The 263,142-nt window shown below is 40.8% G+C and overlaps 3 protein-coding genes across 6 annotated transcripts; all 3 read left to right on the top strand.

Moving 5' to 3' along the window:
* Window positions 1–87,908: 87,908 nt before the first annotated feature.
* Window positions 87,909–97,092, top strand: CAV2 (caveolin 2). Its single transcript, XM_027457631.3, has 3 exons — window positions 87,909–88,147; window positions 88,248–88,435; window positions 95,983–97,092. The coding sequence occupies exons 1-3, from the start codon at window positions 88,001–88,003 to the stop codon at window positions 96,131–96,133; spliced, it is 486 nt and encodes a 161-aa protein (XP_027313432.1). The 5' UTR covers window positions 87,909–88,000; the 3' UTR covers window positions 96,134–97,092.
* Window positions 97,093–104,279: 7,187 nt separating this feature from the next.
* Window positions 104,280–121,496, top strand: CAV1 (caveolin 1). The gene is given in 3 exon segments (NM_001310814.1): window positions 104,280–104,321; window positions 104,663–104,827; window positions 119,110–121,496. Coding segments are annotated over 3 exon segments (537 nt in total). The 5' UTR covers window positions 104,280–104,291; the 3' UTR covers window positions 119,452–121,496.
* MET (MET proto-oncogene, receptor tyrosine kinase) lies at window positions 104,692–262,781 on the top strand. Of its 4 annotated transcripts, XM_038173479.2 has the most exons (27): window positions 104,692–104,827; window positions 128,408–128,494; window positions 138,684–138,773; window positions 140,846–140,962; window positions 155,981–156,094; window positions 161,530–161,663; window positions 165,759–165,849; window positions 190,685–191,899; window positions 206,021–206,212; window positions 217,806–217,940; window positions 219,350–219,523; window positions 224,761–224,921; window positions 226,147–226,249; window positions 226,494–226,630; window positions 229,111–229,275; window positions 230,136–230,235; window positions 239,042–239,260; window positions 246,144–246,290; window positions 248,302–248,458; window positions 249,253–249,393; window positions 251,294–251,524; window positions 253,939–254,019; window positions 254,685–254,866; window positions 256,433–256,542; window positions 259,056–259,221; window positions 260,111–260,247; window positions 260,397–262,781. In XM_038173479.2, the coding sequence occupies exons 8-27, from the start codon at window positions 190,700–190,702 to the stop codon at window positions 260,605–260,607; spliced, it is 4,149 nt and encodes a 1,382-aa protein (XP_038029407.1). In that variant the 5' UTR covers window positions 104,692–104,827; window positions 128,408–128,494; window positions 138,684–138,773; window positions 140,846–140,962; window positions 155,981–156,094; window positions 161,530–161,663; window positions 165,759–165,849; window positions 190,685–190,699; the 3' UTR covers window positions 260,608–262,781. The 4 variants fall into 4 exon arrangements, with proteins under 4 accessions (XP_038029407.1, XP_027313475.1, XP_027313467.1 ...); XM_027457674.3 differs by lacking the exons at window positions 104,692–104,827; window positions 128,408–128,494; window positions 138,684–138,773; ... (2 more) ...; window positions 161,530–161,663; window positions 165,759–165,849 and adding an exon at window positions 170,815–170,971; XM_027457666.3 differs by lacking the exons at window positions 104,692–104,827; window positions 128,408–128,494; window positions 138,684–138,773; ... (2 more) ...; window positions 161,530–161,663; window positions 165,759–165,849 and adding an exon at window positions 170,966–171,100.
* Window positions 262,782–263,142: the final 361 nt, after the last annotated feature.

Here is a 263,142-nt window from a genome sequence, read left to right as displayed (position 1 = left end):
AAGTAAATTCACACTAACTTCTGTTCACATTCATTGTTCACATAAATTTCTTGTTCACATAACTGAGGTTATTGCTGGAAACCATAGGTTATATTTTAAGACATGGGACAGGAAGTTTTGAATTCACAGATGAGCCGTGAGAATGGTTGGGTGCTGAGAAATTGAAGTGCTTTGTGATCCTCTGAGTACAGCAAATATACAACATCAGCATGAGATATATATTTGTTTGCTCCCTTATGGCTCTTGGGAATCTGATGCATCTAGGTGTTTCTGGTATGGGGTAGCCAAAGTTTAATATATCTACATGGGCACAAATGGACAGTTGGAAAGAACACACACTCACAGTGAGGTCAAGTGTAATGTACAGATGATGGAGGGGAGACAGATACTGCCATGTGACTGTGATCAGGAGATAATTAGGAGCAATAAATAGTTCTAAGAAGCAAAGAAAGGATTTACGTTCCTGTGGATAATGCTTCTCATGGTAGCTGAAAGATGGGCAAACATATCGGAGCTTGAAAACAACTGTTGAGGAGGCTTCATTCTGTCACTGCCGTAAGAAAAATTATTGGCAGTTGTCTTTTTTTTTTTTCCTTTTGTATTTTTGGCTATTTTATCCTGGAGGTCCTTTTGTTCTATTTATCTTTGTAAGCTAAGAATAGAACCCAAAATCTTCTAAATACTTTGGGAATAAAAGTGCATACTTTGCAGATGAAACTTTGTACTCTAAGTATGAAAGTTGAAGTTCTGCTCTTAAGAGTAGAACTTCTTTGGTAGGAAAGCCTTTTAAGTACTCATTATAAAAACATAGTTTTCAGGAACAGTTAATTCTTTGCAAGAGACGACATAAAGAGGCAGTTAGGCAGCTCTGTTTGTCATGGCACTACCAGAGTGTCTTACTTGGTTTTAACTCTTTGGATTATAACTGCCAAATGAAGACAGTTTCATACTAGTAGACAAGTTTGGCTCTGTGTCATTATCAGTATGTCTGGGAAGGAAAAGCCCAAGTGTACCTTCAGGTTGTCTTTACCTTTGCATGTCTTTATGTTCAGCTTTGTATTTCATGTAGCTACTGAGACAATGTAGGTTATGACTCCAAGCTGAGTTTTCTTGGGAGTGGAGTTGCGTTCTTAGCAACACAGCTAAGAACAGGTAGGCTGTGGAGAATGAGTAGGTTTGTACAGTAAAACAACTTAATAGGAATTGGTGAGCAGAAGTGGTCTGGGAGGTATGCAATGACATGACTGAGACATGACTGAATTAGCAATAGAGAAATTATTTGGTGAGCCATCCTCCTTGATAGGTGCAAACAACTTTTTATTTATTTATTTATTTATTTAATTCTTGACATTTTCCCCTCGTATCTGGATAATTTTGCAATATTTACATGCAACCTTCCAACAAGTGTCTATACATATAAAGTGAATATGGTAATGTGTATGTATTTGTAGGTACCTATTATTTTATTTTTTTCAGTGGATTATACCACCTCATACATTAATCCTCATTGTGGTTGCATGTTATAGCACAGATAAATACTTTTGAGGAGTCTCATATATGACACATGCACATTCTCCTCATGAAATCCAAGAGCTGTGCCTGTTCTGCAGAGCTGTGCACACCCATTTATGAATGCAGCCCTTTCCTGAATAATTTAGTGTGGGTTTTAACACCACTGTTACATTCTTTTCAAGAGTTAGTAAAGGATTTGAAATACAGATACAAGTTGTTCGTGTTGGCATAAAGGAGGATCTATGGAAGTCAATTTCATTAGAGCTGTGTCTGCTAGTGACAGCAGACAGATACGGTTCTGGGGAGTTGTTAAAGAATATGAACGATGCATCGAGTTCATTCTTTTTAAGTTGTTGTATTCAAACTCCTGAGTGAACTAAGAGGTGTTGTTTGTTCTTTATTTTTTTCTCTCTCCCCTCTTCTGTCTCTCACAGAATAACACACACTTGCTATCTTTTTGTCTGGTTTAAACCAAGCAGTAGAGGGCATCAAAAAGACAATTCTGTCACTGACTTAATAGGGACACCTGGGAACCTGATGTATGGCAGTAGCAGTCAACCTTTTCCAAGACCCCCTAAATTCACCAGATTTCATATATGCTTCTACCGCTCCCTGAAATGTGCCTAGTGACCAAAAATTAGAGACAAAGTAAAATGCTATTGGGATTATCGTTAAATCCTGCATCATTTAGCCTTGTTGATAACCCTGGCTGGGTTAGCACCAAATTTAGCACCACATTCTGCCTCTATTTGGGAGAATGCCTCAAGCACTTACCTATGGTGTCACCTCAGTGCAGACCTTTTCACACCAGCTGTTGAATGTAGGTCCTGGTGATTAAGTATGTCATAGTCAACCTGAAATATCAGGCAACTAAAGCCTGGTTTTGAATGTCAGCTTTTCCGCTACAAAAGTTGTACCACAGGTGTCATTAGCTGACTGCTCAGTGAGTAGGGTCACGCAGAGCAGTGTTCAGTGATTTCACTCTGATCAATCCTGCAAACGGTTTGCTAAGTTAGAGAATACACTTGTGAAGCCTGGAACATCCACTTGCACATGTTGCAACTATTACCCTACTGCTCTGAAATGTCAAGGCCAAAAATGCCTACAGCGCGATACTTTTTGAGTCTGTTTTCACTCACTTCTTAAATAAATAAGCAGAATGGCTTAAGAATGGTACTTAACAAAATTAAGTGTACTACCAGAGAGGTCCCAGAAGTAGGTGTTAAATTGAAAACAAATCATCCAAGGATCATCAGTAATCCAGAAGTGAAGAAAGGAAAGAAAGAGGGGAAGGGAGGGAAAAGAAAGGGAAGAGAGGGGAAGGGAGGGGAGGGGAGGGGAAGGAAGGGGAGAGACAGATGTGAAAGTACTGAAAATAAGGTGTTCATGTATTCAATGTCTTTTTTTTTTTTGTCTTTTTCCCTATTAACAAAATGATGGACAAAAGAACTAATGAACTGCAGGGAACAAAATCTGAACCGGGTCTAGTCTCAGATTGTGTGTTGCCACTCTCCGTTCACTGTTTAAATCATAAAAACCAGGTGGTTTTACTTCACACCTAGGGTCAGTGCCTTCTGCACTGTGCCACCACCGAGGAGCACTGCAGCGTTTGCTGTTGCTGTGAGCAATCACAACAAAAAAAAAAACAGATCAGAGTTTGCATTGCCTCCCCTCCTACACGTGAAAAGTGACCCAAATAAGAGGATGTATCTGCTACAGATTAAGCCCAGCATTGTTCGTACTTGGCTTCAAGCCCAGCATTGTTGTAGGAAACTTTTGTACCCAGTTTATAAGACATTAGTCAAGCTTCATATATTTATTAATTTTTCATTTATAAAAAATTAAATAAAAATTAACATCTCACTGAAATAATAAAAATATTTATTGGTTGCCCTAGATGAGTTTTTCACATGAATCGAGTCTTGATTTTTATTTTCATGGTGAAAGGTTCACAGCAGCCACCTGATGTTCTGCAGTCACCCAGCAGATGCCGTCTGTGGTACGCTGAGCACACGGGGAAGAGGCAAGACCCTGGGAAATGCTGAGCGGAAAAAAAGAAGACTTGAACTGAAAGAGAAAATAGATGTTCTGACGCTTTTCAGGAAGGAATAAGCTGAGGAGGGGGCTGTAAGTCCAGGAATCTGCGTGGGAGTGGAACACAATATGATCACAAAACTGGACAGAAGGAGGAGGCTCAGGGGAATTGTTTTAGAAAGATCACGAGGAGAGTGGGAAAAGGGAAGAAAGTGAAATGAGCTCAGAGAGATAATGCTGAATCATGGAAGTGGTCTGGAATAATTTTGACACTATAAAAAGGTAGAAAACATAAGATCTTGAGTTTAGGGATCGGGTTGCAATAATCAAAAAAATCAAGATGTGAGACAATTAGAAGGCAAGTGATAAGGAAAGGTTCTTCAGTGGTGCTCTATGCTACTGCTGCTGCATTCTTGTGATGTAACTAAAATCACATCAGTAACACCTGTACATTGATTAATAGATGTACCCCATTTAAAATAAAAATAAAAATAAAATATTTGTAGATTGATATTGGCCTATGTTCTATGTTGAAATTCGCAGTCTGAGGTTAATTTTATGACACTTCTAGGAAGTGACTCTGATTCTGAGGAATCTGGTCAGGAATATACCACAGGACTAGTGATAGAAGGCATCTGAAAAATGAGTAGATCCCATGTTTTCAAACAAGCAGGACACTAATTATTAAAATTTTCCAAAACCTAAAGGCATCCAGCCCTTGTACCAAATGTTCATGAAATGGTAACACTTTACTCCAGCAAAACAATAGCAAAAGTGTTACATGCCTTTTAGCTGTGAATTCAGGGTTTGAGAGTTTGTAAGATTTAAGTTGAAGAGGGGTTATTAGCCCAATCCCCTGCTCGCAGCAGGACAAATTTCAAGGCTATATCAAGTTGCTCAGGGTCTTCTCCTGTGATAGTCACAGACCCACCTATGCCAACAATGGGTGCAGTTCAATTCTTTGGATCTCACAGCCTGCTCTGGTTTTAACCATCACATAGCAGAAAAAGGTGCTGACCAGGTGTTATTTCTCCCTCTGGCTGAGGTCATTGCTCTTTTGTGTCTTCCTTAATTAAGCCCAAAGCCCCCAGTTAAGAGTTGCAGCTGGATCCTAGGACTCAAGAAGCATTCCCAAGTACCTGAACCAAGGCAGCTTAGCTCCCAGGAGTTTTGTGATTAATTAACAATCTCTATTAATTATTGAGCTATATTATATTACGGTGCAGCACTTGATCCCTTATAGACTTTAGAGAATCTAACTGGGAAACCATACTTACAAATGTGTTTATGACTTCTGCCCAAGTCTGCATCTTATTAGACAGCAGAGAACCCGTATGGGAGAGAACTCCCATCTGAGGTTTTTCTGTTGTTTGGTACGTAAACTCTGACTAAAGCATTTCCCGTGGTTAGGGAATTCATTATATCTTATTTGCCCATGTGAATTTTCTCTGGCCTCTCAGAGACTGAGGCTCAGCATTAGCAGACAAATCTTGTTTTGCAACTTAGAGAAAACTTGTAGAAACTTAGTACGTGTTAGAGCTCTCTCCTGCTGCCAAGTTTTGTTGAGGTTACAGGAGGAACTCCTCTGCCTCCCTGCCTTGCTCTCACACACGCATTCCCACATGAAAAATGCACCCATGGCTCTGTCTATCTGAAGAGCCTTTCTAAAGCGCCTTGCCTGGCACATTAATGGGGTGCACACCCGTTTCAATCTGATACTAGTAAGCTTCAGAACAGGCTGAAAAAAAAAACAAAAAAAAAAAAAAAAAAACAAAACAAAACAAAACAAAAAAACACGTTCAGCATTTTCTACCAGTGTGTTTTTGTGGACTGACCCTCTGTTCAGCATGCTGGTTATTTTGACACAATCTTTTTCCATATTTCAAATTCTGGACCTAAAATACATGTTCTGACAGCTAAGATTTAGGTGTCTGCACCTCTATGGGGTCCCCAGCTGCAAACAAACAAGTTAGATTATATAGGAATGTGACTCAATGGAAGCTGTTGGGGGCTTAGCTGTTGTTTCAGTTGGATGCAGGTCTTTGTCAAGGAAAACATGAAGAAGGACAAAAGAAGCCATAGTTTTCAAGTTTAACAAGCTTTTCCAGTTTAAACAAGCTGGGAGGCATTTTATAACAAATAATTCTGAAAGTGGATCCAGGACAGAATTTGGGATTAATCGGTAAGAATGAAATCAGTAAACAGTTCCTCAGTTCTTAGAAAACATTTTAATGACCTTCCAGAATGTGAAGCCAGAACACTGTGGGCAGAATGCAAACAGCATCTCTCTCATTCCAGGAATTCAATGCACATTTTTAAATCAGAAAATTCTCTATATGAAGTGCATTCAGATTTTTTTCAGACTGCTTTTGTGCACTTGCATCGATTCCATCACTTCATTTTTTGTTTTGTATGTTGGCGGAATGATCTCTAAAACTGCATATTCCTTTACAGATTTCTTACAACAAACAAATGGACCCTTGGCTCCTTCCAACTCAGTCATAATGTGCAACAGCACTAATATAAGCTGGAATCCTTTTTCTGTTATACTTTCTTCCTCTCTAAAGGCATGATTTAGTAGACTGCAGACTATGACTAGAAAGCAGAAACAGTTGACATGCCATTCTAGGCCTCTGTTAAATGCAATGGGGCATTGTCTAAATTCCTTGGGCATTCTGTTCCTCAGCTAGCATCCCATGTAAGCTGGGTGTAATAGCAACATCACAGTGGTATTTTGAGACTTGGTTCACTTTAGCTGGTGAAGTTTGTTGAACTGTAAATTGTATAGCTGCAGCTGTTACTGTGCAAGAGGTCTTAGCAGTTTTTTTTCTGATTTTTTATATATTTTCTTCTTTTTGGCATTCTGATACAAAACTGCCAAACAGAATCCGAGGTTTACATTTATGAGGCCTGTAATCATTCCATGAAGTTCAAGAAATCTGGCAGTGATCTGGAAAACTTAGGAGGTAATAAAAGGTTACCAGCAGGAATGCAGAGTTGCCTTGTATGGTAGCAGAGAGAAGAACCAGTGCATATTTCGATAATACAGTGCAGCTCTTGTCTTTGGGGTGGGCCTTGATTGTATAGCTCTGCCTGCATCTGAAATGCATGGCAGTGTAAACATTCCTCTAATAACACAGGGGTTCTCTTAAACATTTGTAAATAGTTCAGAAATTTTGAGAAACAGGGTGGAGCCTGGAGATTGCTAAAGAAAGAAGCATTATTCTCATGCTTGTTGCACTCGCTGTCCCAGCCCCAGCTCTGCTGTTAATGTAAACCCCTGCCACTTGCCTTCAGGCGCAGTTGTACAACGTGCATCTGGCCAGACTTGGACGGCACACACTGTTCCAGAGCTGTGCCGCATCCAAACCTGCCCCAATCCGATACCCTGCTCTGCAGATTTGTTTCCACTTAGAAAGAAAAGGAGCAGTACCAGCTGTGTGGTTTGGAGGAGATACTGTTTTTTCACTGGTAGTACTTATGGTGGAAGAGGTAGAGGTGGGGGGAAAAAAAAAAAAAGAAAAAAAAAAAGATTGTAGAACCAAATTCTGTAACATTTTTGCTGGCTTTGACTATGCCAGAAGAGCAGTTTTGTAGTATGATGTGTGAAGTCCACTGAGGATGGGAAATTCTGAACATCAGGCATATTTGCATTAGTTAATCAGTTCATTAGTTAATTAGCTACATTAGAATTAGTAATGAAATTCTGGGGAAAGATAATAATACCACACTCGCTTTCACTGTTAGTTACAGAATTAATGGTATTCATGCAGGACCAGAACTTCTGAGGTATCATTCTGAGGATGGCTTTTCTTCCTTTCACTGTTAACCACATATAGAAAACCATCAGCTTCTGTGGTCTCATTTTTTTAAAATGAGGATGTCAGCCCTAATGCTTCTGGAATATTCCAGAATTGATTAAAAACTTTGAAACAATGTGAAGCTGGAAAGAAGGAGTAGAAGTTCTTCTGCCTGTTTTCTCAACGTTCCAGTTTCATCCAACTCTGTGGAGTTTTTTCTTGACCAACATTACCTAACTCACATACCTGAACCTTGAAGCTCTCAATATACCCTGCCTCTCAGCTCCCGATGCGATGCATCTGGGTTCAGGTTGCAGTTTCTTGCATTTCAGAAATACCCTGGTGCCATCACTGCAGGTAACTTTCACTACTTAATTCAGATGATTGTACTTGCACCCCAGATTAACTCCAGCTATTTATTTATTTACCTTGTGACATTAAATATATATATATCTTTTGATCCAAAATTATGCAGAATGGTCTTGTTGAGATTGTCTGCTTCTAAGTATTGTTTGCTGTGGTAATACCATTAGTGCTAATCATTCAGAGAAACTCTGCTGGGTGAGAGACCTCATTAGTGTAGGGAAATTTATCTACACGTTCTTCATCTTTCAAATCCATAACAACATGTTCCCACTGACACAAGCGCATGGGAACAGGGAAGGATGTGGAATTTAAGACTCCCATCTCAAAGGAGTCTGCCTCTGTTGGTAATACATGGTGGTACACAGGTCTCAGTCCCATTAGCTGAGGTAACTGGAAGAGGGAACTCCAGGAGAAGGGCCCCCTAGAGAGTCCTGTAACAGGACAGGAATTAGAAACCTTTGAGGAATGTCAAAACCCCACCCCAGTAGCTACCACACATCCTTCACTTCATATGGCTAAGGATTAGGCGGTCGTCCATAAACAAAGCAACGGTGGATAGGGGTAATCCAATATCTATGAATTACTGGAATCTCCACTTCACATAAAGTGCACAAGAAATGCAAAGGTGTATCTTTAGTTTAAGCACTGTTCTTTTACACCAAGCCAGTGCCATCATTTCTGCTATTGTTAATATTGGCCCCTACAAAAACAAGACTCAGAAGAAGAGTTGAACCTGGCCTGCTGCAAATGCATATTGTTGCACAAGTCTGCAGCCACTTTAACTGCACAATAGTTCACAGGCTTAGGAAGAATTTCTTTCTTTTGTGCTTAAATCAGAAAATGTCTGGGAGAAGAATTTGCTTTTCTAAGAACAAGAGGCCCAAAAGCCCATTTTCCAGAAGGTCTGCATGCAGCTGACTCTTTCTCTTGTGTTAAAACAAAGCTTGCTAGATGCTCTTCATTATCGGGGCAGTGCAGCAGCTTGCTTACAGCATGACATGGAGGCTGCATGCACTCTGCACCTGGAAGAGTGGCATAAGACCATTTGGAGATAGGTGATGATGTTACAGGTTGCCAAGAGAAGCTGTGGATGCCCCATCACTGGAGGTGTTCAAGGTCAGGCTGGATGGGATCTTGGCCAACATGATCTAGGAGGTGGCATCACACTAGTCAGGGGGGTTGGAGTTAGATGATCTTTAAGGTCCTTTCCAACCCGAGATATTCTGTGAATCTATGATCTGGTGAATAATAGAGGAAGACTGTGCTGGGAAGAAGCCAGAAATGATTTCACGTTGCCTTTGGGTCCCCAAAATTAGCTGTCCATGAGTCTACCACACCACACTAGGTATTGACTTAGAAGGAGCTAAGGGAAGTTGACCAAAGCAGAGTAAGTAAAAATTAAAAATTAAAAAAAAATCTGCTGAACGGAGTGAAAGATGTGGAGACAAGTGCTTTACTTCTCTCTCTGGTCATTTTTATTTAGCAGCCTAGGCATGCCCTGACATTAGATTGACATTTGTATCTAAGCCCTCAGCAAAGTTAGTATTGTCACATACACATGACGAGTTAATTAAGAGCAAATTTCTATATTTTTCTGCAAATTTCTGAGGTCATGCTTTTCATCATTTGCTCTGATATATAGGCATGGAAGAAAACATCTATAGACCTGTGTTTTGTTTCACTCTACTTCTAAGCCTCAAATGTACCAAATGCTGTATGTGATGGCTGCGGCCTATTTGCATCAGAAGGGGCATGAAAAACCAAATTTCTGAATTGCAATGTTGAGAGTGGGCTGTAACCGTCCTCTCACTGCAAGAACTTCTTTTTCTCTGCTAGGCCGCATGGGCTGGTGCTCCTTTGCAAGGCCAGAGCTGTATGCAGGGTTCATTAAGAAGAGTATACCCCAAACTGGTCTTCTTTATTGATTTTTTTTTTCTAATAATGGCAGAACTTAGGTGGTGGAAGGGTCCTGAAGGCAACTGCAGCAAGTCTCCTTTGCTCCCACTCTTTCGTTCAAAATGGTGGTGATGGCTGTTAGACATCTGCTGGAGGTCCAAACTCAGCTCTCTGCATCCTGGAGCAGGCCGTGAAACTGACAGATCTGCAGCACATCTAAGGCTTATCAGAGACACCAACATCCACATTTTACATATCAGGATAAGGTGTCCTCTTTAAACTAACAGATAATGCTTCTTAACAACAAATAGATCAAGGTGGCAAATTGCCTTCCCCTTTGTGCAAGAAAGTGATAGAAGCATAGGAATTGGTCTATCCCGTGATAAACCTCTTTATTTTCTGGTGCACTTATCCAACTTACTGACCAGTCAGCACCTGCCACTTTAAGCAGATATTTCTCTTCCCACCATGGGTTGGAAACTAAAGATGCAGGCCCCGTCCTAGACAAGACTTTTCTCAGAAAGGAGCTATCTGCAGCGAGGCCCAACAAACTCTATGAGTCATCCTGGACAAGCAGGACAGCTACGTTTATTGTGGCAACTAGAGTCAGTGAGGCAAATGTAAAGCTCTGTTGTATAAAAGTTGCAAATAAGTCAGTATGTAATACTGAGTGAAGTGTTTTCTTTCCTTTGTTTGGACTAGATCTGTAATAAGTCAAATAGTTTAATGAAAGTCAGAACTGAGCTGCTTAAGCCAACCCTCTTCCTTGGCCTAAAACAACAGTAAAGTAGGCGAGAGGAGTATTTTACTCTTTCAAGACATTTTGGAAATTAAACTGAGTAGCTAATAAGGCAAAATCTATTTTTCTGGAAATTTGTCACAAACACAGTATGTTTGTTTTGGCAGAATGATAACACACAATGCTCAATGCGTTCAAAACCAAGGCATGACATTATTAAGCTGCTTCTATTTTACAGTTGTGATATGTACCCAGGCAGAGTTTAATATCTCAGACATGAAACACAATGTAGTTTTTGCAGGCCATTTACCTAGATTGCTGTGAAATAAAACTGTAAACCGTGTTAAAGACCGCATGAAAAACACTTTTGTGCTGCTTAGACACAAGACTTCAGTGAAAGCAGTTTACTTGTCAGTTTACAGGCAAATTTAATGGACTCAAAAAGGTGCTCTGTGTTCATGCAATATCTTATTTTTTCCATGTGTACTTTATACCTTGCCAGGAAACAACCAGGCATTAATACTGCAATTAAATAGCAAAATGGGTAATGCTGGAGATTATGGGCAGCTAACTGATGTTCTCACTGGCCCTCTGAGTGTCTCTTCCCACGGACTGTAAAGGAAATTTGGACTCCTAAATTTACATGTCCTGAATTGCACCTGAAGTAGATGCCTAATATGGGTTTAGTAGATCATTAAGTAAATTTAATGATTGTATGTGAAATCTGTTCCTACTTCAGTGTCTGTGCTCAAAACATTTCTGTCTTTGTGAGAAGATCCCTGATGAGAATAACTTTCAGATGCTCAGCGTTCAGCCAAATGTGAGATGTCTGAGCTCTTTTCTACACCTTCACTTCCCTCTGTAAATACAGCAGCACAGATGGGTGGTAAACAAATCCTTTCAAGTCTGGCCCTCACATTTCAAAGCTGCAACAGCCCATTAAAGCAATGATATCAATAGGAATTTTAAGTCCTAAACACCATTAGAGATTCAGTGTTTGATCCTGAAAACGGATGAGCACTCTGGCCCTGCTCCAGCGAAACACTTAGAAAGATTTATGGCACTTTTCTTTCATTTAAGTATAAGCTTGCTATTAAATGCTTCACTGTATTGGGTGAAAACAGATGCTTACAGTGTAAGGTTCATTTCACCTAATCTCAGCCATTTAAAAGTAAGGTGTCAAACTGAAGCTAATCATCAAAGCTCAACCTGGTGCTAAGGAGAGAAAGTCATTATGTGCCATCTATTTTAGACCCTTATTTCTGAATAGACTGGAGTGCACCCCACATGTTGCTCTCATTCTCACCCTCGCATGATCTTTATGATATGATCTTCATGATATTTAGCTAATAGTGGACACACGACTTGCAGAGAGTCAAAGTAATTCACGTTAATTACCTGTTCATTTCTGCAGGAGTTGTACTGACTTCAAGTTCATTGCACATTTTTAATGGATTACATTTAAAACATGAAATCTCATTAGATCAAAATGTTGATGTAATTTTCATACAAAGTTGAGACCTGCATATATTTGTTGTCACATATAAATAGAAAGAGAATACAAAAGTTATCTGTCTCCGAAACTATTTTTTTTTTAATATTGCACACAATGCAGAAATACAAGGGGTGAGGTCACTTGGTTACCAAAATGTCAGAGGAAAAATTTCTTTTCTTCCATCTATTACTGCATCTGCAGAGTTCTGTCACACCCATAGTAATAATAATAATGATGATAATAATAATAACAACAACAACAACAACAATAATAATAATAATGTTTCTGTCTGCCTCTCTGATAGAAAGAGTTCAGGCAGGGAGATGTAGCTGCATGCTGGCAGTGGAACTCTTATCTAGATACAGAGTGGCAGTTAAAAATGGATTAATAATTTACTCAGTACTTCACTTTTCACATATTAAAATGTTTTCACAGCTAATTGGTCATAACTGAAGCTAAAGATTCCCAAAAAGGCCGGCACCCAGTATTGTGGAAAACTCCATATTTGATGTTTGCCAAAGACTTCCTTGTGTGGTCCTGAGATTTTCTGAATGCTAATAAAAATCCTTAAAAAAGTGATAATATCTAATGTCTTTTTCTCTGGAAGAACACTCCGTACTGGAAGGAAGACAGAAAGCTGTGGACAAATTAATCGTAAGAAAATAAGATGAGTAAAATGTGGATAAAAGATGTAAAATTTCACTTGGTGCATGGATATATTTGTAACTTCAATGCCATATCAACAAAATAAAACTTTTATCACAACCTTTACATAATATCTTTTTTAAGGTACCCATAGCAATTTAACCATAGGTTCCATCAGGCACAAGTGAGTACTTAAATGCCTGTCAGTTGAACAACAGTGATTGTTTGGTCCTGGCTCATCACAAGGATGCCATCAAACTTGCTCAACCAATCTCCATGGGTGATATTTTTATAAACCTGTTTTCCTTTGTTCTTGCAATGGGCTAGGAAGGAACATGGAACAGTCACTACCAGTTAGTTGATAGCTAGTAACATCTTGCAGTAAAGAAGATGAAAGGAGTTAGAACTGGGAACCTGAGAACCTGAAGAATTTCTGGATAATTCACCAATGAACTGCATTTTTTGACAGGGAAAAGGTAAGACTACAACTCCTTTTTTTTTTTTTTTTTTTTTTTTTTTTTTTTTTTTTTTTTTCCCTGGAAAACAACTATATTACAGTGTAATTATGCCCTAGACTTTGAGCCATAATTTGATTAAATAGTATGAATCCACAAGTTAGTCTGCTGAAGGAATGATTCATGCAGGGATAGTTACTTGAATGAGCAACTCCTACCTGAGGCTTCAAGAAGAAAATTGATTTGCATCCTCTAAATTTTTTTAATCATAGACTTCCTCATGCTGAATCAAGATGGAAAATTGAAGTGCCACTTACCTTTTCTTTCTTATGTTTTCCCAAAGCTAAGCATGGTGATATTTAAAATAAACTTCTAATTTGTGGTAAAATTGGGATGATTATTTTCTCAAATTTGGCATATGTTTTTACAAGTCATTGGGATTGACACATATTTGCTCTTAACACATGAATACAGTGTGTTTTATTTTGCTTCCATACTATTTACATCAGCTTTAGGACTTGCTTTAAATTACATGGCAATATGGTCATGATGAATCTACTAGTGCATCCTTGTTTTCAAGGGATAGCTCCTCTGATCATTTAGACATCTGACATGACCTTACATGGATATTTAGCATTTCTGAATTTAAGACCCTTTGTACATTTTAACTCATTCTTTGGACATCAATATAAACTGAATTTTCTCATTAAGAAGAAATGTTAAAATTGATGTATACCCATCAAAAAACATACTGTGCTAATTATAAAAGGTGGTGAATTGCCTTGCAGTATGGTTGGCGTGCATGAACCCAGTGAGGTCACTGGGTTTCCTTGTGAATGCAGGAGTCAGTGTGGGATGCAGGTCTGGGACGTAAGTATCTGTTTGCCTAGGAAATGGATTTAAAATATTCCTGGGAGGGCTTTCAGGCTCTACCCAGATGAATGTGTTCCATCCTGAAGATGGATAATACTGATAACACACAGATGTTGTTTATTTGTAGAAACCCATTTCTTAGATTTTAGAACTATCAAGGGCATACAGAGGAAAAAATATTTTCCAACGTGGTGCAGCCTACCCTTGCTAAGGAAGCATTTGACCCCTTCCATAATGTTTGAACCAATGACTCACGGATAGTCTAATGTGGCTAAAAATGTGCAGAATTGCTTTGTTTGTAGGACTATTGGATTCAGGGAAGATAATTTGAAAGTTCTGCAGAAGTTCTCTGGAAAGTTCTTGCTAGACACAAAGACTAACTAACATCTAAGTGAACTTCCAACAGCTGGTGGGTTAGATCTTAAGCTGCTGTAGGTAAGTGTCACTCACAACATTACAGGCTTGGGACAGTTGTAGGTCGCATCAAAAGTAAAAAGTATTTAGTACAGCATACTGTCTCTGACAGCTACTAAAATCAATATCTAAAGAAGAATGCATGAACAAGGAAAACAGAAAATAGTTCACTGAAATGCATTTTCACATAAAATGGAACTCACTTTCCTGAGATGAGTAAGGGTGTGTTGTTGGGCTGAGTGTTTTTTTGCTTGTATTTGGCAGATTTAATGGTTTCTTACCCATGGACTTTTCTAGTTTCCTCATAATGTATAAACATTTAGCATTCACAGCATTCTGTGGCAAGTAGTTCTCAAGCTGAGCTAATTTGTGAAGAGTAAGAGTTGTGCTCTCCTTTGTTTCACACCTACCTCCCTAAACCTAGAGGCAAGAATACTGACAGCAGTGACAGTTTATCATGATTTCAGCAGGACCAGGGCAGTGATCTTCCCCCCGTACTCTGCTCTGGTGAGGCTGCACCTCAAGTACTGTGTTCAGCTTTGGGCCCCTCACTATATGAAGGACATCAAGGTCCTTCCAGAGAAGGACTACAAAGCTGGTGAAGGGCCTGGAGCACAAGTCCTCTGAGGAACGGCTGAGGGAACTGGGATTGTTTAGTCTGGAGAAGAGGAGGCTCAGGGGAGACCTCATTGCTCTCTGCAACTGCCTGAAAGGAAGCTGTGGGGAGCTGGGGATTGCCTCTTCTCACAGGTAACTTGTGATAGGACCAGAGGGAATGGCCTCAAGTTGTGCCAAGGGAGATTCAGGTTGGAAATGAGGAGACATTTCTTCTCAGAAAGAGCTGTCAGGTATTGGGTCGGGTTGCTCAGGGAGGTGGTGGTGTCACCATCCCTGGTGGTGTTCAAGGAAAGGTTGGATGTGGTGCTTAGGGACATGCTTTAGTGGGTGATATTGGTGGTAGGGGGATGGTTGGACCAGATGATCTTGGAGGTCTTTTCCAACTTTAATGATTCTATTATTCTATGATTCTATGATTTTTCACAGTGACTCTTCTCAAGAAAGTGCTAGGCTTTGCAGCTGATTCAGCTCTTGTGCTGGTGATCACTGTTTCATTTACAAGTGGAGCAGCCAGGGTTGGTTCCCAGCTCTCCTGCAGGCTGTCTCAGTGCTGTCTTGGGCACTGGCCATATATGCATAACCAAGCGATGAAAGAACGGGCAGTTTATGTTTAATTTCCATGTTCGTAAAAATAATTTTTTTCCCCCACGTTCTGCTTGTCTTATATTCAAAGACAGAATGATTTGTCTGAGATAATGTTTACTTTTATCTTAGCATTGGTAGTTCCCCAAATCCAGTGCAAGCTCAAATAAACTTTGAGGTTGACTTTAAAATAGTGACGTTTAAGAATTGAAAAAGAAAAATCTGTCTTCTTTTTATTCTGTATCTGGTTTCAAACTCTGAAGGTTTTTATGCACAGTTCTTTAAATTAGAATATTTTCTTATTAAGCAATACTTAAGACTCCTGAATATCACAAGAAAACAGGAAAAATAGCTATAAGACACTAAAAATATTAACAGTAATAATAAAAATCACGAATACTACTAAGTTCACTTACTATATCTTTGCCCTGTGCCTAACACAACAGTCAACTGATACCAAGTACAATTTTATTTTACCATGTTGATGGCAGCTGGTCTCAGGAGCATTATGCTTCTGAGGAAAAGAAAGTGGAAAAGCAAAGTGCAGTTAAGTGTCTCACAAGTAATTTTCTTCTTGGTCTAGTTGAATTCATGATCATTTTACTTGCAACAGGAAATTCATAGACCACATTATGAAATTCAATAACATTTGCTTTGGGAGTATTTCAGCTGAAGCCACATTAGAATTGTGATCTCAGTGTGTATCTCTTCATTATCAACATCACAGCAAAGATTTTGGGAATGTGCTGTATGTAAGTTCTTCAACATAAGCATTACTCTAAAATTTTAAAGTCAAAAAAAGGGAAAAAAAAACAAACAAACAAACAAAAAAAAACAAACAAAAGCAAGCTATATATTTGAGCGTGATTTGTGATTCAGAGATCCCCTTGTGGCTTCAGCAGACATGGAATTGATCTTTTGGGTCAAATCCTATATCTCTGGATTCAGATCCACAGTTACAGTTTTGCATCATTTCACCTTTCATTTATTAGATAAAAATATAGGGGTGAAAGAGATCTTAGCAGATCACTAACTCATTGTCTGCTATTCAAACTATTCCCAGTGGACGATGGTTTAACCTGTCCTTACAGATCCCAATGGAGAGGAATCATTTGATATAATTCATTGACCACACACTGCTAAGAAAAGATTAATTTTTGCTGGCAAACACTTTCAAACTGTAATAGTATCAAAATCTTTGTAAGATCTGCTTAATGAAGAAACTGCATGAGAGCTTTCCTTGTGATGCCCTCATTCCTTCTAAACTGATCAAGCATTTATTCTTTATTTATACCTAATAAAGATTTTTCCCTATCTCAAAGTTGAAGCCTTTTATTGTGCAAGAAAGCACCGATGTAAAAGAAGCATGGGATACTCTGCAACATACATACTCTTCAAGTATGTAGCTCAATGACCTCTAGTTTTCCAATTTTTCTTCCAAGTATACCCTTCCTTGACTGATGATGTTAATAAAACAACACATTTATGATCATCACACTGTGGCCATACAGAAATGCAGTCAGGAGGACAAGAAGCCCTTCCCTTTGGATGCAACATTCAGAGCCCACTTACTACCACCACCAGTGTTGGGTGCATCCCACATGCACTGAGCCTATCCCAGACCTGCTATAAATTTCTTAAAGTTAAGAAAATTTAATGAAAGTTTCTTAAAATAAAGATGAAAAAAGCTCTCTTTTTGACTTCACTGTTGGTGAAGTCATTTCACGTCATTCAAGTTAGCTCAGGTTCATTGAGCAGTAAGAGTTTTCAATGTATTTGAAACTTTTATTGAGCTAAGAGTTGAAGGGAAAGATATTTTGAAATAACCATCTTTGAAAGCCATGTAACAAATGCAGCTGTAGCGATGAATAATACTTGTTGGCATCCCCTGAACATATTGCAGATCATTTACCGGCCTCAGCAAAATGTTTACAGAGTGCCAGAACCAAGGAGTGAATTAGCATACCTTGTGCTGGTGAAGCCATTTTCTTTGAACATAATAAAAATTTTAAGGAACTGCATGAACTTTCCTTATCTGGATAAGAAACACTAACCAGTTAAATATTTCTGAATAGTTATTCTTAGCTTTTTATAACTTCTTTCAGCTCCACTGTCACTTGGCAATCTTTAGATGCATTTTAGATCTGTTGTCCAGATTGCTGCCCTTGAGTTGCTTACCACAGTCCCTGCCCACCATCCAATTTTTTTTTCTGTAATTTGCATGAGACTTTTTTTTGTAATCTGGCAGGATGAACTCTGTCCAATAACAGATAATAAGGCATGTTGCAAAACTCTCTAATTTTTGTCCAGCAGGAGCTTAGCAGGATTATTTGAGGAACTTTAAGTGCCTTGTATGTTATGTGGTTATCAAGGTATCTGTTAGAGGGGAGCATTTTGAGCAAGAAATCTACTTTATTTATATTTAAATAGTTAGAATAGTTATGGCGTTAGTCTGCTAAGGTAAAATAATTCTTCAGACCAACTGGGATAATGTAACATGTAGCTATAGCCCAAGCAGCCAGCCAACCAGAGCGTGATCCTTTATCATAGTTTTGCATTGTTCTTCTAACTGCGTGATGCCAAAAAATAATAATAATAAAGAGAAATCCTTTGTTCCCTTTCACTGATCTAGAAGGTCACAAAACAGACAGTTCCTTCTTGATTACACTAAATAAATAAAAGCCTGATTCACAGAGGGGAAACAATCATCTGCCAACTGCCAAACCCTATAACGGGTAAATCTGCTTTTGCTTTGTGAGCCAGAGTGATGAGTCACTGAGTCTATGACTAATACCAGCAAGAATTAAAATGTACCCACTGAAATACCCTCCCTTTGTGCTACAGCAGGGTTACCCAACAGCAGACCCCGGTCCAACAGGTGCTGCTGGGGAGCAGGGACCTCCTGGCTGCTGCTGGCCAGAACTGAGGGACAGCTCTGCTGAGGTTACTGACATGCATTGACTGTATTCACAAGCACAATCTCAGCGTGGGAGTTGAATAATTAGGTTCTTCGTTTGTGAAATTAGCCGCTGTGCAAATAAACAGCCTTTTCTCCTCTGCCTCTCTGTTAGCTGCCTTCAGAACATGCCACAAACAGAGGTTCCTCCTGGAGCCCTGGAGAAACCCGCCTGGAAGATGAGAGGGGGATATTGAACAGGAAAAACTGAGGAGGCTGGTGCAGGGAAAGAAGGGGTTTTGATATAAAGATTAATGTTTGAATATGGGTCTTCTTTTTAACTTTTAACTTTGGGTTAGCTCTGAAGTAGTCTGACAATTGAACTCAATGATCCTTGTGGGTGCTTTCCAACTCAGGATGTTCTGTTCTATTCTATTCTATTCTATTCTATTCTATTCTATTCTATTCTATTCTATTCTATTCTATTCTATTCTATTCTATTCTATTCTATTCCTGAGAAACCTACATTCCAAGAGGCTTTTGAAGGCTGGTTGGCATGAAGTGGTTGTTTAGTATCTTGAAAATGATGTAAGGAAAATGCATTAAAATTAAAAAAAAAAAAAAAAAAAAAAAAAAAAGGGAGAGAGAGAGAGAGAGAGTTGATCATTCATTTCCTTTCTTTAAATGGGTGAATTTGCTCATCCATTAAAGTCACTGATAAAATTCCTGGTGACAGAAACTGTGCCAGGATTTCACCAGATGTACTCATCCCCCAACTGCCTATTTTAGTACCTCATCAAAATTATCTAATTCTCGAAGATTTATGTTTTTAAGTACAGGACTTACCAAGACACATCACAGCCCATTAGAACATTTTCTTCATCAAGATAAGGAAGACCTATGCCTTTTCTTATCTCACTATTGCTACATTTATTTCCTAGAACTAACTTGCCTGAGTCCTCAACCCACATACTCTTGGTCACCTGATAACACTCAGAAATTACATGGATAAAAACACCTAAACTGAAAAATTTGTTAAGGATCAAAATAGTTGTCAATCCACATATAAACATGTACATCATCAGCCAGGCAGGTACCTTGAAGTATGGACCCTCTGCAGCAAAACCCATCATGGAACTGAGCCCCTAAATTTTATTTATTAAAAATTAAAAGAAAGCTTCACCCCAGATTCAGTTAATCCTCCAGTTATTTTATTTCAAATAATTTTGATGGGGATGTCCCAATCACAAAAAGAAGCAAAATAATGCTGTAGTAAAACACTCAGTCATGATCATGGAAGAATGTAAATACTTGCAGACCTTTTTAGACTCTGTATGGACCTACAAAGCAGAAAAGTGTCAACCTGCTTCCAACCAAAATAGTTTCAATTGCTATTTAAAACTCGTTGGAGAAGGTACATCCATGTTCTCTACTGCACTGTAACTAAATGTTGTAACCTTTGGTAAGTAAGGCTAACATCCGTGAATTTAGAAAATAGTATTCTATTTTTTACAAAATTTATTTGGTTTTATGCTATACTTAATGTTATGCATTTTTTATTTTTCTGAAAAAACAAGGCATTTGCTTAATTTCAAATATTTTAAATGAATTCAATTTTTATTTGCCTTTATAAAAATGAATATATTAATGGTAGCAATTTATTCATTAAATTTTGTAATTCAGCCTTTGAACAAACAAAAACTATTTGCACATCTCCATGCATTTGCTTGGCTTTGAGATGCATTTCTATAGAAACCCAAAAAGCCCACATTAAAACTACCTTTTATTTTTTTCTTCTTTTTTAATAACCATTTTTAATATTTCATTCTTCAGTAGAATGGAAACAATGGTATTAAAAAGTAGGTCATTTCACTTTTCATTATAAGTGCAACCTCTCACATTCAATTGTTATCACATAATGATGATTGGATATGTAAAGAAATACAAAGAAATATGCAGAGAAGCATGATAAGATATTTATCCCATACAGTCACAAAAATAGTTTGGATATAAATACCTACTTTTTTCTTTTCTTTCCTTTTTTTTTTTTTTTTTTTTTTTTCTTCTGGTGGTTCCATCAGAACAAATTAGTGTATGTCCCAAGGGAGAGCAGGGTTATAAACTGCAGTCATTTCACTGTCTATGAAACCTCTGAATAATACATGTAATTTGTGACTCATAAGCCAAGAATCCCAATTCAGTATGCCTGTCAGCAGGACCAAATGTTCTAAGAGTTTTTTTTTTTAAATAAATGAATGAGATGCTATTAATCAGTCATTTAACAGTTATAAAACTCTCAAAAGCACAAAAGCAGAGATAGATATATATACAAATCTGTAAAAGCTGGGGAGGGAAGTCAGTGAACTGGGACTAAGTCTCTGTTTGGAACTCCCTATCTCTTTGAAACTCTCGCTACCTTGAGCAAGAAGCTGATTTTTCTGCATCTCAGTTCCCTAGTTACAATAGGCTTATAATAATTTTCCACCTCGAAGAACTGTTGTCATGATGAACCCATAATTATTGGAGAGGTTTACATATATAGCAGTGAAGGGAGCCATAAAAATAAGCAAGCAGATAAATGCGATTCAGTGGCTGAAATAAAACTCTGCTAGCTTAATTCATATCAGATTTCGTCTTCTTGGCTGTAACCTGAAAACTGTGGCATGGGGAATAAACTGTGGGTTTATTGCTGAGGAGCTGACCTGAAAAGAAATAATTAAAATTTTCTTCTGGTTTCCATTAATTTGTTCTTATTTCTTTCTAGATTTCAACATATTGGGCTCAATTTTTCCATGTCTCTTTGGATGTTTTATAAGTTTGGCTGTTGTTCCCCACAGAAGTAAACATCTGGACACATCTGTGGGCTTGGGCTGCTTGGGACAGCCCCTGAAGGAGCAGGAATGTGCCACAAACCCAATGAATGGAAATGGCTCTGGAAGAGATAGAGCAACCTAGGGTCTGGCAGAGGGATGTGCCTGCAGAGGAAAGATGATAAACATATAGAGGAATCTGACTTGAATTTAGGAAAGGCCTCGGAGAGTGAGGACACAGAATCTGTATCATCAGCAACAAAAAAGATTTTGTCCAGTCTTGTAAATTTGTTCATTTGGTAACATACTTTTGTAAGAGGAAATGAGAAATAAAGAAAAAAAGTAAAAAAGCGTAAGTAAAAAAAGAGTGAGGAATTAACTAAAGGCTTTAGAAATATTTAGGCTGCTATTTCTTTCACTTATCGTAAGTCTCTAAAGAGGTGCACAGTGAGCCTACATAACACACAAGGCTGGAGGGCTTCAAGACGTGTTCATGAAATTGGAACCTGCACTATTAGTTCATCTTTGGGTGAGGGTTTCCCTACTTCCATCAAGAAAAATGAAACTGAGAGCAACGTCGTCACCCCACAACTAAAGGAAAAGAAGCAGGAGAGAACTGTAGATCAAGGGAAGCTGAAGACTGAGATCAGTTTGCAAGTTCCCAAGGACAAGAAGCAGCCTGATGGTTTCATTCCAGCAAGATTGAGAAGCTTACTGCTACAGATATGAAGGTGTGCAGAGCCATAAATTGCATCTCTGTGTATGAGACATAGCAAGGCCTCAGAAACCTTAATTAACCAGAGTGATAAGAGAAGAGTTTGGAGTAGTACTCTCAATGGAAGTGGTGTAACGGTGTAAAAGCTACTTCTGGCAGTGAAACAATTACTTGATGTTTTTTTCCAAGTCAAAAGAAGTGGTAAAGGTGATGAGCTTCTATGTTCTTCAGGCTTTATACTGGTAGAGAGACTTTGAGAACTGACTTCAAGACATGCTCTTCGAGAAAGGGCAAAGTGCACAGAGGCAGTAACACCACTGCTACTGTGGATATGACAGCCAAGTGCTCTCTTACTGATTATTTTCCAGCAGCTCTGCCTTTAGTCCAGCCTCACTTAGGAGGATAAAGCCAGCATAAAGCCTTGATATTTCTTACTCTATGAACTTTATTTTCTCACTTCTCTCTGAGCAGGGTGTCAGAGACAAACTGGTTCCTTTGAGACCCTTGGCAAATGAAAATAAGACAGAACAGAGAAAAAAATACACAATGACAGATACCAGATTCCTGGCTTCAGCAAATGGAATGGAAACAGGGTAACATTAGCTTACCAAGTATACTGTAGATCATGAAATCGTGAAATCGTAATGGAATTAAAAAGAAAGGTGAACAAAATAGGGTTGTCACATTTTAGCTGCAGGCTTCAGAATCAGGGAAAAGCAATATGTCCTTAAGATGTTCTTAAAACAGAGTGACTAGAAAGAAATATTTATCTGAAAAGCAGATTTTAACCTCTGTAGTGAGGTTAGAGATCAGCATGAAAACAACCTAGGAACCAACCAACCAACCAAAACAAAACCACCTGATTTATGCAACTATCATGTGTGAACTATCATGTGTGCCTTTTTTTTTTTAACTTTTTGGTTTTTTTTTTATGTGCTATAACAGTAAAGGAATGGGAGTGGAAGTATATTTGGAGTAAGAATAGAACTGTAGATGAAGACAGAGCCAGAGGAAAAAAACATGAAGAATTCAAAGGAAAGCCAACCATAGCCTGAGCTGCATCAAAAGCAGCATAGACAGCAGGTTGAGAGAGGTGATTCTTCTCTCTGCTCTGTTCTCATGAGACCATGCCTGGAGCACTGTCTTCAGCTCTGGGGACTCAAGCACAAGAAGGACATGGAAGTATTAGACTGAGTCCAGAGAGGGGACACAAGGATGATCAGAAGGCTGGTGCACCTGTCCTACAAAGACAGCCTGAGGGAGTTGGGGTTGTTCAGCCTGGAGAAGAGAAGGCTCCATGGAGACCTGAGAGCAGCCTTCCAGTGCCTAAAAGGGGCCTACAGGAAAGCTGGGGAGGGACTCTTTATTAGGGTTTGTAGTGACAGGACAAGGACAATGGTTTTAAACTAAAAGATTGTAGATTTAGATTAGATATTAGGAAGGTATTTGTTACTATGAGTGGTGAGGCCTTGGAACAGGTTGCCCAGAGAAGCTATGGATGCCCCACCCCTGGAGGTGCTCGAGGCCAGGCTAGATGGGGCTTTGGGCAGTATCATTTGTGAAGACATCACCAAAAATCTAACACTGAAAAAAATAAAAAACAGAGGAGAGAACTGACCACACTGGGAAAAAAAAATATATAATAATAATTTAAAAAAATAAATAAATCAGAGGTTTATGTGTGGAGCCACAGATGGACTTGCTGATTCTTGTGGGTCCCTTCCAACCTGGCGTATTCTATGGTTCTATGTTTCTATGATTCAGAAAGACAAGCATTGAGAGTGTAGCATGGAGGAAACAGCCAGGAGAGGCTTCTTTTAGATGAACTGCTCTCTGAAATGTGAAAAAATGGCCCCTCTTGCTCCATACTGACTTCAGGAAAACAAGGTTTTGCATGCATTCATTGCAGCACAACTGCATTGCCGTTGGGAAGTTTCTGACTTTCCAAAGGCAATAATCCAGAAAGATTTCTAAATGCTTGTGTGAACTTGGGAGCAATATAATTAATTTGCCTAAATCCTGCATGTGCAAAGCAATACCTAAACAAATAAGAAAACCATCTTCATGTAATTTATGCTCCATTAGTAAAGAAATATCTTTTGGTTGTGATCAGTTTTAACAGCATCGTGCCAATATGAAAGATTGATGCACAGCTTACAAATTCTGTCATGAATACCCAGTCTCTGCCCCCTATTAACCACACTCTTATCCAAAAGTCAGGGAAATAATCTAAAATTCCTGATGAACAGGAATCGTGTTTCAATAATCATTTAATTTGTGTAAGCCACTGTTACGTGCAAAACTGCTCACAAATAATAGAGGACGTGAACCTTGAAAGCTATGAATTTATCAGCTTTTCAGGGATAAAGACTTCTGTGTTTTAGCTAGAGAAGGCATGTGTTTATTTGCTAATGCTAGCCAAGACAAGATTCGTATGGGCCTGTGTTCTCTTTGCAAAAAAGAAAGACAAACCATTGCAGATAGATTATATATGAAATATGACAGCCTTAAAGCTGTTACAAAGAGTATTCTGAGAAATGAGCCTTGTCACAAGTGCTCTACAAAAATCCTCTCTGAGCTGAAAAATGACACCATCAGTCTTTTGCAACTCTTTAAAGAACTTGGTTCTCTATGTACTTTGTTTCAGTAACCTTTAAGTGGTAATAAAACCACTGACAGAAAGTCTGAGGCATGATGCCATGTCCCCATCCCTGTATACTGTGTGAGGAAGAGCAGAATGAGGTGCTGATCAAAAGAAGGCAACGTGGACAGCGGAAGCAAATATTCTTCCAAGAAAGGCACCATGTAAGAATCACAGCAATAATTTTTCTCCTTCCACTTCCCTTCACCCACCAGTTATTATTGGATTTTTGTGGAGGGAATTTTTTTCTCAGTCTTTCCATGTGCATACCCAAATCAGTTCCTTTTCAGAACAGAGGTTCAAACCTTGATGAATAAGCATACAAAAAGAATTGAGACTACAATGAAAGCTTCTCTTCAGTAACAAGAAATAAAACCGACAAGCTGAGCTTAACTCCTTTGCCATTTGCTGTAAAACTCAACCCCAAAATTTGTTGCTAATAGCCTAATGGGCAGCCTTCACTAACCATTCCTACATCTTGACTCAGTTTGCAAGCGTGAGTCAGCAGCCCAAACAGGAATGCAAGCTGCAGCAAGGAGCTAAGTGAGCACTTGCTGGGATGCACTTTTGGCCAAGACTGAACAGAAACCAGACAGAGAAGAAAAACTGTTCACCTAACTTCATCTTCTAATTTCATCTAATTTAAACATCCCTGTGGGAAGATCTCAACCTGCCAGCCAACAGCACTCCTCAACCACAGTTCACTATTCACTAACCTTATTTATGTAATAACTAACTGAAAAATATATGTGGATATTAGAAAAACCACCAGATTCCTTTACGCATATAATAAGGTTATAGGACTGTGGGAATTATGTGGTCTAGGGACCACAAGAAGGAGTGGAAAAGGAAGAACGGGTCTGTACTTTAATCAATACATGGGTTACAAGCCAGTAGCTACTGCAGTTTCACTGCAGTCATTTGCCCCAGGTCAGGGGATAGCACTCATTTACAAGGTACCAGTACACCCAGGATTTATAATTATCACCCCAGGAGTAGTCTATATAGAGTTATGAAATATCTATGAGATGATGGAAATAAGTCTCAAGAGCCAGGTGTTAATAGGTGTCTTTAGGGAGAGATGCATTGTTCCTTTTCAGATGCCATAGCACACAACTCCAGCTACTGGATCACAATATAAGTATCCAAATTATAGTGTAGCTAATGGCAGACAAAAGCATTTTAAGGGACAGGTAATAACTTCAACGGCTGAATTAATATCTCCCTAATTGCAGGTATCAGGTATTTTAAGAGCTGAAACATCCTAGCAGTTACTGATAGACATCCTGTGTACTTTGGAAACTAATCAGTCTGAATTAATTCCATTTTTCATCTCTCCGTTGCTCTAGCTTTCCCTGATTAATGCATTTCAATCTTCCCAGCCTTTCTCAACCCTACGCAACAATTCATTCTGTCAGTACTAATATATGTTGTTAAATTCACATAATGCTGTAACTCTTATCTGAAAACAATCAGAAGAAGGGATTTATCACATTACCCTTCAATCTTTTTGAGTTGTTTTTTTGTGTGTGTGTGTCAGAGAAACAATCACATTTTCATATTATTTCCTTGCACTCTTAAAACACATGAAATTGCAAGTCTTGCCTTCTCTGCTTTCTGCTCATTTTCCATGTCATCTGCCCTCCCCATCACATGAGACTGAATGATTTCAGGGTCTCATTTTTGTTTCCTTCATGCCTTTGCTCTCTTCACTGACTTATCCCAAGCACATTGCAGTTGCAATGTAAGCTCCACATCAGCTTCCTGGGTGGTTTTCTGAAAACCATTTGCAGAAAAGCCTTTATGGTGTTCCCCACCACCACATAGGGTCCATGGTCCATTTTATTTTCTGATGTTTCATTCCTTGGCAGTCTTGAATCACAGCACTTTCTAGGCAGGAAAGTCTGGCCCATTAGAAGACATTTCTCACGTGTCTCCCACATGTCTCAGAGCCATCATCAGTCTTCCTCACTCCATCTCACAGGGGCACACAGCCCTGCTGGCTGAGACTTCCAGCAAGTAAAACGAAGCTTCTTTAGTCCTCTCCCACACAGATTCCTCCTATAGTAAATAATAGACTTCTCTGGAAAATCTTCCTGCTTCCTGGGCCCAGTTCCTGAAGTCAGGCCCCTTCCTTCCTCGTCATGGCCTACGGGGACCTGTGAATCAGGTCAGGTTTTCATCAGCCCCTCCAGCTCACCGTGATCAAGTCAAAAGACCTGAACACCTCCTCGGTCTCACCTGATGGAGCCTTCCCTGAGCACAGCATGGTACCTTCCTGGCTGGGTTACTAACACCTAAGTGAGGCTCTCAGATCCTACTCCCACACAGAGCTGCTGGAACACCTCCCTCCCAAGTCCGCCTTGAACAACCTGGAACAGGTATGGGGAGGCCAAAGGGACTGTCTCTGGTCCACGTGGGGCTATAAATCCTGGTCACAACAGGGGAGACGCTACGTATCTGCTTTACTCCCAAAGGGAATTGTCTTTCTGAGTAACAAATGTTTTCTAAAATTAGGAATGGACAAACCCTACAACCTTTTCATGTTCTCATTTTTCATTAAATCTCTTCCCCTTTCAGACCACCCACAAATGTACAGAATTAGAATGATATTAACAAATTATTTTTTTAACCAATATACGATTTTTCTTCTTGTCAAAATTAAATATTAAAAAATTATATGTACCTGTGGAACTGCAGGGATTTTTGGCTTTTCTATCAGAAAAGGTCTCTTTCTTGCATTAGCTAATTCAAGATACCCTTTAAATAGTTCTCCAGAGACTTCAGATCCTTTCTATTACAGTTCATCCGTCTTTTATGGCTTTGCTCTCATGAAAGATTAGTAGCTGCTAAGGTCAAGGGCCATTATGATCATTTAATCTGACCTGCATAGCATAAGCCATCAAATGTTACCCAGTAATTCCTGCACCGAACCTCATAAATTGCAACCAAAAGGTCATATATCTTTTAGCAAGAAATGTTTTCTTAATTTAAAGGCAGCTAATGAGGAGTCTGCCTCAGAAATTTGTTCCACTGTTTATTTATCCTGACCTTTTATGAGTTTTTACTAATGCTGATTAGAATTTTTTTTTCATTGAACTATTTTGCACTAATGAAATTTGAGCATTGTTAAAGGAATGAAAGCTTTATGAGATAAAGTGTTTATGACATTAAAAAAAAAAAAAAAAAAAAAGGAAATACTTAACATGTCCATCAAAGCAGTAGGCTTTTTGTTCCAGTTTGCTTTCTGGATATATCTTGTTCTCAGAATATCAGGACAGTTTGAAAACCAACTTCCTGACTTTAGATGTGTAAAGCTAGGCGGCAGCGATACCTCTCATGATGCCTCAGGCCAGACTTCCTCAGGAACACTGAGGAACCCACCCTCCCCAAGTTCACTATCCCAAATACTAGCAAAAATCCTAAAAATCCTACAACCTCTATTAGACCTGTGATCCTACTTACCATAATTCCCATTTATGTTTGTACACCCTGTTTTTGGAGATACGGTTTTCACCCTGGGAAACATATCAATTCCTTTCAAACAAGCGACACAAAATGAATTCACCTGGCAGAGGCAAACCCTTAACTTTCTGAAGAAGAGTTTGATAGCTGGCAACAGAGAGAGAGAGAGACAGGAAGTTCCTGGTGATGTAAAACCTGAACAACACTGAATAATTTGATCTAGCAAAATAGTTTAGAGTAGACATTGAAATGTTGAAATGTTGAGTTGGGGTTTTGGCTTACTTTATATCCCTTCCCAACAAACTGTCTTTCTCAGAGACTGAAATTTAGGTACAGTAGCATGAATTTATCAGAGTAGTTTTGACGTGATCATCTAATAACTGATTTCTTCCCTGTCTCTAGCATAAACTACTACTAGATATTAAACTACTACTAGACTACCACTACTAAAACTACTACTAGGTAGATAAACTGCTACTTCTAGCTAGAACAAGCTGAAAGTCTTCAGAGGAGCTCTTTTCCAGCAGATAATTTAGTTTCTATAATCTGGAATGTCTCATATAATGATGCATTGACTCGTTTTCAGAGAAAGGAAAACATTCAGACGAGCTTAATTTCTGTTCCAGAATACAATATCTGATTTTTGCATTCTGATTATCTTTTATTTTATAAATAATAATTTATATAAATAGACAAAAATAAAAAAGATTTTTCAAAACAATATGCAAGGAAACTTTGACAGTAAGCTTTGTTTTTGCAAATATTTTTAAAGATTTTTTTGCCTATGCAGCAATATCAAATTTCCATGTAATAAAATCCTCTAAGAATCATAATTTCTGACCTCATTATTACTATATATATCTATTGGTAACAGAAATTAGGATGACGTAAGCCTCACAAACTCTCTCACATACATCTGATAGTTGAGGAAAATGGAAGTCACTTCTTCAGATTCTTGCTTAAAGGTTTTTTGGACAGGCAAAAGATTTCAAGTATACTCTTCATCTCTCTACATTGAGTGTACAAGGATTACAGGGCAAGTGTACTTATGGTCTTGCCATCTCTGTTCAGATGCTAGGCAGAGATAGGGTGAGGCCAGGTGCCCATGATAAGACAGGATGCAACAGCAGGATGTGGCACATAAGCTGTGAGTCCATGAACACAGTCCAAAAATTAGAAAAATAACTTTTGAAAATACCAACCTAAGTCGGTTTTAAGCATATTTTTTTTTCATCCTTATACATTACATATTTTAATTTTGCTGTGGTAGTAAAACATCAACAAACTGAAAACTCTTTGCTAAGTGCTGTGAAAACATGATAAGTGAAAGTACCATATCAGAAGTGTTCCTAGCTTAAAAACACAGAGAACAAGCAGATTACGAATGATTACAGAGAGACTACAAATGCCCCCAAGCATTAAGTCAATAAATTCCCTCTGGTTGCAGCCACAAGCATGCTGGACTTATTTGTCCTTTCAGTTCAGTTGGTCTCTTTCAAATGACTTTGAATGGGTTTGTTCCTGTGTGACATAGGTGTGAGTATCAAGGAAAGGATGTTCTTTGTTTTTTAGACCAGAAGCTCAGAAGTGATTTTTGCAGATGTCAAGCAGTGACAATTAAAAGTGAACATTGAAATGAAATCCATGACATACTGAAGATTATAAGGCTAGACCTCTCATGGAGCAGCAGATTTTCCTTTCTGTATCCTAATAGCCTAATGGCTATTATACTAAGCACGTCACTCTTACAGGGTCTATTGTTAAATTTGAATAGTAGGTATGAATTCAAGCATTTCCTGTTTTTTTGGCAGTTACATTATTTTCTTTTGTAAAATGAGTTCTGTGATTTTTTTTTACAGTACTCATTTTCTCAACTGTTTAACATCTTATTGAAAATAGAAAGTGAATAAAATTTATGTCCCATTCTGACTTTTTGTTTTGTTTTGTTTTGTTGACCTTGAATCAGAGCAAAATCCTGCTTAGCTGAGAATCAACCATAGAATCATAGATCACAGAATGGTTTGGGTCAAAAAGGACCAAAAAGATCATCTAACTCCAACCCCCTACCATGGGTAGGGACACCGCCCACCAAACCAGGCTGCCCAAAGCCCCATCCAGCCTGGCGTTGAGCACCTCCAGGGATGGGGCATCCATAGCTGCTCTGGGCAACCTGTGCCAGTGCCTCATCACCCTCATAGTCAAGAAGTTCATAATACCTAATCAAAATCTACTCTTTTTAGTTTAAAACCATTGTCCTTGTCCTGTCACTACAAACCCTGATAAAGAGTCCCTCCCCAGCTTTTCTGCAGGTCCCTTTAGGTACTGGAAGGCTCCTATAAGGAGCCTTCTCTTCTTCAGAGCCTTCCCAGAGCCTTCTCTTCTTCAGGCTGAACAAATCCAACTCCCTCAGCCTGCCTTCATTGGAGAGGTGCTCCAGCCTCTGATCCTCTCCCTCCTCTGGACTCGTTCTAATAAATCTAGGACCTTATTGTGCGTGAGGCCTCAGAGCTGCACACAGTGCTCCAGATGTGTTCTCATGTGAGCAGAGCAGAGGGGCAGAATCACCTCCTTTGCCTTGCTGGCCACACTGCTTTTGATGCAGCCCAGGATACGGCTGGCATTCTGGGTAGCAAGTGCACCTTGCCAGCTCATCTTGAGCACCTCATCAACCAACACCTCCCAAGTACTTCTCCTCAGGGCTGCTCTGAATCCATTCTCCACCCAGCCTGTATTTGTGCTTGGGATTGCCCCAGCTTAGATGCAGTGCCTTGCCCTTGGCCTTGTTGAACACCATGAGGTTCACACAGGCCCACCTCTCCTCCAACACGTCAACCACAGCACACAGCTTGGTGTCATTGGCAAACTTGCTGAGGGTTCATTCAATCTCACTGTCCACATCACCAACAAAGATGTTAAGCAAAGCTGCTTACCTCCTTGTTGGTGAGAATGAGGTCCATCCATGAGAAGAGCCCTCAAGAATTTTTACTGAGAAACCAACTTTTGATCAACCCAGAGAAATACCCCTTCTGTTTCTCAAAGTGTCAGTAGAAAAGCTACCTCACTCTAGAAATGCTGATTTGAAGTAGGGTGCCTCAGCATAGGATCCTGCATTTGTTTGGCTGATGATCCTTGCACTGTGATAGCTCCAGCAACTTCTCTGAATGTCACATCTTGTGGATGTGTAGTGTTTTCCAGGTGCAAATAACACCAGAGTTGCCCTGGCACAGAGCTGTTAGCTCGTTAGCCACAGCTATAACACAGACATGACAGTAAAGCCTGATACTGCCACCACCCTCACTTATTCAGTTTGACTTTGGGGATTTCCCACATCGTCTTCTCCAAACCCAGCACCATGGTTTACTAATCCAATCCAAGCTTCTGCTGTTGGGAGGTGAAAGTGCTGTTGAAACAAGAGCTTTCTCTGTGAACATCACTGCTCTAGTCAGTGACACTACAATTACAATCAACTTTCATAAAACAAGATTAACTGTGTGATGTAAATACCTCACTGGCTTATCACAATTGCTTAGCTGTTGACTGTTTCTCATTGGTGAACCTTGTTTGAATCAAGGATCTCTGGATCTGTATTACACTTGTCTTGTACCAGGTAACATTCTTGTCAGTGCCAAGGCAACACACTATAATCAAATCAATATTTTCTTGGCCTTTTTCCCTGCAATACATAAATTTAAGCTACTCATGAGATTTATACTTGTACCACTGCATCTTATGGCACAAAGCAGTGGGTCTGGCTGAAAGCTCACTGTCACTTCTCTGTGCTTTGCCATGGACAGTTTCTATTTATGGACACATTATATCCTCATAGCAATTGATGATATAACATTCACTCATGTTTAGCTGACTTTTAACAGCATTTCAGATCTGCAAGACTGCCTGACACTGGGTTGTTAAACACCTGTACTCGGAACAACAACAGTGTGTGCTACATTCAATTAGAGTTCCTTGGTGAATCACAGAAAAACCTTGTCAAAACAAATTTCATAAAATTGTAATTCACCAGAGTAATGACTGAAGCCTTTTCAGATGTTTAATAAAGATGCGGATGAGGAGAGAGGCCATGCTTCTCCCAGAGGAGCATCCTGCAGGGAGGCTGCACCAGAACTGCAGAGGCAGGACCTTCTCAGCTGCCCAGGCAGGGATGGTGCTGTGCTGCAGCTCTTGGTATAGCTGACCAGCAAGTAGAGAGTCAATTCATCTCCATAACTTCAAGAAGAAATTTAATTTGTTTTGACCTGTTCCCGAATTTTCAATCCATGATGACATGGGTCAATGGTACAGCCACTGACTTAAATGATAACAATTCATGTCTTTTGTGACATGTTGGTTTAGGTCTCAGTTTTTCTAGAGCTGACAGGAAGATATGGATTCCATAGATAATTCATACCTGCCACTCAGAATGTTCCTTATAACAGGATAGTTCAATGTAATACAAAATTACATTTTTATTTTTCTGGGAAAAACACTATCCATGAAAAATCAGCATGAGTTTTTGCTATGTGTGCACATAAACATTTTACTGAAAGACGTTCCAAGATAGCAAACATAGCAGGAACCAGAAGAAGACAGACAGACAAAATCAGGAAAGAATATAACTTTTTATTTTATTTAATTTTATTTAATTTTATTTTATTTTATTTTATTTTATTTTATTTTATTTTATTTTATTTTATTTTATTTTATTTTTAGAATCAGAATAAAGAATTATTTTAAAAACTCATCACATAAAGTAGTGATTATTAATCTGTTGCCATCTGTAATCAAAATTGAATGTGTTTCTGGAATATACACTTAAAGCAAAGGCAAATTTTTGGATCAGTCACAAAATGATAGGAAGAAACACTTTTATTTTAACATTTTAAATGTTTAAATTAAAAAAAAAAAAAGTGTTTATGCAAAATTGAGTACCAACCATCACTTATAAAGAGCACTGCACAATAAACAAATGAAATGCCACACTTAAATGTAACCAAGTGAAAATATAAACTAATGCCTCATCTCTTTTAATGTTATGAATAGAGTTGTTTATTTGCATCATTCTTGTGATTCTTTAAATTAGCAATATGGCAAATGTATTTGATATAAATGCATTTTGCTTAGCCCCTATCCTACACAGTGTTTTCCCTTTAATGGCTAACTTTTGTTGCATGTTTTATTTGCTGGTTACTGGGGAGTCCTCACTTCCAGAACTACATGGTTTGGATAGAAAACTGAATTCCCTCTAAAGCCCCCAACAACCTGACCTAAACCTTGAAAATGACAGCAAATAAAAACATCATTATAAATAAATATATATATATATATATTAAGCCAATCCATTGGTTTTTGCTGCATAGTTCTATGTTTTCTAACCACAAAAACGGACAATAGTGCACACTGTGCTTTCTCGTGGGTCCTCTTTGGGGTGACTGCTGCTTTTGCATTGGGGTCCTCAGTGACATTTTGAGGGCAGAAAGCATGAGCGCTCCTTGAGCACAGAAAAACCTAAAGGTTCTGCTCTCTACAAAAGGTAGATTTAAGGAATGAGGAGTAAAGGGTAAATCCCTGCCCTTGTGTGTCCAGGTCACTTATGGAGGAACAAATAGAGAGGCTGGGCAGGACCCTAGCTGACCCCGTGGGCTGGAAGAGCCCCAAGAAGAGCTCAATGAGCTCTGCTTCCTCCTGGCTGCCAAGCTCCTCGGGACACTGCCACTGCACCCAGGGACACTGCTGGTGGCCAGCACCTCTCACACGGCTGGGACATCCCTGTGACAGCCCCTCAGGCAGGTCAGAGCCTTCTCCTCTCCTTGCCACATCCACACCCACCCCCCTGGGTTTAGTGCTTCACCATCACCAAGCTGAAAAACTGCGCTGCACAGGAGATTTCTCTGCAGCAGGCACTGCATGACAGGGGCTGAAACAGCCCCATGCCACCCCTGCCAGGACAAGCCCTGCAAAGATGTACAGAGGCAGGCACACTGAGCCTGTTCGTGCCGTGCAGTTCCTTGCTGCAGCCCTGGGACAGCCACCTGCATCCTGCTTACCAGCGGTGATCGCCAGGCAGGGGCGGGTTTGCCCCTCTGATAATAGCCCTCACAGACACAACGTGGTTTTATAAACAAGGCGAGTACCCTTACAATGCTTGTAGCAGTGAGACATTTCCTATTCCGTTTTTTGTTTTGTTGTTGTTGTTGTTGTTTTGGGGCTTATAACTGAAGCTGCGATAGCTCTCCTCAATACACAGTAGGAGCCATGAATACCTACATGTCCATCGCTCCTCCAGCGATCAGACCAACCTCTTGGTGACTAATGGTATCTTTGACCATAGGAGTCCTTTTTTTAATGCGTCTGAGCTGTTTGTCCCAGGCTAAACCCCTCAGGCCCTGGAGTGCTGCAGCCCAGCTACACGCTGCTAATCCCCACAGGGAAGCGTCTCCAAGAGTGTTTAAGATGATTCCTCTTGCTAATATCTAACACCAGCAGCTGAAGGGATCTGAGGGAGCTTTACAATTCTCTCCCCCCGGGATACGGCGGGGACAGCCTGTGCAGGATGAATCAACGCCATACGTCAAGCACTGTTTGTATATGTTTCAGTGTATCCAGGCAAAGTCTTTTAACTTTCCATCCCTGAGTCCGAGCAGTACTTTCCTGAATGTCAGCCAGGAAAATTTTGTAGATTTGGCAGCAAGACTGTGGGAAGCCTGGTTCAAGACCAGCCCTGAGTGCCGGAGCAGAGGCTTTATATAAAGAGAGAGAATCCAAACACCTTCCTTTGTTTCGCGCTACAAACGAATACAAATGGAGCCCTGAGATTGCAATCAGAACCTATTGTATAAGCACAGGCCTTTCCATTACTCCATTTCAGATTTTTGGCATGTAGAACTTAATTATTTTTCAGCTGGAAAACTAATTAAAATGATTTTTTTTTTTTTTTATCAGAGTGTTAATGCTTTGGTTCTCGAGTACTCCGCTGGCTTCCAGCCATTTAATTTTGGTCCCTAGGGCAAAGCCTGACAAATTAAGATAAAGCCATTACTTAATGTTCCCCTCCCAGGAGAAAACAAGAAGTATTTCCTGTTCTTATTAATGGGATGAAGTTAATTTCCAGGCAAAATTTTGGTGTGATGGGGGCTCTGCCTGCAGCGCTCACGATCCTTTGTGCTGGCTGCAGTGGGTGAGGCCGGAGGAGCCATGGGCTTGCAACACCATGGGCTGATTTTCTCAAGTGCTTGGCCTCTGCCATCCAGCAGTTCTGCTCTCCTCTGCACCCAGCGTCTGATTTAGTTCTGCTTTGAGAGGCGTAATACTTAGTACTGTGCTTCACCTGGCAGGAGAAGCCATCCCCGGGGATCCCAAGCAGGTTAGTCAGAACTGAGGAATGGGTACTGCCCAGTTCAAGTACGTTCAGAGCAGCCAAGACCTGCCTTATTTTTGTACAGCATGTAGATAACAAAAGTTCATGCACTCATCAAGCATGTGTGGGTTTCTTTTATTATTATTATCATTTAAACAATCCCATGTCTCCCTCCTCCCTGGAGTAACAGGTAACAAACAGCCTTTCCCATGGCAACACCGCTGGGTGCCAGCCCAAAAGGCAACACGAGGGCTCCGTGAGCGAGCCAGAGCCATGAACCACGGCTTGGGAGCACAGCCAGGATGATGCAAAGTGTTTAGAGGGGAAGCGGTGAAACAAACATCAAGGAAATGCAGCGACATGCCTGCAGTCCTGAGGGGACAGGCGCACAGCACCGCTGCTATGTTTTCCTCCCTGCTTGGTGCCGGTGATGCAAAGCACGTGCCCCTGGGCCAGCAGAGCTCTGGCTGGCATCGCTTCATTCTTCTCTGTCCTCTTTGCAAAATTCCTGTGTTTAAACAAAGCTGACTCCATTGAAATCCAGCTCAATAGCAGAAGTTCCCCCAAATATTTTCCTAAAGCTGCCTTCTTTAGGAGACTTGGCTAAACAAGGAGACCGTGTGTTGTTGAACTCCGTTATCTGAGATTTGTTGCCATGTTTGGGGCTGAAAGCAGATATTGCAAAATGCCTGGGGGCTCCCTGGAAGGGGCACCCAGCAGGCATGCAGCGTGGGCTGTGCCAGCATCACTGGGTGCCAGAGCCAGGCTCTGGTCACCATCCTCACTGGCTGGGGGAATCACCTTTGCTGCTGTTCTTTTAAAGAATGCTGCTGATTGAAAAATACACATAGGGATTTAATATACCCTTTTAACCCCTTTCTTTCTTTCTTTCTTTCTTTCTTTCTTTCTTTCTTTCTTTCTTTCTTTCTTTCTTTCTTTCTTTCTTTCTTTCTTTCTTTCTTTCTTTCTTTCTTTCTTTCTTTCTTTCTTTCTTTCTTTTTCTTTCTTTCTTTCTTTCTTTCTTTTTCTTTCTTTCTTTCTTTCTTTCTTTCTTTCTTTCTTTCTTTCTTTCTTTCTCTCTCTCTCTCTCTCTCTCTCTCTCTCTCTTTTCCTTCCTTCCTTCCTTCCTTCCTTCCTTCCTTCCTTCCTTCCTTCCTTCCTTGCTTCCTTCCTTCTTTAACTCCATCATTTTAGAAGAGAATGATTATTTTGTATTTCCATGCAGACATTCGTTGCACATCCTTGGTGTTTCTAATTGCAGTACAACACTGTGGCAGGTCATCTTGTCTTGCCACCTACTATTGTGCCGAATCCCATAGAGCTGAACTACACAGGGCACTCGTGCCCTTTGAAGCAGCAGGCAAGGTTACGAGAATTGCAGAAGTGCATCCTGATACCATTTGGGATGACTCAGCGGACTAAAATGTGGAGCTGAGCAACACGGAGAGTCTGAAACACATTTTCTGCTAGAGCAGATAAGTTGTTACCATTATGGAAAAAGTCGTAATGCTCGGTGCTGTGACAAACATTACCTAAGCCGACATGATTTGAGCGCTCTTTTAAAAATGTTATCTTCCTGAAATGTTCTGGGGGAAAGATGCGAATGGCCAGTTTTGCCAATAGCTTAAGCAGATGCAGTTTCTGTACACTTTTAGGTCAATAGGGAATTTGGTCCCTTTTTCTCTTTTTGAGAAAAAAGCTTTAAAAACCCAGCTGTGGCTGTTGCCCCAGATAAGGTCAAGGGAAAATACATGTCCTGCCTATGTTAGAAAATTCTTTAAGGCATTTTATTAGGAAATTCTTCTGCCTGCCTAGTTGGAAGGAAGGACTTGAGCCTAGGAGTGTGCTAGGATGTTCTTTTACAGTAACTGAGAAAATCACTAATTTGCTTCCCATGGACTAGCATTTTGTTGAAGCTTAGCTGTAGTTTTTCCACTGACTCTTTACCCTCTCAAGTCTCCCTGTGCAGATGTACTGCATATGAATCACCCTCAGTGGCCTGGATGTGAAAGCTGTGTGTTTTCTGAGCTCCCACTGCTCAGAAGCTTGGGATGTGAAGACAAGGTAGAAGTGGTGACCTGACCATGGAGAGCTGGCAAGTAAAAGAGAAGCAGTAAGAATATCTGTGAGGAAGGGAGCTGCCCTGCAGCAGGCAGTAGCAGGGAGGGCATGGGAAAATAAAAGAGGAAGGAGCAAAGTGAGCTGTGAGTGAGATGATTCATGAGCCTATTGACCAGGGAAATCTTCTGGAGTGAGGGAAATAGGCAAGACCTGACTTACGGTCCTTGTGATTTGTCACACACTGTGTTTCACACATTCTTATATATATTCTTATAAATATATGTATATATACATGTATACCCACACAGATATATTATATATACACTCTCTTGTTCTCAGTGCATTAGTGGTTTTGATCAGAAATGAACATGTGCACTTTTCTTCCCATGTCCCCATCTCCCATAGCACATGGACTGGCAGGGAGGGTGCTCCCCTGGGAGTACTCAGCGCAGTTATACCACTAAGTATTTTTCTATACATAAGCACTGGCTACATGTATACATGTATATGAGACAGATGCCAAGCTCTTTTGCATATGTACAGAAAGCTCCTAGGAATTTCTGGAGGAAAAATACTTGGTGCTCAGCAGTGTTTGGGCATCCAGAGCGTAGGCAGACAAGAAGGAGAATTTAAAATCTGTTTTCCAACTCACACATCCACATTCCATGCTAAAGCTTTTCTGTAACCTTTCCAAACTTCGAAGTGCTTCACTTTTAACTGCTAGATAATATTTCATCAACTTGGGTGTTTGCATGAGATTTCTAGGAAGCCATCATTTTAGGCCAAGTTGATTAAAGGCACGTATTACTAACGCAGATGTTATTTTGCTTCTATTTACACTTCCAACAAATGAAGAGACAAGCCAAGCTTAACTGCTAAGGTGAAAACTCTTCTACCATCAAAATGTCATGCATAGCCACTGATAATTATATTTTCCTTGGGTTTTCTACTCCATACAGAGACTAGAAAAAGAAAGGATTGGCAATTTTGCCAAGCATATCCAAAGACACAGGAGAGAAGAGCTTCTCTTTCACAACCCTGGGAAATCTTAAAGCCCTGAGGGCCGCAGTCTTCATCAGAATCCAACATTTTATCTTAGGATCAGATGTCCAAATGAGTCACTTCGTCTGAATTGTTTCAGAGAATAAAACAGGATTAGGGTATAATTAATTATTCTGCAGAAAGAAGGAATGATAGTAGCACCTGCCAGTTTCATCCAGTTTTCATGGACAACCATAGCAGGAAAGACATAACAGCCTGGGATGCTAGAAAGTTGTTTAAGCATGCTAACATCCACATGGCCTCATATTCTCTGCTGTGTTTAACTGCCTTTGCTTTTTGTGTAGAAATCATAGCTAAAGTTTTTACCCCGAATTCTTATTTTCTCTTTGGTGTGGAACATGAACATGAGCAGATATGGTGTTAAAATTGGACAGCCACACTGTAAATCGCACTACAGGTAAAATAACCAGACAGAATTAACAGGGAGCTTCAAAGGGCAGCATTTATCCAAAGAGGTTAACGTACAGGAAAAAACATCTGAGGTCAAGATGTATGATTTATTGTTGAATAGTTTGTAGCCTACAGCAAAATGCATAGATGAAAAGATAAAGACATAAAATATGATGCTGTCAAGGTCAATTTCTGAATCCATTTTATTGTAGCACTTTTTCCCCACAGGTCACAAGAAAGTGATTTTGTGTGCTAGGCCTAGAAATTATCTGACCGCACAAACAGGATTCAAAGGATTTTCTGAAATATGTTGTGATTTCTCTTGTGATGCTCCTTTCTTTATGTATTGGGTGGAGTTTCTTTCGTTGTTTTGTGTTTTTTTTTTTAGTTAATCGTGTGTCACTGAGCACTCAGCAGGATCTGCACAGGTGACTTTGCAGTATGATGGCTTCTCTCCACCCTCAGGACAAATGCAGCAAGGGAGGAATGTGGGTTGAAGTCCCTGATGGACAGCCCAGTTTGCTTTGTGAGGAGCACAGGGCCAGTGTATTCAGGTGATTGTGTTCCTTGCATAAAACCACATAGTACCTGCCTCTTGTACAGTGTACACAGTTCTGATTTCCTAATTTTAAAAAGGATCTGGAAAACATTGAGAGAAATTCTCCCTACATGACCCCAGACATATGGAACTGCTTCCATATCAGGAACATGGACAATTAAATAGACAAGCACATGGCAGCTCAAGAACAGAGAATATTTATGGAGACTTGACAAAAGTCCCCAAAGTCATAAATGATGGAGAGAAAGAATTGGGAAATGCCTCACAGAGCTATGAAAAATGCTGCTGCAGCTACAAATTTACAGAGGTTTAGAAAGCAACCAGACAGCCCACTGGAAGAAAAGGCCACTAAGGCTGTGATGTCCAAAGATGTCACCAAAAGCTACAGAAACCTCTCATGCTGGAAACAAGGAAAACATGTTGAGAAAGCACAGTCACACATTTGCTTTGCCCTTACATGCTTCCCTTTGCACCCACTTACAGCCAGTGGCAGGTTACTTGGCTATAACATCTTTCATCAAGCCAAGCACTGAGTGGCTTACCATCTCACATCCATTTTCTGAAGTGGACCGAGTGGATCATGTGCCTTCCATAAAGCATTTGAATAGCTGACAACATTCAACTACCAACATAACAACATGAGCTGTATTTTAACCAGTAGTTTTTGGAAGGAAACTTCCACAGACAGGATGAGCTGTTCTGCTTGGCATCTTCTCTATCACTTCTGGTGTCCTTTGTGCCACTCCTGTAGCTATTCAAGACAAAGTAGTGACCTTTCCTGCCCCGGGTCAATTTGAAGGCCAGAAAGACCTGTCAGAGACATTTTGGACAACACTGATGTGTGTACCAGATGGATGGTTGGAGCACAAGTCAAGAAACTCTGCTTCCTAGTGCCCAGGGTTAAGTACAACAGAGAGACCAACTCTGAGATGGGAAAAAAAAAAATAGAGAGAGAAGCTGGACAAAAATGTTGTTGGCATTGTCAAGCTTAACAATCATCTCATAAATAACCCTAATGTCAAAAGGAAGTAAGCAGAGTTGGGCTTCTTTAAATAATTTTCAGCAAAAGGCTGCAATGACATCCAGCTATGCTGGAAAGTTAGGTATAGAAATGCATTGTGCCTTTTAAAAACCATTTACTTACTAATCCTATGGATTGTAGATCTTTCTGGTAAAAGACTTCCAACAGTGCAAACAGCATATTATCATGTTGAAAAAAAAAAAAAAAAAGATGAAAAGATGAAAAGAGATGTAAGAGATGTGTGGGTACTTAATATCTTTAGAAACATATTTTTTACAAATATGAGTAATTAAATGCTTCAAACTTGGAGAAAATTGGGAAGAAATATGGCTTAAAGCATTTTTGAGCCAGATCTATCAGAATGCGTTTCCAGTACACTCTGACTTCCCATGAAGTTCTCCATATTGAGCTTCCCGTCAAAAAACAGAGGTAACAAACTGAATGAAACTGACGCTTTCAGTGGACCCCAAGCATCCAAGCTAGCAGAAGAAATCAGACGTGATGTCATCTGTGCGCTAATGTAGCCATAGATACTCAGTTTCAATATACAAATCCAAGAGAAGTATTTACCAAACAGGAACTCCTGACTGACTAAATCATTACTTCTTAACAATCCTTCATTATGAAAAACAATCCTAATCTTAGGCTTGGATTCAGTTCCAGTTAAAGCCATACAGCCACCTCCCAGGAAATGTTTGTTTTCCCTACATCGAATAAAATGGAGATCCATAAAGCCTTTTAAGTTTTTCTCATGAACAGTTTCTTTGGTTATCTTTCAGTCTAGTGTTGAGAGCAACACCTTTCTTCTCTTTGATTTTGACTCATCAGATATAGACATGCATAATGTGCATAACATTTCTTCCATAAATTGTTTTTGAGGCTTTTTTTTTTTTCCTTGTCGGTCAGTGACTCATGCAATCAGAAAGAACCCTGCAGCATTTACTCACTTTCATTCAGGAGTGGCACTATCTTCCATTCAAGTGCATTTCGATGCTTTTAGCAATTAACTCAGGACTAGATTATGATTGTATGTGCCTGGGGCACTGATAACACAGGGTGCTCTGCACTTCCAAAGTGAGGCTGAGCAGTGCCAGCAATGCTACCACTATTTCAGCAAGCTTGGGAGATACATTGTGGGCAAGACATCAGCAAAGCAATGTCATTTTAATCACCCTACCCTGATTTTTCTTCTCCATCTACTAGGTCCATCAGTACAGCCTCGAGATCTCAATGAGGGCTGGCCCTCATGGGTGCTAGTATTGCCAGCAGCCTTAAGGCAGGCCCTCCACAATGACATCTGCATTTCAGAGCCCTGTCCCCACTCAGCTGTTCTGTGCATTTCAAGCACAGAAACCCAAGTACCTTTTCTCTATATAAGGGCATAAGACACCATATTTTTTCAACATGCAAGACCGTCTTTTTCCTGCTTCTTATGTGCTCCAAAGCAAACCCAGGAGAAACAATACCCTTTTACTCTACTACCCGAAAGAGGAAGGGCTGTAGGAGCTGGGGCAAGCATCCAACGCGGTTCAGAGAGCAGGAACTGACAAAAGCTGGAAGCATCTGGGCACTCTCCAGCTTCTAAACCTGCAGCCGCAGGATCTAAATACTTCAGTGGTGAATACCTCCTTCTGGAAAATCCCCATTGCATAAATGGAAAACTAGTGAGTTGACACATGCGGACGCGCATACCAGTAGAGGAATGATAAGTACTCATATCTGTATTTGAAGATATTCCTTCTCACTTGTTTTTTCTTTTTTTTTTTTTTTTCTTTTTTTATTCTCTCAGATGCACAGGGGAGTCAGAGCAATCATTTTCCCCAGAGTAAATCCTTTGCCAGCTTTTAATGCACATCCTTGTAATGTGCATGCAGCTATTGCCATCAAATGCCAGGTGTTTCCTCAAGAATGGTGTTTACTGTACTGTCAGTAGTAGTAGTAAGTATCTCTCCACTTATGAAGAACATTGGAAAAATCACAGTGGAAAGCAAACAGTCTTTTCTGTGTGTGCCTTACTACACATTGCTCTGTGTTTAAGCTAAATCAGGCAAGTCAATAAATTTGTGGAGTACTGATAAAACTGGGTTCTTATAATTTGAATATTATAGATAAATGTAATGACTATAGAAAACCAAGAAGTTCAAAAGGGACCAGTAACCTTAGTTGAAATGCCAGGACACAGCACAGAACGGCTCTAGTAACTGTTTCCTTCAGGTTAAGACTGGTGCTGCTTTCTGAATGGTTGATTTAGATATCTAGATAGGCAAATAGTGCTATATGATTATTGAATTAAGTATAAATGCACCCAAATATTACAAATTAGAGTGTTTTTTGTTTGTTTGTTTTTTAACATGCATTAGTAGATCCTCTGTTAAGTTTATAACTAATTATTTATACTCATGGATCACCCAGGTGTTATAAAATCTCTCAAAGCTAGTCTTTGTTTGCACAGTGTAAACTCATGATGCTCTGGCACAAGCCATCTTCCCTCCGAACCAACCCTATGTTTGCTCCAAAACCTCCACCAAGGCAACCTCCTCTCCCCTGGGGCTCACGGCCCAACAGTGTACAGGCAGGGGCTGTGGCTGCCCAGGACACCAGCTGTCTGGGGAAAGCTCCAGCTGAATGCTTTCTGCAAAACTGAGGCAGCTTCAAAAGTAAAAGTGCAAGGTACCATGAAAGGGGAATGCCACCAGCAGCTGGGACTGCTGCTCCAAGCATAGCAATTCTCTGCTCTAACCCCTCTGGACACACAGAGCCCTGGGTGTCCTGGCACCCACACCATTTCCATGCAGCAGAGGCCTGAGCAGCAAGATCTAATTTCAAATAACTAGATGTGTTTAAAAGAATAAAAGATAAAAACTATATTTTATTAACAATATATATATATATACAAAGAGAATAAAATACAAGAAAAAGCACCTTGACAATGAATGTTTTCCAGTGATGGGCAAAAAGATAGTAATGTGTAAAGCCCATGAATCATTTTGAGGTGTTCAGTCAGATGGATAAAATATTATTATTCCAATGTGGTATTCCAATGCATTTGAAATAGCTTTGTAATTTCCTGCCTATTGCTACCCTTATGTCTCTTCTCTATTGCTGCTTTCCAATTATCTTATTTTTCTTCTTGAATATATTTTTTGAATTCATTTTTCATCTGATGTATCAGCTCACAGTTCTCCAGATTGAATCTTATTTTGTTATTTCCTGTCCACATTTCTACAATTAGGACTCAATTGCTTTGTAAAGCTGAAAATGAGAAAAAAGTATAAAACGTCATGTCTTGTTTGTATTTACGTCTGAAAACAAATAGCACGTGTTTCAAGCACTTTCCAAAGAATCTTAGGGGGATGTCCTAAATTCAATAGCATGCATATAGATTAAAAAGACTTCATAATCATATGAAATCTCACAAATCTTACAGAGACTTTCTAATCACCCTTTGATTTACAAGTCATGCTCTTGCCAAAAGGAGGTGGGGAAAAAAACCAGCTCTTCCAGACTAACAGACAGAGAACATCAAGGACAACCACACTCTGGGAAAATTCTCCTAGTAATGCTGTTTATTCCTTCAAGAATGAAAAAGGGACTGATGGATCCCCTAGGCCACCACCTCTCTGCTCCATCTTAAGCAAAACTGCCCTGAATAACCACAGAGCTTGACCTGTACTGAAGACAGGATTTGGAGCACCAGAGGTACCTTCAAATGAGGTACAGGTGTCATTTATAACAGAAAAAAAATAATCAGAAACTCCCTTACTTTTGACATCTCATTTCTTGTCAGCTCTGTTCTAGAACACATCAGCACCTGTATTCAGACCTTTAAGTCACGCACAACCAATCATGGAATCATAGAATAGAACCATAGGCTATCCTGAGTTGGAAGGGACCCATAAGGATCATCACGTCCAACAACTGGCTCCACACAGGACCACCCAAAACACAGACCATCTGTCTGAACGCACTAAATGCTCCTTGAACTCTGGCAGACTCCGTGCCATGCTCACTGCCCTGGGCAGCCTGTCTCAGTGCCCAACCACCTCTGGGTGCAGAACCTTTCCCTAACCCCCAGCCTGACCCTCCCCTGTCCCAGCTCCATGCCGTTCCCTTGGGTCCTGTCGCTGTCCCCAGAGAGCAGAGCTCAGCGCCTGCCCCTCCGCTCCCCTCGTGAGGGAGCTGCAGGCCGCCATGAGGCCTCCCCTCAGCCTGCTCTGTGTGGGCTGAACAAACCAAGGGACCTATGCCGCTCCTCATATGTCTTCCCCTCTAGGCCCTTCACCATCTTTGCAGCCCTCCTTCGGACACTCTCTAATAGCTTTATGTTGTTTTTATACTATGGTGCCCAAAACTGCCCACAGTACTCAAGGTGAGGCCACACCAGTGCAGAGCAGAGCGGGACAATCACATCCCTGCTGGCTGGCAGCGCTGTGCCTGGTGCTCCCCAGGGTAGAGCTGGCCCTTCTGGCTGTCAGAGCACACTGCTGGCTCAAACTCAACTTGCTGTCAAACAGAATGCCCAGAAGCAATAACTTGGTAACAAGTTTTATGGAAAGTCTGGTGGAAAAGTCTTATGGAAAAGACACTTTCCATTTATCTCGTAGTATCTGAAGGTACAGTCTTACCATAAATACATATTTTTTTAATATTTCTGTTAGTGAAGAAGTAACTAATAAGTTATAGGAAAAATAATAAATACTAAAGCCCCCAGAAATATGATTTTGATTTTTTTTTTTATTTTTTTTTTCCTCCAGGATGTATTCTTAGTTGGTTTCTAAAATAAATAAATAAGTTAAGGAATAACTAACTTCTATTATGATTTTTATAGAGTTTTTAAAATATATAACTAGCTTTTCTAAAATTGGTGTCAATTGCAGGCAGACGAGTAATTAGTATTTAAAAGAAGAAATTCAATTAAAATTCTTTAGGGGTTATTAAATTGACTTTCACACACTCCTGTCTGTACAGAAGATGTCTTGAGCTGTATAGTGAATGGCTTTTATAACTGTTTCTCTATCATTTTAAGTTACCTGAGGGTGGGGGAGGCTATTTGCCTTTCTTAGGTTTCTTTTTGTTTTGTTTTCATCAATTGAACAGCTTCTGTGTATTCATCTGTTTTCAAAGCTGCAGGTTCCCTAAAGAAGTATGGTAATATAGTAGCATCAGAAAGAAAAAGATGTTCTCAAATCTCCACCTCTCTGTCTTGTGAATTACGGTTGTCATTTAATACACTTCAATTTTATTTTACTAATCTAAAATACAACTTGGCATATAGTGTTTGCCAGCTGTTTTACATTTCCCAGCCCAACTGCATTTTCTGTGTTCATGAAGCACCATGAACGACCCACTCTTAGCCTTATTTGGATTAAAATTTACACCATGCCATATCAGATCCTTTTTTCATTTGCATTTTTATTTGCTTTGTTCACTTATTTTTATTGGATCCAGATATCAGCAGTGTCCTGTATTCTCTTAATTAATGCAAATTGTTATGTGCCTGGAAAGATAAGATCTAGTCCTCCTATGCTGGGAGATATTTTAGAATATTTTCAAGTCAAAATGCTGACATTAGAGTCTCTCTCCATCCAAAAGGAATTGTAAATCTTGTTTGTAATTAATTGTCATAACTCACAGAGGATAAAGCCCACCACATACCACAGCTCCAGGATTTCCTAAGTGAATATTATTTGGTTTTGCATGGGCAACTTGCAACAAACAACTTAATGGTTCAGCTTTACATTAGGTTAAACCTTTGCCCCTTACTTGAGTTTATGTAAGGATTCTCTACACATTTTCTGCCTGAACTCCATGAAATGCTGCAGAAGAAGTGGGACTTCAGGATCCTCTGAGACAAAACCACTGTGCTCATGTCATTCTTCACTTTTATTAGAAATGCCTAAGACAGTAAAACCTCAGTGGCCTATAACTGGAAACATACAGATTTTGTCATAGAGCGGGAGGAAGAGGCTGATGTTATATTGTTTGTAAACTCATAAATGCTATGGTCCCACATATCTAACTAGAAGGAGCAAAGCCCACCAAAACTGCAGGTTTTGAGATTCCAGCTTTAGCATTTTAAATGAGGCTCACTCCATTGACAATATCATAAGAAAAGATTTTTTTTAGCTCATTTCAGATCCCAAGCCTTCATGCCCATTCAGAACAAAGAACTCAGGAGAAATACAAGATTCAGAAAACATCCTCAAAGGTAGCTGTCTACAAAGAGGAATGTTAAACAAAACAAGAAAATAACTGAAATGGTTCTTGGAAAAATTCACCATGCCATATTCTTCATTTTCACTCCATGAGCTTAAAATTTCATAGACAAAAATTCTGGTAATTCTTCTGGTAATGTAACCACAAATTATGTTGCTGAAAGTAGTTAATCTCTCCAGGTCGCTGATAAGTATTCACTTACAGTGGAATACCTTGTAAGAAGAACATTGTGACTTTTATTTTTTAATCAATGTCATACTGAGCAGCTTGTTAGAGAAACTTAGTTGATTGTCTTTTTGTCTGTGGCTGTTATAGAAAATGAACTCTATCCATATTTATTCCATATTTTTATTACAACTCAGCAGGAAGAAAATCTATGTGCTGCTGCAGCACTGCGGTCTGGGGACAAAGCCAAGATGATCTGGACTAAGATAGGTTTTTGCTCATTCCTGTCTAGTATTTGGGCCTGACAAATTTGGGCGCTGTTTATCTGATGGCGATCAAAAGACGAGCCATGCACAAAACCCTGTGCTTGCAGGACATACACTTTGTGGCAACAGTCACATGGAAGATTCCCAGTTGCTGGCCAGCTGAGGGCATCATGACAATAAATAAATAAATAAATAAATAAATAAATCATTTTCACTACAGATCACTTCTGATTCCATCTTTTAGATCTTCCCAGTTTATAAATGATAATAACTTATATTAAGGAATCAATTCTTGTCTTCCCTTCTCTGCTGACCAGTAATAACCTTTGGTAACCTCTATGAGCAAGTAAATAATTCATCCATCAGAGATTACACCGGTCTGAAGTAGAAACTACATCTCTAATAAGGCAGGCCCAAACTTCAGACTTCAGTTACTCCTGTGCAAAAGGATTTGTCACTCATACTTATATCATTAATATGATAGAGTCTCTCCAGCCAAAGAAACTCTTTTTTCCAAAGTATTATGTGACCTTCCCAAGATGCTTCCTTGTATACTATCCTCAACTTCCTATTAGCATAGCCTAAAGTTTCAGCAAATAGGCATTTGTTCTGTATTTGAAAAAATCTCATTTTAGTGATAAAACTCTAATTATTGCACAAATCCTCTATGATCTTATCCACTTCTCATTGAAACATCCTTTTTTCCTTGCTGGCTGGATGTCCTTGAACTAACAGAAAAAAAAAAAAAAAAAAAGACAGAGAATAAGAAAGTGTGAGAAATGTAACCCCCAGTTAATCTGCGGTCAAACTAGACTGTAACACCTTACTACAGGAAATATATTGCCTATTTTAACTTTTGAGGTTTCGACATGCCCCTGCCATAGGACCTGAAAATCTGTCTGTGAACAAGAAGGCATGCTGTGTATTCAGGTGACAGATTATTTGGCTCTGACATCTGGCACACCTGACAACACAAAGTGCTGCTGGCCACAGTCAAGTGTCAGACTTACATAACTTTCACACCATTGATGTAGCAGTAGGAAAATATCTTTTTTCCATGGAAATTGCTACTGACATTTTTATTTTGTTTTAACATTGCCAGAATTATATCTTTCAAAATAATTTTGAATGCTTGCATTATGAATCCAGACTTCTACTGCTTATAGATGTGTAAGTGATACTCCATAACATTATGCTCACTGCTTGAATCACTCAGTATTAGTCATCAGTATGAACACTGATAGATGATAATATTCTCAAATTACTTTATACTAACTTATTTCTAAGATAAATGAAGGGATATAAGGGAATTCAGCGTGAAGGGAATTCAGTCCTTGGGATCAGGGAAAGGTACTTGCAGATGCCAAGATATGCAGCTCACCCACTGTTTTTAAGATCAAGTTTTCTATCAAGCACTTTTATGCTTAACAAGGCAAAGTTTTGGGAAGAGAGAATATCTTTAAAAAGTAATTTGTGTATTAAGTACATAACACCTGAGCTTTATTCTACTAAAACGTTTCAGGCTACAGGTTTCTTCTATCCTTGAAATATCACAGCTGGAGCAATTCTGCAATAAGTACCTTATTTAAAGCAAAGGTAGAAGAGCTTTATAGACTGCTTAATTGTGTACCTGTATCAGTTCACACCCTGGAGAAGTTAGCATCCTCTGCACACAAGAGGTACCTTCAAAAGAATAAGAAGGTTCTCAGACCATGAAGATCAAGGTATACTTTCATTTTAACTAACACTGCTGCTTAAATAAAGAATATACCATTGCCTCTGATTGCAATGTAACAGATTTGGAAACACTTCTCAATTAAACATGATGCTTTCTTTTCAACAGCTAAAGCAAATTTTATCAGTATGTAACTGAAAACAGCAGTTAATAAGTTGTAGGTCACTACAAAAAGCCTTTTTAAAAATGCTATTTTAAAAACACTATAGAGGCCTGGGGTTGAGTCATGGGCTGGGTCAAACCCAAGTGTGTTGGCATTTACATCTGCCCTGGAACAAGTTCTAGCCCATGATGAGGACGTGCTCAGTGTCACAGCAGGGAGGATTTTCAGACAAGGGAGTGCTCACATGGGGCTCTCCAGCTGTCACTAAAAAGTGCATTGTTAGTACCCCTGCTAATAATCATTTTGCCCAGCTTCCCTTGCTAGCAGATCCCAGTCAAGAAGTCTGATGAGTGAGGATCAGGTAAGTTCAAAATGAGGCTCACCAATCAGTTCTTGTTACTATTGCCAAACCATATTTCCTTGAAATTTCCTTCAAAGATGCAGGGAGTTAAAGTAGCAGGCTTCAGAATTTGAAAATCTGTAAAAGACAATCTTCTGAATCAAAGCCTGGAAAAGCATTGACCTTTTAACACTGCTTATACTTGGTAGTGTCTTCCTCTTCCTTCTTTGAGTGGTCTGTGTGGGTATGTGAAAGATGCATGTGAGACTTATTTGGAAAGGCAAGGCAAGAGTCTCTAGACAGCAGACTGTGAGAGTGAGGAACATGACTAATGAAGTTTCATGTGAGAGAATCAAGTGCTTCTTCATAATTGGCTCTTCCTAACACTAGCTATGATATAAATGTGAAAAATGTAGAACAGAAACTTTATGTTGTTGAAGGCTGTCTGAGAGCTGGGATTTAAGAAGTCCAGCAATGCCTCCTTCTAAAAGCCTGAAATCGAAGCCCAATTTGATCCTTCTGGAGAGTTGTATTGTGCTAACTCTTCAAACAGACCCCTTTTCTGAAATTGAGCAAAAGTAATCTCAGGTGGTTTAGGCAGTCTACAAGCTAGTTATTGGTCAGCTCATCCCTTATCAGCTGGCAAAATGTCCCATGAGAGAACTGCATTCCACTTGTGTCTCCTTCCCCTCTCCTTTTTTAGCAATGGCAGAATTCAAAGTGCAATCCACAGTCCTCACAGCCAGCACTTCTTGGGGCTGCCTCTGCTCTGTCTGCAAGAACAAACCTTTGGAGGTGCTTTCTCAGACTCACTGGGAAAGAGAGAAACTAGGAAAATGGTTGATCTGTACTCATTTAGTATTCACAGCATTCCCCAATTATAAGAAGACCACATCCCAACTTCAGTGGCTGTCAAGTCTATCCTGAACACTTGCCCTTACTGTCCTCCTCCAGCAGACCTTTGCACCACCATGACCATCAATCACATAGGCACAATCTGACACTTGACAGAAGCTGGAGAAGAGAGCTCTGGGAAAGCAGCACAAAGTGTATGGGGAGGAAGAGAATGGTGATTCTTTGCTTTTTTTTTTTTTTTTAAAAGCAGAACAGCTGTGAATCGTTACAAAGCATTTAACTTCTAGTAGGTTTTCCCCTGCACACAACAGATTCTTCCTCCCCTACCCTCCATCTCTTCTGCCCCCTTTTAAGTGTATCAGAGCATCTGTTGGGACTGGATTCTTACTGGGGGGTGGAAGCTGCCCAGGGGAGAATACTTTTACTGGGTTTTCAAGTCCATTAGCTGCTGTGCTTGAAGGAAGAGCTGATGACCTTGGTCTTCCCTGTCTCTGGGGCTCTCCCCAAGGCTCACCATCCGGTGGGTGTGCACTCTGTGGTTGAGAGGTCCACCCTCACCCCAGAGCTCCAGCACCTCATCCTCATCTGCAAGTCAAGCGGGACAAGCCTGAACTACAAGCTCACAGAAACCTGGTTTTAGCATTTCCCTGAACCTGTGGGATTTTGTCACTTCAGCTTGGCTGCCTTCCTGTGAAGATCATGTCACTGTGTCTACTTCATTGTCATCCAAACAAGCCAAATTCTCAGGGGTTCATGATCTGTTTTACCATACCTGGACTCTTCAACAGAGTTCCTCAGATCATAATAACAGTTATCATACTTCCCCTTGGCCAACTTCAAGAACAGACATGCCTTGACCTCTCTTTTGGGATGTGTCTTTGGTTCATACATGGGAGCCTCTTCACAATCCATTTTAATGACCTGAAAGAGCAACTCAAAAAGGAAGAAGAAAGAAGAGGAAAAATGTAGTGCACCCTTAAAGAGCAGGTGCTGTTTGTTCTACCTCTCTTTATGGTGTCTTTTTCAAAAAACAGACATAAAGATAGATGATTTAAGAAATTTAATAGCATCCCCTTGGCTACTGAGTTGTGCCTTAACATGTAGTGTAGCATACGGAAATGCACATGAAACAAACACAATAAGCTGTCCACCATCTGCAGTCTGGATCCAATTTTTTCCATGCTTCCTCATTTCTGAGAAGAGAAGTGGAAAATCTCTGATGTGCTCCATATGTTTCCTTTACACAGTGCCACATACCAATCCCTGCAGAGCACAGACACATTGATAAAACTGGTTTATACAAGCTTGAGTGATTTTTGTTGCAAAAAAATAAGACAAGCCCTTTTAGGTTGTTATTTATCTCCTATCCCTCTGATAAAAGTGGATATGCTTTCTGTGATTTCAGCAATGCTGAAAGAATGCAGTGCAAAGAAAACTTTCACTACTTACAACTCATTTTGGCAGGTAATAGTGTTGAAAACCCAGACTGGCAAGCAGCTCAGACAGCAAGATAGCCTTTCCCTCTGTTTGGCCACATGGCAATTCATTGCCCAAAGGATTATTTCTGATTTGTAGGGGACCCCCCCATAACCAGAATTCCAGCTACTGCCAGCAACTGCCTTTAATTACAGCCAGCAGTAAACGGTTGATGTATTGTTACCCACACTGATAAAGGGAAGTAAAGCAAAATCTGCCTGTCCCAAGCCATCCCTGGAGCACCCTGGAAAGTCCTGTGGCCAGCAGTGCTGGGAGGCAGCCTGCCCCACAGACCACAGCCTTCCCCAGCCCTACAGTCTGCTTGTCCCAGCTGCCTCTCACCTGGGCTCTCAGGGTGTATTGCAGTATCACTGAATGCAAGCAGAACAAAGTAATGCAGGAAACATTTTGTGAGCTCTAAATAGAAAAATGCATGTTATACCTGATGATACAGATTGAATATTTATATATCTTTATATTTACTTTTCTGTCCCACCATGACAGGTTTGAAGGAGTGAGTCACGTAGCCCTCTGTGCTCTCAAGCAGACAGATGTTGCTATTTCTGATAACACTACTTAGAGTCATTGGTATGTCTATAGATAAACAAAATAAAAAATAGTAATTCTAAGCTCTTTAAGGGAAAATAAATCATTTAATCCCCACCTGCTCCCATTGGAGTGTTTGGAGCATGTTGAAATGAACAGTGGGGTTCCAGGTACATTTCTCCCACTAATGAAGCCTCCAACCTCTATGAATCACACCAGTCATGGTGTACATGTGTAAATATATTTATCAAAGGCAAAGACACCACCCTCGAGTAATACTGTGCTTTGAAAAGGACTGTGTCAGAGACATCACTAATTTTAAAGGAGGAAGGAATTCTGTCCATGTATTTCTTAAGTTATGATGGATCTGTGTTTGCAGGTTTGTGTAGACACAGGTATGCACACAAATGAAGAAATAGGGTTTATGCTTCCTTCATCCATTTCTGAACTAAATAAAAATGATATGCTGGTTCTTTAGTAAGAAGATGCTCTCACATTGTCAGAACTTAATAACAACCACTTATTAAACTTGCTTAGTACTTCAGAGTAAATGCAGTATTGCTTTTTCCTCATTTGGCAGGCATGTAGGAAGAGCTGGCAGAGATAAAGTAGCTTTTTACCTTCTTTTGAGAGAAAACAGTATGATTTTACAGCAATAAGTAGATAAAATGCCAGTAAATCAAAATATTAAGATGTAATGTGTGATCAGCACTCAGTGCATTAAGACTCTTACTGAAATTTATGCTTTTGATTTCAGTCTGCTTCACAGCAGTTTTAACCATGCCACTCCTCCTTCTCATCTAACCTAACTCAGCATCACACTATGGAATCTGGATCACTGACACACCAGAATGACTTCTGATTAACACTGCTATAAAATAAAATCACTATTTTTCACTGTTATTAGGAAAGATTATGTTCTGCTTTCTGGTGAATGTATGCTTCTGGATGCTCATTGTGACATCTGGCAGTTAACATCTGTTCTTCAGCTGAGCAGAATATCTTCTCCTTTCTCTGCACCAAATTATTTGCACAGTACTATTTCTGCTGATTCCTTTGCATTTGAAGTTCATTGATGACAGAGCACCTTGAAGGAGGAAAACTTCCCAAAAAGTCCATCCAGAAGAGTCCTGAGCTTCTGGTGTGGTACACAGAGGCAGCAGCTGGAGTTGCACAAAGCAGCTGTGTGCATTTTGGGGGGGGGGGGGGGGGGGAGAGGTTCTGCAGTGACACTGGAGAAGGGAGCTACTCTCACCACCTTCTGAGTGGAATTTTCTGAATAAGTCTCATTTTCAAATACTTGTGCTACCATCACTGCTCAAGAAAGAAAGCTGAAAGGCAGCACTGATAACATCTCTCTACCAGATGCGAGACTTTAGAACTATGGATTCAAAACAGAGTTTCCCACCTGGAAAATAATATGTTAGGGGAATATTTTACAATTTTTTTTTTTTTTTTTTTTTTTACTGTAGGTTAGGAAAGAAATAAATTTAGTAACAGAATCAGTGGATAATGTTCTCAAACAGCCCAAAGCAAAAAAAGTGTATGACTCACCTTTTTAGCTACAAAAACGTATCCTTCCCTCACAACACCACTGTTGTTACAGCTGCTTCCTTGTGGCATTTTCTGTCCTATCGCTTCTCTTTTTTGTACATATCTCCTGGAATAGTTCTGCTACATTTGTGCTCAGGCTGACAGCGATTGCAAGGACACAGGCTAGAGCAGTGGAGAGGAGGTACCAAACTGCATCAGCCAGCCTGGGGCACCAAGAGGAATCGTGTCAGGGTGCTGGGAAAGGCCTCAGCCATGTATCTGGGCTGGCAGCACGAGTGCAGGAAGACATCTCTCCAGGAGGAGGCTCCTAGCTCTGCTGGTATTAACACAGATTTTACCTACACACAAGTTGTGTATCAAGCTCTGCAGGCTCACCAAATCCTTCCTAGTATCTCACTGGTAAATTTATCTCACTGCTTAAAACACATTTACTCAAACTTACTTTTCTAGGTAGCAAATAGTGCAGAAAAGAGTAGAGAGTATTGGAGTTGGGTTGGAAAACTATGGGCTGGAAATTTGCAAACTGAAAAGGGAAGAAAGAAATCTACCCTTGTAGATTTCTAGATCTCTTTCTAGATTTCTACTTTTGTAGATTTCTTTATAGAAATAAATCTACTTTTGTAAAATACAAAATAAAAGGAATCAAAAGCTAGTGGAAATATTGATAACTTTAACAAGTATATCAAATGACTTCGTTTTCAACTCTTTTCCTAGGTACATTAGACAAAGGTTTGATTTCCTGAAATTCAAAGTAATCAGCAGAAGTAAGAATAGGAAGAGGCTTCACTCTCACAGAAAGAAAAAAAGTTGTTATATTATTATTTGTTCAGTGTGATTTCCTTTGAAATAGAGAGGAATTAGAAGGATGGAAATACTCTAATAATACTGTTAAATTATTTTTCTGTTATTTTTCCACATTCATTCCAATGATTTCATGAGAATGCATGTAAAAGTTGCCTGGTGAATTGAGAAGGCTTTTGAACCATGTGCTTACAGACTTTATTTTTTTTTCCTATTTAAGAATACACAAATCAAATGCAGACTGAAACCAGTGACAAAGTGATCAAAATAAACATATTGAAAATGAGATTAAAAAAAAAAAAAAAAGCCTTTTCAAGCACTTTTTTACCTTTTGTATAAAACAAATATAATTTAGGCATGAATATCCAGTGATCACATAAATATCTGAAGCTGGTTATCCTCCAGCTGGTACAAGCCAGCATAGCTCCAGAAGCTTACTCAGCTTTGCAACCATTGAAAATCTGATTTCTTGTTTCTGGAGTTTTCTTACATTCTTAAAGATATAACCATTTTTACAGTGGAAAAGAGAGAACAAAGACTTTGGAGATGCAAAGACTGTTAATGTTTTTCTTCTTGTCTTGTCAAAACACCTGAATGAAAGGATGTTTCACAGCTCTAGCTGCAGTTCTTACAAGTTTTGCTGCAGTACCAGGTAGGCATACTACCATGAGATAATAGCACTCCTGTTTCTGCAGCTACTGCATGCTCTTTGATTTATTTTTTTTTTTTTGATGTTGTTAGTGAATATCATCTTTCTGCTATTGAAAAGATATGGGCCTTCAAGAAGGACAAGTGATGGGCCTTCAGTTAATTGGTTAGATTTGAATCCTACACTATGTAGTCTCCAGAAACCTTATTATACTGCATGAAGAATAAAAGCATTTAATAGACATACTGCTTAATATACATGCTCACTACTGAAGAGCATCCATGACTTCTTCCTTCTGATAAAGCACTTCTGCCCTCATGACCTGGTCTGTACTGCTGAGTGCTAGCTCTCTGCTAACCTAGGGCATTAGACCCACAAACAACTGGTTTTCCAGCCACATTTCTTCCATGTGGATGAGAGCTGCTGTTACACACCATGAGCCATAGAATGAATGACCAAGGATCATTTCAGACCACACACGGCAAGGTACTAAGCCTGACTCCTAATGTGGCTGTGCAAGGTGTATGGGTAATAGAAGATCTCCAGGGATCACCCCAGTGAGACAACTAGCTGACACTCAGTGTCACTGTTTGCCTCTTGCATGAATACAAAGAGAAGATTTTAATAGCTTACTGTTTGTTTGTTTTTCTCTTGGTTTGCCAAAGCAGAAATGATGATCAAATAAAGGATTTAATAATAGACAGTCTGAACAAAGTCCAAATGTCCAGGTCCAACAGGCAGGACATTTAGCAAATAGTTTCTACATGAAGCCTTAAAACAATCTGTAATCTCATGGCAGAAAAATGAAGAGGAAAAAAATGGCATTTCAACTGTTAGCAAAAGTTTGCACCATAATGCTCAAGAAATTAGTACTAGATTAAAATATGCCAAGGGCCACAGACCAGTTTGGTTCCTGAGGCAACCCCACTGACTTCAGCCTAAGCCGATGGCTTCTCCAAGGACTCAAACTCATTCCATGGCTTTTTTGAACAACTTGAAAGTATTAGAAGTTATAAATATTTGAGAGGATCGCTTCTAAATTGGGCCTCTGAAAAATAAACAGAGATCAGACTAACAACAATGCTATGCGGGGAGGAGGAGCATGGAGGGGAAGGTCCCTGGCCAGGGCATGAGGCTTAAACCACCCCTAGGGCTTTCCTTAGGGCACATTGTTTGTCACCCATGCAGCTGCGTTCCTCACCTTCAGGGTTTGCTGGCTGGCCACTTCAGAATTAAGTAAATTTTGGCAAAAATCCTGAGTTTGACTCCTACTGTAGCTGTGATTGAAATGGAAAGTAGATTTTTTTAAAAGGTAGCTTTGTTTAGCCTTTGTCCATTGGGAAAGATACTGGGCAGTAGCTGTTAGCATTTTTGAAGGTATGGCTTCTGCCAATTGTCACCAAACCAAACATATACGGCATGCAAACACAGATAGCAGATTGCTTTGCACTAATTTATAGAACTCTAGTGACATCAGCTGAGTGGCTGGAAAGGCATTATAATCACCCAAGTGAAATTCCTTTTTCCTCCTACTTGCTGCATGAAACTGTGGATAACATACAAAGTCCCCTGAAGAGAACTGAAAAACTTCAGTTTATACATTTACAAGAATTGTACCTGAACATTCTTATACATGACAAAGATGTTGAGGATTTTCCCAGATACATATTGAGTTAAACAAAAACTGGTCATTTGATATAATGCTACCTTCATCTTATTCAAATATGAAGAATAAGAAGCAACATTATTTAAAAAAAAAAAAAAAAGGTAGGAGAAGCAAATGATGACAAATTTAGAAAGCACATATACAATGTCTGTGTGAGTCACAAATATCCCTGAAATTTCTAATCTCCTGAGCAGGGAAGGCAATGCTGCTGGTACAGACAGTACCCATGAGCGGCACAGCTTCATGGAGGCTGCCCATCACTTCCCTGGGGCTGAGAGTGAGATTGCAATAACCAAAAGTTCACAGCTTTCCCTTACTTTCCCCTCTGATTTTTAATTTGGGTTTGAAGCTGAATTTCCAAGGTTCTCTGTGGTTTGTGCATTGCTCAAGGTTAGGTAAATAATAAAAAATGTATAATGTCTACTGTAGTTTACTGCAGATGAATTGCTGTGCCCTAAGCCCTGCCTGCTGTGTGAAAAAGCCTCCAGGCTGATGGGACAAACAGCAGAAACTCTGATAATGTAAGTCCCATATACAGAAAACTGTGGGTGTAGGCATCTGGAGCATTCAGCTGCAAAACAGCATGAAGGAGACTGGTAAAAACACAGCACAACTACTTGAAACCGAATAGTGTGAGAAGCCTTAGAGAAAAGTGGAGAGAGGGAGTGGACATAGACCATCACCTGGGTTTGGCAACGTTAATGTGGCATTCAGGAAGCAGCACTGCCTGCAGCACCCTGGTTTAGGTCTAATCCCCCAATTTTTTATGATACCTGCAGCAGCCGTGACCTTCACATGGCTGAGCACCTCCACGTGCATCACAAACCCAAGTGTGATTGTTCTTGGTCCAGGCAGGGGCATTGGTTCAACCTGGAGGTGATGTCCAAGGTTTCCCATCGTATTCTGAGAGCCTTTTAAACTACAGAGGGTAGCAACTGGCTGCCTGCACTGAGAAATACATCACAGTTCGGGATGTTGCTCAGGAAGCAGCCACTCCCCAGCAAAGCTATTCGTAGCTACAGAGAGGTGAGTGATACACACAGCTAGTCAACCATCTGAGCTGAACTTTTCCTGACCTACAATGCTTCTTCATATTGGGAAGAGAAAAAGAAGGAGAAAAAAAAATAAAAGAGAGAGAGAGAGAGTAAACAAAAATAAGAGGCTTGGAAAAGGGAAGTCTTGTAACCAGATGTGGCTCAGAGGGCTCCCACTTGTGCCCACACAGACAGTGACAGACACACATCAGCCTCTTACTCAACTTCTGGCCACAAAAGCCAGCCAGCACTCACAGGATCAGCATGCCAGCCACAAACAGGGGACTAGATGCAATAACCTGCTGACAAAATACAGTAGGAGAGAGAAGAACAGACCCAGTGAGCTCCACTCCTGGCCATTCTTGTGCTCAGAGCTGGCTCCTGGCTTCTCTTGGTGGCCCAGTGCCTGTCACTGCTGTGCTTGGGGGCAAGCAGGGCAGCAGCATCCAAAAGTGGGAGAAAAGTAAAATAATGGCACGTGTTGACAGACGGGCAAGGAACCCCAGAAGAGGAGAGTTAGTCAGGTCTGTAAATAGTATTTTCTGTAGAGAGAACTCAGAAGTATCAATAGTTAAAGGGCACTAAGAATTTTATTTGGGCTTTTTTTTTCTTTTTTTTTTTTTTTTCATTTTTAAAGGTCTCCAATGGGTTTTTTTAGATCGTGTGTAAGAGTTTGGCATTTCAATAATGCCATAAACTTCACAGTAGCTCTGTAATGGCTGCAATTTTGCTTATCTCTTTTCTTCTGCAATGTTTATTCATGCCAGTGGTCCTCTGAGGGCACAACACATGAAAGCAGCACTCACCTCTGCGTTGCCATTAAGCTTCAAAGGGATGACTCTGTCTACAGTTTAAAATCCCTTTCTGTAGTAAAGCGAAGTTATTAGCCCAAGCAAAGGAAAATAACATTCAGAAAAAAAGCCAGCCACCCTGTAATGTGGCAGTCAAATCAGCAGGTTAATTTTTCTTTACATGGACTTTTTTTTCTTCCCAAAATATTTTAGGGATGTTGATGTTTTTACTTAGCTTCTCACTTGGAGTGACTCATAGCTGTGGCTTCCTATAACAGAAGGGATTCCTATTTGGGCTCCCTAGAAGGCACCTCCTTGCTAATTAAGTATAAATCAGATGCAGGAAGAGATTAGCAGATTCATTCCAGTAAGTGCAAGCAGCCCAGGTCTTCAACATTCACATTTTGCAGATTTGCAAAGAACGATGCCATGAACAGCACAAAGGCTTGGGGCGGCTGAAGGGTGGAGAGGAGTGATTTCTTTTCCTTTTCCAGAAAAAAAAATAAAATAAATAAAATAAAATAAAATAAAATAAAATAAAATAAAATAAAATAAAATAAAATAAAATAAAATAAAATAAAATATAGAGAGAACAGTTTCTTGAGCAAGGGGTTATAACTGTAAACCTGTGCTGACTTGAAATATAACTACTCTAGAGGTATTGGATGCTTCTGATTTTTCTGTTTTGGATGCAGGGAGTAAAAAAAATATATATAAAAAAAAAATCAGCCTCACAGGCTTTGATGGGAATCAGCAGCACTGTTAAATGATCAATTTAAAACTAATAAAAACCACTGGAGTCACTGCATCAGGGGCATGCTGTTAACAATTTGGACTAGAAGGTAAACAGAGCATTAATTCAGCCTGCAGCTGATCACAGTGCTGTGAGAACAGGGACAGAACCTATAACAGCTGAGAAATGAAAATGGTTGGGAAACCAGACTGAATTTGGAGCAATGTGAATTTATATCTTCTGGCTGAAATAGCAGAGATGTCTGAAATGCTACCAAGGCAAGCTCTTCCAGCCTGGCTGAGTCACAGGATCCCAGAATGGTCTGGGCTGGAAGGAACTTTAAAGCCCACCCAGTTCCACCCCCCTGCCGTGGGCAGGGACACCTCCCACCAGATCAGGTTGCCCAAAGCCTCACCCAGCCTGGTCTTGAACACCTCCAGGGATGGAGCATCCACAGCTTCTCTAGGCAGCCTGTGACAGGGCCTCACTACCCTCACAGTAAAGAATTTCTTCCTTATGTCTTATATAAACTTTCCCTCTTCTAACTTAAAACCATTACTCCTTGTCCTATCAAACCCTGAAAAGGGTTGAGCTCCAGGGCTTAAATATGGGTCAATTCTTTCCTGGTTGGGGCCTGGCAGGGGCAGTTATCACCTCCTGGAAAAGGGCAGCCAGGAGCCAGGGATGCACAATACCAAGGGAGAACAAACCTCTATCATGGGCAGGACGTGGACACATGGCCACACCACCAGACCCTCACTGCAAGGCCCGGAGCACCTGTACCACCAGGCAAGGATCCTGGTCTCACATCTGATGCTCATCCAGAGCCAGCAGTTATACCAATGCAAACTTGTATAAATTTACATTAGAATGAAGCGCATAAACTGTTCCCACTGCAATATGTGTTTATATTTGACAGCCTGCAAGTTTTGCTCAGGAAACTAGTGAAAAGAGAAAAGCTATTCCAAAACAATTTCATTTGAAAAGCCTCCAAGTTATACATTCCAGCACAGTAAACAAGGTTCCCTTATGAAAGTGGAGTTAAATGTCTCTGCATGGGATCAACATTTAATATAGGTGAATTTGCATTCTTTCCTTTAGAGATTTTACTGTCAGCGTAAGCATTTATAAGGCAGATATTAAGAACATTTGATCTGTTTAGGAGCTGAACTGGAAAGAATGCTGCTTTTAATCTGGAAACCTTTTTACAGGTTTACTTAGTCACAAAGACATTTGCCACAGAGTTTTCCAAATATCCTGGTTTAACTGAAACTTGACAGAGACTGTGACTATATCCCAGTGCTTTTTCTTAGATCATTTTCTTAGGAGCTGGGAGAAAAGGTAAAGGGACGAAAAAGTCAAGCTAGCGCTCAGAGCTGTAGATCTAGTGTCTGGGAGTGTTTTAGAGTTCTTGTATGGCTCCCAAACACCACTTCTGTGCTTGCATTTCCCTTCTTTTATACCAGGGTATATAACTTCCCTACTTGGTAAGTAAGTAGGCGAGATGCCCTTCCATTGTGCATTTCTTCCCAGCAGCCTGTCCCATGCAGCACTGGTACATCTCATGTGGACGCTTCAGGAGCTGAGTGCAGACTGCAGCTATTGTTACCAAAATGCATAATTCTTCAGTCTTAAGTCTTTACAGCATACTTTCTCCTTGTTTTGCTAAAGCAAAGCCATATATCAAATCACTGCATGTAGATAATATTATTTAAGTATATGATAATTCTCCAACATTTAAATATCACTGCTTTTGGGATATTTAAATTATGCTTTTAAATAAGTGAACTACACTTTCAGCATTGTTTGGTATGGTCAAGAGTGTTCAGGCCAATAGTTAGACGACAGTCAGTTTAATTGTATTTATCACTGGTTCGCAGGAGGCAGATGTCAAAAGCAGCGAGAAGTGAAGGGCTGATGCCAATTTACTTTTCCACTGAGGCTGCTGGAGCATTCAGGGCAGACCACTCGGTGCTGAACTTGGGAAGGTATAGGCAAAGCATTAGAGGCAAAGGGCTAGTTCATGCATATTGGATTCTGTAAGAAGTTACCTACACACAAAGCAAATCCTCTTTGTCTTACGGATTTTATTTCTGATCCTGTTTTTTCTGTTCATATATGTCTGGCTTTGACTGCAAGTTACACACACTATGGACATATTCACAGTGAATAAAATTTGCTTTCTTTCCTTTTTAAATTAACTTTGTTTCAGTTTCAGGAAACTTTCTATTTCCATACTGCAGTGAAGAATCTTAGGTTCTGTTCCGGGTTCAAGAGTCATTTTATACATAGTGACAGTTGTGATGCTGTGTTGTAAATAATTGCTGCCCACGATGACCATATTGGTTTGAAAAACATCTTTATCTGACAGTCCACCTACTTGTTTGTATGTTTGTTGTGAGTTAATCTCAGCAATATGCTGTCACTAAGTAGAATATATAGATCACTCGATCAAAAAGTCACTTGCCATGTTCTATGTTTCCTTTTGCTGATCTTGGATTACAGTTACTCCTGCTGCCACTCCTTTGTTACCATGCTTAAAGGTAACTTGCTGAACACTGCAAAAAGGTTTTAGATTCCATTAATATCTTGGAGCCAAATATGTTTTCTTATGGTCTCTACCTTAAAAATAAATAAATAAATAAACTATTAAATGTGAATCTTTCCTTTTCTTGCTCTACAATGAGAAAAATGGTGAATATAAAGATGTATTTACCTGAAACTTGAGCAGATATACTCTTTAAGATCCTCTGCAAGAAAACATTCAAAATACTGCCTCAGAGGTAAATATAGGCATATTTCAGAACATTCATCAAGTAGTAGCTTATAATCACCACACAGATAATAATCTGATGAGCAAGGGCTTCAGGAGCAGAACATAAATCGAAGTCAGATGCAGCTAAGCTAGTCAGACATAAAAGAATTTGCTTTCCATAGGTCATTAAGAAGTTAAGGGGATATTCCACAAAACTGAGCTACTTACGAACATTTTATCATATTATTTGCATTTTAGATGTAACTAATGTACTGAGTTACTAATAATTAATGTTTTAATAGCCAGTTATTGACAAATGATTGGAAACATAGAAGACTAAATAAACTGAAGACAAAACTACACCTAATTGCCAAAGCATTGTGTGGTCTTACTGATAAAACCCAACCAAAATATGCCAATCTGCATATTTTGTGTTTTCATTCTATGAAGAGGAAATAGTAACAAATATTCAAGCCAATACCTTTCCTGTAGCCAAACTATGCCTATTCAGGAACTATGTAATCGGATACAATATAATATCATCATTCATCATCTAAGACATTCAGTACAACTTCACTGATATCAGAAGGTCATTTCTTCCAATGGTCATTTATGAAAAACATAACTTCGTAGTCCAAAAATATTTATGCTGGCTTCAGCAAAAAAACATTTGATTAAAACAGTCCTGAGGTCATGGCATCTTGAGGCTGCTTGGTTCCTGACATTTCTCTTTGCCGTCCTATGTGAATGCAGGCACTTCACAGACAATTTTCAATTATATTTACAATTTCTTCTTCCTCTTCATCAAGGTCAAGGAGAATTGAAGGTGCTCAGGAACTCACAAAAGCAGAATCCTTATTTATAATCTTCTTAGTGCCAGAGCAAGTGTCAGCTGGTCTTTGATTCTGTAAATAGAAAGGTCTCCCCATGCTCTCATTATTAAGAGCTGGGAACTACCATTTTTCCTGGCCCTGTGCCTTTCTGAGTCAGAAGGAGCTATCAGCTCCAGGCTCATCACCTACCGCTGTGGCCCCTGGAGACACAAATTCAAAAGATGGCAGGTGATACAGACAGACATTGCAAAACAGTACCAAATTCCCAGAGTTAAGACTTTATTATTTATTAAATGAAATTTTAACATCACAGACATTTTTTTCCTATCAGTCTTAAGGTTCCATTCAAGTTTTAAGAGGTGTCCTGTTTTTCAAAATTAATAGTTGACTGTGACTGATGAGCAGGACACACACAATGGTTGGAGGGCCAGATTCACCCCTTTCTTTGGCTACATGGAAGCAGTGAGAGGTAAAGACTGTACTTGTAAAGACAAGCCCTCAAAGCTAAAGCTTGCAGTCCCCAGAGGAGAAAAGTAGGATGCAATCCTCATTTGGGTGGGACTGCACATTTTGAAAGTGATTGCATTAGGAACAGGGGAGCACTTGTGTGCAGAGAAAAATATCTTACCCTCCTCAAGAACAAAAGGAGGAAATACCATCACTTCTTCTTTTGGATGTATTTTGTCTGCGTCAGATAGAATTTTGTACAAGTGCATGAATATACCCACATATATACGCACACAAAAGCACATACTGGCTTTTAAGATTAAAGTTACTGAATGCTCTTTACTAACCACAATATCACGATATCTCCTGCTCCAGTCTGATGGTAGGAGATGTAACAGAAGGGAAGAAGGATAAGGATAGTGGAGAGAATAGGGGTGCCAATAAATAGATTGTCCAAAAATGCCTTTTGCTACTTTATTCCCTCTTCTTTTCTCAGCATGTAATTCTATTGTCTCATTTATTTATGAGCAGTTTGAACCCTTAAGCCCCCTCTGTTTGGGAAATAGGTGCAAGTGTTTTCTTTGCTTCTTGCTCTAGCAATGCCTTTTAATGGCAGCACAGAGGGTTATTACTTTTCTTATCTCTGAAATATGCTTAATGTGTTTTGACATCCTTGCCAAAAAAAACCAGTCTTAACTCATTAGTCATCTCGTGTTTTCTCATCATGGATATTATTCATAACTTTTGCTAATTTGTGAAATGGGCCAAAATGGGTATATCAATTCCACTGACAGTGGTGATGTATTCAGAAGAGCAGGCGCATCACAGACTTCATTAGTGCCACTGAGTCATCCACATCAATCCAAAATCACAGGTTGTGGTATTGCCCATAAAAGACATGACTCATTTAGAGGCAGCTCTTCAACTCTGATGCCTGCTTCCCAGGCTGTTTACATATTCATTCTAAATCAGAGATGAGATTCCGTACTCCTAGCAGAGTACAAGCCACATGGGAGTCCTCTTGTCTACCCCTTCTCTGGGTTCATGATTTCTTCACCTGTGCTATCAGTATTCTATCAGCAATAGGAAGGATGGAGTGTGACCCCATCCCAGCCCAGCACAGAGGCTGGGAAATGGGAGGGGGCTGGGACTTCCTCAGGATGCAAAGGAAACTGAATCAGATCTCCCACTTCCCAGGCAAGTGTTTTGCCCCTAGGCCATCGGGACAACATGGCCACTGCCTCTTCCCTAGGCAGTTTATGGCTATCTCTTGATGTACTGGGAATGCTCAAACCAATTCCAGCAAATCAAGGCACTAAACAGCTTCATTTAGCCAAAAAACAGTAGCCAAGTGCAAGATGCTGCACCTGGGTCGGGGCAATCCCAGACAGGAGAACAGACTGGGAGAAAACCCTATTGAGAGCAGCCCTGCAGAGAAGGACTTGCGGGTTCTGGTGAATGAAAAGCTCAACATGACCCAGCAGTGCGTGCTTGCAGCCCAGAAGGCCAACTGCAGCCTGTGCTACATCAACCGGTCCTTTCACTGGTGGCTGAGGACTTGCCTCAGTGGCTGCACCCAGAGAGTGGTGAACCACATCTGCATGTGTGGAACCTCATGTAGTTCACATGGGCCAACTTCTCTAGCCTGTCCAGGTCCCTTTGAATGGCATCCCTTCCTTCTTTGGTATCAACCACACCACTCAACTTGGTGTCATCTACAAACTTGCTGAAGGTGCACTCAGTCCCATCTTTTATGTTGTTGATGAAGATATTGGAAAGCACGAGTCTCAAGGCAGATCCCTGAGGGACACCACTTGTCACCGGCCTCCATCTGGACGTAGAACCATTGACCACAACTCTCTGGGTGCAGCCATTGAGCCAATTCCTTATCCACCAGATGGTCCACCCTTCAAATCCATATCTTTCCAATTGACAGATTAGGATGTCATATGGGACCATGTCAAAGGCCTTTCAGAAGCCCAGGTAGATGACATCAGTTGGTCTTCCCTTGTTGACTGATGCAGACACTCCATTATAGAAGGCCACAAGATTGGTCAGGCATGATTTGCCCTTGGTGAATCCATGCTGGCTGTCTCGGATCACCTCCTTGTCCTGTGTTGTCTTAACATTGCATCCAGGAGGATCCGTTCCACAATCTTGCCAGACACAGAGGTGAGGCTCCCTGTGTGTAGTTCCCTGGATCTTATATGCCTTCCTAATTTCTAATTCACATTATGATAGTTTCTCTAACAACACAACATTAGTATAAGAAAGTCACACAGTTACATCAGTTTCTAGATAGGATAACATGACTAAACTGATATCAAACCTGAGGAAAAAAAAAAAAAAGTCAAAAATAAGAGGTTTTATTTATTGACCCCAACTTTTCATTCTTATTTCCTTGCAGATTTTTATTTCAGATCAAAAGCCAAGGTCAGGTGGAATTTCAGAGTATTCTGACTCTTCTTAACATTCTGGATTTGAGGCTAGGGCTTTCACTTTCCTTTATGTAAAATAATAAAAATAATAATTATATCATATGTAGATATCAAATACTTACCTTTTCTCTTCTGAAATGGGTGAACAATGAAAAATATCAAATTTTCCATGAAGGCAAAGGTGTTTTTTTCTAGCTCAAAAGAGTCAGTAAAAGGGTAGTGAAAAGGACAAAGTGAATGGGACAAGAGGCAGATGGAAATCTGTTAGCCAGTCTGGCTTTCATTAGCAGTTTTGACTGAATTTAAATTATTCAGATAAATTTCAGTATCATTGGATCAATATTGTATCACGGAAAACTGTTATTCCAGAAAATTTCGGTCCATTACTAATCAGAACACAATAGACCATGAATGACTTTTCAATTGTTCTTTAAACAGGACCTGAAATTCTAATTGATTATAAATTTACAATTTCATTGGAAATTAAATAATACTTAAATGAAGTTTCTTCTTTGACTCTTTAGCAAAAAATCCTGCTGGGGATCCTTATTACTTTTTAATGATTCAGAGCTTGCAGAATGTCGATTTCATAACAAGAAGATGATTTAGTGCAGAATGTAATAAAACATGTCTTACTGTGTTAGAAAAGTGTATATATATTGATATTTTTGATATTAAAAAAAAAAAAAAAAAAAAAAAAGAGTGCTAAAAGCAAATAATTTTGCCTGTATACCACAGAAGTTATTAGTTCTGTCACTAATTTCACTAAGAGAAGGACAGAAACTGCAATAAGAATGTATAAACAGTATTCTGTGAAGACTGTGTAGTTAGAAGCCATTTAGTGCCCATCAAGACTTTCCTTCCTTACAACCTTGCTATGCACAATGCTCTTTAGGCCAACTACCATTAGAGATTTAGTAAATAGGTGTGAAGTATGTGCTGTTTGCTGAATTTTTAATATCTAAAACAGAATGCTCTGTTCCCACAAAGCGATAAAAATGTCTGCATCCTAAGGGCATTTTTATATTTGCGTTTGGAAAATATTTGTCTCTTCACAGCTGTTACCCAGCCAAAAAACAATGCATGAGTGCAGCCAACAACTTGGAGTGGAAAGGAGCTATTTATTTCCTCACTACGGTCCAAGGTGTTTTCAGGATTGCTGAATATAGTTTCCTGTTTTTTAGACAGTTCTGAAAAGTGGACCTTTGGGGGAACAAATTATTCTGAAAGTTGCAGCAACTTGAGAGTAATGTCATTGATTTCCTTAAAATTATTGCAGGCTCAAGTCACAGCAACTTAGATCCTTTTGTATTTTATGAAACAACACAATGTAACTGGATACGTGTTCAGGTATGGAATTATCTATACTTCTGCTATCCAATGCTGGGAGCAGCTTTAGGTTTATGAAGTCTTTAGAGTGATCAGTGTAATTGCAGATGACATTTGAAATATAGCTGGGTATCCATGCCTATGTCTTTCTCTCATATATTTCTGTCTTTCATGGCAAGAAAGCAGTAGTTTTTGCCAGGTGTGTGTTACCCTCTTTCCTTCTCACAGCACAATTTTCAGTAGGCTACTGGCAAGCTCTGTGAAGCCAAGCAATTTATAATAGTCTCCTTATTGATATTTACTGAAAATTCAAGGCATTCTGGCGCATCGCTGACCACAAGTCCCTTTGAGCTGAATGAGTGACAAATTTGAATATATTGCTATATTGCAGTTTTAGGTGGTGTTTTGTTTTGTTTTGTTTTCTGGAGAGAAGACATAATAAGAAATGATCTTTAATTATTAAGTAAATACCAAGTCTCAAAATAAATATTCTGTTCTCTCTAAATATAGCATAGAGTTATTACATCACTTTCTACCTTGTTTTGTATGATCATTTTACTGCCCTTTAATGTACAAGTTCCCTGGTCTGTGGTTTCTGCTGGTGGGAAAAATAAAACAAACAGACATTAGTGTTTTTTGTTGTTGTTGTTTTTTGTTTTTTGTTTGTTTGTGTTTTTTTTTCAGGATCTATGCAGTTCAGGGCTCAGTATAGCTCCAGCTAGACACAGGTAAGCCTCCTCTTGACATTTATCCACATAGTTGCTTAATTTGTGGTATTGCATACATATTGTCAGTCTTGATTCGTTACAAAGGCATGACAGCATCTTTGCAGATTTGGCAAAATAACAGGACTATAACCCATCTTTCTATGTGCAACTTGTATTCAAAATTAAATTTTGAATTCTTGGCTGCCCAAAGTTAGCATAACTTTAGATGCAGCATGCTTAATCTTTAACTATGAGAGTTAAAGTATACATATTCTAAGTATGGTTCAGTAGATTAAATTAAACTATTGCTGTTGAAGAAAGATCAGGTTTAAATCTCACTAGACCCAGGGGAATTCCTGTCTTGTAAGTTTTGATGGTGAATGTATTTGATTCCTGTGCTGGGGACACCCACTCATGACTTAGCTAGAAAACCATTCACAGAAATTTGTTTATTCAGTAGGTCAACATTTATCTTGGAATGTAAATATTTTAAGACCAAACAGGGATTGCTAATAGAATGTAGTATTTTCAAGAAGACGATCCAATGAAAGATATCCTTGAAAGATGTTGGCTTTCCCCTTTTACTCTTCAGGATGTGTGATTTTATGCATAATTCAAGTTTTACTTTTCCTGGAGGACTTCCTAGCATTTGCGGAATTAGTAAAATTATCAGGTTGCAAAGATCTACAGAGCAAAAACTCATCAAATGGGACACTTTGTCAGGGAGTGTAGTGACCTGACAAGGAGTAGTGGCTTTAAACTAAGAGAACGTAGATTTAGATTACGTACTAGGAAGAAATTCTTTACTGAGTGAGGTTGGTGAGGCATGGGAACAGGTTGCCCAGAGAAGTTGTGGATACTCCATACCTGGAGGAATTCAAGGCCAGGCTTGATGGGGCTTTGGGAAACCTGGTTTGGTGGGAGGTGTCCCTGCAGGGCATTGGAACTGGGTGGTCTTTAAGGTTCCTCCCAACCCAAGCTATCTGTGATTCTATGATTCTATGTTTTTAATCATTTTTAATATTGTTTTGTTTTCTTCTGCTCATACTCAAAATTCTGTTAACATCTGAGAACACTGTTGTCCCTTCTGCAAAATCTTTCTTTCTCAGCTAAATTGTGCAAGGCTACTATCCACAACCCTGAGGACCTGAGGCTGCACTTTTATTGACAAAAACAAAGTCAGAGTAGAGAATGGAGCTCTTAAAGGGATAATTAAAAGATGTTCAGCGTTTCTTATATTCTCTATTTTTCTTGAGAAAAATACATAAAATCTGCATGCATGAACATGGAAGTATGTACTGGTGGGTAGTTTAATGTAGTAATTTCTATATTTAAGAAAATAATTAATAATAATTAACCAAAATAATAAGAAGAAAAAAGAAATAACTCAGACGAAAACCTAAGTGTATTGAACAAGAAAAACTTGAAAAAATTAGCAGTAATATGAATCAATGAGGAGAACAGATATTCTGCTTTAGTTGTTATCAGGCTGGAAACAATTTTACCATTATCTATGTATATTTTAATTATGTAGGCTTTTTTTTTTTAATTTCAAGGACAGACTTTCTAATCACACAAGCTGATGGAGAAATCTGCGTAATCAATGACGTCACACATTTTACAGTACCAGTGTGGGAAATATGTTTCCACAGACGTACTACTAATCATCATTAATACCCAACATTGATTCCATTGTTTTAATAATACTGTTTTATTATTAGTGCTTTATATTCTGTAATTACATTTTTAAAATAACTTCCTAATGATTTCTCAGCCCACTTCCAGTAAAAATGGGTGCCTATTGCTGGAATGACTCTTACAACATAGAAAACATTTACGTGTCCAAGGAAAAATGAAAAATCAGAAAAAGTGGTGTCATGAATAATCTAATATCATAATATATTTAACAAGGGAATGATTGTCTTGTTTTTCTTCTTATTTTACCAATCCATGGTACAAATAATAGTCTACACATCACATATTCTAAGGAAATGATAGAACTTCCTGTTCTCTCACATCTGGAACATTAGCAAGCTCAACCTCCAAAAAAATAGAGGCTAAATAATTTACCACGCTGTTTATTTCAAAGACCTCCTTCCAGAATTAAAGGAAATCTATTTGCATGTTTCTAAAGGCATTGTTTCTTCAGTCTGTGATGTTCATCAGTAAGGTTTGCTGCTTTTGTTTTTGTAATCTAAATAAATATAGTTCAGTGGTTTGGAACTCCGTGGTTATCCCAGTGGATTCCTCTATGTCTATTGTCTAAGGTAGAACTAGGGGAAGCAAAAGGATGACTAATTTTATGTACACGGAATGATGGAAGCAAGTGGAAATCTCTACAGTTTGTTACAATTTGCCACTCTTGTAAAGCCTAATGACCTGATAGCTTCTGAATCTCTCACAGTTAGGTCTGTATTTTCCATTTTTCACTCATTACATCTTAGTTACCACTTAACTAAAGTCATATGTAACAAATTCTGTGTAGCCATTACTCATCCATAGCTTTCACAATAAAGCAAACCTCTGAGGTTTCTGCAGCAAAGCATCTGCCTGCACCTTGGATGGAACTTTGTGGGAATGAGATTTTCCATTTTGTGGAAAATTATACAAAATGTGTTTAAAATTGTAAATAAATATTTTTTGAATTCCCTGACATTTCCTATGAATTAGGCTGTTCTGGTATTCCATACCAAAATATCACTGAAAATGACTTATATTTTCCAAGCTCATTTTAGCAAAATATGGCGGAAAAATAATTTAGAAGTGTTGGTTGATGCCACCCCTAATTGTGACCCAAACTGCCACCTGTTCTTCAATGGAAATAAAGGTGACTCTAGGCAGGATCACACAATGCAAGACTTAATCCAAGGCTATACAGACAAAAACCTGGAAGTCAATACATAACTGAAACAAGCTATATAGCAGATGGCTTTTATTCTAAGCCTGGCTGTAGGGTATTACACTGTCTGTAGTCAAGTGAGAGAAATTTCCTCCTGAGGGCATTTTATCCTAACCATAAAATGCATGTCTGAAATAATTAGGCAAATCACCTTCTGAAGAGCCTTCTCTTCTGCTAATTGTAGAAGGACTAGCTTAGGCTAAATATCTAAGTTATAGAGTTTCCACTTTTAAGACAGTTAAATTTGTAAGAGATAAATCTTTATATATGTGTTATTATTGACTTGAGAGGGCCATGATTTCATCCAATCTTTTTGTATTAAATGGCCGCTGAAGTTTAAAAACATAACTGCTGTCACTGAGAGAAACTCAGGTCCATAAAACCTTTGAAGACCAAATTGTTCCAGGGAATCCCCTGAAGATATCTGGCATTCATTGCCATCTCCACACTCTCTAGAAAATGATGCCTAGAAGATAGAGTTCAGAGATATCCTGGGGAACTCCTCCTCATGGACAAGTGTTGCAGTAAGCATCATTTGCAGTTCATGAGAATTTTTATTCCTGACTCAAAATGTGAAATGTATTAGCCATTTGGACCCTTTGAATCATAGAATCACAGAATGACTTGGGTTGGAAGGAATCATAAAGATCTCCCAGTTCCAACCCCCCTGCCATAGACAGGGATGCCCCCCACTAAATGAGGTTGCTCAGGGTCTCATCTAACCTGGCCTTGAACACCTTCAGGGATGGGGCATTCACAACCTCTCTGTGCAACCTGTTCTAGTACCTCACCACCCTCCGAATGAAGAGCACCACGAATAACTTCATTAAAATTTGGTCAAAGTCCTGGTGACAGATTGGACACTGTACTTCAGCTTATAGAGGAAAGGCTTGGAAGACAAAGGGCAAATTTTGAATTGTCCTTAAAGCTGTGTAGAAGGCCAGTGAAAGGTGACTGAGGAGAAGGGTGGGACATTTCCATTTCCTTGAGTAAGTCCATGATTTAGCCACTGAACTTTGGACATTGAGAAGCTATGAGAGTTAAGAGCACAAAAGTGGCAGCAGGATTATAGTTAGGATGGGAAGTAATTAAGGCATGAACAATGTGGGGATGGAAAGTACTGCAACAGGCCATTGGGAAATAATGATTACAGTATCAGTATTGAACTGCCAAATGTGTTTTCTACTGACTGAAGTGGACCCAGGATTTCTTTGTCTCAAAGCACATCACTGCTAAAAATGAAATATTTGTCTCAATCAGTAAATAAGATCTAAATAAAGTGGCGCTGCTTCCCACTTCCTTGGAGGATGCATTTGTGCTACAGGTGTTCATGGACAGAAGCTCATTGGTGTGAGATTAGTCAGCAGCCCATGTTCCTCAAAGTGATTTTCCCAATGCATGGTAGAAGTGTTGCCTGTATGGTGAATAGGAAACAAGACAGTGTGCCTTAGCAACGTATTTCAGGAAGAAGAAACACATTGAAAATTCACTGACAAAACAGCACTGTGTCTTTTATTAAAAAGGGAATCACTCAAGGGAACCTTTCTCAAGACTGAAGCTTGTGCAATCTGAAACTTGGAAAGACGTTTTGACCAGACTGAGCAATCTCATGACCTTTCAGAGACATACTCTTGGTCAATTCATGTGTACCAAAGGTACTGGAGCTGATTTACTATGAAGTAAAGCAATGTCTGCTCAAGGAATGCCTCAGTTTCATGAAGAATGCAAATTTGCTATTTAGACAGTGCCCCGAGAAAGTTACACAGCATATCTTATTGTAAAACCCTAAAGCTCTTTCCTATCAAACTATTCACAGCATCTCCATAGATACAAACTAGCATCAGAGATGCTAAAATGCTGCCAGCATTCAGTGAAAATGTTCTAGCCAAGATGTTAAGTTAAACATCTGTTTATAGAAAATGCTGGGGACTGGGGGGTCTCCATGTCATAGCTCTCCAGCAGCTCCAAAGGTTATGTTTCATGGAGACAGACACAAATTCTGTGATAAAGAGCTTTAGAGAAAGCTTTCTCTTTTCTTCTGTAAATGGAATTCCTCCTTTGTTTTATCACTAAAAGTTCATCTTCATGCCCTTCTTCACACTCTGGCATCCACCAGTTCAGGATTTCATTTGAGTGCTGTCATCTCAAGTAAAATATTCTTGAATGGGGCTACATGCATTCACAGGGAATGGGAATTTACCACCACTTGAAAATGCTTTGTCAATAACCAATTGTCTAAAAATAAATAGCTTGTTTGGTAAAAGTGTGTTCTTCAGAACAGATAGCACCATTAAACACGGTTGTGTCTGTTATACTAAATCCATGAGGTTGCATCACAGAGTACTTCATGAAGCCGTGTACTTTTTCTTCCAACTTCTCACACCACCTCATTACATCAAAATAGCAGGCATGGAGCGGTCCCTGTGCTCACATGAACACAGGGACTGTAATTCAAGTCAGTCCTGTTGCAGCCCATGCAGGAAGGAAGCGTTTTCACTTTCTGCACCAGCATTGCCTCCCACACAAGGTCCTGCAGCATCCAGCCCACATGGGTTGTCTCACCCATGGGAGCTGGGAAGGCTCCCCAGCTGCGGGGACCCACACATGGGACAGTGGCAAGGTGCTCTCCCTACCTTCCTCCCCATCACAAGCTGGCTCCCATGGGAGGGCAGCCCAGCCAAGTGGGCTGTCCGGGGGCTGCAGCATATTCTTGACAGATCCCTAGTGCAGCCAAGCCCAAAGGCACCATGTAAGGCACAAAACCAGGCAGGATCGGCCTTATTCTGTTCCCAGCCACCCAGACATTAAACAATCCCTGCACCTCTATTGTGCAGGGATTGTATCCTGATGGGTAGAAGAACAAAGAACTGTGTCAAAACATACAGGAATATTTCTCCCCAGATGTTCACGTTTTTCTGAACGTTAATAAAAATAAGCTCAGGTGGCTTACCCTGGATGTTTACACTTGAACTTTTGATCAGTTTAATATTCCATAAACCTCACCACATATGCTATTCATTCATGGATTTTTAAAAATGGGTTCATTTTGTTTCAAAACACAAATGTTAGTATAAAACCGCACTAACATATCTCTGTATGAATAAACAGGAATCTGTGTTTATACATGATACAGGGAATTGTGTAGGGAGTTCTCCCCATTAAAATTGTAAACTAAATCTAACTTAATTATTGCTTGAATGCCAAAGGGAAGTATGTTACTATCTTATCCTGCAGGACACAAGGGAATTTTATAGAACAGTAGCATGCTACTGATAATGTAAACAAAAATACAAAATCAAACTACGCAATACTATTTGGTGTGCTTCATACCTACAGGGATCCATTTTCATTTCCAGTGGTGATTTTCTTGGCTTAAGAAAAAAAAAAAAGCAAAAAAAAAAAAAAAAAGCCAATTTTTAAAAGCTGTCCTAAAGCCTGCTGGAAGAATCCTCAAAATAATACTGGAAACTGAAATTAAATGTGTGCAATGTCATTTTTCACTCTTAGACAGTTTATAGTTTACACAGGTTGTAGATTAATGCTCTGTAATGAAACAGAGATAAGGCACTCGTAAGGACAAATACATATTCTTTTTTTTCTAACAAGGAATTAGAAGAAATAAGCTTTCTCTTTTTCCTTGTCTGTTGACAGAAGGCTGTAAACCTGCTATCCAGTGTACTAAAAACTTGGGCTAAAAAGAGATCCGGGCACTGGCATGTAAAAGTCACAGTACTGAAGACTTCAGTGATGCTGTGTAAGGCAGCATTTTGAGCATATATTTGGTTTGGTTTGTTGGTTTTTTTTTTTCTTTCTTTTTTTTTTTTCTGTGAAGGTGGTTCCAAAAGAAACTGAGAACAGGTTTTCTCTCTTGATGCCATTTTAGCAGCAAGATAAATTTACAGCCTAAACAAATCCCCCACTAAACTATTTAGCTGGAAATAACAGCAGCATATGATACAGAAAGTTGTCGCTGCAAGTGGAAGTAATGCATTATATTATCAGAGTGTTATCGGTATCTGGCTTCTCCTGCTCATTAATTCTCACCCAAAAGAAGAATTCTTTTCTAGCTGAGTTGAGATGATGTATCTCTAGCTAAAATACTTGCAATTTACACTGTAGATATCCTTGCAGGCAGCATACATTAACAGTTTTAAGACCAAAATGATCTGTGGTGCTGTCTACCTTTGCACAGTATCTCTGTGGTTAGCAGAATCACTCTATAAATAAGCTTTGGGCTCCAAGTTCTTGGCTTTTTCAGCCTCAGGAGGCTGGAAATTAAAGCCTGCAAATCACAGGGAAGTGCCCTAACAACCCAGCGTGGGAAACCAGGAGGATATTGTGGTTTTGACTGGCACACAATACAAATGATCTAATTGTTTCCATCTCACTGAAAATGTAAAAAATATCTAGTTCTGTCAAAAGTATATAAGAAGCCAATTTTTCAGCAAAAATGGCTCAGCAAAAGTAAAAAAAAAAAAAAATAAAATAATCCACATTTAACACTGAAACAACATGCAAGAAGCTTATGCAGCCAGTCTATCAAACTTCACATAAAACAAACTTTAGATGTGGATAGTGCCACAGAACCACATGAAAAAAGATTACAAACACTCTAACACTCCACAAAATGAAACTGCAACCCCACTGGTAAAAAATAAGAGTAGTCTTTAAATGAGTGCAGAGGAACTGGGAACCACAGAAGCCACGTCTGAGGCTGCCATTCTTTGTTTTACTGACAGTGGTTGGACCTTTACGTTAAGTCCCTGGAGTTAACTCAGATTAATAATAATTGTGCCACAGATTGGCATGCAGCCAGCTCTGATCAAATAATATTTATGTACCTCTTATCTGGTCATAAATTGTTAGACTTGATCCTTTGGTCTACCCAAAATGATTATCTGCCTGTCATAAGAAAAAAAAGGATACTGTGCATTGCTGGAGGCATAAAGCAGCTACTACTATGCTGGCCAGCGTATGCTGGTACATGATGGGCTGAGTCCTGTGTCTGTAATTCCAAGACGGTGAACAGAACAAAAAATTTAACCAGCCATCCGTTTACATGTTATACGGTGTTATCAAACCCAACCTGCTCCCAGGGCTCCTCCAAAATCCCCTGCATCCCTGTGCAGTAAGAGTGGTTGGAAACTAGGGAAATGGACTGCAATAGATCACTAATTACAAAGTTCATGTCGTGACACACCTGAGCACATTTTAATGCAGAAAACACTTGATGCTATTTCTCCTTTTACTGGCGAAAATCTGACTTTCGGTATTGGTTTCCCTTTTAACACTGGAGACATTGCTGCTGCCTCAAGCCCAGAAAGCAATTCAGCTCCAGTTTCTGCTCAAGCTGCAGTGTGTGTGTCCCCAGTTCTTCTGGTGCAGATTGCAGGGAGGTGCTGCACAGGAGAGGTCTTCAGTGATGCTAACTGGTGTGCTGGCAGAGCTCAGCTTTGAAACTTTGTCTGAATAGAAGAGGCTTTAAACCATAATTTAACAGCCTATTTTCACTGTCAAGCTTTTTGACCATAGAGCAACAAACATTGTTTTGGTAGTTAACCTCAATTCCTGAACTATACAATTAATAAACCACAAATTTCTTATTCTACAGGGAGTTGTTACCATACATATTTCTACTTCAATATCTTTCATACTCTCCCCACACAGGAATCAGATGAGTAAGTCCACCTCACATAGCGAGCAACAGAGGAAGGTGCTCTCAGCCTTTCAAATCCTCCATTCCCTGGGTGCCCAAAAGCTGGAGCCACCCTGCTGTACACCTGCAGAAGGGCAGCCCCAGCTCAAAAGCACTTTCTTTGTGCTGAATCTCTCTTCAATTTCCCTCTGCTTGAGCTGACACGGAGCATTTGGCTGAGCCGTACAGGGACTCCAAAGGTCAAGCCCCTTCTCTCTGCCAGGCATGCTGAGATAAAAACACAGGTAAGGTCCTCCCGCTAGATAGCTTCTTAATGGAGATTTGTGTAATGTCCAAAGGGAAAAGACAGAGATGCTTTGATACCACCCTTTCTGCCCACCCTGCCTTTCATTTCATCCTGCTTTGAGTTGAGTTGTGCTGCTTACCCACATTCCCACAGCCGGAGCACTGTGCATGCAGGGCACACACTGCCAGGGCAGATGAGAGCTGATGGGCAGACAGGAGGGAGCAGCCAGCAGTTCTGATTCTTCAGGCCTTACTCATTGCTTGAGGCTGTTATGGGAAAAATGACTTTGCAGCACCTTCAAACATTGCTCATGGAAGAGGCATGTGGCACTTCTCTGCAAACATGGGGCTGTTTGGCCAGCTTCACCCGCTGCCCAACTGGCTTTTAAGGAGTGCTCAGCAAGAAGCAGAAAACTTGGGCTGCTGAGACCATGCTAATTACAAAGATGTGCTTCTGTTAATCAAGGCAGGCTTCAGTGCTCTTCTCAAATTTCCTTTAGATTTTTGCTCTCCACCCACTTTTTTGGGCTCTGGGTAGATGTTCACATTGTCTGTTGTTAATCTCACTTGCCTACATGATGGTAGCTGTTTTGTGAGCAGTGCCTGAACAAAAACACCTCTGATGGATGGGTCATGAGATGGGGTGGAATTTATGAGGCATCTTGCTCCAGATCACATCGCCTTCAGCTATGTTCTGTCAGAGACACTCTGCTGTACTCTGTAAATACATGCTCTTTCATGTCACAGTGGTCTGGAAACAATTTCTCTGAATGGAACAAAACAGAAAGAAAATCTGTTTGCGCACAGGCCTGTCTTAAAATGGCATCTTTAAAAATATCAGAATAATCTCTACCCTATCTATGACAGGCGATGCTGTGCCTTTTTAATTCTGACACCTTTAGAGGGCAGGTTAGGCTGTGCTGCCCTTGTGCTGCTATTGCATTCTCATGTATTTTTAGAGATGCCTGCTAGCCAGCCTCTAGAAGGCAGTGTTCCCGGGTAGACTGAACATTTTTAGTGAAATACATTCTGCTTTAATCTACAGAATGCCAGGCCCTAGATCATGTACTGCTACTTCGGTGGGAAAGAAGTTCTGGGCAGGTTTGTGTATCTTCTGTGTCCCCTTGAACCTGAGCTTTCCTCCAATAAATTAACAAAGATCATCACAGGCAACAACACAATGGGGAAACCAGTCACCTGCTTCTTAGCAGTGCGATTATCTTCAAATACAGTGAAATCTAGAACGGTGAAGATGCATGTTGCATCTGTCTTATCACACACAATGGACAGAGTATATTTAAAACGTCTTTCACATTCCTCAGTTCTACCTACCAGCACACTGAACAGTACTTGGCCTTGTTACAGATCAGTTCAAGATTCAAAGGCTATGCCAACAGGGGCAAACAAAATGACTAAAAAGATTTAATATATTTTCTGAGAATTTTGGCACTCATACTATGCCACCAGGATGTGAATGTAAGATAAATTCAAGAGAGTTTGCCAAAACTCTCTGAATTTTCGTGATATATCTGTAAGTCATGTATATTGTTTTGTGCAGGATACACTGACAGGTTTTTAAATGGCACACTGGGCACATAAAGAGGCAAAGGGGTTCCCTGATATGCTTCCCAGGATTAATAAACATGAGCCTGACAAAACTGCACCATTTCATTCCCACATAATGAAACAGTAATGAGTCACACGGATAGAGACAATATAGCACGAACGCTCAGATGTGTTGCCAGGCATTATACACAGAGAAAAACAAAATCCAAGTCTATCGGCTTTCAGCATCCAGATGACCACACTGGGGCTCTCCCACTTAAAAGGCTGTGTTCTTCCAGTCTTTTGCTTCTGTTTTTCTAACAAATATGAACTAAACTGGAAAACCTACAATGAGAAGGGTTAAACAAATCTAAAATGCTCGGTTAACGCACCAAAATAAACCTGGAGCTGCTGAAATGGAAAACAGAATGAGTCATAATCCAAGAAATGCCTCTGGCTTGCCATGCTCTCAGTATAATATGTCAATATTGTCTAACAAAGTTGATATTAAAGAAGTTTCAGAGTGCCCAGCACATGTTCTAGTTAGCCATCGACATGCAAACAATGTGTAGATGCACATGCCCCCTCATTGCCCCTGTGTTTTGGGGATGAGGCAGAGCAGATGCTTCCCAGCTGCTTCCTTGGAAGGGCCCCGGGAACCTTCCCCGAGCACTGCCTCGCCCAGCCTGAGCTGGATTTTTAAGGAACCAGAGCTCAGGTCGAGGGAAAAGTGCCTCAGAGGGCGAGATGGGGGTAGGTCTCTGGAGTGGCCTAGAATTCAGAGCGTTGCCGGGGCTGTTTGACCATATATAGCCTGGATCCAGCCGCCCAGCACTCCGACATCCACGTCTCATTCTGCCCTTATTCCCTGAGGTTCATCTGGAAACGCTGCAGCTCTGACTTATTTCAGCTCCAGGGCCAACAGGTTTCTCACTGGAGGATGGGGATCCTTACAGAGAATTCTTTGTCAAAGAGAAAAAGAAAGGCACAGAAAAGTGATAAATGGCATCAATGAAGGAACATGAACACACGAGAAAAGAAAATGTTCAGCTATAAACTGGAGCAGCCTACAGAAAATAAAATGGGCAGAGCTTCAGCTGGCATAAACAGGAGCATCTGAGGCCAAGCATTTATTCTGATTAATTTTAAAGCTATAATGCATGAGAGAGCCCATAGTAATAGCACACAGAACAGAGAAATGCATTGTTTGCAATGTAGTATGGCTACAAAACCAAACAGTTTTGAGCTGTTTTCACAAATACATCGTGTCAAAGAGAAAGGAGGTGACAAACTATCTCTATATGACCTTACTCTCTGTGTGCCTGCCAGGAATTTTACATGCAGTTATAGCTGTCTGACTATCAGAAAGACCGAGGGAGAAAATGGAAAGGGTCCAGAAAACAGCAAAAATGACCAGAGAGCTGGAGAGGCAGATACATAGTGAGCGATTAAAATAGAACTGGATGCTAAAGACTTTGGCACTGTGACAAGTGATAGAGTGATGTACAGTTTGAAAGGCATAAAAACAAAAAGCATGGGACTTTTATGGAAAAAGAGGAAGGGCAAAGAGCAATTGTAACTAAATAAAATTTAAAAAAGTATTGTGGACATCCAAAATAGACTGAGAAGTCTCACAAGCATCGAACACGATTTATAAAGATTAATGGAGGACTAACAATGATTTCTTCCTCCAAACCAGTTGGCAGCAGGTCTCCTAAAATGTTCTTATTCCTGTTCTTACTTGCTCTTCTCCACAGTGCTATTAGGACTACATAGCTGGCATTCTATTCAAGGACCATCCAGCTCTGGTCAAAACAGTTTTGGAGAAGAAGCTGAACAGACTGATCTAGTCACTGTTCCCTGCTATGACTCCTACCACTGCTGCCACAAGCACAAACACCGAAGGAAATTTTAAGATGCAAGCATCACATACATACAATTTTTTCCAGGATTTGTTGAATCCACTGGGTACTGCTGACTCATTTAGGCAAGAGTTTCCTTATTCCATCTGGATTTAATAGAGAGCTATTTGAAAGACAGAAAAAGCACGTAGAATTGGAAGGAAGCAGCCTGGAGGGGAAAAAGAAGCAGACAACTGAAGAGCAATCAAAGTTTGCTAGACTTTGACTGTTTATCATGTACATCCTGTCTGGGAAGTAACTTTGCATTCTATCTGCTCCTATCTCCTTCCTCTGGATAAGCTGGACAGAGCAGAACACTATAATAGGCATATACATGTATTCATCCATATAATGTATATACATTGGCATATATATCAAATTTACAAGTGTGGTGGTTGCACACATGTATGAATTCAACAGGGGCAATCCAAATGATAGCAGAGAATTCTTACAAGAGAAGACACATAACCCAAGTGCACCTTCAAGAATGGGAACCCCTACTCTTATTTAACTCAAAGTAAATAGCAGAAATACTAATTGCTCACATGGTTAACAACTGTTATCCAAATGGATAATAAATGGATTGCCTTTCGTTTTCTCCCAGTCTTTCATTTCAGTGCAGCTTTCAAAGCACAAATTTCCAAATTGCATGACCTTTAAAAAAAGAGCTCTGCAAATTCTCCTTTCCACAAAGCAGCATCCATTTTGACAAAGGAATTTTTTAACCTTGAAAATTACTTGATGACTAATTTACCTAAAGTCAAGATTCAAAAAGCCACACACAACAGGTTGTAAAACACTCTTTGTATAAATAAAAGTCAGTCCCTTAGGAACCCCAAGTGTAAGAGTGGCTAATGCCTTGGTAAGGAAAAACTCACCACTGTACATAGCTAACCTATATTTATTTCTGAATTAATATTTATTGAGAATTAGCCATTCAAAAGCTATATAATATATAGGAATGGAAGATATTTTTTTATATATTTTAGAAAAAAATAGTTTTGTTGTTTCTCCAGGGCTGGATTAATTTATTGCTGAGAATGTCCTAAATTCCTTGGAGACTTTCTGGCTCATCAACATATTGCAAACAGACCAAAAATGCGTTCTTAGGATAAGTAGTTTATCAGATCGTAAGTATTTTTGTAAAGGCACAAGAACTGCAGAAGAGAATGACCTAATTCAAGCATACCGTGCTCAGTATTTCCCTTCCATATCCAAAGTATGTAAAGAGCAGAAACCTGTGAAAAGATCAAAGAGGTTTCATAATGGGGAGTTGTGAAATAGTAAGTTGCAGAAATCATCTGGAAAACTTAGTGGCAGTAAAAGGCTGAAGTGTGGTTTAGAAATGCAAATCAAACCATGCTAGTCTAAATCAAGTGATTGTCACATTTAAAGTCAGATTCCAGCTGGACAGCTTTCATAAACTGCTCTGAGATGTATTTGATCCAGCTGCTGAACGGATAAGAATCTGCATCTTCACAAAAATTATCACACTTTTTTTTTTTTTTTTAATTCCAAAGCACCTACACTTGCGGCAGCTAAAGAGAAGCTGAAGAGTTTGATTTTCATTTTTTAAAAGTTCTCCACCCAGTCCTGCCTGCCACTTGGCAACTCCCAGTAATCATCTGGACATTAGTGCCCTGTGAAGCAACACTCCACTGACAAAAGTATAAAACAACTATTAAGAGAGCCCTACTAAACCAGAGCATTTAGCAATCTCCAGCAGACAAGGTGCAGCACAAGCTAAAAATCAGGGCTCCCCATCACAGAGAGCTAAGCCATGAATACTTGCAACGGATGGCGGCCAAGCACAGCTACTGCTCTTATAATGATTTTCCGACAGAACCTGTGGTTTGACTGTTGGGTGCTCACACAGACCTCCTTGTCTGGTCCTTCCTGCAGATCACACCACCAGCAGGGCTGTTTGCGTATCTCCTCCACCATAACCCTTTCCCTTTTTTCCCTTAGCGGGCCCACAGTGCCAGCTCTGAAGGTTTGATCAGCGTTCGGGTTCTGGTTTCACGCTACATGAAACGTTAATGCCTTTCTTTGCTCTGCTTATATGAATAAACAGCCATAAACACTTGGGTTTCCACATTTTAACAAGCCACCACCGGTCAGCTGAACAGCAGAAGCTGTTTGAAGACCGTGCTGTAAGGCTGAACGAGATGTTTTTCTTCCCCAGCTGGGGCAGGTTTGGAGCACCAACAGGCACCAGGAGCTGCCAGCCAGAGCTGAGCAGCTTTCCATACCCTACATTCCTGCCCCAACCTTTTACAACATGCAGCTGGCCCACTTAGCAGGAACCTGTCTTTAATACTTTCTTAGCAGCCAACACAGTTCCTTATAATCTTCAACATACTCAAGCACACATTAAAAAAATAAATGCATTATAACAGTCCCTGTACTGCTATAAACCTTAAAGTACATATCACGCATGTAGTCAGCCCCCAAAGCCCAACTTGGGACTTCTCTCATTAGATCACCATTTCTTTCACTGTTCAAACCTGGGTCCCACTGAGGCGTAATGAGTTTTACCCTGTAGCATATGCTAACATGTTAATTAGAGCTCTGCTGAGACCTATAAAGTACAGTGACAAGCAAATACTAGAAAGAAGGGGAAGGAAGGAAGGAAGGAAGGAAGGAAGGAAGGAAGGAAGGAAGGAAGGAAGGAAGGAAGGAAGGAAGGAAGGAAGGAAGGAAGGAAGGAAGGAAGGAAGGAAGGAAGGAAGGAAGGAAGGAAGGAAAAGAAAGAAAGAAAGAAAGAAAGAAAGAAAGAAAGAAAGAAAGAAAGAAAGAAAGAAAGAAAGAAAGAAAGAAAGAAAGAAAGAAAGAAAGAAAGAAAGAAAGAAAGAAAGAAAGAAAGAAAGAAAGAAAGAAAGAGAGAAAGAAAGAAAGAAGGAAAGAAAGATGAAACAGATCAGTACAAATTATGGAAACACAATGAAAGCATTTCCAGAGTTCTACTGATTGGAGAACAGGAACAAGAATCAAGCAAAAATTGCTTCAGCCCAGCCCCTCTGCTATTCCCCATACTCTCCATCTGCTCACAAGGAACTGATTTCCCACTGTTGGATTTAAGTAGCAAACTCTCTCAGCCCCACACTAGAGATGATTTGAGCACTTACTGGTAAACTATCAAAGCAGTCACTCGGGAGACCTCATGGGAGTACTTTCTTTCTTTCTTTCTCATATTAGAAATCAGAGGCTATGCTGAAAGCTATTATAAACATCTCTATTACCCCTAGCCTAGCTTGGCTGAAAGAGATCCAGAAAATCCTAAAACCATTTTTGCGGCCAGTTTTTGACCTGAATACATTTATCACATCCTGACTACTCTGTAAGCAGCTTTCACCCTGACAGACTTCACAGAAGCTTTTGGCTTAAATTCAGCAGAGTTGGATATAATTTGGCAAAATAAATGTAAATATTTAGCTGTGGCTTCCATTTATTTACGTTGATTGATCACTGAAAACAGTGAAATTTACACTCCACGGGACAGAAAGCTACAAGAAAAGCAACTGAGAGTAAGAGATTATCTATACAGAGACAGGACCTACTTATGCTTTTCCATGCAACTAGTCAAGAGTCAGTGGCTCAGTGGTGACAAATTGCCATATGTATGCTGGTAAAAGACTTTTGGCAAAAGTTTCCCATCAGCTTTTCCTATTACCTTCAAACAAGTAATTTTTTTATATACAAATAGGGCTAAATCAAGACAAGGTGATGGAGTTTTCAGCTTAAACCTCTCCATATATATCATCTGAATATTGGATCTACCCACTCTGAAATAAACAAACCAAAAATATAGATTGTAGTCCATATCTTTGATCTCCAAGATCCTTTGTGTTTTGCTCCATTTTTACTCACCTTGCATATCCCTTAATGCCACACAAGTTCCTCAGCTCAACACACCTGCTTCCTTCATATGGGTTTATGCATACGTTTATCGAAAAGAAAATTGGGGAAAAGGGTTGTAACCTCCCTATTCATACTGCCTGATCACTTCTTGAAATCTCATCTTTGCAGCTCCCTCTCTCTTGTGCCCTCCCTGTGTGGTCAGGGGAGAGCTGCAGCCACTCTTTCACACCTCACCTGTACTGCTCCCAAATTCTCAGAGCCCATATGACATTTTGTGTCCCACCAGTCCATCTGTGAAGCAGCAGTGACTAAAATTCCCCAGACATGCCATAAAGAGGTGAGGACAAAATAAAAGACTCTTCTCATGGCTACTCTGAAATCCTTCAGATTTTCACTACAGAACTGGAAAAGACAATAATTTACTTGAGAAACACATCTGTTAGAAGTCCAATGAGATAACAAGAGAAATTAATACAATTCCTTGCCCTTTATCTCTGAAATGCAACGTGCTATTAATATGACAAACATGACATGATCATTTTAGATCAGGTTAGAAACATTTTTAAAAGGGAAAACAAAGGGGGAAAAGGCAAAAAATAGCCTGAGAACTGAACTCAGACAAGCCAAACAGAATAGATGAGACCCAACTGGACATGATTCAGGGTCGCGTTGCAACGACTGGAGAGCTTTCTCAAATGCAAAGTATAATTGTTCAAGCTTTTGCCAAAAGCCATATAAATGACATCCTTGCCATGTTCAGGAAAGATAGTCTCTATTTGTATATAAAACACTACAATAATCAAAGTAATGCTTGAAGTTTAAACAGGAACATCCTTATAAAACAAAGGTTGAACTGACTTGACATTTTGCAATAAAATTACACATTGGTTAGAGGCTAAGTGTAACCAACTTAACCTATTCGTTGCCACTGATAAATATGATTATTTTTTTTCTGAGAACTTTATCTTCCAAAAATGTGCATGTGAGCTGTGATGTTTCCCCTTACACTGCATTTCATGCCTTACAGGAATGAAACATGAACGTTTGTGATTCTTCTTCTCAACACTTCTACAAATCAGTTTTTAAAACTCCCTTTTAAAGGATGTGTATAAGAACACAGTAACAGAAGTACAGATCCTAAAAAATCCTTGCTTGTTTCCCAGAACGCATCTTTATACCTGCACCTGTTTTTGATTATAAGTTCCTTGAGAGAATAATTGTTATCCAGAAGTTATGCAGTCTATACTGCAATAAATGACCATTCATAGAAGAATGCAAAGCAGTTGTAACACAGAATAATTTCTCTTTCTTGTTAAAAAGCAGAGCAACAAAATGTACAATGTTTAAAGAATGCAGGTACATTTTATCTCCTCAATATCTGATGGTATCTTCAAGTACCTTGAAGAACTACACCTGGTGCATGTGTGCTTTCCAAAGCATGGAAAGCACACACACGTACATTTTACATCACATAATTATCTGGTTGTTATCTACACAGAGATTGGGGAATACATATAAACATCTGTCCAAATGATGTTGCAGAGCATTAAGACTGGAGAAGACAGCCAGGGACCGATTTCCACCCTGTTTGCAGACATTGCCCTGTACCCTTATTTTCGTCCTTCAAACTGTACTGTCCAGCCATGCTGGCAGAGAGCTGAGCCAGGCAGCCCTGGGGAGAGCAAGCAGACTAGGGGGGAGACTTGGAAAAACCACCCTTACTGAACATTGCATATGCCTCTCTGTTTTCTGTGCATTTGCCAGAGAAGCCAGGGATCAGAACTTGACACTGCTTGGGCTTTGCAGTCAACCTCATTTGATCATTCATATACAAATCATTTCCAAAACAACTGCCAGTTATTGAAAACAGCATATTGTAAAGGGTTCTCAATAAACAACATCCCAAGTCGTCTACAGTCTTGAACTTTTTATTGCTTTTAAACAGGCTTTTCATGAAAAATATTATTCTTTCAGGATCAATTGCATCACTTTGTTTCAAATCCTCCAGTCCTCAGAGATTATAAAGGAAAATTATTCATTTTCCATAGAGCTGCCTTGACAGACATGGTTTATCAGCTATTAAAATAACAGCTTTCAAAACCAGATGGACATTAACAAAAAAGTACTTGTCTTGTTTTTATAAATGGGGCTGATACTCCAAGACTACTCTCCAGTGAGGGGCTGTGACTTGGGCAATCTTGCAAGGAGAGCTACCCCCTTGCTTTTAGCAAACCTGGATCTCAGCACAGGGAGCTACAGGCTCGATGTTCCAGCTGGCTGGCGGAGTGAGATGCAGGAGGAGTGGCTGGGAAGTGGGTAGGTCTGTTCAGGAGCAGCACTGCACCCCAATCCATGTCCAGTCCAGTGAGAGGGAAGGTAAAAAGTAGTTGACATAAACCAGAACGGTCTGACATCAGTAGCTACAGGGCTAGTTTGGCATCCTCCACTGGTAGCCCCTAGCTTGGTACCAGCAACAAACCCAAATTTGTGTGTCCGACCCAAGCAGCCACCAGAAGCCCACTGAATGCCTTCAAGCTGCCCTCACTGCTGGAACAGCAGCTCCACATACCTAGAGGTTAAAAAAAAAATTGCTGGACAGAAGCATCCTAAGGAGTGGGATTGAACCTCAACCTGGACAACTGGCCTTTTTGTTCCACCCACTCAAAAAAAAATAAATAAATAAATACAAAATTAAAAAAGATGAATTGGGTGTGAGGGTAGAAATGTAGCTCAGAAGTATGTCCCAAGTCATCACACTGTTTCTTTGCTTGCATTTGAACCTATTGTAAACGGTTATTTGCGAGCCTTTACGGTTAGTGAGCCACAGTTACTCTGCTGGATCTAAACAATTTACGTGACACCAGTAGCACTAAACTCATTAGCGGGGAAGAAAAAAGCATCAACACGAGCTACGCAGAGATGCAAAGCTTTTCTGCAGAAGTTATCCGGTCAAGAACAATGCAGTATGGTGCAGAGCATTGTATTAGGTGATTTCCTAGCCAAAACTTGGACAGTTATTTTTATATCACTTTCCTGTGAGCTTCACTAAGCTTAAGGTTGTTCTTAATTTAACACGTTGGTGAAATGCAAAGAAAATTACTAGTGATTAGTAGTGCCAGCTTCTTTCCAATTTAACGAGCCTGGATCACTGATTAGCAATGTCACTTTTCTTTCTGTGAGAGATCATGGAAATTAGGAGACATATCTTCTCAGAAAGAGCAGTCAGGCATTGGAGCGGGTTGCCGAGGGAGGTGGTGGCATCACCGTCCCTGTGGGTGTTCAAGGTTGGACGTGGTGCATACGGATGTGGTTTGTTGGTTGACATTAGTGGTAGGGGGATGGTTGGACCAGATGATCTTGGAGGTCTTTTCCCACTTTAATGATTATTCTATGATTCTATGGCTGTTGGATGCAGCAGAAATGTACAACTGACGGTGCATCAGGTCTCAACGTAGATGAACGCTATCAGATGCTGCTAGCTGTCATTAGAGCCACTTACTTTTATATCGAGCACTCTCAGGCTTAAACCACGTTCTCAAATAAAACAGAGGAAATAAATTGCACGGGCTGCAGCCAAAACCCAGGGAGGACACGGTGACAGCCTGTACTGATGGACGGACAATTTTATTGCAGCAACCGCCCGGCGGTTTGGGCAGGACCGGCTGGGCGGGGGAGCCGCGGAGGGCAGCGGCCTCACACCTCCCCTCCTGCTGCCTTCCCCCGGGGGCTGGCAGGAGGGCGGCAGGTCCCCAAACCCGGCCGGGGCCGGCCGAGACCCCCGTGAGGGCAGCGCGGGGCCTGCGCCCGAGGCGAAGCCCCGGCCCCCAGCAGCCGCCCGGTGCCGCCCGCCCCGCGGCAGGGGCGGCCTCAGCCCGGGGCCTCCTCCCCGGCCCGGGGCCCCGGAGCGGGGCTCGGCAGGGCGGAGCCCGGCGCTCCCGCTCCGCCCCAGCCCGCCGGAGCCGCGGCGGCCGGGGCCGGACAGGGTAGGGCCGGGCCGGGCCGGGCAGCAGCGCCATGGGGCTGGAGACGGAGAAGGCGGACACCCGCATCTTCATGGACGACGACAACTTCCCGCCGGGCGGCCCCGCGCTGTCCGAGGCGGAGAAGTACGCGGAGGACGAGCAGGACCGGGACCCCCACGGGCTCAACGCCCACCTGCAGGTGGGTCGGGGCGGGCTGGGGCTGGGGCTGGGGCTGGGGCGGGGGCAGGGGCAGGGAGCGGAGCGGGGGCAGCGGCTGACGGCGCCGCTTCTTCTTCCAGCTGGGCTTCGAGGACGTGATCGCCGAGCCCGAGCTGACCCACTCCTTCGACAAGGTGTGGATCTGCAGCCACGCGCTCTTCGAGCTCAGCAAGTACGTGCTCTACAAGCTCCTCAGCCTGCTGCTCGCCGTGCCGCTGGCCCTGGTGGCCGGGATCGTGTTCGCGGCGCTCAGCTGCCTGCACGTCTGGTGAGTGCGCCCCGCGCCGCCCCGGCGAACGGCGGACAGGTCAACCCGCGCCGCCCGCTGCGTGTTACAGGGGGGGGAAGTGAAGATGCTGCTTTTGCGGTGATTCCGCCCCACACCTTGCTGTGTAAGCTCCTTGGGGCTGAGAGCCTGTCCCAGCGTTTCTATAGCGCCTCGGCTGGCTCTGTTAATAGTAATGGCCGCTTGTTTCTGTAAACCGGAGTATAAGTTGTTAAAACGTGTTGAGGATGAGAGGCAACAGGCACAAACTGAAGCACAGGAAGTTCTGGTTCAATATGAGGGGCATTTTACTGTGAGGATGACAGAGCACTGGGACAGGTTGCCCAGAGAGTTTATGGGGTCTCCTTCTCTGGAGATACTCAAAACCCACCTGGATGCCATCCTGTGCAACATGCTCTAGGTGATCCTGCTTGGCAGGGGGGTTGGACTACGTGATCTTCAGAGGTCCCTTCCAACCATTCTGTGATTCTGTGTTTTAAGTGAAAGACCTGGGCAGACGTATTACCTACACCTGACACCTTCTCAGTAAGGTTACCTCTTCCCTTTTTTTAACTCACAGCCTGAAGGAAGCTTTTGAGGGCCCAGCTTGTGCTTTCTTTGCTACTGTCACAAAGTCTGCTGTCACTGCCTTATATCTGGTACATGGCCAGCTCTAGGTGCAGTGCCCCAAATCACTTGCACCTAAGCAAAGAACCCTTTCAGAGCTCAGGCAAGCTGGTTCTGACTATGGCCCAGGTTCACAGGCGAATACAGTTGCTCTCCAAGCCAGTAAAGCTGATGTACGTGAAACAGAAAATACTGGCAAAATACCAGGGAAGAGTATCTTGAACCCAGAAAGGCAGTTGATTGTGGAGAAGGAAGAAAGGCAGGAGAAAGAATAACATTGAGAAGAGAATTGAAAATCCATCAGGCTGCAGAGGAAGGGATGAATGTGGATTATCAATGACACTCCTAGACTAGGATTTTCCATATACATAGGTTTTGGCCAAAGTCTCATTTGACTTGGGTAGTACTGGAATCATGTTTTCCTTTGGTAAGGAAAACAAAATACAATCCAGAAATTGGAGAACAGACTCAAAATGCTAGAAATACATTGGATGTATGAACCTCTGATTGCAGTCTTTTGGTTGCAGATTTCAGTTTTCCAAAGTGGAATGGACATTTGGGTTGATGATGTCATTATAAGCCACTTCAAAAACTGATTAACTCAAATTTTGGAGCATGGAGAGTTTGTATAATATCCAAAGGAGTTGTGATCTAATTTAAAGCCACCCACCCACTACTTCTCTGGCCCTCAAATCATCATATAGTGTGCCCAGACTTTTTGATCTGCCTTTGGTCACTGTGCTGTACTGTACCATAACTGCAAAAGGGTACGGTAGGCAAACAGATTTAAATAGTGGAGTATCTATGGAATAATTCACAGATACACAATTTATTAAGACTAATAAGTTTTTGTGCTTCCAAATGATCTTATATCTATATTTCCCAGTCTGGATACATAGACGTGAGTTTCACTGAACCAGGACTCAGAGGTCTATTTCTATTTATGCAAGTAGTCCCTAGTGACTCTCAGGAGCTATGGATTCCCAGAGCATCTGAAATAGAACTGACTGAATGTGGCACTCAATTTTGAAAAGTTTCCCTTGACTTCCTGTGAACACAAGCGTTTCCCGACTAAATAATTTTATGTCCCCAGATTCATTGTCAATATGGAGGTGATCTTTTATTTTGATCTTCCTTGCAACTGAATGAGTATGAAAAAAATTGCATAGCTCAGAAAAGTTATCTGCACCCCTTTGGATCCCACCCAATGCTACAATCCAAAGCCAACACAGTCTAGTCTTCCCACAGACACAACCTGGGTTTGTTCCAACACAAAGGTTGAACACACTGAGCCTATGTTAACTTTTTCTGCAGCTCCCAGCATTCCAGCTATCTTGGGATTAAGGATTTCAAAGTCTCTACATTTGGGAGGGTAGTTCAAGAGCAACAGATATCAGAGGTAATAAAGGGTCAGGCCGTAAGGACCCTAAATACATGGTATTGGCTTCTATGTAATCCCAATGGGCCTGGAAAAATAGTAGCTCCTTGTTTTATGGGTGAGGGGAAGGGCATTTTATTGCAACTCTGTCTTCAGCTGTTGAAACGTCATGGGAAAGCTCTGAGCACACCCTCCCACATGGCTGCCTGCAGGAGGGCTTATCGGAGTCTCTGTGCCTCCCTCAGTGCATCCAAACCATTGAGATGATGACGTTGATCAGCTGCAGGGAAACCTTTCCCCAAGGATAGATGTGAAACTGCTTCAACAACAAAAGTCTACAAAAGTCTGGCAGTGTTCCTCATGCATCAAGGACGCTTCATGAGTTGCACCCCTCATATCTGAGAGTAAATGCTGTCTTTCATAAGCAAAAAGAGCTCTAAAAAAGAAAGCAAGCACATGAGACATCACAGAAAGCAAAAAGAAAACCGAGTAAGAAATACATAATAATACACCATAATTTTCATTGTGACCTATAAAAAATGAGTATACTATGGTTCTGTTCTCAAACTGGCTTCTTGGGCTGGATTCCAGATATACGTTGCCTGGTAAAAGATAGCAATGAGTCAAAACTGCAATAGCTAGCAGGTTGGTAACCTACACAGAAGCTAGTTCAAGGAAGGCTACTTCTCTCTATTGCTTCTCTTTTACTCTTGGCTGTCATTCTTGGCACAGACTACACATTCAGGAGTCGTCAGACCAACTTTTAACATCTTTCTGTGAATATCTGAGCAAACTTTTAAACATGGCCTTGGACAGAAGCTGTTAAGGTTACTGATTTTTGAATATAAGCAGGATACTGCTGGTTTTCCAGGCAGCCCATGCAAAATCATGACCTTTATGATAGATCAGGTACTAATTCTCGTTCCAAGCCACGCATTTGCAACCTCTTGAAAATTAGCGCTTGAACCTCACTTACACTTTTTTGTAGTCTTATCTGAAAAGTGTTCTCATATGTTATTTGTTTATACTGAGAATCAGTGCATCATTTGAGAATCCATAACCTGAGTCTTGGGTCTGAGATGAACTCTTAAACGTAAGGACTCAGCCAGCTTTGTACTCTTGTCATCTGCTAGAGTCATAGTTAGTCTGAGATCCTCTTAGCTTGAGCTTCTATGCGCATGCATCATCTCTTACCTCGTTCTCCACAGCTTCTATTTGTATCACTTTTACTATCATAGTCAACCCTGAAATCTCTACATGCCTGTCTGAAATCGAAAGAAGTTACAGTTCAGCTGTGCATGAAGGTGGCCTTATGGTCTGGTGTTGTCCTGCTGTATACCCATGTGTTCTGAAAAGGAAGTAGGCAGATGTTGTTTTGCTTCCTTTTTAGTTTTATCGTTTCCAGTCTACCTAGGTCCTGCGATGTACAATGCAGTCATAAGTAACCCAAAGGTTACTAGGACTCTACAAGAAGCTCTGAAACTGCTAGTCAATATTTAGGAGTCTGTTCGCAATACTTGCTTATATTGTAGTGTCATGCAAGGCTTTTAATTCAAAATCATGATGTAGTGCACACACAAACCTGGAGCTGGGTAATTTAACCACTGGATGATACAGTATTTGAAAAATAGCATTAAGACATGTCTGGGATTCCATTTTGAAAGACATTGCAGGAGAAGATGTTTCCCCTGTACTCGGCTCTGGTGAGGCCGCACCTCGAGTACTGTGTTCAGTTTTGGGCCCCTCGCTACAAGAAGGACATCGAGGTGCTTGAGCGGGTCCAAAGAAGGGCGACGAAGCTGGTGAGGGGCCTGGAGAGCAAGTCCTATGAGGAGCGGCTGAAGGAGCTGGGCTTGTTCAGCCTAGAGAAGAGGAGGCTCAGGGGTGACCTTATTGCTCTGTATAAGTACATTAAAGGAGGCTGTAGCGAGGTGGGGGTTGGTCTGTTCTCCCATGTGCCTGGTGACAGGACGAGGGGGAATGGGCTAAAGTTACGCCAGGGGAGTTTTAGGTTGGATGTTAGGAAGAATTTCTTTACTGAAAGGGTTGTTAGGCACTGGAACGGGCTGCCCAGGGAGGTGGTGGAGTCACCATCCCTGGAAGTCTTCAAAAGATGTTTAGATGTAGAGCTTAGGGATATGGTTTAGTGGGGACTGTTAGTGTTAGGTCAGAGGTTGGACTCGATGATCTTGAGGTCTCTTCCAACCTAGAAATTCTGTGATTCTGTGATTCTGTGAAGATGTGATTCTTCACTTTAAAGCAAGAATTTGAATTAATAGGGAATTACTACTCCAAACACATTGCCCAGCTCTATAAAAAGTTGAACTGCCTCCTGAGAAATCAAAAATATCTTTATAAATGAGAATTAAGTTGTTCTTTGCCATTTTGAAGAGGTGCTTGGTTCTTGACAATGTTTCATTAGGAAGTAGCAGGAAAAAAAAGTAAAATGAGCAAAAGTGAGAAAGGATGATGTGTATAATATCGTAGATGTCATTCCTTGAACAGAAAGAAAAGAAAAAAAAAAGAATAGGGTGGAACAAGGAGGATAATCTGCTCATTTAAGGTCAACAGCTTCCAAAAGAGGTGACTCCTACTTAGTGAGAAGATGGGTATTTTATAATATATATACATAGAACAATTTAATGATAGGTCATACAGGTAGCTGAAATACCTGTATCAAAAAATCCTTCAGCTTAGATATCAAATTCAGCAGAAGTTTATTTTTCTTTCCAGTGCTTTACCGTGTGTTTATACTGGTAGTACCAAAATTGTAGTAACTGTCAATATCCTTAGGGAATACCAACTTTACTTCCACTGGTAGACATTACTCGAGCAAGTAGTTACTGTCTCTGAGTAGAAGTGCACACAGGAGTAAATCTACAACATTGTGAGTAAAGGCTGTATATGTTCATGTTTATATGATAGGTGACAACAAAGAAAAAACCTCAAATGGCACTTGGTTATTTGTTTTTAATTTGTGCTTGGTCACTCCATGGAACAACATATATACTTACATGTATATACATAGACACATATATAGACATGCATGCATATTATTAAAGTTAGAAAATACTAAGCAGACTGACTTTTATTTAAAAATTGAAAGCTATTTACATTAATTAGTTTTGTTTGCTAGCATGTTTCACATATCCTCCTATGGAGATAGCCTATGCTGTTTTCAGCATGCATTTACCATAAAATTGGATAATAAGTATAAAAAGATTACAGAACATTATCAAAACATTGCTATTTATCGTGTTTAACATTATTGAAAGATGTTGATTTCTGGTGCTATGTAGATGATCTCTGTAGTAGTTGCAGGTAGCATGATTTCTGCTTTTCCAGCCTTTCGTAATGAACTCCTCATGCATCACTGCGTCCTTCTGTGAAACTTGCATAATGTGGTATTTGGTTGTAATTTGGTTTGTAGTTTGTGTGATCCAGTTTATGGAGGATCCAATAGAAATGTAAACTTTTCTGCTTCCCTGCAAATCAGTTAGATTTAAAAAAAAAGATGCAGGCCAAATTGAATTTAGATGGTAGCTGAGAAGCAGCAGCCTTTACAAACTAAACTGAAACGGGAAAGGGGTGAAGTCAACAAAAGCTGAGTAGTCATTTCTGGTGTTTTCCCCATGTTGCTTGGAGAAATACCATTTTTTTTTCCCTTTGCATTACTGATGTTTATCAACTGTGTGCTAACAAGTGAAGCCCTGATTTTAAATTCTATAAATTATCTATCCTATATACACTGATACTATATGTGATTATAAAGCAGATAGTTTACAGGGTTCAGTATAAAACTATAGGCACAGTATTCCAGTAACTCTCACAGTTCTATATAATGTGTATATTACTAGCTGTTTCAGCAGAGACAAAGAAAGAGATGGTTTTAGAAAAACTATTCTTGTTATAATCCATCTGGGTTAGTTTAGAGCGCAGCACAGGCATACTAGTATATGGCTTGCACTGTATGTTAAAAGCTGAGAATCCAGTTAGATAAACATTGAAAATATATTTTTTAATTCTGACACTTTAGGTAAAAACTTTAACTTTCTTAAAATGTACCCCCTTTTTTTGTTTTGTTTTGTTTTGTTTTGTTTTGTTTTTCCTACACTGTTATTCTGAGCAGCACTCACTGGAAATACACAATACGTATTTTTCAGACCTGTGATAAACTTAACTACTTTGTCTAATACTTCCTTCATCCTATCCAAAGTCAATGACAGTTCTGCACCAGAATTATGTGGAAGCAAGACTGGCCTCTTAAATTTTGAACGCAACAGTGAACTAGAAGAGTTTATTGTCTTTATCAAAGAAATCTGTATCTTCTACCTAACACAGGAAATACATGTTAGCTGTAGCACACAGATTTTTGAAAACCTTGTTCTAGTACCACTTCAGTATTACATAAATTATTTATACTTTGGATTTGTCTGTACCCATTGGGCTTAGTGAAATGACTAAGGGTTTTGGCCAGAAAGTGATTAGAAAAGGAGAATAACTTACACTAGTGTGATTACATACCTTGCATCTGCTGGCCCTGGTGAACCAGCCGTATGTGCTCTGGTGTTAGTCTGCTTAGCCCGAGGCACTGCTCATGGCATTGCTTTGGAGTTGGGGCATATGGAGAGCATACAAGCATAATTACTACTGCTCAGCAGACTGGAAGCACACAATGTTCAAGTATGCACCCTGAGTGGAAAAAAAAGGAAAGAAAAAAAAAAGAAAGAGAGAGAGATCTTTTCCCTGGTCAAGACTTTTGACCACTTTCTACCGTAGTTTCTCACCCATAAGTGAAAAGCTTCAAGATGTCTACAAGATGCCATGTATAGGAAGTTTGGCACGTCTCCTACAATGGCAATTAAATGTAGCTGAATGTCACTTTACTGATTCTGTTTATTGGAGCAGCTTGCAACAGTGATGGTGGAATGATGGTAGAATGAATGGCAAGGTGTGTGTGTGAGAGGGAGACAGAGAAAAGAGATGCCAGAAGAAACATCAGACAAGGGACAAAAGAATGCCCCAAACAGATCATAAAGAACACTGTTTGCAGTCAGTCAAACTGGGGAGTGTGTGGTTTCTGTCAGGCCCCCAGGACTCCCACTCTTGTTCCTTAAAGGACAGCTCTGTCCTTCAACCACAGTGGGATGGCTGCGAGGTTGCAGCCCATCACATACACCATCCCCTCCAGCAGCAGGAAGAGACAGCAAAAGTTCACCCCTTTGAAAGGTATGTCCAAAAATTAGCTCAGTGTTGGCATTTAAGAAGCAGAGACATGATGAGGACTAGCAAGCTGTTGCACACAAATGAGCCCAGCCAGTATAAGCACCATGTCGTGGTGCTTATACGTGGGTAGGTGTGAGGCTGTGGGAGAGCAAAATCTATGTAGAATGAGTGCAAGAGTCTAAGATAACACTGCTTAGGTATTTAGAGTCATCAAATCACCTTACTTTTCCGTAAGATCTCACACTTGGGTTTTGTTATCTCGATTTCCCAATGCTGTATTGGCAATAATCTTACAAATCTTTGATGTGCTCTTTTACAGGGTTGTGGTGCCATTTGTGAGAACCTGTCTCATGGTCTTGCCTTCCGTGCAAACCATATGGAAGAGCCTGACGGATGTTTTCATTGAACCTTTCTTTCATAGCGTGGGCCGATGCTTTGCCATGGTTAATATACGCCTGGATCAAGAGTAAACGTCGGGGATGCAACAGTGCTGTAATTGTAGATGGTGTTATACCTCTTCGCTAATGTAACATGCAAGCACTTACCATTCATTCCAAACTGTTAAGATGACAATGGCTGGTTTAAGTGGGAACATGCTATTATTCTAAAACTCATTTATTTTCAGGGAATCGATTTAAGACTAAGTAGGCAGTTTTCATATCTTGCTATTTTAACAACAGAATAAATGTGGAATAAGTTGGCAACACTTTATTTTAATGGTACGTTGATTGCTAGATTACAGGAGAATTCTCTTGGAGGTTTAATTGCCATCACAGTGATAATGATTGGCGCTATTACTATAAATTTTTAAATTGGTAGGCTGGGATACTTCAGGTGAAAATGGTCCCAAGGGTTTCACGCTGACTTTACTACGATTCCAACAGGGATAACTTTTGGCCCTCACTACATAGAATGATATTCTCAGTCCTTTATTATCCACAGCTAAAATGAATGTGACTAATTGCATAAGTATTCAGAAAAATTAACTGTTGTGTAATTATCCTATATCAGGGAAAAAGATCCCTGTAAGTTTATCCCTTAAAATAAGGTGTTACCTAATGATTTGGAACATCAACTAATATGTATATTTTATTTAATGAGAAGTTAACTTTGCTGTATATTTTGTACCTTTGTAAATGGCACTTGATCAGCTTTCTTTTAACTATTATTTTTATGGTATTTGAACTCTAACAAACTTATTAGGCAGCCAGAGTAAGACACTGCAAAAATGACTTTAGATAACTAAAATTTTGATTTATAAATTATGCAGATTTTTAAGTGTTGCTGTGCAATTCTAGTATATCCATTATATATAGTTGTGTGTAAAAGAAAAGATAACAAGTTTTTTCATACAAAACTATGCAAAAGAGTTGGAAATATCTGTTTATGAGAAATGTTTTTTATTAAAAATGGGCTGTAGTAAACACAACCCTGCCTATTTCTGTGTATTATCTGTATGAACATTGTGATATTTTAAATTATAGACACTATGCTGGCACTTTAACTAGGTGGCAAGCTGTTAAATATGTCAAGTAAGTGTAATAGGTATCCTTATCTAATTCTCCTTATCTATTGACATGACTTCCCATGTTGCTTATTTACTAATTAAAGCCTAACCCATAAAAAAAGCCTTTCTTCGGTCTGCACCTAATAGGGCTTGTAAACAAGAGTAATAGAACGGATATGGAGATACATTAAAATTAAATTAGCCTGGGGTTTATGCTGCTGTTTTCCATCAATTGCAAAATGTTTTTATGATTTAAAATTTTATTTTCTAAAATAGCATCAGAGATTTCTTGTCAAAAAAGACAAATAATAAAATAATAAAATAATAAAATAATAAAATGTCACCTTCTTCCAATTTTCAGCTTCATTTTTTTTCAGGTTTTTCAACTTTTTAAAAAGCTCTTAGAATGCTGCACAGCTTAGAATACTATGCAGTTCTTCCAAAATGTGACATAGGGAAAAGAAGTGGATGAGCATCGACACAGTTCCACTACTGTCAACTGTATTTAACTTATTTATAGTAGAAAAAGATGTATCTCTTTGTATCAAATCAAGTCCAGACAGAATGTTTCTCTGATGCAGGTCTCTTGATGCAGAATTTTGGCTATATTCAAAAAAAGCTTAATTCTTTTTAAGGGCACATGCTTTATTTACAAGTGAACTGTAGAATTGTCCTTTTCTTGCTCATTGGCCTACAGAAGCTAACTAATGATGCATATTCTTTGTACATTAAGAACTTCTTTGTACATTAAAAACATTGTTTCCATGTGTCACAAAGAGGGATGCATATGGCTTTCAAAAACTGGATCTTAATGACTGGTGCCCGCTGAAACTTCTCGGGAGTTCCATCTTCTGCAAGAAGTTAGCTTTCTTTTCAGATGTGCTCTTCAAAAGATCTTTCTTTTGTTAAAAACAGAAATACATCTTTTGAAAATGAAAATTAATCAGGTCAGGCTTGAATTCTTTTGATTTTTTTTTCTTCTACAAAGTCCAAAGACATTTACAAATACATTTTTCACAAAAATATCCCCATGATGAATTCATTAAAAAATAAAAATAAAAACCAGTCAGCGCTGGTTCCTGTGTCTAAAAGGAGTCCTTTAAAAGCTTGAGATCTGAGAGAACTCAGGTGTGCATCCAACCCTGAGACTAGGGCCATTCCCTAGAGAAAAATGTAGTAATTTAGGTCATGTACTACTGGGTATATGCATTTTTCAATAGCTTACTGAAGTCAGCTGCCTCTAGCTACCACAGAGAATAAAGTAGAATGATTTCTTGGTCCTTGTGTTTTGGGCCTTTCTGTGTGTCATTAATTGGTTCTTTCTACCATTTCTCTAGCTGTTACTGCTAGGTGTTAATCTGCCCCAGGCAGCTCTGGATTCCAGCATTGCCTGGATTCCATGGATTTGTCACTTCTGACACTTCACACAGCTCTTCCACAGCTGATATTGCCCATGGCTTACAGCATTGGTGGACAGCAGGGAGGGAATGGGCGCTGGCTCTCAGTTATGTTCTCAAGTGCAGGGATCAGTTTCTTAAGTTCTTTTCTAACTCTTTTGAAATGTGAACGAATGATACCAACTGGTATCTTAACAGCAATGTACAAATAAGAATTTAGGCAAAAAGGAGAGTCCAGAAACTTCGTCTCATTTTCTATTACAAGCTTAGGAAATTTGCACCTGATTCAAGCCATCTACTTTGGACTTTGAGTCCTCTTCCTCTCTATGAAATGGGGAAAATGTTGCTCTTAGCAAAAGTAAACTTTCCATCATTATGCTAGAGTTATCAGGGTAAGTAAATAAAAAAGTATGGGATGTTCCAGTTCCAACCTGCCTTTTGTTACTGCAGACCTTAGATTCATAATCATGAACTGGAGATTCAGTTCTGTCATGCAAAATGTTTCGGTATTGTGTTTTTCATGGAAGTAACATCTAACACACAGACATAACCCCAAATTTGGGCCTTTTTCCTTTTAATTCACAACAAAATTTAGCCCACATTCTCATGACAACTATAAAATCCTTCTAATCTGACTGTAAGACTTCTATATTTATGTCCTATATTTCTCCACCCTATTTGTTCACCACATAAATTGGCACAAATTCTTAATAGGAACTTTGACATGTTAGTAAACAAGGAGCCCTTTCCCACCTACCCAGTACAGTCACTCAGGCACAGACTGAAATATTCAGAGCATCCCTGCAGCTCTGGGACCTCAGACCACACACTCACATTTACTGGAAGCCAAAGAATGGCAAGCCCATTATTTTTACAGGGTGTGATCTTTTCCCCCACCTGCAGAGATAAAACTACCGCCGTTAAGCTGTACTAACTCTCTTTTAAAAATACATGGAAAAAACATGTGTGTTATTATTTTTTTTAAGAAAAAGAAAATGCAAACGGAACACGATCAAACACATTAGTACACTGTGTTCGTGGAGCTCAAGACCTCCAGTGAGCACATTGAACCAGCAGTTCCACATTAAAAACTGAGGTGCTTTCTTCGTGCAGGGATTTACAAGTGAGGGGTGAATTAATAAGGTTAATTTTAGCCTGGTGACACCAATCTTCCACAGTTTATTTCAACAAAATGGAAATGTCTTCTGTAGAGGCAATTCAGAGGAGCTAAGAAAGGTTCCTGCTCAGAACCATCCTCCAGAGAAGATTTTCTACTGATTAATGCAAGACGTTTGGCTTGGCTTGGGTCCTTTCCTCTGCCACAAAATAAACAAACAAACAAACAAACAAATAATAATGATAATAATAAAAATTATTTCCTCCAGAAAGTTTGCAGGCCCATGGAAGCAACTAAAGCTTCATCTAAGTAGCAGGGCAGGCTCTTCTCTGCACATCTGTCTCCTGACTTGAGGCTGAGGTGTTTCACCTGCTGTAAGCATTCAGTTTTGTCTCATCTGGGTTCCCCCTCCCACTGTAAGTAGGGATAGAAGGGCTCCTTCAGAAGGCATTTTAACAGATCCTACTTTAGACACTTAGATGGAATAAAATGTAGAGATTCATGCTTCTGATCCAAGCTTTTGAGGAAAAGTTGTCTATTTTTCCATCTGCCTTGGTTCAATTTCAGCTCCTTTATCTCCTTATGTACCTACCTCACCTTTATTTTTATGTTACACTGTCACAGTTCACACTGCTACAACTAGAGGCTGGCATTGCCCATGAAACTTTTACATGGCTAAGCTCAGTGACAAAAAATCAAGTAAGCCAAGGGAGTGAGTGTTTGAGTGCCAAGAGTGAGATGCTAGAACAGTCAACGATATGCTTGGACTGGCAGAATGGCACAGAGTGGTGTTGACCCCAACCAGTATTCATGGTCCAGCTTGGTATTTGTCGAGGAATTTGATACTGAAAAGGGTTGAGAAAAGAGCAGCTCTGATTGCTCAAAGTCTAGAAAACTTACATTCAGCTGACAGAATTAAAGCTTTCAATCCATGTGCCTCACCAGCCGAGACAGTTACAAGCTGTCTCAATCGAGACCTACAGGGACCAGCTCCAATAAAGAATGTACACACCTACAGCAGGATTGAGATGCGAGTCAGGCATTTAAATCCAAAACTGTAATCCCTGCCCAGATGCCACCCAGCCAGGAACATGTCTAAACCCAGAAGGCACCTCCCTTTCGTGTAACCTTCCCTCAGTACCTAGAGTTTTATTTTGGTCATGCCTAGAACTGCCCTTGTTTGAGCAACTTGGTAGCTCACTCTCATCTAAGAGAAGTACCCCAAAACAAGGGAAGAGAATGGCTTGGTACCCTGAAAATACACTGACGGCACACCAGCAGAAGGGGACACTTCCCAAAAAATATTTTCCCAAGAGTCCAAATGCATTAGCACACCTCAGATAGGCAAAGATTGATCTCAGGTCTCTCACATGTTGGATCACACTTCTAGCCCTCAGGCTGCTGTGCAACATGCTGTGGCAGCAGTGCCTCGGTGTAAAAGGAAATCACCCACAGCTGGAGGCTACGAGAAGAAAGGAATGGGAAGGCAGGCAGCTCACAGTCTCTCCCGGGGAAACTACTTCTTTGACACAAGGAATAAATGGGCCAAATAACAAGAAAGTGTGGTCCTATATACTGGACCTATACACTGGTGACAAGGGCACCCACCTCAGTGGGAGTATTCCGATTCAGCGAGTTCTGATTTGAAGGACAGAAAGCCTCCAGAGAGTGGGGACAGAAGTGCCACCTTGGATCCTGTAGGACTACAGGTCTGTAAATCAGAGAAACAGCAAAACACCGGGCTGCGCTTTAAACCCATCCCAATGCTTATCATCACGCAGCAGGGTAAGCAGAGCATTCACAGCTGATAAAAGCTCACTACCAACACTCCTGGCAGCTCAGGCTTTCATCCAGCAAAACGTCCAAAAATGCACATAAAAGGATGCACTGAAGCAGCTCAACAGAAGACACTAAAACACAGAGATCTTCCTCTCCCAAGCCTCAGGTCTTTAAGCGCTCTGTGTGAGGAAGGCTGCTTGTTGGCAGCCTGTTATCTGACAGCCTAGCTGCTGCTGAAGCTGTACATAAAGAATAGGGCTGATTCTGATCTTGCTGACATTGCAATATATCAGGAGTATTGCTAATACCATAACTGGAATAATTACACAACTTTAAAAAGCAGGGAGGGGGAGGGAGCGGAGTGAGAGGCAGCATTTGATACCAGACAAAGACATTCAGTGAGCAGTCATGCACATTCAGTTCAGCTTTGTGACTCATTTTCTGACACGATTTTTTAGAGGAATTTTCTCCAATCTATTTTTTGCACTGTATTTATTTTTATTTTTTTTTCACTGGTTTCCTACCATCACCAAGGCTTTTCTTCTCTCAGTGCTCACACCTTGCACGCTCTCTGTTCCATGTTTACAGTCAGTTCTCAGGGTGATCCTGAGGTCTGAAAGTTCAATTAAAGCAAAACTTCTGAGCATTTTTTTTTTTATTTAGGAATGAAATGCCGAGGCTTGATGTGATGGAAAAAGAAGAAAGGCAGTGAGGTGGCCACCTGAACAGCATACAATCCTGGTCAATGGTTGACCGGGGTTGTTGAAGTGCAGCAAAGCTCAATGAGAAGACAAGTTGGGTGGCATCTGCAAGGCCAGCTTGGGTGCCCACAATCACTGGCAATTTTAGGCCACCCCTGAATGATCCACTCATAGTAACTAAGAGGGGATATCTTCTGCTCTTTCAGAAACCCCTTGCAAGCCTTTTGCGTGTCCTTTCCAGATGAGCTATACTGTTCCTCCGTGTGTAAGCACAGCTCCTCGCAGAGCTCCGGCACTCACTGCTGCCAAGTCACTGGGCGTGAAGTTTATGTGCATTTCTCATGCCCCAGTGCTAGAGGAAATGGGCCCGGGCTTTACCCTGACCCATCTCCACAGATGTCACTTCCTCACTCTTACAGCTTGTTCGTACCCATGCAGTTTTCTCTGCAGGATGTCTTCCTGGTGGTCAAGCTCAAGCGAGCACTTCCTGGGTTCATCAGCTGTGATAGCCCATTTCAGCTTGTAAGCAGCCTCTCTGGGATTCATCCCATGAGGTCTGTATGTTCCACCAGCTTCCCATGTTCTTCCAGCTCTGGTGGTGTTGCATGATTCAGAAATTTCTTTTAAAGGGCATTGAAGTTCTGCAGAAACCATTCCAGGAGCAATTCAGTGCTTCAAGTTAACAAACATATCTCCTATTCTTAGTCATCCCTGAAATATGCAATCATAATAAACGATGGGTCAAAATCTTACGATGTATGCGCAGGACACTGACTGGGCATGAAACTTTCCTAGAAATGAAAATCAGAACAGTTTTTTGTTTGTTTGGTTTTGAAAAAGTCTAGAGACTACGTCTTTCGATCCGTACATTTGATTTTATGCACACATTGAAATGTTTGGACAGCGACGGGTGTTTTAATGATGGCCTAAGTAAATTATTGCATCGATAAAAAAAAAAAAAACTTTTTAAAATGCCGACTAACTTGGAAAGCTGGAAAACATCCATCTGAAGTTCTAAAGTTTGTGAACAACAGGAACTCTCAAAGCTCACAATTTACTGATGCCCATACCAGTAACACACAGCCCCGTGGACTGCATTTTCAGCAGGTGCATTTATTTGCATTTAAGACGCCTACATCCATCTCGGCCGCTGGTCCTTTTGATTCGTTTCTCGACCTGCCACAGCTAAGCACACAGCTGTCAAGATCGTTCTACTTCTGTTGCTGCAATTCCGTGCTAAACGGCACAAGGTCGCCACTTCGCTGTTAGCGTTATAAAGTTTACAACAAGGTCTGATTTCCTAATGGAAAGCTGATGGTTGCAAACATCAAAAAAAAAAAAAAAAAAAAAAAAAAAAAAAAAAAAAAAGCTAAATATAACTCGGAGTTTACAGCTGCACAGTGCCATTGCATCTGTAACCTGGGCTGTCTGGCACTCGGTGATGAATCCTTGCAGCGTCTATGCCTACACATGCCCCTGGGTTTATAAAGGGCCTGGGGAACACAGCGTGGCCACCGTGGGTGTCCCACGGAGCCTCTTCGGAAGCGCAGTGCCGGTGGCTAACGGGCAGGGCAGACACGCAGGGGTCAGCCTCCTCCCAGGAAAACACCGTGCCCTTCAAGCGCAGGACTGCTAAATACTCGCATAGCTCCGAAACGAACCGGTTGAGCAGACAGATCACTTTTTCTTCAGCCCGAGGATGTCCCAAGTTCCCACAACTGTTCCTGGGGCGATCGGGAGCGTGTGTAAACTGTGTGTAAACGGTGTGTAAGCGACTGTCAGAGGCGGAGGGGCTTTCCCATCTCCTCACCTCTTCCTCGCCTCCCCCCCCCCAATGCCGTAGGGGTCCCGGGGCAGCGTCCCCGTCCCCGCGTCGCTGTCCCCGTCCCCTCGGGGGGCCGAGGCGGGCAGGTTGCCGGCTCGGGGCCGCTTTCCCCTCCCACCCCGGGCCGGTGCCGGGCGGGTCGCGACGCCCCTGCAGGCTCCGGTCCCCCCGCCCCGAGCGGAGGCCGGGAGCGGGCCCTGGCCGGCCGCCAGCCGCCTCCCTCCCTCCCTCCCTCCCGCTCGGGATCCTCCTGCCTCCGTTATAGCGCCCGGCCGGCCGCCACCCACCCGCAGCGGGGCAGCATGTCCGGCACCAAGTACGTGGACTCGGAGGTACGGACAGGGGGACGGCTGGGATGGGATGGGGTGGGGTGAGGGTCCCGGGCAACCCCCGGAGGGGCTGCGGGGCCGCCTGGCGGTGCGGGACGAGCGGCGACGAGCGGCGGAGCCGCGCCTGGCACGGCGGGGGGCGCGCCCCCGGGGCTGCGGTTTTATAGCCGGGGCAGAGCCGCCCGCAGCCCGGCTCCCCCGGGAGCGGGGCCGCCCCCCCGCTGCCCGCCCCTCTCGGCCCTGCCCGGCCTCTCTCTCCCCCCCTCCCCGCTCCCCGGCTGGGTTCTGCCTTCCTCCCGTCCCTCCTCTCCCTCGCGGCCGCTCTCCCCTCTCTCCCTCCGCAGGGCTTTCTGTACGCGGCGCCCGTCCGGGAGCAGGGCAACATCTACAAGCCCAACAACAAGATGATGGCAGACGAGCTGAGCGAGAAGGCGGTGCACGACGTGCACACCAAGGAGATCGACCTGGTCAACCGGGACCCCAAGCACCTCAACGACGACGTGGTCAAGGTGAGCGGGGGGTAGGGGTAGGGGTAGGCGAGGGGGGGGACGCGCCAGCCCGGGCCGCTCCCCTCCACCTGCTGCGCGAAGGGAGGGGGGTCGGGTCCCAATTCCTTTATTTTTGGGGAAAAACAAAAAAGGGAGAGGGGATTTGGGCAGCGGCTGGCACAGCCCCGCAGGGACGGGGAAGGGGCTGAGCCCCCCCGGGTCCCGGCCGCCCAGCCTCAGCCAAGAGGGAGCAGAGCAGAGGTCCCGGAGGGGGCTGCATTCGTTTCCTCCTTGCGTTTGCTTTTCCTTGGTGGTTTTCCCTCAAGAAGTGAGGGAAGAGGCTAAGCAAATCTGACTGCGCCCCGGTCTAGGCTCTGGCTTACAGTTCGGTTTGACAGTTTTGGCAAATGTGGACCGACGGGGATTTCTCCTCGAAGTCCCTTCAGTCAGAAAAGTCCTGGGGCTGATTTTCCTCTTAGCAGACAGGTTTTGTGATATACGTGCGGGAACTGAGGATGCTGTCGTCTGGGCTTGTCAGGACCCAGGACCAACGGGAGCCTGCCAGGTGCAGCGGGTGACTAACCACCAGCTGGCTTGCTTAGGGTCCAGCACCATCACCCTGACCACCCCATCCGTTGGTCACGATGACCCATTACTAAAAAAGAGTAATGTCCTATTGTTTCCGAGGACAGAAAGGCTGGAATCTAGTTTCAGGGTGTTTGTCAGAAAGATGATTTGTGCTGTACGTGCAGACAGTGCAGTAAGGTTGTGAGTAACCTCAAATCCTTCTGCCTTCAGCAGAGTTTGAAGGTGCTGAATAGGACTGCCCGTGTTGCAGATCAAGAGTAGGAATTATCCCCTAGGGCGGGCTATATCTTTAATTAAGGAGCCGTTGTCAGCTCCAGGACCTAGAAAGAAAAGGAACACATTTTTAATTAGTTTAGAAAAAAATCATCTTTGTACGCAGCAGTACAAAACGTCCTTTAAGATGCCTGGTGTTAGGAGGGAGCGATTCCTTTTTCTGCCACCCATGGGGGAGCAGCTGAGTAGGCAGGGAATGCAGGGCTGGAGAATGAGGCTGCATCACAGCTCATTGCGTACATCAACAGAAGAAGTCCCCAAAGCAACCAGACCTTCCGAGGATGAGTCACAGCCCCCAAACAAGTCGGAATCGAGTGTCCACAAACTTAACTAGGGAAAGAAAGCTCCTGCTGGGACGAGAGGCAGACCACTCATGGAAAAAACTCCTAACGGACAGAAAGGAAAATGAAGCCTACAAAGCCCGTCCTGCCCTCCCTGCCTCCCACTGGGGCAATGATTAGGAAAGTTAGCTTGATTACATCCAATCGTCCAAAGTGAAGTTGAAAAGTTAGAATTGTAGGAATGGAAAAAGTGAGATTTTTTTTTTTCAGTTTGTCCTTCCAAAATGGTTGTGGACCAACAGATAAATTAATTGAAAACCAGCAGGCACCCAGAATACTGGTACTGCCTCCGTATCACTGAGTTTGTGGTGGTGCACGTAGCCACATCGAGACACAGGAATGTATCAAAGTGAACTTGATGTTAACCAGACGTGATCCATTTTGCATTATAGAAGCAGCAGCATTTGTAAAAAGTGTGGGCATCGCAAAGTGACACTTTTCTACCTCGTCACAAGGATAAATAAGGATTTATTTGATTTTATAGGTATTTCAGAAATAGGTTCAACCTGAAAAGTATGGAGAGGAATTTTCCTACAGTTTAAGTTTGTTCGGATACTACTAATTTGTTTATTCGGATACTACTTTCAGGTTCAGCTTGCTAGAAGTAGCCATAAAGCTCAGATCCAGTTCCTAGCTGACAGACGCTGGGCTGAAGATACACAGATTCAGTTCCTGCCTTAGCCATCAGTCTGTGGCTCCTTCTGTCACCTATCTGCCTCTCTTCCTTCCATTGTAAATCATCCAGGTAGAGAGTAAAAAATGTACTTGGGGAACAGAAGGAGCCCCTAGTCTCGTTTGGGTGCTGAAAGACAGAAAAATGTTGTTCAGGGCTGTTCTGAGGCCAGAAGTGTGGCTCAGACTTAGCTGGGTGTTGTTTAGAGCCATTACATTTTTCTAGATTTGGAACCTCATCATTTCAGGCATTTCTTGCCACTTGACTATGAGCCACAATAGCATGGAAACTGGGGACAAGTCAGTCAACCATGAAATAGAAATGATTAGACAGAGAATGAGGAATCTGCCCTGTAAGCAGCTCTCTAAAAGGCCTCAGTGTTGTCTGCGTTCAAATACTTGCCATAGCACATTTTAAAAATAACCCTTGCTTGTGAGAAGCAGGAGGCATTCCCTTGATGTGCAGCAAACAGCATCTGCAGAGCTTCCTCTGCAGCAGATAAATGGGGCAGGCAGCAACAGGGGAGGGATCCAGGCAAGGGGGCGAGGCGTGATCCAGATGCTTTACACCAAACATATTGGTGACAGTGACTTTGCTTACTTTTTACCTTCAGATTAGAGGCCAAGTGGAAGCCAAGTGCTGTGTGATGCTTCCAGAAAAGTGGGGCAAACAACTGGATTTCTGCTCCGGGAGGGGTGGAACTGGGGCCTTACTGACCTTGCAGTGTGAGAGCTGAGTTACGCAGCCAGCAGAGCTGGCAGCTCCGTGCAGGAGGAAGCACAATCTAGTAAAATCACCAGAATTTCCTTCCTGTTCTAATTCCTTCAGCAGGGAGCGGAAAGGAAGGAGTTTCTTCCTCATATGACTGCCCTCATGTGTCACTTTGGGATGCTCAGAACACGCAGCAGTTGTTGAGGTACCAGCTTGTGGGGTTGTCTGGTCAAACAGAAAGCAGAATAAGAATCTAGTAAGGGAGAAACAGCCTCTGAGCACCTGGGAACTCTGTGGGAGTCACTTTGATGATTAAAGAGCTATTTTCCTCAGAACTGTATCTGTGTATGTCAGATTCTACTCTGACTTATATCCCACAGTTTTTGTTTGTGTGCGATGAAATGCAAGCACCAGGAGAGAAAGCTGGTTGTTGGCTTTTTTTTCTGTCATTTATCATTCCCTCCCCACTGACCCAAGGTTTGCAAGCAGGTGCCTGAAGTTCTCTTTCAGGACTTGTTCGGTCTTTGCTCTTCCTGTTTCCCAATGCACTATTTGTGTTCTCCAGATTGTGGCTAAATTACAGCCTTCCAACTCTTTGGAGTTGAAAGTATCTTTGGTCAAGTATTCAGAGTTTACTGAATTTGGAAAAAGCAGAGGAGGGAGCTAGCTTTTCTGCATCTCTCTGAGGCTGGCTTGTGCTTCTCACTACTCCTTTGCTCACCATGGGGACAGGCCAGGTAGCCAGCCCTACAAAATCTGCGCCTTCTGGACTAGTGAGGACCAAACGTGCAGTTACATCTGCAGCTAGATCACAATTCTTTTGTGCTCTGCTAGGGAGAAAGGCCTGTGCCTGGTGCACCACCCAGGACATAATTATTAGTTTGTTTTAAACAAGTGGTGTCTATCTGCTGTTCGTTGCGTAAGTGTCCTTTTCTCTCTGGAAAAAAAATTAAAAAATAAAAAAAAATCAGTACTTGGCTGCAGATGTAACAATGCAGAGCTTTTGTACCAAGTTTTAAACAGCTGTGTATTCGTGCCTTCCTCTTAAAGCTGATGCTGGTAAGGGAAATTCATCTCACTGCAAGGAAGGACCTTGTGCACGCAGGAGAGGTGCCTAGGCAGAGCACCTCCCTTCTCCGCTGGGACCTCCTGGAAGGAAGGCAGAGACTGTCCCCTGCTGTGCTCAGCTGGGAAGGTTAAGGCACTGAGGTCTGCCACGCTGATGTGACAACAGCTGTCAGCTCCTCCTCTTGGAGTGGTTGCACATCTGTGGAGGCAGATTCGTGTCACAGAGTTTAGGCCTAACCACAGGATGAGGTGGGTTTTTCTCCCAGAGTGTGTTTATCTCCACATAGCTCGGACACGACACCTTACTGTTGCACAGCTGCATTTAAATGAGATGATTCTTAAACTGGGTGCCATATCAATGTCCAGCTGTGGGGTTTAGATTTTAAAATGCAGCACTATTCTGGTGTTGGACTTTGCCTGTCCGTCCGATCCAATTCTGTTCCAAGTGTTTCTTTCAAGGCTAGTCTACAATTCAGAGACTAAAGCTCAAGTTGTTGCAGAGGCTGGTTTGTAGGAGGACTGAGCGTGGCCAGAGAACTCTGAAAAAGTTTTCTTGCACAGGAATTAGGAGTTTTCAGATTGCTAGGCACGGAATTTTTGAATGCCCATAAGGTTACAGATAATAATTGAATTTGTTCTAATCAAGTCTCAGATCTCAAAAGCGTTTGTATTTAAGATTGTGGTATTATTAAAGCCTTATGCGCTGCCTTCTTGTTTAGCGTGATGAACATGACTCATAACTCCATAGGAAAATGTTCGTTTGATGACAATGGGGACAGAGCCAACTATTCAACATGGATGTTCCTTTTGTTAGAGTTTGTTGGACACTACCTCTTAGTCAGAGAAGGCAAATATTTTTCCCTTCTGTTAAATTCAACTTTATTTAGAATATATGTTAGAAAATTTTATGAACAATTTGAATTCATTTTAGATTTTTTAACCCAATATATGGAAAAAAATACCACCATCTGTTGCAGAAAGTATGGCTGTCTAATACTGAAACAAATCACTGAAATCTAAAAGTCTTCTGTGGGAACAGGAAAATGTGTATAATAGAGCCCAATGAGAATTGGATCTTTGGTGTATTTTAAGTAACAGAGAGAAGAAAATACTAATGAACATGGATGAGCCATAAAACTTGTGATATCTGGAAAGCTGAAGAGAAATACAGCTCTAAAAATAGTTTCTATTCCCCACTGTTCTCAAATACCCTTATAGTAAATTGACAGTGGGATGAAATCTACATCAGCAGCTAATTTTCTGAGCTGCTTGATCCAAAACTACCACCTTTCTTTTCTTTTCTAGACAAATTACAACAATAAAAGCATCCAAGACTAAAGAGGAGTTGTTGTTGTTGTTGTTGTTATTATTATTATTATTATTATTGTGTTGAAGACAAAATAAAAGTTATGGCTCTTAAGTTTGTTTGATTTTTTTGATGGGGACAGGTTTGACTCTGTTAGTCCCTTTAAATTTTTTTTCTAGGAGATTTCTTATGAAAATGTCTTTGCCATAGTTTCAAAACTAACTTTTAATTTTATGCAGTATTATTCTTGTTAGAAGTTATGTCATTGGGTTAGTATTCAAAAGGACAAACAGTCTCAGTATTGCTGTGCCCACTCGAAAGAGTGCATTAGCTGGAGAAGCTCGCACCCTGTTTTATTCACGATAGCCAAGGAGTTATGCTATAGATGTCAGTGGAGCTGTACAAGAATAAGGCTTGTCTGGCCCATGTACTTCATTTTCAAATAAAAAGGAACTGATAAAGTCAGCTTCTCAGATAAGAAGTGCGAAGATACTATCGCAGTTAAAGGTGAAAGCATCACATTCCCTGCCCAAACTCCCGCTGTGCCAAAGTACACTCGGAGTTTCAAAGAAGCCTAAGGGAATCTCGTAGAAGGATTGCAATGCTTCCTCTGTAAGCTGTCAAATGCCTTCCAACAACCTCAAACAAATACAAAACACACTTAGTTCTCCCTCAGGATTACCTTAGTATCTCCTGTAGACCTCAGTCTCCTATTGTTTTATCAAGTCCATGTTCATGTAACTCCTTTTCAATGCAATTTATAATAAGGCTGCAACTGTAGACCAGCAACATCTTGATCTTTGTGAAATATTAAAGAAAGAGTTGCCTCATATTTAAGGGTCAGTAACTTAAGATCTTCCAGTAGAAGGACAGCCTTCTAACAGAAGAAGTGCAGAGGCAGATCTTTTTTAAAGGAACAGAGCAGTAACTATGCACTCACAGCAGTAAGCACACTCAGGTAGAAAAGAGGGAAATGGTGAGAACAAGTTACACATATTTGCTAAAAAATAATTGCAGCAACTAACAGGAATATGTTTATGGTTAGTATACCTAGTTAAGAGTCTCCTCTCATTAGACTCCCTTACAATTGATACACATGATAGAGATAAATAAATAAACAGATTTCATGTATAAAGCCCCGTGTGAAGTTGCCTTTCTCTCTCCATGTGATACTAGAGTCCAACATTGCTATATTTCCATTCACCATTAGTACCCAAATTTAGGAGGAATGAAGCTAGAGCAAGTTCTCAAAAAGTTATATTAAAGGCTAGCAATTGTGATATTAATGTTATTATATTAATTATATAAATAGTATATAAATAGATACTAATAACAATATTAGCTTAATATCAGATCTGTAAAACTTCCAAATGGTATTGTATCAGAGGGCAATATAACCATCTAAAAAACTCATTAGAGGATACCTTTGGTTTTATTAACATTCCTGAACTCTGGTTAATTCCAGACTCTAGTGGAATTGATTTTAAAAAACTCCCTTTAGTTTTAATATATTCCAAATTTCACCCCACTGTTCATGCTGAGGAACTTTAAGCATACAGACACAAATATGTATGCATGCACGTACACAAAGATATCTCAGGGTTTTTAGCTAACATAGCTGCATCAAATGAGGAGGAACTATTCAACATGAAACAAATAATAAACGAAGAAAGCTTCGTAACAGTTTTTCCCTTTGAGAAAATTGTGATAACCTCCCAGCAGCCCAGTTTCCAGAGAGGAAAGCAGCCACTTCATTTTCTGACCACTCGCTCTGACAGCATCGACCCGTCTGCCAAGTAACTGGTTGATGCGATCTCCCCACCTGCGCAGGAAGTTTAGCTGTGTTTCAGAGGCGTGCAGATGTCTCCTTGAGTTGCTATTCTTTCCTTCTGCTGGGCTATACTGAGAAGCACAGACAAGTGCTTCAGGAAGAAATCTCTGGAGAATGCCTGGTTGCTGCAGGGCTGACCCATTGCCACCAGTAGCATATTTCATGTGAATACTTCCGCAGCTTTAGATGAGCCTGCCCATCTGATAAAACAAAGCCCATCACCAGGGCTTTTCTGGTATGTAATGAGTAATTCAGCATTGTCAGATGTTCTCCTCTTGGTAATTAGTAGCAAAGTTTGGCAATTTTCATTGATCTTTCTGTTTGTAAAGTGCTGATCTTGCAATCATAACCCTTTCCTAAATCATGACGTAATTTTAAATTGCTCATAATCTGTCTGAATATTTATTATCGGTGCAGCAGTGGTCACTCCTGGCAGGACAAGGTTTTCTGCTCTAGCTTAGAAGAGTGTAGTCCTTTAACTCTTTTCCAGCATTAATATTCTTGTTTGTTGAAGCATTGTTTGCTTCCCTATCTCCGAAGAAGAAATCTGCCAGCAGAACACTGTTCCTGCAATATGATGGAAAGTAGGCACAGGGAGAAAGAGAATGTAATGCAAATTCCTCTGTCAGTTTGAACAAATAAGTGGGCTTGAACTCTCCCATGAGGGAACCTTGTCCTTCTCTGGGCACAGCTGATGCTCGTGCTTTGCATTCACCCATGCCATAGCCTAGGGCTTATACAGATGCTCTGGTATAGAAGTCGTGCCTTTATAACACACCTGACAGCCATAAAATATCTAGGTGTTGTTAAGCTGTATGTTTTTGGGCACAAAGTTATCAGCTTCTCTACGTAGTGCTGATAAATGTTTGCTTGATGGAGACTGCACAGTGTTCTTAAAAAAAAAGGGTGGACTCTTTATTAGGGTCAAAACAAGTGAAGCCATTGTTAAAGTTCCTGTAATCCCATGCAACCTAGGTCCAGACAGACCTACTCAGAGCAAGAGTAGGCCTCCTCCTGTTCCTCTTAATGTAGGCCTTGCAGCCATGAGGCACTGCCATGTCCCACACCCTACACCTCCAAAATCGTGAAGTCTCCTGGGTGGTGAGGGAAAGGAGAAGAGCAGCTCTACCCCTCTGGGTTCTGACACCTCCCATGCTCTTTCCCTCGGGCTCAGTAGAAAAAACCTTATACGTTTTTTTGTCATTTTCTGAAAAAAATATGGCAGTGGTCAGGAAGACAAGCACCAGCAGATGTGGAAACATGCTATTTCAAAGAGACAAGGAAGCATTTAAATGTTATTTTCTTCAGCTGAATGTTTTCTTTAAGGGACATTGAGTGCTTTGGGAAATTTTGTAAGTTGCATTTGTCACAACAGAAAAAAAATGATCGTATCTGCCTTTTGTTACATGACTGTTCTGAGTCTTAAAGAGACAGTATAATCTGAGGAAACATTACTTATGGGCTTAGTATCAGGGAAAAGACTGTTTTAAAATAGCACGGGGTAAGTTGTAAAGACAGTGCCTATGCTCTGTGCTAAAAATGTAAGGAAAACCCGCTTGTGCCTCCATCTTCCATAAATACATATTCGTACATGTTAATTATTCCTCACAGACCCAACTTTCAGTCTGGCTTGACTACAGCCCTTGTCTGGCAGAACACTTAAGCATATTGACATCAGTGAGGCCGTTCCCATTGTTCAGGCTGTGTGCGTATTTAAGCGGTTTGCCTGATTGAAGATATGAGTGATCAGTCAGAAGACAGCCAGTAAGGACCTGAGCTTCTTTTCACTGACTCCAAAAAATATTGAAGGCACTCAGAAATGTAGGCACACTGAGCTCTTGGTTGGGTTCCCCCTCACTGGAGCAGTGGTGGTGTCTCTGCTCTCCTTCTGTTGTGAGCACAGCAGCAGCACACATACTGCACGTGAAGACCTGAGTAATTACAGTTGCAGAAATGTGGATTAGGCCAAAGCCTTTGTAAAATACCAGTGGCCTTAATATTTTTTTCTTATAAACCCACCACAGTAAATTTTCTATGGAATGGATATCTCAAAGGACAAAATTTGAGGAAAAGCATAACTGTTAGGTAGGCAGTTTGAGGACTAAAGGACATAAGGACTAAAGTGGCAAGGTCAACTGTATTCATACATAAGGGCACATATACTTGAGTCATCTGTTTCATGTTTTGGGGATATTTTTTTTTTATTTCTTTGTTTTTGTATTTTTTGTTTGTTTGTTTAAAGCAATAACTTCACACTGTTAAGCTTTTTTAATTAATAGGGTTTTTCTTTAAACAGCCTTTGAGAAAGAAGGCAAATCCTCCATACCATTTCCCTTTGTTGTAAGTAAATCTCTTTTAGAATCAAAGCAGGTCCCTTAATTTCCTGATAAAAGTTTAATAAACACATGCAGGGCAAAAGAAGCTGCAATAATTCTCATAGCAGAATCAGACAAAAGCTTCAAGCAATGTAAAAACTGGCTTCACCAAGCTGAATAGTAGGAAACAAAGAATAGCTGAAGTCAGGAAGTGCATTGTAGGCATGGAACAGAAGTTGATAGTGTTTAATAGCTTTGGCTGAAACAGAAGGCTGCAGTGAGTTATTAGCATCCTTTAGAGGGTCAAAACAAATTTCCTTTACTTCTCTCCTTGTCACAAGTGAACGTGTCTGTATTTTCATTAGCTTGGCAAATAATTCCCAGTTGTTTCACAGCACACCCTGATAGCTCTAGAGGAACAAGCTACATGCTGTAATCTTCACAACAGGACCTGTGCCTAACCTAAGCATGTCTTTACATGAATAAAGCAGAGTCTTTCATAAATTTACATACATTTGATGCTTTGGCAAAAGTGGAGTTGAGAAAAGTACCCTAAATAGAGGTATCTTAGCCTTGTGGGCCAGTTAGGTCCGTTTCCAGAAATTAGTGAAGAGCTGCAGAGTGTCTTTCTTCCTAGGATCGTATTTCTGGCCACTTCTGTTTCTTCTGTCACTCCTATTTTTAATTTACTTAGTTCATTCGGACTCCCGTTATCAGGCTGATGACACTCACCGTTACTGAGTGCTGTTGAACTAAAAACCAGAGGGGAATGATAGAAGAGACTGAGGGGTGAGTAACTGAAAGAAATATATCCCATAGCAAGGCAAAGTTCATCCAGTCACCTATTCTCTCTGCTGCTTGCTGAGGACAGATCCCTGGGAGTTAAAAACAGGATCTTTCATGGGAGTGGTTCAGCGCAGGAAGAATCTGGGTGATATCTCAGTTCCTGCAGTGTGAGGACTTATCTGCACTGCCTGAACGATGAAATAAATAGCACATTTCCCAGCCAGTGGGATTCGTACGTGATCTGGTTGCAGCTGAGACGTGGAAGAGCCCAGCTTACCTCAGTTTGTTGGATAGCTTGATTTAGACTTTATACTGCTTCGGGTAAGCCTGGTTTTGGACAGCAACGCAGATGTTACCATTCCACTCTCTCAACACACGTTACTTCATAACATTATTGTGGCTTTTAGACAGACGACAGGTTCATTTTAACCCATTCATGTGAGAGATTTTACAGCTGCCAGGCCATTTTTCTATCTTTCAAGACTCTCAAATTCAGTTTGGTGTCTTCCATATGCAATGTGGAGCAATGGAGAACATGGGACTTGAGAAATAATGAAATGGGAAAGATGTGGTAGGGAGACATCAGTTATTGTTCCCATAGCACCATCTATGTGGGCTCTGTGCATTGGTAGAAACGTTCATAGTGCTGTTAAAATTGCTCCAAGGAAGGACTCCACCAACTCGTGGTGATTGCTGGTGGCAGAAATACACTGCCATTACAATCTCAGGCAGACTGATGCCTGAGCACTTTCAGGACAACTGTGCATGACTTGAGCGGAGAAACCCCGGCCAAGGATATATCGTGAATGTTCTGACATTAGCATCATCTCCTGGAATGAGGACAATGCTGCCCATCTGGAAATGTTATATGGTCTGATTCTTCTGTCAGCTCCCCAGGATTAACTCTGAGGACATCTTGGGTCACACAACAGGCTAAAACCATCAGTTTCTGAGAACTGGGATTACAGAAAATTTACTATTTGATTTGAAAATCGATGAGTTTACCAGCTTCCATTTTTCAGTAAAGCATTCATTGTAAGTAATTATTTCTAAAGGAACCAAATTACAAGCCAGTCTTAATATTTATTTGCAAAATTCTAGGAGCTTCACATTAACTTCTTGCACGCCAAAAACATGTTCTGCAGATAGGTCCCACTTAGCTAAAGTTATAACCATGAAAATGATCTCAATGCAAAATTGCTTTCCTCGTGAGATTTAATATTTCCCTTATCAGCTTGTTGAAAACATAAAAGATAGACTTCGCTATGACTGAGTGGAATGTAAAGACTTTGGGCATGACCCTGAATGGCCCCTGATGCACTGATCTGCTGTATGATAGCTACGTGCACAAACTCTCTGTGCCGACGATCACAGCATCAACTGATGGGAAGAACACAATAAATTGCCACAAGTTTTAGAATAAGAAGGCTATGTACAACCTATGAGGAAAAAAAAATATATATAGTCTTCTTGTAATATCATTTTCTCAGAAGCTACTTTCTCTTGCTAAAATCATCTGCATATTTTTATTATCTGATTTCAAGGCTAATGTTGATAATAAGCCAAGAGCACCCATTTGCTTTGAAAATGAACTTTGAAAATGAACCCATTTGCTTTTGAAAATGCAATACAGGTTACAATGAAAAGCTTGCTTTTGAATTGCTGCAAAAATATATAGTGTAAGCATGCTTCCCAGTGTATTTCAAAAAGAAAATAAAATCGGGCATACATTTTTCCAACAAGTGCACTCAGTTGAATAAGGTTGATTTGGTAAATAATACGCAGCTCTTGAAAACGTCTTAGGTTTTTTTGTTTTATTTTTGAGGTTAGATAGAAGACAATTAGACACTATCATCAGGAGATATTGTTGACTTCTTCATGTACATCTACAACTTCTTCTTCTTTCTCTTGTGGTCCAGTCCTAAAAATGCAGTGATTGATACCAGGGCATCTGATTGTTTCATTTGGAACATAAAATCGTAATACATCCTTGCTCTGTCTTTCTACACAGCAGATAACTTCTAATGACTAATTCATATAATTATTTTATGGCCAATGTACTTTATAAAGCTAATTTTGTGTCACTTATTTAGTCCCCAATGTGAACTTTTATATCTAATAAGGCCACAGTGAAAATATAGAACATTCTGTTGCTTGTGATGCCCTTACCAGAACTGGAGTTATTTCTACTAGAGCTTCAGGATTGGTCCCACTGACATTACAGAACCCAAATAAGCTCCAATGTCCTGTCTAAACTGAGCAACAAATATAGTGTCCTGTATATGCTGTTTTTATACACTTTTTTTCCGGGAAATTGTTTTCCAAGATTAGTACTAAAAAATCACATGACCTACAGAAGTGCAGGCTATTTAATACGGATAGAAATACTGCAGGAGAGAACTGTGCCTAAGACTCTCTTTTCATTTTCTCTTTCTGTGGTTATTGTTTAAAATTATGCTGTTCAGTTTCAGAAATTCCAGATAGACTGTTGGCTCTGCATGCCTTCACAAGAAGTGCGTGGAGCTGTGTCGTGTTCGTTAGGTATCAGCTGATGCAGATCCTGCCACTGGTTTCTGTGGAGACAGAATTTCAACCCAAATGCTAGCTTAAAGTATGATGGCCATGATTAGGGTGATAATGAAATCTCATCCAGAAGAGTCACAAAGCACTTTCAAATCACTAAAGCCTCATTCAGTAAAGAATAAAGGGTTTGTAGTTTGTTTATCCAATATCTGGAGAGATGCACTGACCTGAGCAGGAAAAGTGATGGTTAGGCCCAGTAACACATTAAATTTAGCCAGCTTGATGTTAGGCATTTGGGATGTCTGATATTACATCTGATTCAGAAATTTCCTCACGAGGACTTTAAAACCCTTCAAGCAAATTACCCCTAGACTGTATACTTTTGCTTGGGAATTATCTTTTCTTGATAAAACTGGAAAGCCCAGTGATTTTATAGTATTTTTTCCTTTGTAGTGAGTTGGTAACTTTTGTGTGGGCTGACTGAAGATTCAGTGGGAGAGAGGGAGAAGTTTTTTCCATTTTTAAATGAAAAGAAGTGATTTTAAGCCTTTTCCTACAGTATAAGCAATATTTACACAGTATATTTATATTCACCTCCTTCCAGCCTCCTAAGGTATGCCTGAGTTTCTGAGTCCTCTGGCCCATAACATACTCAGCCTGCTCCTGTAAATCATCACTTATGGCAGCAGCATCACTGGACTTTGGGATCCAGTCCTAGGAACGTATTTTTTTTTCACCTAATTTAAACAATCATTTAGTTTCTTGCAGAGGCGTACTGTTGTGATGTTCTTCTTCCTTTTGAATGCAGTACCTATACAATTTGGTGTGCTGACTAAATTAAATATCCTGTATTGTGGGTTATATCAAGCAAGTGTTTGTGTGACATGAAGCTGAACTATCACCCCAATTCTGTTAATTTTCTAATAGAAATGTTATGACAATTAAGCTTCCTGAAAAAGCTCAGTATTTCAACATAGAACCGTAAAATATGCATGCTGGAATGTACTGCTTCCTTAGGTGACTTTTTGAATGATTTATGAATAGTCAAAACCATGAAATATGTGGAAGAGTGTGTTCCTTCTAAACATTAATATGTTCACCTATGTCTTTCACGAACAGGGGGTTATCACATAAACAGGATAGGCTAGAACAAAATGACTCTAATGTGAAGAGCCTCTCTATGTTTAACAAGATTGAAGAGCTCCCTTACCCTTTCAGAATATAAAGGATCTCCATCTGATACCAATCTAAATCCAGTATTTTATTTTTCAGGCTATTAAGAACTATTCACAACCGTTTCAAATATATATATTTAAATAGCTGTCCTTAACATTTATTAACTGTCAAAATTTAGCAATGCTTTACAGGGTAAGATGGAAAAATGAGACAAATAAAGCGTATTTTATCGATGCACGCTTAAGGTGCATAAAATGCCAAAGTAGTGAGCACGTTTATTCCATTTGTAAAAATGTGAAATGGTTAAGATAGGCAATGACAGCATCATGATTCTTTTTAACTGGTTCATCTCTTACGTAGATTTTAAGGGCACTCTATACCTTGAAGACAAAATATTCAAGCTATATCTTGAAGAAAAGTTATTCAGTTTTGTGGGCAGTGCAGTTTTGTGGACAGTATCTAAAAGTTAGGTGTCTGGTTTTGAGCTAGTCATTGAGGCTTCCTGATAATCACTAGGGAAAAAAAAAACGCAAGCCTTATTCATATCATTATCACAGATGATATGTTAAGATGGGTTGAATCATGTTGGGATGTAGGGATTACATGTTTCAGAGTTTTGTGCAGGGGACCATTGCTTTCCAGGTGAGGGGTTTCTGGAATCCACTCTTAATGGGGACACCTGACTGACCTGCTTTTGTGTTCTTTGATGCAGATTGATTTTGAAGATGTGATTGCTGAGCCAGAGGGAACACACAGCTTTGATGGGATTTGGAAGGCCAGTTTTACCACCTTCACTGTAACGAAATACTGGTTTTATCGTTTACTGTCAGCAATCTTTGGCATTCCTATGGCTCTCATCTGGGGCATCTACTTTGCCATCTTGTCATTCCTGCACATCTGGGCGGTGGTGCCATGCATAAGGAGCTACCTAATTGAGATCCAGTGCATTAGCCGTGTCTATTCCATCTGCATCCACACGTTCTGCGACCCACTCTTTGAGGCTATAGGCAAAGTGTTCAGCAGCATCCGAGCCACAGTACGGAAAGAGATTTGAGGGACATTTGAAGAAAAGCCATCAGCCTAGAGAGTGGGTGGGGGTTTTGTGTTGGTTGGGGTGTTTTGGTGCCAGTTTCGTTTTCCAAAGCAACATAACAGCAACTGGTGGATTTACTGGCCCAAAACAAAGAATCACTTGCTCAGTTTCTTTTTCTACTGTGTATTCCTACTGGACTACTTGCTTTTTTATTATTATTATTATTTTTCCCTCTCTTTTCAGCCTGCATTTCAAACTAACCATCAATGACTATTTTTCCATGCCAGTTGCATATCATTTTGCTGGCTGTTCAATTCAGAGACAGAAGTGTTACGTTGGGTGCCTTTTTATCTCTCTGTTCATTCCTTGTAAGATAAATCCGTAGAGATACCAAAGAATGACAAAAATGTTTTCCAACACTGTAATGCCATTCATTTTATTGTGGCCAAAGAGTGTAGAGCTACTGCAGCAGAATGAACGTGACAAGCTGGCAGGTTTTAGCAGAATGTTCTTTTTCAATTGTATCGTCAGTTGACTACAGCTATTTGCAGTCGTGGTCAGGTATGGTGTACTATGAATACATTGGTTAAGTAAACAAATTACTTAATTAATACATGACCTGAAAAGCTAACACTTCATCAGGCTGGAAACATAGACACGTGAAAGCTTTTCACGTCCATAAAAAAGCTTCTGTCTGTGCCTTTTGCTCTCTCTCTTGGAAGTTTGCAGCCAGTTGTTTCTCAGCCTTCTGTGGAGTTGTAGAAGCAAACTGCAGTTGAAAACTAAAACTGGTCATTATAGAAATGTTTTCCTAACTGTGACTTATGACACATCTCTTAGCTAGCATTTAGGTGCTTATCTCATAGGCTTCATTTTTTTTCCAGAGTATTCATATAACTACATATTTTAAGTATGCCAGAGATAACCCCAAGTTACGAGAAAAATGAAGGTGTGCCAAACACAAGCCACAAAATGCCAAGGAGGAGCTGCCTCTGAGAGAAACTTTCCTATCAGCTTTAAAAACTTTCCTATCAGCAGAAGTCAGCATGCCACTAGCACACAGAATATTTTCAGGAGAATTGATGCTTTGCTGAGTCTAAACTAATCCATCATGAGAGATGGGTTAGAGCTTCAAATCATGGATTTGTTCGTTTGTTTTTAGACAGGCTGCAACATCAGAAGTCTGAAATGGAGGGTGTTGTGTGAAGCTAGCCTATGTTGCAAGGTGCAAGGCCTACAAAATAGAGCCCTTGCAACATACTCTGATGCTGTGACCTACAGGATCCTACAGGAACTCCTGCAGGAGCTCCTGCAGGAGCTTTTTGCCCTCATGATAGTACTGTGTTGAGAGATACTGCCTGTATCCTCATGTGGTTTGTGTGAAGCTTTTGTAAAAATAGTTGTGAGGCTGATCAGCTTTATTGTAGCCTGACCTGGGGCCTGAGCCTGCTCCAGTTGGCACCTACAGCAAACCAGTTCTTGACCTCCAAGAGTGCAGGACTTGGCCCATGGGACTGAGCACGGAGCTGTCTGGTACACCTGCAGCTTTTTTATTTAGCGCTGATATTTCACTTACTGCTTTACCTAACATGGGAGTGCCTTCGGTTCTTTTTCTACCAAAGCATTGAAAACGTTAGGAGATGCTGCATTTTTTAAAGGGGGTGGGAGGGAGAGAAGAGGGGAGAGGGTGCACAAAAAGTTACAAAGCTATTAACTACTATTGTTTGCATTTAAAACAGACACTGGTATGGATATAGTTTTATGTTTTTCTATGTACATAGTGGAGAGTGTACTATTATAGATTTTTTCAGAATTAAAAACAAGCAAGATTATAAACAAGAAATATTTTATCTTTTTATGAGGAAAATCACTCTGAAGAAAACCTTGATTTATCATATAAACTGTATATCCTGAAAGATGTCTGTTCACTTAGATTTATTAGTCCCTAATCCAAATACGTTGCTGATCTGATACATTTACATTGTTGTTATGTGCTTACAGATATAACTGACACTTTTTTAATTCTGCATGTACATTAAAGACTACAATAAAACAATGTTTAATGGTAGCTACCGTCTGACTTCTTTTTCCTTAAAAGTCATGTGAATGAATCTCATGTTTTGAGGAAGAAAAAGAACAATATTGATAAAGAAACAGAAAGCAGTGCCATTTGTTTCTCAAGAAAAAACATGCAAAACATTTGTTATTTGTGTTCCAGGATCTAAATCAGGAAGGTTCTTCCCAACAGAAAATTCCATTTCTCTCCCAAAGAAATATTTTCTGCTGCTAAGTAGGCAGTGCATTCAGCATTGAATGGGGACCCCAAGCTTGCTCAAATGCTTAAAGATGACAAGTTCCTTTGCTTGTTGTTCCTCAATTTCCTCACATTTCAAATTAGGATAGTGAAATTTACCTGCAGAGAATTTTAAGGTCCAATAAACAAAACACTATCACCATACAAGTTGCTTATCCCTTTTTTAATTTGGCCATCCAAAATTCAGTCCTAGATTATCTATATTATATATAGCTTTTCAGAATTGCTTAAAGCCTTCTTTTTGAGTCCAGTGGAAACAAGATAGTTCCTAATAAAAGCTCATTAGCCTAAGCATTTAGTGTATGGAAATAGGGGAATGACAGCTTATGTTGAGCTGTGTATAGACCTAGCTTGTGGCAAGCAGTTCCTTTTTAAGTGGTTATTGCACAATATCTGCCTGTCACACCATTACCTAGTACACAGAAGTCCAACAAAACAGGCTATTACATTTTGGCCTGCAAATCTAGTAACCAGCTTTTAATAGTCAAATGGAAAATAACAGCCTAAAGTACCCTGTCATGTGTTTTCCAGTAGCAGGATGGTGTATTTGGTACTGATTAGTCCAATGGTAGCAAATAGTACATTAAAGTGGACTATAAATTGTGAAGAAATGTAAAAGGTATGAAATCTAAAAGGGAAGTTGTAAGGTGAAAGTAAAGCATGCAAACATTCCAGTATTCAAAAACACTCCGAAAAAAGCCCAGTAGATTCAGCACAGACACATCCACTCACCATAACCATTTGCCATCTCACCTCTCTAGGGCTGTTTGTGCAGGCTCACCTTGTGACCGTGCTGTCCGTGTGCTCTGCAAGGCAGCAGTCACAGGGGTGTGCTGGGGGCAAATCTCCTTCCCATGGTCCTGCCAGGCTCTCAGTGCAGTAATAACCATGATCTGTCATGATACAGCCCCTGGCAAGGTCCAGATTTGTCTTTTACAGGATTAGATATTTGCTGTTGGGCAATGTCGTTGGACAATCACATATCATGTCTATAAATGTCATGGAGACAGACTTACACTGCTAGATATGAAAGTCAGTGTCATAATATTGGGTGTTCAGGTGGGCTCGGCAGCACTTTTACCTCATAGCAGAAACCTTCTAGGTTCATAGCAAGAACCTTCTTGGCTGTCTCTGGTCACTTTTCTCAACCTCCATGACATCAACTCTTAAATTGTGCCAGTTAGCTTGAATTGCTTCCTTTTGAATTACCTGAGATGATGTTTGGAGAAGCAGGGCAGTCTAGCTGAAGTCAGATGGAGCACCCTAGTTTTGAGAAATGAGGGAGCATGAACTGTTTGGTTGTGTGATAGATCCTTCTGAATTTTCTTGTTTAAGAACAACGGATTAAATGTAGAATATTTTTTGAAATGCATTTATTGAAATAATTTTGCAAGATGATAGAATGACAAACCAGAGTCTTTTATTAGCAGTGGAGAATTTCCAAAGCTGCACCCAAGGTGTCTTTTGACCATCTCTTACGTTAAATACAAACTGTTCTCAGTTCAGTCCCTTGATTTTATTGCCTCGTGTTTTTGCTGCATCCTCCACACTTTTTTTTTTTTTTTCCCTCACAACCTAAGGAAGAGGAAAAAGGTATAGAATGAATCACTACTAACTTATAATACCTTTGCTGTCTTCATTGGTGTCTTAGAAGCCTTAAAGTTTCCACTCATGCTGTCTGACACTGGAGCACTGTGTGATACAGGATATGTTATTTTTATTTGGCATTCTTCTGTAGTATTTTAAATTAAAATTTCAGTTCTATAGTGCAGTTAGTGCACACTGTCTTCAATAGTAAAATGTTGTGTGCTGATATCTATGACAATACCTAGAGGAACAGTATTCTCACTTGATTTGTAATTGTTTTTACTAAAGATAGTGGAAGTGGGAAGAGAACGATCAGACTCAGTGCCATATGGTCAAGGCATATTTTAGTGTTCAGTCAAGACACAATCCACAAAGGGCCCTAGGCTCAATACCAGTAAGTAATTTGCTTTTGTTTTAAGAACCTAAATCAACATAACTCTACAGACTCCTGAGTCTCCTTGGACATAACTGTCAGTAGAACTCAGTCTACAGGCATCCAGGTCACATCCACTCACTGCTGAGACCTACAAATGTGAAGTTCCTCTGGCTGCCACCTTCTCCTGCAGGAACTGGAGGTGATAGGCATTCTCAGGGGTTGCCAAAAAGAGCTGGGAAATGAGCTACAAAATGCTTTAAACCAGAGGATTAGCTCAGAGAAACCTTAAGGGACCACAGGACCTGTCGTTGTATAACTTTTTGGCAATTACCAGAATACAGGCATTCACCTATGACTATTACTCATCAAAACATGCAGCCTTCCCATCTCCAGCAAACAGAGCTCTAGATGTAGCTTGCCAGGTGTACATGATGCCAGAAATCCTACTGGCAGAAAAAAAAAGAAAAAAAAAAGTGGTGCAGAAATAGCTGGTGTTAAGCAAATGAAAAAGTACATCAAAAGGAACAGACGTGGTCTACAGAGAGAATGACGGGATGAAGGAATCTCAGGGGATTTGTCTTTTATACTCGGGGAATAAGGTGAAACTGTATGGCAGACATACTTCCATCTGGTAGTGATGGATGGAGACTCAGAAGGAAAAAAAAAAAAAAGGGGGGGTGGGGGGTATCACAATAAGTAATAGAGACAACAGTAGCCAAGGCGCTAAAGTATCATCGGGATGTGCAAATTTCTACTTAACCATGATTCACCTTGAAGGGAAATGACCCTAGGTAGGTCACATAGAGCTAGGTTTAAATGTACTGACATGTCAGCTCAGAACTTACCTTGGACATGGTATGTATGACCAGACTTACATGTGAGCCATGCTGGGTGAACATCTGAGCCTGAAAACTGCCTCCCATTTTTGAGGAGCACACTGGGGAGCAGGCTGGGGAACCTCCTAGTGCTGCCAGCAGCCAGCAGGCTCAGGAGATGCTAGAAAAACTCTGCTTGCAGTCCCAACACCCAACTCCAATATGCTGGTGGGCAACACTTAGCCTGTGCTCCCCACAACCAGCAGCATGTCATCTTCCCAAATCACTTACTTTATATATATGATCTGTCTCATTGACAGAAATCCTCCAGTGTAGTCTACGTTTGTTGTAGGACTATAAATATCCCAGTAATTGGAACTGACAACTGAACAGAGCACGAGGGTCCCTTTAGGTTTAGACAAGCACCCTCAAGGTTTGTTCATGCTTTGTCATCTCATGACGCTTCATCTTCTGGCTTGTGCAGTGTTTTATCTCTTTATTTCATTATGTGTAGGCTCCAATTCAGCTGTTACGGGCTTCTGTCAATTCAGCTGTCTTCTTTCAACAGGAGTAGATGTTGTTACTCCCCTGCTAGACAATGATCCAACTACATTTGGAAACAAATAAAATTCTGCCTCTTTCATCTGTGCTGAGTTTCTGAAACAGTCCAAGGAATCCCGTGAAACAAAGATGTCTGGAGACAAAAAGCTGAAGCTGCTTTTGTCAGATTTTAGCAATACCGGGTCTTCTGGTCTGAATTTGAGTGTCTTTGGAGCATCATTCCTGTTGTTAAAACAAAATTCTTTTGTGTATTTCTAACGAGCATTCTTTGAGGAAAGCCATTTAAAATACTGATTTGTTCCTCTGGGTTGCAGAACTGCCTGACCAAATGCTAGTATTCAGCACAGAGAGGTTACAGCCAGCACTGCCCAGCTCCTCAGCAAAGACTTTCTGTGGTAGGCGTCTTCAAAAAACTTGGACTTCACCATTCATCAGTTTACTTCTTGGCTGAGGCACTAAAACTTTTATCGTTGAAACCACACTGTGACTACTGTTGGTGGATAGCTATCCAACATAAGGAAAAAAATAATCTTAATTTTCTGTGACCCGTTGATTCATGGATTACTGAGGATTGAAACCCAAAACAAACCTGTTGCTGATGGCAACAAGAACAGGGCTCAAGCACAGAGGTATTCCTCTTAATATTACCACGCCTCCAGTTTGAACCCCTGCCCTGAGTCTTGGGGAAGTTGAATGTCAACTCTCTTGATAAGCAACATTTCTGATTTTCAAGATTCACCCTACAAAAATACAATAGTAAATTAAACAACACTGAGTTAATCATATATATGTATTAGCAATGGTTAAAGGCACATACTGTATGTCTTTGCACTAAACCTTTTACTCAGCTTCACAGCTACAACCACACTTGTCTCTGTTGCCCTGTTGAGGTCATTACTGTCGTTCCAGTTGTTCAAGCCATTTCACCACCAGCAGTTACTTTGCCTTAATGTCCAGAAATTCCTTCATTTGTGCATACATGTCGCTAGCTCATGAGGAGGTTCATCTGTACCACACTTCTTTCAGTAGACTTGAGAGGAGGTCACACAGAACCCTGCTTCTCTGTTCAGCAGCTTCAACTTGAGGTATTTCCCTCTGAAGCCCCTTCCATGCTATCTCATCACCATGGCTGCAGAAGAAGGTCTACAATTTGCAGAAACCTTAAAGAAATCTTGCTTTGTTTCCATTCTGATCTCTATATTCAGAGTAAGTTCCCAATAAGTCATGTAGATGATTCTGGAAACAAATCTTACCCAGAAAAATCACTCTGTAGCTGCCCTGATCAACCGTATTTAATAAACTTCTAGCTGGAGCCTACATTCATTTTTGCATTTATTTACAAACACCAACTAGAAGCAAAAAGCCTTAATTCCACTGACAGAAAACCACATCAGAATTAATAGATAACCATATCATTGCTTTCTGTTGAGTCCTCGTACTATGTTTCTGAATGCCCGTCAATAATGCCACTTACTGGATCTATTTTTTTCTGTATGCGATGTTACTTGTGGTGGCCCTACAAAAACAGAGTGTGTCAAATGCAGATTTTGAGTTGCTCCCAACAGCTCAGCTGTCCTGCTGGGTTACCAAACACAACTATTGATGGAAGCATGTCAAGAAATACCACTTTTATCTTAGGAAATAATAGTTTATCTGACAAACAATGACATGCGGATAGTTGCAGTCCAGATCAGCAGCCATGTTGATCCCTTTTCATGGTACATGTGATCACATTTCACTACATATAAACACCAAATGATATTCTGAGGTGGAACATAACAATCTTAGGAGCTTTGCAAAAGAATCAGTGACTTAATTCTGCATAAGGAATGCAACAGGTGCAAATAATTGGCATAAGGCGTGTCTGAATATTTCTGAAGACAGTTCAATAGTTTTGAAAAGTGGCATGAAATGGAATAGTTCTCAGAAAACAAGTTCTCTGTTTCCAGAATAAATATTGGTACACGCAACACAAGTAAAAACACTTACATAATGCCCTGCAGAAATTTCTATTCTATGTCTTTTTAATGGACTGATTCTCAAACTAAAGAAATAAGCTAAAAGATTTTTAGTTTACACCTCTCCCAATATTGACACTATTTTTCTGACAATTTCTGTGCTACAGAGACCTAGGGCTGAAACTGGAACCACTTCTGCCTTAAAAACCCTTCTGTAGCCAGGGGGTAGTGAAGAGATCATAGGGAATCTGATGTGAATCTAATCTCTAAACACTGTTGCTCTCCAGTGTGTGGCATTCGTCAAGAAAGTAAGCCCTCTTTATCCAATTAAAGTGATTTTTGTATGTTTCTTTTACTATAAACTTATTTACAATTGAACACAAAAACTGCACACACACACAAAAAAAGTAATCAATCTAAAAAGAAAAGTTTGAAAAACTTGTGTCAATACTTCTAGTTCATGCTTACTAATCCATGTAGTTGCCACAGCTATTGTTTAAAAATTGTGGTTTTGGTTCCTAACAGAAATATTGTAGCAAGCCACAAAGTCACATAGAGGTTATACAGTGCAAGAATAAATCATCAGCTAACAAAATATCTCCCAAGCAAAATTGTAATCCAGCCTGAGCATAAGTCTGTCTTAATCAGGCATGTGCACAGTCTCATCTAATTTGCAGGGAAAAATTATGCATTTGACACTATGTAAATGTCTTGCTGCAAATGGGCCTTATTCGTAGATACCTTTGGTCACAGAGCCGTACTGTAATGAACTCTCAGTGGAGGCTGAAGGTGGAAACTGGGAACAAAGCTAGTGTTTCCTCTTCACTGACGAATGCTAAAAGTTTTTACACAGCTCAGAAGAGCACTGAGGCAAATGGAGAAGGCAGAGCTGCTAAGGAAGTTGAAGCCCAGCCCTAAGTATGAGATCAGGCCCTGTGCAACTCCCACCAGGTCCATAAAGCCCATGAGGAGGGGACGAGCTCCCTGGGACAGACGTGGGAAGGGAGTCAGCGCCTCGCCAACAGTTGTGTAGCTGACAGACCTCAGTAATTTGTGTTTGCCACTGCTCTTCCATGGCCACATGTGCTGACCAGTCCTAAGCAGGGGTCAAACACCCTTACAAGAACCTAAATATGCCTTGGCTCACTGATTAACCTCCACGGTGAAACGTAGTATAATTTCAGACATATTTTTTCTGGCTCCCATGACATCAGAACTCTTCTGGCTGTTGTATATAATTATAAAAATGTCCCTCTGACTTCTTGTTGCTGAAAATACACAGGCTGTTCTGTTTGTTGTTTTGTTTTGTAAAAAAAAAAAAAAAAAAAAAATTGTTCTCTCCGTCTTGTTTTTCTATTTTTGGCAGGTTCTGCCATGGAAGCTGTGGCAATTACTACAGCTGAAGTTGGACTAAGACTTAAGGTGACACCCTCTAGAATGAAGCTCTATAAAGGTACCTGGGCTTTAGTTTCCCTCCAGGGTTTAATACTAGCTCTTTCGTTTATATAGTACTCTTCATCAGAACAAGAAACACTGCTTGTTTGTAACTGATGCTGTCTACGATCTTACTAGCTTTAACCACAGAGTAAACTAACACTGCAGAAGGAGATGCAGAGTGGCAGAAAGGGAGTAGGCATCGAAGTACACCATGCAAGAGCCTGAGTAATGGGCAAAAAATGGGAGTATAACCCTATGACCATATTTAGTTTCCACATGTGAATCTTGGCTGGCTGAAAGCTGCCCCGAATGCCAGCAAAGCCTGAGAAGCTGGAAATCTTTCACTGTGCATACAAGCAGAGTCATGACTCACGCAGAAGAGAAATAGTTTTCTTTTGCAAGAGGAACATTTTTCGTTATTGACCAGGGAGACACCCAAAAATAGCTTTGCTTTCTGAGTGAGTCTGTCAATACACAGCAACACTGTGGAGGTACAAAAACTGAAGAAACTCCAGGAATTTGCTAATAAGAAGTAGAAATCTGTGTTTAAAGAGAGTAAGCCAAATTCACTGAACATGTCAAATCCTTAAAGACGATGAATTAAAATTAAGGTAGCTTGGACTGTTCAATAAATTCCAAATGTCAGACAAAGAAATGAAATGACGGTCCAAAGAATATTAATGCAAGATATTTAAAATGCTGTGCAATTTAATCTCTTTGAGTAGGGAGCTCATTGTATAATCTCATTTACATTGTGTTTTATTTCTGATGTAATACATTTTCAGCATCAAAAGTGAAGCAGCATTCAACTTCTGTGAAAGATAAAGCACTCTTGATGCTTCTTGGAAAGGAAGAGCACTTCCGAGAATCACAGATTTTTTGAGCCTGTTTCCACCAAAACCATTGGAATTTTCCAAATTATTTCAATGGAAACTGAAATAAGCCAAGGGAAATCCCACCCCACGGTGAGGGAGAACATCATTAAAAGGTATGAGTAATCAGAGAAAAAGGCAAACAGGACTTATTTCAATGCTTTTTATTTTTTTTTTTCCTTCATGGTTTGCTCCAGTGACCCTCATCTTCTGATCTTAGAGTCCTTTTCCAACCTAAATGATTCTGTGATTCTAACGTTTATGAATGATACTGACCTAAACCAGCTGAAAATTAGGCTCTCGTCAACCAAAATGAGCTCACTAAGCTTAACACATCTTCCATCATGTTTACCCTGCTGTGATCTGGCTTTCTCCAAAGCACCAAATTTCACCCACAACAGCAAGAGAGCGCAACCAGCCCCGGGCAGCAGGCCCCGTTTGGTGAGGCACAGCACAGGGTGCTACGGGGGCAAACGTCTCAGCTAAAAGGAGCACTTTGGCTGTATTTATCTTTGCTTAATCCACGAGGACACGCGTTGTGCGGTCAGAAAGCGCCGCTCTTGGGTTTTAGTCTAAATTAGGGAGAAAATCCACGGCCAAGCAGGCAGCCAGCAGCAGGCCGCACCCCCGGGGCACGGAGCCTGGTGTAACCGCGGGCAGCTCCGCAAGGCGAGGCTGCCCTCTCCTGGCTAACCGCGGCGGCCTGCTCGGGAGAAAACGCTCTGGAGCTCAGGAGGGAACGAGTTGGATCCCGCTTAATCCCATTTCTTTCTTTTTTCTGTTTTTTTAAATCAGAACACCTCAATATGAACCTAGCAACGGGGCTCGCTCTGGCTTACAGGGGGGGTTCTTAACCCCGCACTCGCAATGATGCATCTGCCTACATGGTGTCTGGAATAAAAAGTACTGCCATGAATATGCTAAATCGAGAAATCCAAATAAACAGACTGTAACTCACTGGCTCCAGGAGAACAACCAACTTTGTAAAAGTGTATTAATGAAGTTGCTTGCACTTGCATTTCATCTGCTAAAACAAATGTTTGTTGAGCACTCTGCTGGTGGAAATACACCCTCCGCTTTCACCCTAATAGAAGTGTTTCTAAAAGTCATCTATTACTGTAAACATGGAGGAAGAAGTAATCTAATAAAGCACTCCCCCGAGGACAGCAAATATGGATCCAGCAAATTCCTGCTTTGACTTAAATCAGCACAAGGCTTCGTGCACAGTGAAAAACAAAAGGCAGCAAGCACAATGTTAGACAAGCCGATCTCCCACCTGCTAATAGCAGAGGAATCAAGCCAGAGCAAGACTCTCTGTTTGAAATTAGGTGTTTTGTTTTGTTTTGTTTTTCTTTTTTCCTGCCTATCTCCCCTAGAAATTTTGGCTGAGAATGAGCTGAGCCAGAGTCTCTAGAAACACCAGGTAGTGCTGGAGTAATGCTCATGTACTAGGCAAACACAGTTTAGTCCTGTGTTGTGCTTGCCAGCCCAGCACAAAGGAGACACCCCTGTGGGTCTTATGGCACAGATAAAAATAAATTCCCTGGGGAGATGATAGTTTGACCTGTAATCACTATTTATTTTTGCAAGAATAACTGATCCTCTGAGGGTGCCAGAGTGTTTTGAGAAGCCCAGTGCTCAGCATCAGGAGGTGCAGGAGCGATGCTGCTGGCGGGCAAGCTTTAGGCAGTTGTACGTTTGCTCAAGTTTTAGAGGATAACAGGCAGGATAACACCAGGCTTGAATGGTTGCTGGTTAACATCTGGCTGTTTCGTGCTGTTCCTAATATCACAAAGCAGCCCTAGGCCTCAGCTCGCCGGCTGGGTTAAATCAGGCAGGCAGATTCTGTTTTCAGAGCAGCACTTAGGCATCAAGAGCAGATTGGTGACTCTGGCACAACATCTATTAATAAATAAAAGCATCAGGCTTTGCATTTGAATAGGCCCTTTTCTTTGGCAGATCTCAAAGTAATTTCTAAAGAAGGGCAAATGTTATTATCTCCATTATGGTGGTAGGTTATATGACAAACTCACAGTCGGGGACTGGGCAACACTTGGCTCAACAACAAGCAGCAGCTGCTCTTCTTGGTTAAATGCCACACACCAACAGTCCCCAAAGTTGTGAGGTCCTGGCCAAGTGTACAAAACCCCTTAGCCAGATGGGCAAGAGCAAGTGCTGGAAAGCTGTTCCCATTACCCAGTCAGTTCTTGAGGTAACTAAAGCTTCATGGAGGACTTGTCCTGAATCACAAACAGGCAGTGGTATTTTTAACATGCCCTGCCTTTTATATAGTTTCTGTTGCTTACCTATGCTCAGCTTCAAAATAGTCCTCACTTTTCCTGAGGCAGGCATCCAAACTGACCTGCTCCTAGGATGAAATATTCTTTCATTTGAAAATATCCTGTCAGGGAAAGTTTTGAACATGTTTCCATTTTGTGGGTTTGCTGCAGGCTTCCAGATATTTTTGCAGCTCTTGGAAACATGGCAACCTTGCAGAAAGACTACCCTGCAGGTAGTCTGCTTCATATGCAGGTAGTCATGCTTCATATGTAAACACTATATATAAACATCACGGCTGATGTTTTAGGTACTGGGTGATGTTATATCTTGAAGAAGAGACTTGTCACGGTCATTTCTGATTCTTAATCAAGATATCCAGCTGGCATCTCTCCCACATCCCTCTGCAAAATATAGATAAAATGTATTTCTAGCTATGTTGCTTAGTTCATTAAAATGCTTTGACACATACACATTAGCATGTAAGCCATAGCAATGAAAACTATGATTTGCAAGCTGCAGTACCCAGTAATATGCACTTTTATGGGAGCCGTTCAGGGCATTTGTTAGCAGAGAGAAGAAAGCTGCTGCCCAACACAGCGGCAATTCAGGAGGTGCACACGCATGATACAAACACGTACACACAACAGGCTCCTGCTGTTGGACACTGGCATTCATTACCACCCGCCAGCTGCTCTGAACCATATGGGAAGCAGGCGTTCCAGTTCTGCTCTAAGCCACACCAGCATCGCCTCAGACTCCCAGGCTGGCAGTCTCAACCAAAAAGGAAAGGGGCAAGGGGGCAAAGGAGCCAAATCCCACCCTGCTGCTGATGTGATCCCTCCAGGAAAGGGCTGAGGCATGTGTGGTGCAGAAGAGAGAAAAGTAGGGAGCCGCGAGCTGTCAGATGCTGCAGTTTGAAAGCTGTTACTACATCAGTCTGTACTCTGGGAACATCTGGATCCAGTGTTGACAACCTGGCAGCAGCTGAAAGCTGTCGAGTTAACTCAGACGTGATAAATGGAAGGAAAAAAAAGTAACAAGTCATCACCAAAAGCAGTAGTTCCCAGCCTATGAGGCAAGCCTTCTGAGTGAGGCACGACAACATTAAAGATAAGATATAGAAGCAAAAGCAGAAGTATTGCTGAGACTGAAGAACAGAAGAGAGACAGCTGCTAAGTTTATTACGTTTCTTCATTCTCTGTTTTACTCCCAGGTTCAAACCTCAGAGAAAAAGAAGTTTGCTGCTTGGTGATAAGGAAATATAGCACTATAGATCTCAGAAGGCAGGGGCACTGAGAAGTCATGGGTCATGGGATGATGGAAGAGAGGAGGAAAAGAAAGGATAACAAAAAGCTGCAGCTATGAAGCATGCCTAAAACAGATTGGGTATTACTGCCCTAAAAATAAATGTTTTAATCTGAAACATTTCCATATTTAGAATAGAAAAATCAGCCAAATCCAAAACATTCCTATTAAAACATGGAGCTGGATTCAGCTCCACCCAAAGTCCAGTGCAATTCTCATAAAAATAAATAAATAAATAAATAAATAAATAAATATTCTCATCCCTTAAAAATAATTATTGGCAGGTATTTCACCCAGTCGTATAATTCTGGGACAAAATGATCTTCTGCACAAAGATAAATTGTAAGTTTATCACTTAGAAGAAGCTTAGAAGATAGTAAGAGCCAACTTCTATAATTTTTGTGTATATCAGCAACTCATAAAAAACTTCCTGTTCTATAAATAAATTTGCTTCCCCAGATCCATAAAGTTACTGATTGTCTCAAGTGTATCAAGGCCAAAAAAGGGAAAGCTCCTATCTCTTCTCTTCAGATTCCCTTCTCGTCAAGTTTGAGCATCCTGCTAGACTTTCTAAACCCTTTTGCTGAGGATGAAACTATTGAGATTCAGTTCCACTGGATATCATCTGGCTGTTTTATTTAGTCCAAATCTGTGTCTGTTTTATGTCTTAATAGTTACAAAATTAGCAAAATACACCAGGTTTTGTCTTGGGCTGCTGCCTTTCCTTTCACAAATACTTCAGGGAATCAGAAGGCAAATGGGAGAAATCATCACAAATTGAACATTAATTCTTTATTTCCTGGGCCCTGTTGTTTTCACTCACCATCTTCTTACTCCGTAGGGGACAGTTGCTTTAAATTCCACATCAGGCTTATCAGTGCTGCAGCACTGTCGTCCTGTTTGCCTACACAGCAGTTCCAGCGCAATGCAAACACAAGCCACTGGCCTTGCCCCTGTACTAAAGATGTCATCAGACAATGTCATCATTGGCAAGATAATCATCATTCACCTGCAGGATCAGATGCAAGCCCATGAATTCAAGGGGATTGGATTTCATTGGTCTTGTGTCCACAGCTAGTCTGCTGAAGCTTCCCTCCAGGATCTATGCCATTAAATGCCTGTGCCATTTATAGTTCATATATCCTAGTCCACTCCCTTGAATGCCTTTCATCCAGTCTGGGCCATGTCTAGGCTTGAAAAACCTGCTTGCAAGGCAAACTGTGGTCATGAAACAGACAGTTCATCTCCTTTTGCATTGCTTGAGTGCCAGGACTCACTTCATCAGATAAAAAGGTGAGTAAAGCTCTCCTACAATAGCAAAGCAAAGCAAAAGCCAGCAAGCTTCAGGACCTACTACAAATACCTGTCGCTGGGCAGCAGTCCTCCCACGTGCTTTAGGCATCTACAGCAGGATGTCTACCATAGGGAGGGAGCCTCTAGACCTGTATTATTTTCCACTGACTACAGCAAGAGCCAGGATGACCGGCTTGGACTAACATGACATTAAGACAGCCAAAACCAGGTGAGATGGATCCCACCCACCAGATCCAGAAATGTTCTTAAGTGCTACGCGTGACATTGCTCCCAATCTGAATAAATAGTTGAGTCAGGCAAAACATTTTTCTTTTCTTTCATAATAGCAGAGCATCATCTTGAATTCATTTCAGAAAATAAAACAAACAAAAAAAATGTTCTCCACTGGGAAACAGAACATCCTTACATAATGTGTGATTCAAATGACAGGCTGCTGGGAAATACTGACATATGAAGAGAGTCATGCTGTATGCAGAAGAGGAAAACACGTCAGCTTATCTTCATGTAACCTGGACAGGAACATATGGCTCATATATGAAGAGATTAATATATTAACCTGTTTGCATGCATGCCGATGCACACCCTGTGCAAGAGCAAATTATGTTACCCTCAATGTGAAAACACATACGCACAAACAAACTGACATGGAGCCCAGAGAGGAATGAACAATTAATATAAATGAATGCATACTCATACACACAGGTTGCACATTGAAAAAGAATAATCTATAAAGTCTAAGAACTCTAAAAAACTGTGTTCAGACTCAGAAAACAGCCAGTGAAATAGCCTGGTGACCAACGTAGCGACAGTTTGGTTCCCAGCAGGTGGAATTAGAAGGCTGAAATCAACAAATGGCATAGCAAAATGCACTTGCTGAAGGTATCACCTTGATATGTATCAGGCAAAATGAAACATGACAGCCATGCACTGACCGCAAACCTTGGGAAGCTTGTTCTGCCTCAGAAGCTGTAAGAGCAAAAAGGGCGCTGGAATCATGGCTTTCGCAGGGCAGAGGCACTGAGCAAACTTCATTGGGCCACGGCCAGGTCATGGCGCTGATGACAAGTATGAAAATTATTTATTTACTCTGCTGGAACTGTCAGATACAGAGACTAGAGATGTCAAGTAGCAGGCAGAAGGATGAAACTGAAAGGTTGTTAGCCATGATGTTGGCCCCACAATTTCTGGGGCAGGTCTCAGCTCCTCGGCACTGCAGAAGGATGCTCGTCCCAGGGGCTGCCATGGGGTCCCCAAGAGGGGTCAGGAACCTGCAGCCACCAAAGTCGCAGGAAGATACCACCCCATTCTGAGATGAGTGGCCACTGCAAGCCATATTAGTGCAAAATGAGGTTATTCAGAAATTAGACGTGGAGAAAGTGCTGGAGTTAATTTCACTGTATGGAAACTCACCTGGATCCCACCAAGTAAACATGGATGGGATTTCTAGGTCCAGAACAAGGAATACTTAAGGGGATTTATCAAGGAGAATGTGACAAATGATTGTGGACTGAAAAACAATGGAGAAGTAATATTTTCTACATCAATAATAAAGACTTTTTTCTCTGCTTTTACCTGACCAGGTCAATGGAGGTTACAAATGTTCAGAATAAAGCAATACATCCTAACCTAAGTTCACTGTTCAAAATGGCAAGAGTTTAGGCAGAGAGCCAGGTTTAATAAAAATGAAATAGAAGCCATGGTTTGACTAAATCATTCTTCTGGATTTCTAGACAACATTATAAAGTGTTAGCAGCTACAGTACAAAGCACACAGAGCGCATGATTCATGTCTGTTTTACTCCAGTTGTACACTGGCTGAACATCCCCAAACTCAATAAATACTCCAGTGAATCAGACACGAAACCTGTCAAGAAAAAAGGAAACACAAAACACAACAATCTCTGTTTAAAATTTGATTATTATTGTAGTACGTGGATTCTGAGAGTGCAATGACGGATCTTTGTGTCAGGCAAATTGCTACCAACCTTGAGGCTTGATTGTGACTTTTGTTTTTCCTTGCTGCTCTTCCTAAAGCTCCCTGGTCCTTGAGTCATGTGAAGGTGGGGTTTTTAAAAGAGACTCTCTGCGCTTCATTGGGCTGCTGATTAAATCTGAATAGTAAAGTTGTGAACTGCGAGAGACAAATAAAATGAAACCATGTTTTTGTCATCATTGTTTTCAAACTCTTCTGATTTTAAGCCAATGTGAGCCTGGAAAGCCTTGATTCATCATTTTGTAGAGCCTAGAGCACACACTGACCTGGCGTGTCTGTGGTCAAGATTTAATATTTCAGAGTTAGATATTGCCTGTTAGACTCTGAAACAGTTAAAATTAAAGGAGCATGACCTAAATAAAGGCAGTAGAGGCCAACATGGAAAATAACAAGACAAACCAGTAGCACAGATCTACCTTGATGATTTAAAACCTCACTTTGCCGGATTTATTGCAGAGGCCATTAACTGCTATGCCCAACTACAAAAACTAATGAGACCATTAAGGGGAAAACTAAGGAAAGACAGAGACAACTTGACTTCTTTTGTAACTTGCTGCTTGTAACTTGATTGTTAAACTGTTAGCATTGCCATTTGTGGTGGTTTCCCACTGATAGGCAGCTGAACTCCACATTTGCTCTCTCATTTGCCCTCCTCAAAGCAAGGGGGGGGGGGGGGGAAATATGGTGGAAAAGTGTTGAGATAAGAACAAGGAGATCGCTCACCAGTTACCATCATGGGCAAAAAACACTCAACATAGGAAGATTAATATGTTATTACCTATTACTAACAGACTAGAACAGTGAAAATCTAAATGCAAACTAAAAATACCTTCCAACCCAAGTGTTGCAGAGGAACAGGGAATGGGGGCTGCAGTCAGTCCCTGAGGTCCACCACTCCTTCATGGTCCCTCTCTGCCCCTGCTCCCCGTGGGGTCCCTCCCACGGGATGCCATCCTTCCCGAACTGAGCCAGTGGGGGCTGCCCACAGGCAGCAGCTCTTCAAGCACTGCTCCCACATGGCTCGGTACCACAAGGTCCATCCCCCAGGAGCAAACTGCTCCAGCACGGGTCCCCCACGGGCATCAGCATCCCCCAGACCCCCTGCTCCTGCGCGGGCTCCTCTCCACGGGCTGCAGCTCCAGCCCGGGGCCTGCTCCTGTGGGGGCTCTCCATGGGCCGCAGCCTCCTCCAGCCCACAGCCACCTGCTCCACTGGGGGCTCCTCCACTCATGGGGGGGCTGCAGCATGGAGATCTGCTCCGTGTGGGACCCATGGGCTGCAGGGGGACAGCCTGCTCCACCAGGGGCCTCTCCACGAGCTGCAGGGGAACTGCTGCTGTGTGCCTGGAGCACCTCCTGCTGCACTGACCTTGGGGTCACATTTTCTCTCTCCCTCTCCCATTTTCTCACACCTCTCTTCCAGCTGCTGTTGCACAGCATTTTTTTTTTTTCATAAATCTGCTCTCCCAGAGGCCCAACCAGTGTTGCTCTCTGGCTCAGCTCTGGCCAGCAGCAGGTCCCTTTTGGAGCCGTCTAGAGCTGGCTCTGATCTGACCTGGGACAGCTGCTGGGCTCTGTTGACAGAGGCCACTCCTGCAACTCCCGCACCACCAAAATCTTATCAGGTAAACCCAATACACCTTTTAGTACATATTTGCTGGATTTTGGTAATCTTGTTGCCTGGACTTTGGAGCTATTAATACTTGGTCATGGAACAATCTCCTCCGAGCCAATGCAACAGAGAGCTCAGTGTGCTGGGAAGAAATAAGGGCTGGATTCTCTTGATAAGAATCATGCTAAAGGCCATGATTCCTGTGTTGAAAGAAATGATAGGAAACATTTAGCTAATGAAATTCAGATTAGTGAGATATCAACAGAGAGTTTTTGAAGTTGCTTGTTGTTAAGTGTAAAACATATCTGACAAACAGCTGTCATCAGCACTGATTCATAAATCAGTCTGTAGCTTGCAGCTAACAATTCTGCTCATATTGTCCTCATTTTCCTGAAGTATAAGATGTTCTGCAGTACTCTGAAACAGTCCAATACAATTTGTAGATTATAGGATGGGTTTATGCTTGGAGGTTTTCTGATGATGTTGGCTCTAAGAGGTCTTCTTGGGACACCAGCAGCCCAGGGCCCTGAGGATTGGCTGAGCAGCTGCTTTAGGAGCCCAGTGATCCTAAAAAGACTCAAAATGGGTGCCACGGGGATGGGGGGGGGGGGGGGGGGGAAACACTCACCTATTGTTGATTCTGAACCTGAGCTTCTAATTTTAATCATTGCATTCAGTTTCACAACCAGAGGTCTGCTCTGTGTGCCCTAATATTCAGTGCACACACTGTGCACTCAGTACACACATTTCTAGGTGTGTGCAAATGAGGGCATCAGTATTCACACACAAGGCTAGATATCGGTTTTAACATCATCTTACTTTATTTTTCAGATGAATTTTAAAGCCAATCTTCAATCCAAAGTTGTACTCATATGCTTCAGATGAGATTCATTTTGGACTTGTGGGCAGCAGAAAGTGATAGTAAGTAGTTCTGTGCTGGGTTTTCTCTTTTGGTGATTATTTTGTAAGGTTTGGAAATGTTACAGTAGAGCTTCCAAATCAGCAGGTATATAATGACTGTTTTAAACTAAGCAGAAATAGGGGCTTTTGCTATAAAGACGTAATCATCTGCAAAAATGTAGATGTTGAAAATTGAAGGACCTATGGTAAGACTTCATTAGCATGTCAAAGTATTTATGGTTGTTCAGAGGAATGAAGTTTAGATGGTTTTCCACCAGCATAGCCATCAGTGTATGAGTGTGGGGTGATGATGGAAGCTGCACAGTTCTGGCTTCCTCCACAAAACTAAATCCATCCCTGCTCTTCTGGTTGTTAAGTGAGTACGGTAGGTCTAATAAAAACAAAATTCTTATCTGTACAACTTTAACCTCACATAGGTTAAAGTTGTACACCTCACAGGCAAAACTTCCTCCATTAGCTTACAGACTGCCAACCTGAAAGCTATTAGATAAGAATTAATATCACTTGGTGGCTTTCCATGTTTGAGAAGAACAAAGACCCCTGCCCTTTCTGAGTATGCCATCAAGAAAGATGCTAGCATCTTCTAGCAGTGAATGTGTCTATCAGACACATTCACACTGTGACTCCTATTTTTTGAAAAAATTAGTTTAGTCTAAAAGCATAAAGGCCTTGTTTGTATCCTCTACAATGTGGAGAGAGAATAGCAATGAAATGGCAAGGCTCTGTCGGACACTCGGAAGACATCCTCTCCAGATCTTCTTTACAGCGAGTTTTTTACTTTTGGTCTTTGAGCTACAGAAAAGATAAGAGGTGACAGGAGCTGCTGTCACTTTCGGTTGACAGTGCTTTGCCAGGTCAGCGGCTTCAAGCTCAGGCTTTGCAGGTGCCAGGGGCAAAGTTGAGACCCTTTGCTGTCTCAACCTATTTCTTCAATGAAGCAGGGTTCACCTGCTCTGGTGGAGATTTTTCTGCACCTGGATTGCTGTTCTCATACCTTTAAGAGTATTTCCACCTCCAGGTGTTGGTGAGAACTGGAGACCTCCTGTAGCCAAAGGGAGTACGTTTCGTTATAGCTATGCCACGGCTGTGTTACAAGGGTCAACAACGTGATCATAGTTTGTGGGATATGCATATCATATTTTTAACTTCTGTTACACACAATCCAGTGTTTTGCTGCTGTTACAGTTGGAAGACTTTCAAAAAATGTTGTGTAAAATGGAAAGCTTGCAAAAAAACTTTCATTCCAGGCTCATAAAGGAACATTTTGCTTCTGTGTTTCATTAGAAGGCAAAGGTTCAGAAAGTCACCCATATAGCTGGAAAAAGCCTTGGGTACTTTCGGGACAAGAGCAGGAGAACTTATGAAAAGAAGAGCCACCTTGTGAGTTGCTTTACACCTGTATCATTTTGTAACCGTTTTCTTATGATGAGAGACAAAATCTGAGTGGGGAGCAGTGAGCCATTTGATCTTTAATGCTCCACAGATGATAATTTGTAGATCTTCCTTATGACCAGTTACCATCTTCTGTCCATAGCAGTAGGTATTCACAGTCAACGGTATTTCTAGTCCTTCTCTGACCCACATTTTTAAATTTCATAGCATTCAGTAGGTCAGTAGTGAAGAAAGGGGCCTGCTTAGAACCTCAGTATTTTCCATAAATCAGCAACATCAGTATTATTTATTAACTTCAGAATTCTTGAAAGGTATTTTAGGTTAACAGAAAACAAGCTTTTATATGAAGTTAGAAAAGCTCTGCACATTTGCCTAGCCAGGGCTATAGTTCTTCAGCAGAACTTCATATATGAACTCATGGCAAATGCAGCTTTCATTTCATTCTTAACAGGGGATAGACAAATCTATAGATAGATAAAAATCTATAGATAGATAAAAAATCTATAGATAGATGAAAAGCTAGCTTTTTATTATCTCCCCTCCAGTGGATACCAAGCACCTATGCTTAAAATTGATATATTTTTTTTAATATTTTAAGCATGAGTACCTTGGGGCTCTGTGGCAACCCTATAAATCACAGCCTATTTGCCTTCTTAAAGAACTTTTTTCTTTTTTCCAAGCAATCAATGAAGGAAACGTCACTCAGAAATCAAGAAGTTCTTTCTGCCAGACAATATCCTCTGCTACCTTGCTAATCACCTCATTCCTGCTACAGAAACAGACAATGTGGAGTTGAGGTGAGTCCATAGTGAAATATTTTATTTATATATAAGCAAGAGCCTTTGATCTCTTCAATTAGGTACCAGTGTTTGCAGTCTGTCTTTCCTAGACACCCTGCCAAAGGAGAAAAGTTTCACCAGAAGACAATGCCATGTACCTAAGCTGAACTTTCCTTCTGAACTGCTCTATGAACGTTACCTGCACCCAACAAAACTGCTTCAAAGAAGTTTGTTGTTTTTTTTCTCAGAGTGGAAGTTCAAAGCCAAATAGCCTCAAGAATCACAAGCCAGATTCAGTATTCCAATAGCTGCTGTTGTATTTTTTCCTTCCAAAATAGCTTGAGATAAATCAAAATATTCTGCAGCAACTTTTTAATTTCATTGTAATTGTAAATTAAAAAGCTAGCTGCAAATTAGTTTCTACAGTATTGAAATAATTCACAATTATCATTTCAGCTTTTCTGCTTCATAAAACATGCATTTTCACATGCTTTGCTATGATCAGTTACCTAAAAATATGGGAATTCCTACAGAGCTGGAGTTCCCTTTTACAGCCTGCCTTGGGGCTGGCTCTTAAAATGTGAAAGATAAGAAGAAATCTTTGCACAGATCCCTCTCTCCAGAGGACACTTCTTTGGGGAACCTTGTGTAAACAAAACTAACACTGATCAGGCAGTCCTGGGACTGAAAAAAAAAAAAAAAAAAAGATAAAAAAAGCTTGCTTTACAGAATGATGGAACCACAGAATGGCTGAGGTTGGCAGGGACCTCTGGAGGCCATCTGATCCAACCCCCTTCTCAAGCAGAGACACCCTGAGCTGACTGCCCAGGACCACATCTGCGTGGCATTTGAAGATCTCCAAAGAGGGAGACTCCAGGACCTCTCTGGGCAGCCTGTGCCAGTGCTCAGTCAGCTGCACATAGCACAGCAGTGCTTCCTGATGTTCAGAGGGAATCTCCTGTGTTCCAGTTTGTGCCTATTGCCTCTTGTCCTGACACTGGGCACCACTGAAAAGTGCATGGCTCTATCTTCCTTGCATCATCCCTTCAGGTATTTACATACAATGTATGATTTATGTATTTATGAAGTCCTGGTTGCCATAATTCCACTGACTTTAGCTGGAGCAGTTCTGAACTTTGTGTAAGTGTATGCAGTTCCTACCTCACATGTAGCTTTGGAGAACTGAGCATCCTCCACTGAGCACTAAGCACTATCGGCAGGGATCCTCTTCAAGAAAAGTCGAAGGCATCCCCTACCCTGCCAAACAGACTTGGACCTGCCTGGGACAGATTTCGACTTTCAAAATGGAGATATTTCTCTGGAAAACTTACGTAATGTAGCGAATATTCTAAATCTCTATGATTCAGAAGAGGATAAATTCTACCTCCTGTGTGCATTTGTGCATTAGTAACTACGTGGGCTTTCACACTGTCTAGTGAAGGGATAGTGTGTGGCACAGCACATCTGCCATGCTCTGCCCTGCATCTCACCTTCACTTGAGGCACACTGCTGTCTGGTGTCGCATGCTTGCCAGGTCCAAGCCAAGTCACCTGGAGTTGCTGTAGGAGATGAGAATAAGGCCTTCCCCTCTCACACCTCAATACCAACCACTTCTGGTAAACAACTGACCCATACAGATAGCCTATTTCGGGAGTCACTGGACATAGGTAATAACCCTCTTAACTAAGACTGTGGAGAGAAGAAAATCCAGGCTTTACTGGTAGGAATGATGTATATCATAGAGCTTAGGGAGGGTGGCTTATAAATGAATAGCTGCTTTCTCAGAAAGTATTAAATTATTGTGAAGAGCTGCTGGCAGCACTGTGTACTGAGATGGATAAAAATCAGAGTCAGAGCTGGGATGTGTCATAAGGAATTTAATTACTAGATTTCTGGCTATCAGTGTCAGAATTTTGATTGGCTTCTCAATGGAAAAAAAAAAAGAAATAACTAATGTTATTGATGTAGAATTAATGTTGTTTTAATTAGAAATAACAGTTTAATTAAAAATGATGGCTAACTGTTCACTGTAAAAGTGCCATGACTGTTATACTCTAACAAAATATTTGTGCTTGAAAGTGGATAATACTAGAACAACACCTGCTTTTTACAAGGCACCTTTTATCAGTAGATCTCATTAGTATGACCCACTATGAATAGGATAATCTTACAAAAGCACTTGGAAATGTTTATTAAACATTAATGAGTTCTGTCCACAGCCCCTGGGGGGAAAAAACATGCTCTTATAACAATTTGCCAGTTGGATAAACTGAGGCAGGTGGTTTATGCAAATTATTAGAGGTCAACACAGAAAAATAGCACCTCGTGCACCCCGAATGTACCTGTCCTCACCAAACAGTTTCCGCACACTTTGCATATGTATTTTATTGAATTGAATTTACAAAGACTTTTCTAAAATGCTGCTGCCACAGCTGCAGGCAAGGTAGCATCTGGAAAAATATGCAATAATACTCTTATTAAATATGAATACATTCAAAATACGAGGCAGGCATCATGGCTCTGTAGAAAGTCCATCTTCAGAACCACTGGAGTTTGGACACGGGTTATGAAGTGGAAAGATGGATTAACTGCTGAGAACAGAAACTTCTGTTCCATATCCACCTCCTTATTTCATCCCATATTCCTCCTTTTGTTGTTTGTTTACAAAAAAATCAACATATTAATGGAAAATAATAGTCTGTCACCCAAGCTTAAATGGGATTGGGTTAGCAACAATCCACTGCGCAATCTCTTACATCTGGAATCTGGTTATAAATCAGAGCCACTGGCGGTTATCCCATTTTACTGCTGTACAACAATGCGGGTAGAAAGTCTTTTCAGACTTATTTTTTCAATAAACAGCGAGAGGCAGGGCATGGGGATGCCTATGTGTGTGCCAATCTGGAAGGAGCCCTCCCTGAGGAGCAGCTTGTCTGAGCACTGCTGCTCACGGCGGGGATGGTGGTGGGGCCGCAGCACGGGACCCATGTGGGGCTCTTCTGCACGGCTCCATGGCCCTGCTGACTGCTCCACATGCATATCAGCAGGCAGATTGCTCAATGGTTTGCAAAACCATCCTGATGAGAATTTTAAAGTCTCTTCCAATCCATAAATTATGTTTTCAGAGGCGCTATTTAAGTGGAGCTAACAAGCCGTTAGCGATAGACTGCTATCGGCCAGTCTGCAAAAATGCTGAAGTGTTGTTTGACAAGCAGGAGTGGTGACATTTCTGAAAGATTGTCACAACATTAGTTATTTAATATTGTACAGAAGTCAAAGACTCTTCCCTGCACAGGGATATTTCTATCACAGATTCAGCATACTAAATAATAAATACCGACAGGATTACTAGCAGCTAAAAGTGAGAACTAATTGACATTTTGGACACTATGGTAGGGGTCTAGTAAGCAAACCTTGTTGAAGTTTTGTTGAATATTCAGATACAGATGCTAAGCCGAGAACATAAGCAGCAAGTGATTAAAAAGGTAAATACTATTCAATTATAGTCTCAGTAGTTATGTTTTTCTGGTTATTTTTAAATCTACCTAAGGAGCAAATATTCATGATGTGATTTTTAAAACACAGTTCAATTAAACATAAATTGATTAATTTTAATCTTCTAGGAGCTTTCAGTAATTGTTTGAGATAATGAAATGAACATGTAAAATACCTAGAGGTTTGTAGTCACTGCAGTCCTCTTCTCTGGGAAGCAAAAATCAACGTTCTTGTCTATGTTGGACAGAACAGCCTAATAAATGAACACCACCCAAAAGGTTCATCTGTTCTCTCCAAGGCTGTACAGTAACTATGTTTGTTTGGGTTTTGGTTGGGATTTTGCTTTTCAGAAAATGTCATGCTCCTTTAATTAGTTGGATGTGTGTTTATTTTCTAGCTTCACTATACATTTACTACTTTTTACTCCATGTGGTACTGCAGAACCACTGAGGCACCTTGAAGGACACATAACTGCATCTGCTGCTGGCAGCCCAGCAGCTGCACTGCTGTCCAACAGGTCACAAATGCAGAACCCATGCAGGATCCAGAAAAAAACAAATCTGACTTGTCCATGCTGATGAAAGTCATCAAGGTTTTTAAAGCAATTTGCATCTTTGAACTTGAGATTTGATCACAACATGAAGGGTTAGCAAATGTGGGAGCTAGCACTGCAGTTTCTATTCTCACATGTCAGAGTAGGACTGCCAGTTTGTTTGTCTTCAGTCAGCCAATTCTAGCTCTTTAATTCAAGGGGAGATCTTACGTGATATAGTCATGTGTAACAAAGGAAGACAGACTGCCTTCATGATAGGTAAACCTGTTAGTATACCTATCAGAATAGCAATCAAAATGAACATGGTAGATGAGCAGCCTCCAAAAATATCCTGAAGGCATGACAAGGTTATTTTTTCCTGGGCACAATATAATTACATAATACTGCTATGAGAAAGACGATTGTTGTATTCAAATTATCGTGGCAGCTGTAGATTTGCTTCAATAGCTTTATTAATGCAATCAGAGAATAATGCTCCAAGTCATCTTGAAAGCCCATAGCCCAATTCAGCCATGGCTTTCATCCTGTTGACATCAAAAGAATCAGTCAGTGAGTGCTGTCTGCTCCACCAGTCTCACAGGAGCAGAAGGGAGAGACAAAAGACATACGAGGTATCCTGGAAGACACAATGGCTTGTTTTTAGGATAATGTCAGGCTTCATCCCTAAACCCCATTGATCACTCCTTACTTGACCCGAAACTCTGCAAATTTTGCTCTTGACTCCCCTTAACCAAATAATTCCTCTTCTGCCACTGGGTGTTTTTTAGAAAGGGGCTCAGATAGAATTGAGCACAGGGACATTGGGAAGTGAGAATACCTCACCAAGCAACTCAGCTGAGATAGAATACACAAGTTTGACAGAGATCATAACTGCATGAAACATCTCAGCCTATGACACAAGGCCCAGACAATCATTTTGTTACAGGTAGAAAATCTTTGATTCTTATCAAGGAAGTAAAACTGGAACTGAGCATGGTGTACATCAACGCATTTTAAATTCACAGTGTGGATAGAAGGAAATTTCTCCCCATTTTCATTTCTCTCCCCATTCTGTTAGCTTAGGTAGCTGACTGGAAAGAAAAAAAAAAAAAAGAAAAAAAAACTCAGAGATGAACTCAAGCAAATCAGAGACTTATGCTAAAGAGTTCAAAAGCATGAGAGAGTCCCACTTGGGCAAACAGCGGCATGAGTGATCTGAAGAGCAGGCTGAACGTGGAAGAGGAAGGTAACTGGAAATGCAATGCTAGAACCTGCTGCTGCCGCAGGGCAACGGGAGCAATGCTGCAGGCTATGAGTTAATATATTTACTTATTTATCTATTAAAAAAAAAAAAAATCTAACAAAATATCACATGAACAAGAACAGAGGCAGAAAAATAGATAACATTCAAGAAGCAGTCAGGCTGAGCTCTAATAAAATAGTACCCAAGGAGTTAAGAAAAAAAACATCCTATGCAATACCTTTGGGTCCAAATACCTTGGAAAAATCAGTCTGAAGTTGTTTGAAAGCAACTGTGGATAGTGTGCAATGCTCAGTAGTTTCAGGCAATAAAGTATCCTGCAGGTTAACTACACAACAGAAGAGTCTGAGCACACAGAAGCAGGTGGTCAGTTCATGTTTTTCAATTTCCACTGTGCTCAGCACTTTGTATATGCATATCTCAAGTGCAGTCATTTATAATGTCATAAGCATAACTTCTAAAAAACATTCTTCCACTGCAGCACCGAGCAGCTCTCTGACAGAATTAGCATGGCTTCTTGAAAGGGGAGTGTAGTTGATGATATGCAAACTCTTATTATAGTGTTTTCTGACAGTTGTTTTTTTATTATTTTTTTTTATTATTTTATTTTTTGTGAGAACTGGCCATTTACCGGACAACATTTCATGTTTTTCAAAAAGCAGATTACCAGAAATCTAATTATTTTTTTTCCTTAAAGCAGATTACCAGAAATCTAAATCATCTTTTAATTTATTTTTTTTCCTTAAAAAAAAAAAAAAACAACAACACAAAACAGTTCAGGATTGTCCCTGTGGTGGTTCATGAAAGCTTTAGCTGTCTCCAGTCCCCTCTGTTGCCCAGGTTTTGTAGCTGGGCTAGATATTGTATAATGAGTCCTGCAGCAGGTCAGTAACAGGGAAAAAACCACCAAGGGAGGAGCGGTTTGTTTAAGAAGCCCACACAACTGAGGATTTTGGAGCGTGAAGCGTGCAGACTATTGCTCTCATGAGACACTTGAGGTATCAAAACAAAACCATTTTCAATTGAAAACATGAGCCTCATTTTTCATCATAAAGCAGAATTTTCATTAAGAAAAATTATTTCCGAGCAGCTCCAAAAACAACAGTCCAGTGGCAAACACAGTTCAATGGCTTATTAAAACCGAAGTGCGGAATTTGCATGTTATGAAATTGGGGCGCGTCCAGGATGTTCTCGGAAAAAAAGGACCAAGGGACCTTTGCTAATCATTAACAGCCACGGATGCGAGTGATAACACCTCGTCCAAAACCTGTTACCTCCAAAACACTGCACCTCCCTAAGACCTGGTGAAGTAGGAAATCAGGAAGGGTTCAGGGGAATCTCAGCAACTAATAAATGTTTATTTTTGCTCAGACTCCTTTCCTTCACCCTCAAGCAAATGATTCAATGTTCATAGCTCCTTCTCTATCTGCGTTAAGATGGAGCAGCCCTTCCTACACCTGATTGCCGCTGTTATCAGCACCACTGAATCACAGGCAAGGTGCATGTTAGCAAGGAAGGTGTCAGACATTTTCTGAACTGAAGTGACTCCCCAGAGCACGTGTTTGAAAACCCAAATGAGTGAGGGACAGCCAATCGAAGTACTTTAAGGTCATTAAAAAGCTCTTGTTCCTTAACACCGGGCAGCTGTGGTTGTTTACTGCCATCGGTTTATTGGCAGCTGTGAACTTGTGAAGGCTCTCAGAGAGCGGGCACTAGCTTAGGGTCATATTGAAGCATCTTAATGAAGATTTTCCTACAAAATCTTTGCCAGCCAAGGGCTGTAACATTCAGAACCTTTTTTTTCAGCACTCTCAGAGAGTATGTGAGGATGGCACGAAATGACACAGCCCCGAGTAGCACCACCAGAAGGTGGGTGAGCACCTCGAGAGCAAGCACACCGAGCTGGGTCTGGCCCCACCGGCTGGCACCCTGCCTGAGCGCTGCCGTCTGCAGAGGGCTGCGGACAGACAGGCGGCGGGAATGGACAAATGGACAAAACAGCTGGGAATCTGTCTGTCATTGCTATGACGGACTGAATGTGTCAGCAGCCCCGGGACAGGGAAAGGCTGACCAAGTGCCTCAAGGAAGGGTCAGATAACAGGGATGGTGGCTTGCCAAGAGCAGAAGCTCGATCCAAAAAGGAAAGCTTCTAATAGCTGGTCAAATCTGCATAATAGCTCCAAAATCTGCAGGAAAAGTCCCCCATTAAAGGATTACAGTTGCAGAGCTGTCTAACAGGGGGAAATGTGAGCCTTACTACATTGCCATTCACTAAACTTCCTATTACTTTTTCTAGGCTTTTTCAAGCTTTCAAGACAGATGTTTGAGCAGAAGTTCTGTACTTAAAGAAACAAAGGGGGAAAAAAAGGAAATGAAAAAAAAGGTGAAGAAAAAAAAGTATATTAGTATATATAGTGTACTAATACCATGCTAGTATATAGTATATAATATAATACATAGTTTATAGTGCTTAGCTCTATCTTTTTATATTAATTGTGCCTTAGACCTAAGATGATCTGTTACATTCAGGCACCTTTCACAGGGAGCCAGGCTGGGCAAGGGTGTGCAGCTGAAAGAGCAGGTTAGGCACTTAGGTAGCTATCCTCCTGCATGCCTCTGAAGCAGTGTGCTGCATGTCACTCAGCCGTGCACGCCCTTACCTCCTCAGGGAAGAGCAGGGTTCTGGAAAATTCACTTTATTTGCAAAGGCGCATGGAGCAAATCAGCCAGGCACAGCACAGAGGAGTATTAGTCGGACACAGGCTGTCACGGCTCCTTGCGTCTACCTATGACAACCATAATAAATACAACACTTAGGTGAAATTGCTGACTCCCTCGTCTTTTGGTTTTAAAATACAATAGTGATATCGACTTCAGATCCTGCCCGATTTACTTTAATTTGAGCCAGGCCTCTACAGAAAGCTGTTGCCCGGGTAACAAATGCCGCGCACCATAATAAGGCAAATTGCTGTTGAAATAAATAGTAATTACGGCCCTGGTTTCAAGAGTATTATCTTCCTCTTTATTTTAAGCTGGCCTCAGGCAAGGCTGCAGGCACTGGCTTTGCTGGAAGTGGGAGCAGGCACCCCCTTCCTTGCCCCTGCTGCACCTCTCGTCATGCGTGTATGGATGCCTTCAAAACGATATTTATTTCCTCAAGGGTGCCTCAGTACCGAGTGTAAATACCAGGAGCAGGAGCCGCTGGTATTCGGGCTCAGCATCTCTCAGCAGCATGCTCACAGAAGCGCTGCCAGCCTCAGCACACCCAGGACCTTGTGGGTTTTCTCCAGCACCCCACGGAGCTGTGCCCTGCCCTTGGCCTTGTGCACCAGCTCCCTCCTGAGCGCGGGGCTTGCCCGGCGTACGTGGCTCTCCAGCCCATAGCTCGGTGACTCACAGACAAGTATGAGCTTGAAGGAGGGCAACGAGTGACTAATGCTGTCGTGCCTAGCACTGATGTATTTGCACTCCGAAGGTATTTGCACTGGAAAAGCAGATGTGGAAGGGAATCCGGGTAGCTGCTCTCATTTTTTCCCTTCTTCAACAGTTTTTGGTTGAGTGTGGCCCTCTCATCACATACCACAGCCAGCCCTGGACTAGCCACAGGAGCACCCCTGCAGGGACACGGGGAGGTCTGAGTGAGGCAGCACCAACCACAAGAAGCACACCTTCAGCCCCTGGGATCCCCACAGCCCCACGTCCACCTTGCTCTGTAGTCATCAGGGCCCCAAGCAAGGAGAAAAAACTGCAGAGTGGATGGGTGAGGAGAAAACTGCCATGAGACCACAAGAGAGATGCGGTCACCCCATCACAGCTGGGAGCTGTCAGCAAATACATGTGCTGGCAAGGGGTATACAGCCTCCCTGCTTGAACCTGCTGCCCACAGCACGTACGAAGGATGCTTAGGTTTGCACTCCACACTGCAGCTCCTCTGCCACCTGCAGATGGGGACTGATGCTCTCCATTGACCCTCTGCAGATAGTGGGGAGCAGCAGAAGATAATCCTTTTATTCAGCTATAGAAGGTGTCTGTCCAGATAGAGCAATTGCAAGCCCTCCCCTAGATATACTTGCTAGCTTCTACTGGCACCAGATTTACTGGGCTGTAATGAATTTAAAAAAAACAATCTGCGGTCCTCCAAGGCTGACAGAGCTCACAAGTGGTGGCACTGTCTTTAAACATTCTTCAACTTAATGATCTTCCTGTGATTTCCCTGGTGTTTCCACCTCTGTCATATGTTTGCTGCATAGACCTTACAGCCATTCTGCCTAATAAACTACCATACGTCCCAAATTAATAACAGTGATGTGACAGCAGCCAGGGAAATGAAAGGATATGGAAAATGAATGTTAAAAATGTCGCTTTGTTTAGGAAGATATTTTCTTTCTGTTAGGAGAAGCTTAAGTGAGGGTGGACTTGGCTTGGGGTGGAAGGGGTAAGGCCAGTCCTCCCCTTGGCTTCTGCTCCAGCCTCGGAAGGAGCTGGAGTCCATGGGGAGACCCCTGAGCAATCACGTCCTTGCATCATTTTTCCAGCATGGCTCAGATTTGGTCCAGGCCCCTTTCAGATGGAGCCAGAAGCACATTGTGTGCATCCTCACACGCCTATTCCTGGTAAGGCCTGCACACCTCTTTGGAAATTGAATAGGAGCTTTGAAAGCAAACTGAGCTGCCGCAGTAGTCACTGTGGTGTAACCTCTGGGCTTCTTCCCAGGCAGTGTGTGCTCGGTCAGACTCTAAAAGCACACTGAAAATAAAAGGATCAGCTTTGGAAAGTGAATTTTCACCTACTTTGGCTACTTTTTGAGAGTTCCAAAAATGTGCAGAACACAGATTCATTGCTCCGTTGAGAAAGAATGACATTTTCTACAGCTATCAGCCCAGCTTGCTTAATGAGCCCTGAAAGTACTTAAAATGTGCGGGTGTGTGCATGCATGCATGCATGTCCTGGAGGGCAGGGAGGCAGAGGGAACCAGAGACTTCTTATCAGAAAACACAGCCTGTTTTTTACGGAGTTTGACACACACAATCTTATCTAATTATTCAGAACATTTAACATCACCTAACTCCAGATAAGAATCTCTTTCCTCCTCCACTGCCCTCTCTTTGCTGAAACTTAATACACAGCGACTAACACGGCACGAAACCGGCACGAAACCGTCTCACTGAGCTCAGAGATGCAAGACGACAACTCATGACCTTTGCCATTGATTGCCAGCCAAGTTGCATACGTCGAGGAGTCTCGGCGGGCCAACATTTGTCACCGCTCTGACAGTGAAATACGGCTCTGCCCATTGTTCTGCAGAAGTGCAGCAGCAGCCTCAGCCCCCGGCTGGTGGCAACGAGGGGCTGCTTGCTGGGTATCACCCGGTGTTCCCCAGGAGACCCTGATGTGCTGTGCTCCCTGGATAATCTGTTGGGCCTGGGAGAGGACACAGCCATCGGGGCGTAGGGAGAGCTTGGAACATCTCTGGAAACCAGGAGCTCCAGCACTGCCAACTCTGAAAGGGTGAACAAATGTCATGCTTTGAGAAAGGCTATTATAGCTTGGAAGAATAAAAACCCTTCCTCACCAGGGCCCTGTGTTTCTGCACTAGGCTGCTGCTTATGAGTCCTGTGCTCTCCAAACTGGGGGTTGTTGACTCTCTCCTGTGCACATTTCGTTTAGCCAAGGGAAAGAAACTCTGAATCAGACTGTTTACTTGGGTGTAGCTGCTCTTCCACGGTGCTGGCCAAATTTGCCTTGTAGGCTTAGAAAAATAGCTAAAGGCCAACCAGGCTGCCAGACAGCTATTCCTCATCATTTGGTGGCCACAACTGAATGGGTACAATTGCAAGGACATTTTGCACCGTGTGAAATAGGCGTGCATGCAGACCAAGCAACTGGATGCTTAATCTCATTTCTGCTGTGTGGGAAAGCTTTTTGCCTACAATTACTGTCTTCACGATAGGATCTGAGTTTTCTGACTCCTAAATTAATGTCCTTCAAAGCATTTAATGATGGAAATGCAGCTAAAAAAACTCATGCCTTTCCACATCTCTGCAGATGAGTATACCAGAACACCTACATTTTGGCAGCACTGGACTCAAAGAGCATGCATCTCTCATTTAAATCTAGTAGCATTACTCCATACCTAGCACCAGAATATGATGATCCTTGCCCATCGAGAGCTGACTTGACAACTGAAAATACCACCGAAACCATGCTGTGATAAAGACATTGGGATGCCCCATTAGCTGATGGAGATACCCTATTAATTTTCTGATTTAAAAAACATCTGCCGCTATTTGGGATGGCAATAGTCCTTTTCTGTTAAGTAAAGTAAATCTGTGAGCCATATGGAGCCAGATCCCAACTTCACAAGGTTTCCAGGCTCCCAGGCCACCAGGCAGTACCCTGAAGTGGTGCCTTCCTATTTTTTAGCATCCTAGGCTGCCAGGTTTATCTCACTTCTGATTCCATATTTAAAAGTGTACGAGCTCTGGTAAAAGAATAAAGGCATTAATTCTAAGTACAAATATTTGTACTTCTGCTTCTAAGCACTGTGGTATTTGACACTGCTCAAATTAAAGCCCCGAGTGTTAATCCGAGACTCTCGTAGCAGCAATATGAATACAGGTTTTCTTCTTTGTTTTCACAGTAACCTTAACCATTCCCTATCTGGAAACAAAAATTCTTCCTTAGGATGCCTCCATGATTTCTGGTTCTTCAAAGGAGTATTGCTCTGGGAAATCCAGCAAGAATTCTCTTGTCACATGTGTACGACTGACCATTTCTCTTTTTTGTGTTTAGCAATATATCATTGCAGAAAGAGAAAGAAGGGGGTTGATTCGGAGGTGTATTTTTCTATTTTGGTCATTGATCTTAAAAAAATATATATATTAATTACTCTTTTTTTTTTTTTAATAATGTTATTATTTGTAAGCTCTAAAATTAGTTCATTAGATTAGTACCCCTAAAAAAAATTGACTGTAGAGCAGCAACCAGAAGAATATAATGAATACTGTGTCATGTAGACTGTTGGGTCCACCCAGCCCAATACTCCATCTGACAACAGGCTACAGCAGAGGCCTAAGAAAGGGCATAAAACAAGTTTGGCACATAGTAATGCATCCTCAGCCCCAGCAATTTGAAGGTGCTGAGCTTCAGTTTGCATATCACAGACCTTGGTGGGTTTTTCTTGCTTGTTATTTTTTTTTTCAGGAGGGAAAAGTCATGCATAAGACTACAAAATACACTGAGGAAATGAGATAAATATCAGAACTCTGCTAAAGTCAATAGATTTACATTTGAATAAAACCGGTAGAAGGAGAAAAATAAAGGTACATTTTCAAATGGACTGTGGGTAGGCAGAAAAAATTGTCTTGACTGAAATCAACAGGAATACGTCATGGTAATGTTTTATCCATCTCTGAGCCGATTCCCAGCTTCAGAATGTAAACTCTAATTATACTTTTCCTACACACCACTGAACTGCACTCTTCCATTTCATGTCATTTCAGCACTTTAGGGGTGTTTTATCACACAAACAGTTAGACTTTAGCAGTGCAGTTTATGTTTTCATTTCTGTTTGAAAGCAAGCTAATATATCTTGGATATAAGGCACGTTCTATGAGAAATAAATAGTATTTCTATTCATGTGCTTTGTGGGTCGGGGCTATGGTAGGGAAGTCAAACCATCTCAGAGAAATTAGTCAGCCTACTCCATCCTTCCCTGGGCAGGCAGATGCCCTGGTGATGTGTAACACCGCTTACCAGGCAAGCTGGCCAGTTCTGAAGAGTGGGTGCAATGGCCCCAACACTTCCACCCAGCGTGTTCTGGATGCTCATGAGAAAGCAGGGAAGCAGTGAGTGCATGTAGCTTGTAACTCAGCGTTGGGTCCTTTGAAAAGTTCAGAGGGGCAGGCAAGAAGCCTGGGAGCCAGTGATGGGACAGCCTGGAAGGTGGCCATGCAGTTGTGACCTGATTGAGAGATCTTTGCCATCTCTTGCACCAGGAGACTCTGGATTACCTGTTATCCACTTCCCCCTGATGATACGGTTGATTTCTGTCTCACCCTTCCTCTTGAGACCTATCCAAACAAGCAGGGAGATGCCACCAAGAATAAAGGATCATGCTATAATGGATATGACACAAAAATATATGTTTTTTTGGACACAACACAAATGGATATTTTTACTGTCACGGTACAAAATCAAATTGTACTGACCTCCTAAAACTCCATGTATATCATGTGATTAGATTAAAAAAAAAAATCCTGAAGAAGGAGAATACATGATTTCTGAATGTCTTGGGGATGCTGTAAGAACAGGGTACATCCCCACTGTCTTCATTGAGAATGTTTAATTTAATTATGTTGAATACTGACAACAGAGCTAGGAGAAAAGGGCTAAAACAGGTCAAAATCCTTAAGGTTCTTGCCCATTTTACAGCTCATGATGAGGCTCATTACAAGGGCAGTCCCCTGTTGCTGAGGACACTGATCATTAATCTGTGTTTTGTAAAGCATGAAGAGGTTTAGTCCTGAGTACAACCAACCACCAGCTGCTGTCTCCTGAAATTATTTCAAGAGCCTTAGCTCAGTTTTTAGTGGATGTGTTCAGACCAGAGAAACAGTCACACCTTGTACCTTCTCATATCTACCTTGAGCACTTCCAGGTGGGACAGCTCTTTGCTCTGAGGTGTGGTTCCTCTGCCTGAGCACCACAGGTCAGTGGTGCAACAGCATTAGGGAGAGCGTAATTACGTTCTTCAGAAAGAAAAATTCGTACTTACAGTGACATTGCTTCAGGGAGTACAATCTTCAACAGCCCCTCCCTGTTTCAAGGCTATAAATAACTCAAATCTCAAAACTTCTTATGCTATCGCTGCCTAAAACTGCATTTCTCAGAGTAACAAGAACATTTTTTCTGTGAAAAGCAAGACGGGATAACCAGTAGCGGACAAAATCTTATCCATGAACTTAATTGCATCCTAACAGCTGAAATGTAATCAGAACTTCAGCGATACAAAAAGCCATTAAATAATAACTGCAGGATTAGATTATGTGCCTACATAACAGCTTCTCTGGTCTTCACATTCAAACAACACCAGAGTGCATAAGGAACCATGCAGTGAGATCCATTCCTTCCATCAGAACAACAAATATATATAAGTATTTGGAGAACTAAGCATAAAGATAATTTCAAGTAAAGAAACGCTGGCATGTAAACAGGATGATGACACTCCCTCCAGTCCCAGGCTATGTCTTATGACATCCTCTGTGAGCCTTATTATGGAATATCTATGTGCAGGTTTCTTGGTGCTATTTCAAAGAAACTCAGAAAGATAAGAGCTTCTCCTTAAAATGTGATGTTTTGCTTGTGATAAACAAGCAAGATGCTAAAATCTTTTTCTAATTTACTTCCAAAATGATTTCCAAGTCTCAGACTTCTCCAAAATATTGTTTAAAGCCCAGTTCTCCACCATTAAAAAAAATAAGAAATAAAAACTTGAACTCTGCAAAAAAACACTTTTTTTAGTTCTAAGAGTTATTTCAGTTTTTTTTCGCTTTCACTTTTGCCAGCAGTCTTGCATTTATTTTGTTAGGGTTTTTGTTTGTTTGTTTGTTTTTGTATTTTTGCCCCATAAGGTTCTTTCTGGAATTTATGGTGTCATCCTGCCTCCAAACAGACTTTTATTTAGCCCGTGGTAGTTCCTTCAGCTCATGTGAAGTGTTGCACACACCGGCTTGTTTCTGTCTTGCAGTGCTGGCAGTCTGCCTCGAGCCGAGAGCCGATGTCCCAAGACGAAGTCATCAAGGAGCCCCACCTGGCAGCACAGCCACGCAGCTCCATCACCCTGAACCCTGCTGGGGGACAGGTGAAGTGTGATCCAGGGGCAGGTAATGAAGGCAAAGAGCTGGAGCTTTTGGGGGATGTGGCTTGCGGCACCTCACTTCATCCTACCTCTGAACTAGACATGCCAATGCAAATGTACAGACATCCATGCACTGAGTCTCAGGGAAATATATCCTGGTTTTGCAAAATGCCAAAGGAAAAGTGAAGCTGCAGGACCATAGAGCCATGTACTGTGTTTGGTGTCTGCTCTCTGAGAATCATTGCTGATTTATCTTTTTAATTTTCATCTTTCTGGCTTGGACCTTTTTTTAAGCCTGAGTTATGACCATCCTTCCCCTCCTTGATTGTGCACTTCGACTGAAGAGTGCACTTAAAAGCTGACTCCAGCTGCCTCGAGGAGAATAATGTGACTGGCAAGGTTGACTCAGGTTTCCCCTTAGGCTTCTCATTTGTTGAAGTAGCCTTTATAAGTGAGTTCGTTTTCCATCTGAATATTATTCCACAATGGCATTCAGGATGGGATTCAACTGGCATCAATTCTAACTTTCTAAAAAGTCAGCTCTACAGCTGCTGTCCAGGCTGCTGAGAGCATAAGGAAAGACTAAATTAGGCAGAGGTTGCTCTCAAGACACATACACCTTCCTTCATTGACTACAGATAGGATGTCACTAGTTTACATTACATACCAGGCTTTTGCACTCTTTAAGATTAGGTGAAGAGAATCTCATTTTCAGCAATTACAGAAGCTTGAGCTTTATGTTTTGCATTCTGAGGTGATGAGCTCTATGAAAAACAGCTCATCAACTGAATGGGGGGCCTCTGGCAGCTTAACAGCTCTGGTGGGTGTCAACAGAAGGTGGACCCAAGCACTTGGTTTCTTCTGAGCCCCCTGCTCCATACAGAGATGTTGACCAGCACATTCTGTTTTTACTCCACACTTTAATCCAAGCGTTCTCTGGGCAGTCTTCCTGCTGTTACTATTTTGACAAATACCAAGCACAGCAAGGGTAATAATAGCAGCATTTTCCAAAAGTTAGTAAAAATCTTCACCAAAATGCCCTCTAAAGACACAGCAGAATAAAGCAAAGCTCTCATTCAGATTTTAGCCCTACCTTCCACCTACACACACAAACAAACAAAAATAGTTTACCTTGCTTTAGTATTACCTTGAGAGCAAATAAATTATTCCACTGCAGACTACAGTTAGACCCATATTTTCCTTTAACTAGTACTTAGCAGCAAGGATGCTGACTAACTCAGGAGAAAGCTGATAGTCTGCCAGTACTTTCCCATAATTTCCCTTGAGGGATAAACAGATTCTCCCCAAATTGACTGAGAAAGCACAGGGCTTGGAATTATGCAGCCAGATCCATGCACAAGTTGTAAAAACAATGAAGAAACAGTTATGCACATGTGAGTGTGCAGTTCACACCCAGCTTGCATTAATTTGCGCTCTGAGACCTGAGTGACAAACTCTGGAGCTAATGTTGAAATGAAAATAGCCTGTAAAAGAAGCATACATATCCTCAATATCTGAAACACTTTCTTATTAAGGAAAACTTATTGGTTCTCAAAATGTTTGCTTTCAGAGACTTCTGGGACTCTCATTAAAACAGAGCAGCACTAGAGAAGGTTTTGAATACAGTGACAAAGATGATGCTCAAAAAAGAGACTAAATTGACTAGGATTTGCCAGCCTAGAAAAAGGACAATGAGGGCAAAAAAAAAAAAAAAGGAGAGAGAGAAAAAATTGTTCATTATTTTTCAAAATGCAGGAATCGGAAAAAAAAAAAAAAAGAAATCAAGAGGCAGAGGGATTAAAACAGGAGTACGTGGGCTTTTTTTTTTTTTTTTTTCCCACACAGATTCTAGTTAAACAGTGGAATTCATTGGCAGTGGACACTGTGAAAAATACAGAAAGTGATAAGAAAGGTTCATGGAAGAAATGTCCATCAAGAATGAAAGCCTGGGGAATCAACAGCTGGCTCAGGAAGTTTGGGCAGGAAAACTAGGGAAAACATCCTTGCTTGTTTGCCTTGTCTTTCTTCTTCATCCCCAAACGTGCACTCTGGGTGACTTAGAAGTTTGATAAGTTTTGAGAGGTTTTGTCCTGATCCAGAATGGAACTTTTTATATATTTAGGCAGTTGGTGTCTCACTTTGGATCTCTCTTTCATTGCTCTGTTCATAAATACTTTCTGAAAATTTCCAGTGTAACCTTACTTGGAAGTGCATTTTCATCAAAGCTGGTGATTTTTCTAATATTTCACAGGTCCATTTTTTCTTGAGTTATCTGTTGGGCCTTTGTCTCTACAAATTCACTAACTTTGTCACATTGAGGACTCTGATCTATATTTCTTGATACAAGCGTTCGGATACAATGAGACTTCCTCTTCATCTGTGTTTTTTCTTAAACCTAATCAAAACAAAATGAATATTTTTTTGTGAGAGAAATAGGAAAAAATATATTTAGTGATATTCTTGCCAATATTAAACAATCAAACTACAGTAATGAGTAAGCACGTTATGAATACCAAGTAAGGCTACAGCAATGATTAAAATAAATAAACAGAAAACTCCTTTCAGCAATTTGAGGACCATATTTGATGCAATGCATTTTTGAAACTAGCCAGCAGAAGTGTGAGTATGAGTAAGATGCAAGAGCTAAAAACAAAACAATAGGCCAGTGTTCAGACTTACAGAAGAAGGAAGTATGAGCAACTTAAAAAGCAACAGAGAACTGGTAAATAGAGAAAATAATAAATGCAAATAAATCACAGCTGCAGAGGGAATTACAGAAAGTTAAATGTTTGATGATGTGAAATCTAAGTAGTTTAATTCTAAGTGTTAATTATTTCAAGTGCCGTTTGCAGCATGCTGAGTCTAGTGAAACAGTATGAATCACTGTCTAGTCTTAAATATGAACCATAATGGAGTTTATGCCAGTGATGGTGTCTGTTTTCCCATTTTAGTACTAAACCAGTCTTCAGGCATTGTTTATTTGAGGGGTTTACAGCCCTTCCCCTTGCTTCTGCTTTGTCTTTGTACAGCACAACAGTTCTTTTTTTTCACAGATGTTTCCATATCTGATTTTCAAACATGCAGAAGGGCTATTTTTTCATTCCCCTAAAGAGACAAGCTGTCTCAATACAAATATTGATATCACTGGCTTGTTACAGCTGCCAATAGTTTGGTCTCAGAATGGGTTTGTGCTGCACATTACTCTGCAGCAATGTTTTGTGAGAAACTCAGCATCATATAATGGCACACACAGGTACAGGATTTTGTCATACTGGTGCAGCTCTCACCAAACTCAAAACCCAAGGACAGCGCTGAAGCTCCTATGATATATTTTGTAGGTTTTATTTATTTTTTTCCTTGTGTCATAATTTAGTAAGCAGTCACCAATGATGTGTTGAAGGAACAATTCAGACCCTTCAGAATAAAAGAGATTCTTTTGGTTTTTGCTTTTTTTCCCCCTTTTTGATGATTCATTTGCTCCAGTATGATTGAGCACTTCTTAGACCATGTTATTTATATACTAATACATCAGAGGTGAAAAGATTCCCCAAGTTTGTATACCCCAGACGTTTTTAGGGGTGACCTGTGAAATTCAGTTTAAATTACAATAAACAATTATACATGGACAACTTCAGAAGAATTTAATCCCAAGCACAACTTGTAGGAGTCACGACATCTCAGTATAGCATTAACTTTCAGTGCTGGTATAGTGGAACTGTGTCAGGCATGTTTAGACCAATTCTGCTTTTAAAGCACCGCTTATGTGAGAATACGTCTCTTAAACAGAAAGAAAGTATTAGGAACTTAACTTACAAAGGTGCTTACATATATCATAGTAAGATGCCCATCTATATCATTAGGTACCTAAATATTTACAAAAATTTGGATGCTATATTGCAAAATTCTGTGGGAAAGAAAAGAGCTCTTATTTGACCATGACGTGCCATGCATGTTTATGCCAATACACAAATATGATGTAGATATTATCTCGGAATCCACGAGGTGGCAGTGTCATAGTTTTCTTGGTACTGGGTCCTGAAACGCATTTTCTTTTAAAATATCTAAATGTCATTGGGATATTTATCACCTCAGTTTTGAAAAATCTGGGGAAGTTGTTGAGACATCTGCTTTATTTCCAAAAGCTGACAATGAAAAATTATTTTCCTAAGAAAAGACAGAAACTGTTGTGTAAAGACGAGAAGCCCATCTTGTTGTGAGGCATCTGTCATGTTCCTGTGTGCACAGTGCTGGGGTGTCTGCACAGGCTTGTGCAGGATGCTGAATTCAGGCATGATCATATCCTGCACAGAAATCAGAACATAATGCCCTGAAAACAGCCAGTCCTCAGAATCCATTTTCATTTTCAGTAATAAAAGAAAAATAAGAAAGGAATGACAATTTATCCCTATTTCAGTTTTATTTGGAAAACCTTATCACTCCTCAGCTTTGTTATTTAGCAAATCTACCCAGTGCCGGGTCTATGTTAATTTATATCAGCTCTCTCTAATAAAAAGTGTCTTACTGGGAAACCGGAATACAAAATATGACCACAAACATGCTCATGAAAATATATCTACACTCTATTTTTTAAAACGTTAAGACTGTAGAACTACTAATAATATCTGAGGAAAGACACATTATTGTCCTAGTCTTGCCTTCCCAGGGAAACACAACATCCCTATTGCAAATTAAGGAAGAGGTCATGCAGAATTTAACAAGTGGTTTCACTTGAATTCCCTGGCTCCCGTCACCTTTGCAAATGCCGTCAGGCTGCTGTATTGAGACATGAGCTCTGTCGTGAGGGCTGTGTTCTCTCATGAGGGCTGTACTCTGTCGTGAGGGCCGTGCTCTGTCATGAGGGTTGTGCTCTGTCGTGAGGGCCATGCTCTGTCATGAGGGCTGGAGCTGCTGGCCATGTGCCAAGGTGGAGCCATGCGGCCCACGCACAGCTACCGTCACGGGGGGAAGATTGATGCCCTTGGGTAGATCCCATCTGTCAGGACCTGTCAGTTTTCCTAAGAGGACAATTAATTAATGTAATCTTATTCAAACACAATATATCAGTTCCAGATTTTTGTATGCCCAGTGTGAGCTTTCCTCCCTTATTCCAGCGAGCCCTGCAGTGTACGCCAGGGATTCACAAATGGAGTTGTTCTCAGCAAAGCCTGTGCTGCACTGTCAGCTGGCTCAACCCATCAGCTCCCTTCCAAGTGGCCAGTTAGGCTCCGTGGCAGCTACAGCTCTCTTCTTGCAAACTTACTTTAGTTTCATGTCTGGGGTTGCAGCTTTTCCTTCTCCTCTGATTCCTGCTCTGTGCAATCTGCCCCTCTTCCCTTTTTCAGCTTTCCATGTGGCTCTGCCTCTGAATCTCCTGCTCTTTCCTCTCTCCCATAGCAATCTCACCCACATGTGACATCTCTGCTCTTTTTCTGCTCCAGACCCCATGGGCAGAGCTCAGCTGGGTGATGAGGACACCCTCACAGTGTTGCCTACTTGTGGGTGTCTCAGGCCACATGGTGTGGAGGTCCACTTGATACTGTCACCCTGCTCAGGAAACCTGCAGACATCCAAGGTGAGTCTCACTGTCCACAAGACACACTCCACCCCCTCTGTCCAAACTGGCATTTCTGTTTCTCTGCAGACATCTCCCATCTCCAGCAGCTCATGCTACACCTGATGAACCTCTAAGCCTCCCTCAGAGCTTGGCCACCTGTGTCCTGCAGCAGGCCCCATGCACACCACCACCACATGCAGGTCCCTTGTGTGCCCTGCCAGGGGTCCAGCCTCACCTCAGCCCTGCCTCCAGATGCCCGCACTTGGCCTGGTTCTGAATTGCAGATTCAGCCTCTGCAGCCTTTATAATTCATCTGCACATATTCAAAGTGGTGGGTCTGCTCTGAGACCAGGCAGCAGTGCCAGGGCTGGTAGAACCAGCTCTGAATCCCTCTAAAAGGCCACTTGCCTGGACTTCCTACCCAGGAAAGACTTATGTGCAGTTTACACTCAAGACAGAAGAAAAAAAAAAAAAGTTTCAATTTCAAAAATGGTAATTTTCAAAGCTCCATGTAGGTTTTAAATGCTCTACATAAGTAAATGTTTATCAGACTGTTGGAACTACCAAGATAGTCACAGCAAATAGAAACAAGATAGTCCTTGAGCCAGGTGTCCATTTAACAACCATCTCCTACAATGCCATCTCAGATATAGATCAGTAGTCCAAATGTTTCTCATTAGCCCTGCCTTTAATGACACTTTAATGAAGCTGATAACTATCACAGCTAGTGAAATTATCCATATAAACTTTGCAGCACCTTTATTCTGAAGAAGGAGAGAGAACTATACAGTGATGGCTTTAATGTTACCTTTAATAATGGGGAAAAGGATCAGCAGTCTTGAGCCAAGAAATTTAGGAGAAAATGAGGAGCTGCGTAAGGGTTGGGCTTTTATATTTTTATCTGTGTATTTTGTCTGCATTCTCTCTTGAAATAAAAATGAACTACTTCAAAGTCTCTCAGACAAAGCTGCAGGTACCAACATTTAGCAGGAATATTTCCATTGAGATTTGATCCAGATTAATTGGTTTGAAGCCTCTCTCCTGCATTTGCTTTGGTGTTTCCCTCACAACACTCAGGCAAAATAGTGGGTTCTTCTTGTTGAACTACCAGTATTCGGCTGACAGACCCAGGGAAGAAACATTTATGTCGTGCATCTCATAAGCAATATATGAAGAAAAAGGAAATGTTTCATGTCTTCAATGAGCTGGATTACATTTTCAGTTGTTTTCCTATGTACTGCCATTAACTATAAGAGGAGGCCAGGCTGAGGATTCCTGGATCGGGCATCTCCAAGTGCACATGAAGTGAAGTGAGCTGGGTCTTTCCCAGGTGTGGGGGGAGGCTGGGAGCAGAGGTGAGCCCACGCCTAGCAAGAGGCCAGCCTGGCTGGGGTGAGGGTCTGGAGACCTTCCTTTCCTTCCTAAAAAGGAGCAGCCTTTCCTTTTCATCTCCAGCCACACCTCCATCCCTGACATGTTTGTGTTGGGATAGGCCTCTTCCCTGATTAATGCCAATAGGATGTGTGCGGTGAGACACATTGCAGTCTTCTAAGATAAATAATGTTAACGGTTATTACATCATTACTGTCATTAAAGTGTATACCAGCAAAACATTTGCAATACATTTTAGCTCTGAGAAAAGCAGTAAAAACTAATTTGAGATTTAAAAGACCTGCCTAAGCTTGCACATTCAGAGGAAACTGCAAGCACCCAACCTATGGAGAACCTTTCTGCACCACTTCCAGTGTCCCTTCTAGGAGCCTCGCGGCACTGGTCCTTTATGTCTCAGGGCTCTGAGGTGGCAGACTTGGTGACCTGGGTGCCTCCAAGTGTCTGATTAAGCTCACAGCCAAACTTGTCTGAGGTGACCGAGCTGACCTGCTGCATTTGGTGACCAGGATGGCCAAGACGTGATGCAAATAACTACAATTTCTTCCCTGAATTGCAAGGAACCTTTACAAGCAGGTTATGTGAGCAGCTAGCAATGCAAACAAGCTACTGATGTACCGCTTAGCATGAAAATGTAGGCAAAAGTATTTTCAGAATCAGCTTCTTAACTCAAGGTCCCAATTTAAAACCTGTGGATTTAATTTTATTTTCATGTGAGGGTTGCCTCTGTGACCTATTTAGACAAAAAATAAAATAAAATCCTTTAGGATTTTTGGACCTTTAGAAAAAGAATTCCATACTAGACCTACTTTCTTCCCTCTGCTTCTCTAGAGGTTTCCTCCTTGTCTTACCTTAGACAAGGCAGTCGTTTTCTCCGTTCCTCAGTCCCTCGTCAGTAAAGTGAAGATAATAGTGCTTCCTATTTCAACAGTGGCTTTTGGGGCAGATTAAGTCAGCTGGAGTTTGAGACATTCTTCAGGGTATTAACATGGGAGGCAGATATCGGGGGAAGAGCGTACGTAAGAAAGAAGAAAGAAAGGGTAAATCTTTCTTGTCTCTTACTTGGGAGTCAAACTTTGGGAGCTAACGTGGGAGTCAATCAGAGCTGGATTTGTCCTGATGGTAATTGCAGCTTTTATAGGATCATTTAAATTGTCTGTCAAATGAAAATATTTCTGTATAATGAGCATGCTATTAAAAACACCCCTGCCAGACCGAGGGCAGACACAGTCACCATATCTATGAGGGGCTGGCACAGGCTCATGGCTACAACCAAATTGGAGCCTTGGCCACTGCCACTGGCCTTGCCTGGTCCTCCACAAGTAGGATAGGCATGAAGGCAGGGCAAGTACAACTACTTAACCTGAAACAAAAGCACTGCCTTCCAGTCCTTCTCTTCTGATGTGCTCATCACAGGTCTGACAGGCTCTGTCCCACTGCTCCCCGCTTTCCTGCTGCCCTCTGGGTCCAGATCTTGGTGCAGCATTTCTGGTCCTAATAAGGACCTTAGGGGTTAAATAAATCCAACAGAACTGACCAAAATCAGAAGGCATACTTACAAAACCCACATTTTAACTTTCTATTTTGCCTTGAGACCACATGCTGAAAAGACTCTTAAGCACCAGGTAGAGGAAAGTGAAGCACAAAACTACATCGCTGAAGTAATTACTTTTAGTTTGACTCAGCACCTAGACACATCTTGTTTGATTTGATTTGAACATGTTCCTAAACTCAGACTTTAAATTCACCTGAGTCCTTGCTGGTATGTTAAAGTTGTCTTCTGTCTGGATGTTACACAGCACTGTTAATAGCTCCCGTTGGAATACAACAGGTAAATTTTAAATAATAGTAGAAGGACACTGATTTTGTCTGTGTGTACAAATAAATATATTTCTGTCAGCACAGACGTATTGTTATGTGTGCAAATATTTCCTGGCTACGCAGTATGGGTGTGCTCCTGCCTCGTTTAAAATAATAGGATTTTAACGTTGACTTCATTCTCCATAGTATTAAATTCACAATCAGCACATGAGTCTAATTAAATTATGAAAGTTATTGAAAGGAATAATCTCCTATCAAAATTCTTATGAGTTGGGTTGTATCCTAAAGCAGCCTTATGAAATACAGCTTTTGGCAAATATCATATACTTACATCATTACAGAATCAACAATGTTATTCTAAAGTTAACTTAAAAATGCAGATTCTTTAGTGATAATGAGCCAAATCCAGCCCTGATTTACAACTGGCTTTGTCGCAGAATATTTTTCTTTGTCTTTAAAAATGTACTAAAACAAGTATTGTGCATAAAATGCAACACATTCTAAATCACATCTGGGGAATAGCTCATATTTAATGACATTAACTAAAAAGTGTTTTAGAACTGTGTTCTTCTTCTTCATGGCCACGTAGATGTCACTTGATACAATTTGATGCAGTCATATGTGCGTAAAGGACCAGATTTTGCAAACCAGTAAGTAATTCTGTGTATAAGCCCCTAGAGAGGGTAAAAAGATGCTGATGGAACCTACATCCAGCTCCCCAGAACTGAGCATGCCAGGCAAATTCCCACTATAAACCAAATCAGTCGAAGTTTTGCCAAAGACATCCATTTGGGTCATTATTGACAGATAAACTGCAAGCTCCCATGTCTGCAAATACTTATGTATGCGATTAATTTCACTACTAAATGTTCTGTAATGCTTCTCTTTTCTTTTCACTTGAAGCCTGGTCAGCTTGTGGATTGGAGCAAATGGTGGAGCTGTGTGGCGAGCACAGAAACCAGCCTGCAGGTGCCCGTGGCAGCACCAGACCTAGGTATGTGCTTCACTTTAGGCATGTGAGTGTCTCCAGTGAGGCTTACATCCTTCAAAAGTGGGCTGAATTAGGACGATGTTTGTTCACACGTGCTCACTCGTGTGTTGGTGCGAGCACTCCCTTCCCCTGATCACCAGGTGTACACATAGCTGGAGGCAGGATCTGTCCCTCTGCTTTTAAATAGGCAGATTTTCTATTTCCAGCCTGGGCAGCGATCTGTCTGCTGTGACCTTTGTAAATACAAACAGCAAACTGAAGGAAAAATAACGCTGTACCTGAGTCACAGCAATCAGGCTGAAAAGAGACATATGGAAACTTTCTAGCAGTTAGTCCAAAGATAATCCTGCAAGACTGGAAATGTCATAGCTAGTAATTTTACTGCAAGAGCAACATGCTCGCAGTCAAAATAAGGAGGGAAATTAAAAATGTACTGAAAAGGATGCTCAGAAACAGTTACAGCTATCAGACCATTTTAAGGCAGCTGAATGAATAACACCACTGAAAATATGAACCTAATATATAGCAAATTCCTCAAGGTGCGAACATCTTTCTTTTTACTGTCATAGGGTTTGTTTCCAGTTACACAAACAAACAAACTGACCATGCCAGAGTGGCACATACATGATATTGGTTTGGGGTTTTGCTACTGTGCTTTGTCTGAAGCAGTTCATGTGCCAGATTTTTTCCACGGTGTGTGCTTGAAAGCCTTTGCTTCTGCTGTTTGAGCTCACCAAACGCACCAAGGGCTACTGCAGCTGAATCTATTTCAGGGATGTGAGCACAGAATCATAAAGGATATAGTTTTTCATCCATTAAATGATTTCTTGGTTTTGTACACTGAGAGATACTCATTCAGGGATTTAGCTCATTTCAACACAGCTTGGAAAGGAGGCACAGTGGAGGTGGGGAGCAGGGCTGCAATCCACACCATCTCCTCCCAGTTCCCTGCTGCTTTCCAGAGAGTGAGGAGCCTCCACGGTTTAAACTAATATAAATCTCGTTTGCTGCGAGCCCACCCTCCTCCTCGGTCTCTGACCTCGTCCTTCTGCAGGCACTAGCACTCATGTTACTGCATAGCAGATGCATGTAAGGAGCTGATCTGCCTGTAAACTAATCTTTGTTCTTTCAAGTGATTAATTTTTTCCTGGATTCCTGAACTTCGTGTGCCAGCTGCCCACGTGGTCATTGAGTCCCTGAGGCTGGCACAGCAGGGCCACAGACCCCTGGCAATCTGGACTTCAGATGCTGAAGCCACGTCCGTATTTTCCTCTTTTCTTTAGCAATCCAGTTAACCGATGCCTACACACTCGGATTTCAGATTCACTCCATTGTGGTGTTCAGTAACGATATTAAAACCAGGAAGACAAACAAGGAGGAAAACGCGTCAGGTTAAACAAAGGAATTCCCTTTGCGCAGTCAATAAATACAGAAATCACCTGTGATACACAGCGCAATTAACGAAACACGTTCAGCTATGATCTTACAATCAGCCTGGTGTTGCCATATAAATCAGAACTGCCCAGGGCAGCTCAGTGCTCAGAGATTAGGATTTCTACCAGGGGACTTCTATTTCTGGCTTTGCAGGGGACTTTTGCAACCCTCAGCCTCAAGCTGAAATTTCTTCTGGTGCCACTGTTGACCCTCTCACAAACAAACACAAAGTACTTATTAAGCTTTCAGAATTTACAAGCCTAGTTAATAAATGCCTATGTAATTAAGAAATAGCCATAAAGTGCAGTGATGATCAAATCTTAGGAGCCTACATTTCTAAGTATCTACTGTGATGTTTTGTTTGTTCTGCGTCCCTCTCTCAGGCAAGGAGAATAACAACTGTGGTTGCGCTTCCCCTAGAGCCCAGACCACCAGTCAGCACCGTCCTTGCCCATCGTGTGGGTTTTGAGCCCAGGAAGGACAGAAGTGAAAGATGGAATATATCAGAGTTACTTGAAGGGGCAGAGTAATCTGAGGGAAAGGTGCCTCAGGCACAGCCCCTTCCCAGAACTGCCCCTGGCGCTCGCAGCCTTCCTGTAAGGAAGGGTCGGCAGCAGCTGCAGTTACACATTACCCCAGCAGGCTGCTGCACTGATGCCTTCTTACCCTTGGATCACTGGTCTGTAAAGCAGTAGGGTTGGGTGGAGCCACCTAAGGCTCTTTTTTTTGCATATCACCCCCTAGGGAGGCTCAGACCAAGCTACTCGCAGGCCACCTGGAAGGGTGCTGCTGCAGAAGGCTTGTCGGATACCCACTGAGCACTAAGCTCAGCTCCAGGGATCTTCTTCCCCCGTGTCCTTAAGCTTTAAATTAATTCATTCCCACTGCCTTGCTCCTGGTGAAATCATTTACTCATGAGCAAGCCCCACTAAGTCAGAAGTCTCTAGAGTCTCACAATGACATTTGCATTTTATATTCGCTTCCAGAGGTGTGAATGACGGCAGCAGAGGGCAAAGATCAAAACCACTGATGGTGCTGCATAGCTCTGGTGCCTTACGGTGTGGTCCTCCAGAAATGCATTTCATTTTTGGTACTGCAGGCTTAAAAAAGACAGTTAGATCCAGATTCGCAGAGACAGTAAAATATCTCCTCCCTATTGATATTGAATAGAAACTGGGTACCAAGGTGAATCTGGTCTTAAGACTCCATTTTGCTACTTGTCCTCACAGTACTTAATATCTTAGGTTCTCAACACAGGTCACAATCAAGCCCGTAGGACTGCGTTGGTCCCCGTAGTAAGTTCTGGGTGCACTACTGCTGATGCATAGAAGAGTAATTTGTGCTGTGTTTTCATTCCTTTTTACATTTGAAAGCTCAACTTAAGCATAGCCCCGCGATTCATTTTTCTAACTGCATGCCCGTATTCTTGGACAAGTGATATGTTTGCTCATCAGCTCCCTATCTCGAAACACGTCAGGGCTGCGTGTGCCAGTGCTCTCCTCTCCCCTGTGCATTCCAGTTCTCTTGCTGAACAGATCACTCCGACAGACTCTCCTCTACACTTCTGATTTTTTTATTTTTTTTTTCCAGTGCCGTCAGCTTTCTAAAATGTGCCACACTGTGCTATTTATGCCAGCCCTCTTAACGAAGTGCAGATGACCAGCGCCTTTTGGACGGGAGGCAGAAGTGAGGGGAAGTTAGTAGAAAAGCAGGATAATAAATAGGTAACAGAGTGCTTCACCCAAAACTTAAAGGTGCATCAAGCCCCCGAGAAGCTGCTCACAGAGCAGCCGTATTGTGGCACTAACAGTGAGGGGAGGGTTATCAAAGCCCTGCTGCAGTGTAGTTGTCTCATATGGCTAACCTAAAATAACATGGCATCAGCACGGTCAAAAAGGAAAGGAAACATCTGTTTCTCCTTTTTATGTTAGTGACAATCCATTTGTTAGCTTTAGAATAGCACAGACTGTCCCACTGATAACAGCTCGGGGGCTGGCTGTGCAGCCCAGGCAGGTGCATCGGGATCTGAAGAGCAGACTGAGACCAGATAATACGTGGGGCTGTCCGTAAGAGGATAAACACCAGGTTGAAAACTATTTCTTTATCGTTTTCTTTCAAAAGCAACAAGGAAGATGCTTCCCAAGCTAGTGGAACTGCGCAGATGCACCCTAATTAACCGACGGGGGATTGAAGCCTGGTGAAGAGCACAATTTAACTGCGACCATGCCTTTCCCTCTAGGGGCTGGCACTGCATCTCAGTCTCCCTTTTCTAACTACTACTGAGTATTAATGGAGGTAAAGGTCATCGAAGTAAATGGACAGATTCCCAGTGACTTCAAACAAATGCGATCAGATCAGTCAGAACATTTGCATTGCTGGTTCCTTTTTAGCAATTTCAGCTCTCAGGGCACAGGAGAAGGGGCTGGTTTTATTTTCACTTTGTGTAATTTTTAGTGTGTTGCTGACATACACCAAGGGAGGAGGCAGCAAGTAGAACCTCTCCCGTGGCCATTGTGCACTTTTTATTGAAACGGGCTGACTTTTTTTGCTATCTGTTGTCAGTAAAACACCCTGCCGAGCAAGAATTTCACAAGTTAAGCACATAAAAGGTTGCACGCTGTCTCAATTATACATTTGTTTTTTTTTTGCAGAGAATTAGTTTATAGCTAGGTTAGATGCCTTTATCACCAGTGCCAAGAAGCCCATAGGAAAGAGAGACAGATAAACAAATTGTGAAAGCGCTGCTGATGCAGATTAGTGGCAGGCTGGCTGGCTGCTCCTTAAAAGCCCCCTGTCCTGATGTACGGCTCTGTCCACAGACCCATCGCGCTGACACCCCGGGCCTAAAGCAAGTGCATACACTCCTTTATTTAATTTTCCTTTCAAAACGGTTGGATGCTGACATTTTTCCCATGCTTAATCACGAAGCTGGGCAGTGTTTCTTCCAGCTCCTCTCACTTTACTCATGCAAAACATCCAACGGTTTAAACGGTATGATTAAGGGGAGCAGAACCGGGGCCAAAAAAGGAAACATGCCGAGGGAAAAGAGATGTCTCCAATAACTCCTATTGGAACGTGGAGCCTTTCACTTAAAATCTGGTTTAAATCAGTAGCTGCTGAAACTCATTAGCTCAAGGAGATGGCTCCTCTGGTGCGGGACCCGGCACTGAGGCAGCTCCAGGAGCGCTCGGTGCCTCAGTTTCCCCATGCCTCTGGAAGATGAAGGCACTGCCTGCTGTAGGAACCTGGCGGGGCAGAGACCCAGCTCCTGGCATCCTGCACCCCAAAAGGAGTGGAGTGGAGGCAGGTGGGTGTCTGCTGTTCTGTGGCGGGCATCATCCCTTAATCCAAATTACACCTGTCCCTTAATCCGAATTACACCTTCAGCCGGCCAAGACGCGGCGGGCACCGGGGCTAAATCCATCGGCCACTTCGCATCCCGGGGGAGGAGCAAGGACAGACCTGGGGGTGCCACGTCCCTGCCCTGCCTCTCGGGCTGAGCTTTTCTCACCTCTGGGGCTCAGGCACCTGACCTCACTCCGCCCGAAAACGCCTCCCCCGAGCTCGGGGCGAGGGCTGGGCGAGAGGAGAGGAGGAGGGGGGGGGGGGGGGTCTCCATCAGCCAGCCCCCTACCCCAAGGGCTGGGGATCCCGACCGGGAGGCTCGGAGGCTACACACACCCGATATGCGGTGAGTCACGGGCAGGTCGGGACCGCGCCGGAGGGGCGGAGGGAGCCGAGGGGACCGGCTGATTTACCGCTGGGAGCCGCCAGCAGCGCGCCGGAGGCGCCGGAGGGAAGAAGCCGCCCCGCAGCCCAGGTGCCGGCCGGGAGGGAGGGAGGGAAGAAGGGAGGGAAGGAGGGAAAGAGGGAAAGAGGGAGGGAGGGAGGGAGGCGGCTGCAGCAGCCCCCCAAAAGGCACGGGCGGCATCGCGGGGCAGCCCGGGGGCGCGGAGGTGTGTGCGGGCTGCGCCCCGCTCCGCTCCGCCCCGCCGGGCCGGCAGCCGAGAGCCGGGAGCTGGGAACCGGGAACCGGGAGCTGGGAACCGGGAACGGGGAGCCGGGAGCCGGCAGCAGCCCGCCCCGCACCGGTAAGGATGGGGCGAGCCGCGGGGAAGGACGGGGGGGGCCCGGGGGGAGCCCTCCCGGAGCCCCGGGGCAGGTGGGCGCCCCCCGAGCCGTGCTCCCCGCTGCACCCCCGCGATCCCCGGGTCCTCCCCCAAAATGTCCCCTTCCCCCAGGTGCCCCCCGCCCCGCTGCGAGCCCGGGGGGGTGCCCCAGGAGGGGCTGGGGAGGGCTCGGTGCGACCCCAGGGGTTTCCCCAAGTGCTGGGTCCTTGGCTTTCCCGCAGCCCTCTTGCGGGCTTGATGCATGCGTGCCCTTATTGCTTCATTTCTGACAGCAGGGTTTTTTTTTTGCTGGAAACGGGGCACGGTTCCGCTCTCCAGCAGCATTCCGCCACTCCTCGCCTGTCGGCGGTAGCTCGGGTGGCTCCGTGCTCGCCGGCGGTGCCCGGTGCAGGCTGCGGGTCGCCCTCCTCCATCCCAGCGCGGGGATTCACGCCGGGTGCCGGCGGCGTTCAGCAAACTGCGAGCCCGTAACCCGCAGGAGGCTGCTCAGGCTGCAGTGCGTGCCTCTTCCAAAGAACCTGTGCCGTGTGTGGTGGCTCGGCGGCTTTCATCTCTCAGCCTAAAAGCGCCTCTTTGCATTGTCCGCCAGCAAAAAAATAGGATTGTGCCTTTTTATTTATTTATTTATTTATTTTCTCTCGGAGATCTGAGCAGTTTGGGTTCACAGCCGGGCAAGAGAAAGTCCCTCACATGTTTCTCTAAGAGCTGGTTAAATGTTTACAGATCATACACTGCCAGAGCAAAAAGCTAGCCTTTGGCAGGAGCTGCATGTTGAAAACAAAGTAACTTGGAGAATGACTGTATCACTTGTTCTTTGTGTGCCCTAATCCTGCCTCAGCACTCGGATTCCTCGTCTGACTCGTCTCCTAATGCAAACTGAATCATTTGGAAGAAGGAATACTTTATAAAACATTCATCTCTCTATTTACAGAAAACACTCAGCTTCTTTCCCTTTCTGGTGAGGAGGGGATGAATTGCCTTTATTACCCTGTAGTGCTCTTCTTTTCCCCTTTCTTTTCCATTTCTCCTGTCTCTAAGGATGACCGCAGGTGGTTATCTGTGCACAGCACTGCACGTGTTGTGGCTGAAGTGGGGCTGCTGGATGAGCTGGTGCCCAGGGCTGGACAGGGCACGCTGATCCTGCGAGCCCGCCAGGAAGCCAGAGCTCAGCAGAGGTCCAGCGAGCAGCTCATGAATGCAAAAGCAAGTGGCACACATCATCCTCCCAGAAACGCCTTTCCCATGCTGATTCTCCCGCGTTTATGGCTCTCTGGAGCCTCAGCTGGGGAGCTGTAACCTCCTCCCACTGACCCAGTGCAACCAAAGGGGCCGGCCCACCTATTCTCCCCCCTTCTTCTATCACCTGCAAGGGGCTGCTCTGTATTTTTCAACTCGGTGCAGAAACCCAAAGCCTGCTGCTTCCCAGATCCGGCTTCCCGGACCCCAGAGAGCAGCTCGCACAGCTGGCTGCAGCGCAGGAGCAGCAGCCCTGCCTTCACGGCTGCAAAGGGAACCTGATGCCGGCAACGTGCCGGGCTGGGCTGGGCTGGCCGAGCCAGAGAGCCTGGGCTGGGAGTCCCAGACCTCCAGCTGATGTGCTTTGTGCCACGGCTGCCTTGCTGTGCTGATGTGTCTAGACTTCATTTGGTTCAGACTGAAAGTGAGGGGAGGGACTGCATCTCCATGTGTGCCTGTACAATGTGCAGCAGAAGGGAAATCCTGCCCGGGCTCTCCCCGTGCTGCGGAAGCAGCACACATCATTTCTTGAGTGGGAGAGGGATCGAGTAGCTGAGCGGTGTCCCCTGAAACAAGCCAGGCAGGAAGATGAAACCCAGAAGGGAGCCGTGGGATCTGCTTGGTGCATCAGAGAGGGAACGGGTTACAGTGCCGTGCTTCAGACCCTTCCTGAGATTATGCCTTGCAGCTGCACCTCCGGGGCTGGTTCCTGCGATACCTCTATGACCAAGCTCCCCACATCTGGCTGGCACTCAAGCCACCGACACAATTCCACATTTCGCAGTCTATGACCAGCAGCGGAGCTGTCAACCCGTGCATCTTGCCTGCTGTGGCCACAGCCTGTGATCGCCTCCCATGCAAGGGTTGGCAGCCAGCAATCACATCCACGGAGCTCGCCAATGACGTTTGCACCGTGGTGGTCCCTGCATGCTGCTGTGGTGGAGCAGGACCTCAGCTCCATGGAGGACTCCACAAGTGGCACCTCCCTGCCTGGTTTGCCTGTCCCTCCCCACACGGCCGTGCCAGGAGGCTTGCTGTTGTTCTCGCCTGGTAAAAGTGCTGTGTTTCTCTTGGCAATGGTTTTAACGAATCTGTATCTCCTACATGGCGAGTGATGCAAGCATGTTAGCAGAAGACATTTTTAAATCAGTTTCCTTGCCCAGGGGAAATGTAGTATAGACAGGGCCTTCAGGAAACGAATAATTAGGTGACCTTTTTCCCCCCAGAATATCAGGTCTGCTTTATGTAGAGCTGTTTGAAGTCACACAAATTCTCATTACTCTCCAAATCTCTAACCTTGCCTTGTTTAAGATACCTTTTAGGAAATCAAATCAGTGTTTCAATCTAATTTCCAAAGGCATTCAAACACATGGTATGTGCGCTAACTTGTTTCCTCTAGCATTAACAAATCTAGCAAATTGCCAAGCTATTTGCCTTCAGGAAAACTATGATGTTGTACAAGAAGATAAAGTATTTTTTCCTCCAATTTCAAACATTTAAAAAAAAAAAAAAAAAAAAAAAAGCAAAGTTATCAGACCAATTTGGTCAAGGATGTAACTCTTTGAAGGAAACAGTGCTACCAAGTAGATTGCTCTTTTCAGGTGTCTGCTTTCTGATCTGTTCTGAGACTTTTTATTTGCTCCACAATCCCTTTCAGTCACTTGATGCAACCAGATGGTGACCGAATCCCTTGGCTCAGATGGGCCTTCCTTCAATTTTTTAGGATCAAGCACCCCAAATATCAAAGTGGCCAGTAGAAGTGGAGAGAGAGAGACCAGGAGGGTTTTGTAACCAGGGCCGGGGCGGCATGGATGGAGGGTGAAGGAGCAGAGGCTGAATGCGCCTGCGTAACCCTGGGGCATTTCATTTTTCAGGCAGGTGTCGATAGCAGATTTTCTGTAATGCTGAGGAGTTTAATAAGCTCAAAATACTTAAGTGAAACGCTCTCTTTGTGCGTCCTGCAGCTCTTTGATACCCGTCTGCTTGTCCCAAGAAAATTAACATGAAATTGCCCTTTTCTATGGAAGGCAGTGGTAGGGGTCTTGTTTGAATTCAGGATCAATTCGGTTGCAAATGGATGTGAAAGGAAAATTGCCTAATGCTTTCAGAAGATTTTCATTTTGCTCAAGTGTTCACACCATGGTCATCGCCATGGTATTTGATAGCTATCCATTTTGTTGTGTGTGCTGCGGCTTTAACCTCTGTTTGAAGGGTCACATCAGCCTATCTTTTTTCCTTATAGTCACGGGGAAATAATAATTCCTACGTAAGTTGCTTTCCTCTACCGTAGCTCCTTCATTTTGATGTTTATCCAACTAAACAGTATCAGAGTCTTTTTGACATGTACTGGTATCATTTCTGCAAAGGATCAGTGACCCAGCTTGGCAAGTTTAAAAAATCAGCAATGTAACTAAATATGCGACATTTATTGCAATTTGTTCTTTGCCATGGAGCTACGTTCTTTCAAAAACATTGAGAATAGCGAGGGACCGTGCCTGCAATTTGATTAAATCTATGGTTGTTCCCATTCGCCTCTTGCAAATTGATTCCCCTCCCCGCCTGCTCCCCTGCTTGACACACGTATTGATTAAACCCTCTGCCCTGGCCCAAGCCAGCACACATCTGATGTTTGTGTGCCTGTTCCTCCTATGCAAGTTGTGACAGGCTCCAAGCCCTGCGAGCTGACTGCTCATGAGCTATCGGAGTGGGAAGGTTACTTGGCAATTGTTTTACACCATATGATGACACATCTTTGAACCCCATTGTATGAAGGAAAAATACCTTCTGACTGGAGAGAGGTTTCCTGTTTATGTGTGTGTTTGCTGGAATTAAGGCTTCCCCTGTGTGTTGGCCGAGTATTTTTTGTGATCCAAAATGGCAACATGGCAAGGCACCTACGGAGTTTATTTTTTGGACAGGATACAGGTCTTTTATATTTCAAAATAGCATGGCTCTGGAGTTGGTGGTGAAGCATAGGGGCCTCTCAGTTACACTTCTACAAGCAGACTCGGTTAATTGAGGCTGCACAGTTATAAAGACAGATAGATTTAGGCAATAAGTAATTAACTTTTATTGACATTTTTATACAATGTAAGTTGTTCGCTTCCCACACAGGAAGTTTTTGACTTCAGGCAGATGTTCTTTCAACATAAGGATATGATATTTGCCAAATGTATAATTTATTTTACGAAATGGGTAGAATCATAGCTTTGGTTGTGTCTGAAGGGAGTCCTCTAAGATCTTCTGCTTCTCTGTATGGAGCAAAGGGCAGCTCAACTGGTGGCCTCTGGGCAAGAGCTGCAGGAGGGTTGCAGGCAGTACCTAAAAGGCTTTCAGCTGTGCAGACATCGGGGTGACCAGAAAATAAAGCCACTCCTGCCCTAGGTTTGTGACCTTGCAGCACGCCTCTGCACCCTTTGTGCCATAGCTGAACCCCCTCGAGAGGGGAGAGTTGTTGTTGCAAGACTCAAACCAGGCATTTTGCCTATAACAGTAACAGGGCTGGACCACCCTGAACTTCGGCAGTAAAGTTATAGTTATTTATTAAATACAGTTCTAAGGTTTCTGGTTTCCCTCAAATGATGCTCATTTTAAACAACTGTCTGGGCCTGGGAGAAACCTGGACTAATGGACTGATTACACAGAGCATTTCTTAGGGCTGAGAGCCGCACGGCCCCCAGTGTGGGATGTCCCGGCCCCAGTTGCGCTGGTTGCTGCCCCTGCCCACATCTGGCAGAACATCCTCCTCAGCACAACTCCAGCCCCTCTGCCTCCTGCCACAGGGGCTTGGACCCACAGCACAAGCAGATTTCCAGCAACTTGCTCTTTGCATTTGTATTTTGGGGTTGTGCTGCTTGCCTGGTAGCCACCAGCAAGATGGTGGCCCCAGAGCTGTCATCACGTGTCATGACATTGACTTCTCAGGGATGCTGGGTTTTGCTCTGCCTTTGAGTGTGTTTGCACAGTATCTGCAAAGTGCATATCCTCTCCTTCAATTTGTGTAGAAGATTGAGGTATCTTTTGCCACATGAAATTCTTTTAGTTAATATTTGTACAAATTGATAATTCTCACAGGAGTGATTTATATTAGTCTAGATTCTGTGGAAACAGAAATCCTTTCTGAGCGTGTCTAATGAGCAGATGAAAATAATTGCAAACTATGCTTAGAATGGCAAACTTCCCTATTTCCCCCTTATTTGAGAAAAAGAAAAAAGAAATGTTAAGTCCTTTTATTTATTTTATTTAGCTTGTTTGAGCTGGGTGCTGAACCTCACCTTGCATTACCTTTGTTTTTCCATATTATTAACTAAGGATTCCATAATATTTCCATATTATTAACTAAGTATTAACTAAGATGATCTCAAGGTTGCTGTAGATCTATAGTACTATGAATGCCTGGTAGCATACTTTTTTTTTTTTTTTTTACTACTTTGTATTTAGCTTTATCATGAATATGAATGCTTTTTGGTCTGGTTGACCCAAGCTAAATAATCTAAGTTTCAAGACCATTAGAAATATTTGTTTGAATTTACTTGCTCCTCCTCCCCACCCAGATGATCCTATGAAGATAAAGGTAGCAGGTTTCCATGTAACTTCATACTTTGAGAAAATTCCCAAATCTGTGGGTTGTCCCCAATGCATGACTGGAAAAGAACATGGTTTGCTCTATAAAACCAGAATAACTTTACAAGCTTCATCTGTCTTCAGATATACGCTGGCATAACTGAGGCTTGGATTTCTCTCTATCTTTAAGGTTGTTACACAGCCAAAATTGTATTAGGCCTTCTGTTATGGGAATTATATATCCTTTTACGTGTCATTATATATCCTAATATCTGTTATCGTTTTATTATATCAGTTTCTTATGTGTCTACATGACATGTGTCTTCTCATCCAAAAATACCAGTTTCTATTAGCAGGATGAAGAACAGGGAGGCAGTTTTGTTGAAGACAATGAAAGGTGTTGGTAGTTGAATTCATGTCAAAAGTTGATTAATTCCTCTTTCCTAATGTCATTGAAAATGTTAAATGAATTACTGGAGTTATATTCAGTTTTCCTGTCTACTTCTGGAAAGTGGATACTGATTTTAAATGTTATATATTACTGTCCTGCAAAACCTTTGGTTAAAGTCTTTAGGCTTATTGCTTTTGTTCTTTGGATTAGAGGCCAATATTTTTCTCAAGGAAAAATGTTTCTCATTGCTACTCAGTATTTGATATCATTCTTACAAATGTCCAAAGCTGCAGTAAAAATATAAATACAATCACAATATTAATGGTGCTTTAAAAAATAGGTAGAATGCAAACACTATTGGACTCCAGTGAAGCAGTGAGCCAGTGTGGAGCTCACTATGCGATTAAGCACTTCCACATCAGAGAATTTAATTCAAATTCCACCCTGAAAAATGTGCTTACCACCCATTCAAATGACTGGAAAATGTTGAGCATGTTGGAGGATGCAATTTAGCTCACAGTAGCTGATCGAAAACTTTATCTTAACTGTTGTTTAACCCTTGTGATGAAGGGAAGCTTTGGCACGCGTTTTGTTGTTGCCTTCCCGTAGATGTTCAAGGACAGAGTGTTGCATGGTATGAGTTTTATCCTTGTTTGTGTTTGCAGGGTTTCCAAATTGTAAACGAGGGTGTTCCTCTAGCCTAGAGGAGGTGCTAGTGTAGGTTCTTGGTTAAACTAAGGGTGTCAGGATACAAGTAAATGGGAGCCTTCAGTGGAAAATATGCAAGTGCTGAGAACAGGTAGAGGACCCACAGCTGTACTACAATTTTATTTCTCTGCATTGTGTTGTTTTCCCCATTTCCTAGTATTTAGTGTTTATTAAGCACATTGTGGTTTTAATCTGAAATTCCCAAATGTCTGTTTTTCCTGGTATTGCAAACACTGCCCTTACACGTGAATCACAGAGAGCATGGCACAGTGGCAACAATTCACTGTGCCCTTTTACCTTCCCAGAGGATTAAATAGCTCCTTGCCTGGGGATGTCCTCTTCTGTCACATTCTCCAGACCATGCCAGGTCTGCACCTTGGCTCATCAGTCAGATCACCACAATGGGAAAATCCTACTGAATATGCTCAACATGGGAGCCTTACTGTAAATCTTTGAGCCATCATACATGTATAAAACTTAATACTGGTTCTGTCCTTGCTTTAGGATTGTAAGATGTTAAAGCCCTGTTACAATTCATGTTCCATTAAATGATATAAAATTCAGCTACTTTTCTTTGTATCATATTCCTTTAGATTCTGTCCTTGTTGTCCCAAACTTGCATACGCAAGGGAGAAGGATTGCAAGGCATGCCAATTTGTGAGAAAAATGATGTTTGCCCCTCCTCTTCTGGTTAAATTCAGAAAGACCTGCCCAAACATAGCTGTCATTTTCCTGGATAACTCTGGCAGCCTACGCAAGAGGAGGGGTTCTGAATGTAGAGCATGTTAACAGAAATTGGGAGAGCTGAGAGCCAGGCAGGAGGTGTGTGAAGCCAGCACACTGTGCATAAAATCACAAAATTCATAAATGACCTCCTAATTGCAGAATTGAACCCCATGTTTTTCCTGCAGGGCTTAAAAATAAAAAGGGAAAAACAGTGCATGGTCATTATCAGTCAGAAGGACTGTTTGCTATTTCTCTGGAGTTTTCTCTCGTTCTGAAAACACATTTACAAAAATAAGTACATGTTTGTTCTTCTTCAGTTGTAAGCTGCCATGATAAAATCAGCTTGTGGATAGCTCAGAGACATCTTTGCTGCTTCCTGAAAATTACTGCATGTTTTTCTGTTTGTTTTCAAATTGAGAGGTTTTCAGACAACATGCTTTGAAAGAACTCCTTTTATGCAAATAATACCACACTCTTGTAAATTAAATACAAGCTGGGCCAAACTCTGCCTGCAGATAAGCACGCATGGCTTCCAAAGTTCCCTTGACTTCAGTGGGAGTGCTTCTTGCTTATCTGGGAGTATTAGCCTAAAATCCCTTCAGGGCACCAAATAAAAGTAACAACCAGTGAATTGTTTTCACAGTACAAAAAGCCTTTCAGGAAGCAGCACTGAACAATAAGAGGTGGGTAAGGAATAAGACAGTACCCATTTCCCTGCTAGAGTATGGATGTATCTTCTGTCTTCTTTAAAGGTGAATCTGAATATGGTTATTTACCATTGCATGCTATTAATAGGGATAAAAACCTATCAGTCCACTGACTGTCCACTGGCGTTATTTATAGGGATTTCAAAGACATATGAAAAGGTAATGCCCATGTCCATTAGCTACTTACTTGGAAATGCAGTGTAGGTTAATTCAATTTTTCTTTAAAGCATAATGATTTTCTTCATTAACAATATATAAGATTTTTAAAGATTTACTCTTCTGCACCTATCATCCCTGTTAAGTTATGCCTTCTGCATCGCCGTATTTATCCCGTGTCATCTGTTGCTCATTTTAAATGAGATAATATTGAGATTCTGTCATGTCAACAGATCTTCTGCCTTTCAGGCTGTTTTAAGCACCCTGTTTTCTAGTCCTTACTCAGCTAAACTATTGCAGGAATCAATGAGAATATTGTTTGCATAAAGACTGTGGAGTCCAGTCTTCGAAAAGGTGGCAGCTTCACAGTAAAGGAATGTAACTTAGCCAGACAAACCTTAGGACTAAAACCACGTTTTGTACAAAAATTCAGGTGTGTAACAAGTTATTTGTCTCATTGTCACCCCCAGGAGCTGTATCCTGTTCAAATTTCAATTGCTTGAACGAGTAATTATTAATCACATGAGTAGTCTGGCTTTTACATAGCATTAAATAAGCACAACAACGTAATTTGAATATTGTAAGAAGGAACATGAATGCAAAATAAAGTGTTCTTATTATGACAGTGGCCTTTGTTCAGTGCCTGAAGTGCTGAACTCAGTTGTGTCAACTACTTAAGAAAACCTCATGCTCAGGAATAATTGTTATAATATTAAGTCTTAAATTAAAAACATGCATTAACTGACGTTTCCAATTTTACCACTGCCATTTTACTTTTCTTTTGGATAAGCAGATCAAGCTTAAAATTATGGGAAAGATCCAGAGAGGCTACTTTGGCATCTCAAATGGGGTTTAGAGTGAGTTCAGGGCACAAGTCCAAGGAAGGCATCCAGAAACCTAATACTCTGTGGCCACAAAGGCTCTCAGGTGCTCATATTAGCTGGCGTCTGCACTTGGTTCTGAATATTCCCTGGATCTCACCTGAGCTCAAGCTCCACAGGAGGAAAAACCACGTGGAGCAGTGGAGGCCCTGGGGCCTGCCCAGGCCACAGCTCCTGGCCGAGCCCTCATGAAATCCCGAGACAAGACGGAGCCCAACAGGCATTGAGTCCCACACAGTCCCAGCCTGCTCAGCTACAAAGTGCGAGGGCTGCTTTTAAACCATGTCCTCTGCCAGGGAGGACTCACATCCATGTCTTCCTCCTCAGGAAAGGAGGAGGAGAGGGAGCAGCAGCCACCATGGTGGCACCCTGGCTGCCCCTCATGGCCAAAGGGCAGGAGGGTGAAGGCAGAGGGGGTCAGATCCAGGGCTTGGTCCTGAGTTTAGACCTTTGACCAGCCTGTTTGTGAGGAAATGAAGGTCGTGGTTTTAAATCAGACCCCTTGCAGCAGGCACCGTCCTGCAGCTCAGCACTGCTGCCAGCTCTGCCACAAGTAGCTGTGTTGTGCCTGTTGGAAGCACCACCACCAAGTCCTTCATATTTCAGAGGCATTCTGCAAGAATGAGCTAATTTATCCTCGTGTCACCCTTGTGAGAAAGGTAAATACTCTCTGAAGCTGGGGAATAGGCTCTCTGCTTATCTCACAAACTCCTTGACTCTGGCTCCAGCTTTCCAAAAGAGACACTCTGGAGTCCGAACAAGGCGCCTGAACACGTCTGAGAGCTGTTAGCAGCCCTGTGTACATGAGAAGCCCCAAGAGCTGTGCGTGCACGTTTAAGCTCTCCAGCTGCCCCCAAAATAAGGAGAAGAAAGGGAGGAGGGGAGGGAAGGGGGGATGATGAAAGGAGGTAAATGAAGCACCCAGGAAATCCATTCAGCCAAAAAAGAAAAGAAAAAAAAAAAAAAAAAAGACTCCATTAGCATGAAAAAAATCAGCTATCCCAGCATACCTTCTTCAAGCCACTGAGCTTTTCACCATCTTCTTTCTGAAGGTCAGTACAATATTTCAGAATGAAAGCTGGGGCTGACGGACCCTTGCTGAGGGAGATCTGCCAGAAAAGGAGCCCAGGCTGCTCCAGATCAGCCACTCTGCTGATTGCAGCTGTGACACCGTTGCCTCTGGTGAGAGCCGGTATGTCAGATAGGCTGGTCCCAGGCCATTTCGGGATTTATGAATACCAATACCGTAAAGTCCTTGGAAGCAGATCATGAATCACAGGTTCACAGCAAGGCAGCAGTCTAGCCAATGAGCCATCATTAACTCACTTTCTAAACTGAGTGAAAGTAGGGCATCAGTTAAAGTGCATTGCAATAACATAATCTTGCAGTGACAAAAGCGAGGTCAGCATTAAAAAGAAAAGGTCATAACCTCCTAACCAAACACAGACGTGAAGTGAACGCTATCCTTGACATTGCTCCTGTTTGATTATCAGAAAACTGCTACGAAGCTAGGTAGACCATCAAATTATTAACTTTGGTATCAGATAAAGGATGTGTTCTGTTAAGCTAAGACATAAATATAGACTTCATTGCTTCCATTAGCTGGTTTACAAACACAGCCAGTTCATTTTTTTCTGTAGCCATTCTGAGGGTTTGCACCACGTTTTTCCATGGCGCAAAGAGCAACAAGCTTGTTTTGCTCAGGGGCAGTTTGACAGGGCTAGTTATTTCCAATACATTATATTATTGTGATTATACTGCCCGTGGAGCCAGCTTGGACATGGAAGGAGCACAGTCTGCTTTCTAGCACTATGCTAAATATAATAATGTGGACAAATCACAGTGTCAGCACAACAAGGCTGTGCCAGGCCGGACTGGCTCTGCAGCCTCCCAAAAGTTCCTAGATGCAAGTAGTAGGCTTGGGGGCAACCTGAAAATCTCTGTGCAGTGCTCCACAAGCAGTGCTTTTTCCACGTCTCCACTACTTGCATAATCCAGCAGGCTGAGCAGAGGGGAGGCAAGTGCCTCATTTCAGGCCTGGGGTGAGTTCTTCAAACCTGGGAGCTCAGTTCATCCCTGAGATGTGCTGATCTCATGGGGACCCCGCACAAAATTTGACCGCAACATCTTGGCTTGATGATGTATCTATCAAGTAGGGTGTCAGCAACATATTGGATATCCCTGACCCTAGGTTTTGTCACTGTGCTCTCAGAGACACGCTGACACTGAGCAGGGATAAGTCATGGCACCCAGTGGCATGCTTTATGTGCGTTGTGGAGCAGAAAAGCCACTGCTTGACACTACCCTACCAGCCCTTTCAGAGAAAAGAACAGAGCCAGCACAATTTCTTTTGCTTGGTATCCTAGATATTTGTTCCACACCTTGGAGGAATTCAGGGACTTGTTGGGTTTTTGTTGCTATTAATATTATATTTACTATAACATCAAAAGAAAATTTGATAACTTGATGTACATGTAGATATTTTGGTACTAATTTTATATAATATACTTTATCATCACTTTCTATTGATGTGAATAAGTATTATTTCTTTTTAAGATTAATGTTTGGCTATGAAGAGTTATTGTCTCAGGGACTCCTGAGGACCATTAGCACCAAATGACAATTAAACTGCAGGAAATGCCCTGCATCAAGATCATTCATAATTGCTGTTAGAACATTTAGATCAAATCTGTATGCTGTCTTGGTTACTCATTGCTATCTGCCTTTTAATCTTTTTCATTTTATGACCCATGCCATTCCTTTAATTATCACAGTATGGAAGGCTGTTAGTTTTACTACAAGACAGGAAAGGCTTCCAGAATTCATTCTGCATTTCAGTACAAGAATTCAGGTAGAGAGATGTTGTAACCATAAAGCATAAAGTAGAAAATCTAAGTGAGTGCTGAGAGTAGTCAAGGGAATGGATCTAAAGCTGTGCTTACGGCCAGGTTTGCCAACTTGGCTCTTTAAGAAAGGCGGAACTACATTCCAAGAAAATTACACTGTCCCCATTCTTTACAGACAACCACAAAATGCTTAGACTCATGCAAAAAGTTGATCAACAGGATCAGCTCAGAAAAACTGCTTCCTCCTACTGTAAGGTATTTTTATACACACCAAAAAGGACTTGTATTTCTTCCTGAAGTTGTATGACATCCTCAGTCAACCAGGACACATGTCTGTATTTGTCTCAGCTGGCTAGAGTCAGTAGAGATCTTTGTTTTTCATATGCAGTAAAAATACATTGAGATGTATGAGTCTATCCAAACACAAGAAAATGGGAGTGAAACCCAAATATCTCCATATTCACTCACCTGAAACAGAAAACCAGCCTACTATGTATTATTGGTTGTGACATGTACAACAACAAGCATAGCATATTATTCTGCAACCACAAATCTCCTTTTCTACTTGGACTGAACATATGGACTAAAATGTTTACACGTCAGTTGTCATACTGAATTATTTGCTGCAGATGTAGAGTTTAGGTCTGTGCTAGTACTGGATTTATTTTACTGCCGATAGTAGTGGTAAAGAACCACAACAGCATCACAGGTATTTTGTTAATGAAGCTCCACAATTGCTGACTTGCATTTCAGATAAACAGTGTGGATCAATAACGTTGTGTTGTTCAAAGTCTACTTTCTGTTTTCCCACTATTGCCAAACAATATCACTATTTAAAAAAAAAAAAAAAAAAAAATCCTTCCATCTTTATGCTTCCAGATGTAGAAATCAGTCCTCCTGTATTTAAAGCTCCAGATATATCTGGAAATATAAGCATGGACAAACAATGAAGGACTTACCTTACTGTGGATTTTTCCTCACTGTTTCTCAATTAGTCTTCATATATACTGAACTTCTTTTTTTTTTGGTTCCCATTCTTTGTAGATTTGCTTTCTCAGCCCTTAGAGTAAGTACCACTTTCTCACACAAGAAATTTCACTGAATTCCAACAAATGCTGTATTCCACCTTTTCAATTAGTCCTCCTGGACAAGGAATAGCTCTTGATCTGCTCCACACACTTGTAATATATCAGTGAGTGTTTGCTGAGGTTCATTATGAAACAACCTGTAGTGCCATTGTACCTTATCACAACAAAAAGTGATTAAATAAATCCAGTTGTGCTACAGACCCAAGAGATGAGTTGGTATTAGGATGTTAAGATCTGCTGCAAGTTTCAAAGCAAACACTACACTTTATTGCACTGCAGGACACCTATAGAAAATTAATGATAAATAAGTATAGCATTTTCTCCATAGCAAAGGGTACATTAGTTTTTTTGTGTGTGTTTTAATGCTTGTTAAAAATAAACCTAGTAGACAACAAAAACACTTCTGTTATAAGCTGCTGTGAATTACAACGGTATATTGGATCCCGTAATGGATATTAAAGAGTATATTTTATGCAATGAGATTTTGGATTGTTTCTTTGTATTTGAATACCGTAAGAAAGAGCTTACAGATCAGTTGAACATGTTAATGAAAGCAATTTCTTCTGACACACACCAATGCACTGGAGATGTAAAAGGTTTATTTAATGGTAGATTCCCCAGCAATTGCCTGGGCTGTACCCTGCCTACCAGTTCTTCATCGTAAGCCCTCTGCATGCATGCACACACTATAGCTACCTCTTAACATACCACAGAAACCTCCCAGCTACATTATGAATGACTTTGTGACCTAAATCACTGATACTAAGTCCCGTGACTCTTTGCAGTGGGGAAATGAATCATGTTAGTGTACATGCAGAGAAGTTATGTTCCTGTCCTAGTCAGAATGAGCAACCTAAATCAGGGAAGTAGGGTGAAAATAGTGCTTAGGGCAAAGAAATATGGATTTTAACTCAGATTAGCCATTTGAATTCAACTCAAGGATAATTTGTATGTTTGATGCTGAGTTATTGACTCAAATTTCCTTGTTCCCTGTGTTATTTTAATTCAAGGTAGCTAATTCAGGTTAGCAGCTCCATGTTAAGAACATTTTTAGTCTGTGGACATACAAAATAGAAAATCAACTTCAATAAGTGTTTTACGTATAACCCATCCTGTCTTCAGATGCAATAGGTTTATTGAAAAGTCTGTTTAGGACATGTCCACTGTGAGCTTACTCTGTGGAAGCTGGTGCCAGCGTTGTGACAGATTTGTAACAAAAGATTAAAGTTGGATGGATGGAGCTGTTATCATCTCCTTCTCTTATTTGCCCTGTCCTGTTAAGTGATGATGCTGTCTCCATGGCAGGGCATCTGATCCATGGGGAATCAGGTCCTGAACTGGCACAGTTTTCAGTCCAGGACAGTAAAGTAAACTGAAGTCTCAGGAGCAGTAATCACGGTGGTTATCCTATATAAATTTTTCATCATGAGTCTGTCAGAGCCCATAGTAACAAGATGTACGATCCCATTGGGAAAAAAAAAAAAAAAAAAAAAAAAAAAAAAAAAGGTAGAACTATATTACCAAATACTTCCTAAATATGGGGAAACATTGCCATTTGTTGTATATTAGCTGATAATAGGGTTTGTGAAATAAAAATTAGCGTGGCTCTGCTGTACCTAACCTGAAATGACCTGAGGAGCCAATGTATTCTTGTATAATCATGCCATTGCACACCATGCATAGGATCAGCAGGACCCCAGTGTTTCCTTTTCTGTAATGCAGTAAGGAAAGATGAGGTACACCAACTAAGCTATGGAAACCTTTCTTTTGTGTCAGCATGCTGTCTTAGCTTGTGCAGATCCATGGAGTGCCTTGCGATCAGACTTAATGGGACCTGTGTTGTTGAAATGAGGCTAGGAAGACAAGCACAATGCTGCTTTCTGGCTCCCTTGTACAGGAGAGCCTGAACGTTATTCAATAGTCAGGCCAGGCCTGACTAGTCAGTGCAGTGGCAACCAACAGCATGAAGGAGAGACATAATGTTCAATGTTCGGAAGTTATCATCTAAGCCCTAGTTAAGGAGAACGAGACTTGCAGGAAGATGATTGCCATTGGGAAGCCATTACTGGCACACAAACACTCAAGCCAAGCCTGGTGGAAAGCATCATCCATAACACTTGGAGTTGCTAGGCACACTAATATGACACATCATTACTAGCCACTTGCAAGGGTTGACCAAAATGCTTTTTCTCATGAGTTATACAAGTTAGTGCCTGCTGAGGGATGGAAAAATAAGCACATCATGACATAGGCTTTGAAAATACCTCTTACAAAAGGCATAATCCATCCACAGCTATTGCTTGCTGATAGTTATCACAGGCCAAAGCTTTCGAGTCTTCTGAAGACACATGAAAGAGTCACTGACACAGAAGTCACAGGAAGGTCACGAAAGAATGAAGAGCATCCATCATTCAAATAAAGCAGAGAAACAAAGGGATTACTTGTTTTCCTTTTGCAACTGACAGATAGCAAATAGTTCTTTGACCTGTATTGAAAAAGTGTTTCTATAGCCTAAGTATTTTGGTTGTCATTCAGCAAAACTCTAAGTGCTTAATTTCAACAGAAATTGCATTTGTGTATGTGTTTAGGAAAAGTGGGACTATTGGACTTTTGAAGTAAGTGGGACTGAGTTTTTAATTTTCCAAAGTTTTCCTGCTTCTTCAGAATGTATTCAAGTGAAGTGTGTTTGCAATGACCTGGTTTGAAGGTTACAAAAAGCAACTCTGTGCTGGAGGCTGCAGCTATGGAGCAGAGAAAGACTCTGGGTCAAATGCAAATGAAAAGAGGAACTGAAGTCACAGGAGTCTCACTGAGTACCAGCTTCTATGAAGTGAGGACTGTGAAAAAACAAATACCTAAAAAAAGGAGTTGCACACTGTACTCTTCACAAAACTTCTGTGTCCTCCCTAAGCTATATCTGTCTCAGAAGAGAACCCATGCCTTCTGATTTCAGAAACCTTGAGGAAAGATTCACAGTCTGCTGGAGATATGCACTGTGCGGAACCATCTTCCCTAAAGCTGTCCATGCCTAGTGAGCCTGAGGTTCCTGTAAGTGAGAATCCACAGATTTCTGCCTAGGAGGATGCTTGAAACACCTCACAAGCATACAAAGGAAGACACAATGATAGAGCTCAGATATAAGAGCAAAGATGCTTTGGTTGCCATTTATCACTCACATTTTCCTTCCCTTTGTGGTGAAATACAATACCTAATATTCCTGGCATCTGTTGCTTTGTACTGAATCCCACCCTTGTTCTTGCTACGAAGCTCTTTGTTTTGAATCTCTTTTGCTAAAGGAGTCTGAGGAGGAATTTTTCTGACTCCAGAGCACAGACTCAAACCAGTGCTCTTTCACCAACTGGATATAAGCTGAGGATACTGGCCTCACATCCCAAGATGTGGTTTGAGGGAAAGAATAAGTCAGTCTGTATTTATGGCTCCGAATCCCTCTGAAGCACACACTGGGGTTTACTGTCGGACAGCTAGGGATCCTCTGTTTTGGAGGCTAGAAGAACAGGGAGGATTGTGAGCAGGAGACTGAGGGGGTGTATTCGAGCACACTGGGAGGGAAATTATTCGGGAACATATTAAAACAAGAACATAACACTGAATACACTGAAACAAAGTCAGTGCCTGGCTGACAAGTAACCTTGGGTCTTTATTCCTGTAATTGTGGACAATCATCTTCATCCTCATCCTACTCTTGTCCCACCTATTGTTTTTCTTTTCATGTTCAGACCCACCACTGTCACTGGGCTTCAAAATTGTTGATGTAAAGAATATATCTGCCTCTGTGTTGTGTCAGAAATTGAGCACTTTTGGAATTTTCTGCTTAATCTAGTATTTGTCAGAACATGTTGACTTGTCAGAACGAAATCTGCAGGAATGTATCAGTTTTAACAGAGTTTCTCAGGGTGGAAATGCTGGCTGAAAGGAGACAGACAGTTGGACCAGTCTCCTATTCCTCCCAGCTCAGCACTGTTGATGCAGGGACGTGAACACGGTTGTTCTTGGATTGCTTGTGACTTTTGGGTGTTCCACACAAACTTCGAAAGCTCTTGGTTTCGTCCCAGTACAGAGCAGGAAAAAATCTGTAACAGCAAGAAGTTTCATGGGATGAGAAAACAGTTTCCTGCCCCATAAAATATGAAGTCAGCATTCCCTGTACTGTGCTTATTTTCTAATTATAATAATATTCCTGTTCTTTTTTATTATTATTATTTCTTTATTTTGAACATAAACACATGTTTGGGTAATTTCCAGGGTTCTGTTATCACTAATTAATATCTGAAAATGTTGATTTGAAAGAAGATCTTCATTTCTCAGTACCAGAAGTGTGAATTGTTCTTACCAGCTAGTACTTGCAAACAGCCTGTTTCTGATTTTTACCCCCAGCTCTCAATCATGACTCCTATCAGATAACAGGGAAAAAGAACAAGTCTTAGTTTCCAAAACCTATTATTTTGTGTAATTAATGAGGTAAGCCAGAAAAAGAATTCAGTAGATGCTGAAATAGAATGTCACAAAGAGTGCAAAAGAATTATTGATGGATTGTTTTAATCAATCAAGTAAAGACACTGAATTTATATACAGCTGAGATAGGTCTGGTCTATAGTCATCTTTTCATTTTGCTTAAAGTCTTAGTGAAATAAAAAGTCAATATAGAGCTCCTTATTTCTCCTATTATTTTGTAATTTTCAAGGTTGTCTGTTTCGAAACCTTTAAGCATTTCCCTATTAGCAACAGTTGCTTTAACTGTAGCCAAACTATAAGCATTTTCCAAAAGTTACATGATCATATTGCTGTTAGAATGCAGAATTGTGTTCTCCATGAAGCAGCTAAATTTAGCTTAACAACTGTGTCATGACATTAGCAGAAAATGTCTGGTGTGACGGGGCATGGTGTGGACACTGCACCAAAATGCTCATAACCACAGTCCATTTAATTGATCTTCCAGGGGGGTGAAATATCACACTAGTCATCTGTCTTTGTTTTTTAAAGCCACATCAAACAATTGTGTGGAAAAGTTAAAAAAGAAAAGTGCTAGTTTTTTTTTATTTCATCAGTTAATGGCTCTAGGTCACTTGATACCCCTTTGTTTACGATACAGTGATATGCCTTTATCTTCTAAGGGTTCACCAGAGTGACTTATTGCTGTGGTACAAGGCCTAAAATAAAACTTGCACATGCCAAGCACCACATGATGCATAAAATATTCTAACAATATATTACAAAACCTTGTCAACACTGGGGAAAATTACTATTCCAAGAAGTAGAGCTGGCTGAAAAAAAACATTCTTTTTCCAAAATGGGCACTTATGAAAGACAGCGATCTGGGGAGCTGGAAGGGGAGAGACAGGGGTTTCTTCCTCTATTCTTTTGGAGAAAAGCCTCTTCCATGGTTACTCAAAAATGCCAACAGAATAAAAGAGAAGCTCACTACCAGCTCAGTTCTGCACATTATTTAATCTCTTCTGTTTCTTATTTTTGAGCAGCTGTGTTAAGAACCATTTCAGCCCTTTAGGGTACTTGCCAAGTGCCTTATATCCACACACTAAAGTGCTATATCTGCTTTGTGTGCATTGTGAGAGTGTCCTGAGTGCATTCGCTTTCAGCTACCTATAAACCATCTTGTTTTAAACCTTATCAGTCAGCTGTTTTAATACCGATGTGGAAGTAGTCATCTCTCGTCTATCATTGTAAAATACGCCAAGGGGTCTTGCAAAATTTATCATCATAAAATCCTGCTGTGAATTGTTCTGAAAGCAGTAAAACGGGTACCCACTAAGAACAGTAATCATAGCAGTTTTTAGCACAAGGCTATTAAGGACACTAAGTAAGATTATGACACTTCTTACACTGAAATAGTTCAGCTAATACGTGCAGCCTAGAACCAGATTTCTGATGACTGATAAACTCATGTTTTACTTTAAGAAATATAACGACTCTTCCCTTTAAATATGCTTTGACAGATTAAACCTCTGACAATGAAGCCTGTTACTGCCTATCCTTCTGGGATTATCCTATTCCTGTTTGCGTTGCTGCAGAGAAGCCATGGACAATGCAAAGAAGCAGCTAAAAAATCAGAGATGAACTTGAGTGTAAAATATGATCTTCCTAACTTCGTCACAGAGACACCAATTCAGAATGTAGTTTTATACAAGCATCATGTTTATATTGGAGCCATCAACAAGATTTATGTACTAAATGAAACTCTCCAGAACATTTCTGTGTACAAGACTGGGCCCGTTTTGGAGAATCCTGACTGCACACCATGTGAGGACTGCAAAGATAAAGCCAATTTATCTAGCAGTGTATGGAAGGATAACGTCAACATGGCACTGCTCTTAGAAACCTATTACGATGATCAGCTCATCAGCTGTGGTAGCGTGTCCGGAGGCATCTGTCACCGTCACATCATTCCCCCTGACAACCCCGCTGACATAGAAAGCGAGGTGCACTGTATGTATTCACCACAGGTGGACGGAGAACCAGATAATTGTCCTGATTGTGTTGTAAGCACGTTAGGAACCAAAGTTCTGGTGACTGAAAAGGACAGGTTTGTCAACTTCTTTGTTGGAAACACTGTGACATCTGCATTTCAACCCCCCCATGTACTGCATTCAATATCAGTTAGAAGGTTAAAAGAAACACAGGATGGGTTTGAATTTCTGACAGATCAGTCTTACATAGACATACTCCCTCAGTTCCGCGACTCGTATCCCATTAGGTATGTCCATGCCTTTGAAAATGACCACTTTGTCTATTTTCTGACTGTCCAGAGAGAATCTCTCGACTCCCAGGCTTTCCACACTAGAATTATCCGCTTCTGCACTTTAGATTCAGAGATGCGTTCTTACATGGAAATGCCTCTTGAGTGTATTTTTACCGAAAAGCGGAGGAAGAGGTCTATTCGAAAGGAGGTATTCAATATTTTGCAAGCTGCATATGTAAGCAAGCCAGGTGCAGCTCTAGCCCATGAAATGGGCCTTGGGTTGAACGACGATATTCTCTATGGCGTTTTTGCACAAAGTAAACCTGATTCCTCAGAACCAACAAACAGGTCTGCTGTCTGTGCTGTCTCCGTGAGAACAATCAACGAGTTCTTCAACAAAATTGTCGACAAGCAGAACATGAAATGTCTCCAACACTTTTATGGGAAAGACAGCAAATACTGCTTGAACAGGGTAAGTGACGATTAATTTTTTACATTTTAGGACTCTTGTTCTCTCTTTGATTATGTTATTGTCATATAGCTGTCCTTTCAGCTTCGGTTGCAAAATGTGAAACCCTGATAATTTCAGATTACTTAGCATTGTTGATGATTCATCTTTGTAAGAACAAGTTCCTGTAAATTGACTATGAAAATTATCGAGGTCCTTATGGTGCTAAGTATTAGTTGAACTGGAAAAAAAAAAAAAAAAAAAAAAAAAAGACTTCTTTTTATTTGTAAGTAATTGTTATTCTGTGTTCTCAAGAGTCTGTGCTGCAGATAAATGGAACATTAAGGGAATTACTTCTTTCACTATTTTAAAGAAGTCTTCATTAACATTCATCTCCTTGTGCACTGAGGAGTCCCTGAAAATATCACTCATATTTTAAACCATGTTAATGCTGAATCACTGCCCTCCTTAGAAAAAAAAATATAATAATAATGAAAGAGCTGGTTTGGAACATGCCATGAAGAGCCAGATTGTAATACAATTACTCATGCTTGATACATAAACGGTCCCACTGAAATCAGTTTTCTTAATGAAAGAAGTGTCTATTAAAAGTGTGTCTGAATGAGGATACCGGTAGTCCTGGATAGGAAAGGTGGCCTCTCTGTGCACTGTGTGTTCAGGTGACTGCTGCTTTCCAACCCCCCGAAATACCAAGGTGAAAGAATCACAGGAATGATTTCTTTCTTTCTAGTCAGTGTCTGTGCCCATGGCAGCACTTGTAAAGAAAATACAGGATCTGGAATTGGGTACTTTTAAAATTTATTCTGGAACATAAAACATTCTCACCTGGAATTATGCAGCAGGGCCTTATAGGTGCTCCCTGTTGAGCTTTCTTTTCTCAAATAAAAGAAACGTGGAGCTCCGAGGTGACATGCTGCCCTCTGCCACAGTGCAGGGCCAGAAGGGTTACAAAGAGGCTGCTCAGCCCCACGAGCAGGGATAGGGCTGGGCCAGGACAGCAACAGCTCAGCGTGCGTTTGGGGAAGGCTTGGGGTGAGGGTGGGAACCGCAGGCCTTCATCGCTGCAATGCCACCAGCATCCTCCTCAGCCTGGCTGCCCAGCCCAGGCCATTGTGCCCAGCCCAGCAGGTGGTGGAGCTGGGAATTTCTTGAATGTAAAAGACGAGGGCAGGTCTTCACTGCCAGAGGTGGAAGTGGGATGTCTCTGCAGAAGCATCCATTGCAGAGGTACTGTGGCACTTCCCCAGTAGGGAGAGTGTGCCCAGATGTGGGGTCCAACCCAGGCAGAGCATCATCACCATCATCACAACAGCCTCCACATTCAGGGATCGACTGCTTGTTGCAAGCACCTGATGCTCAGCCCAGACCTAGGCACTGCCAGTGAATGCTGATACAGCAACCACAGCAGATGTAGCATCTTATTTCCTTTTTAAGGAGGGGGGGAACAATTTTCAGGTACTAAAACAAGATAGAAAACACGCAGCACAGTAACTTCTTGTCTTTGTTCATGGCTTTATTGCTGTCCTGATGTTTCATTCCAGTTCTTAATATCCTTTTATTTTCATTTTTCAGTTCATTTTTTCACAATGAACATTGTTCTTCTCTGAAAGTGCTTTTTTCTTTTTTTTCTTTTTTTCTTTTTTTCTTTTCTTTTTTCTTTCTTTCTTATTCCTAGCGTATTTTATTTGTGAGTGATTTTATTTGTGATCTTTAAAGCTTGTGGCCTTTAACTTATCTCATTCTGTTCTTGCCTATGCACCTGTTTCATAAGGTGAGCTTTTCATTGCAAAGTATACCATTAAAATATTGACAGAATAATTTGTCACTTTACACATGCTGGGAAGTACTTTCTTGTTTCAAAAGCTTTTCCAGAGTCTGCTGCTGCTTTGCATATCAGAACTGAATGTCTTATACTGCAGACGGTTTATTATAGTTGCCCATTTTCAAGAAATGTCATCAGAACTCTGATTTCTGCTACATTAAATTGATAAAGGGAAAAAAGTTGCTGTGATTTCTTGTGGTTCGTTTAAATGACATAAAGGCAGTCTGATTTTTTTTAGTCCTGATTGTTTGCTTAACCCAGAGATATCAAGGCTGTCAAGCCTTGACATTCATTTTCATTACTTTATTCCAGAGGAATCACTAGGGCTCCAATGAAAAGAGTCCTGTGAATTTTTTCAGGTTTCAGTTGGCCAAAAATAAGTCACGAGAATTTGCCGGGCATCCTTTATGAACCCACTTTTCTCAGGCATGCAAAACAGACCTGCAAGGTTGGAGGGCAAAGGAAGTGAAGGAGAAGGCAGAAGAAGGAATCTAAATTATTGTCAGATTTGACCTCCCCTGATTTTGCTAGAGGTAAAAACAAAATTAAATATCCCAAACTTCTCAACTCTTCTTATGCCCTTTTTTGTACATTATAAAAACTCACATAAGGACATAACACAATTTCTCCTTTATAAGTCACCTTCAACTTAAAAGAAAGCTTTTATAAACTGTGAAAGTTTGTCACAGTTTATTTTGGCAAAATTAAAAACTTGCTTTTTGTAATGCAGCCAAGATGATTTTTCTTTTTAATGTTGACAGAATGAAACCACAGACCACTGATGCAAGTGAAAGGCACTGACCACTGTGACATTTAGTCATATGACAGTGAAAACAGTACGGCAGTGAATATGGTATACCACTAACTTCAAAATTAAAAAGAATAAAAGTGCCTTCAGCAATGCTTGCAAGGGAGTGCAATGATATCTGATAATTTACAGTTGCAGCCTGATTGATGAGGGCCATTCCATATTACCAAAAAAGTCCCAGAAGAAAATTGTACATAATTTGGTTGGACTTTGGGGTAGTCCATCTTTTTAAGAGGCTGTCCCACAGTACTGTTTAGTCTAAGGCTGCTAAAAGCTGCTAAGGCTACAAAATAAACCAGAATAAATCATCCAAAACATTTCCTCAACCCTTTCTTCTCAGATTTTCAACATTTATACAAAACACACTTTGACTAATTTTGATGTGGATGAAAAAGTTCATTAGCTTTTAGCCTCTTTTTTTAAAAAAGCAATGAAGTTTATGTGTTTGTGCTATGGTGTGCCTGTCTTTCTTTTAGTTGCCCTCAACAATAAGAAGTTTTAAATATGTGAATCCGGGTGTGAATCTAGAGAAAGATCTGTTATATGTGGAAACTGATGAAGTGTAAGAAGCCTCTTCATAAACATGAGAGGGACTAACAGGGACCAAAGCAGGTATTGCTCACTCATGGAAAAACTCTCCATCAGAGCAAAGTCAACTAACCACAAGATACATATCCAGACACAACTATGCTTCACTTATTCCAATGCTCATGGAAAGCTTTTTAAAATCAAAATAAAACATTTCCAGTTGCGTTTAAGTGAAATACTTGCAAAGGCAAAGCCTGGACTCATTGAGGTCAGGGTTAGGAAAAGTCAATGGAATGGTGCATCTGGCTGCTATCAGATGTACTTCCGTGGAGCTGTGGCCGGTTAATGCTTCCTGAGATTTTCCCTCAGTGAAGAGCTGTCTGTCGCTTCAATGACAGAAAGGAGGTGATAGAAGTGGCTTCAAATTAAAAGAAAAATGTGGAGTCATGGTAAAGGAGTTTTATTGCCCAAGTCAGGACAAAGATAGCTGAGAGGTAGCTGCTGCGGAGGGTTTTGAATCACTGTTCAGGAATCTCTTCACCCACAATGAAGAGGAAACTGGATGTAGGTTTTTAGCAAATTATATTTGGTCACACTTAGTCACTTTCGGCCATGGTGCTAGAATGGAGGAGTACTTAGCTAAGGAGAGAGACATATACTGCTTACTTATCTGGAAACAGTCCAGTAGTCTGCACTTCTATCACAGATTAAATGGGATTCTCCATGTGAGGAAGATGGGTTGAGTTTAGCCTTGACAATCTCATCTGTACATTTCAACTATCATTAGTTAGATCTTAATTTTATGGGCTTCATTAAGCCTTTCTGTCTGTTATTACTAAACAGTTGTGAGACCATTTCTCCTCTGATACCTTCCGATAGCTTCAGTCCCTACTGACTTCCACGGAGAAGCACCTCTAAAAATGAAACCAAAAATCAGCTCTGTAAGTTCCTTCAGCAGGTAAGTTCAGGTGAAAGGCTGACATACTCCATTTACTGCCCAGGAAAAGGGAAACCGCAGACAGGCTTTTGCTACTGCATTTCCCACAAGTGTCATAAAGCAAGACAAGCTGGTCGCCACTCCTTGTCAAATGGAAGGCACAACGAGAGAGAAATCATGTTGGAAGAACATGAAATGAAAACAGAAGATCACCAAAACAAAAGATAAAATGACAGGAAAATGAACACATGCTGATGCTTCTTTATTACCATTACACGTCATGATAGATGAGTAAAATTGGGTTATGCTTATATTGTAATGGAAGAAAATAATTGCTGCCTTCTATCAGGAAACCACAAAGGCACTTATTGATCTGTCATCCTTAGGGTATGTCTAGGAATATTTAATAAAATAAACAGAGACAAATAACTCTTCTGAGGTCCTGAAACTCTAATATCCCACACCATTTGGCTTTAAAAATAAAAATAAAAAATTGGCAGGTTTAAAAATAACACCACATCTCTCTGATTAGGAAGGGCTGATGTGGCTTATTTGGATAATCTCACAGCATGGAGGAAATGTGTTTTTATACTTCAAGTAGAATTTGCCTGAATATTTTCCCTCAAAGTCAGGCACCAGGATCCCTCTGGTTGGTTGTCATTTATTCCTCTGGAAATGTTATATCAAATGGCATACAGCACTCTGCCTGGGCATGGAGCCTGCTCCCATCCGTACAGATTTTGTGCAAGCTTCTCAGTGGGTTCTGACATCTCAGGCAGATAAATGAAGAGCAAGTTGGTGATGAACGATGTTCTCTAACATCCTTTAAAACAGGCTTAAATCTTAGTACTGAAGTGATGGGCTGCATCCACATTTCTGTTCTGTACTCACTGCCTGTCTACAGAAAGCCCAGGAAACACCCCAAGGGTGTCCATTGTGTCCTGTAGGACACAGGGTGCCAGGCACCACCCTGAGTCCCTCCAGCATTAGGTACACAGCCATCTATCTACTTAGCCTTGCAAGGCCTGCAAATATCACAGCCTGAAGGGTCACAGGAACAGTCTGAGCTCCTGCTAAGCTGTAATGAAAGAAGCGGTATGGGTGTGTGCATGGGTATGATATGAGCTTTCGCTGTCATTAAGGTTAGCTCAGGCTGGGCCAGATTCATCAGAGGCATAAACTGTGAAGGTGAAGGGCTGTTCTGTCCCTGAGACCAACCAGGGACACCATCACAAGGAAGTTCCCAAGAAAAAATCATGACAAAGAAAAAGGCAGGTGAGGGACCTTCTCTGGAAAGTACCATGCTGCCCTGAGCTGTAGGTGTCTTTGCAGATTCTTCCAAGCCCTGGCAGCAATGGGGTTTGAGAGCTGACCTGTTAGTCTGAGTGTTGCAAAAGCTACAGGTTTCCTTCCCCTGATCTCCTGTTAAGGAGCTGTCTCTGTTTGCCTCCCAGTGTTTCTGCTTGGTATTTTATCATCTTCTCGATGAAAGCTGGATTTCTCTGTGAAAAAGTAGTACCCGTTAACCTACCATTTTCTGCAAAGGGCACTGCTTTATCATCCAGAGTTACTAATAATGTTCCATTTCCAGAGTTTTTAATCAAATTCTTCCACTGAAGGCAGGGTTCCCTGGTTATTACTGTGGGAGAGTGACTGCTGTGTTTCTCTGGAATCGCACACAATCATTTCAAGCAGAAAGCGATTTTTATTTTTTCACATGGATGTTTGGATTCTCTGGTCATGTGTTTTTTATTTCTCAGAGTTTTCTGAAGCCCTTTAATTTACTCTAAAGGTTAGAATTGGACAGAGAATAATTTTCTCATCCCGTGTAACTTTGAAAAAATTTGAAACACTTTGCAACCCCACAAGAAGAGGTCTCTAAAAAGTAGACTAGCAGGTGTGCAGCATTAAGGACACTCACTAGAGATGTAAAGTTCAGCTCTAAGTCTGTTTTCCTGGGTGTGAAGCAAATTCTAGTTCTCCTTTGCCCCAGTCTAAGTTCTTTGTGACATCTGATGGATGTTCTGTAATGGGACTGTATCAGCCCTGCCTGAGAGAGCTGCTTGGGTTTCTGTGGATGCAAATCCATGTCCCAGAGAAAGAGAAGCTGATGCTGCAGTGCATTGCATGCAGATCTACTGACTCCTGGATTCATCCCACCTGGCTTTGGAAGCTAGCTGAGACATCTATATTAGGAATGAATTTCCCTCAGCTTCTGCTGCCAAATGATGAAGGGGCATATCCAGAGGGCACCCATCTCAGATACTATGCTGTCGTAAGAGTCTAACAAGCTTCCAGCTTTCCATTTCTGTCTGTCTATGAACAACACTTTTTTATCCTGTCTGCAGTTAGGATGAAAATCCTGACAAAGCAGACATCTGCCTTTCAGCTCCCTCAGCACCAACCTTACCTCAGCATTTCTCTGCTCACAGTTTGATCTGACTCAGGACCCCACATCACCTTCACTATTGCTCACTAAAGCAACAGTGAGCAATTAGTATCCAGGAGACTGCTGTGTTACGCGGACTTTCTAGGTGGTATGTGGGTTTCTGAACTCAGACAGATTTTGCATCAGAATGGAATTACTCCTGATTTCCATAGACACAAGTAAAACCAGAGTCAAATCCCATACTGAATAATAATAATAAAAAAAATACTGCTAATGAAGAAAAAACATTGTGCAAATGGTTCAGAAAGCAAGTGCAGGTCACAAAGAAATATTACTTGCCCTGGATATGCAGTAGGTGAATACAATGAACCATTAGAGGAAGAATGATCTTGGGGAAAGTGATAATGAGAGCTTCATTTTCTCAAGGAAGATGTGACTCTGCTTTAATGTTCTGACTGTGGGAATTAGGGCAAACCGCATGATTTTCTCCTACTTTCTGGACTCCTTTCTATCCCAGGAGTCTCTCGTACCACTGTTTTGGCTAGATGTGCAGTTGTTGTGCAATGTTATCTTGGAATAAAAGTCTCCATGCTCAAAATTATCTTAGGATCGCTGGTCTACATGGAATTCACAGTTTTTCCATTTCATCACAGCTTCCATATAAATAAGGACTTCTGTGAAAAATGCACCTGATGCACTATATCAGTGTACAGAAAAACTGTTCATATTGACAGCTCTTATACCTTGTTGTATTTCTTCAAAATCTGTAATGATTCAACACCTCTCCTTTGATAATCTGTATGCTGAGTTAAATGTTAAATTAATATAAGGGAAATAAGCAAAATGCAAAGATTACTCAGGTCCATTTTATCTGCTGAATCAATAGGATTGACTTAGTGCTAATGCACTAACCAGATTATGAAAACTTATGCAGCACTGTTCAATGACAAAAGCAAATAACTCTTTGAATGATCTTGACAATAGAACATGTAATCATCTTAATTTGTATTAACTAATTACATTTAACATGGATGTCTTTTTACCTTATTACCTTAAGTGGAGCATCACTACAGTAACCATCTCCCCCCCCATTTGAGCACTGAAGTAGATCAAAGCAACAAGTATAGGAGATAGTGGAATGATACTATGTAAGATGCATCAATAGAGTTGTTAAAAACATATTTTTTTTTTTCTGGGAGTCATAAACTTTTATATGATCTTTCCATTGACTTTAGTGAATTCTAGATCAAGTCCTGGAAGCTGAAAGTGTAGCTGAAAGATCTTTCAGTAATTCCCTTTAAATTTCTCCTTATTTTGCAACAAGTATTATTTTGAAGGGTTGGTTTCCTTTGTAACTTAGATTATCTGCAGGCAATGGCAACACATAGTAGTGGCCACTGTATAATTAAGGTTGACTGAAAGTTGTTTCCATTTTAAAGTATTGTTTCCAGTTGCTTTTTCTTCACGTCTCTTACTTTGCAATTGAGATTTGAAGGTTTATTCTCAGAAAGGGAACATACCTCTCCTGTATTTTATAAAAATAAAAAAATGAATTGCTTTCAAATACATGAGGAATAATGGGAAGAAGAGGAAGGAAGAGGGAAACAATTCTTTGTTTAAAATAAAAAGAGGAAAAAACTCTTTTCCCATTTAAAGCAAAGCTTCAGTGCCCCAGCAGAAGTTCTTAGAAACAGGAGAAACCAGTCCCCTGCCTCAGATGTGTTCAGTTCTCAGTGAACACTGGACTGAGTTCACAGTACCTACAGTCTAGGTTTGTGTTTCAGACATCATGAAGAAATCAGAAACACAATAGGTCTGCTTTGTGGGAATTGTTTAGTGTAGAAATGTGTGTCCCTTTGGCAAAATTGGCCCACTCCATGCTTTATTGTTTTACCCCTCCTTAGTATTACAAAAAGTGCTTGGTAATGATGTCTGTTGATATTTTGCAAAAATCTGTTTTAAAAGTCGCATTGCATTTTCATGCATTTGGGTTTTCTCTTGTGATTTGACTTCTGAGTAATTTCTGGAATCCAGGTGGTTTTTTGATAGAATACGGCTTCAAAAAGGCAAGCTTACATCATATCGATACCTAATGCTGCCACTTCCACAGGAACATTATCTGTCTTTCTGTGCTGTGAGAGCAGCAGGTGGGCTATGCACAGCATATCTCCAGCATACTGTTCTAGTCTGGCTTCCCTACTGCAAATAATAGCTGATTTGTCCCCTTGGAATACCTCTTTCCAATGATATACTGAGCCCACCACCATAAATGTGTGCAATAGTTCAAAATGAAAGACCCAAGCTCTTCATTAGTAATATTGGATAAAGGAAATGAAGTGGGAGAATAAGAAGGTAATGTAATCTTGGTGCCAATAAAGAACACTGTTTTACATTTAGCCTGCTGTTGGACAGTACATACGGCTAGTACTGGCCATCCCTGTTTAGTTACGCATAGTTGCTTCTCTTGGAAATGCAGCAGCAAATTTTGGGAACTCATTCTGCCATTGTGCCGATCCAACAGATGACAAGTCTGGCTGTGGAACTGCAGTTGATCTTGTTGGCAAAAGCCAACACACTGCATCCAAAGAACTTCTGTTTCTCATGCTCCTCCATTCTGGCTGGTTTCACTCCTGCCTGTTGTACAGCACTGGAGTTCATTCACAAGAGATTCTTTTCTGCTCAGTTACTTCCAAAAAATAAGTGTGTCCATAATTTTTCATTGTGTGATCATTGATTGTGCCCATAACTATAATGAATTCAGATAGTCTGTGACAGTTATGTATAGTGAGAAAAACAAATGTGACTGTGGCTTTTTAGAATTGCTAGTGGTAAAATTGGGTCCATTTCATGAACTTTCCTTCTTTCAAATTGCAGAGAAAATATTCTTCCATGGGACTGGAGTAGAAAGCTACTTATATTTATCTCCTCTTCTCCCTTGTGCTTTATTCATTCTGACCAGCTAAGGCATGAAACTACAGGGGACAGGAGAAAGGAGTTTGTCCTTTTGCCAAGGGAACAGATATAAGAAGGCATGAGGTGAATAAAGTCCATAAATGGGCCAGAGGCCAGAAAGTTTGTCCTGGTTATTTTTCTCCTCACCTTGTCTTGGAGCTATAAGAATAAGGATTTTAGTAGTCTTCTCTAACTGAGCATAGAATGAAAGTGACTGGTATGTGACAGCTGGGAAGATTTATGAATTTATGAAATCCAAGGAGTAATTCCTTTCAGAGATAACAACAATAGGCAGGAGATCTTTATAATGTACTTCACATTTTTAAACTTGGCACTGAAAAAGAGATGGTACAGGGTCTAACTGCAGTATGATGCTGATCAAGTCACTCATCCCCTTCAGGCAATATCCTGGCTTCACTGACATTACTGGAGCCAAAATTTCACCTCTCGTATTTCACTTGAGAAGACAGAGTGATCAAATGCATTGCTTTCCTGAAGAGAAATAGTGCAAACTATCCAGGAAATTTGAACGCATTACAGAACAGCAAAACTTTATTGGCTAAAAATACTCAAGAAAATTGAGAGAGAAAAGTCTGATAAGGTCCTTCTGTCTTCCCTACAGTTACTCTTGCTGTTCAGAGTCTGTTATATAAGTTTTACATCATTATGTATTTGAATCCAGCAGGACACAGTCCTGAAAATTGCAGTTTATTTATCTTCACTCACTGACCTCCACAACAGGAGATAAGAAACTATTCAGGAGATTTCCTAAATGTCTTCCTACACTGTTTCCATTTTAAATCAGATTGGGAGCCAATTTGTTATGTAGAATCATCTATTCATTCCCACTACAGCAGTTATTCATTGAAAATGGACTTTTGCTATTTGCAGATATCAGACTCCGTCTCCTCCAGCTGTAGCACATTTCCACCATGTTATGCCATAGAAACGCTCAAAGGAGAAATGCTGTAGGCACTTCTGGGTGCCCATTTCTCTTGAGGGAGACTCCCAAGATCCATAGAAGAAAACAAAAGCTGATCATTAGGCATTTGATTCCTGACAGCTAACAAGTTAAAAGTCACATAAACTAACCATTAGGAAATAAGACTCCTACATATTCCCAATGTACTTGAATTATCCTTCATAACTGTAGCATTTTACAATTCACACTAGTAAATCTCGTTAATTTCAGCCTACTTCTTCAATTTGTCAAATTAAATTTTAATTTTAATGATGTCTTCCAAATTGTTTGCAAGACAGCATGAGATGCTCTGCAGTGATTAAGTCATTAATTTCTAGTTTATTCAAGACATTAAGCATCAGATCAAGACATAATATCACTATCTAATTGAGCACTGCACTTAAATAAGAAGAGAGGTTTTGGCCAGCTGTAGCAAGACAGGTCTGGAGGAATGCTTACTGAACTGTTTCTCCAAACAGCAGTCACTGCAAATATCAGAAAATCTCAGAAAAAAATCCCTGGTTAAACTTTTTTTTTTTTGGTCCCTGAGTCTATTCAGACCAGAGGACAGGAGACTAAATACTGACACTGACCTACCTGGGTATTTTTTTGAGATTTCCATTAGCAACTTTAAAACTTTAAGTTTTCCTCCCTGCTTTGCATGTTTAGTTTCAAATGTGCAACTCTGTCCAAAATAATATTTTTAAGTCCACTGAACATGAGGTGTAAATCATCAGTTAACCGCCAAGCAGCAACAGCCCTTGATAGCCCAGCTTGATGTCTAGGGGCTTCTTTGGTATGTTTGTCCTCCATGGACGGAGTCCAGGGAAAATTCCAAAACACCAAAACTTCCCCTATGAACTAATAAGGTGGTGTGTTATCTCCTACCTTCTGGATACAGAAAAAAGGCAGGGCTTTCCCGCACCTCTTTGCATTCCAGTGGCACACCTACACCAGTTTCACAAAGCCCTTGCTGTGAATCACACCCAACTGGCACCTCTCATCACACAAGAGAGGCAATATAGCCCAACCCACGCACTTACCAGTGCTCTAATCGTCCATTTCAATATTTGTGTGATTTGTCACCGCAACTTGGCGTAATATCCAGAGTGCATCATCTGACATCAGTTATTTTTCCACATTGACAGCCAAGAGGATACTTATGTGTACACTGAGAGAAAGAGAGAGGGAGGCAGAGATTCAATCTTCAAAGAGTTAATTTAAAGCAGCTTCTTTACTGAAGTTTTCTGTGTTATCAATCTTCCTTTAGTTTTCTAAGTAGCCTTTTAATCTCTGTATTTCTACTCAAAGATCAAAGCATTCGTATTTCTTGAACAGCTAACCTTATGTTATGGTTGATCCATGAAGCGCCAGGTTTTGTAAGAGAGCCATATGTGGAACACTCTGCAGGTCTTTGGGCAGATACCCAAAATTACGACATCTCTGAGGAAGGCTGAAATGACTTTGTGGCTGAAATGACTTCAGGAAAGCTAGGAAAGGTATCAGGGCAAACAGGAAAATGCAGCCATATTAAAAAAAAAAAAAAAAAAAAAAAAAAAAAAAAAGCTTGAACAGAGTTTCACAAGGAGCATCAGGATGCTCAAAATGTGTTAAGATAAGCACACAGGAGAAGGTACTTTTTTAGGTTTAGCACTGAAACATTCTCCCTAAAGTTGTTTGCTCATGGAAGGAAAGGAATTATAGCAAAGAGCAGAGGTCCCAAGCTGGGGGAGGGTAAACTCAGAAATCTGCCTTATTTCAAAAAGCATGAGAACTGTACATCTTTCTGCACTTGAACTATTCATACTCATTGTATGAGTAATCTTTGCACAGATGTTTCAAAAATATTTTTCAACTGGATAGGATATGACTGCAAAAGAATAAAGCTTTTCACTTGTTTGTTGGCCAAAACAAAGAAAAATTAAATTTGTCTCCTGTTGATGACTTAACCCAGTCAAGTACTGGGTTAAAAATATGTAAAGTTTATTCAGTGACTGTTCGGTGTGCCTAGTGCAAAGTTCCTAGGTCAGTTCCTACCATACGTTAACAGTTAATATCAAAACTAATAGAGCAAACACTTTAGCATGTAGGTGACCAAACCATTAAGTCACTTCTGTGTCAGATCTAATATGGAAGCCCTCTTTCTGTATCGTTAGGCTATGATTAGGCATAAAGATTTCAATTACACTTGTTTAGCCTTATACAGGATTTTACATAAATGATACAGTAAATTGACAGGACACCTGGAGAGAAAAGCTGTCACAACTGCTGGCAGCAACTTCCAAGGATCATAAGAAACTTCACCTGCCAGTGCTATTGCTGGGCACAGTTCAGAAACACAACAATTTGACAGCAAAGGACGGAGCTATTACGTTAAACAGTTTGCTAGTAGCATTTCCAATGCCCTGGGGTTTTTCCAGAATTCAACAGAGTTAAGCCAGCAAGAAATCCTTGATTCATCATTTTCTTTCTAATAGTACTCTAAGTAGCAGAAGGAAAACCACCCAAATCAAGAAAATATAAAAATAAAATTTTACTTGTCTCTAACTGCATGATCCAGGCCTATTGACTTTAGTAGAAAGACTCTGACTGTCTTTAAAAGGCTTAATTCAAGCTTTTAAAAGGATTTTTTAAACATGTTTGTAACAACAACAAATCAATAAGAAAAAAAAAGTAGGAAAAACCTAGCTCTGTATTGATTTCAACAGAGGGGACTGTCCTAAGATCCTTTATAATCCTCCTACATGTTTATTCATAAAGGATGCTACAGTGGGAACACACTAGATGACTTCCAAATTTAAACTGGTTAGAGATCCTTTAGGGGGTTCCTGGTTATTATCTGTACAATTTCACCAAAACAGATGATGTAGTATCAATAGTAATGGAATTTTCAGTTAATAGATTACTATTGAATTATCAGAACTGAAGGTTATATTCTTCTCTAGAGATATCTTAAAGTGTATTGTTCAAGAATTTTTCTGATGAAAATTAAAAACCTGTATTCTCTATTACCAAACTGAAAGAGAAAATCCTGCAAAAACAGCAACTACTACAGTGCACTTGAGACATAGTGATTGGACGAAATAGCACATAAGCAATAAATGATCAATATAACAGCCTAAGTAATTACAAAAAGCTGGCTTCACTATATACAATCAGAAACATATTTTTCCTGCTTTATTTCCTTCTCTTTCTTCACCTTTTTCTCCACCTTTTTCTGCGTATCACTGAAAAAAAATGTAGGGAAAAAAAAAAAAAGAGAACAGAAAAAGAATGCTGGAAAATCTTATTTTAATGAAAAAAAAAGAAAGTGAAAATGCAAAGTTTTTAGAGAATCGTTTTCTAGGAATCACTGTTTTAGAAGCAGGTAAGTCACTGATCAAGCTTTGCAATCAAAGAATTCTGAGACCCTTGGAGACGGAGCATTATGAAATTCACCTAGAGAAAGAAAACCTTGATATATATGCTTACACATATATCATCCGGTTAAATAAAGACCTTACAGTCTTTTTCCTTACAGAGGGAATAAAAAAGTTGAAAGAAGCATTCCCATAATGTTAAGAAGTCATTGCCTTCCTCAAAGAACATCATAACTGATGAAGCAATTAAGTTTGAAACATTTTAAAATACTTTTGGTCAAATGCATTTGTGCTAAATGACTTCACTCTGACAAAGATCTATTCCTACTCATAAAGACAGTACTCATCTGTACTTCATTTTCTAACAGGCTTTTTCAAGAAATGCTTCATACTGCAGAGCACAAGATGATGAATATCGCTTAGAAGTTACAACTCCTTTGCAGAGGGTTGACTTGTTCATGGGCCAGTTCAACAACGTCCTGTTAACTTCAATATCTGTCTTCACCAAAGGGAACCTTACCGTTGCTAATCTGGGAACTTCGGAGGGACGCTTCATGCAGGTAAATATCACCTTCATAGTAAAAAACACTGGAGTTAAACAGAATAGTGAAAAACAAGGAGCGGTATTATCAAGTTTAACGGGGTGTTAGAACATTCAAATTGTTGAGTAAAATAGAGCCTCTGGAACACAGACAAAGCATCTAATAGAACATTCAGCATTTTAAATGTTTCACATGGGCTTTGTGGTTTGGAGCAAAGGTTTTGGAGCAAAATCTGCCATATCTCCACTTTGGCTGGTTCAGTCCAGAGATCTTTTTTGGTCTGTACAAACTACATTTCTTTGAAAGGAATATAAACTGAATTTTTTGTCCTAGATACATATCAAGCATTCTCCAACCCCAGCTGGGGGCAAAAAGCTCTAAAGCAATGACTGATTCTCTGAACAGTTTCAGATGCATGCTTCATATGGTCAATTGATCTAGAAGATCAGATTATATCTAGTTTAAAGTAAAATGCCCAGACAGTTTACAGTGTACAAGAAAGAGCATTAGTTGTTTCTATATACTGATCCACTTCTATGGCAGCAAACTACTTGCTTCATACCCATGTGAGTTTACGACTCACAGCTGAATAATTGAGATTAACTGTTCTGTCACCTAGTTGCAAGTCTCTCTGAGTGCATCTCAGTTTTTAGGACTCGTTGTCTTCTCACTATTCTTTTGGACAGCAATTTTTCCTCTCTTAAACCAGGTTGTCCATAGTGAGTGGTAAATCACCCTCCTGAGAAGTCTGTCTCCCTCCACTGAGTACATAACTAATCTAGGCAGCTAGATTAACCTGCATACCTTCTTTTGTAGCTGAATAACAAAATAAATCTAACCCATACAGCCAGTCTTTTAAAAATTTGGCAGTCAAAAATAAGAAGACAAAATACTTTGAAAACAATGAGGGCTTCCTCTACTTACGCACCTTCTTTCAATCACTTTCAACCCACAATGACCACTTTGGAGAGCTTGTCTTCTCCAGCCACCACAGGGTCCAGCCTGGGTGTGTATCTCGGCCTGGATCCCACCTGCACCCAGGGATCTGTGTCCTTTTTACTCTGCCAGTATTATCCATCCTCTAGTGGACTTCCAAATGTATTGGCAGTCTTTGATGCTTTACAGAGTCTTTGCTCTGTAGGCCACAGTCATCAAATTTAGCAGTTGTCCCTCAACCATCATTAACTGACTCCTGATAAGAAGGCCATCATGTGCTGCTGTGCCCTTCCAGCTTTCCCACATCTGGTAACCCTCCATTAGAAACCACTTGGGCATGTACACCTTTTCATAAATTCTTGATGTAGCATGAGTCATCAGAGAATACTAAATAATATGCCTTCTCTTTTTTCTCACTCTTCCTCTCATTCTCAGTCCCTAACACATCCAGTGGGGTTACATACTGTCCCCAGTATTTGCTAATCCCCAATTGGCACCCTTTTTGGACAAAGGGTATCCAACATCCCCACTACTGCCTTCTGCACAGACTGGGTGCAGAACCTGCCCTGGGTTGCACAACCCATAGTGCTCCTGAAAAGAGGGGGGTCAAAGTAATTTAACATATAGGACAGGTGGAAAACAGGAGAAAATCAGAGAAAATTACATTTCTCCTTTCCCCCTAAAAGACAGGAATTTAACAAAATGTTCAGTGACAACCCTGCCAGTTTTACCTGAACTTGCTTTGACGACCTCGTTATCTTTAAGCTGCAGCTAGTCTTCAGCACAGGAAAGGCAAATGCTAAGAGCTACACGCTGAGCACAGGAGCAACCTACGCTCTGTTATTAAACATAGATACTGGTTCACACAGTGAACATGAGCAATTTGTTTAACCTTTCTGAAGCCATTTCCTTATCTAAAATATACAGTTAATAACAGCCACTGTCTTATTCACTGCACTTGTTTTGGGCTGCCATAAAGCTTTTAGGGAGCTGCGGTGGAAAGCACAAGGCAGCATTATTTTTATTTGTAACGTTCCTTAAATTATTCATTCAAGTCCTGCACTATACATCTCATTCAGACATTTACCCACTCATGGAACAATTAAAATATTTCCAGGACACATTTCCCATTCCAGGTTCAGTTACAGATCAAAAGAAAGGCTATTGTGTACACTTCATATTGCCATTAGCAGAAATATTCTCATAATTGAATTAGATTGGCTTGAGTTACAGAGGGAAGTTAGCATTGGGCTCATACTGTAATAAGTAGGAGCTCTTTCTTTGAGGATTTGGTGCAACCAGCAGGAGAATAAGCATACCAACTAGCTTTAATGACACTACCTCCAGATAAAATGTTTAGTGTTTTTTTTTTTTTTGCCTTTAAATGGTCTTGGAAGGAATACTATGTCTCTAGAATACAGAAGACATCACTTTTTCCAGAATTCAATGTACACTTACATTAAGTCTTTTTTTTTTTTTTTTTTTTTTACACTAATAGTTATCTAGGAAGTGCTTTCAAACATGTTCATTAGCAAATGTCCAACTAAAGCAGATTTGCAGTGTTTCTATGGAAATATAGCTATTAACTGCAATGAGATGGAGATCATTAAAAATTGAGCTATTAAACTAACATTACTGAAGTAAAATGGATTAAAAAAGAATCAGGATAATCTAACAATGATTTAATTTATCAAAACAATATCCCTAATCACTTCCCCATATTTTATAGCAAAGAAAGTAACTATTTTCTTTTTTTGTTTCATTCACAAATATACTGGAACATATTGCAAAAAATCCTCCTCTTTTTCCTTATTGTACACCTACCTGTTGCACAGTTTGTCATTTGCACTAATATTTTAGCTCTTTGTACATGCAAATATTGAATTTTCCTGTGCAACCTATTTGTAACTCATAGCTATTCAGAGCTGACTATATCTGTTCAGAGAGAGATTTGCTTTCAGAGAAAATAACTTGCAGAATTTCTAGAAAATTCTATGTATCAACAAACCTGTTTTACGTCTGGTTTTATTGTATTAATGTATCTATAATATATTTTCATCAAAACTATTTAAAAGAAAAAGAAAAAATACATACTCATATATAGACTTGTAGTGAACACAGTGCACCTGGTACTTAGATCCTTTTTGAAGTATCAAATCTTAAGTCTGTGTTTAGACAATTTAGTTTGTGACATAAACTTCTCTGGCAACACAATGACCAAATCTGACACATATTGGTGACAATTAAGGGTGAAATGAATGTTTTTTTAATCAAAATTTTGTTATATTAAATTAGGGTTCATTTTAATTATTACAAACATTTTGTGGGAAAAAAATAGATGTTTAAAACACAGTATCATATCATGTAAATTCAATTGAAGTTCCAAGCCTGTGCTGTGGCAGCCAGTAGGTGCCGAATCAAGCTCCTGATGTTCAAACCAAAAAAAAATTTATTTGAAAATGTATCTCACATTCTCCTATTATACCTGCTTACACATGATCAGCAGCCAACCATTTGATTCTTCTTCTCTTCTTTCTTTCATGTTTTTTGCTCTCTTTCCAGATCCTTTTGCACTTTCTTCTGCTCATCACTTTCTTCCTTCCTACTGATGCCTCATCTCTGTTTCCAGCCATATTTTTCTGTTTACCACACAATTACAGCACAGCATTTCTGCAAAAGTCAAGAGAAGGTTTAATATGTAGTTTCTGAGAACACGATTTTTCCTTCTGTAAATGATGGCTAGCTGAGTCTAGGTTTTTGATGTATTTAGAGCCAGATCACGCTGAATAGCTCCTGTCTTTACAAGTGATTCCACTGAAGCTGATGGCTGTGCTAATGACCCAACTGTTATCAGAGTACAGCCTGTATTTTGCTTCTTTAAAAAAAACATCAGAGGAGCCAATAATATTTGGAATGCAGAAGCAGGTATGCCTTACCCAACCAGTGAATAGTCACCTGTTGTTTTCTACTTGTCCTCTTAGTTGGATTAAATAGAATTTTTCACTTTCACAGCTCTGAAAAGCACTGATACACTAATACAGGAATGGAAATACTGCCTCCTTTGCTAAATGTTTATTTTTTTTCAGCCAAAATCTAAAACTAAAATCAAATCAATCTAGATTGTCCAAGCACAGAAGATTCATGAGCTCTTTTAAGGAGGATAATTGGGGCCGGGAGGTGAATTCCAGAGTTCTCCTGGAGAATAATTGCAGCCCATTGACATACTGAGCATGTTTTGGCTGCATCAGAAATGTTAAATCTGTATTTGGCCATGAATAGATTGGAGTTTGTAGTTTACTAAATATTGTGGAGTTTCTGTTACAAAACAGAGCAGTAATAATTTTTCTAAGACAGCTGACATGCATGAGACAGAAAAGAAAAATGGTTTTACTTCCTTCCTAAGCTGGAGCCTGACAACAAGCCTTTTTCCCCCCTTCTTTTTTTTTTTCTGTTGAGAAGTTGCAGCTGTTTCGGCCTTTCTTATTGTGCTTGTTTTCAGAGTGTGACTGGGAACATGGGCTGAAAGTACAGCTGTTGGGTGCAAAGTGAATCAGGTATTTCACAGTGGTTATTTGATTAGAAAACAGCACACAGTCACACTGCCGTAGCTGTGGAATCAGATTTACAGCTGGTGTAAACCAGTCTTACTCCCCTCAAGTCAAAGAAACTACACTAAGGATACAACTCATAACTGGAAAAGACACGTTCATTACCGGCCAGTATTTTGGGGATATTTGAGTTTGTCACAAAAGAAAAATAAAAAATAAAAAAGTCCATGCTATATTGAGATTAAATATCTTCTATTTTGCTCAGTTCCAAGGTGAAGCTTTTCTTTCTTTGCCTGAAATTACCTTAGAGAGTGAGTTTTATGTGATGAAAAGTTCTTCAGGAAGGGGAAGTCTTTCTGATAGCTCTGAGCAGAGTGGGATACAGGAAAGTTTTATAAGATTTATTCCGAAAAGCTCACACTTGGTTCGGCCTTAACAATGGACAAGAGACCAATGCCTTTGATGTCTGCAGAGCCTGGCTTTCAGCATAACACTGTGTTTGGAAGCAGAGCCTTGCACATGCTCCCTACGCCTAAAGCTGGCCTCACTGCTCGTTGGTTACCTGCTTCAGGAAGAGAGGGATGAGAAACTTTTCCCTCTAAGCCTTACACATACTGCAGGTAACCACTCTTGTGGGGCAGCACCAGGCTATAAACATGGTAAGGACCCCCTGCAGATGTCCCCTCACCTTTTTGGAGTAGTAGGATGTCCTTCCTGTAGCTCCTGGAGGTAAGGAGAGGGTCTTCCGGTGCGTATACATACACCCTGAGATGCAGTCAGCCACACACTGGCTGCAGTCCTGTCTGATCTGGCTGGATAAGAGCCAGCTCTAGCTGAGAAGCCAAGCATTAGCAAAACATGGTCACGCAATGTCATGTCTGAGCAGCTTCTGGACTGAATATGGCTTGGGGCATGAGAATCAAAGCATGATAGCATATATAGTCTTCGTTGGCACAGAGTGCATTGCGCACAACAAGCCGCTCACCCTCCTCAGGGCCTCCCTGCACACCCTGGCACAGAACAATAACAAACAGCAAGCTTTGTTCTAGGGACACGTTGCACCCCAGCAATTTTAACCAGATTTTTCAGCTAAGAAAGGAAGTACGGGGTTAGAATGAAGGTTTCAGGATGGATAGGGGCTAGTAAAAGCACACACTGATCCTTCTCCCAGTACCCTCCTGTGTCTGGTACATAGTGGCCCAGAGATTTCCTGAGCCAGAAAATGCACCTGTGTCTAGTGTTTAGTAGCCCTTAATAGTCCTTTAATTGTCCATAAAGGAATTCCTTTCCATTATGTTTTTTTTGTGTTTTTTTTTTTGTTTGTTTTGTTTTGGTTTGTTTTTTTTGCCCTCCACACTATGCTGTGATAATTACATCCAGAATTTCATCATGCTTTGAGTGATGAAGAGATTCCTTCACCTGCTGCCTCATCTTTTCGTTTGGTGCACCCCATTCTGTATGAAGAGGAACAGGGACTCAGCTCTCACAGATCAATTGTTTGGGAGATTTTCACATGCAGAACAGAAATCTGTTAGCTTTCCCATCCAAGTACAGAATATTTGACAGTCACAGTCATTTCCCGGGAATACTTATGATTAAAAACAATCAACAACAACACCAAACTATAATACATCTCGTTTCCCTGAAAAGAGAAAAATTAGCATGTGTCATAGCTGCTTTCATAGATTACATGCCAGGCAACACAATGCATGTTACAGAAATGAGTATAGACAAAAATAATCACATCTGCTTTTTATTTGTAACTGCACTCAGAGAGAGCTTGGAAAATCATGTCCCAGAATGCAACAAGAAGAGAGCTAGGCATTCAGCGTTGCTCTCCTCTTGCAAACAGCAAAATAGCAAGGCCTCGCTGCTTCGGGAATCAAGGCTCAAAGCCATGGTGCCCATTAGCAAAATGAGTTGACACAGAGCAAGGAAGTACAGAGCTTTGCTTTTCCTTTTTTTTTCAGCATAGTCATTCAGCTCCAGTTTGTATCACAGCACAGTGAAAGCTATTTCCACCTATGGACTGATCAAACTTCTTTTGTCATAGTTCCTTTCCCACTGGATAAATATGATTGTAACAAAACCCACTCACGCAAATGGCAAGCCATGTTGGAAGCAAGTTTGAGGAGGTCGCAAAATACATGAGCACAGACCTTAAACCTGACAGTGCTGGGAGGAGGAAAGCATGGCGGGATATAAGCAGTCATTGCAAAAGCTGTCCTACTCAGTGCCCACTCCTGTCCTGCTGCTGTGGGCACTTGGCTTCCCAATACTGTGTGATGTGTTTAAATGCAAAACGTGCACACATGCATATGTAGGAATGTGAATTGTTGCAACCCTTCCCACTTCATAATTTTTTCAACTAGCAGAAATAAATCTGTGAGAAAAACTATGTAAATGATGTTTTCATACATATACTCAACTTTTAACAGTTTTATCATAGCAGCTCTTTCTGTGGTAAAGAAAGTATCCTGATGCTCCCCCCAAAACTATGAAATAGTGCATAATGCAAAATCCATAGAGCCAAATTAAAATTAACACCTGCTGCCAAATAACTGTTTTGAGAGCACACATGTTTTAATATTCAGTTCAAGTTGAGAAGCTTACACCCTTCAGAGCATTATACTCTGCATGGATTAGAGTGATATACAGCATCTAGAGAGCTACATATGTGCCCTCCGCAAGATTTTGCTGCATAACCCGAGGCATTTAAGGCGTTACACAATAAAGTTAACCCTGAGCCTATCTCTGCTGGGTAATGGCCTCCACCTGCCAGACATCTAGGGAAAAAATAACAATGTGATACTTAGATGGGATTGCTATAAGAAGGCCTCTCATTTTTGCAGAAGATATTTCACCATACACTCAGTAACATATGTAATTCAATCCTGCTGACTAGCAGAACCGAGCATCAGAACGTTTTTTAAAAGAAGCTGTTGTATGCACTTTTTCAACTCAAGTTATTACAGTCTTAATTTGCCATATTATCCTTAAATTAACCTAGATTTGAGGCTTCTCACTTACCATTTATACTAACCGATGGTAAAGTAAGTGTGTATAAATGAATTACTTTGATCTTTATCAACGTAAGTGATCACTGGTTTCCAGTACAAAAGATATATTAAATAATATATTAATTAATTAATTGTTGGCCCTTTATCAAAGTACTTTGAGCCACAGGGAAAGATTGCATACCTTTTTGTGTTTCTCTTAAACAGAGGGAAATAAATATTGTGTTTGATTTAAGAAGGATGTCTAGGGCTGTAGCTATGATTAGGAATGTGCTTCTTGGGAGGGTTATTTGAAAGAGCATGAGAACAGCTGCCTGGGTTCATCAAACCAAAGGTCCATCTAGCTCAGTCTTCTGTCTCCAGCCTCCTGACAAGTGGATGCCTAGGGAGCAGGGCAACATAGGCAATACCTTCTGCTTCAGGCATCCAACTATTTCTAGTTCTTCAGTTCTTGGGATTTCCTGAGCAACTGTGTTTTGTTTTTTCAGTTCTTTCCATGTACATTGCATTTACATCCTCTGGCAAGGAGTCACACATGTTCATCGCATAGTGACAGGAAGTCTTGCTCTTTTGTTTGTTTTGAACCTGCCTATTACTTTTGCTTTTTGGTGGTATTTGGTACTTTTATCGGAAGACAGTAAATGGTCAACCACTAGCCACTCTCTCCGTGTCACTTATGGTCCTGTATGCCTTTTTCATATCCCACCCACAAAGTCAGTGCTTCCACTCTAACCCAGTCATTGCTTGTTTCAGCCTTTTGATCGCCTTTGTTACCCTTCCCTGAACCTTTTTCCCATTTTAACATATTATTTTTGTCATGAGGCAACCAGAACTGCACAGAGAATTCAAGGACTGGACAAGCTGTGAATTCGTATGCCATAAGGATCTTTTCTGATTTGTTGTCTAATCCTTTTCTATAATTCCTAACTTTGTTTTTGCACTGCTGCTGAACAATGAGGTGATATTTTCCTGGAACTATCTATCATGTTATCACTTTACATTTATCTTCTTTGTCATATTTCACCTGCCATTTTATTGCCTTGACACACTGTCTTGTAAAGTCCTCTTGCCATCCTTCATAGTCTCTCCTCATCCTTATCACCTTGAATACTTTCAGATCTTCAGCAAACTTTGTCACTGGACTGCTCACCCACTTTTCAAACTCATTTATGGATACATTAAACAGTATGGATCCCAGCACAGGCCCTTGCAGAACACCACTGGTGACTTATTATTGCAAGAGCTGCCCATTTACAGCCAGCATCTGTTTGTTCTCTTTCAGTCAATTATTTGTCTGCACAAGCCCTACCTCTCTCCTAACTGCTTGAGTGCAGGCACACAGATATACTTTCATTTCTTGTGTGTCCTGGAGAAATACTTGATAATCTCATTAAGATGTTTAAAAACAAAACAAAACAAAACAAAAAGAAACACCAGTACTTGGATAATCATAATCACGTTTCTAGTCTTTGTATAGATAAATCCTTCTGTAGCACTGAAATATTTCCATTGCAGAAGTAGCACATGTATGGTAGTGTGGGCAAAATACAGTGATGCCAAAAGGTACACACATACCAGCGCAGTCCCAAGCAATAAAAATCAGAGGTATCTGAGAACAACACTGGAGTCCTAAGTAGCCTCATATTCATGCTGTAGCAACTGTCTTAAAATTGCCTTTCTCTTCAGGATTATGTTGGATAAGGGTAAGATAGAATTTCAAGGACTAGGCTGATGCGTGCAGAAATGGCACAGTTATAGGGACCAGAAAGAGCGTTTTTTGCATCTTGAGTCTGTTACTGCAACTCTGTAGGCTGGTGGATTAGTTCTAGGAAAACTGCAAACTTTTATTCCATAGTTCCAAATGAGTTAGGAAGTGTAATTTGAGCTCCCTGTATGTCATGAGGTCAAAGTCTGTCCACCTGGGCTTTGAGCAGGTGATTTGACTATCAGCCCCAGTACAATAAAGGTCACTTGGTTTTTAACATACCACATAATTTTCCAAGACTATTGAGAGATGGGATCCAAATTTTCATGTATCATCTGAGGTTGCAACACAGATGTGTTTAAGGGGTTAACACTGTGGCTCAATCAGAAAGAATGCTTGGCAATAAGAGGAAGCCTGGATTAATGATAGAAAAGAATTCTTAGCATTTTATAGCAGTGGGTATCCGAGATGAGACATAGCTAATGATCAACTAAAAAGGTATTTGCAGCTGTGGTGCTACCTCTCCCCATAATGCCAACATTAATCAAGCTTTTCCATGCAGCTTTGCAGTCCATTCTATTTTTCATTGTCCTGAATAAAAAAACAGAGCTCATGCCCTAATACACTGAGTCAGACACCATACTTCTGTGTCACTGAAAATGATCAGACCTTATCGATTTCTAAAAGCTGTACTTTCTGTACTGTGAAACAAACTTATAACAAATTCTTTAACAAAGCCAGTTTCATTTTAAGGGGAAAAAAGCCTCTTGTAACCCCAAACTGTAAATATCTTTGAGATGTGAAACAGTTATCACCATGAATTTACTGCTCATATATTTTATTTAAGTCTTGAATTACAACAAAACATCAGCTGTAATTACAGCATCTCTAAGTCGAGTCTTGGAGTCAGCCCTCTTGCTGAAAGACCTTGGCAATGCAAAATGCCAGTGAAATCATGTAAGTCAATGTCCTGGCTGTTCTGGTGCTGCCTTAGGAGTCAGGAGAAAAGCTTCATTATAGGAAAAAATGAAACTTTTGACATACAAGTTATTTCCAAAATGGCTTCAATCTTTTTAAATAATGAACTCCATTGAATCTCAACTTCTCAACAAACGCTGATTATCTAAATTCCTTAAGTAAACTACACGTGATGCAGCTTTTGAAACATGAACATGATCTTCCCTTATGTAAACAATCCTCTGCCTTTGTTGCCTGATGCTATCGCACTGGGTGCACATCCTTCTGGATTGCAGGCCCGAGCCTATAAAATCTTGCTATCAAATATCCACCCCAATCTGCAGATGCTTTATGCCTGTGCTTAACAACCATGACTCATCCCATTAAAGTCAACAAAGTTACAGTAGTAAAGTTAAGCATGTGTTTGCAGGAATAAGCCCAAATTCTCAGAAGTATTTAGGTAACTTAAGATGAAGCGAGATGACTAGTGGGGGAATTTCATACTGGTGTGACTAATCTTCCTAAGATCTTCTGAAATCAAGAGAGAAAGTGCTCTTGCAAAGGGGCTTCAGGACGGCTAAATTAGGCTCCTGTTTTGGAACATCTTCCAGAGAGCTTCCTGCTTTCCCTGTTGCTTAAGAGGTGCCAAGACTGTCCTGGACACCCAGCTCCCATAGAAATTAGCAGGAGTTAGACCTCACAGTGTCCAGCCTGATCTAGTGGGTGGCATCCCTGCCTGTGGCAGGGGGCTTGGAACTGGATGATCTTTAAGGTCCCTTCCAACCCAAGCCATTCTGTGATTCTATGATTCTATGATTTTGCCAAGCACTTGTCTGCAGTAACAACCATTTCAGCAGCTCTGGGAATTGAGTTCTGACTGCTTGTGGTGGCTTCGTAGCCATGCTCACAGCAACAATCTGCCTGCCATAGTTTTGGACTCCAGCAGCCCCATATATACCATGACCAGACAGTAACAACACAGGCTACAGTGCACTGTTCAAGCTGAAGGACCAAGGTGAAAATAAATGGAAACATGTCAAAGGCCTGAAGTTTCCTCTAAATAGACATTGTAGATAAAATTCTTTTTTTTTTTTTTTCTCACGTACTCTTAAATCTACAAGGCTAAGTGACCCATCTTCACTTTTTATGGTTGATTTATAAATACTTGAAATTAAAGACCAAAAAGCAAGCAATGACTCCTTGGTATTTTAGTAAACATGATGCATTTTGAGGATCCTCCAAGAGCCATGATTTTGCTGTGTTAAATAAAGTGGATTTTATAGAGGTTTAATCAGATCATGATGGAACATTATGCAAAACATTATGCAATGTAATGCAAAGTAATTAATGCAAGCAGAAAAGTGGCAGGGATGTGAGACTGTTGAGCAGCATTTGTGTCACAAACTGCCTGCTGATTTTCTGAATTTCTGAATTTCTATCTTTCATAGATCGTGGTCTCCCGTTCAGAGCCCACAGCTCCACATGTCAGCTTTCAGCTGGACTCCCACCCCGTCTCTCCTCAGGTTGTTGTTGAGAACTCAGTAGCAGCAGATGGCTATACCTTGGTAGTGACTGGAAAAAAGGTGAGCAGTACATAATCTAATCATTCCTCACCCTGTGCAAACCTGCATACAGAGCAGTCACATTCATTAAGGACAACTATTCACACTGCTGCTTTATGTTTTGCATCCTCCCAGCCCTTCCATTCCCTTGGGAACACTGGAGGGGCAAGTTTCCTCCAAGACTTTTTTTTTCCCCACTAAACAAACCAACAGACTAAGATTGAGAAATGTTTAAATAATGTAAGAACTGTGATATAAACCAACAAAAGCCAGGAAATGCAAATTTAAAGCTGAAAGTCTGTCCTTAATTCAAGTGCTTGCAAAGAAAAACACACAATGGCTTAAGAAAAGAATGGTGTTCAGAATTTCCTGGTTTTTGTTGGTTTGTGTCATAACTTTATAACTTTTCAAGAGGGGTGTGTGTGCAAGTGTTATGTGGGTGTGTTTAAAATTGGAGATGCTGTTCTTGGTAAGGTTTGAAGATTATGTTATCAGGCAGTTTACAAAGGGTTAATAAAGGATGAAGAGTTATCGTAAATATGCTATTGTCATTATTATTATAACTAGGATGTGCATTGTCAGATGGATTTAGAACATCACCACATTAGCAGATAATATTACAGATAATCCTAGACCTTAATCATAAGCAATAATTTGACCTCTTGAGTTCTATAAGAATTTAAAGAAATTAATCAGCCATTACTAAAGATGGTTATTAATCATTAACTAGAAACTAAGAGATATTTACAAGAGTAATCTTCAAAGAAAATGTCCCAAAAATGTTTAAGAAAGGTACTGAAGTATAAATTATAGAGTGATGTAATTAAATGATAGTGTTAGTACTTTGATCAAAGATAACTTCTGATATTTAGAGTGACTATTATCATACCTATTTTTGATATTTTGAAAATTATCATAAATTTTAATTCATGTTTTTGATATAGGTTAGGTTTTTTTATGGTATGTGTTAAACACCAAGTACTTGGTCAGTCGTGTGCCCAGTGTGTCACAGAAATTAATGTAGCCTAACCAAAGTTGAAATAGCCATCATGCCTATTTTTATAAACATATGAACTAAGACATACTGAGACACACTGTTTTTTCCAAGAATTGCTACAGAACTGGGAGGAGCACACTGCTGTTTTCTTTTTCCATCAGCAAAAAAATGCTATCTTGCTGTAAACACCAGATGCTGGTAGTAACTGTATATAACATTAAGATGCCTTTAGGGTTTCTCCCAAGTGAATTTAAAATCATGTCACTTAAATTACTTATAAGATCCTATAATTACCGAGCTAAAGAGAAGCCGAACCACGACTTGCACAGCTGAAATCTGAGTAGTGCCACAGCGCGCTGCATAAATTGAGACTCTCCTCGCCGGTAAGTGTGTACATTCAAAGGCTCTGTGCACCATCTCTTTCCATCAACAGATAACCAAGGTGCCCCTGAACGGGCCAGGCTGCCACCATTTCCAGTCCTGCAGCCAGTGCCTGCTGGCGCCTGCCTTCATGCAGTGTGGCTGGTGCGGCGAGCGCTGCCTGAGGTCTCCGGAGTGTGCTGGAGGGACCTGGACCCAGGAGACCTGCTTGCCAAGAGTCTATGAGGTAAAATACATGCTTCTGGTATTCACATCTGCATCATTTCAGACACATGGCATCCAGGGGACTGTACCGGTGGTTGGGGTGCTGTGTGGGGTGAAGGGCAGTCTGCTCACCACCCCTCAGAAACCCTGAGCTGGCAGAGCCCTCCAGGCACAGCAGCACCCACCACATGGCCTGTGGTGCAGCCACTGCTGCTTTGACACTGCATCGTGAGCCAAAAAGGTTGGATGAGTCTTTAGGATAAACATATAGGAAGAGGTGCCCTCAGATGCCCTGTTGGTGAGCATGAGAAGCAAACAGAGGAGTTCCCATGCTCGTTCTATTTATTTTTATGCACTTATGGCAAATGAAGTGCCTGCTCTCTCTCACAACGGAGGTGGCAGCTGGAGGGGAGCAAGTCAGCAGCTTCGCCCTGGCAGAGGGGACAGCCAGAGGCTGCTCTCCGTGGGCTCCTGTGAAGAGCATACAGGGACAACGCTGCACAGATGAGCACAGAGCCCTGCTGGCTCGCCCCTGTTTTCATTTAGCTATGGTTGGTGTGAGATTTGCACGGGCAGACTGTACGTTTAACCGCATCGTTTGAGTGAGGTGCGACACGGCTGTGAAGGCCAAGGCTCAGGGAGCAGCAGATGGACTGGTACGCTGAGGGAGGAACAAGCGGAGAGCCTTCTGGTAGCACTTGCACCTACTTACTTTTAACACATTTAAACTATACTGTATGGCCAAAAAGTACATTTTCCTCTGGGTATACAGCTTGCAAACAGAAATGAAACTTTGACATGCTAAGCTCTCAAGGAGAAAGGGAAGCAATAGTTCTTCCTTAGCAAATAGTGTTTTCTTTCAACTGGGCAGATGATTTCATGGACAACAGCTTTTTTACGAGTAGCCAGGCAAAACTGCTGTAAAAGCTTGGATTCGCTAGTAATCTAGCAACATGTTTACAGGGGTGGTATTTGTCATATTTCAGATACAAAATTTAGGGCTAAGTCAGAAATAATTCACTGAACAGACAATGAAGCACTTTAAGAATCATACCCAAAATGGATGGAGAGATGTGTGTGTGTGTGAGCATGCGTGTAAGTGTGTTTGCCTTGCCTTCAGTTACCATTTACCTTTGGGTGAAGGAGATATAAAAAAGCTGCTATTCCAAATGTGAATCATTTATTTTCACTTTACACAAGAACTCAGCCATTTCAGAAAAGCTGTGGTAGATGATCAAATTGTCCTTTCTGTCCACAACTTTTAAGAGACTATGAATCACTGATACAAAGGCATGCACTGGGGATTAGTCCTGGCCCATTTTTGTATACCTCTGCAGAACCAAACTGCTCGCACCTGCCCTGCATAGCTTGTTTTGTCTTTCCTAGAGCTCAGGCATAAGCAGCAACCCTTAACGTTTTTTCTCAGCAAAAATTTCCAACAGCTGCTGTGGCTTGCCATGCATCCAAAAAGATTTCAAAGGTTCAGAACTGCCTCATTTCTGGCTTTCAGAGGTGCTGAGCTCACACAGCCCTCTCTGGTTTCAACCCGGAGTGTGTGCGCTCGGCAGCTTCAAGAAGCAAGCACCTGGAGCCTATGCAGAGACACACAGACCAAGAGGTGCGTCCCCAGAGCCACCTCTCGAGTCCCTCTGGAGTTGCTGGGAGGACTCATCCGATGGATCGAGCCATTGATGTGGGCAGCAGGAGCAGGCATGGGGTTGGCCATGTGCTGCCCTTCCCCACAGACAGCTCAAGCCCTGCCCACTCAGCACAAGTCCAGTCTGCCCCTGTCATGAACATGGACCTGTGGCACTGATGGGTCTTGAAAGGAATCTTGAATTCCTGTATGTCCACATCAGTGGAAGTTGCTTCTAGAAGACTTGTAAAGAAAAAAAAAATGCAGCTGAGTTACTCAAATCCCTTTGGATTGCTAGCTGTTAAGACAGATTTCATGCTCTGCTGGACCATGACATTTAACATTATTACTGAAAAAAAATATAAAACAGATTATTCATCATCTTCTGATCTGTCTTTAAACCCATATGCATAAAATATGAGAAACAAGCTTGTTTTGTTCCTAACAAATGGAGGATGACCTGCTTTGCGTAGTATTTGAAATTCTGTTCTACTCCCCTTAATATTTTGCAGATTTCAGAGAGACAGACTGCTTAGGATAGGTCATATGAGCATTTTAACCTGAGGGTAACACAGAGGGTCTGATCCAAAGGATGCTAGTGAAGTCTTCAAAAGTTTTCCCATGTTATTACACAGACGAGTGCACAGTGGAAAAAAAAAAAAAAAAAAAAAAAAAAAAAAAAAAAAGATGAAATATTCCTCTCAGGAGGAATGTCCGAGGGGAAGCACAAGGTTCTCCCATTGGTCTTGCTGACCCTTCAGGTCTCTGCCGTGCTTTAAACACTTTTCCTTGGAGCCATTGGGTGGTGGGGAGCAGCTCTGCATCCCAGCCTGGCTCAGCCCCAAACACAGCTGGGCACCATACCCCACGGACCTGCCTCCACCTGCTGCCCCTGCTAGCACTGGAGCGCGTTTTGTCAGCCCAAACTAAAGGAACGCTGAAGGACTCGGAGGAGTCGTACTGGGTATAACTCCGTAATGAAACAAATTGCAGGCATCTGCATACAGAGTTCGGGTCACGTTGAGAGGTGAACTGCATAAAAGGAAAAATAAACAGGTCTCCCTTTGGATTCTTTGTTGTGGTTAAAAACCTGGGGTGGTTTGTTGTTGTTTTTAAAGTGAGTCATTTTAGTTAGCTTTTATCTCAGAAGTATCAAGAACATCAAGCCCTCCTGCTGCCTGTTTAGATTGGAGTTTCTGCTGGAAATTTCAAATGTGGCCTGTACATGTTCTTGCCTCTTAATTAAAATGAAAGAGGTGTTGAAACTTTAATAAATAGATATTTTCTTCTAACAATTTATAAGGTATGTGAGTGGATATTAGCATAATGGCTGTTAACATAAACAAAAGAAAAACACAATCTTTAACATTTTTAGAAAAAGCCTTCTCCCCCATAACCCAAAGCCCAGGGAGCAGCAGGGACATGCAGAATTTCAGGCCTCACAGCAGGACTTACTCCAGGTTGTCAGTGGGATTTCCTGGCCAGAGAGAATTTTCAACAATTTTCAAGTCCTGAATTTCATAGCATTTATAAATGATTTGGGCTTTGCTTATTTTCTGTTACTACCTGCACAATGCAAGTGCGAAGACGATGCCTCCAAATGCCTCAGTTCAAAGTCCAGGAGGTTCACTGCTCATTCCTATCATCTCTCCCAAGGAAAAGTCTTGGAAACCACTCTTGACATGCAGTAGTTTCAACATACAAAACAAATTAAGTAAAAATAAAGGAGTGCATAAAAACACTTTAGGGGAATTTTTTGAGAGCTCAAATACAAAAGTACAGATTTAGGGGTGGGTTGTTTTTTGTATTTGCTTTTAGTTTTTGCTCTACTTTGAAGTCATACCTCCTAAATTTGCTAGTAGAGCACAGTAAATACTTTCATTTTCCCTTAGTTAAGGCACATGGGCTGCTACCGCAAGTCTCTTTTGGCAGGTAAGATCACTCAAAAGCAGCTAAGTGCCTTAGTTTTTGATTCTGTATGGCTTTGTGAAGCCTGTTTTAACCCTCTTATTTTGCTAACTGAATGGATTACATTTCAGTCTCCTCAAATGCCAGAAGTCTATGCATTATTGCACAAAACATGAGACATCCTGTACCCCCACAGAGCAATTTTAGTTTTGTAATTCCAAAAATAGATAGTGTGCTGAGATATTAAGTGGAGTGGAAAAATATTATCTGAAGTCAATCCAGATTCTGAAGAGGAAAAAAAAAAAAAAAAAGAAAGAAAGAAGGGAAACTTAAATTTGGGAATGGCACAGGCTCCACAGGATGCTCCCGACACTGAGCTACAGCATTCGTCGACAGAGGTCTGTGTGAGCGTCACTCCTTTTTTATAGGATTTGTGCAAAAGCACTGTTCCTGCATAGGTTCCCTCTCCTGTGCTCACTGAGAGCTGATCCAAACCTCATTAAAGTAGAAAAGATTCCTACTGACTTCAGTGCATTTTAGATCAGACTCTTTGTCTGCTTTCTAATGGGGGCAGTAAATTTCCCCATATAGAATATATAGTTTAATTCTTTTGAAGTATTCTTCAGCTGCCTTTCTATCTACAATAGTTCATTTGTGAGAGTCTAGAAGTATAGCTACAAGAGAGTTGAAAAGAAATGTGCTGTCTTACTGGATTTCCAGATGAAATAATAGCCAAGTATCTCTCAAACACTTTCTTTTCAGCTTGAAAATGAAGTCAGGTCCTTTGAAAGCCACAGCTGTATTACATTTTAGGGGCAAAATTACTATTACTAAAGCCTTAAGTCTAAGACGTTCAGGCACTATGGCCATAAGTATAAATTCAGTCTTTTTTCTCTGTTGTTTGTCCAGTAGTACTGATACATTTGCAAAATTATGCAGTATTGTTAAAAGTCCCCATAAACCCTAAACCAATGTCTTTTTTATTCTTTTACTGGCAGGACTGACCAGCACTTTTACTGAGTTTCTGCAAGACCTCTATAGTGTTCCTACATTTTTCCCACCATTGTTATATTTTACAGGACAATTTACAATATACAGAAGAAAAAAAAAAAAAAAAAGAAAAAAAAAGAAAAAAAAAAAAAAAACATTTCCTTTGTAGATTGTCTCTATGTTGCTGAGAGGTAGTTTATTTTTAACTCAGAATTAGAGGTGACCAAATGTAAGAGATTTAAGGGAAGAATAGCAGAAGTCACGTTAACTTTATCACAGCCAATGCAATATCGGATTTTGGTGTCTTTGAAGCTACTTCGCTCTGAACCTGACTTTCATCAAGCTAACAAAAAATGGTCATTTGGGGACTCTTTTGTGTTCAGCATTCAGCTTCTAACAAAATAAGTACATTGTATGTTTAACATGCCAGAAATAAGATGTGAAAGACAAGAACGGCAGGATTTAAAAGACTGTTACAATGCACAGCTTGTTCAGTGCCCCTAAACACTATCCTTCAAAGCTTTCTAGTATAGGTTTTGTTATTTATTGCTACTGTCAGAGAAAGCTCATAATGTGACAAATGAAAGGTGAAGAACAATTAAGATGAATGGTAGGACATAGTCTGCCAGAAGAAATGCTTTTCTAAAATTATTCCTTTGCACATTCTTTAACTCCATTTGAAGTTCGAGAAAACCTGATGTAAGTAACGAAATGTTTTTTAACAGATTCTCCCGAGCAGTGCTCCCTTAGAAGGCGGGACAAAGCTGACACTGTGTGGATGGGACTTTGGATTCAGCAAAAATAATAGATTTGAATTAAAAAATACAGTAGTCCATATTGGAGGACAAATTTGTGCTCTGGAAGCAAAATCTAGCAACAAAAACAAGTAAGAAACCTAAAATATGAACTTTCCTTTATAAAAATGTTCTTTATGTGGTATAGATTATGCAATGATACAAACATTCAGTCAATAAGTATCATCCTTCAATTTTGAAGTTTCAACAGAAAATTTAGGTGTTAAAGAATCCCCTGATTTGATAAGTTCCCCATGAAAACAGTGCTCCAAAGAGAGAGCCAGTATGTCTAGTTACTGCCGATAGCTCTTGCAGCAGCTTGTTCTGGTTTGCCTGCAAAATGCTCTTCAACACTTGTGAGACCCAGCAAAAATGAAACTATTCAAAGGTATGAAAAGGTGGCAGGTTCCTTCAGCCAGGATCCTGTAGGGCTCAGGTACGTCACCTCCATCTTCCTGATCTGTGAGGATGTGTGAGCTGGAAAGGAATGTGAGAAGATGCAAGTATTTGGTCATCAAGAGGCTCGTGACCCTCTGCAGCACCTCTCCTCCTCCTCAGGAATGTGTATTCAAGACAGTGGAATAATTGCTTAAATTCAAGACGGAGGTTATTCTGGTTGTTATCTCAGAGAAATAGTAAGTTCAATGAATATCCTCTCTCAATTCAGAGCATTCAGCTGTGTCCTAACAAAGCTGTGTGCAAAGCACAGCATGGCTTCCCTATCCACGTTTATAGCAGCAGAGAGGTCAACCTCCAGCAGTCTTGAGCTCTCTCCTAACTGCTGCTCTAAACAGTCTCAATGCAAACTAAATATTATAAGGAGAATAGCACATATACAAGACACTGTAAATGTAATGTAGTTCATTGGCATATACTGCTAAAAAAGTTCAAATTTTGGTAATATTCAAATTTAGACAGCAAATCAGTATGGGAAGCATTTTTCCTAATCCTGTGTTTGCCAAAATCTAACACTAAAGGAAAACTCCAAAACTCAAATCAGCCATTGAATAGGAGGTATTAGTTTTCTCCAGCATGCTTTTTTCAGAAACCCATTTCATATACTAAAATCAGTTTCTCTGGCTATGGTTAAACACCATAATTCTTTTAGCTGTATTTTTTGTTGTTGGTTTTGTTTGGTTTTGGTTAGTTGGTTGATTGTTTTTTTTCTGAAAAGATCCTGACACACATAGATTGATGAATTGTTCAGTATGGATCCTGGATTATTATGAGTTTGATGTGGTTCAATTTTAATACAAAATGGTCGAGCCAGGAAAAAAAAAAAAAAAGTAACCCCATTTTTTTCTTTTCTTTCCAAAGGCTGGAATGCACAGTTCCTGCTGCAAAAAATGCAAGTTTTAATATATCCAGTAGTGTGTCCGTTGGACATGGAAAAACATTATTCAATACATTTTCTTACGTGGTAAGTACTATAATTAAAAACTTTACTGTCTAATTAGCTTCAATCTGAACTGCAAGAAGACTCCTCATGAGTCCTATCCAGTATGGCAATTCTATATTACTGTTTGCTTTATTATTACTTACTGTTTGCTTTATTATTACTTCTTGGAAGTGCTAAGAAATGTATGAAGATCCTTCCTCTTCACATTTTGAAAATATGGAAACATAATTTAACAGTCCTCTCTTCTTGTTTTTACTCCCCTCAGAATCCTATCATAACAAGTATCTCTCCCACCTATGGCCCCAAATCTGGAGGAACGTTACTAACAGTGGCTGGCAAATACCTAAACAGTGGAAAATCCAGAAAGATTTTTGTTGGTGAGAAACCATGCATCTTGAAAAGGTAATGTGTTTACAAAGAAGTGATGGCTTTAATATTGAAATGTCTTGATTAAAATGTTTTGGAATACAAAACACTGCTCTCCTCTCCTAACACTACATATCACAGTATAGAGACTGCACTAAGTATTCAGTTCGGGACTAGGTCCTGAATTTAGGATGTCTAGATTCTTCCTAGAAAGGACTACGGTTCCCTGGAAGATTTGTTTATTCTGTAACGCCTAATTACCCTCATTAAAACATTGCACTGAGAAACAGTAAATCAGCTTCTAAGAGACTGGAAATTACCCATTTTTTATCATTTTTGACATTCCAACTCCCACATGCTCAGCCCCCTCCTCTACAGCCAGAGCTACTGTTTGTGCACAGCTCTGCACCCAGTGTACATCCCATGAGCATGGGGTGCAGGTTGCCATTTCTTCCTGGCCAACATGAGACCTATGTAGAACTGTGTATCCTATGCATCAGAGCAGGTATTTCTGTGCTACTGTCTGCTTCCTAACTGAGGATAGCATCAGTTTGGGACACTTCCTGGTATCAAGTAGTTTTGAGGACTAAACCAGAATTTCGGTATGGCTCTGAACTGGATCCAGTAGGAGCTCAGTCAAGAACCTTCAACATGCTATGTGTGGAAATGCCTTGAATCTTATCAGAATATAAAGGTTAAATAATAAACACAGATTCTCTGCAATGGGCTGTCAAGTATTCTGAATTCAATAGCCATTCTGCCATGATGCAAATCCTACTTTGTCCTCTTGTTGGGTACTGCAGGGTTCCTCCCATTGGAGTGAACAGAATTGTCACTTTCACAGCCGAGGGCAGAATCAGGCCCACCATGTTCCAGAAACAGGGTGTTCTGCAATTTGTCTAAATTTTGGGTCTCTCCTAATGATTATGGAATGTCATAGTGGTGAAACATCACACTTGCAGAGGATGCAGAGAAGCAGCAGCCTATTAGTTAACGTCAGACTTAAAGTCAGGAGAGATGAATTTTATTCCTTGCTGCTAAATGATTTATTGTATGTTCTTGATCAAATCAGCCAAGTCTCCTGACTAAATCAACAAAGGGATTTAGGTATGCAAGACTGATATTTAATCACTACCAAGATGTTCAGCTGCTACTTAATACTTTAGGATGGGATTTATTGACATCATCTCAGCTGGTCAGCTAATGGACAAATATATGAACCTTTGGGGAATGATTCATCTGATCCATTTGAGACACCTAACTGTGGGGATGCGATGACTGCCAGCTCAGAGTCAGACATCTGCTTCAGTCAGGGGGACCTCTAGGTATCAAACCTTCCCTGGGGCTTACCCAGTAAGCATCCCCAGCTCCCCCCTTCTCACTAGCAAAATTGTCTGGAGACATCTATGCAGATATTGAGTACTTTTTCAGGATACGTGTTTCTCTACCTGAACTGACTATGATGTTTGCTCTTGGGAGTGTTACCCAGTTCTGAGCATAGCTAGAACAAGTTGGGCTTTTTTCCTTTAAAAGACGGTGAAACTTTTATATACTTGTGGATGAATCACTAACCCCTAAGCACACGGTGAACACAGCCTTCCTGGAAAGCTTTAGGAGTGGCAGCAAATCCTCCTCTTGTCTGATTTGGAAACAGTCGCTCACATCCTTTGAGAATGGTCTCACCTGAAAGGCTCCTGGATATGGGTTGGTCCAAATCACTGAAACCAGCCACTGGAATTACATTTGCTTCTCCAGTCAGTTGTTACCCTTGCCTCTGATGTGTCCTGCTCCCTGTGGCCACAATCCATGTGCTCCAAGCCCCAGGATCCTTCATCCCTCTGCTGCTCACTCGCCCCGTGAGCTCAGCATAGGAGAAGGACTTCCAGGAGAAGTGAGAGAAACAGGGAAAGGCAAATATCCCTGAGACTCTGCTGCTGTGCTGTATCTAGCCAGCCCTTCATGAATTTTCACCCTCTCCTCTCTTCTTCTTATCCTCTCCTGCCTGTCCCTCAGCAGTGTCTGGAGCCAGCGTGCACCCAGTGCAGCACACCTCTGTAAAGACAGTGTATACCCTGCCAGCCCTTTTTGCTGAGATTTTTTTTTTTTAAGACAGAGTAAAGCCCGTGGATTGGAAGGAGAAAGACATAACCTCTCAGTTACAGCAGAACAAGTCATTCTCCTTAAACCTGGAACACGCTCTCATTTTCCAGGTTGGAAGCTGCCTTTGCACAGTGCAGGGTTTGACATGGCTGTCACGGGCACTGGGGAAATGCCTTCCACCAGGCAAGGTGTGAGTCAGTCAAACTGAGGTGAATATGGAACCTAAGAAGTGTTGCTCTTGTTTCTACACCACACCTTGCTTATTTTCTGCAATGTGATCATCCAATGCGGTAATCAATGACTTTTTTTTTTCAAATGTGGATCGTTAGGTGGGTTTGCTGCTTAATAATGATAATGTTTTAAACAGCATCTGTGTTTTACAGTGCTGACAAGCAAGCACTTTTCTGTCCTTCCAGCATATCAGCAAGCACCGTGGAGTGCTACACTCCAGCACAACGAATCCCCCAGGACTACCGCGTGAGGGTGGGGATCGACGAAGCTAGCCGAGACGCGAAAGGTCATTTCACCTACAGAGAAGACCCCGTTGTTTTAAACATTCATCCAGCCAAATCTTTTCTTAGGTGAGCAAAAGTTTCTCTTAGAAATAAGAGAAGTAATGAATGAAAGAAGAATGGCTGCGCTGTGCAGCAATCTATCAAAAGAAATTGCATTTTTATCTCTATCTGCCATGCCAATTGCTTCTATTATGGTGCAGTTGCAGAGGGCAGATCATTTCCTTTCAGAGGTGAAGGAGAAGGGGGAAGGGCACCTCTGTTCTTTATGTGATTTAACTCCTAGCTGCTGCCGACTGTACCTGTGATGTCCTGCTGAGATACCTACTATACAGCTAAGTGGGTCTCCTACACTGTGTCTGGACATTACACTGATTAGTGAGAAAAATCATTTAATGTGACAAGTCAGCAGTGCTCAGGAGAGCAAATGGATTTTAAAATAGTCTAAATCCAGCAATGCATAAATATTATGAATATATATGTATGATAGTATGTGTGTGTTTTTAAGTGACATATTTATGGTCTCAGTAGCTTTAATCCAAGCCATCTGCCTTTGCCAAAAAAATGTCAGCAGTAAAAAAGACACTTTTTTCAGCACCACTGAAAGCAACAAGTAAGTTAGAAAATATTAAATGCACTCTCTTTTAAATGCACACACATTTGTTTTATATCCTTGCATACCACAGTATTTAAAATTAATTTTCTTTTCCTGTATATGGTTAGTTGTTATAACAAGTGTAAATTTTGTTTCACAGAAAAATAATCTTACTGCTCAGAGCTATGCATTTGCATCACCCTGTATATCCCTAATTTTGGTTTTATGTTGTCATTTACTCTAAAATATAATTTGTAATTAAGTTTATCATAGCAGATGTATCATTATCCTACTTATCTTTTTTTTTTTCTTCTTCTTCTTTAATTTTCCCTAGTGGTGGAAGTACAATCACAGCTCAGGGAATCAACTTGAACTCAGTGTGCTTTCCTCAGATGGTGATTACTGTACCTAAACTGGGAATGAACTTCTCTGTGGTGAGTCAGTCTTGGAGAAGACAATCTGTTATCTTGTCATCTTCATGTTGTGAATGGCACAGAATTTGCAGTTGAAACACTTCAATTTTTGCCTTGAAACTTCAGGGCTTCCACCAATTTTTTGATGTTTTCTTCAAAAAACATTTCAGTGGAAACATAGTTTTGTGTAGGCACAACTCAACAATAAATTGGAAAATAGAGGGAAAGGAGAACAACAGTAAAATTGGTGCAAATAAATTAGGCTTTCACAGTACTCAATAACAAGATTTTTATATCACAATTTAAATTCAATGATTAAGCACAAAGCAATGCAATACAGATATGCCAGATTCACTTCCTATTCAGACATAGCAAGTTCAGGTGTTACTGTGATAGGCAGGAAATGTATTGAAATGGTGACTGTGAATATAAAAGGAAAAATGGAACAAACATCAAATAAATAGGAAAATTAAATATGTAAAATCAAGAGTAAGCATTGTTTTCAAAAAAATGCTGATTGACAAATTACCTGTTGGGGTAAATGTTTCCTAACTTGCCAAAATTCAGTAACTAAATATTAAGAAAGGTTTGGGCATCTGCAATTGGGAACCTCTTCGTGAAGATAAATTCAAAACCGTCTTTTGTTACCTGAGTTAATATTGTGCAGTATCTTAAATAAGGTGATCAGATATGGTCATGTGATGTACTTTAATTTTTATAAGGCAAAGATGACATTTATTGGCTACTTGGACTGGAACTGTTTCCTGTAACCTTTTGCCTACACATTCGTCTTTTGTCTCTGACATTTTCTCATCCTGTATGGTCTGTTTAGCCTAATTGAAGCTAAATTGACCTACACGCTTTATGACATGCTACACTACTGTTCATATTCTTAGCTTGCTTCTAATGATCATCATACAATATTTCCTGTACTGAATTCTAAGTATTAGACCTAGGTTTGCTCAAAGCATTTTAAATGGTATGTTAGCAAATTTGCAGTCTTTTATAGTTTCAAGGTCACAATATTCTTCATGATCCTGATTTGTATAATATTATGAGTGTCAAGACCTGAATTTGAGCTGGATGTAATCATGGCTTGTAATTTAATGGGTACAGATTTTAATCTGAAAATTAGTGCCCCTGCAAAGAAACGCAGTGTTCAGTGTTACCAGAAAGACACTTTAGCTATGAGTTGGGAAATAAAATATTTTGGTGAAATCAACCAAACTCAGAATTTCATAGATTTTCAGCATTGTGAGTACAATTATTTCTAAGTGCAAAAGATTTACAAAATAAAAGATCATTGCTGAAATCATCTCTTTAGATTTTGCTTTGATATTGCTTTGCATGGATATGAGCTTTCTTTTTAATTTACCTGTTTTCTCTATTCTCTGTTCTGGGAGAATATGCAAAATTGCTACTCTTCAGCACTTGATTCTGCACATCTTGCTTGTCAGATTCCCAGTCAATGAGAGTAGATAGTATTTGGAACTCACTGGAGTTCCTACTCTGACTTAGATTTTTTTTATATATCTATTGATAAAATTCTCACTCTAACAAGGTATTCTTCAAAATCCATGAAGACTGTGTTTGGAGACTGTCAGAATTAGTACAGATTTTAAGGCATCTAATGTAAAGTATATCCATTGTCTTAAAAGTAACTGGGAAGTCTAGACAATGAATGCTGTAGAGTTTCTTCTTTTCTTCAGTTATTGAGAGCACACTTTCCTTTGAGTACTGGTTTCTTCTCATCCTGCCATTTAACCTGCTGCTGAAAAAAAAACAACAGGGATGTAGATAGTCAGAATTATGTCCCTTATTCTTTTTCTTTCATACCTTGCAGTGTCCATGATATTTGCCAACATACAAGAAGAGGCAGGTCTCAGCCTCCTTTTGCATGAGGATATCTGTCCCCTACCACTGTTTATCTCTTTACATAACTCTAAAAATCTGCCCCAGAATAAAAGAAGCTGTGCATGTGGTCATTCCCCCTGTATTAAGGGATGGACTATAACCTCAAACAAATTGTAATCAAGAGTGTATTATGCTTTGACAGTGCCCAAGTATTTTGCTCTGTTGAAATTAAAGGCCTCTAGCACTCAGTGGCTTCCCTCTGTGGCAGCCCAGCTCTGCTTGTCATTTGTTCTGCCACCAGTCTTTACCTCAAGCCTATCTCTCAAGGAAATATATTTGTTCTCAGGGAGAAGGAGAAGATTTAAAAGTAACAAAACCAGGTTGCACTATGCAAGTGAGGAAATTGCTGGTGAAGGATGCCTAATGCTGCAACCTGTCTCATTCTGTGTGGGAGGTTCTGAACCCTATGCAAAAAAAAAAAAAAAAAAAAAAAAAACAAACTTTCTTGCAGTCATTACAAAAACAAATAATGATGAGGGACTCTTTCCAGCAGGGATTTAGAGCAATGCAATAAGCAGCTATCATGTTAACAAATGAGAAAACAGGTTGTGGTCCTGAATAGACCAAACCCAGACAAACAGTGCAATACAAAACAAAATGATCAAGAAGTCCTTTAGCTGAGGTTAAATTACCATTTTGTTTCCTTATTTTGAGAGAGGAGAGTTAACTGAGTCATTTTTTTTAATTGTTCTTTTAGCCCTTTTTCTTTTCAGTTTTCTCTCACCAGCCTCCTCCAAGAAGCTGCTTTTGTCAGCATTCAGAAATTCTGGCTCTTGGGAAAACCAAACCCAGCAGTGAAACACATCCCAGAGCATCAAAGGAAAGTGCAGCTGGGAGGGACCACAAAGACCTAGCCTGGCCTACTTCCCTGCAGCAGGAGCAAATGTACCCAGACCACTGCCTGACAGATATTTGTATAGGATGTTATTAAAGCTCCTCGTGAAGGAAATTTCACAACCTCGCTTAAACAAGTTTGGGAGAGAGCTGCTCTACCTGCTTACCTAGTGGTTTGGAAAGACTTCTTTCCAATAATTAACCCAAACCCCAGCTGTTAATGTTCTGTCTTCTTGTTTAACCCTCAGTGGACATGAACAACAGATTACCAGTCTCTCCTGCTAATTTTACTTAACTTGCACCACGATCTGATTCAGCCTTTCTATTTTCCAGTTTAAACAAACCAAGCTGCTCCAACCTTGCCTGATAATTGTTGTTTCCTAGAGCTCTGCTCATTCTTTCTCATTCTCCTACTCATTTCTCATTCACCTCCCAGATACCCTCTCATTTGCCTAAAACTGGTAGCATCTGACTTAAAAGAGCTCTCTCCTTTTGCTGCCATCTCTTTGTCCCCAAACCCTTAATTCACTCCATCAGGATAAACTGTGGCCTGGATCCCCCCAGTGGAGCCACAGTGTGAGTGGAAGGTTACTGCTATGAGCAGCAGGAGCTGTAAGGGGTGCTCTGCATCCCACAGCCTGAAGGGGCAGAGCCGACTTGCATGCCTTGGGGCATTTGCTCTCCTCTGCCTCTGTATTTCCATCACAGTGTGAGAGATGAGCTGGTAAATGAGTTTCTATAAAACAACTCCCTGTAAGAAATGCAATTGCACTGGAATTTAAAAGTTTGGGCTGTAATATGCTCTATGAAGAAACATGTAAGTTTGGGGTTGGTTGTTGCTTAACTATTCTGCTGTTCACAGGCCACACAGGTCTGAGCAGAAGCAACTGTGGTCACTTCCAACCCAAACCACTCTATAATTCTTTAACAATTCTAAGTTGACTATATCAGCTGTCATGCTTGCAGTTCAGTATTTCTGAAATTTCCTGTTCTATAAGGTAAAAAGTCCTTGCTTCAATTTTATCATTTTCTTTTCATATTTATTTAAATTTCATTGAAATTATTCAATACTGTGTTCACACTAATTGTGTTTATATTACATTCCACTAACACTATCAAAATAATATGTCTTGCCTTCTTCAAATTTGGTATTTCAACATGAGTGAAAAAAATGTTCTACAGTTATTGAACCATATGTTTCAGCACTTGCAATGTGTTCTTTTTAATTTCTGTTTCATTAGTTCTTTTGACCATTTGTTCCGATTAAGAACAAAAAAATATGAATCTGGGGAGTTCTGCATAAATTATTCTTCCCAAGAGCTCTAGATAACGAATAAGGATGCCCTAACCCTCTCACTTATGCTCACGTGTTCAGCTCCAGTGTGAGGTACACAGGGAAGGAAGCAGCTTATTCCTGCCACTCTCTTTGTAATGTGCCTGTATAAAAGCTTGGCATGGTTTGGGATGATATTTGATCAGGAGCCTATTTACAAAATAAGTACCTTCTAACTTCTGCTATAAGTCCTGCTAGAAGCTCTTGAGGCCAGTATTTTCTCTTTGACAGCCTGTACTTTGCACTGGTTTCCCAGTAACAAATCAGTTGTCATTTGGGGGTCCTTTGCTGCATGTTCCATCCATTAATTAATTCAGATATATATTCCCACTGCTTAATCCCTTCTAACTATGAATCTACCAAGATGTCCAAGGTTGCAAACCTAGGGAAAAGCACCTTTTAATGAATGATCTCCAACAACAACTAACCTTGTAGCTATGCAAGATCATCTCTTTCCACAGACTTTTAATTATCTCTTCAATAAGTAGCCTCTTGAATAATCTTTAGTATTTCTTAATTACTCCCTGCTAGATGCCATTTCCTGTTGTGCTACAGGAGAATTTTAAAATACCCTAAAGTTTTTTTCTACATTTAAAGTCCCTTAGCGATCTCTATTCATAATACCCATCAAACTGCCCAGAATTCACCTGAGAGTATCTAGCTTAGATCTGTTAAATAATGAGAGAAGAAATTCCCTGGGAACTGTGGATGGTGAGCATGTGATTATTGAAGCTGTTCCTGATTATGTATCCAAATATGCTCAGGGTCAGATCTTCCAGTTATGTTGACTCTTTGTCATGAAGCTGCACCAGAAGCCCAGAAAAGATTTCCCTCATGAAGGGAAACCATGGCCTTTCTGTGCTGAATCTGTATCTCATGTACATCTCTCGCAAAGGAAACAGTCCAGTGACAGGTATCAGTTAAGAGTCTAAGTTGTGAGTTCGTCGGGGTCCCTGGGATGCACTGCTGTCAGGCACGTTAACCATCCCAAACCCACAGAGGAGCCTGGGCTCCCAGTCAGTATCGGTCATGTTGTGTGAAGGGCTGGCCCTCAGACTCAGTAGAAAGGAAGGGTTTACTCTACCTTCTGGTCCAGTGATCTCATAGACTAGAAGTACCATCTCCCTTGCTTTCATCCAGCAAAACAACTAGAATAAAAATGGTACTGAACCATTAGTACCATTTCTTGCACGACCTGAAATGACAGCAAAAGCCCATGAGTCCTCTGAAAAATCTTCAAGACATCCTGATTGAGTGTCACTGCTCAGTTTCTCACCTACACATAAAAGCTTTCTGAACGGGTTTTCCTCAAGCTGGACTTGACTTCCCATCTCTCTTCTGAGAAATCATCCTTTGGCAGAGACATCTGGACAGTCTCCCAGTCTGACTTTAACCTCATTCATCTTTCATTTCTCACTGGAACTCCAAAAGTTTAGATTTTTTTATAAAAGGACAAATTGGTCCTTTTCTCCTGTCTGACTGCTACAGATCCTGTAATACACATCTGACTGCCCCTCTCTTATCTGGGTCAGTTGCTGGGAGACCTTTGGAGCTCTGAGATCCTCCCTCATATTTTTCCTGTTGTTTTGTCAGATGAAAAAAAATTGAATTGGGCACCGAAGTTCAGATTCTGTAGGTCAGGTTTGAATTAATTGCCTCAAGGGTCATATTTTACAAATGAAGCAAGAATACATACCTTTAAGTGATGAGTCATATGCATTGTGCAATGGATTATTATTCCCCTTGGGGTATAGTATTTACTTATGCTTGTGAAATGTTCCATAATTTTTACATCTTTTCTTCCTTATTGTCCTTAGATGTAGATTATGTTCACAGGAAGAGCACAGCTTTAGCTTTTAAAGGGAATGTACTTTAAAGTCTAATTAAATAAAAGTTAAAGGTGCTGGGTGATAGGCAGTATCTTAATTGAGTAGGCAATAGATTGAGTTAGTTTTTTTCTTATAGATCCTCAATCCAATATTTCTTGAAAACTAAACCATCATATTCTTCAATTGCTAAAACCAATTTCAAGGTAAAAATGTCATGTCAAATCACGTACCAATAAGGGCATTGTAAATAAGATTTTTCTTGACCTTACCAATCAGTCACATTGCATCCCCTCCAAAGAGTATTATTAGATTTTTATCATTCTCTGAAAGCATCCTCTTCAGAGACCAGCCTGATAAAGTAAAGTATCTGGTTCTAATGGATAGCCACAAACAAAGTTATGAATACCACTGCTATTCATTTAACGGACATCACTACTCTACAGTAGATAAAAAGACTAATGAATTTACATTAATCAAATAAATATAATGATTTCCTAGGACATATTTGGTTTTATAATTATATATTTTAGTAATATCTTTTTAGAATCGACACAATATGATAGATAACTTTACAGATATTCATATATCATGGGAAAACATGACTTGATCATACATTATACTAATGATGCACCTTACTATTACCATACCGATTCAAATGAAGTTCTAGATCCATGGCATCTCATAACAAAGCATGAGATATGGTAAATGGTGCACATCAAGGAATGACAAAAATACTCTAATACTGTAAGCAAATGGAGGAAAAATCTGCCTTGACTTGTGTCCCACAGATTACCTTGTTTTTATGGGAGGGTGCACATATATTTCCGAATTTGTGCTAGTAATCTAACCAGTTTCGTGGGTGCAAGTCCCCCTAGTGTCACTGAGAGCTACACCAAGTTATTTAACTGAGCACAGAACTCATGGTTAACAGATATGTAGACCTTGCAGTAGAGCTTTAAAAGACTAATGCTCAGTTTCAGAGCCTTAAAAATGTTTTTTTGGACAGATTTAAGATTTCATAATATTATGCAAAGAAACACGAATTACTATGGTGAAAAAGTGCTGATATCTAATTTAATTCTATTTTTCAAGTTAATGTGAATATATAACTGATCCACCTTGAACTGTTATGTCACACAGTAAAATTACATTGCATTAATTTAGCATATTACAGACAAATGTAAACTAATTTCACAGCTTCTTCAGGCAGCATTTTATAATGAGAACCAATTTAATTTGCAAAACAAAACAGAAAAAAAAATAATATATATATATTGTCCCTCTCTAGAGGTACAAAAGTATTCAACAGCACTGTTGGGTTTCCAGGGAAATTTCTTGTAGAACAAATGTAAGATTTATGATGACTAGGTTATAAACCCCATTGTCACTGGGCCACGTCAGCCACTCTGTTTAAAAAAAAAAAAAAAGTGTAATGTCTGGGACAGTGTACAGGGAACTACCTGCACAAGGCTTATGCAACACAAAAGCGAAAGAGCCACTCTGAAGCATGTGTGGTGCTGCCCAGCACCCACCATGCCCCCCATCATTGCTTGTAGATGTGCTGTTGATATTATAATCCAATTAGTCATCTAGAAACCTCTACAGTAAGGAGAGAAAAGTTGACCCTTCTGGAGTGCTGTTCATCTAATTAAAGCTGTTGTCCAAAACAGATCAGATGAACTTCCCTCGAGGTGAGCCTGTTTCCTTCTGTAGACTGTAAGGGAGTTTAGACAAGTGACTCCAGTGCAGGCTGGATGCAGGCTGGATGAATCCCACCTGCAAGGATTCTTGCTGTCCCTATAAACTGACCAAACTCAGCTTCAGATCAAGCTGCCTTGCTTACAACACGGGAATCCTTTTGGGGAGGACCAGGGCCCATCCCATCTGTCTCAAGAGACCTGTGTCAAAGTGGTACAGCATGGATAGAAGCACCCTGGCCAGATATTTGGCTCTGGATCACAGCTCCAGGGCACAAAGCACTTCCTGGCAGGTCCTCTGAAGCATGCAGCCCACCAGCATCTTTCCCCTGGGAAGCACTGCTTGGTCCAGAGCATGCCTTCAGTCGCAATAAATGCAAGCAAGGGGAAAAAGTGGCTTCACACCTGTTGCCAGCCAGGTTCTGCTTGGCACTGAGGTGCAAACATCTCATCCCCACTCTTGTGGGGAGATACAGAGGGAAGCATGTCCTGCAGTCCCAGGAGAGATTTGTATTATACCAGTGCACCTAAGCACCAAATGCCACACTTCCAGAGTCTTACACGTACTTTTTTAGAAAGAAGATGTGCTTTGTTGAACTTTCATCGCCCAAATTCCCACAGTGGTGTTGGCTTTAAAGCACTTTCTCACACAGTCCATAGTTCCCTTCAGGTGGAAACACAGCAGCTCAGCTGCACCATGAGTAAACAGCGCTTTACTTTTGTTTTCCGCTATTTCAGTCAGATGCATTGGGCCTATTTTTACCTTCTCCTCTGGTCCCTTGCTATTGTAGTATAAAAGGAAGAGAAGTCCATGTTGTAGTCACTCTTACATAGGCTGGATAAGCTGAGTTATGGCTGCTTTGTGTCCCAGTACAGCCCAGTGAAGGGGTAGCCTCTTGATGGTCCTTGGCATTGGAAATCATTTTCCACTAATTATCTTCAAAATATTTACTTTAAAAGCACTGTGAACAATCAGGCCAGGAAGCTTGTTTACTTGAACATTTCCTCAACAAGAGTGCAAACACCATTGAGTTTTTACACTTTTCTCCCAACTCTAAACAAACACTGTGGAGCCCTGCTCTGGATTTTGCTATGGTTAAAGAAGAACAAGACCTCTGGTGTTTATTTTTTCAACATATGTATATTGTCAAAGAACAGCTATGTTCATCAGTTACTTCCTATGCACTTACTTACTCCAATTCTTTCTTTCTTTCTTATAGGCATGTAGCCACCGCTCTAGCTCAGAGATAATCTGCTGCACAACTCCTTCCCTGAAAGCCTTCAACCTTCAACCACCCTTCGTAACCAAAGTGTTTTTTATTTTTGATGGTGTCAGCTCTTTGTACTTTGATTTTGATTATGTAAATAATCCTGTATTTAAGCATTTTGAAAAGCCATTGTTCATATCAAGAGGCAACCCAAATGTTCTGGAAATTAAGGTAAGACACATTGAAGTGAGTTTTTAAATTATTATGTTTTACACAATAGAAGTATTCATAAATGCACTGAAAGTTGTGAAGCACACATCAGCAGTGTTCTGTGGAACAGACATTTTGTTGAAGTAGAGGAAACCCCAAGGAAACAAAGGCAGGGAAGGACTGAGCACAGTGTGTTCAGGGCCACGTTCATCCAATCCCCCAGCTGTCACAACCTAAAAAGTAAAGAGGTGAAATCAAAGAGATACCAGGGCTGTTACTGCGATCAGGTAGGGAGGGAGAGGGGCTTTCATTGTCCTCTGGGCCCCAAGTGGGGCAAGCAGGCTGCATCAGCTTCTGACTACTACAAGCTGCACCAACAGTTCAAAATTAAACATGGCCAGCAGCCCAGAACCTGAAGTGTGTGGTCTGTGTTTCAGTCCTGGCTCTTACTGTCACTTTTTTTCATCCTTCCCCATGGAAGACGTGGAGTTACCTTTGAGAAGTGCCCCAGCAACTTTGGCTCTCTAGAGCTAAGGGAAATTCCGGTCTGTGCACAAAGTCATTCAAGAAGATCAGTCACCACTGAAGCCTAAATATTTATGGATCCATGAAAAATGCAAAGTTGATGCTGAGTGCCAGTTAAAAGAAAACTCAGAATAGCCTAGGCAGCACTGAGAAACATCTCTCAGAAATCTGGGGCCCTCAGAGGCAGTTTGATTTGTATAAGAGTGCTGCAGACTCACAAATCCATTTGTGAGTCTGATTTCCTGAAATGTAGTGTGTTTCTGATTTAGTGTCAAATAGAAATAGGACAAATACAGGTATTTCTAATTTATTATGAATATGGATAAAAAATGTTATTATGTACATTTCATTTCTATAGAATATTTATAATTTATATGGCATACAATGTATAAAAATCTTTAAAGAACAGAATCAACCTTAATGGTGGGGTCATCTCTTCATGAGCTCTGTAAGCCAACACTTTTTCCAGCCATGGAATCTGTGAGGCCTGTGGTCTTTGACTCCAAGATGATCCAGTGACCCAATTCTGGGCTGCAGATAATTGGACAGTTACCTGAGAGTCTCTGTCTGTCATGCTGGGTTTCAGTCAAACCCTCTGAATATTGATCTGACACAACAAAAGGTTTTGGGCAAATTCCAAAGAATGATCAGTGTGGGATCTAAACTTAGAAGCGCAGAAATAAAATGCTAGTTCTTAATCCAAAGATAAGGAGAACCACATGGAGAAAACCAGGAAACTATAATGGAGCAGGTTTACTTAGGAGCTCACAGGTCCTTTTTTTCAGCTAAATCACTCAATGCAGAGTGAACTTTTGCCTGTTCATGGAGAAATACTAGAAAGAGTTCTGGTGTGCAGATTAACAGAGAGCTGGGAATACATAGCTTTGGTATGGCTCGATGCCTCTGTGCAGTGACAGCAGTGGTTTCCAGTGATTTCCAGGTCATGTATTTCAACCAATTGGAAAGAAGAGATATAATTTGAGAAGAATCATGGAATAAATCAGATTGGAAGAAACCTTTGGAGGTCTTCATAGTCTAACCCCGATGCTCAAAGCAGGGCAAAGTTAAAAATTTGGTCAGCTTGCCTATGGCCTTGTCCAGATGAGTTTTGAAAACCTCGAAGCATACAACTCAAAAAAAAACAAAACAAAACAAAACAAAACAAAACAAAAACAACTCCTCTCTCTTTGCTTTATGCACCTTGTGCTTCAGCCTCTTTCCCATCTCAGTGGCCCTCTGCTGTTCTTTGCTCACTTTATCTTTATATCCCTTTTACTGTGGGGCCCAAAACTCAGCAAAATTCTCCAGGTGTGGCTGAGCGAAGAACAACAATCATCTTTTTCCATCTCATGGTTATGTTGCTGCTATAAGCACATGTTGAGCCTTCATCACTACAACAGCACATTGCCACCTTATTTCACCATGTGGTCCACCAGGACTCCCAGGTCTTTTTCTGCAGTGTCTTTCTGCCCTACTGTCCCTAAATGTCCTGGTACATGGGCTTATTCCATCCCAGGTGCAGAACTGTGTATCTGTATTTGTTGAATTTATGAGGTTCCTGCTGGCACATTCCTCCGGCATGCTGCAGACCCTCTGAACAGTGATTCTGCTCTCCAGTATCAGTCATTTGCCTACGTTTAATGTCATCTGAAACCTAAAAAGACAGTGCATTCTGTCACTGTTCAGGTTGTTGATGAAGATTTTAAACAGTATTGGTCCCAGCATCCCCCCATGAGAAATGCCACTTGTCAGATTAGTAATCTTTCAGCTGATGGTCCAGTCAGTTTTTTACACAATTTATAGTCTGCTCATCCAGTCCACATCATGCTAATTTGTTTTCAATACTAGGACAGACTGTGTTGCAAACCTTGCTAAAAGCAAGGTAGACATTGTCAAGTGCCTTCTCCTCATCTACAGAGCCCATCATCTCCTTACAGAAAACACTCAGGCAAAATCCACTTTTGGGAATCCTGTTCTGGCTGTTCCCAATTGCCTTCTTGTCCTTCCTCTGCCTGGAAATGCTTCCATGAGAACTTCCTCCATAATCTTCCCCAGGCACTTAGGTTAAAAATTAGGTGTTTTTTTAACTCTCGTCTTTCTTTACTTTTGAACATTTTATTCTCCCTTAAGGAGAAGTCCCTAGTGCTATTTATTGTAAAGAAAGAATGAGATAGAAAGTCTGGTTGAGGACTGTCCCACTGACAACTGACCAAAGTAACAATTTTGTAGGATTGATGTCACCTTGTAGCCATGGCACCCAAGGCAGATGTCTACCTAAGCCTGATGCCCCGATTATTTCCTGGCAACCAACTGGAGAATGACATTAGTGAAAGCTGGTCTCCTAGAACAAAGCATGAACAAGCACCAATTTAACATCCTCTTCTAAATAGAATTAGTTATAGTGGGATGCTTCCATCAAAACAGTGAGGCGGCTTTCAGAAATTATTGTAGGGAGCCAAAAGATCATTACAAGCCATATTGGCAACACTTTTCTCTAGCCCCGTACTCCCGTACAAAAATATACACACACAAGTTTACATGCCTCATGGTCATATTTTGTGTGGTAATTAAGCAAGCTCAGCATGAAATTAAATGGCAGCTTGCTTCAGTGAACAGACTGTTCTACCAAACCAAAGTTCTTTTATCTTTTCCTTAATTAGTTTCAGAGAGGTGGAGGGAGCTTTTATCACAAGTTTTTCAATCAAACTAATCTACTGTGACATATTTAGCTTTCATCAAATGACGGTGGGTACCGATTGAAAGGTGCTGTTTGGTTTCCCCTGATGACCACAAGTTGTTTTTGTAAGAAAATGTTAAATGCAAAGAAACATTAAGTCTTCTGTCTAAACACAGTCAGGGCACTGTGTGCCATGACTGCCAGCCTTTCTAGTCTTCAGTGCCAGCCCTTTTGTCTTCCACACTACCAAGTCTCTCAAGGACCGACATCATCATTGCCTTCCTCTGCCAAGTATGTGACTCTTTGAAGTCTCTTGCTGCCCACCATTCCCCGGTCAGAGTGGTCACGGCAGAGTGGCTTGAGGCACTTCCCTGCTTCAACACCACAAAGACACTACTTCAGAAGTGCTCCCATCTCCTGCCAACATGGGAAGCTCGCAGGATGGGAGAAATTCTGGCATTTCTCTGCTGGGGATGACTGCAGAAATGAGTCTGCTAAAGAGAACAGAATCTGCTCACCACCTCCCACAGGAGCCACTGACCTGGGCCAGAAAGAACTGGACAGTTTGTACAGAGGATTAAGTCCTGTGCTGATTTCCTCTGTGCCTCTGCTCGGAAGACTATCCCCCACACTTGGCAAAAGGCATTCGATCTCTCTGCAAGCGCCATTGTGGTATGAACAAAGAAACTCATAGTCCAGTCATTTTCCCTTTAAAGCCTCAGGTCACTTTGCACAGTCGGAAACTTCCACCTGAGGCCAGGGCAGGAAAGCAACCTGTCCTTAGATATTACAAGTGATAACACACTGCAGAGACAAGATAACCCCTATCAGCATTGCTTGGCAGCCTGTATTTGCTACGGGTGAACGTGACCTAACTCTGCCATGGCATCACTTTGGGGGTTCTTGAAAATGTCCTTTAATGACTTCTTGATGAAGGGCAGCTCTTGGAAGTGCTGCAGCAGACCCAAGGTTTTCAAGGTTTTGGGACTGTGTGTCAGGTTGCTACCCTCACCCTCTGAGGGCTGCAGTTGCTTTTCCATTGCTTCCCTCCACCCAAGCCTGGAGCACTAGTGTGAGCAGGGCTCACACTGGTGGGGAAGGGGCCTTGCCTTTCCCCGTGTGTCACTTTTTTGTTTGTTTGTTTTACTTCTAGTAATTGCCTGAGCTGCACAGCCTGCAGAGGTCTGGTGTGGTCAGGAGTGGTACTGTAACAGGTTACCCAGGGAGGTGGTTGAATCACTGTCCCTGGGGGTGTTCAAGGAAAGGCTGGATGTGGTGCTTAGGGACATGGTTTAGTGGGTGACATTGGTGGTAGGGGGATGGTTGGACCAGATGATCTTGGAGACCTCTTCCAACCTTAATGATTCCATGATCCTATGCACCAAGCCAGAGGTGGAGCTCTGCATGCTTCCTGAAAGGGCCTATGCCTAGGTGACTAACATCTATTTATAAATATAAAAGCTTTGACAAGGAAATAAGTAGCACAATTTGTTATGTTACACATCACATTAGAGATCTTGAGATCTGTTCTCTGCCACATCTGTCCTAAAACAATCGGTCAAGATTTAATCCCCTAGTCTATTGCTAAACCAGCCCAACACATTCTTTGTGAGATAATCTTAAGAAACTCTTCTTGTTCATTTACAGGTCAGTCTATTTTTCGTCTTCTTACACATGTCATAGAAAATTATGTTTCTGTTAATGTCCAGTCTGAGGGTGCAATGGAAATATTTCTGAGCAAGCTTAAGTGGAAGCTCTACTGCAGTAACTCCTCATTCTTCCCTATTTAATCTGCTCTGTTTAGGAATCTCAAAAATTCTTCTGACACTGATATCAAAATTTCCACAGCTCAGTTTTCAGTTTTTATACTGCTTCTAGACATTCATCCACATTATTCCTCTGTCTCTAAAGTTGTAAGGTAGTTAGCTAGTCTATCAGATTGGCTTGTGACAGCTACACAGTATAATAACTGTATTCTTCAGCTTGCATGTAAGGACATTACTCAGCAAGTAGGGAGTAATATGCATTTTAAAATAGGAAATACTGCTTCCTGGTTCTCACTGGAGTCAATTTCCTTATTTTCTTAAAACCATATGTAAATTTTTTGGTCCTTAGAAGAACAAATCAACTTCTTGAAAGAGGTCTGAAACTTTTGATATAGACAGATATTATACTGAATATTTTTGAAACTATAATGTATTAATGGTAATATAATGGTAATGGTAATAAATAAAAACTACTGCCTTCATTATAACTAGCTAATGACCACACTAGGAAATGCCGATATGTTTTTTCCTTTGAGTAAGCCAACAGTTTTGGTGGGAACAATTTTCTAAGATGCAGTGCAGAAGAAAAAGAGAGGCCACTCATCCACACTCTTTAGGACAATACATTTGTTCTGAAGATAGAAGACCCAAGTTCAGTTCTTTTGAGGTACATGTTTCAAAAGAAAGATTTGAACTTGAATGGCTCACAGTCTGCAGTAAGTTTCCAGACTAATAAGCACTAAACAGTCAATCAGTGCTCCCTGGTCCACTGAATATTCAACACCAAAAGGAATGCCTCCAAGAATGGCTTAGATAGACAAAAGTGAGCAAAATGGACTTTTTCTGCCAGCAGTTAAAAAGCACTCACCTGGGGTGTGGCTTCACTGGTCAAAGTAGAACATTAAACCAGCTCTCCTATATTTTTATTACAATTTCTCCTGAACTCTTTCTGATTTTGTAGCAGACATAAAAAATATATTCCAAAATATCATTTATTTTACCCTTCAGAATGGGTTTCTTGTTTTCATTTCAGTAGACGAAGCCTCACAGCAGAGTCAGGCATGATGCCTTCCTCCCTTCTCGTGAAAAACTCCCAGTTCAGCCCACATCAATAGACCATATTACTGTTACTCCCCATCCTCCCTTTTCCCCTTTTACTCCCTCATAATATGCCTGTTCTTTAATCTTATCTAAGCTGAACTGTACACGGGTCAGGGCAGAACTGCAGCTTCCTAAATACCGATGTAGTCCTGAGCACAAAAGATCCTGACCTTGGCCTTTGGACACTACTATATCACAATACCAAGAGGGATAATATTTCATCCAAGTCTAGGATCTGAAGGCAGGTTTTCTGAGTAGGGAGTGCACTTTTCATGTAATTTTTACCAGGGTTTGTTCCACTTTCGGTCTATGGAACGTGATTTTGACAGATTTGTGCATTTTTATGATTACTATTCGCTCGCTCTTTTTTGAAAGCTTCACTCCCTCAACCATAACTAGTTGCAAAACAAAATATTTGGGATGCCTTTAGTTTGTGGATAATATAATGACAGTTTTGTATTAACAACAGGATCACATAATGCTTTCTTTCTTGTGCAAATTATGCAAAAATCTAAACAGGACCATCAGAAATTATTCCTCAAACATTTGCATTTTTATAAATCCTTATGGGCTGTATGAGTGTTAGTGACAGGAGATTTTATCCTTAAACATTATCATCTCCCCCTCTCTGGCCTGTCAGTCAAACTCCCGTTTACATGAATAAACCTGGTATATGCACATCAACAGGGCAATGTAAACTTGTGTTAGTCTGTTTTATTTCACAATTGTTTTTCCATTAAAAACATTTTACAAGGTAATGAAAGGCCTTCTCCTTAACTTTCATGAGGTGGTTATGTAATATTAAATTGATTTTTTCTTTCTTTTTCTTTCCAAGGGAAATTATATTGATTCAGAAGCTGTTAAAGGAGAGGTGCTAAAAGTTGGAAATAAAAGCTGCGAAAACCTCCTCCTGCAGTCAGAATCAATTCTATGTACGGTTCCAAGTGATCTCCTGAAATCCAACAGTGAGCTAAATATAGAGGTGAGGCAGCTACACCGCACATGCAATATTCATGTCACTTTTATTATCAATGCCAATGACACTGTTGAACCTACAAACTTCAAATATAGGCATAAGCCTGTGTTTACAGAGGTATCTCCATCCCTGTTTGTTTGGGATAGAAATTCAAATAATATTGATTTTTTAAATAAATGTTATCATCATTGCTGTTATTATCTATCTGTACAGAGACTTTCTGGAGCCTTAGGCACAAAACAGGACCTAACCTAAGCAGCACAGGAACAAAATGCTAGTTCTTAGTCCAAAGATGAAAAGAACCATATGGGGAAGAACAGGAAACTGTAATGGAGTAAATTTACTTTTGAGCTCCAATTCCTTTTTCAGAAAAATATTCTGATACAGTCAATAGGATCAGACCCTTTCTGAAGGGTTTTTCTATGTTTTATATATATACACACACACACATATATATATATATATATAATAAATATATATAATTTAATTTCATTAGTTCTGTAAGATGCAGGCACTGAGGAGAAATGTTTTGAGTTTCACCATTGTTGTAAATGTGGTCTCACTAGAATCATTCAGAGTTCTACAGCAGATTTAAACCATAGGTAGTTTTTACCAACTGACTCAGAATAAGACACAAATCCTTCTGAATCTTTTTTTTTTTTTTTTTTTTTTTTTTAATATAAAAATGTAAAAGCATGGGGAGGGGGTTACACTTGAACAAATGAATTTGCTGAGCATGGACTCTGATTCACTGAAAACAGTGGAAACTTTGGAAGTCAGCTAAGTGTGACCAGGATCAAAGTCTATGTAAACTCAGTGAAATCCTGATGTTTTATGTGTTACTACAATCTAAGTAAATAGTAATCATTAAATTATTTTATTAATACAGCAACTATTAACTTTCAACTTATTTTAATATGAATTTGCTTTGAAAAGTACAAATCCAGTTTCTTGGCAACTTCAGAATGAGCTCCCCTTTTGGCAAATCTGTTTCTCATATTTGTAAATGCCTTGTTTCATACAATATTTGTGCATATTTAACATTCTGCACCTATGTGTATTTTTACCTATTCAACTTCATTCAGTCTATTCTACAACGTGACAGTAGGCCATAACCTCTAGGAAAGAGATATGTGTGACGTATTCCATATGTAGAAAAGGATACAGCATAAAGGGGTTAAATAAGGTTTCTGCTTGTTTACTGGCAAGGAGCCTCAGAAATTGAAGTCTGCCCAGCGAAGAAGAAAATTTGCTCTTTTGACGGGCAAATCCATCATTACAGTACCCAGAGGAATGAATTCCACGGGAGGAAGAGAAAAGATGGCCAAATACATTCCAACTGACTGAGCTAGTGCCGTGTGATTTAAAACAGTTTTTCCCTGTTAGCTGCTCGGTGTTTGTTCGGTTGTTGATTTTGGGGGTTGTTTTTTTGTTTTGTTTTGTTTCTTTAAACTGTCAACAAGTTAGAAGCTGGCAAGGGACAGGCTCATGTGACCTTGGGAACTAAAATGCAGGCACACTGTCAACAGAAAGAGAGTATGATGTTACAGAGTGGTTATGCCAGAAGGACATATATCAAAGACATTTGGGCTTTTTTCTGACATTGTACATCTCAGGCCATGTATCCACAGACCCATTCACTTCCCTGCACCATTTGAGCAAAGGTGTGAATTTAGGATTTTGAATCAGCATCTGGCAGCAGTGGGATCCTGTTATCCAGAGTGCGTGTGCCATTTGTGTGGTGTAGCACATTCACAGCCATGTCCCTCTTGAAAGCACATAATGAATCATAAAAATGTAGAACTGATTTCAAATCTAATAATATATTTTTTTAATATTTTTCATAATATAATAATTTCTTCACTCCCAGTATCTTATCTCAGTAGAGCATCATCAAGTCAAGATTTAATTCTTATGGGACGTATCATCTTTACTTCAGTAATAATAATCTACTTCTTTCTTGTCTTTTAATATCATCACACTATCTACATTTTTTTTCTTTGTTTTTCTTTTTCAGTGGAAGCAAGAAGTTTTGTCAACAGTTATTGGAAAAGTGCTCATCAAGCAAGATCAGAATTTCACAGGACTAATTGCTGGAGTTGTTTCAACATCAGTTTTAATTTTTATCATTTTGGTATTTTTTTTCTGGAGAAGGAAGAACAAACAAATTAAAGGTCCATCATAGTCAATTCCATCAAATAATTTAGTTTTTATATCTTAGATTTTAAGTATACTTCAGTTTATGATCTGCTTAAGTGCCACACAGTGCCCTTCTGTAACCTGTCACCAAACTTTCACAATCTAGTCCGACGTTCAGTTGCATTTCAGCTCTTGGCTATTGCCTGAGCTGGGTGAAGGGCCATGCTATGCCTACGGAAGGATTTCAGGGAAATTCTAAGCTATTAGGGAAACTTAGTAACTTCTCTGTCATCCTTAGAAGAGGAGACAAGTAAATGACACACTTACAACCAGGTGTATTTCAGCTTCATCCAATGGCCTTGTAGTTCTTCAGGCTGTGCCTAGGTTGTGCAAGACAGAGCACTGCAGTGTCCTGGTGTCCTGTTCACCTAAATCAGGAACTTGATCAAACTGTGCCTCCTTTCTGTCCCATGTGTCTGAGTTTCCTTCCAATAGGAAATACTGTGCTATGCAAATGGGAAGGAAGAGGGACCTACTATATAACCAGGTACCTGATGTGGTATCACGGTCAGGTCACGAGGCTGGCCCCAGAGGCTTCAAAGCTCCTTTGGATCTTTCAGCATGGCCAACAATGGGGCTTTAATACAAGTTACAGCAATTCTCGTATTACCGAAATAGCTGAAGTTCAGATCCTGCCCATCATTGCCTCCACAACAACCTGACCCTCTTCCCAGCAGAGCAGAACATCTAAATTTAAATATACCTAAATGAAAGTTGCCATACAGTAAACATGCGGGTTTTCCAATATTTCTTTCTCCTCCCCTTTCAGATCTGGGAAGCGATCTAGTGCGCTATGATGGCAGAGTTCACACTCCTCATCTGGACAGGCTGGTGAGCGCAAGGAGTGTAAGTCCAACAACGGAAATGGTCTCAAGTGAATCTGTAGATTACAGATCAACTTTTCTGGAAGGTACATCTCTACTGTAAATCCATACAGATAATGAAATTTTATACATCTTGCTTTTCATCTGTCTTCAGGTTATAGCTATTTTGACTAATATCTCAATTTCTATTTTTGATCTGGTTTGCCTGTGTCTTTGTTGTATAGGGACTAACATGGTTTACTATTCGCAGGTTTACTATTTGAACTGATTTTCTATAGTGCTTCCAAAGATTGAGGTGCAGAGGATGCATGAATATGAATATGTTTAATATGTGTGGAACCCGTGATATTGATTACCACTAGACAGTCCTTAACTATTAGGAGTTACCATACTAAGATATTTGAGATACCACAGATGTGTATTAGTCTTTGTGTAGGCACTCTATTGTACTATTCCAGGTAGAAGACTGCTCTATGTATCTTAATAGAAATCACTCCAAATCCGTATTCTACCTTTGTAATTCCCAACCATGGAGCTGTCTGAGAGCCGGGCCAGTTCCCAGCTTCCTCTATGATTCTTTAATTGTTGCCATCAGCTGGCACAGGAAGCTTCTTAACTGAAAGATTCCTGAAGGAAAGGAAAGCCTGTGTCAGTGTTCAGAAGGGAAAGAGGTACAAGGGACAAAACTGTGGAAAGATATTTGTTGGGAGGTAAATCATCAATGATCCTGGGGCCACTATTCACTGGCAAAGCACTGCAGAGAACACCCCAAAGAAGGAGGTTTGTTCACAGAATATTGCCATAGGAACGTTCATTTCAATTACTGTAAAATAATAAAATGACAGGAACATTAGAAAATATGGACCCTTACATGTAGCAGCTATAAAAATGATTTCATAATTTTAGCTAATTTTATCATTCATGTTAAATAGATACCTGCTTTTCGTGATATAAACATGGTTTTGTAAATGGAATAGTTTTTATTTTTGCTTCTAGGTAAAGCAACACTGAGACTTTCTCTGCACCTAGTGTGATAATAATATGTGAAAATCTCTCAGGTTTTATACATAAATATATAAAATATGTCTGTGCAATAAGGTAACTGATAATTTCTGTTGTCAAATTTATTCCCTTTTTTCCTTCTTGACCTTGGGCTGATTCCTGCTCACAGACTCCACTGGAATCATTCCAGACCAAAATTGGTGTAAATTAAACTTGGTTCCTTGATTCTATCACTTAAAATGCCATGAAAAATCATTTAAACAAAAGCAAATTAACATACATGAACATGATATTGACAAAAATAATTATCTCAAATAAATGCTCCTTGCTTGACTGAAGCATTTTAATTTCTGCTCTTTTAAATCAGCTGGCTCATGTTATTTTCATGAGTAGCACCAACTGTATTATCTTCAGTAGTTACAGGATATGAATCACCTCTAGGCATTTCCCTGGTTGAATATTTACCATTGGATAAATATAGCTAGTCACCAGCAGTTTGGAAACCTTCATGAAAAGTAGAGCTACCTACCAAATTAGAACATGACAGTAATACAAGGTTTCATGTTTTTAATTGTTCACTACTTCCTTCTCCCATATTATTGTCATTTTTCCATTTTACTCTTGTTACTCCCAATTACTAGAAATGCCATAAACTACACTTGGCAAGAAGTGACAAGACCTCATTTGATCCCTCAGAAAAGTGGAAGTTTTTCCATTTACTTTCAAATTTACTTTATTTATTTACTTATTTATTTTTAAGTAAAGTTGAGACAAGGTTAAGTTTTTAGTGACATGGTTTTCCTGGAGTTTGGCAGACTAGCAATGCATATTTTCATTTTCCCTTTGTGAGCAAAACTTTTGCAAATCTAAGCTACTTCCAAACCAATAAACTCAAACCCTAGCTCACCAATGAAACAAAGTTCTTCATTTTCTGAGGAGAAGCCTAAAAGGATTATAACAGTTCGTGTTTTGTTCATCTTGCAGATCAGTTTCCAAGCATGTCTCAGAATGGATCGTGCAGACCTGCCCAGTATCCTCACTCTGACCTCTCCCCAATTCTGTCCAGTGGGGATTCAGATTTAGCCAGTCCACTTCTTCAAACCAACGTCCACATTGATATCAGTGCCTTAAATCCTGACCTGGTCAAAGAAGTCCAGCATGTGGTTATTGGTGCTGACAGCCTGATCGTGCATTTCAGTGAAGTAATAGGAAGAGGTAGGTACTGTGACTTTTGCCTTGCAGTCTGGTGTTCTTTTTGCATATCCATTCATTGTAAAACATTCTGAACAAGGTATCTATATGGAGGTTTTTCAGGCCTTATACCTCTTACAGAACTGCATCCCATGCACTGAATTAAGGGGAGAACCAAAGAGGTTCTCCTTTGAAGTCAGATGAGGGGTTGTGCGATGAGTTGAAGAAGACAGCAGAAAAGGGAAGGAGTCTGACATTTAATGAGACTCCTTTGAACTCAAGAGATTTGCTGATCCCGCTCAGCTGCCTCACCCTTATCCTCTTCCAGGCCACCAAAAATCTTAGTCTGATCCATGAGGCTGCAAAGCAGGAGTGAGGCTACAGCAGAGCATTGCACAAGCTGAAGGCAAACACCTAAATAGCAGGAGATGCTAAGGAGGAACCACTAGTGAGTCCTAAACTCCTACCCTGAAAACTGGCAGGATTGCTGTATGACACTGAAATCCCCACAGTGACTAAATGTATTCAGTAAAAGTCCCCATGGATCAGGTGAATGCACACACCCATTTGTCCTTCATGAGTTTCCCCCAGCTCTGAAGAGTTCACTCTTTCCTCCTGTTGAAGGCTCTCTCTTCCCCTTCATTCCTCTTTCATCCCAAGAGCAGATCTCTGTAGCTCTTGATTCCCATCCCTTTATTTTTGTCCCTGATAGAGTAAGTCTCCTATTTGTTCTGAATTTTTCCAGTCACCCCTATTCCTCTTCAACTTCTTAAGTGGGTTCTCTCCCAGTTCCGAGTCAGTATTTCTGTTAGTGGTATTTATTAAAATCCATACTATTGAGTACATACTAGTAACCCAAGTGGAAACTGGATTTTCAGTACTTCTTCAGATCATGCATAAGAGGTCTCCCATTGAGTATCAGAATCCTGATAAAAAATAGCTACATATGATATTCCTAATGTCTCTTCTGCAGGAAAATAGCCAGAAGTCAGACACAGTCAATGTGTTTCCCTTCCATGTATTACACTTCATCATCCCCAAAGTAAGGGTGGGCCTTTTGCTTTTTATTTTTGTTTCAAAGAAGGCCAAGTAATTTCCCATTTTTAAATGCTGATTCCTGATATTTTAAATATCAGGAATGACAACAAATAAATTAAGCCTTTTTTAATTTTCACCTCCATAACGAGAAATGGGCCAAGCCCAAAAATATTTCAGACACACCCAATCTAAGCTTTAGGATTTGTGCCCGGGCTCCTAATGATCTTTGTCTGGTGGGATTTGAGTTGCTTTTATAAAACAAACTTTGCATTAATTTTACCCCAAGCCAAAATCAAAGCCAACAAGGCTCTGGCCAGGGCTTATGACTGGAACCTAGCAGTATTATTCAAATAGTCTTGTGGTCTCTGCAGAGCTCACACCTGACAAAAACTAAAAACTAAAAAAAAATGAACAAACAACAACAAAACTTATTTTACTTTCTAACTGAAAATATTAATATTTTAAAAGTGCCTACTAAGTAGTACACCTGTGAAGGAAATTCACCATTGAATGTACATAATTTGATCTGGTTGAATTAGTGCATGTGCCTTGAACTCGAAGTTCTCTGTGTTTTTCAAACAGGTCAAGCTCACTTCTCATATTAGGGCTCCCCAGTCTTCACACTACCCCATTTTTTTGACAGTAAAGAACAGGTTCAGGAAGGCATTATGTGTCCCTTCCAGATTATTTCACTGTTTAGACTGTCAGCAGGAAGGCAATTTGGGCTCATCATTTTTCAGTGATACTTTGCATCAAGAACTAGGCCGTGACAGAAACCATAGACTACCTCCCAGTGACGTGGTTAATCTGTGATCAGTAGAGCAACTTCCAAACCTTTAATAGCCAACTCACCACTGATAACACTCAACATTTTCTATAAAATAGTAAGATCTGAAAGATAGTAAGCCCACAGTGCCTCCTTATTCAAATTACAACTGAAGATGCGTTGAGGCTGTACAATTTGCTGGACCAGTTAGCATGGGATAACAAACCACTGGGAACAACTGATGCAGTTGGGCACATCAGCTCCTTCTAACTGCTGCTGCCTTGTACCTTCCAGTACCCTTATCCATAATTCCAACAGGAGAGTATGGTAGCAATGGGCTGACATGGTTTTTGTGTGCATAGTCATTGCAAGAATAAGAAGCAGTTGTGGCGCCAGCCTTGTCATTATTTATATACTTCATCTAGGTAAAGAAATATCAATTATGCTGCAAATAGAGTTTTCATTTTATGTAATGACAGTTTTATGTGTTAGTTCTGAAGTGCACATTACAAGTGTTGGGAATTGGACAGAAATGGAGTGTGATTGCTTTCTTAAAGCATAATTGCTATCCAGTGGAAAATAACAGAAAGTTAATTTTACTTATTAAAGCTAATCTTTTTCATTTTTTACACAGGACATTTTGGGTGTGTGTACCATGGGACGTTGCTGGATAACGATGGCAGGAAAATTCACTGTGCTGTGAAGTCACTGAATAGTGAGTTAACTGTTTTATAGTGAGATATTACCTCAATTCCAAAGAAAACTGAAGAGAACTAATCAATTACAGTGAAGTGCACTTTCACAAATAAAAATTTTTAGCTGCAGCTGGATCAAATTTATCAATGGAGCAACTCCAATGACTTTAGATACCACAAGGTATCTAAAGTATATGGTATATAAGATTGGTATATACTTGTTCATCAAATGAAATGTTCATTACATTCTTTCTATAAATAACAGGACATATAAATAAGGGAAAGATGGTATCATTTTTTATCCTACTGACTATTTAAGATTTGCTTTTGGAAATTAAATTGCTAAGCAGCAGGCAAAGCTGCCAGAAAAACAAGAAGAGACTGTAACAAAATTTATTAAAGGCTTTATTCAAGTGTTGTTATTCCATTCATACCAAGAAGACGAAGAGAAATGTAATTAAAATGAATTTTAAAATAATAAAAAAATAATTAAAAATAGTGCATTTGGTCACTGTCAGAAAAACTATGCACATAGCCTAGTTGTAATGTGGGAGGTGAGGAGCACATTTGTAGCTTCTCATTATCAGTTTCAGTTGTGCAAAGACATGCTGTACAGAAATGAACCATAGTTCAATATGTTTTGTTTTTTTTTATATTTGTTTAATTTTATTACTGGATTTCTCAGGGATTACAGACCTGGAAGAAGTAGCTCAGTTTCTGAAAGAAGGAATAATCATGAAAGATTTCACTCATCCCAATGTTCTGTCGCTCCTGGGAATCTGTTTGCCTAATGAAGGATCCCCCTTAGTCGTCCTTCCATACATGAAACACGGAGACCTTCGAAACTTCATTAGGAACGAGACTCATGTAAGTACGCGGTGAGGTCAATGAAACAATAATGCAAGTCTAGCCGCACCCTGCTCCGACACCACATGTTATAAACTCTGATAATTACATTACGTATATAGCTTGCTGCTGTTGTTACACCTTAACCTTTGGCACTTGCCTAGGCTGGCACCGAGCCCAACCACAGCACTGCCACTCCTTCCCTTCCCCCTCGAATTCCCTTCTACAATGTTTCCCAGAAATTATCAGCAATAAGTATTTCTCATTTCCCATCCATAAGCCTTTTTATAAACAAATGTGGTTATGAGATTTAAGTCAAGGGGCCCAACCATCTGCTGGTTTAAAGTGGCATATCTCCGTTGACTTCAGTAACAGCTGTGCCAGTTGTCACCATCTGCACTTCCAGCTCCTAGGTAAGGGATCTTCACATCCTGCTAGAGAGTGTCACAGTCCTGTTATCAATATTTTTAATTCTTATCTTAAAAGATTAAACCAGTAATTGTTATTTTTTAATTGTTATACAAACTACTTTCTCATCAGAGATTTTCTTAATTTTCATTGAAAGGCTACAGATTTCTCATACAAGCCTCACTTTTTTCTCTCAAGTATGAGACTACAGGTACACTTTATACTGTACTCTTCGCTCATTTTGCAATGGTAGGGCACTATAAAATAACTTCTGAGCCAACAGGATTTTGCCATTGATAACAATCAACAATAGCCAATAATTTATTTAAAAAAAAAAAAAAAATATTTTGAAAAATTGTTGGTGGCGTTAAGCTTTCTAAGGTAGGTACCTCTTCCCTTTTGAGCTTATTTCATTCTGCAAGCACCAGAGACCTTATCTGTGCATAGTGTCATGGGGCTCCCTGAAATAAATAGAAAAATAACCACAGTAGAACAGGATTGTTGCACAGAAGGAAAGGATATGGAACAATGTCAACACAGCAATAATCTGTTGGACCTTACTGTTACATAACAGGTCATGTTGTTGGATAAAAGAATTACAGGTTTATTTTTATATTTATTTCTATATTTAACATTTTCTGTAAGGTCTCACCAGTGTGCTGTAGACCAGCAGGATTACCAGTCTTTCCCTGGAAACTGCTAAGGTCTCGTTCGCCTTTTCCATGGCATCATACTGATGATAGCTTGCACTTATTTTGTCCCAAATATTTTGCCTTCCTTTCTGGCCATTTCCAGCTGATGAACTGCAAGTTCACAGTTAGCAACTTCTACTGAGTTACATGCTCTAAGTTCACAAATGTAAATTCTGTATATCAGCTGTGATGTTGAAGTTTCAGAAAATTGTTCAGCTTCCCAGCCCAGGTAATGCGGTAATGCTGCTTATGCTGCAAACTCCACTCTTCTGGAGTCTTTCAGTTCTGTTGATTTCTTCAAGTGTTTCCTCACTGGATGTAAGAACCTGACTGAACTTAGGCCAGTTTTACTATGAGCACCAACTTGTCTCAATCATTCTGTTGACAAGATAGGCAAGTCAAAAACTGAAAGTTACAGAAAAAAAAAAAAAAAGCCTGCTCTTTGGGTTTCTGCATTCATTATATCATGAATGTTTATATTTTACAGAACCCAACGGTAAAAGATTTAATTGGATTTGGCCTTCAGGTTGCAAAAGGGATGAAATACCTTGCAAGCAAAAAGTTTGTGCACAGAGACTTGGCAGCAAGAAACTGTATGTAAGTATAAACATCTATTTCTAGCTACATTATCACACTCTTTTGTGTGATACAAACAGTGAGATGAGGTAAATAATAGTTTCCAGGATCTTCTTTTTTAGTCAAACCGGAGTTTTTTCATTGTTCCACAATTACACTGATGTTTGTCTTGCATGCTGATGAGCTACTCAGCTTGCTAAAGGCTCACTTGTTGCACATAAGCTTTTTTGAGTGTGGGAAATAAGAAAAGCTGAGGTGAAAGTGGAGTCTCTCAAAACCATTGGTTAGAGAATTTAAAAGGCATCTCCTTAGGGAAGTTAAACTGCTGTTGTCTCAACTTGCTGTGCTTCCACCCAACCTCTTCAGAAGCAGCACGTCTCTGCTGCCGCGCCTAGCAGTAGGGAACTTTGTGAGAAAAACAGGAACACAAAGAAACAATGGTGAGACTTCTTGACAGTAATTTTTCATTACATAAGTATGAGTTTACTTTGTCTCAACTGTGCACACAAATTTAAATTAAAAAATAAGAGTATGCAAAGAATCTTACTAGTCTCTGGGTAGCCAGACAGTTCAGTTCACAAAAAGACTAACTGATACAGCAGTTGCAAAGAGTATTATGCTGATTCATCACCTATGTTGTGAACTAATGAGATACAGTACTAAATGATGGAGTTTATTTTTAACATGATAATTTGGAACTCTGACTGCAAAAAGGTTTTTCACTCGCAACATTAGGCTTCTTATGCTTTTTCAAAGTGTGCACACACGCAGTTGAACAGCTTCTGGAAAAGAAAATTTCCTTGCAGCTGCTGTTGTTTTTTTTTTCTAGGGAGCAAAAAAATAGCAACCAACATGATTTTCAGGTTTCCTAAGAACAAAGAACAAATGGGGTTACTGAATAAGAGTCCTGTTTCATCTCAACTAAGTCCAAGGAGTAGCAACAGGACACTTCCCTCTCACATACTGTCTCTTCCTTGCAGGAAAAAGTAACAACTATCAGCTATCAGCTATCAGGATATCTCATATTGACTACTGAATGGCTGCTTTTATATGGCTCCGTACTTCAGAGACTGGATAGCTGCTACCACATGAGAGGAAAATGTGCTCAGAAGCACAGCCCCTGTTACAAGGGTGATATCCATCAGAAAGAAAAACAGGATGCAAATATAGTCCCCATGGACTATTGAATCTATTCCACTATCCTAGAAGAAGTGCAGGAAGCAGCTATGTCATAAAGTGCCCTCCCAACAACCCATAAGGGTTCCCTCCTACTCCCTTCAGGAGCTGGACTTGGTAATCCTTGTGGGTCCCTCCTAAATTGGGATATTCCATGATTCTATGATTCATTGGTATTGGTTTTGTTATTATATCAATAAATACAAAAAAAAAAAAAATGTGTGCCATTCAGAGGAACCTCAACAGGCCAGAGAACTGGCCGAACAGAAACCTCATAAAGTTCAAGACAGGGAAAGGTTAAATGGAAAAGCCAAAACAGTAGCATTGTTTAGCCTGGAGAAGAGAAGGCTTGGATGGTGTTTGGGGGGATTATTCATATGTGTAAATATTTGATATGGTGGCATAAAGAAGCTGGAGCCAGATTCTTCTAACTCTTTTTCTCTGAGATTGGTTGAAGACATGCACAGGCTACCCGGAAAGGTTTTGGAGTCTCTATCCTTGGAGATATACAAAGCCCAACTGGACATGATCCTGGTCAAACTGCAGCAGCTGACCCTGCTTTGAGGAGAGGTTTTGGACTAGGTGATCTTCACAGGTCCCTTCCAACCTCACCCATTCTGTGGTTGTGTGAGTCTGTAAAGACCAAAACAGGCGGTTGCGGTAGCTAGGTCTAAACTTATGATGAAGGATAGGTTTAAGCATGCTAACACCCATGCTCTTTTCTGTCAATGATGCTGCTTATCAGAACAAACACTGAGCTTAGGAAGACCAAAGCTAGGGACATGTTGCAGCATGGCTGAGTTGTAACCCCAGCAGAATTTGCTTTATGCCACCATTCTTTCCCAGTACCCATTTCAGTACAGACAACAAACATGTCCTTAGTGACAGGACCACATCATTAGATGTGGGCAGTCACTGAGATAATGATATGTCCTTCCTTATCCAAAATGAAAGTGAATAGGAAAGGTGATACTTTGATTTGGAAATACAAATGAGAGTTTTCTAAGCATACAGGAGAAGAAACAGATGTGGAAGAAATGATGTAGCATTTAAACAGGATGTATAGGCTATTAGCAAAGATCTTTTTCTATGGAACAATTGTTTCAAAAGACCTATAATTTGAACTGTATTATCAAAACAGTATCAGTAATTTCCCAAGTTCATTCACTGTTGTTAAATGGGTATCAAATATACTTTGCTGCACTTTTTGTTTTACTGTAATATTAGTTAATAGTTCCAAGACAACATGTTGCCTTCCAAAGTCACGGTATCAAAAATGCAAGTCAGTCTTTATAATCTGCCATCATTGTAAATACTGTCTGCTCAGCTGAAGATAACACTTTTTGTCAATTCTCCAGGTTGGATGAAAAATTCACTGTCAAGGTTGCTGATTTTGGTCTTGCTAGAGATGTCTATGATAAAGAATACTACAGTGTGCACAATAAAACAGGAGCTAAACTGCCAGTGAAATGGATGGCTTTAGAAAGTTTACAAACTCAGAAGTTCACAACAAAGTCAGATGTGGTAATGTACAAACATATTTGTATCACCTATTAATTTCTCTCATATTGCCTTCTAGCATTTAAAGAATGGAGTAACTCCAAACCAGAACTTCTATTTGAATTTAACTTTAGTTCATGTAACAATAAGCGACTGTTTTTATAACCAGAAAAGGCATTTGTCCCAATCACAAAGCAACAAGATGTTGACCTAATTATCTGTTACTACTCAGGAAAGAATTAGGAGTTTAATCGCACTCCAAGGGAAACTAAGGACATTCCCAGGAGCCAAGTTGGAGCTGAACCTTGTTATAGGAGGGGCTCTGGAAAGCTTGACAAAACAGCAGGTTAACTTTGACACTCTTAGAATGTAATAGTTCTCAAAAAGTCCTTAGTTGCTTTATAAATGCTATTGACTGCCTACAGCAATCTCAAGTATTACCTGTCCATTTATGAAGAAAAAATTATAAGCTGAAGTCATTAGTTGGCTGGATCACTTTGTATTTTAGCTCTCCTTTCAATCCAGATTCAAATTAGCCTGTGATGCATAGAATTTTCACCACATATACTCTCCTCAGTATGTATTTGCACAGGTTTAGTCAGATCATCAGATCATGTAAATTGGCAGCACTCCACTAACCTCAAAAGAGGTCTGCCAATTTATACCAGCTAAGTAGGCCTATAGGCTTTTCTTTTCTTTTATTTGGTTGAGTTTCTCTGGCTCTAATTTAAGTGGCTCCTCAAGTCCCTACAGCATTTATTAGCCCACTTAAAAGAAAGCTGAATGCAGTAAAATAACTTCTCAAAGGAAAACCAACGCACTTGAATATTTAAATCTGTCAAACTATGTTCTAAAACTGGAATGTAAAGCTCTCCAACCCTATCACTTATTATTTATTTCTTTGTTTTCTTAGTGGTCCTTTGGGGTGTTGTTATGGGAACTTATGACAAGAGGGGCACCACCTTATCCTGATGTAAATTCTTTCGATATAACTGTTTACTTATTGCAAGGAAGAAGGCTGCTACAACCTGAATACTGCCCTGATCCACTGTAAGTAGTTTGCAAAACCTTCTGCAACTGCTGCTGATTCTGATGTTAGAGCAACTGAGACTGTGGGGGAAAAAAAAATGTGTGTTTTGTTTTGTTTTTCCTTTTTTACATAATTTCATAACTGAACACTTATTTTATTTGAATGGCAGGTATGAAGTCATGCTGAAGTGTTGGCATCCAAAACCTGAGATGCGTCCAGCATTTTCTGAACTTGTTTCAAAAATATCAACAATCTTCTCCACTTTTATTGGGGAACACTACGTTCATGTCAATGCTACTTACGTCAACGTGAAGTGCATTGCTCCCTATCCTTCTCTTTTATCATCACAAGACAATACAGACATGGATGTAGACACATGACGGGTATGTCTAAAATAGAGGAAAATCAATTCATAGTTGTATGAACGAAAAAATGAAACCTTTTGTCCACAAGTTTTTACTGCCCGGTCTTTGTGAGAACACTGTTGCACATGTTTATGTTGTTGCCCAAGTTGCACTAGTACAAGGACGTGATATCGTATTGTTTAAGGCTATGGGATTCTGTAAACCATCACAGTAATTTCCAAGTATTTGGACAACTGCATCAATTTACCAAATGGAAACATTGTTTGCTACCATCCAGAGCTAGTTCTCACTAGTTCTCATTAATGTGTGCTCGGACCCAAGAACAAAGATTCCTCATTAATGCCATGAAGAAGAATGTAGAATACCAATCAGTAAGGCTGGAAGGACTATTACTGTTGCATGTACTTTAGGATAATGAGCAGTGCAGAAATGGTTTTCACACAAAAGGCTAAGACAAACAATGATACTTACAAGAGTTTTAAAATATATTTTCCTCCCACACAGTCCAAACTTTGGAATTTTGCACTATATTAACTAGGTTTCTTAGAAGATAAACAGCCAATAGAGCCAGCTTCATGGTAAATGTCTTCAACAGCAGAAATTAATATCAAAGAATTTGTGCACAGTAAAATAAGCATGTCAGCCTTGCCAGTCCTCTTATGTAGTCAGACGGTACATAAAATGAGCAGAAAAGCATCTAGCTTAAAGCATTCCTAGTGTCAACTTTATTCCAACGTTCAACCACTTGAGCAACAGCCTATATTGACGGATCACTCACTGAAAAAAAATGCAAAGCCTCCAACTCTTTCAGTAAAGTAACTATTCTCAGAGACTAAAAACTTGAAGACATCCATATTAAATGCCAGGATAATCCCTGGGATGTAGTAACATGGGCTGCATTATTCTAGAGAGGTAGAGGAGACAGGCAGGCTGGCTACTATACGGAGCTGCTGTCTGGTGAGTCACACAGCAAAGGAGCTGAAGGTGTGCCACCTACCCTTGGGTGGAGCTGCTGCCAAAGGTGAGTAAAGAGTGGAGGTGTTGCAGCCAGCCCTGACCTAAGAAGACTGTGCCATAGCAGGCATGTTGAAAATTTTTTCATGCCAGCCCTAAGAAGCTAGAAGACTGATTAAAAGAAGAAAACAGCTTTAGGCCCCCTAACCTCTTCTTGGATCACACAACTGAGTGAATTATGATACCTACTTTTATTTCTACATTTTAACAAGAGAAAGAAAATGAAGAGAGAGAGAGTAAATGAAACTTTCATTCATTAGAGGGGAGTACTATAGCTTTAGGGCAAGCATCACATGTCATTTCTGTTCCTGTGGAATTCTGTGCATACTACTGTATAGCTTGTTTAGTATAGGATAGAACTGGGTTTGTTGGTGTAAACACATAAAGTATTCTATTTTTATATTAAAAAAAAAAAAAGTTTATTTTTAATGACATTTACAAGGTTTGGTTAGGCCACAAAATACTGCACTGTGAACATTTCAGAAAACGTATGTCAACGTACATGATTCATAAATTGTAGCAACCTTAAAATACTGTGTAAATATTAAAAAGGAAGATAACTGACTGCAAACACACTCCACCCTAAGTATAATATCTCTGTTGCTTCAAGCCAACCATTTTAAGATCTTCAAAGAGAGGTAGTGTGGATAAAGAACTGATATAAGGGAGATATGTTGTTCTTTGGAGACAGTGTTATAACAGAAAGATTTATAATGAGGCCAGAGTGTGTAGGCAAACTACGAGCAGATAGTATTGTACTGTGTTTCATCACTACTTTCATTTCAGAAACAAACTTTCATGTCTGCTGAGAGCAATACTAATTGTAGATTGCTCAAGGACAAAAGGCTTTGCTGCAGGCAAAAAAATCATCTCTATGGTTGTTAAAACAGCTAAGGAAGTTTATGACACATAGATTTGGAGAAGATACTCCAGACTTGTACATACATGCTTGAGGAACGCTGCAATGTGAAACAGAGGACATTTTTACTATTTATGAACTTTTGCTTAATAAAGTTAATGTTGTGTCTGGGACACCTGTAAGAATACGTGATTCTGGTTAAGATTTGATGTTAGTAAGTTCATGTATCTGCAGAAGAGCTGAATGGTACTTATGTTCATAGTTGTTGTTATGACCTAATAAACAAGTTATTAAAATGAATTATTGTAATACTTTATGCTCTGAGTGCTGTTATTACTGTTAACATTTGTCCATTAAGCTGATAAAAGTCTGTACTTTTTTTTCTGACTAAGATGGGAATAGCAAACAATAGAACTGTGTGAAAGAGAGCAACAGAGAGGAAAAACTAAGAAACCTCAAAATATGGAGAGCACTCCAATAAATCAAGCACACGGGTTCATCAGCCCAGTACTGTATGCTTCAGAGAAAAGTGCAGAATATACTGTAGCGAACAATTTTGGCAATGTCTCTTTGGTTGGAAAGTTTCTTCCCTATTCACAGGCTGCACCCACGCAGTGCCTTAAAATTCTTCATGCACGTACTGTTGGGGATGACATTTGAAGCTCTTCATGTAGGCA

Source organism: Anas platyrhynchos, chromosome 1 (genome assembly GCF_047663525.1).
Source record: "Anas platyrhynchos isolate ZD024472 breed Pekin duck chromosome 1, IASCAAS_PekinDuck_T2T, whole genome shotgun sequence".
NCBI lineage: Eukaryota > Metazoa > Chordata > Aves > Anseriformes > Anatidae > Anas > Anas platyrhynchos.
This window is presented reverse-complemented; position numbering and strand designations above follow the sequence as displayed.

What these genes read in the sequence shown, in the direction of transcription:
- CAV2 (XM_027457631.3), top strand. Translation starts at nt 88,001, where the DNA reads ATGGGGCTGGAGACGGAGAAGGCGGACACCCGCATCTTCATGGACGAC. An exon ending in GGCTCAACGCCCACCTGCAG is followed by an intron (nt 88,148 to 88,247) that starts GTGGGTCGGGGC and finishes TTCTTCTTCCAG; the next exon opens with CTGGGCTTCGAGGACGTGAT. An exon ending in CTCAGCTGCCTGCACGTCTG is followed by an intron (nt 88,436 to 95,982) that starts GTGAGTGCGCCC and finishes GCTCTTTTACAG; the next exon opens with GGTTGTGGTGCCATTTGTGA.
- MET (XM_038173479.2), top strand. Translation starts at nt 190,700, where the DNA reads ATGAAGCCTGTTACTGCCTATCCTTCTGGGATTATCCTATTCCTGTTT. An exon ending in TGGTAGTGACTGGAAAAAAG is followed by an intron (nt 217,941 to 219,349) that starts GTGAGCAGTACA and finishes TTCCATCAACAG; the next exon opens with ATAACCAAGGTGCCCCTGAA. An exon ending in AAATCTAGCAACAAAAACAA is followed by an intron (nt 224,922 to 226,146) that starts GTAAGAAACCTA and finishes TTCTTTCCAAAG; the next exon opens with GCTGGAATGCACAGTTCCTG.